The 202225-nt window shown below is 50.2% G+C and overlaps 8 protein-coding genes and 3 long non-coding RNA genes across 146 annotated transcripts; 6 read left to right on the top strand and 5 right to left on the bottom strand.

Annotated features, from left to right (window-relative positions):
* The first annotated feature begins 10218 nt into the window (after positions 1-10218).
* On the top strand, positions 10219-35047 carry VPS33B (VPS33B late endosome and lysosome associated). 16 transcript variants are annotated; one of them, XR_012415429.1, is made up of 23 exons: positions 10219-10671; positions 14972-15052; positions 15785-15846; positions 18793-18842; positions 19379-19446; positions 23333-23378; positions 25157-25251; positions 25545-25649; positions 26050-26146; positions 26367-26444; positions 26650-26723; positions 27012-27098; positions 27287-27377; positions 27615-27689; positions 27951-28015; positions 28139-28193; positions 29954-30000; positions 30897-31029; positions 31912-31985; positions 32979-33215; positions 33731-33806; positions 33913-34029; positions 34667-35047. XR_012415429.1 is itself a non-coding variant. In XM_005560536.4 (23 exons), the coding sequence occupies exons 1-23, from the start codon at positions 10576-10578 to the stop codon at positions 34744-34746; spliced, it is 1854 nt and encodes a 617-aa protein (XP_005560593.1). In that variant the 5' UTR covers positions 10219-10575; the 3' UTR covers positions 34747-35047. The 16 variants fall into 16 exon arrangements, 13 of the variants coding, with proteins under 13 accessions (XP_005560593.1, XP_073852868.1, XP_015308901.1 ...); XR_012415432.1 differs by having other exon boundaries at positions 27012-27188; positions 33114-33215; XM_005560536.4 differs by having other exon boundaries at positions 33114-33215.
* Positions 22764-23160, top strand: LOC135971911 (uncharacterized). The gene is made up of 2 exons (XR_010588293.2): positions 22764-22888; positions 22977-23160. It is a non-coding gene; the product is annotated as an uncharacterized lncRNA (long non-coding RNA).
* A 4395-nt stretch (positions 35048-39442) lies between the features above and the next one.
* PRC1 (protein regulator of cytokinesis 1) lies at positions 39443-68467 on the top strand. 20 transcript variants are annotated; one of them, XM_073996763.1, is made up of 15 exons: positions 39443-39595; positions 49246-49378; positions 49923-50045; positions 52396-52629; positions 52708-52878; positions 53345-53494; positions 53988-54135; positions 55096-55232; positions 57586-57681; positions 59514-59660; positions 59883-59993; positions 63687-63797; positions 64881-64980; positions 65384-65425; positions 67852-68467. In XM_073996763.1, the coding sequence occupies exons 1-14, from the start codon at positions 39585-39587 to the stop codon at positions 65401-65403; spliced, it is 1692 nt and encodes a 563-aa protein (XP_073852864.1). In that variant the 5' UTR covers positions 39443-39584; the 3' UTR covers positions 65404-65425; positions 67852-68467. The 20 variants fall into 20 exon arrangements, with proteins under 20 accessions (XP_073852864.1, XP_073852863.1, XP_005560582.3 ...); XM_073996762.1 differs by having other exon boundaries at positions 67304-68467; XM_005560525.4 differs by having other exon boundaries at positions 64881-65057.
* RCCD1 (RCC1 domain containing 1) lies at positions 48881-80236 on the bottom strand. Of its 48 annotated transcripts, none has more exons than XR_012415439.1 (11): positions 78738-78935; positions 78072-78462; positions 77850-77971; positions 75311-75409; positions 74808-74978; positions 74232-74261; positions 73512-73668; positions 73219-73360; positions 68458-68549; positions 63300-63415; positions 60216-60486 (listed from the first exon to the last, which is right to left on the bottom strand). XR_012415439.1 is itself a non-coding variant. In XM_073996779.1 (9 exons), the coding sequence occupies exons 2-8, from the start codon at positions 78901-78903 to the stop codon at positions 73517-73519; spliced, it is 1131 nt and encodes a 376-aa protein (XP_073852880.1). In that variant the 5' UTR covers positions 78904-78937; positions 80173-80236; the 3' UTR covers positions 48881-49821; positions 73512-73516. The 48 variants fall into 48 exon arrangements, 22 of the variants coding, with proteins under 22 accessions (XP_073852880.1, XP_073852882.1, XP_065404535.1 ...); XR_012415436.1 differs by having other exon boundaries at positions 63300-63612; positions 68458-68520; XR_012415435.1 differs by having other exon boundaries at positions 68458-68520.
* On the top strand, positions 71674-73420 carry LOC141407244 (uncharacterized). The gene is made up of 2 exons (XR_012415460.1): positions 71674-72637; positions 72953-73420. It is a non-coding gene; the product is annotated as an uncharacterized lncRNA (long non-coding RNA).
* Positions 80237-81339: 1103 nt separating the features above from the next.
* On the bottom strand, positions 81340-100119 carry UNC45A (unc-45 myosin chaperone A). Of its 2 annotated transcripts, none has more exons than XM_005595465.4 (20): positions 100029-100119; positions 99711-99872; positions 99435-99471; positions 98961-99136; positions 95601-95693; positions 94945-95112; positions 92760-92928; positions 92290-92460; positions 90405-90576; positions 88902-89202; positions 87917-88011; positions 87521-87662; positions 87009-87149; positions 86024-86151; positions 85747-85813; positions 85195-85308; positions 84850-84965; positions 82401-82518; positions 82137-82292; positions 81340-81985 (listed from the first exon to the last, which is right to left on the bottom strand). In XM_005595465.4, the coding sequence occupies exons 1-20, from the start codon at positions 100077-100079 to the stop codon at positions 81728-81730; spliced, it is 2835 nt and encodes a 944-aa protein (XP_005595522.1). In that variant the 5' UTR covers positions 100080-100119; the 3' UTR covers positions 81340-81727. The 2 variants fall into 2 exon arrangements, with proteins under 2 accessions (XP_005595522.1, XP_005595523.1); XM_005595466.4 differs by having other exon boundaries at positions 100074-100119.
* A 2736-nt stretch (positions 100120-102855) lies between these two features.
* HDDC3 (HD domain containing 3) lies at positions 102856-104480 on the top strand. 2 transcript variants are annotated; one of them, XM_015444620.3, is made up of 4 exons: positions 102856-102976; positions 103292-103347; positions 103458-103698; positions 103997-104480. In XM_015444620.3, the coding sequence occupies exons 1-4, from the start codon at positions 102865-102867 to the stop codon at positions 104125-104127; spliced, it is 540 nt and encodes a 179-aa protein (XP_015300106.1). In that variant the 5' UTR covers positions 102856-102864; the 3' UTR covers positions 104128-104480. The 2 variants fall into 2 exon arrangements, with proteins under 2 accessions (XP_015300106.1, XP_015300105.1); XM_015444619.3 differs by having other exon boundaries at positions 102856-103042.
* A 10038-nt stretch (positions 104481-114518) lies between these two features.
* On the bottom strand, positions 114519-133120 carry MAN2A2 (mannosidase alpha class 2A member 2). 12 transcript variants are annotated; one of them, XR_012415399.1, is made up of 25 exons: positions 132564-132769; positions 132093-132294; positions 131099-131248; positions 129952-130209; positions 129737-129881; positions 129444-129615; positions 128961-129088; positions 128538-128711; positions 127956-128142; positions 125955-126132; positions 125449-125651; positions 125058-125240; positions 124786-124900; positions 124509-124576; positions 124197-124362; positions 123466-123702; positions 123081-123203; positions 122731-122787; positions 122316-122449; positions 121974-122115; positions 119480-119613; positions 119074-119148; positions 117348-117542; positions 116981-117091; positions 114519-116091 (listed from the first exon to the last, which is right to left on the bottom strand). XR_012415399.1 is itself a non-coding variant. In XM_015444621.3 (25 exons), the coding sequence occupies exons 3-25, from the start codon at positions 131228-131230 to the stop codon at positions 115939-115941; spliced, it is 3528 nt and encodes a 1175-aa protein (XP_015300107.3). In that variant the 5' UTR covers positions 131231-131248; positions 132093-132294; positions 132976-133120; the 3' UTR covers positions 114519-115938. The 12 variants fall into 12 exon arrangements, 6 of the variants coding, with proteins under 6 accessions (XP_015300107.3, XP_073852851.1, XP_005595525.3 ...); XM_015444621.3 differs by lacking the exon at positions 132564-132769 and adding an exon at positions 132976-133120 and having other exon boundaries at positions 122731-122845; XM_073996750.1 differs by having other exon boundaries at positions 122731-122845; positions 128528-128711.
* Positions 133121-139619: 6499 nt separating this feature from the next.
* FES (FES proto-oncogene, tyrosine kinase) lies at positions 139620-151368 on the bottom strand. 37 transcript variants are annotated; one of them, XR_012415427.1, is made up of 20 exons: positions 151198-151368; positions 150580-150801; positions 150253-150426; positions 148777-148873; positions 148464-148647; positions 145851-145988; positions 145658-145777; positions 145332-145454; positions 145018-145204; positions 144813-144931; positions 144111-144320; positions 143628-143750; positions 143212-143265; positions 142513-142631; positions 142144-142238; positions 141924-142047; positions 141528-141685; positions 141289-141411; positions 140946-141191; positions 139620-139980 (listed from the first exon to the last, which is right to left on the bottom strand). XR_012415427.1 is itself a non-coding variant. In XM_045397431.2 (19 exons), exons 2-19 carry the CDS (start codon positions 150790-150792, stop codon positions 139838-139840), a joined length of 2583 nt encoding a protein of 860 aa, XP_045253366.1. In that variant the 5' UTR covers positions 150793-150801; positions 151198-151368; the 3' UTR covers positions 139620-139837. The 37 variants fall into 37 exon arrangements, 11 of the variants coding, with proteins under 11 accessions (XP_045253366.1, XP_073852853.1, XP_073852854.1 ...); XR_012415411.1 differs by having other exon boundaries at positions 143628-143804; positions 145598-145777; positions 151293-151368; XR_012415417.1 differs by having other exon boundaries at positions 145598-145777; positions 151293-151368.
* Positions 151369-152380: 1012 nt separating this feature from the next.
* FURIN (furin, paired basic amino acid cleaving enzyme) lies at positions 152381-167466 on the bottom strand. 5 transcript variants are annotated; one of them, XM_005595474.5, is made up of 16 exons: positions 167347-167466; positions 159872-160207; positions 159409-159507; positions 159205-159300; positions 158737-158865; positions 158550-158626; positions 158147-158235; positions 157460-157632; positions 156825-157037; positions 156271-156371; positions 156047-156150; positions 155837-155954; positions 155550-155729; positions 155017-155141; positions 154793-154903; positions 152381-154549 (listed from the first exon to the last, which is right to left on the bottom strand). In XM_005595474.5, the coding sequence occupies exons 2-16, from the start codon at positions 160046-160048 to the stop codon at positions 153957-153959; spliced, it is 2385 nt and encodes a 794-aa protein (XP_005595531.1). In that variant the 5' UTR covers positions 160049-160207; positions 167347-167466; the 3' UTR covers positions 152381-153956. The 5 variants fall into 5 exon arrangements, with proteins under 5 accessions (XP_005595531.1, XP_045253373.1, XP_045253371.1 ...); XM_045397438.3 differs by lacking the exon at positions 167347-167466 and adding an exon at positions 164876-164974; XM_045397436.3 differs by lacking the exon at positions 167347-167466 and adding an exon at positions 164099-164380.
* Positions 163647-169395, top strand: LOC135971910 (uncharacterized). 2 transcript variants are annotated; one of them, XR_012415459.1, is made up of 4 exons: positions 163647-163825; positions 165199-165654; positions 165916-165997; positions 167275-169395. It is a non-coding gene; the product is annotated as an uncharacterized lncRNA (long non-coding RNA). The 2 variants fall into 2 exon arrangements; XR_012415458.1 differs by lacking the exon at positions 163647-163825 and adding an exon at positions 164438-164623.
* Positions 169396-202225: the final 32830 nt, after the last annotated feature.

The raw sequence follows: 202225 nt of genomic DNA, 5'->3' as shown, positions 1-202225 counted from the left end.
GAAACATCTGCCCAACCAAGAAACCACCCAAGAAAACAGAGGTAAGACATCTGCCCTATGGCTCTTGGCAACTTGGAAGTTGTGGGACTTCTTTCCTGGGGAATAGCAGCTGGGAACAATCCTAGGATTCAGGACTTGGGGTCACATGGAGCCTCTCTCTTGACCCCAATTGGACCTACCTGCTTGACCAGAGCCCCACCCAGCCTCTCTCCAGTCTCTGGCCTTACTTTTGGCCCAAGCGTCTGGCTCAAGAGATCTTCTAATATCCAACAGGCCAGATGGGCAGACAGTAGAAAAAGTTGGCTGACCAGCTAAGCTGGACAAGAGAAAAACACCAGACAGCCAAGGCCTGGCCAGGGCAGCTGGGTCTGGGGGAAGTGGCTACACCTCTCTTCAGGGAAAGGACTGCCTGCTCACTGGACCCTTCAGCCCTGGCCTCTGAAAACCCAAATCCCTTCCCTGCTTAGAGCAAGTGCTGCAGAGTCTGGTGGAAATGAAGACGAGCCAAGTTCTCTTTGTATCTTTACAAGTCTACTGTGACCATGGAACCTGGTGTTGCCTTAACAATGTCTACAACTGAATCTAATAGGTTAGGCCAGGGGTTCAGCTGCTGGCCAGGCATGAGTCTTGAGGGAAGGCTGGAACTCCTAGCCATAGACCCTGCTAGGCTTTAGGGCCCTCCTGGCATCCTGGGTTCCCACTGAACTCTACAATTAGACACAGGAATCCTCAGAGGAGGGAAAAAAGTATTATCTTTTTTAAATTTTCAGAGCAAGTCTTGCTCTGTCGCCCAGGCTAGAGTACAGTGGCTTGATCTTCGTTCATTGTAACCTCCGCCTCCTGGGTTCAAGCGATTCTCCTGTCTCAACCTCCTGAGTAGCTGGGATTACAGGCACATGCCACCATGCCCGACTAATTTTTGTATTATTAGTAGAGACAAGGTTTCACTGTTGGCCAGGCTGGTCTCAAACCCTGATCTCAGGTGATCCTCCTTCTTCGACCTCCCAAAGTGCTGGGATTACAGATATGAGCCACCGCACGGAGCTGAAAAACTATTTTTCTGAGGGCTATTCAACACACATAGCAAGATTATTTTGTAAGCAACCAAGTTATTTCATAATGTGAAGTCTTGTAGCTAAGAATGGAGTTTTTAGAAAATGCCTACTCTCCTCAAAATGTCCCATCCCATCAAGATATTTTTTCTCTGTCCATTATTCCCTACATCTGGAAATGTTATCAGCTCTACTTAGGATACTTCAATCACAGGCCTGCACTCTTGGAGTAGAAAACTTACATGGTAATAAAAACAAGAAATTAAAACAAAACAGCTCATGCGTGAAATCCTGGCACTTTGGGAGGCCAAGAGGGGCAGAACACTTGAGGCTAGGAGTTTGAGACCAACCTGGGCAACATGGTGAAACCCCGTCTCTACTAAAAATACAAAAAAAATTAGCCAGGCATGATGGTGCACGTCTGTAATCCTAGCTACTGAGGAGGCTGAGGCATGAGAATCACTTGAACCCTGGAGATGGAGGCTACACTGAGCCCAGATTGTGCCACTTTACTCCAGAAGAGAGAGAGACTGTCTCAAAAACAAAAACAAAAGAGCAAGAAGGAAATATGGGGATCTGGTCCTTTGTTTCCAGAACAGAGGGACCTGGGCTGGGCACAGAATCTCGGAGCATTAGGAAACAGGCTGCAGACCCCTAATCAACTGCATCATTGGCAGAGCAAAAGCCGAATGCTCGGCTGCAGGACTCCTCTAGGCCTGTGCTCCCCACAGTCCCACTCAGTGTCTCCTCTGAGCCAGCAAGGTGAGTCACAGCACCTGGACAGACCTGACTGGCCAACTGGGGGTTAGTAGGTGTGATGACTGAACAGCTCTCTAACAGCAGTCAGGGTGCTCTGTCTCAGTGCCCCCCACTACCCTCCATGCCTACCCCCAACAGGATCTGGCTCCATCTGCCCTGCTCCTCTGGCTTGGCAGGAGTCCCCCAGGCAAGTTAGCTATGGAAGAAATACCGAATCACAGCCAGAGATGAATAGGTCATCTCCTAGCCCCGTGTACCCCCAGGACCTGCCCCCCACCAGGATCCTTGTGCTCCTGAAAAGTACTTTATGTGAGTTCATAAAACTGGCCATGACCTCACTGATCCCCCTGCCTCCCCCACATGGATGGATGTTACCACCTTTAATCTTCAAGCCAGCCTCAAATGCCACCTCCACCAGCCTTGAGTCCATTTGGAACCAATCTCCCCCCGAGGTGAGCATTTGGAATGTTCCAAAATTCTCTCTTGCCTCCTTCAGAGGAGCCTGCCTTCCTCAGTGTGCAGCCTACCTTGTTCATCTAGTCTTTCCACTGTTTATTGAGCAAAGTGCCTTTGTTATCAAGAGCCCAATGAATATGGCCAAGTGTCCATTTGATTTTCAAGAGATGAGGGACAGAACATCTTGGTCATTCATCTGTTTGGTTATCCTCACATCTTTTACAGTTAGCTCCTCTGAAAAAATAGCTTCAATACTTCCAACTATAATGTGAACTTATTTTCTCTTAACTCCATGTTCCCTACTCTTAAACCACAGTGAATTAATTCAAAAATCACAAACTTCTTTTTTTTTTTTTTTTTTTTTTGAGATGGAGTCTAGCTCTGTTGCCCAGGCTAGAGTGCAGTAGCGCGATCTCGGCTCACCACGAGCTCTACCTTCCAGGTTCACACGATTCTCCTGCCTCAGCCTCCCAATCAGCTGGGACTATAGGCGCCCACCACCACGCCCAGCTAATTTTTTGCAATTTTTAGTAGAAATGGGGTTTCACCGTGTTAACCAGGATGGTCTTGATCTCCTGACCTCGTGACCCACCTGCCTCGGCCTCCTAAAGTGCTGGGATTACAGGCATGAGCCACCGCACCCGACCAAATCACAAACTTCTATGTGGTCTACTGATCTTTGCCATTAGGGAAAAACCTAAAGGTTGGTTGGGTTTTGTTTTGTTTTGTTTTGTTTTGTTTTGTTTTGTTTTCATCTCTTCGACTCTGAGAGCACCACACTGAGCATTCAAAAGCCCAAATCCCAGGCCAGGTGCAGTGGTTCGCGCCTAGCACTTTGGGAGGCTGAGGCGGGCAGGTCACTTGAGGTCAGGAGTTCCAGAACAGTTTGACCAACATGGTGAAACTCCGTCTCCACTAAAAATACAAAAATTAGCCGGGTGTGCTGATGGGTGCCTGTATTCCCAACTACTCGGGAGGCTAAGGCAAGAGAATTGCTTGAACCTGGGAGGCAGAGGTTGCAGTGAACCAAGATCATGCCCCTCCACTCCAGCCTGGGTGACAGAGTAAAACTGTCTTAAAAAGAAAAACAAATGGCCGGGCACGGTGGCTCAAGCCTGTAATCCCGGCACTTTGGGAGGCCGAGACGGGCGGATCACGAGGTCAGGAGATCGAGACCATCCTGGCTAACACGGTGAAACCCCGTCTCTACTAAAAATACAAAAAAAAAAAAATAAGCCGGGCGAGGTGGCGGGCGCCTGTAGTCCCAGCTGCTCGGGAAGCTGAGGCAGGAGAATTGCGCGAACCCAGGAGGCGGAGCTTGCAGTGAGTGGAGATCTGGCCACTGCACTCCAGCCTGGGCGACAAAGCCAGACTCTGTCTCAAAAAAAAAAAAAAAAAAAAAGAAAAACAAATGTCTGTTCATAAGAAGACATTCATGCAGCCAACAGATACATGAAAAAAATGCTCATCATCACTGGTCATCAGAGAAATGCAAATCAAAACCACAATGAGATACCAGTGGCCTCATGCCAGTTAGAATGGCGATCATTAAAAAGTCAGGAAACAACAGCTGCTGGAGAGGATGTGGAGAAATAGGAATGCTTTTACACTATTGGTGGGTGTGTAAATTAGCCATCATGGAAGACAGTGTGGCAATTCCTCAAGGACCTAGAACTAGAAATACCATTTGACCCAGCAATCCCATTACCAGGTATATAACCAAAGGATTATAAATTATGCTACTATAAAGAGATATGCACACATATGTTTATTGCGGCACTGTTTACAATAGCAAAGACTTGGAACCAACCCAAATGTCCATTAATGATAGACTGGATTCAGAAAATGTGGCACATATATATCATGGAATACTATGCAGCCATAAAAAAGGATGAGTTCATGTCTTTTGCAGGGACGTGGATGAAGCTGGAAACCATCATTCTCAGCAAACTATCACGAAGACAGAAAACCAAACACTGCATGTTCTCACTCATAGGTGGGAGTTGAACAATAAGAACACATGGACACAGGGCAGGGAACATCACACAGCAGGGCCTGTCAGGGGGTAGGGAGCTGGGGGAGGGATAGCATTAGGAGAAATACCAAATGTAAATAATGAGTTGATGGGTGCAGCACACCAACATGGCACATGTATACATATGTAACAAACCTTGTGCACATGTACACTAGAACTTAAAGTACAACCAAAAAAAGAAAAGAAAAGAAAAAAGCCCCAAATCCCACATGCCTGCTCTGAAAGTTATTACCAGATTATTAAAAAACTTTAAGGTATGTCTCACCTTCTCCAAGATAATAAAATATGTGGGGGAAGAAAAGAAAACCAATTAATCAAGCAGGTGAAGAAGTGGACATAAACAAACTGAAGGTTAATGGCAGCAACATAAATAAGCCAGAGCAAAGTATCCCCCAAACTAGAGAAGGCTCAGGGGCATGCACAGCTAGAGAGAGCAAGCTAGAGAGGGGTCTCGGCACTGCCTCACCTTACACTTGTCTGATATGGGGAGCGTTTCCCCATTGGAATGGTTCCAGGTTAGACACCATCACATTCAGATTAAATATAAATGACTAGAAATGACCTTCAGATAGCGTTTAGCATCTGTAACCAATCTGACAATAATGTGCTCATCAGGTACCTATGGATTAAATCACATACTGGCATATTCAAACTGAATGTCAATCTGGAAATAAATTTACTATATTAACTGAAATACCACTCTTTGTGTAAGTATTTTGTCATATATTTAAGAAATAGCTAAAAAGAATGGAAATCCTATGATAATAACTTAAGTCTTTCTTCGAAGTGCATGCACTCTTTTGCAATACCTCATTCAGCCAAGTATTCTCTTCCTCATTCAGTATAAGGCAGCTTTCAATTTGCTTAGAAGGCAACATTAGAAGGTCAGAGTTCAGCAGAAATATAGAATTTTAAAATGTGAGTTCAATTGAATAAATTTGAATTTTTGTAGGAGGTAAAGAATCAAAATACCTGTTTATTTAAAGATTGCAGTATGTGATAATCATTTTAAAGTATTTGATTAAACCTGATAGGTTTTCCAGAAATGAAAAAAAAAATCAATTTTAAAACCAAAGCTGATTTTCAGAAAATTTCAAAATGTAAATCAGCTCTATCCAGAATATAGTTTCTCTAAAACTTTATCTTAAGGAGTCATTTTACAATAGTATAACTATTAAAAAATGTACTGTTATTTTAATGTTTGAAATAAATTAAAACCATTTTTTTTTTTTTTTTGAGACGGAGTCTCACTTTGTCGCCCAGACTGGAGCGCAGTGGCGCAATCTACACTCACTGCAAGCTCCGCCTCCCGGGTTCATGCCATTCTCCTGCCTCAGTCTCCCGTGTAGCTGGGACTACAGGCGCCCGCCATTGCGCCCGGCTAATTTTTGTATTTTTAGTAGAGACAGGGTTTCACCGTGTTAGCCAGGATGGTCTCGATCTCCTGACCTCGTGATCCACCCGTCTTGGCCTCCCAAAGTGCTGGGATTACAGGCGTGAGCCACTGCACCTGGCCAAATTAAAACATTTTAAAATATGAATACTGTAGCTTAAAAGAAAGAAACTGGAGAAGGAAAAGTAGAGAAAGAAATGCCAATTCCAGTCCAAAGCTTTATTTGCCAAGTTTTCTTAGAATAACTTTTACCAATTTACAAATTCTTGTAAACAGAATCTATATGGAAATACTGAAAGACTTTTGCCTAAAGTGGCATTATTGAATACCGCTGTGATGCTACTGTAATGTAATAAATTATCATTGCAAAGTGCTGTTTTTGACTTAAAATTTTATTTTGTGTGTCTTGAAAACCATAGTATTAAAGGTATTGAGATTGTGCAAAACTGGGCAGAATTGGCATGAGATAATGTTTTTAGTTTTACAAAATTGTAATATAACTATGCAAGTGTTTATTAAAAGAACACAAATGGAAAAAGTTATGGGATTTAAAAAATAATGGGATTAAACAAGTTATGAGATGTTCAGCATGGTGGCTCACGCCTGTAATCCCAGCACTTTGGGAGGCCGAGGTGGGCAGATCACGAGGTCAGGAGATCAACACCATCCTAGCTAACACGGTGAAACCCTGTCTCTGCTAAAAATACAAAAAATTAGCCAGGAGCGGTGGCACACCCCTGTAGTGCCAGCTACTTGGGAGACTGAGGCAGGAGAATCACCTGAACCTGGAAGGCGGAAGTTGCAGTGAGCCGAGATCGTGCCATGGCACTCCAGTCTGGGCAACAGAGTGACACTCTATCTCAAAAAAAAAAAAGTTATGAGATTAAAAAGTTATGGGATAAAAAAAAAGTTACGCAATGGGATTAAAAAATGTTGTGAAAAAAGGTGTGGAAAAAAATTGTGGGAAAAAAGTTGTGGAAAAAGTTATGAAAAAAAGTTATTCCAAAAAAAGTTTTATGAAAAGCTATGGGATTTAAAAAAAAAAAATCATGTGATAAAAATTAAATAAATAAAAGCAGGCCACTGTCAGCAAAGACTGGAGAAGTGTCTAATGGGGGAGACAGGTGCAGATCAGATGAAGATCACTGTCATCCAAAAGCAGGGAACTAGGCCCAGTGTGGTGGCTCACTCCTGTAAGCCCAGTATTTTGGGAGGCCAAGGTGAGCAGATCACCTGGGGTCAGGAGTTTGAGACCACCCTGGCCAAATGGCGAAACCCTGTCTCTACTAAAAATACAAAAAATTAGCTGGTGTGGTGGCACATGCCTGTAGTCCCAGCTACTCAGGAGGCTGAGATGGGAGAACTACTTGAACCTGGGAGGTGGAGGTTGTAGTGAGCCGAGATCATACCATTGCACTCCAGCCTGGATGACAGAGCAAGACTCCATCTCAAAAAAAAAAAAAAAAATTATGGAAAAAACTTATGAAAAAAAAGTGATAGGATTAAAAAAGTCATGGGATAAAAATTTTAAAAAGGCTGGGTGCGGTGGCTCACACCTGTAAGCCCAGCACTTTGGGAGGCTGAGGCAGGCAGATCACCTGAGGTCAGGATTTGACACCAGCTTGGCCAACATGGAGACACCTCATCTCTACCAAAAATACAAAAATTAGCCAGGAGTGGTGGCACATGCCTGTAACCCCAGCTGCTCCAGAGGCTGGGGCAAGAGAATCGCATGAACCTGGGAGTTAGCCAAGATCGCACCATTGCCCTTCAGCCTGGGCAACAGAGTGAGACTCCAGGGGGAAAAAAAGGAGTGTAAGGTAATGCTTCACTCATCTTCTTTAAACGGCAGTGGGAGTAAATCCCACCACTTTAGGGCAACCTCCACCTCCTACTGCAGCCAAGATTCAATCTAAGGGGGTTAGTGAGCAGAAAGGCTCACAATAAAATACTGAGCTCTCAAAGTCCAGTTGTGAGCACAGCATATTTTTTGTTTTTTGCTTAACCTTGTATTATATAGCTTTTCTTTTTTTTTTTTTTTTTTTTTTTTTTTGAGACGGAGTCTCGCTCTGTCACCCAGGCTGGAGTGCGGTGGCCGGATCTCTGCTCACTGCAAGCTCCGCCTCCCGGGTTTACGCCATTCTCCTGCCTCAGCCTCCCGAGTAGCTGGGACTACAGGCGCCCGCCACCTCGCCCGGCTAGTTTTCTGTACTTTTTAGTAGAGACGGGGTTTCACCGTGTTAGCCAGGATGGTCTCGATCTCCTGACCTCGTGATCCGCCCGTCTCGGCCTCCCAAAGTGCTGGGATTACAGGCTTGAGCCACCGCGCCCGGCCTATATAGCTTTTCAAACATAGAAAAGTAGGGAGAAGCTCAGCAAGGTGGCATATGACTGTATTCCAGCTATCTGGGGGGCTGAGGCGGGAGGATCACTTGAGCCCAGGAGCTCCAGGCTGCTGTAAGCTATGACTATGCCACTGCAATCCAACCTGAGCAACAGAGCAACACTCCATCTCTAAATAAAGAAGTAGAATACTAAAATGCAATAAACCCCCATGTACCCATCAGCTTTAACAATTAACAAATGGCCAATCATTTTTAAATTTTTTTATAGACATGGGGTTCTTGCTATGTTGCCTAGGCTGGTCTTGAACTCCTGGGCTCAAGCAATCCACCTGCCTTGGTCACCCAAAGTGCTGGGATTACAGGCGTGAGCCACCGTGCCTGGCCCAGTCTTTTTCCTGAGTGTTCCTACATCTCCCCCTGGGTTATTTTAAAGCAAATCCCAAACATATTTTAGCATTTTTTCATTTTTTAAGAGACAGATCGGGCCAGGCATGGTGGCTGGCGCCTATAATCCCAGCACTTTGGTAGGCCAAGGCAGGCAGATCACCTGAGGTCAGGAGTTCGAGACCAGCCTGACCAACATGGAGAAACCCCGTCTCTACTAAAAATACAAAATTAGCCAGGCGCATGGCGCATGCCTGTAATCCCAGCTACTCAGGAGGCTGCAGCAGGAGAATCACTTGAACCTGGAGGTGGAGGTTTCAGTGAGCTGAGATTGTGCCATTGCACTCCAGCCTGGGCAACAAGAGCGAAACTCCATCTCAAAGAAAAAGAAAAAAAGAAATGGTGTCTCACTTTGTTGCCCAGGCTGGGGTGCTATAGCATGATCATAGCTCACTGCAGCCTCAAACTCCTGGGCTCAAGTGATCCTCCTGCCTCAGCCTCCCAAGTATCGAGATTAAAGGTGCCTACCACCATGCCTGGCTATTTTTTACGTGTTGTAGTTGACCAATCTCATCTCAAACTCCCAGCTAAAGCAACTCCCGCCCTCCGCCCTGCCCCGCCACCTGGACTTCCCAACTTGGTGGGAATTACAGACACGAACTCCTGGCCAAATTATTTCATCTGTAAAAACTTCAGTATGTATCTCTAAGAGATAAGGACTTCTTTTTAACAGAAATACAAGCCTGTATAACATAGAAATACAAAAAAAAAAAAAAAATGATAACATAGAAATGCAATACCTGACCAGACGCTGTGGCTCACGCCTGTAACCCCAGCACTTTGGGAGGCCGAGACAGGTGGATCACTTGAGGTCAGGAGTTTGAGATCAGCCTGGCCAACATAGTGAAACCCAGTCTCTACCAAAATTACAAAAATTAGCCAGGCATGGTGGCACGGGCCTGTAATTCCAGCCTACTCGGGAGACTGAGGCAGGAGAACCGCTTGAACCTAGGGCCGGGGGTGGGGGTGGGGGTGGGGGTGTGGCGTGGAGCTTGCAATGAGCCAAGATCCTCCACTAGGCAAAAGGGCGAAACTCTGTCTGGAAAAAAATGAAAAGAAAAGAAATACAATACCTGAAAAGTTTTAGTAATTCCTTAAATCAGTTATCTTTCAATTATTATCCAAAGAAGATCCACACATTGAAACATTTAGTTGATATATCCCTTAAATCTCTTTTATTCTGAAGTGTTTCCCCCTTCCACATTTCTCCCTTTGCCATTTTTTTTTTAAATAAGACAGATCATTTGTCCCATATAATTTCCTACATTTTGGGTATGGTTGATTTCATACCTACGATGTCTTAACATATTCCTGCTAATCTCTATATAGCCTATAAACTCGTAGTCAGATCTTGAGGCTTGATTAGGTAGGTGATGCTCTGTATTTCCTATGCATCTCACCAGGAAATGACATGATGGTATGACTGATCAGAGTTCAGATATTGTTAGCCTGTTGCATCCATTATGTCTTTTTTCTTTTCTTTTTTTTTTTTTTTTTTTTTTTGAGGCAAGGTCTAGCTTTGTTGCCCAGGTTGGGGTGCAGTAGCGCGATCACAGTTCACTGCAATCTCCGCCTCCCTAACTCGAGCGATTCTCCCACCTCAGCCTCTTGAGTGCTGGGACCCCAGGCACAGCCACCTAATTAATAGACTCATTGCCTCCGATTTTTAAATGTCCCTTTCAAGACACCGTCCCCTTCCTGGTACGCGAAGCGCTGGGAACGAAAGGGACTTCCGGGAGATCTAGGAAGTCGCTTCTCTTTCTGGCAGGAGACTGGGTTCTCCCAGTACGCTACGGAGTCTCTGCGGGGTGTAGACCGGAATCCTGCTGACGGTTTGACTGGATCAGGGAGGGAGGGTCAGGACACGGTGGCTGCAGGTCTGAGACAAGGCTGCTCCGCGGTAGTAGCTCTCTTTGCCTGGAGGTGGCCATTCATTCCTGGAGTGCTGCTGAGGAGCGAGGGCACCTCTGGGGTCTTTGGAAGTCGGTGCCCAGGCCTGAAGGATAGCCCCCTTGCGCTTCCCCTGGGCTGCGGCCGGCCTTCTCAGAGCGAAGGGCGTCCTTCCACTCCGCGGCGCAGGTCACCGCTGCCATGGCTTTTCCCCATCGGCCAGACGCCCCTGAGCTGCCTGATTTCTCCATGCTCAAGAGGCTGGCTCGAGACCAGCTCATCTATCTGCTGGAGCAGGTCAGTGCTCGCCTGGCGACTTTATCGCATCTACAGTTTAGCACTCATTGGATGCACATTTCTTCCTTGCCGTGCCCCTTTTATCTTGTTCTTGGCCCCTGGTAGTTCCTTGGAGCTTCCCCAGCAGGTCCAGAGTGAATCCAGGGAGTAGTAAGAGCTGTTTGGAACCTGGCCAGAGAGTTAATGGAAATCAGCCCCCAACCCCCATACAGGCAAGGGAGACACCATTAGTGCCAGGCATCCCTAGGGACGGAAAGATGGTTGAGACATATTTGCCATTAGGGATTCTACCACTCCAGCAGGAGCTGTGTGAAGCACAAATTATCACACACAGGTGGTAAATGAGTGATAGAGTAGCGTACCCGAAGAGTTCAGAATAAGTGATCATTTCTAGCTGGGGTGATGATCTAGGAGCTTCAAGGAGGTGAGTGTGAATAATAAGCTTATTTTCTTTGGCGACTAAGCATGCTCCAGGCAGATAGATTGGTAGGAGCAAAGTTGACAAACCAGGGAAAGACAAGGCATGTACAGGGAAGACAGCCATCAGCAGTTACACGGTAGCCACTGACGATTTTTTTTTTTTCCATTTGTGGCATGAGACAATACTTGATGATGATTCTAATAGTGATGTGTGTGGTGGGGTAAATGGGCAACAAGAAGGCCAGTTAGGAGACCGTAGATTAGACAAGTAATAAAGGCCCACACAAAACTGGTAGCAATGGGAATGAAGGGAAATGATGAATTTTTAAGTTATGGCGAAAGAAAACTCAAAGACTTACTGATTGGTCATAAAGGTTGAGGAGAAGCAAAAATGAGTGAGATTTTTAACCTGGTTATTAGGAAAATAATACTGCTACTGTGATTTTAATGGATTACTTGTGTAATCATTTAGTTATTCATTTTATGTCTGTATTCCTCATTAGATTGGAAGGTGGGCAGGGATCACGTTTGTTTTGGTCAACACTACCCAGTGAGTACCTAGCTTAGAGTCAAGCATGCACCATATGCTTAATAAATATTTGTTGTATGAACATTGAATAGAAATGAGAAAAATAATTAGAAAAAGGAACAGGTTTGGTGGGGGAAGTTGATTTGTTTGGGTTTGGATGGGGGAAGTTAAGATGCCAGTGAGAAATACAGCTTGTAACATCCAGCAGATAGAAATGTGGAACTGCAGCTCTATTGTGAGGACTGGAAGGAAGATGGATCAAGACGAGAACAGCAGGGCATCTTGGACCAGATTTTATTTCTATTTAATTTTACTTATTTATTTTTTTTGAGACAGAGTCTCACTCCGTTGCCCAGGCTGGAGTGCAGTGGCGCAATCTTGGCTCACTGCAACCTCCACCTCCCAGGTTCTGCTTCAGCCTCCGGAGTAGCTGGGATTACAGGTGCGCACTAGCCCACCTGGCTAATTTTTGTATTTTTAGTAGAGACAGAGTTTCACCATGTGGCCAGGCTGGTCTCAAACTCCTGACTTCAGGTGATCTGCCCGTCTCAGCCTCCCAAAGTGCTGGGATTATAGGCATGAGCCACCACACCCAGCCTATTTCTCTTTTATACTTAGTGCTTGCACAGTGACATGCACATAAAAGACTTGCAATAAATGTCTGAAGAATTGAAAAGAGGTGCTAGTTAAAGCCGCTAGTTCAGGTGAGATCAAGTAGAGGAGACCAAGGAGAGAAACTTGAACCCACTGGGTTATTCAGCATGGCCAAAGTGGATTTCCAGGCAATAACGTCCTGTCCTAACTAACTTCTGACTTAATTTTTGTTAATGTGCATTGCTATTCAGGCTTGAAATATCAAAATCATCTTTGCCTGTCCTTCACCCTGATACTTAACTGAACCAGTTGCTGAGTTCCATGTATACTTCTTTACACATAACTTTTTTATGGTGATTATAAAATAACACTTGCATATTATAGAAAATGTAAGAAGATCAAGGAAAGTAAAAAGAAAAAAAAATTACTTATGGCCCTACCATAAGTTATAAGCACTGTTAACACTGTTAATTTCTTTGAAGTATTTTAAAAAATTATATTAGGCTGGGCGCGGTGGCTCACGCCTGTAATCCCAGTACTTTGGGAGGCCGAGGCGGGCAGATCACCTGAGGTCGGGAGTTTGAGACCAGCCTGACCAACATGGAGAAACCCTGTCTCTACTAAAAATACAAAATTAGCTGGGCATGGTGGCGCATGCTTGTAATCCCGGCTACTTGGGAGGCTGAGGCAGGAGAATTGCTTGAACCCAGGAGGTGGAGGTTGGGGTGAGCCGAGATCACGCCATTGCACTCCAGCCTGGGCAACAAGAGTGAAACTCCATCTCAAAAAAAAAAAAAAAAAAAAAAAAAACCAACATTATATTACACATTCCATGTATCTCTTAATCTATTTTTGCTCATACCACCACCAGCCTAAATCAGGCCCTCTTTCATTGCCACATGCTTGGGCTTCCTGGATGGTTTCATTAACTCCCTAAGTGAACTCCCTGCCTCCTGTTTCTCCAGTCTTCAGATTCATTAACATTTCCAGCTGATTGGAATGCTTCAGTGCACAAAAGCTTTATTTTTCCCTGTTAATTAGAGGATCAAGGCCACACTCCCCAAAGCTGGCATTTGGAGCCCTTCCTGCTCAATCCTAGCCAACTATTTCGGTCTATTTTTCACCATTCACCTACCTCAAGATTTCCTACCCTCTGTTGACCATTTTGGGTTTGGGAAACTAAAAAATAAAGAAACATTTAAAAAGCCCAAACGTGGTGGCTCACACCTGTAATCCCAACACTTGGGGAGGAGGCTGAGGCAGGTGGATCACCTGAGGAGTCAAGGGTTTGAGAACATCCTGGCCAACATGGCGAAATTCCATGTCTACTAAAAATACAAAAATTAGCCAGGTGTGGTGGCATGCACCTGTAATCCCCGCTACTTGGGAGGCTGAGGCAGGAGAATTGCTTGACCCTGGGAGGCAGAGGTTGCAGTGAGCTGAGGTCCTGCCACTGCACTCCAGCCTGGACAACAGAGCAAGACTGTCTTTAAAAACAAAAAACAAAACAAAAAACAGACCGGTAGCGGTAGCTCACACCTGTAATCCCAGCACTTTGGGAGGCCGAGGCAGGTGGATCACGAGGTCAGGAGTTCAAGACCAGCCTGGCCAAGATGGTGAAATGCTGTCTCTACTAAAAATACAAAAATTAGCCAGGTGTGGTGGCGGGCACCTGTAATCTCAGCTACTTGGGAGGCTGAGGCAGAGAATTAGTGGAATCTGGGAGCCAGAGGTTGCAGTGAGCCGAGATCACACCACTGCACTCCAGCCTGGGTGTCAGAGGGAGGCTTCGTCTCAAAAAACAAACAAAACAAAACAACAAATAAGATTAAAAATAAATAAATAAAAAATTTCCTGCCCTCTATACCGTTGACCTTTTGGACTGGATCATTCTTTGTGGTGGGGGCTGGCCTGTGCATTGTTGGATGTCTCGCAGCATCCCTGGCCTCTACCCACGAGATGCCAGTAAAACCCCTACCGTGAGTCAGATAACCAAAAATGTGTCTGGATATTGCCAAATGTCCCCCAGAGGGCAAAATCGTCCCCAAAATCGAGACCACACAGCCTATGTTCTCTTTCTGATTTTTGCTGGACTGCCCTCTTCAAACATCCGTGTCAACACCCTACCCATTCATGAAGGCCTGGTTGAGAGGACTCTCCCAATGACTTTCCGCTCCCTGTCACTAACTGTGACCTCTCCTTCCTCTGAACAGACACTGAGATCTGTGTCAGGAGTGGTGGTGTAGAAATCGTATGACAGGGACTGTGGGATGGGGGAGTGGAAGGGTGATGGGGTGAGGATTGTCCCGGGTTTGCTAAGTTTTCTGCAGTGAGCGTGCGCTATTTTATTTTGTACTTAGGAGAAAAATGCAAGGTGGGGTTCTGTTGTGTTTGGCTTTGTTCAGCAGGAGACCAGGGGTGGTTGGGAGCCAGAGTGGAGGAGACAGCAGAGAAGGGGAGTGAGGTGCAGACCAAGGTCACAGGTGAGCAGAAGGGTTGAGTGACAAGGAGTTAACCTGAGAAAGAAGGTGGGATGTCTTCTTCCCGCTGGTACAGAAAACAAGAAGGCAAAACAGGTAAATATAGAGAGAAGTGTCAACTGTGGATACAGATAATAAATAAGGTGCCGGGCTAGACGATGCTTAGTGCCCTCCCACCTCAGAGACTATGCTTCTGTTAGATGGGTGGCTAGGCTAGTTCTCAGGTGAGGAAGCTCGTGTGACCTGTGAGTGACCCAACATATTGTGTCTCCTTCAGCTTCCTGGAAAAAAGGATTTATTCATTGAGGCAGATCTCATGAGCCCTTTGGATCGAATTGCCAATGTCTCCATTCTGAAGGTACCATCCCTTTCCCCTGGGGGTCATGCCCCTCTTTCCTCTTTGAGCAGTTTTTCTTTTGATGAACAATACAAATTACTGAAGAGTGACTACCGTTGTAAGGCAAACATAGGGTAGCTTAATTGGGTGGAAAAGGGAGATCGATGCTGTTGTTCATATTTTTTTGTTTTGTATTTTTTTGAGGAGGGAGACGAAGTCTCTCCCCGCCACCCAGGCTGGAATATAGTACAATGGCACAATCACAGCTCACTGCAGTCTTGACCTCCTGGATTCAGGCGATCCTCCTGCCTCAGCCTCCCAAGTAGCTGGGACCACAGGCATGTGCCACTACACCTGGTTAATTTTTAAATTTAAATTTGTTATTTATTTTTCTGAGTCTATTTGCTACGGAATATATGATTTTTTTTTTTAAATTTTGTAGAGATGGAGTCTTGTTATGTTACCCAGGCTGATCTCAAACTCCTGGGTTCAAGTGATCCTCCTGCCTTGGCCTCCCAACATGCTGGGATTACAAGCATGAGCCACCGCACCTGGCCCATACTGTTTTTATTTTATTTTTGGTTTTCCTATTGACAGCTTGAGGAAAGTTCAGTGGGTTGGTTGTCAGGGGAGCAGTTTGATTCCTAGAATTAGCATAATTAGGAAGCCCTCAAGAAGTTCCCTATCTTCGTATCACCCTTTGTGCTTTTCAGGCACTCTTATGTCCATTGTCTTATTGGATTCTCTCTGTAGCAACACGAAGTAGACAAGCTATACAAGGTGGAGAACAAGCCAGCCCTCAGCTCCAGTGAACAGTGAGTGTCTGGGAGAATCTGTCCCTACTCCAAGCTGGAGGAGGTCCCTAGGGGCACATTTGCCTTTCATCTGTCCTTGGCTGAGATATATGGTTCACCTCCCTGAACTTTACAATTTCATGGCTAAGTTACTCTTCTGTAGTTTTGTTTTGTTTTGTTTTGTCTTGTTTTGTTTTGTTGTCTGTAGTTTCCTTTCTGTAGTTTCTTGTCCTCTTCCCTCTCTAATTTATATTACAGTCTATAACCAGATTGGCTAATCTTTCAAAATTATTTTCATCGTGCTTTTCTCAAGAAACTGCAAGGCAGCCGGGTGCAGCAACTCACGCCTGTAATCCCAGCACTTTGGGAGGCCGAGGTGGGCAGATCTTCTGGGTCAGGAGATAGAGACCAGCCTGGCCAACATGGTGTAACCCCATCTCTACTAAAAATACAAAAATTAGCCTGGTGTGGTGGCGTGTGCCTGTAATCCCAGCCACTCAGGAGGCCGAGCCAGGTGAATCACTTGAACCCGGGAGGTGGATGAGTTGCAGTGAGCCAAGATCATGCCACTGCACTCCAGACTGGGTGACAAAGCAATACTCCATCTCAAAAAAAAAAAAGAAAAAAAAATAAGAATCTTCTAGGGCTCTCATTACTTGCTGAAGATTGTCTACATTATTTGTCATAGACTCCAAGGCTGTCTGCAGCGTGGCCTCCCACATTACCTTTCCAGCCTTGTCTCTCGTGTGTCCCCTTCAAGCCTCTGTTGAGTTGTGCTTCCACCCGCCTCTCAGCTCTGTGCCTGTGCCTTCACCTTTTTCATCACTCCATTCGCTCTGCCTGAAATTCTCTCCTGTCCTCACTGCTCCTATAAAGAATGTCCGCCGGGTGCGGTGGCTCACGCCTGTAATCCCAGCACTTTGGGGGGCCAAGACGGGCGGATCACGAGGTCAGGAGATCAAGACCATCGTGGCTAACACGGTGAAACCCCATCTCTACTAAAAAAATACAAAAAATTAGCCGGGTATTGTGGCGGGTGCCTGTAGTCCCAGCTACTCCAGAGGCTGAGACAGGAGAGTGGCGTGAACCCGGGAGGCAGAGCTTGCAGTGAGCCGAGATCGCGCCACTGCACTCCAGCCTGGGCGAGAGAGCGAGACTCTGTCTCAAAAATAAAAAAAATTAAAAAAAAAAGAATGTCCATCATTCAGAGCCCAGCCACCTCCTCCATGAAGCTCTCTGTTGCCCTTCCAGTCCAGGGTGATTTTCTCCTCTGGATTTCCGTGGCATTTTGTATTTATCCTGTTCACTTGGCATGTAGTCATGTACAGCTGTTGTCTTGATTTTAAAGTATTTCTGAAACTTAATGTACATGCTTTCTTAGAAGAAAAAATTCTCCTGGATACATGGAGAATATATCCATGGACCCCAGTTTGAAAAACATTATTTTCTATTACTTTCTTACATTTTTAAATTTTTTTAATTAAATTTATTTATTTTCAGAGACTCCGAAATTTATTTTCAGAGTCTCACTCTGTTGCACAGGCTGAACTGCAGTGGTACAGTCATAGCTCACATTATTTTCTATTACTTTCTTACATTTTTAAATTTTTTTAAGTAAATTTATTTATTTTCAGAGACTCACTCTGAAATTTATTTTCAGAGTCTCACTCTGTTGCACAGGCTGGAGTGCAGTGGTGCAATCATAGCTCACTGCAGCCTTGAGCTCCTGGGCTCAAGGCATCCTCCTACCTCAGACTCCTGAGTAACTGGGATTACAAGTGTGCACCACTGCATCCGCCTGTAGTTTTATTTTATTTTTTTGAGTAGGAGTCTAACTCTGTCACCCAGGTTGGAGTGCAGTGGCGGGATCTCAGCTCACTGCAACCTCTGCCTCCCAGGTTCAAGCAATTTTCCTGCCTTAGCCTCCCAAGTAGCTGTGATTACAGGCGCCTGCCACCATGCCCAGCTAATCTTTGTATTTTTAGTAGAGATGGGGTTTCTCTATGTTGGCCAGGCTGGTCTTGAACTCTTGACCTCAGGTGATCCACCCATCTCGGCCTCCCAAAATGCTGGAATTATAGGCATGCACCACCTCGCCAGGCCTTATAGTTCTTGTATTTTATTTTACGATTATTATTATTAATTTTTATTTTATTTTATTTTATTTTATTTTTTGAGACAGAGTTTAGCTCTTGTCATCCAGGCTGGAGAACAATGGCGCAATCTGGGCTCACTGCAACCTCCGCCTCCCGGGTTCAAGCGATTCTCCTGCCTCAGCCTCCTGAGTAGCTGGGATTACAGGCATGCACCACCACGCCCAGCCAATTTTTGTATTTTTTAGTAGAGATGGGGTTTCTCTATGTTGGCCAGGCTGGTCTCAAACTCCTGACGTCAGGTAATCCACCCGCCTCTGCCTCCCAGAGTGCTGGGATTATATGTGTGAGCCACTGCTCCCAGCCTACTATTATTATTTTTAATAGAGACGAGGTCTCACTGTGTTGCCGAGGCTAGTTTCGAACTCCTGAGCTCAAGCAATCTGCCCACCTTGGCCTCCCAGAGTGTTAGGATTACAGGTGTGAGCCACAATGCCCAGCCTTTATTTTTAACTGACAAATAATAATTGTATATTTTTATGGGGTATTCTTGTATTGTGTTTTCGGTACTGACTGTTAACATACTCCATATATGCACCTTTTTTTGCCCACTGGATTGTAAGTTATTTGAGAACAGCAATTTTTGGGTCCACTATAGGGCCAGTAATGTACCCAGCTCATCACATTCTACCCATTGTGTTGAGAGTATCTTCTGTGGTTGGTGTATGGTGGACCAAGAGAATGGCATAACTTTGGCTAGGATGAGACCTGTAGGGCAAATGGCAAAAAAGTTGGTATTATTTCAGTTTCTTCTAAGTTGCTATCCAACTTGATAATTTTTCTTCACTGTTTTTTTTTTCTTTCTCTCTCATAGATTGTGCTTCTTGGTCAGACCCCGCATCAAGAATATGCGATACATTGCCAGTGAGTGTGCCATGGTACTATGTGTAACTGTGGGAAAGGGCGGGCAAGATCTAAGGGCCTTGGCCATAAGGACCCTCTAATAAGAAAATAATTGTTTGAGTTGGCTGTAGCACTTGTGAAGGATATCTGCTTCCCTGCTTCTTTTTTGTTGTTGTCATTTTTTTTTTTTTTTTTTTTGAGACGGAGTTTCACTCTTGTTGCCCAGTCTGGAGCACAATGGCATGATCTGGGCTCACCGCAACCTCCACCTCCCGGGTTCAAGCGATTCTCCTGCCTCAGCCTCCTGAGTAGCTGTGACTACAGGTGCCCACCACCAGACTGGGCTAATTTTTTATATTTTTAGTGGAGACGGGGTTTCGCCATGTTGGCCAGGCTGGTCGCAAACTCCCGACCTCAGGTGATCCACCCGCCTCGGCCTCTCAAAGTGCTGGGATTACAGACGTGAGCCACCGTGCCCAGAAGCTTCCCTGCTTCTAGTGTAACTGCTTCGTGCAGATGGCTCATGGCTTGCTGGGCTGCATTCCTTCTCTCTGTAGGTCTTGTCAATGCTGACAAATTGGCTGGCAGAACTCGCAAATACAAAGTGATCTTCAGCCCTCAAAAGGTGAGTTTGGATCCTGGAGGAAGTGGGATAAGGTAGAACAGGACTGAGGACCAGGCAGGGGTAAGGGGCCAACAGCACTACCTCCCTGTCTCAGTTCGTTTTCTGTTGCTGTAACAGAATGCCTGAGACTAGGTAATTTATAATGAACAGAAATTTATTCAGCTCATAGTCTGAGGAGGTAGTGAAATCCAAGAGTGTGAGGCTGGCATCTGGCGAGGGTCATCCCATGGCAGAAGGGTGGAAGGTAGAAGCCAGCACATGAGACCAAGAGGCACCCAGGGGCTGGACTTGCCTTATAGCAACCCCCTCCTGCCATAAGGACATTAATCCATTCATGAGGACTCCTCCCTTACGACCCAATCACCTGTTATTAGGCTGCACCTCCCCACACTGTTGTCCTGGGGATTCAGTTTCCGTTGCACTCCCTCAAAGCAAATTATGTATGATTGAACAAAATACCTGTCACTGTCTTTTCATTTACATATCTTCAATTGTTTAGCAGAGGGTCTGCCAGCATACTGTCCCAAATAAAGTGTTGTGGAATTGTGTGAGGAGGCCTCTACGTAGATTTTTTTAAATGAAAAGCTTCACACTTGCGAGGTAGAACCTGCTTTGTATCCCTAACACAAACTCTAGTATAGTAATGGTGCACAATGTTACGGCTTTCAATGACTTTCTCCCTGTATCCCTCTTTAATAATAAATTAGATAAATCATCACCCCCCTCCTCCCATCCCCTATGCTTATGGGGATGTGACTGGGCTGCCCCTAGGTTACTAGAACCATGCCACCATGTATTGGAAAAGCCTTTTCTTGCACAGGAAAGGAGCCTTAGAGACTGTTTTACTCCACCCCAACTTTGAGCAGCTGAGGGAACTGAAGCCCATGCTCACACAGTGAGTTAGCATAGCCAGGCTAGAGCTCTTCCATCTTTAACTCAATAATTGCAGTACATATTTGGAGGTCCATCATAGTCTATCCATTTCTTGATTCCATTGAGCTCCCCTCTCACCTGTGCATCAGCTACATTCATCCTCAATCCCAGTGATTGGGAGGAATGACGTTCCAGGCCTTTACCTTGCCAACCATAGGCCTATAAAGCTACAGCAAGTAGTGCATGCATACTTAGAGAAGGTAGAAACTAGACTAGGAAGAACAGAATTTATTACTTTTCAATCTTTCTAAGAAAATTCTAGAGAAAATAGAAGCAGTAACTAAGGACTGAAGCCTCTGAAACCAGGCTGTCTGGATAAAATCCACCCTTGAGGCCTTATTACCTGTGTGGTCTTGGGTTAGGTACTAAGCTGTTCCGTGTCTCGGTTTTCTCATCTGGAAGATAGAGTTGATAATAGTACCTATCTCTTAATTTAAGTGAGATGACTTTGAGTCTCTGTCGAAATAAGAAATCAAGTGGGACCCTAGGCTTATATTGTTTTCTCCTTCTATAAAAGGAATAAGAGGAAAGAACCAGTGACCTTCCTTTGAATGTCACCTGAAGATTGATAGCACAATCTTACAAATATTTATCTTAAGATAATATGCTTAGGAATACAAACATGTGAAGTATTATTACCAGGGCAAGAAATTATTGAGTAGGACAACCACTCAGAATTATAGGTACTTTTGAATGCTATTAAAAGAGTCATAGCAATAATTTCTAGTTCTTGGACCCTTACAAAACCATTTCTTTTTTTTTTCAAATTATGCTTCCAAGGACAGATTTGGTGTTTTGTTTTGTTTTGTTTTTGGAGACAGTGTCTTGCTTTGTCACCCAGGCTGGAGTGCAGTGCCGCAGTCTTGGCTTACTGCAACCTCCGCCTCCCAGGTTCAAGCAATTCTCCTGCCTCAGCCTCCCGAGTAGCTGGGACTACAAGTGTGCACCACCATACCTGGCTAATTTTTTGTATTTTTAATGGAGGTGCGGTTTTGCCATATTGCCCAGGCTGGTCTCGAACTCCTGAGCTCAGGCAGTCCACCTACCTCTGCCTCCCAAAGTGCTAGGATTACAGGCATGAGCCACTGCGCCTGGCCAAGGACACATTTGTATTAACAGGGAATAATCCTACAAGTTAAAATAATCCTACAAGTCTCTATATTACACAGAAAAACAAAATTGGTATTTTAATGAGTGTTCTCCACTTAACACCTTATCTAATCAAATTATTTGACCTAATTTTATATTAGGAGGCATCTCTCTCTCTTCTTTGAGACTCCTTTGTTAATTATGAAGATTGGCAGTTTTCAGACCTGGCTCTGGAATTCCATTACTTAACACTAAAAGTTAAAAGCAGGCCTGTAGATTTCAGTTTTCCTGGCAGAAATGAGTGAGGGAGGAATAGAATTCTTCTGCATAACAGTAAAACAAGGAGCACGTAGCATTGATCTACATCTCACAGAGCTAGTATGAAGATGAAGACAAGTGATTCTTGTAAAACACGAAGAATAATGCCTAATCCATTTTAAGGGCTTACAACATTAGCTGTTAATAATGTCATCTCATTATCAGATGTGAGTGCCCTCAGCATTCTTTCTTATTACTTTCAAATATTCACCCTTTCCCCACTTACCTCAAAGGAGGAAGAGATCGTGGCCTTTTCCCTTCGAAGATGAGCTGTTCCGTGCCAGTTCTTGACCCCGTTTCTGCTTTCCTTCTCCATTATCTTGCTTTACCAGGTAGACTTTCTCTTCTGGTCTTCACCCATGTCTATCCCTTCTAAACAATGTCCCCCATTTCATCTCTTCTCAGGACTCCCCCTTCTTTCATGGCCAGGCTTCTGTGAAGACTCTTCTACTGTCACTGCTTCTGCTTCCTCATCTCCACCTTCATCGTTTCATCGAGTCTCCCTCAGGTCTCTGTTGTCAGATCCACTGGTGTCTATTTAATGTTAATCCTACTTAACTTCCCTGGCGTTTGACACTGTTGCCCACCCTTCCTTGCAACTCTGACCTTTTCTGCCTTGACTATTGCTGTTTTCTCCTGCCCCTACCTCTCTGAGTATTCTTTCTCAGTCTTCTCTGCCAGGTCCTGTACTCTGGCCCCCTTTCATCTTGGTGTTCCCTAGGGTCCTGTCCTTAGCTCTCTCCTCTGTGTGTTCTTTTCTCTTGGACAGACCATCTACTTTTTTATTTATTTATTTGAGATAGGGTCTCACTCTGTTGCCCAGGCTGGAGTGCAGTGACGCAATCTTGGCTCACTGCAGCCTTGACCTCTTGGGCTCAAATGATCCTCCCACCTCAGCCTCCTGAGTAGCTGGGACTACAGGCACGCACCACCATGCCCGGCTAATTTTTCATTGTTTGGTAGAGACGGGGTCTTTACCTTGTTGCCCAAGCTGGTCTGGAACTTCTGGACTCAAGCAATTCACCTGCCTCGGCCTTCCGAAGTTATGGGATTATAGGAGTGAGCCACTGCACCCAGCCACATCATCCACTTTAAATACAGGGTATATGCTACTTAATCCCAAGTCCTCGTCTGTGTCTCCAGAGGTCCTGTGGGCATGTCCTAAACAGAACTTACTCTCCCTTGTACAGATCGTTTGCTCCCATCTGCTCCTCCACAATTTCCAGAGCACTTCATGCCGTTGCTCTCATCTCTGCCTGTACAACTTACCTTTCGAAGACAGCTGAATTCCTTCTCCTTTGTAAAGTTCTTCCATTCTCTCAGGGAGATAAGAAACAATTTACTCAAACATAAATTAAATGGATGAGAAAGAAATGAAGTGCTGGGCTGGATGATTCTAATGGTCCTTTCTAGATCTAAGAGTCTGGGTTCTCTTTTCTTTCACTGGGTTCAGTAATTATTGTCCTCATCAGTGACCACAGAGGAACTGCAGAGAAATAGAACAGAGAAGAAGGTGGTTACTAATCAATTTCCTTTTCTCTTTCAGTTTTATGCATGTGAGATGGTGCTTGAGGAAGAGGGAATCTATGGAGGTGAGAGGAGATGAATGTGAGTGGAAAGGGACAGAGAACATACAGAAGAAAAAACTGTTGTTGTTCTCCACCCCCCAGCTCTTTCTTTTCCTGGTCTTATTCCTGTTAGTGTAGCAGGAGGAGAGGTTCCTGAGAATGGGAATGGGAACAGGACCACAAATTAGAACACTACTCGGGGCTGGGTGCGGTGGCTCATGCCTGTAATCCCAGCACTTTGGGAGGCCTGAGGTCAGGAGTTTGAGATCAGCCCAGGTAACATGGTGAAAACCCATCTCTACTAAAAATACAATAATTAGCTGGTTTAGCTGGGCGTGGTGGTGCACGCCTGTAATTCCAGCTTACTCGGGAGGCCGAGGCAGGAGAATTGCTTGAACCCAGGAGGCAGAGGTTGCAGTGAGCCGAGATCACGCCATTGCACTCCAGCCTGGGCGACAAGAGTGAGACTTAGTCTCATAAATAGGTAGGTAGGTAGGTAGGTAGATAGACAGATAGATAGACAGACAGACAGATAGAACACTATTGGGGTAGTATGAAAGTAATACCAGGGCTTAGAGTTGGAAATGACCAACCACTCTTTTCTCACCTCCCAAGGCTCCCACAGGAAAAACTGGGCCTCCCCTCTGTGTATTTCTCAGGCTATTCTCCACACAGCCCAAACCTGATCACAGCACTCCTTGCTGGAAATCTGGCAGCAGCTGAAAATAAAGCCCAGAATCCCCAACATGCCTCCTATCCCTTGCACAGTCTGGCCCCGCCTGTCCCATTAGCCTCATTGTGTGCTACTTCCTTCTCCTGACTCACCACCCTCCAGCCAGAGGGATTTTACCTTTGCTTTTCCAGGTGCCCAGGATGTTCTCCATCCTACAGCTTTTTGCCTTCCCAAGTCTTACGCAAATTCTAAGCTTAATTTTCTCTTCTTGAGGGAAGTCTTTCCTACACCACCAGTTGTGGTTACAGCCCTTTAATATATGGTGCTCACAGCTTGCTGTTTGACCTCTTTGGAGCACAACCGTGATTTAACAGTTTGTGTCATAATTTGTCTGGTGTGTCTCCCCCACTAGACTGTAAGCTCCAGAAGGTTGGGAGCATGTCTGTTTTGCTCACTGCTGTATCTCTGGTGTTCATATAGTCCTGCATGTAGGCAGCTTTCAGTAAATATTTGCTGAATAATGAATGAGCAAGCTGGGCATGGTGGCTCACGCGTGTAATCCCAGCACTTTGGGAGGCCAAGGCGGGCGGATCATCAGAGGTCAGAAGTTGGAGAGCAGCCTGGCCAACATGGCAAAACCCTGTCTCTGCCAAAAATACAAAAATTAGCTGGGCGTGGTGGCGCATGCCTGTAATCCCAGCTACTTGGGAGGCTGAGGCAGGAGAATCGCTTGAACCCAGGAGGTGGAGGTTGCAGTGAGCCGAGATCTCACCATTGCACTCCAGCCTGGATGATGAGAGCTAAACTCAGTCTCTAAATAAATAAATAATGAATGAATGAATGAATGAATGAACGTTTTCTTGGCACTTTTGGTCAGCCCTCTAGTAAAAACCCATCACTTACCACATTGTGTTACAGGCTGCTGTGGTCGCATCTCCTTTCCTTATCAGACTGTGAGCTCCTTAAGGGCGGGGACTATGTCTTATTCTTCTTTGAGCCTCTATTGCTTAATGCAGTACTGGCGTGTGGCAGGCACTCAAATATTTGTTGCATGATTGTGGCGGACCTTCCCTCTTAACGTGGAGCTAAGTACCTTCTACAGGGAGGCTGATGCTCTGTGTCCCCACAGATGTGAGCTGTGATGAATGGGCCTTCTCTTTGCTGCCTCTTGATGTGGATCTGCTGAGCATGGAACTACCAGAATTTTTCAGGGATTACTTTCTGGTAAATGCAGAGGCCCTTGGGTCTTGGCATCAGGGGATGGAGACACATGTGGGATGCAGAGGGCTAGAAATACCAATGTAACCTTTGTCCAACTCAAGTAATTTATCATAGTGATATAGTGATTGAGTGCTACAGATTGGTCTTTGTGGGACTTCCTGTGGAGCCAATGAAAATAAGCCTTTCAAGCATCCCCCAGACCCTGCCACCCTGCTCCAGGGCTTCTAGGGCTAACCACTTTCCAAATGGTCCTATTGGGTTGATTCATATCTTTGTGACTTGTGTGGTCCCTGCAGGAAGGAGATCAGCGTTGGATCAACACTGTGGCTCAGGCCTTACACCTTCTCAGCACTCTCTATGGACCCTTTCCAAACTGCTATGGAATTGGCAGATGCGCCAAGGTAAGAGCACTAGCAGTACTGTTGTCCCAGCAGACCCTGTTTCCCCTGTTGCGTACCCACGTGAGGTTATCCAAGGGTATCTGTGATATAAGGTGTATTCTTTGCTTTTGTTGTTCTGGAATAGATCCTCAGAGAGGAGAACTTGTGTGACTAACAGAGAGGCAAAAGCCAGGGTCTCCTGGGTGGCATTCCTAAATCTCTTTTCATTTTGGGGACAGAGTAACACATCTTCTCACCAGTATGAAGAGTGTCAGGGAAGGATAGACACAGATGGGAGTAGATAGGGCCATATTGTGAATAATTAGCTCCTGTCTCGGGGACAAGAGGAAGTATCACATGGAAGGGGTTGGCTGCAGTAGGGACCTGGACACAAGACTGAGAATGTTTTGGGCCCTGGCAGATGGCATATGAATTATGGAGGAACCTGGAGGAGGAGGAGGATGGCGAAACCAAGGGCCGAAGGCCAGAGATTGGACATATCTTTCTCTTGGACAGAGGTAAATTATGCCCAGCGCTCCTGTCATCTTTCGGCCCTAGAAGACATGGGAATATGGAAAGCGTGGTGGCAAAGTTAAAATCCTAAGGTTAGGGCTGTGAATCCCAGCTTTGAGGAGCGTGGGTCCTTGGCCCTATGGAAAGTGTCAAAGCTGCCCTTGAGCATGCTGTGTAGAAGGCTGGGTCAGGGAGAACCTTCACAGTCAGGGATCTCTGTTTCAGATGTGGACTTTGTGACAGCACTTTGCTCCCAAGTGGTTTACGAGGGCCTAGTAGATGACACCTTCCGCATCAAGTGTGGTAAGTGCCATGGTCCTCTGCATCTTGGCAAGATGGATGTGGTCATCAGCCTTGGCACCTCCCACATGGCAGGGCTTGTGGGAGAGACCCAGACCCTGAATGAACTGTTGGCTTCCAAATAGTTTGAGGACCTTTATGGCAGTTCAGGGAAGGGTAGGAGAAGTCCTCATTGGAGATCCTAATAACTGTCCCTCTGCTCTCAAAGGGAGTGTCGACTTTGGCCCAGAAGTCACGTCCTGTGACAAGAGCCTGAAGGTGCTACTCAATGCCGAGGACAAGGTGAGGGTGTGGGTGCTAGCAATGGGCCCCCACTAGGGCCACTGCTTATACCAGGCTGTGGGCCCCAGCACTGCGAGGGGAGGCTGAGTCTGTGGGAGAGAGGGTTTCCCCACCAGTTAAGAGCATACCTCAGAGCACGGAGTAGGCATTTGATATGGACTTATGGATCCCAGCTCAGCTTTGTTTGTATTTCTGCCAGAACACCTGAGCACCCTTCCCATACTGTCATTCTACTGCTAAGTGATGGTTCCGATAGAGTAAGTTGTTCCTGTCTTACTCCCCTCACAGGTGTTTAATGAGATTCGGAATGAGCACTTCTCCAATGTCTTTGGCTTCTTGAGCCAGAAGGCCCGGAACTTGCAGGCCCAGTATGATGTGAGGCTCCAAGCCCTGGTCCTCTGTTTTGTTCCCTCAGTGGCTTCCCAAGGCTGCTGCCCTTGGACTCTCCTTCTAATATTATGACAGGTTCCCTGTCCTTTCTCATGGATAGATGACAACTGAGGGAGGGTGGTGGTTTCTCATGTCTGAGGTTGGGGGGTTAACCTTTGGGAATTTTCCCACAGCGCCGGAGAGGCATGGACATTAAGCAGATGAAGAATTTCGTGTCCCAGGAGCTCAAGGGCCTGAAACAGGAGCACCGCCTGCTGAGTCTCCGTAGGTTTCAGCTTGAGGGGCGTGAGGGGAAGTGACTGTATCCCTCCGGGGAAGGCTCCAGAGTACCATTACCCCGAGGAGGAGATCCCTGTTCATCTGACGCATATGGTCTTATTTGGTGTAAAGTGGGAAGAAGTGCTTTTGGATTTTGCCTTAAGAGGTTTTTATTCTTCTGGACAATAAAGGGACATCTTTCTAGAAACAGGAATATGTCAGCTCCCTTTATCCAACCTGCAGATATTGGGGCCTGTGAATCCATCATGAAGAAGAAAACCAAGCAGGATTTCCAGGAGCTAATCAAGACTGAGCATGGTAACTGCCACAGCCTTGCTGTGCTACTGCCCACACTTCTACTTCCCCAGCTCCCAGCCCTGTCCCACCCTTAAAAGATGTTCTCTGGCTCTTTCCAGCTGACACTGGCTATGTGGAATGCTGGTTCCTGCTAGAAGTCCTGGGAGTCCCTTAACCTACCCCAAGGATGGAGAAAGAGATGGGGAGACAGACACCTGTTAGCATAGATGGCAACAGCTGAGCTGGTCCCCTAGTAACAGGCTCTCCTCTGATTTCTCACAGCACTGCTAGAGGGGTTCAACATCCGGGAGAGCACCAGCTACATTGAGGAACACATAGACCGGCAGGTGCGCAGGTGGAGGGCTGTGGGGGCCAAGAATGGCGTTTAGAGGTGGGATCAGCCTTAAACAGAAGGAAAAGAACACGTGTTGTGAAGCTTCAGTCCTCCTTGAGTCTTTCTTCCTATGCAGGTGTCGCCTATAGAAAGCCTGCGCCTCATGTGCCTTTTGTCCATCACTGAGAATGGTGAGCCCAAAAGACTAAAGATGAGAATGTCAGATTGAGAAACTATGTCTTAGGGACAGAAGAAGTGATTTTGAAAGGCTAAGGCAAATGTCTTAGCAAACAGAATGTTTCCCTGTAATTTCATGGGTTCTTTTTTGTTTGGGGTGAATTATCACCAGGACACAGGGTAATTTATTGTTTTAGCCCTAAGTGGGACCACATCCAGGCCACCCTAGAGCCCTGTCATATCTTAGGACTGCAGGGGTGTAGAGCTGAGTGGCGTTTCTCTCATCACTCCATCTGTCCTTATTTTCAATAAGATAAAGATACATTCCAGGAAAAAGGGACAGCAAGTTAATTTCATGAACATTTATTTTATTTATTTATTTTTTTTTTGAGACAGAGTCTCGCTCTGTCACCCAGGCTGGAGTGCAGTGGTGCGATCTCGGCTCACCACAACCCCCACCTCGTGGGTTCAAGTGATTCTCCTGCCTCAGCCTCCTGAGTAGCTGGGACTACAGGTGTGCACCACCATGCCCAGCTAGTTTTCATGAACATTTCTAAAATCCCAGATTCTGTAACTTTCGTGGCAACTTGTTTTCACTGTTGAAGTCTTCCAGTTGGTGAATATTCTTGAAGGTTGCCTTCTTTTTCTTTTTCTTTTTCTTTTTCTTTTTCTTCCTTTTCTTTTTTTTTTAAAGACAGAGTCTTGCTCTGTTGCCCAGGCTGGAGTGCAATGGCACGATCTCGGCTCACTGCAACCTCCGCCTCCCGGGTTCAAGCGATTTCTCACCTCAGCCTCTCGAGTAGCTGGGACTACAGGTGCGCGCCATCACACCAGGCTAATTTTTATATTTTTAATAGAGATGGGGTTTTGTTATGTTGGCCAGGCTGGTCTGGAACTCCTGACCTCAGGTGATCCACCTGCCTCAGCTTCCCTAAGTTCTGGGATTACAGGAGTGAGCTACTGTGCCCGGCCGAAGGTTGCTTTTTACCCAGAGAAGTATTTTGCTTATTCTAAATCTCATTTACTATAGTTAGAATCCCAGTTATTCTTACCTCGATGGAGAAAAACATATAAGACCATGCTTTTGGAACTCATTTGAACACTTTTCCTATTTCTCAATAGTTGTGAAACAGTTCCTAGTAGAACTGCCCCTTAGCCAGGAAGAAATGCATGAGTCTGCCAGGTGCAGTGGCTTATGCCTGTAATCCCAGCACTTTGGGAGGCCAAGGCAGGTGGATCTCAAGATCAGGAGTTGGAGACCAGCCTGACCAACATGGTGAAACCCTGTCTCTACTAAAAATACAAAAATTAGCCAGGCGTGGTGGTGCATGCCTGTAATCCCAGCTACTCAGGAGGCTGAGGCAGGAGAATGGCTTGAACCCAGGAGGTGGAGGTTGCAGTGAGCCAAGATCGTGCTCCAGCCTGGGTGACAAAGCAAGACTCCATCTCAAATAAATAAATAAATAAATAAATGAGTCATCACTTCTCCTCCCTCCTGCTGCATCCTCCCCACATCCCACTATGATCACCATTAGTTCCAGTGTCCCCTCCTCAGCACCCTTATGTTTCACAGGCCTTCTTGGGAGCTCCCAGACCTAGGCTTTATCTTTCAGTAAGCAAGCTTAAAATTTGAACCAACTGTATACTCTGCAGGGTTAACATTTACTGAATCCTTCCTCCTGAAGAAGGCATTCGTTGCTGGTTGATCTGGACATTTTAGGGTGCCTCTGCCGGCCTCTTTCTCATGCACCTGTCTTACTTTCTTCACTCTTAGGTTTGATCCCCAAGGATTACCGATCTCTGAAAACACAGTATCTGCAGGTAAGGCCTGGAGAATGTATTCTTGAGGGAACTTGGTGGAGGGCAGTTACTGGGCATTTTTGAAAGAGGCAAAAGAAGTGGCCCCTTTCCTGCCTCCATTACCCTCCTGTTTCCATTCAGGCCTCCCTCTTAGAGCTACTAGGGAGAGTCACCTTTCACCACGCCTCTCTGCCCTCTACCCTTGTTTCACCCCATACACTGACGGCGCATGGCCAGTGCTGAGAATTTAATTTAAACATTTCAGCGCTGGCCCCAGAGGTGAGTTCTTACTCCTGGGAGTCTCTCTCATTTTAGCACCGTGTGAGGCACTGATTCAGCTTTCCTTCCTGGCACTTCTCAAGTCTTACTTCATCCAGGAAGCCTTTCCCATACATCCATAGGTCTCTAAAGTCTCATGCTGCTTTTTATTCTTCTTCGTTTGGTGTTTAATTATTTCTTTTTTTTTTTTTTTTGAGACGATGTCTCGCTCTGTCACCCAAGCTGGAGTGCAGTGGCGCAATCTCGGCTCACTGCAACCTTTGCCTGCCAGATTCAAGCAGTTCTCTGCCTCAGCCTCCTGAGGAGCTGAGACTACAGGCACGAGCCACCATGCCCAGCTAATTTTTGTGCTTTTAGTAGAGACAGGGTTTCACCATGTTGGCCAGGCTGGTCTCAAACTCCTGACCTCAAGTGATCTGCCTGCCCTGGCCTCCCAAAGTGCTGGGATTACAGGCATGAGCCACCGCTCCCAGCCCTGTTTGGTTATTTCTAATGTGAAAATTTATCTCAACAAAGTGTGAGCTCCTTCACACTGCAGCAGAGGCTACATAGTCCTTCTCTCTCTCACCTCTGTAGTGCCTGACAGTGCTAGATGCTCTTCAGACACTCAGTAAATAGTCTAATTGCATCTTCTTCAGAGCTATGGCCCTGAACACCTGCTAACCTTCTCCAATCTGAGACGAGCTGGGCTCCTAACAGAGCAGGCCCCTGGGGACACCCTCACAGCCGTGGAGAGTAAAGTGAGCAAGCTGGTGACCGACAAGGCTGCAGGTAAGCAGGGAGCACAGGTGACCCCTACTCCAGCTGTTGTCCTGACTTCTCTCAACAGGCAGCACGCTGGGAGGGACAGAATGAATTGGAGAAGGGGGACTGATTCCTTCCTATTAATGTCATTACCATTATTACTACTACGTCTGCCAGTAAGAGTGGTTTCCACATAGTGAACACTTACCATGTGCTGAGCCCTTTAGTTTCTCATTGAATCCTCACAAAGACTCTGTGAGGTAAATTTTCTCATCCTCATTTTATGGATGATGAAACTGAGGCTTAGAGAATTAAGTGATATGGCCGGGCGCGGTGGCTCACGCCTGTAATCCCAGCACTTTGGGAGGCCGAGGCGGGCGGATCACAAGGTCAGGAGATCGAGACCACGGTGAAACCCTGTCTCTACTAAAAATACAAAAAATTAGCCGGGTGCGGTGGCGGGCGCCTATAGTCCCAGCTACTCGGGAGGCTGAGGCAGGAGAATGGCCTGAACCCAGGAGACGGAGCTTGCAGTGAGCCGAGATCGTGCCACTGCACTCCAGCCTGGGGGACAGAGCGAGACTCTGTCTCAAAAAAAAAAAAAAAAAAAGAGAATTAAGTGACTTGTCCCAGGTCCCTTAGTTAGTAAGTTAGGTCAGTTTAACTCCAAAGCACATACCAATAAACTTGGGTTACCCTGTGGATTGCATTTAGTAGAGACCTGGTACCCTGTAGGAGGGGGAAGACTGTGGGTGGGGAGAAGGGTGGGAGTTCCAGGGAATTGTAGTTGAACAGCTTCCGAGAGTTTTTGGATGTGATTGGTGCTGTCGTGTCCTGAATGGTGTTGTCCGTGGCAGTGTCATGAATCCACAGACCTTAGGTGAAACCTGACACAGATTTCTTCCCCAGGAAAGATTACTGATGCTTTCAGTTCTCTGGCCAAGAGGAGCAATTTTCGTGCCATCAGCAAAAAGCTGAATTTGGTATGTGGAACAGGGATGGTTAGGGGAGACAGTGGGTTCATTCCATTGTGGGGTACTTTTTTTTTTTTTTTTTTTGAGATGGAGTCTTGCTCTGTTGCCCAGGCTGGAGTGCAGTGGCACAATCTCAGCTCACTGCAACCTCTGCCTCCCAGGTTCAAGTAATTCTCCTGCCTCAGCCTCCCAAGGGATTACAGGCATATGCCACCACACCCGGCTAATTTTTGTATTTTTAGTAGAGACAGGGTTTCACCATGTTGGCCAACTTCTGACCTCAGAAGTTCTGGTCTCGAACTTCTGATCTCAGGTGATCCACCCACCTCAGCCTCCCAAAGTGCTAGGATTACAGGCATGAGCCACTGCGCCTGGCCCATTGTGGAGTACTTTGAATCCACAAAAACCTTTTTGTCATTTCATGTGTATAAAGATTCTTTTGTTTGGTAGTCTTATAGCATGGTAGATTCATTCATTTAATCAACATGTAACAAGCACCTGCCGATGCCAGAGAATATTCTAAGTGCTGCTTCAGTGACAACCATATCCCATGTCCCTTAAGGACAGGGAAAGGAGAACCTGTCTCTCCAGCCCCTTCACATTATCCAATAATGGTGCATGGGAACTCATTCCAGAGAGCTGGCAGTTACTGAACAGAAACTGCTATCTTCTGTTATGGATTCTCTTTTCAGGGCTATTGCTGGTTCTCCCTTTTGTTGAAATAAGAATTGTTCTTTGGGCTGTGCCACTTTATCTGACCCTTTAAAGGGTTAGGGAGCTGAGCTGTCACTTGCCTAATGAAGTCCCTTTGTCTTTTTTTTTTTTTTTTTTTTTTTTGAGATGGAGTCTCCCACAGTTGCCCAGGCTGGAGTGCGGTGGCGCCATCTCGGCTCACTGCAAGCTCCGCCTCCCGGGTTCACGCCATTCTCCTGCCTCAGCCTCACAAGTAGCTGGGACTACAGGCGCCTGCAGCCACGCCCTGCTAATTTTTTGCATTTTTAGTAGAGACGGGGTTTCACCGTGGTAGCCAGGATGGTCTCGATCTCCTGACCTTGTGATCCACCCGCCTCAGCCTCCCAAAGTGCTGGGATTACAGGCGTGAGCCACCGCGCCCGGCCAAGTCCCTTTGTCTTATAGATCCCACGTGTGGACGGCGAGTATGATCTGAAAGTGCCCCGAGACATGGCTTACGTCTTCAGTGGTGCTTATGTGCCCTTGAGCTGCCGAATCATTGAGCAGGTAAGAGCATATTACTCTTGCTCCCATTCATATTTCATTGTCTCTGCTTTCTCTTGGTCCCTAACTTGTCTTGACTTTTTTTTTTTTTCTTTGAGAGATGGAGTCTCGCTCTGTCACCCAGGCTGGAGTGCAGTGGGGTGATCTCAGCTCACTGCAGCCTCCGCCTCCTGGATGTAAGTGATTCTCCTGCCTCAGCTTCCCAAGTAGCTGGGACTACAGGCATGTGCCACTGCACCCAGCTAATTTTTGTATTTTTAGTAGAGATGGGGTTTCATATAGACGAGGCCAACTATATGTTGGCCAGGCTGGTCTCGGACTCCTGACCTCAGGTGATCGCCCCGCCTCAAACTCCTAAAGTGTTGGGATTACAGGTGTGAGCCACCACACCTGGCCCTGTCTCAACTTTTTGCTACTTGAGTAATGAGCAAGAAATGTGACAGTCTGGCTGCTGTGCGCTTCCTTTCCTAAGCCTGATATTGTCTGTAGCCTTAAAAACAGTGCTTATACCTTCCCAGGTGCTAGAGCGGCGAAGTTGGCAGGGCCTTGATGAGGTGGTACGGCTGCTCAACTGCAGTGACTTTGCATTTACAGGTATGTGGCATCAACAGTGGGGTAGGCTGGCAGTGAGAGGTGGGCTGGATGCACCACTCAGGACTAGCATGTCAGGGAAGAGCTGAATCTGGCCTGATCCTCACAGACATGACTAAGGAAGACAAGGCTTCCAGTGAGTCCCTGCGCCTCATCTTAGTGGTGTTCTTGGGTGGTTGCACATTCTCTGAGATCTCAGCCCTCCGGTTCCTGGGCAGAGAGAAAGGTAAGAGAGATCAGAAAGGTGAGAATTGGCCTGCATTGTATATGGGCAACAAAGTGTTGGCTGGGCGCAGTGGCTCATGCCTGTAATCTCAACACTCTGGGAGGCCGAGGCAGGCAGATCACCTGAGGTTAGGAGTTCGAGACTAGCCTGACTGACATGGTGAAACCCCATCTCTATTAAAAATACAAAAATTAGCAAGGCATGGTGGTGGGTGCCTGTAATCCTAGCTACTCAGGAGGCTGAGGTAGGAGAATTGCTTGAACCTGGGAGGTGGAGGGTACAATGAGCCGAGATGGCGCCATTGCACTCCAGCCTGGACAACAAGAGCAAAACTCCGTCTCAAGAAAAAAGAAAAAAAAAAAAAAAAAAAAACCCACGCAAAGTGTCCTGCATAGGAATAGTTTTCTCCTGGCCTCGGAGTACAACTTGCCATAGCCTTACTGTGGGCTGCTATAGCAGGGAGCCCAGTTATACCAGGCGTAGAAAGCAGTGGTGCCCAAGGGTATGGCACTCAACGTCTCTGTCTATAAACTGGTGCTCTGATCCCATGGGGACTGTGGAAATGGAGGGGCTCTATGGTTATCGTTGGGGCCTAAGATCTGCGCTGTCTCTTCTGCTGCTGCATTTGACTCCTTAGGCTACAGGTTCATTTTCCTGACAACAGCAGTCACAAACAGTGCTCGTCTTATGGAGGCTATGAGTGAGGTGAAAGCCTGATGTTTTTCCCGGCCAGTATTGTCATCTTCCCTGAACACATTCCTCAGTGGGAGGCAGGCATCTGGCACCCAGCTGTTATAACCAAGTGTCTACCAACTACCTGCTACGAGCCGGGAGCATGGAACGGGTTGGGATTTAGAGAACATATCTGAGAAGAGAGTTCACTTCCTGCTCCCAGGATATTTCTCTTTTCTGTTTATGAAGTACAACCCATGCTGCTAAGATACAAGCAGGAAGAGGTATCCTTTGTTAAATCCTGTTTGAATATCATTGTAAATAAAGCCTCTGCTCTCAGATGTAATATGTTTGTTGTTCTGTACACGCACTTCCATCTTTATTAGTGAAAGCCCACTGGAGCTTTCTACAGGGGCTTCCTATGCTTCTTGGCCTGGACTTTATAGTGGCCTGATCTGGTTCTTCCCTGTAAAAGTCACTCGACCATTCTGTACCTGAGTTTCCTCAACCATAAAATGAGGGGGATGGATGAGGTGACCAGCAAGCACGTTTCCAATTCTAAAATGTTGTGATTCATTACATTTTTGAGAAAATGACTTTGTTGTTTTAACTTAAGGAGGCACTTCAATTTTAAGCATTTTGTTTCTTACTGCAGAATGAAAGATTGTGTGCCATTAGAGCCATTTCAGGCATCAGCAAACGGTGCTCCTATAAATGTACCAGCACCCTCCTCATTGCTGATGCTAGTAGCCTTTCTCCTTCTCTCTTTACCTTTCAAAAATGATGAAATATAGGCCAGGTGCTGTGGCTCATGCCTGTAATCACTGTACTTTTGGAGGCCAAGGCAAGAGGAAAGCTTGAACCCCGGAGTTTGAGACCAGCCTGGATAACATGGCAAGACCCCATCTCTACAAAAAATAAAGAAATTAGCTGAGGGTGGTGGCACACGCCTGTATTCCTAGCTACTGGGGAGGCTGAGGTGGGAGGATCCCTTGAGCCCAGGAGGTTGAGGCTGCAGTAAACTGTGACCCTCTCTCAAAAAAAAGAAAAAAGAAGGAATTACAACCACCTGTGTTAGTGGCCAGTTTTCAGGCCTCTTCCAACTTGATCCCGCTGATGACTACACTTTCCTTGAAATTGTCGTATTCAGCTTCCATAATACCCTTTCTTTGTCCTCCCACAATCTCTTAGGTTGTTCTTTGATCCCATTTGCTGACACCTCCCCTCTCTCTGTCCTTTGTTGTCATCCACTTCCAGATCTCAAGCTTTCATCTCACTCCACACAAGTATGTCCTACCTGGTCATTCCACAGGCACTTCAAACTCAGCATGTACAAAATAAACTCATGAGTGGAAGCTCTTGTCCCTACTTGAATCCTTTAATCTGCTCTTCTTCCTGTATTCCCAAACTTTGTTCAAATGAGCAAAAAGTTGTATTCTTGGCCTCAGATTTTTTCTTTCTATGCCCCACCTTTAGCTGGTTCCCTTGTCCTATTGGTTCTTATTTCTAAATGCCTCTAGTTCATCTTCTCCTCACCATCCCTATGATAGAGGTCTTTATTGTCTCTTGCCTGGGTTTTTGTAAGAGTGTCCCTCCCAGCTGCTCATCCTCCCATCTGTTCCCCATTCCACAGTGCTGCCACTTACTAAGAGGAAGAAAGAAAATCAAAACCTGAGTTACTAGATCATCAAAAGTATTCTTCCTATAGAATAAGGATCATTCTGGGCCCGGCGCAGTGGCTCACACCTGTAATCCTAGCACTTTGGGAGGCCGAGGCAGGCAGATCACTTGAGGTCAGGAGTTCAAGACCAGCCTGGCCAACGGTGAAACTCTGTCTCTACTAAAATATAAAAATTAGCTGGCTGTGGAGGTGCGCACCTGTAGTCCCAGCTACTCGGGAGGCTGAGGCGGGAGAATCACTTGAACCCAGGAGGCAGAGGTTGCAGTGAGCCGAGATCGTGCCACTGGACTCCAGCCTGGGCAAAAGAGCAAGACTGTCTCAATAAGTAAATAAGTAAATAAAAATAATGATAATTCTTTTTTTTTTTTTTTTTTTTTTTTGAGACGGAGTCTCGCTGTGTCTCCTAGGCTGGAGTGCAGTGGCGTGATCTCGGCTCACTGCAAGCTCCGCCTCCCGGGTTCACGCCATTCTCCCGCCTCAGCCTCCCAAGTAGCTGAGACTACAGGCGCCCGCCACCACGCCCGGCTAGTTTTTTTTTGTATTTTTAGTAGGGACGGGGTTTCACCATGTTAGCCAGGATAGTCTCGATCTCCTGACCTCGTGATCCACCCGCCTCGGCCTCCCAAAGTGCTGGGATTACAGGCTTGAGCCACCGCACCCGGCCAGATAATTCTGTATAAGAATACATTCCAAGGAAAAGGCATTCCTCAAGCATCTAGCTAGAATTTTGAGTGTTATTTCAAGCTAGTGTGCAAGACCAAAGACACTGCCAACAGGGCTGTTGTTCGCAGAAAGAATAGGTGGCATCAGAAAAAGATTAAACAGTGGCAAAACATTGCCCTTCCATCAAGTAGAAATATATGACCCTGTAATAGGGGTTTTTTTTATTTGTTTGATTTTTGAGAAAGGGTCTTGCTTTGTCATCCAGGCTGGAGTACAGTGGCATGATCATGCCTCACTGCAGCCTTGACCTCCTGGGCTCAAGTGATCCTCCCACCTCAGCCTCCCAAGTAGCTGGGACTAGAGGCTCATACTACCACATCTGGCTAATTTTTGTATTTTTTATAGAGACAGGGTTTTGCCACACTGCCCAGGCTAAGGTCATATATTATAAACACCTATTACACAGTGTTTTACATGCAGCGTTTATGCTCTGAATGGATATCTTTGCGTCAGTTCTGTGACTTTGTTAGCCTCAGCACCTCAGTGTAAAGGACGAGAGAAAAATTGTCTTATCTCTGGATACTTAATAATGCTGGCCCTAAGAACATGTATGAAGATCACAAATTTGTGAAGCTTTCTGAAAAGCTCTCCTGTTAATTTAACCAACAAAGAATGCAAGTAAATTTTAAAAGTGGTGCTGCCATCCACTCTATTAGTGGTGTCAATGTTAATCAACAGAGTGCAAGGAAATTGAAAAAGTGGTGCCTGTCCTCCACTGAGTTTGTGCTGTGAATATCTGGCATGCTGCTGATAGGTTAAAAAGAACATTGAAGCCAGGCGCGGTGGCTCACGCCTGTAATCCCAGCACTGGGAGGCCGAGGCCGGCGGATCACCTGAGGTCAGGAGTTCAAGACCAGCCTGGCCAACATGGCAAAACCCCATCTCTACTGAAAATACAAAAAAATTATCCAGGCATGGTGGTGCGTGCCTGTAGTCCCAGCTACTTGGGAAGCTGAGGCACAAGAACCGGGTGGCGGACGTGCAGTGAGCCGAGATTGGGCCACTGCACTTCAGCCTGGGTGACAGAGCAAGACTCCATCGCAATTTAAAAAAATAAGAAGAACATTGAAAGCAGCAATGAAGTTTTTCTGAAAATAAGAAAAATATGGTTCTGAAGGTGAAGCAAACAAGCATCCTTTACCTTTAGGGAAAAGGCATATGAACGTAAGTTACAGTTGGCCAGTAAACACGAAAAATGTGCAATTTCAGTTATAATCAAGTGCCAAACAAGGAAATGCCAGTATTATTATTTTACCTACAAAATGAGCAAAGATGTTTAAAAGTATGATAGAATTCAGCCCTGCTGAGGGTAACAAAAGGAGGGTACTTTTCCGGTGAGGCTTTGTGCAGAAGGCAAATTAATAAAGGGAGCATTCAGTAATTACACCTCTAGGAATCAGCCATACGAAAATGCAGGATGCAAAGATTTATGTATGAAGATATTCAGTCCAGCCTTATATTTTGAATTATCTAAATATCAATAGCAGAATGGGCGAGATAGCTACACACCAGGATATTATGCCACCATGAATCACTGGGAAAAAAAATGTGATATATAAGCATTTAGGGATGTAACATGTTCATCGAGGAAAGGAGGCTACAAAAGTACTATGATGTTTATTTTGAGTTTTAAATTTTTCATGTAACAATTTAGAAACTAATTTGAAAGAAAACCACACCTAGGTGATCTGCATTTATTCACCAATCAGGTGAGTTGGGCAAATCATTCAAATCTTTTTGAGTTTCCTCTGCAATGGTGACAATACTTGCCATAACAGGATTGTGGAGGTTAAATAGGATAACTAGCGTTGAAAGGTTCCAGGCCCATGAGCAGGGCTCAATGTTCCTTCCCTTCCCCTTAGTGTACGGCTTCCTACATCTGGGGAGAAGTCCCACCAAAGATCGGTTCCAACGTTCGCTTCTTGGATGAGCAAGGGAAACTAGGCTCTAACTTTCCTATTCCTCCCCGCTCCCGGTCCCGGCAGCCGGGACTCAGGGAAGCCGGAAAGCCGCGGTGCTCTCAACTCCTTCCCCGCCCGCGCACTTCGAAGACAAACTGCGCCGGGCGGGGCGGGGCGGGGCGGTGCTCCGATGACGTAGCCGACTCGGGAGGGGAGTCCCTTGAGGCTGCAGCCAATCGAGGGAAGTGGGAGGTGCAGGCCACGCCCGCCCACTCACAGACAGTGACGTCATCCCCCGCCCCGCTCCAGCGCTTCCCGGGCCCCGCTCACGAGTCCCCGCCCCGACTGCGCACCCGCGAGCTGCAACCCGAGGGGCGGGGATTTTCGTGGAGCGACGGGACGCGACGCCAATCGCAGCGAGGCTTCGCCCCGCGGCGCGGTTTGAAATTTTGCGGGGCTCAACGGCTCACGGAGCGGCTACCCGGAGTGAGATCGCCGGTGTTTGCGGGTGGTTGTTGCTCTCGTGGCGGTGTTGAGTAGGTCTAGAGCTGGACTGACGGCTGCTTGGAGCGTCTGCCATGAGGAGAAGGTGCGGGTTGCGGGGAAATCGAGGGGACGCGGGAGAGAGCGACGCCCGTCTCGGGTTCAGGGGTTCAGGGGTGCGGGGCCCGTGCGGGGTCCCGGGACTAGGGCGTCACAGCAGTCGGCGCTGAGTGAGGCCGGGGGCGCGAAGAGGCAGGGTCTGGAGGCGGCGAGCCAGTGCGAGGGCCGCGACGGAGGTGAGACCTGACGCGCTGTCCCCCGGCGGCCGCGGGTGTCCGCAGGCTCAGACGCCCGGGTGGGAGCCGAGCGCCGGTGCCCGGACGCGGCAGGGCAAGCGAGGCCGGGGGCCCGGGTCGGCCTCCACCCTGGCGGTCAGCGCTGGCGCTCGGACCCCACCCTCCCCGCCCTCGGCGTCTCAGGTGCCGCTTCTTGGCGCAGATGACTCGTAAACCTTCTGTGGTCCTGGCTTCTCTTTAAAGCTGTTAAGTTTATTTATCATTGTTTTGTTTTATTCTTTGTTTTTGTGGAAACGCGGTCTCCCTATGTTGGCCAGGCTGGTCTCGAACTCCTGGCTTCAGGTGATCCTGCCACCTCGGCCTCCCAAAGTGTTGGGATTACAGGCGTGAGCCACCGCGCCCGGCCCGTTGTTTTTCTTTATATCTGGCCAGCGGTGTTAACGTTTTGTTTGAATTGGAAAGATAGCTTTGTTTCTTTGCAAGTTAAGAAACGGATTATGGAATTCTTTTCCGGTCGTTTTAATAACTTCCTAGGCAGTGTTGGGGAGGGACTGACCGACTTGAAATCCGGACCAGTGACACTGACACTTACCAGCCTTGTGCCTTCCAAATATTAACTTTAATTTCTGAAAGTTGTAGATGAATTATTGTGATGATACAGCGTTAATTTGTAGTTTTTGGTGAAACTGATTGTTCTAAGGCTTTGTAAGATTCTTCATTTCATGATCACTGATTCTGATCTGTCTTTTTCAAATGCTTGCCCTCAGAATAATGAGAATTGAGTGCCAACATGGTGAAACCCCGTCTTAACTGAAAATACAAAAATTAGCCGGGCGTGGTGGTGCGCCTGTAGCCCCAGCTTCTCAGGAGGCTGAGGCAGGAGAATCGCTTGAGCCTGGGAGGCAGAGGTTGCATGAGCCGACATCTCGACACTGCATTCCAGCCTGGGTGGCAGAGTGAGACTGTCTCAAAAAAAAAAGTCCATTAACAGTTTATGAATTATTTAGGCATCTCCTCTATCAAGGGATTGAATGAAGCAGGAGAAAAAATTACCCTTTAGTGTTGGTTCCAGGCTAATGGATATAATTTGACTTTTTTTTTTTTTTTTTGAGACAGGGTCTCACTCTGTCACCCAGGCTGGAGTGCAGTGGCGAGATTCCTCACTGCAGCTTTGACCTCTGAGGCTCAAACAAAACTCTGGCCAGAATTAATTATGGTTATCGGTCCCCGAAACAGGTTGCACAGGAGATCAACAAAGCTCCTTCTCTGGAGTGCTAAGAAAAAATAGGGCAGTGGATCAGTGAAGGCTGCCTGAAGGTAGGAAATAATTTAGAGGACCACTTTGAGATTTCTTCCAGTCCAGTGATTTATGTTCAAGACTGAAAAAACTGACTCATTCTACAACCTTTGTGTCCTTGAGTGGTAGTCTTTGTATGCACTCTGAGTTTTTCAGTGAGTCTAAAAAAAATCTCAGACTTGCTCCTTTTAGGGGATTACCTGAAACAATTTAGCCAGGTAGTATTTCAGTGTATCATGACAATTGTTCATAATGATTGCTCTGAAGCATCTTAAGAACATACAACTTTTTTGAAATGTCACATTATTCATTCAAAAAGACTTCTTGGGCCTGGCACAGTGGCTCACACCTGTAATCCCAGCACTTTAGGAGGCCAAGGTGGGAGGATGACTTGGGCCCAGGAGTTCAAGACCAGCCTGGGGCAACATAGCAAGACCCTGTCTCTAAAAAATAATAATAATCTATACTAAAAAAGAAAAGAAAAATAATTCTTGAATGTTATATACAAGGAACCATTCCAAGTGGTGGGGATATAGCAGTGAGCAAAAGTGACATCCCTGTCCTCACAGAGTTTGTATTCTAATAGCAAAACAGGAGTGTAATAAATAAGTTAATCTTAAATGGTGATAAGTGCTATGTAGAGAAATCAAGCAGAGAAAGGGGATAAGAAGTACTGAAGGTGTAGGAAGTGGGGTTGTGGTTTTAAAGAGATGGGTCAGGAAAGGCCTCCCTGAGAAGGTGATCTCTGAGCAAAGACCTAAGGAGGAAAAGGGTGAAGCCATGCAGCATGGGGGAAAAGAGATCTAGGTAATCAGCATATCCAAGTGCCCTAAGCGGGGATAGTGCCTGGTATGTTCCAGAAAGAGCAAGGAGGTCTCTGTGACAGGAATAGAATGAGCACTGAGGTCAAAAGAAATGGCTTTCAGATGGAATGGGCCTTCATAGGGCTTTGCAAAGCCAGAGGCTTTTCCTTGGAGTGAGATGGCAAGTCATTGGAGGGTTCTGAGTAGAAGATTAGGACTTGGGGCTCCTGTGTTGACAATAGACTTAAGGAGGCCAGCATTGAAGCAGGGAGACCAGTTAAGAAGCCATTGCCATACAGCAAAAAGTTAGTGGCAGTGACCTGGACGAGGGTGGGGGTGGTAGTGGTAGCAGCAGAGGTCAGGAGGAATGAGATTCTGCCTGTCTTGTGTAGATAATGCTAATGGCGGGAATATAAGAAAGAAGTGTCAAGGATGATACAAGATTTAAGTTTTAAAAAAAAAAAATTGGCCGGGCGCGGTGGCTCAAGCCTGTAATCCCAGCACTTTGGGAGGCCGAGACGGGCGGATCACGAGGTCAGGAGATCGAGACCATCCTGGCTAACACCGTGAAACCCCGTCTCTACTAAAAATACAAAAAAACTAGCCGGGCGAGGTGGCGGGCGCCTGTAGTCCCAGCTACTCCGGAGGCTGAGGCAGGAGAATGGCCTAAACCCGGGAGGCGGAGCTTGCAGTGAGCTGAGATCCGGCCACTGCACTCCAGCCCGGGCTACAGAGCAAGACTCCGTCTCAAAAAAAAAAAAAAAAATTAAGTTCAGTACAATTTGAATGTTAGGAAGAGTGAGAAATGTTAGTTTTTAATTCTTTGAAAATGATCCTCTTACAGGAACTGTCTCTAACTAGAATAATAATAATGGGTGTTTGGAATTACCAAACACCCATTTCCAACAGGCCAAATAAAATGTGTTATATATTAGTAAAGTTTTCTTTCTTTCTTTCTTTCTTTTTTTTTTTAAGACAGTCTTGCTCTGTCGCCCAGGCTGGAGTGCAATGGCACGATCTCAGCTTACTGCAACCTCTGCCTCCTGGGTTCACCGGGTTCAAGTGATTCTCCTGCCTCAGCCTCCTGAGTATCTGAGATTACAGGCACCCACCACAACACCCGGCTAATTTTTATGTTTTTAGTAGAGATGGGGTTTCACATGTTGGCCAGGCTGATCTCTAGCTCCTGATCTCAGGTGATCAGCCTGCCTTGGCCTCCCAAAGTGCTGGGATTACACAACGTGAGCCACCACGCCCAGCCATAGTAAAAATCTGTAAGTTTTTCAATTAAGTCACAAATCAAAAAAATTTCAGATTATGTGCCGAGATGTTTTTAATAACAGCTTTGAGATATAATCCACATACCATACAATGTACTTAAAGTGTATAATTCAGTGATTTTCAGAATATTCAGAGTTGTGTAATCATCACTGCAATCAATTTTAGAACATTTTTATCACCCCTTTAAAATCCCATTAGCGGTCAATCCCCTTTCACTCCATGGTCCAAATTCTCCCCACCCCCAACTACAAATCTACTTTTTGGCTAGGCAAGGTGGTGCACACCTATAATTGCAGCACTTTGGGAGCCCAAGGTGGGAGGACTAATTGAGCCCAGGAGTTCAAGAACAGCTTGGGGGAGACTGCCTCTACAAAAAAAAAAATTTTTTTTTTTTTTTTTTTTGAGATGGAGTCTCACTCTGTCACCCAGGCTGGAGTACAGTGACGCGATCTCGGCTCACTGCAACCTCTTCCCCCTGGATTCAAGCGATTCTCCTGCCTCAGCCTCCCGAGTAGCTAGGATTACAGGTGCCCACCACCACACCCAGCTAATTTTTGTATTTTTAGTAGAGATGGGGTTTCACCATATTGGCCAGGCTGGTGTCAAACTCCTGACTTCGTGATCCACCGGTCTTGGCCTCCCAAAGTGCTGGAATTACAGGCGTAAGCCACCGTGCCTGGCCTAAAAGAAATTTTTTTTTGTTTAAGTTAGCTGGGTGTGGTGGCTCACATCTGCAGTCCCAGCTACTCTGGAAGCTGAGGTGGGAGAATCACCTGAGCCTAGAAGGTTGAGGCTGCAGTGAGCCATGATCATGTTACTGCACTCCAGCCTAGGTGAAAGATGTCTCAAAAAAAACATACAAACCTCAAATCTACTTTTTACCTATTCTGGATATATCATATAAACGGAACCATAGCTGTTGTGGTCTTTTGTGACTTGCTTCTTTGACTTGGCATAATATTTTCAAGGTTTATTGCCAAATAATATTCCATTGTATGGCTATATACTACATTTTATTTACCCATTCATAAATTGATGGCCTTTTGTTTTGTTTTGTTTTGACTTTTTGGCTATTGTAAGTAATGCTGCTATAAACATTTGTGTAGTTTTCGTATAAATGTGTTTTCATTTATTTTTGGTAAATACCCAGTAATAAAATTGCTGGGTTGTATGAACTCCATTAAACTGAGGGGCTGGGTGCAATGGCTCATGTCTGTAATCCCAACACTTTGGGAGGCTAATGTGGGAGGATTGCTTGGGCCCAGAAGTTCAAGACCAGCCTGAGCAACATGGCAAATCTTTAAAAAAAAAAAAAAAAAAAACGAAAATTAACCAACCATGATAGCACGTCTGTGGTCCCAGCTACTTGGGAGACTACGGCGGGAGAATTGCTTGAGCCAGGGACCTTGAAGCTGCAGTGAGCTATGATCACACCACTGCACTCCAGCCCAGGTGACAGTGAGGCCCTGTCTCAAAAAACAAAAAAACAACTGAGGAACTACCAGACTGTTTTCCAAAGAGGCTGCACTGTCTTGCATTCCCACGAGCAGTGTTTGAGGGTTCTAGTTTCTCTAGATTCTCACCAATACTTGTTGCTATATATATTTTTTTTTATTATAGCCATCCTGTTGGCTGTGAAGTGGTTTTGATTTGCATTTCCCTAATGACTAACATTGAGCATCTTTTTATGTGCTTATTGGCCATTTGTATATCTTCTTTGGAGAAATGTCTATTCAGATTCTCTGCCTATTGTGCTAGATTTTTTTATTCAGGAAAATGATCACTTTACCTTGTAGATATGTTACAGAGATAGGCAGCCCTGCTTGTAAACCTTCATCAGGATCCTAGAATACATAATACCTCTATTAGGTTAGGTAGGTTAGGAGCATAGGACCCTTTGGCAGGAATTCAGGGCCATTCATTTTACATCTATTGAACAACTACTATGCGTTAGGGTGTGGTAAAATGAAGATGAATAAGACGTGGTGGTCCTTGCCCTTGAGTTTATGGTCTACTAGGGGCCTGGGGGGAAAATGGCAAGTGAGTGACAAGTCCACAGGTCTCCAGAGGAGGTGGTGGCAGATAGAAGGAACTGAACGTACAAAGCACGGTGGCATCAGAAAATGAGGGCTGCATGTGGTTTATTGAGGGGCACTGTTCAGGGAATGCCCAGGAAGTTCAGTTGGCTGGAAACTTGGGGAGTGACAAGTGGCAGAGATTAGCAAACTCGGAGAGAGGTTTAGAAGGCCTTTCCACGGAAGGTGGTTGAACTATTTACTGAGGGCAATGGGACCTTTGAAGGGGAGTAGTTAAGCAGGGAGCTGATGGGATTTGTTGTTATGAACAACTAGCTGTTCTGTGGAGATTGGCTGGGCAGGGGTAGGTCTGTCAGATTGAGGAGACTGGTATACTTAAGTAATGACCTTCAGAACAGTGCCCCCGGCTGGCCTGTCTGGAAGCCAGGGTTTTGCATCCAGATCGAATATTGGCCACAGATTGGATCTTAAAAGTTATTTTTAACAAAATGCTAGTATTAGGATTTTTACTTGTGCATTCTTGTGTCTTCAAAATGAAGTGCAAAAGGAGTGTTTGCCGGGGGAAGCTCTTTAGTTGGACTTTAGTTGAGATTATGTTAAATAAATGCCTTACTGTTAACATTTCTTTTTTTCTTTTTCTGTTGGACTTGAACCGTTAACATTTCTAAAGTGAAGGGAGTACAGTAAATTCTTTTAAACATTTGTCAGTATTTGGGTCTTGGTATGGCCATCTGGTATAGGCAACAGGTACTTGTGTAGAAATGTTTCTTCAACAAGAACAGGCAACCTCTAAACTGGGATTTCGTGGCTGGAGATATTTTGGATGTGAATGTATTAACAGCTTTGGAGAGACACATTGTTAGAGATCTAGGCTGGTGACTTGTAGAACCATCGAAAGCTCTGAGACAGAAAGGGGCTAATGAAAGTCTCTAGCTCCAATTGGGTGTGGACGGCACACAAACAGCTAAGTGTTTAAGTGATTTGCTGCAGGCTTCTCAGCTGACTGGAAGCAGAGAACATCTAGATTGCAGTTTCTCTGGTGCCAGGGCAGTCTTAGTTGTCCTGTTATATCTAAGAAAAGGGAGAAAAATTTCTATTCTTTAAATGTTCTGTAAATCAGACTAATGGTTCTAATTTTTAAAGTAAACTTTTCTTAAAAGATACAGAAGCCAGTTAAATTTGTATTTTAGATAAATAATTTTTTGTTAAAATAAGCTTTTGGTAACTGAAGAATAACATACATTCAGAAACATACAGAAATCAAGTGTAAACTCAGTGAATTTTTCACAGTTGATGCACCTGTGTAAGCAGCAACCCAGAAGCCCTCTACCAGTCACTGCCTCCTCTGAGCCAAAAGAGCCACTATCCTGACTTCTGAAAGCATAGATTAGTTTGGCCTGATTTTTTGTTTGTTTCCATTTTTGAGATAGGATGTTGCTTTGTTGCTCGGGCTGGAGTACAGTGATCACAGCTCACTGCAGCCTCATCCTCCCATGCTCAAGCAATCCTCCCACCTCAGCCTCCTGAGTAGCTGGGACTATAGGCATACGCCACTGCGCCCAGCTAATTTTTTTTTTTTTTTTGATAGACACAGAGTCTCACTGTTGCCCAGGATGATCTCAAACTCCTGGGCTCAACCAATCCTCCTGCCTCGGCCTTGCAAGGTGCTAGGAATATAGGCGTGAACTACCACGCCTGACCAGTTTTGCCTGTTTTTGAACTTTATGTCAATGGAATCACATAGTGATACACACTTGTGTATCTGGTGGCTTTTGCTCAACCTAAAGTGTTTTTTTTTTCTTCCTCTTCCCCTTACAACTTTTTTTTAAGTTGTTTGACTTCATTAAAAAAATGAAAAGATTTGAGGTATAATTCATACACAGTAAAACGGACTCACTTTACAGGTAGTTTCAATTGTATACTGTTATATAATCACCATCAAGATCTAGAACTATTTCATCACCCCAAAAAGGTAAAATTTAAAAATAAATAAATAAAATAGAAAAATAATAATGGCTTTCCATGTCATGTGTAGTGTGTTCATTTCCTTTTTTGAGACAGTTTCACTCTGTTGCCCAAGCTGGAGTTCAGCGGTACGGTCTTTGCTCACTGCAACCTCGGCTCACTGCAAACCCCACTTCCCGGGTTCAAGTGATTCTCCTGCTTCAGCCTCCCCAGTAGCTGGGATTACAGGCGCACCACCACACCCAGCTAATTTTTTGTGTTTTTAGTAGAGACGGGGTTTCCCCATGTTGGCCAGGCTGGTCTCAAACTCCTAACCTCAAGTGATCCGTTCCCCTTGGCCTCCCAGAGTGCTGGAATTATAGGTGTGAGCCACTGCACCCAGCAAGTTTGTTCATTTTCATTGCTGTATTATTGCACGGTAGGAATGTACTATTCGTTCTGTTGATAGACATCTAGGCTGTTTCTGTTTCCATAATATTATGAGTAGTGCTTCTCTAACCATTCTCATATGTGTCTTTGGTGAAGGTATGTGTTCATTTCTGCTAGGTATGTATGTAGAGGTAGAACTGCTGAGTTCAGCTTTAGTAGATAGACTGCCAACAGTTTTTAAAATAGTTGTACCAATTTACACTATGCCATCAGCATATGAAAGTTCTCACTTTTCTATATACTCACCAACACTTAATGTTGTCTTTTTAACTTTAGCCATTCTTTGAGCTGCTAGTTGTAATTTAAGAAGAATAGGCTGGGCGAGGTGGCTCATGCCTGTAATCCCAGCACTTTGGGAGGCCGAGGCAGGTGGATCACTTGGGGTCAGGAGTTCGAGACCAGCATGGCCAACATGGTAAAACCCCATCTCAACGGCTTTTTAACTTTAGCCATTCTTTGAGCTGCTAGTTGTAATTTAAGAAGAATAGGCTGGGCGAGGTGGCTCATGCCTGTAATCCCAGCACTTTGGGAGGCCGAGGCAGGTGGATCACTTGGGGTCAGGAGTTCGAGACCAGCATGGCCAACATGGTAAAACCCCATCTCAACGGCTTTTTAACTTTAGCCATTCTTTGAGCTGCTAGTTGTAATTTAAGAATACTAGGCTGGGCGCAGTGGCTCTTGCCTGTAATCCCAGCACTTTGGGAGGCCAAGGCGAGTAGGTTTTTGTGTTTTTGTAAAAATACAAAAATTAGCTGGGCGTGCTAATTTTTGGTGGCGCATGCCTGTGATCTGAGCTACTTGGTAGGCTGAAGCAGGAGAATCACTTGAACCTGCCAGGTAGAGGTTGCAGTGAGCTGAGATCATGCCACTGCACTCTAGCCAAGACAACAGAGTGACACTCTGTCTCAAAAAAAAAAAAAAAGAAGAACGAAAAAATAAATAAAATAAAAAGGCCAGGCACGGTGGCTCACATATGTAATCCTAGCACTTTGGGAGGCTAAGGAGGGAGGATCACTTGAGGCTGGGAATTCGAGACCCGCCTGGCCAACATGGCAAAACCCCATCTCTACTAAAAATACAAAAATTAGTTGGGCGTGGTAGCGCGTGCCTGTAGTCCCACCTATTCGGGGGCTAAGTCAGGAGAATCATTTGAATGCAAAAGGTGGAAGTTGCAGTGAGCCAAAATCGCACCACTGCACTCCAGCCTAGGCGACAGAGCAAGACGCTGTGTCAAAAAAAAAAAATACAAAAAAACCCCCAAAAATAGTAATAAATTGCCAGATATTTTTGTAGGAGTTTCTTGCCAGCAAGTTCTTGTGTTAGTTTATTTTACCAACATTTTTGTCTGGTTTTTCTTTAGTAAAAGTATTTATAATTCTGTATTATACTTCCATAGGTAGATCATTGTTGAAAGTCCAGAAGGTTGAGCTTCCATGATGTAATATGATATGAAATCTTGCATTGCTAGTGGTATTTGGTAGGAAAAGGGATGGGGAGTGGTTAAAGGTGAATTAAGCTGAATGCCTATTTTTAATTTGTTTTTTTCTCGAGGCCACGGAGAAGCCAGTCTTTTTAGTTCTTGAAAATAGTGCTTTTAGTCCGGAGGCTGTGATTGATGTAACTAACAGGTCTTAGGTTTTGGTTTTCAGTGAGGTGCTGGCGGAGGAGTCCATAGTATGTCTGCAGAAAGCCCTAAATCACCTTCGAGAAATATGGGAGCTAATTGGGATTCCAGAGGACCAGCGGTTACAAAGAACTGAGGTGGTAAAGAAGCATATCAAGGTGGGTTGAATAGTACTGGTCTCTGCATTGGACCTGGGTAAGGATGTTGGTGTCTCACCCGAGATAGCATGCAGAAGGGACATGTGATCATCGGCATTGGGATGGCACAGGCTCTTCCTGTTTGGTTTGGTTTGGTTTTGAAGTCCCTTCTTGAAATTTGAGGAGGCTGGGCGCGGTGCCTCACGCCTCTAATCCCAGCACTTTGGGAGGCCGAGGCATGTGGATTGCTTGAGGTCAGGAGTTCAAGACCAGCCTGATCAACATGGTGAAACTCCATGTCTACTAAAAATGCAAAAATTAGCCAGGCATGGTGGTGAGCACCTGTAATCCCAGCTACTCGGCAGGCTGAGACAGGAGAATCTATTGAACCTAGGAGGTGGAGGTTGCAGTGAGCCGAGAACGTGCCATTGCACTTCAGCCTGGGCAACAGAGTGAGACTCCGTCTCAAAAAAAAAAAGAAAAGAAATTTGAGGAGTTTGGTATTGGTGTTGGGAGGCTTTTTTCTCCATTGCCCCAAACTTACGGACTGTCTTCCCTCTTGTAGGAACTCCTGGATATGATGATTGCTGAAGAGGAAAGCCTGAAGGAAAGACTCATCAAAAGCATATCCGTCTGTCAAAAAGAGCTGAGCACGCTGTGCAGCGAGTTACGTGTTGAGCCATTTCAGGTCCGTGGCAGCCCACAGGGTCTCTGGGGATCTGTCTGAGGCCTGAGATTTAGGAAGTAGCGTTGACTTGGGCCTGCAGATGGAAGGCTTCCTCATAGGGATGGAGCTAGACATGAGAAGTGGGGAAAACATGCTGGGCGTAATTAGGCCCAGCAGAGTAATTCTCACCTCTGTAGAGAGTTGCCCTGGTAAGAGGTGAAACAACTAATAGATGATCAAAAAGAAGCTGCTGTTTACCATAGTTTTGCTTTGTAGGGAATATTAATTTTTTTTAATAAACTCTGAGAAAAAGGTAGGCATAGATGGTGCTGCACTGTTCTTTCTCTGAAAGAAAATGAAAACAGGAACAAAGTAATGATAAAAAGGAATACTACGAAAAAACAAATCTTTGTGGGTTTTATCATACCCAGAAGCTGCATACCACTGAACCAGCCAAAATAGCTACTTCAGAAGAAATGTCTCAAAAGCTGGAATATTGGGAGTGCATAGTCCAGTTCAGAGCATGCCATGACATCCATCTGGGTATGGAGCTGAGAAGTGGCTATATTATGCTCCACTGCAAGTCAGGGACTTGAGTGAGGACACCAGAAAGGATGAAATGAATAACAGATGGGGTCCTGAAAAATCTCTGCTTAGAACCAGTAAAAACAGTGCCAGGATCATAAAAATTCAGACAGATGTGGAGCTTGGAAAGATAATGAGTACATCCATAAGGTTCTCAGGTCCCTCTTCCTGTTACAGGAAGACCTGCCTGGGTATCTATTTGGAGTTAGCTTAGGAGGGAGACCGCCTTTAAAGGGCAAAGGATAATTCATACCTGGTAGCCAAGAGCAATCAGGCAGAAGAGAACATGAAGTGGAGCTTCCTGGAGTCAACATAAATTTCATAAATATAATTGATTTTGGACATAGTTTCTTTTTTCACATTCAATGTGAAATTGGGCGAGAAGTGAGGTGTACGATGATACATCTCCCTTAAGTTGCCTGATATTCCTAGTTCACAATGTTAAATGAAATTGTGTAAATTTATAGGACATATAGGAAAAATTTTTATGTCCTATAAAAAATGCCACTTTTTTTTTCTTGTTAACCAATTAGGAGCAGAGCAGAGACTACCAGAAGGGTTTTTGTTGGTAAGGTGAGACGATGTTCATAGGATTAGCAGGGTGAGTATTTAGATATGGGCTAGGCATGCCACCCTACAGCTAACCCAAAGGAAGCTTTCCAGCCAATTTACGCATTTATTTATTTATTTATTTAGAGATAGAGTCTCGCTGTGTTGCCCAGGCTGGAGTGCAACGGTGCAGTCTCGGCTCACTGCAACCTCCGCCTCCCGGGTTCAAGCAATTCTCCTGCCTTAGCCTCCCAAGTAGCTGGGATTACAGGTGCCCGTCACCATGCCTGGCTAATTTTTCTATTTTTAGTAAAGAGAGGGTTTCACCATGTTGGCCAGGCTGGTCTCCAGCTGCTGACCTCGTAATCCCAAAGTGCTGGGATTATAGGTGTGAGCCACCGTGCCTCCCAAAGTGCTGGGATTATAGGTGTCAGCCACCGTGCCTGGCTGCCAACTTACACTTTTTATAAAAGTGCCTAGTGCCTGGAGTAGTCTAATCATAGAGAGAAAAGGTAGAATGGTGGTTGCCAGGCTTGGAGAAAGGAAAAAAATGGGGACTTACTGTTTGAGTATGAAGTTTCACTTTTGCAAGAGGAAATGAGTTTTGGAGGTGATGGTCATGATTGCACAGCAGTATGACTGTACTTAATACCACTGAACTGTACACTTAATGGTTAAGATGATAAATTTTATGTTATATGTATTTTTTTTTTTTTGAGACGGAGTCTCGCTCTATCGCCCAGGCTGGAGTGCAGTGGCGCGATCTGGGCTCACTGCAAGCTCTGCCTCCCTGGTTCACGCCATTCTCCTGCCTCAGCCTCCCAAGTAGCTGGGACTACAGGCACCTGCCACCTCGCCTGGCTAGTTTTTTGTATTTTTTTTATTAGAGATGGGGTTTCACCGTGTTAGCCAGGATGGTCTCAATCTCCTGACCTGGTGATCCGCCCGTCTCGGCCTCCCAAAGTGCTGGGATTACAGGCTTGAGCCACCACGCCCGGCCTATGTTACATGTATTCTACCACAAGTTTTAAAATTGGAGGAAAAAGTACCCTATTCACCTTTCCTCACTGGGACCTTCCTTTGGAAACCCTCTTTATGCCATATTCTGTTGACCATGAGTTGACTTACTTGTAAGTTTAACTTAAAGTCTGTCATCCAAGCCTTCTTATGTTATCCTTCTCTTCCTTTGAAGGAATTCACTTGGAATCTTGTAACAGTGGTACATTGTCTTATTCAGGAAGAAGGAGAGACAACCATCTTGCAACTAGAAAAAGATTTGCGCACCCAGGTGGAATTGATGCGAAAACAGAAAAAGGAGAGAAAACAGGAACTGAAGCTACTTCAAGAGCAAGATCAAGAACTGTGTGAAATTCTTTGTATGCCCCGCTACGATATTGACAGTGCCTCAGTGCCCAGCTTAGAGGAGCTGAACCAGTTCAGGCAACATGTGACAACTTTGAGGGAAACAAAGGTACACTGCCTACATTTGTACTTCCTAAAAACCACTTTGGTTTTCCTCTAGGTATCTTGTAATTGCTTTGTTTTAAAGGCTTCTAGGCGTGAGGAGTTTGTCAGTATAAAGAGACAGATCATACTGTGTATGGAAGAATTAGACCACACCCCAGACACAAGCTTTGAAAGAGATGTGGTGTGTGAAGACGAAGATGCCTTTTGTTTGTCTTTGGAGAATATTGCAACACTACAAAAGTTGCTACGGCAGGTACTGTCTTCTCAAATTATGCCCTAGGATCTCTGTAGTATATAGTTTGAAAAAAACTGACAGCTGTTTCTTCAGTCTTAAATAAGGAGACAATGTAAGATGAGAGAATGAGGGAAGATAAGGATAGTAATATATGATATACAACCTTGATTTTTGTTTACTAGTTAAAAAAGCTTTATATGTAGCTCCAAGAAAATGAAATTATAGATGAAATAACATTAGTCATTTGAATTAGATTAGTGTTTAATTAAAATTGTTTTCAGTTCTAAATTTGAATGCTAATTCTTGGAGTCCGAGATCCTGACAGCCTTACAGCTTGTGTTTAGGAGGCATGAAAACATGCTACTTTGAGTTCTCATGAAAGTGCCTCCTCTACCTGTGGGTCCAGACGTTTCTTTGCGGGAGGCCAGAGGGCTAGCCTCTGTTGCTGCTTTGCTGTGAGTGACACTGGCTTTCTGTGCTGTAGCTGGAAATGCGGAAATCACAAAATGAAGCAGTGTGTGAGGGGCTGCGTGCTCAAATCCGAGAGCTCTGGGACAGGTTGCAAATACCTGAAGAAGAAAGAGAAGCTGTGGCCACCATTATGTCTGGGTCAAAGGCCAAGGTCCGGAAAGCGGTAAGAAACCCAATGGGTACTGGGTCAGAGTCTTCTCTTAGCCCTTCTGTGTCAGTCATAAAGACTGTTGATTTGGCCTGGCGCAGTGGTTCATGCCTCTAATCCCAGCACTTTGGGAGGCTGAGGTGGGTGAATCATTTGAGATCAGGAGTTCGAGACCAGCCTGGATAACATGGCGAAACCCTGTATCTACTAAAAATACAAAAATTAGCCAGGCAGTAGTGGCACATGCCTGTAATCCCAGCTACTTGGGAGGCTGAGACAGGAGAATCGCTTGAGCCTGGGAGGCGGAGGGGTGTAGTGAGCCAAGGTCGTGCCACTGCACTCCAGTCTGGGCGAGAGAGTGAGGCTGTGTCTCAAAAAAATATATATATTGATTTATAACACCTTTGTGGCTTTGCATTATAATTTTACTTAAAAGGGAGGGAACTTTTGCAAACTTTAGTGAATATAAAAGTATGACAGCCACCTTTAACAAGTTTCTTTCTTTCAGCTGCAATTAGAAGTGGATCGGTTGGAAGAACTGAAAATGCAAAACATGAAGAAAGTGATTGAGGCAATTCGAGTGGAGCTGGTTCAGTACTGGGACCAGTGCTTTTATAGCCAGGAGCAGAGACAAGCTTTTGCCCCTTTCTATGCTGGTTAGTACAGGAGTGAGGTCTTTGGTTTGTTTGTTTGTTTGTTTGTTTGGAGACAGGTCTTACTCTGTTGCCCAACCTGGTCTCAAATTCCTAGGCTCAAACAGTCCTCCTACCTCGGCCTCCCAAAGTGTTGGGCCACCACACCCAGTCAAAAGTGTGGTCTTCCTGTGGCCTGCTCACTAGTTTTTAAGACATCCAGACATTCAACAGGAAGTATTTCCTCTTCTGAACAGATAAAGCCACCTTTTCAAGACATTTAGCATAATTGCCATTCCTGTATGAAAAAGTATTTGCAAATATTATTGGGAAATACTCGTCTCTTGCTTTCTGAAGCAATATGTCAGTGTAGCTTCTAGCTGTGAAGCTTAAGTTTTTATCAGGTGCTTACTTTTTGCAGGTGCAGTGTCAAACCCTTAATATTATTTCACAGAATCCTCATGTCAAGAGCTAAGGATACTAAAGCACATAAATACTGAGTAACTTAACCCAGAGACATACAGTGGTAAATGCCAGAGCCTATGTTTGGGCCAAAAGGAGCTTGACTCCTGGAGCCCAGTGGATTTCTAGTCTGAACTGAACTGAATATAAAGATGAAGCTATCCCAACTAAATTCAACAGATGTTTTTGCACATTTTCTGTGATCCACCCCTCTACTGGCTGGGCAAGACAGAAAAGAAGAATATGAAAGAAACCGAAGACAAGGCAAGAGATGATGCAGATTTTTGACATTATTTTAGTCTCTATCCTAGTCTCTTAGGCCCTAGTCCCTCAGGCCGATTGTGACAAAGCTGGTTTTTTATTAACCACTATATATCTATTACACACACACACATTGCCTCTTCCTGTATCAGTTTACTATAAGGAAAGAGTCTATTTCCATTTTAGGGAATGGATGATTTGTAAAATTGGATACTAAACACTAGAGGAATTGTTTTAAACTACTGGGCCTATATTTTGCAGAGGACTACACAGAAAATCTGCTGCAGCTCCACGATGCTGAGATTGTGCAGTTAAAAAACTACTATGAAGTTCACAAGGAACTCTTCGAAGGTGTCCAGAAGTGGGAAGAAACCTGGAGGCTTTTCTTAGAGTTTGAGGTATTGCCCTAGTTTTTGTGTTTTTGTTAAACCATGCCATGTACGGAATCAGTCCAGTTAGCTTTGTTCTTTGCCAGGCTTTTGATACCCCATCTTTAAGTCTCTCTAAATTTCTGCTGACCCCTCTATTTGGTAAGCTTATCTGCAGGGTCTTATAAGAGAAAAGCCCAAAATTAATGGCTTAAATAAGGTTGGCATTTCCTGCATGAATGAGGTTCAGAGGTGGGCAGTATGGGGCAGGCATAGCAGATCTGCACAGCGAGCAGGGCCCCAGGCTTCTCCGGCCCAGGGCGCTGCCCCACCACTAAGGGTGGACCTTATTCTCAGGGCCAGGATGGCTGCTACTAGAGCTCCCACCCTGATGGCACTTTTTTTTTTTTTTTTTTTTTGGAGGTGGAGATTTGCTCGTCACCCAGGCTGGAGTGCAATGGCGCGATCTTGGCTCACCACAACCTCCACTTCATGGGTTGAAGCAATTCTTCTACCTCAGCCTCCCCAGTAGCTGGGATTAAAGGCATGTGCCACCATGCCCGGCTAATTTTGTATTTTTAGTAGAGACAGGGTTTCACCATGTTGGCCAGGCTGGTCTCAAATTCCTGACTTCAGGTGATCCGTCCATCTCGGCCTCTCAGAGTGCTGGGATCACAGGCGTGAGCCACTGCGCCTGGCCCCTGATGGCACATTTCAGACAGTGTGGTGGAGGAGGAACAAAGAAGGCATTGCCCCTCACTCCTTCAAGAGCTCTTCCTGGCTCTCTTCACAGCACCGTGGCTCACATGCTGTCAGCTGCTGGTGAGGCTGGGTGAATTGCTGCCCCAGGTAAATTCTGGTTCTGTTACTAAGGAAGGAGAGAAGAATGGATGTTGGGGCAGGCAACTAACATTCTACCATTCCAGCTTTTGCTATTTACTTAGAAAATTGCATGGATATTGATTCCTTTTCTTCTGATAGGCAGCACGGATGGGTTCCTTCAGAGCATTTTAGAGCTCAGGGACTATGGTGAGGCAAGTGAGGCGTGTAGGGCACAGATTGAGGGACACCTTGTTCTTGGGTTCATGCTGGCCCTGTTAGAGCTCACAGGGCCTTCAGAGAATCTGAATTCAACTCCTTCAAGTTTACAGGCAGCAAACTAGGACTCAGAAGTGGAGAGAACTATGGGATATCTTACAGCTGTTTAAGAACAGATGTCTTTGTCCTCAGTTATTCTTTACTTCTGGTTACAACAAAAAGAAGAGTAAACATAAATAAGGAGGCCGGGCACGGTGGCTCATGCCTGTAATCCCAGCACTTTGGGAGGCCGAGGCGGGCGGATCACAGGTCAGGATATCGAGTCTATCCTGGCTAACATGGTGAAACCCTGTCTGTAATAAAAAAATACAAAAAATTAGCCAGGCATGGTGGTGGGCGCTTGTAGTCCCAGCTACTTGGGAGGCTGTGGGAGAAGAATGTCATGAACCCAGGAGCCGGAGCTTGCAGTGGGCCCAGATCAAGGCACTGCACTCCAGCCTGGGTGACAAAGCAGGACTCCGTCTCAAAAAAAAAAAAAAAAAAAAACAAAAACCATAAATAAGGAGCTAAGGCAGCAACCTTTGTTGACATGCCAGTATTTAAGAAGAAAACAAGAAATGAATTACCATCCTGTCTAGTAACAATTGGCTATCACCAACCAAGCAGTATGGAAGGGAAACAATTTAATTTTCAAGAATGTCTTCTAAATTTTTCTGCTTATGTGCCCCTATTTTTGAGTATACATACCTAATTTATAATTACAAGCTATATACTTGCATTACTGTTCTGATATACTATATATGTTCTAAAAGAAAACACATGCTGGTCCAAGAGTAGTGGCGTTTATAACTCAGTGATCACAGCCAGTTACAGATTTGTTCCTGTCCCATTGCATTACTTGACTAGAAAGAAGACGACAGTAAAAAACAGAAAAGTTAATAAAAAGTTAAAAAGGATGAGAAGCTTTAACTATTTATTTTTATTTATTTATTTATTTTTTGAGTCTCACTTGTTGCTCAGGCTGGAGGGTAGTGGCGTGATCTCGGCTCACTGCACGCCACCCGGGTTCAAGTGATTCTCCTGCCTCAGTCTCCCGAGTAGCTGGGACTACAGGTGACTGCTACCAGGCCCACTAATTTTTTTACTCTTAGTAGAGATGGGGTTTCACCATGTTGGCCAGGCTAGTCTCGAACTGTCGACCTCAGGTGATCCGCCCGCCTCGGCCTCCCAAAGTGCTGGGATTATAGGTGTGAGCCACTGTGCCCAGCAAGAACAAAGACTCTTAACAGAAGTTATTGGTCTCATGGTGTCAGGCTTTCTACTAATTAAAATGTACTTTTCACAGAGGAAAGCTTCAGATCCGAATCGATTTACAAACCGAGGAGGAAATCTTCTAAAAGAAGAAAAACAACGAGCCAAGCTCCAGAAAATGCTTCCTAAGGTAATATTATTGCTAAGGGTTTTTGGTGCTTGGTTACAAAGATACCTCACTATTTGTATGTCTTTTTCTTTCTATTGTTTAGCCCCAAAATGATTTTCTTCAAAGCTTAGGCAGAGATAAGTTATATATTCAGTATACGCAACTGTGTATCAAGGCGTATTCGTTTGCTAGGACTGCCATAATAAAGCACTACAGGCCGGGTGTGGTGGCTCACGCCTGTAATCCCAGCACTTTGGGAGGCTGGCGGATCACGAGGTCAGGAGTTCAAGACCAGCCTGGTCTCTACTAAAAATACAAAAATTAGCCAGGCATGGTGGCGGGCACCTGTAATCCCAGCTACTCAGCAGGCTGAAGCAGAGAATCGCTTGAACCCGGGAGGCAGAGATTGTAGTGAGCCAAGACCACGCCACTGCACTCCAGCCTGGGCCACAGAGTGAGAGACTCCGTCTCAAAAAAAAAAAAAAAAACAAAAAACAGAAAACACTACGTACTGGGCAGCTTTGACAACAGCAACTTATTTTCTCACAACTCTAGAAACTGCAAATCTGATGACAACATGTCATTGGCACAGTTGGTTTCTTCTGAGGCCTCTCTCCTTGGCTTTGTAAATGGTCGTCGTCTTCTCCGTGTCTTCACATGGTTTTCCCGCGATATGTGTGGCCTAATTACTCCCAGTCATATGAGATTAGGGCCCACCTAATGACCTCATTTTAACTGAATTCTTTTTTTGTTTCTTCAAGAGATGGGGTCTTGCTATGTTGACCAGGCTGGTCTTGGACTCCTGGCCTCAAGCAATCCTCCCATCTCGGCCTCAGGAATGCTAGGATTATAGGAATGAGCCAGCACACTTGGCCTTAATTCTCTTTTTAATGACGCTGTCTCCAAATACAGTCACAATCTGAGGTACTGGGGGTTAAGGCTTCAACATTTGAATTTGGGGAGAAACACAATTCAGCCAGTTACATAAGGAAAGCCTTTGAGAGAGAGAGTCCTGTGGGCTTCATTACCATTTTCCACTTTGATAATACCACCATTTTTTTGAGTTAAGTCAGGGATATCATTTCAAAACACTCTCATTTAGTAATTCATCTATTCCTCACAACATCCCTATGAGGTTGGTATTATTTCTATTTTTACAGATGAGGAAACGGAGGTACTAAGAAGTTAGGTAAATCTGGCCAGGCATGGTGGCTCACTCCTGTAATCCCAGGGCTTTGGGAGGCCAGCAGTTTGAGACCAGCCTGGCCAACATGACGAAACCCCATCTCTACTAAAAATACAAAAATTAACCAGGCGTGGTGTATGCCTATTAATCCCAGCTACTCAGGAGGCTGAGGCACAAGAATCGCTTGAACCCGAGAGGTGGAGGTTGCAGTGAGCCGAGATCGTGCCACTGCACTCCAGCCTAGGCAGCAGACTGTCCCAAAAAAAAAAAAAAAAAAGTTACATAAATTTGCTCACTGCTTCACAGCCCGTAAAGACGGTGATTCCAGATTGAACCCCATTATGTCTGATTTCAGAGTCCTGCTCCTAATGTTCACTGCCTATTTCATATTGCTGATCTTTACTGTGCTGCCTCCAACTTCAGGCGCCAAAACCTTAGTGGTCAAACTTTGGGTTCTTGCCATTTTCCACTCTTGTATGTTGTGTGAATGAAATGTCTCCGGGCTTTGATTTCTGGTCACTCTGACCTGTACCTATGTGGGCCCAGCTACCTGAGATGAGGCTAGTGATGCTCTGGGGAGGAGGAGTCACTTTCTAGAGAAATCATTTCATTTGGGCTTTACACTAAAGAGTTGAAGTAATTAACATGTCCTTATTTCTGGTCTCAGCTGGAAGAAGAGTTGAAGGCACGAATTGAACTGTGGGAACAGGAACATTCAAAGGCATTTATGGTGAATGGGCAGAAATTCATGGAGTATGTGGCAGAACAATGGGAGATGCATCGATTGGAGAAAGAGAGAGCCAAGCAGGAAAGAGTAAGTGTGAACGTGAGCACAAATTGGGATAAGAGGAAGATGGTAATCTGAGCAGCCCAGAGTCTCTGCCAGGGACCAGGGTTTGTTGAATAGGGAGCCTGTGGCAGCTCTTTTTAGCTCTGGCTGCGGAGACATGGGCGGAGACATGGTCCTGCTTCTGTTGCCATCCCAGACCTGCTCTCTTCCTAAGATGTATCACTGTTGCTTCTGACTTTCACGCAGCAACTCAAGAACAAAAAACAGACAGAGACAGAGATGCTCTATGGCAGCGCTCCTCGAACACCGAGCAAGCGGCGAGGACTGGCTCCCAACACACCGGGCAAAGCACGTAAGGTAAACACAAGGCTTATGGAAGCACTGATTTCAAGGGAGTGGGTGAGGGTAGTCCCAGCCACCTCTTTGAACGGAGCCAGCCCCTCCATACCCGTAGGTATTTCTAGTCAGGTGGGACGAGAGACAGAAAAGAAATAAGACACACACAAAGTACAGAGAAAGAACAGTGGGCCCAGGGGACGAGCGCTCAGCATACAGAGGACCCACACCCGCACCGGTCTCTGAGTTCCCTCAGTATTTTTTATTATTTTCACTGTCTCGGCAAGGGGAATGCAGCAGGAGGACAGGGTGATAGTGGGGAGAAGGTCAGCAGGAAAACATATGAGCAAAGGAATCTGTGTCACAAATAAGTTCAAGGGAAAGTACTGTGCCTTGGATGTGCATGTAGGCCAGATTTATGCTTCTTTCCACCCAAACATCTCAGTGTAGTAAAGGGTAACAGGACAGTATTGCCGCCAGCATATCTTGCCTCCAGCCACAGGGCGGTTTTCTCCTGTCTCAGAATAGAACAAATATATGATCGGGTTTTACACCGAGACATTCCGTTCCCAGGGGCATGCAGGAGACGGAGGCCTTCCTCTTTTACTAATCCTCCTCAGCACAGACCCTTTACGGGTGTCGGGTTAGGGGACAGTCAGGTCTTTCCATTCCCACAAGGCCCTATCTCTGGCTGTCTCAGTGGGGGAAAATACCTGGACAATACCCAGGCTTTCTTTGGCAGGGGTCCCTGCAGCTTTCCGCTGTGCATTGTGCCCCTGGTTAATCGAGAATGGAGAACGGCGATGACTTTTACCAAGCATACTGCCTGTAAACATACTGTTAACAAGGCACATCCTGCACAGCCCTAAATCCCTTAAACCTTGATTCCATACAGCACATTTCTGTGAGTACAGGGTTGGGGCTAAAGTTGCAGATTAACAGCATCTCAAGGCAAAACAATTTTTCTTAGTGCAGATCAAAATGGAGTTTCTTATGTCTTCCTTTTCTACATAGACACAGTAACAGTCTAATCTTTCTTTTCCCTACATCTCTTGCCCTCTGTCCTGCAGAGAGGGGAAAGGGTTCTTCTGTCCCTTCATGTCAAGTCCACTTGAGAGTGAATGGAAGGCTAAATAGCGGCTTATAGTGACAGTCACAGAGTGGCCAGCTTTGGTGTCTGCGCTTGAGTCCTTGCATTAAATTTGAGGGGTAGGGGGGAATGATTGCTAACATTCTGGTAATGATGAAAAGAAAGCTTCATTGGTTTTCCCAAAAACCTGTAATGCTGTTTTCCCTGTAAGGCCAAGAGGTGGCCATGTTGTACCATGTGAAAAACAACGTTCATGCTTACTTACTAAATGAAACATGTAATGATTCTTCATCTCTACAGCACAAAGTCAGAGAGGACTTTATTTATTATTTATTTATTTATTTATTTTTATTTTTTTGAGACAGTTTCTCTCTTGTTGCCTAGGCTGGAGTGCAATGGCGTGTTCTCAGCTCACTACAGCCTCTGCCTCCTAGGTTCAAGCGATTCTCCTGCCTCAGCCTCCCAAGTAACTGGGATTACGGGCATGTGCCACCATGCCCAGCTAATTTTGTATTTTTAGTAGAGACAGGGTTTCTCCATGTTGGCTAGGCTGGTCTTGAATTCCTGACCTCAGGTGATCCACCCACCTCTACTTTCAAAGTGCTAGGATTACAAGCGTGAGCCTCTGCGCCTGACCTACTTTTTTCTTTTTGATAAATAAAAGCATTATTTCTTCTCCCTACTCATATTTTATAACATAAATTATTTTTAGAGAGCGTCTTGCTCTGTCGCCCACACTGGAATGCAGTGGTGCCATAATGGCTCACTGCAGCTCAACCTCCTGGGCTCAAGTGATTCGCTAACCTCAGCCTCCTACGTAGCTGAGACTTACAGGCACATGCCACCATACCCAGCTAATTTTTTTTTTGGGGGGGGGGGCGGTTTTTTGAGTTTTAGTAGAAACAAGGTCTCACTAAGTTGTCCAGGCTGGTCTCAAACTCCTGAGCACAAGCAATCCTCCTGCCTCAGCCTCCCAAAGTGCTGGGATTACAGGTGATGAGCCACTGTGCCTGGCCTAAAATGTGTGTGTTTTTTTTGTTTTTGTTTTTGAGATGGAGTCTTGCTCTGTTGCCAAGCTGGAGTGCAGTAGCGTGATCTCGGCTCACTGCAACCTCCGCCTCCTGGGTTCAGGTGATTCTTGTGCCTCAGCCTCCTGAGTAGCTGGGACTACAGGCCTGTGCCACCATGCCCACCTAATTTTTGTATTTTTAGTAGAGATGGGGTTTCACTTTGTTGGCCAGGATGGTCTCAATCTCTGGACCTCAGAAGATCCTCCTGCCTCAGCCTCCCAAAGTGCTGGGATTACAGGCATGAACCTCCACCTCCCGGGTTCAAGCGATTCTCCTGCCTCAGCCTCCTGAGTAGCTGGGATTACAGGTATGCGCTACCACACCCGGCTAATTTTTTATTTTTAGTAGAAATGGGGTTTCTCCATGTTGGTCAGGCTGGTCTCATACTCCCGACCTCAGATGATCCACCCACCTCGGCCTTCCAAAGTGCTGGATTGCAGGCATGAGCCACTGTGCCCAGCTACCTAGAGTTTTTTTAATTAAAAAAAAAAAAAAGTTTTGGCTGGGCGCAGTAGCTCAAGCCTGTAATCCTAATACTTTAGGAAGCCAAGGTAGGGGGATTGCTTGAACTCAGAAGTTCGGAGACTAGCCTGGGTAACATGTTGAAGCCCCATCTCTACTAAAAACACAAAAACTAGCTGGTTGTGGTGGCACACACCTGTGGTCCCAGCTACTGAGGAGGCTGGGGTTGGAGGATTGCTTGAGCCCAGAAGGTTGAGGCTGCAGTGAACCAAGATTGTACCACTGTACTCCAGCCTGGGTGACAGAGTGAGACCCCCATCTCAAAAACGTTTAGAGCTCTTATTAGCATGTAAGTTTTGACATATGTACGTTTACATAATGAAACTGTCACCATAAGTTAGATAATGAACACTTCCATGGTCCCCAAAGTTTCCTAGTGCCTCTTTGTATTACCTCCCTCCTTCTCTGGCTCCTGATTTGCCCCCAGCCTCTAGCTGTGGCAAGTAAGGATTTACTCTTTAACTACAGATGTTTGCATTTTGAAACATTTTACATAGAATCCCGCAGTATATATTCTTTTTTGTCTGGCTTCTTTCATTTAGTATAGATTCATCTCTGTTGTTGAATGTATCAAAAGGTCACTCCTTTTTATTGCATATCAATATTCATTCCACTGTATGAATTTGCCACAGTTTGTCCACTTACCTGCTGATGGGTATTTGGTTGTTTCCAGCTTTTGGCTGTTGCAGGTAGCTGCTATGAACATTTACATCTAAGTCTTTGTATGGATGTCTGCTTTCGTTTCTTTTGGGTAGAGACACCTGAGAGTAGAATGGCTGGGTCGTATGCTAGATGTCTTGTGCCACAGTGGTTGTACCATTTTACATTTCCATTTGCTGGATATCAATAGGCTTTGAAAATTTTCCACAGGTTTCTTCAAACCTATGCAGTATTAGACACAGCAGGCCCTTCACCATGTAAACCCATCTTCCCTGGACTGCCTCCAATAGTCATTTCTCTGTAGGGTAGAGACGGGTTGCTGGAAATGCTGAGGATGTTACTGCACATAAGTAACCCGTGTGTTCTCTCTAGCTGAACACTACCACCATGTCCAATGCTACGGCCAATAGTAGCATTCGGCCTATCTTTGGAGGGACAATCTACCACTCCCCTGTGTCTCGACTTCCTCCTTCTGGCAGCAAGGTTAGTATGCCCTGTGTCTAAGCACATCCTCACATGCATCCCTAGCCTGTTCACCCAGAGGCCCCACCTACTTGTTCTGGATTCTAAGATCCCTGGATTTGGTTCTTACTTTTTTTGTTGTTGTTTTTTTTTTGGGTTTTTTTGTTTGTTTGTTTTGTTTTTTTTTTTTTGTTTTTTGAGACGGAGTCTCGCTCTGTCGCCCAGGCTGGAGTGCAGTGGCGCGATCTCGGCTCGCTGCAAGCTCCGCCTCCTGGGTTTACGCCATTCTCCTGCCTCAGCCTCCTGAGTAGCTGGGACTACAGGCGCCCGCCACCGCGCCCGGCTAATTTTTTGTATTTTTAGTAGAGACGGGGTTTCACCGTGGTCTCGATCTCCTGACCTTGTGATCCGCCCGCCTCGGCCTCCCAAAGTGCTGGGATTACAGGCGTGAGCCACCGCGCCCGGCCTGGTTCTTACTTACATGCTGAGAGTTGACAGATATAAGCTAGCTCACCATTAAATAATGGTCCAAAATTAATGTGCAAAAAAAGAGAACAGTCACTCTGAGCCCCACTGGTATCATGAGAAGCACTGGGATGTCTGGGAAACTGAAGATCAGGCAGGGTCACTGTGGACTCAATTCCAAGCCCAGTCTTCAGCTGGTATGGAGCTAGGTCCCCTACATGTGGGTTCCAGCCCAGTGAAACCAGATCACTAGACATGCCAAGTACTCAGTAGAGATGTTGAAAAGTATGTGGTAAAGCACAGTCTTTCAAATATTTTATTAGACTATGCACAAGATAGGTGTTCTGTAAATCAAGAATTCATATTTTAAAAAATTTTTTTCTAGAGATGGGGTTCTGTTATGTTTCCCAGGCTGGTCTTGAACATGTGGCCTCAAGCAATCCTCCTGCCTTGGCCTCCCAAAGTGTTGGGATTATAGGCGTGAGCCACACCCAGCCCCATATATATATTTTTTTTAACTAAAAAGTATAGGATTCTAGACATGAATATAAAGATAGTCTCAGCCGTTGACCAGTGCAGGTATTGTGTGTGCACGTTCATTAGAAGGAGGATACATGGATCTCTTTCCTTTCTCTGCAGCCAGTTGCTGCTTCCACCTGTTCAGGGAAGAAAACACCCCGTACTGGCAGGCATGGAGCCAACAAGGAGAACCTGGAGCTCAACGGCAGCATCCTGAGTGGTGGGTACCCTGGCTCGGCCCCCCTCCAGCGCAACTTCAGCATTAATTCTGTTGCCAGCACCTATTCTGAGTTTGCGGTAATTCACCTTTTCTAATATCTACCAGTCTCTGGGGAGCACACAGTTGGGGCAGAGTGGGTATCTTCCCAGGGGCACCCAGGCTGTTAGCTAGGGCAGCTACCTTGGAGGCTGAGAATCCCTTTCCTGCTTTGACCATGGCGGGGTGGGTGTGATTTAAGGGGGGGTTGTATAGGAAGGAAGTTGGCAGCAGCAACTAGACATTGAACCTGGATCCTTCTGCTTAATATATACCATTCCCTGGCTGCGGGAGGCAACCCCTCTATCACTGCCCTGGTGCTCTCTTGGTGGAGTTCTTGGTAATTGTCTCAATTCTTTGTTCTTAGAAGGATCCGTCCCTCTCTGACAGTTCCACTGTTGGGCTTCAGGTCTGTATGGCAACCCCTGCACGTCCCATGTCCCTTTTCCAAACTGATCTGTCATCTGCTGGCTTCATTCATCTGGGCACAGGGCTACACTAACCAATAATCTCGGCAGTGTTACAAAGGAAGCAGGAATTCCTATCATGGACTCAAAAAAAACACATCTGATTTACATTCACAACAGATTAATAAGAAAATTTGTTCAGACTTGAATTGGATTCTCAGCCCCTAAAGTCAGGCAGTTTTAAATCGTGTTTTAACAGAAAACCTTGACCCTCCCCAATTGTGACATCAAAGGCCTGCAGTAGCTGGAAAGAATAGAGGCCCCATCACATGGGGAAGGGAGCCCCAGCTGTGTGCTGCCTACAATGAGGCTCTTGGCCTGTGTGCTGATTATTTCCTGGAGTATATGCCTTCCTAACCTCAGGGCTCAACTGCCAGCTCTGTCTATTCTCAGCTAGCTAATGCCGATTTCCTCACCTTTGCCTCTTTCCATACACTGAGCTACTGAAGCATAGATGAAGCATTGGAAGCAAGTTTTTCCAGAATGCTCTTCACTTCCTAGTATCCTACTCTATATCTGCTAACACCTAATTACACTGCCTTTTACTTAATCTATCTTCTCTTCTCTCAATATTTTACTAGCAAGAGGTGAGGATGTCCCTCACCCTTGAGGGGATGTTGAGTTAAACCCCTAGCCTGCCTCCCCTCTTAATTGCTGCAGGGATGGAGAATGGAACAGTTGGCCAAGGCTGCAGCTAATTTTAATCACTGAAACTGGCTTCCTACTCCAGCAAGTTTTTCAAATTACATGGCTGGTGGTGCTTCTACCTATAAAAGTGGGTGTGTGTCACTCTGGCTGACTGCTGGACAGAGGTCCAGCTTTCTCTTTTTTGCTTGTTCAACCAAGGCCCATTTTATCTAGTTGAGGCTTAAATGTACCTGCCTATCTCTGTGGCTAGTCCTAGGTAGGTTCATCTGGTTTGAGTTGGTAAGGCTGATAGACTCCACCAGGCAGCACCAAAGCCGGTAAACTAACCTCTGCTAATATCTGTCTTTCTCAATGGCCATTCATGCTTTATCTTTTGCTGCTATACCATGTGCTCCAGCATGAGATCAAATCACCAGCAGGTTACAAGGCCTCAGCCCCAGGGATTGGTAGATGTATGTTCTGGCCCATTGTTTTATAGAGGGCTTCAGGAGACCAAAGCTTGTTGCCTACTTGACGACTCTAAAGTAGCTTTGTGAAGTAGAGTCATGCCTCACTTAATGACAGGGATATGTTCTGAGAATGTGTGGGGCAATTTCATTGTGCACATATCAGTGTGTACTTAACAGTCCTAGACAGTACAGCCTACACACCTAAGCTATATGGTATGGCGTTTTCCTCCTAGGCTACAAACCTGGGCAGCATGTTACAGAAAGAATACTATAGGCAATTGTGGGTTTTTTTGATTCAGGCTGGGATACTGTAGGCAGTTGTAACGCAATGGTAAGTATTTGTGTATCTAAACATAAGAAAAGGTACAGTAAAAAATACGGTATAATCTTATGGGACCACCATAGTGTATGTGGCCTGTTGTTAACTGAAACGTCATTATGTGGTGCATGACTGTATGAAGGATTTCTCTTCTCTGAGGTGTAACAGAAGGGACTGGCTGAGGAAAGGGATCACAGGCATGCGTGTACATGCACTCTGTCTATGACTAATAGAATGGTGCTCAGAGTTCTTCGCCTTTTACTCCTAACGCAGCCTATGCCAGGCTGGGGATCTCAGAGAAACTGCCTTCAAGGGACCTTTTGCTGACACTTAACCATACTTAGAAGGGTGGGGCATGTGTAATAGAGGCAGTATTGCCACTGATGTTATTTATTTTTCAACAGCGAGAACTTTCAAAGGCTTCCAAATCTGATGCTACTTCTGGAATCCTCAATTCAACCAACATCCAGTCCTGAGAAGCCCTGATCAGTCAACCAGCTGGGGCTTCCTGTGCCTAGACTGGACCTAGTTATATGGGGGTGACCGTAGTTTTTCTTCAGCATAGGCGTGCTTGAAACCCTGGACAGGTTCCATGACCATGGGCCTAACTTAAAGATGTGAATGAGTGTTACAGATGAAAGTCCATCATAGGTTTGGTGGTCCTAGGAGACTTGGTTTTGACTTAAATACATTAAAAGTTTATGGCAGGAAGTGCAAATTTTAGCATATGGGGCCTGACCTCTACCACATAATTCTACTTGCTGAAGCATGATCAAAGCTTGTTTTATTTCACCACTGTGTAGGAAAATGACTGACTATGCCCATCCCTGGGGTAATTCTGGCATGTATACCTGTAACTAGTAATTAACATCTTTTTTGTTTAGGCATGTTCAATTAATGCTGTAGCTATCATAGCTTTGCTCTCACCTGAAGCTTTGTCCCCACCACACAGGACAGCCTTCCTCCTGATGAGAATGTCTGTGTGTCTGAAGTTGAGATGGCCTGCCCTACTGCCAAAGAGGTGACAGGAAGGCTGGGAACTGCTTTGTTAAATTGTGTTCAGTTCTGTTACACAGTGCAATGCCCTTTGTTGGGGGTATGCATGTATGAACACACATGCTTGTTGGAATGCTTTCCTCAGCGTTTGTCCCTGGCTCCCATCTCCCCATTCCTGTGCCTACTTTGCCTGAGTTCTTCTACCCCTGCAGTTGCCAGCTGCATTGGGAGTCTGTTTGTTCCAATGGGTTGGGCTGTCTTTGTCGTGGAGATCTGGAACTTTGCACATGTCACTACTGGGGAGTTGTTCCTGCTCTAGCATCCACGATGAGATGCCCTCTTTACCTACCCTCTCAATCACTACTCTTTTTGAAGCACTATTATTTATTCTTCCTCTGTCTGCCTGCAGCAGTACTACTGTCAACATAGTGTAAATGGTTCTCAAAAGCTTACCAGTGTGGACTTGGTCTGTGTCAGCCACACTTGTTTACTCATACAGTACGTGTCCTGTTTTTAAAATATAAAATTATTCTTAAAAATAAATTAAAATCTGTATACTTACATTTCAAAAAGATACAGTGTGGTGTTTCCTTTTTATCCCCAGTCACTTTTTGAGTTGGTTGGTCTGTGTGTAAAAAACAGAAACAGAAAAAACTAAAAGAACCTCCTGGAAATTTTTTTTTGAGACGGAGTCTTGCTCTGCCCAGGCTGGAGTGCTGTGGCACGATCTCGGCTCACAGCAAGCTCCGCCTCCTGGGTTCATGCCATTCTCCTGCCTCAACCTCCCGAGTAGCTGGTACTACAGGCGCCCGCCACCACGTCCGGCTAATTTTTTGCATTTTTAGTAGAGACGGGGTTTCACCTTGTTAGCCAGGATGGTCTCGATCTGACCTCATGATCCACCCGCCTCGGCCTCCCAAAGTGCTGGGATTACAGGCGTGAGCCACCGCCACCGCGCCCGGCCTCCTGGAAATTTTTAGTCAGGAATGATTTTTTTTTTTTTTTTTTGAGTCTCACTCCATCGCCCAGGCTGAAGTACAGTGGCACTATTTTGGTTCCCTGCAACTTCCACCTCCCAGGTTCAAGCAATTCTCCTGCCTCAGCCTCCTGATTCGCTGGAATTACAGGCACGCATCACCACACCTGACTAATTTTTATATTTTTAGTAGACAGGGTTTCACCATGTTGGCCAGGCTGGTCTTGAACTCCTGACCTCAGATGATCTGCCTGCCTCCCAAAGTGCTGGGATGACAGGCGTGAGCCACCACACCTGGCAGAGTGTGATTTTTAAAACACTCTCTGGTACATTTCTAAATTAAGAATATCTCGCCGGGCGCGGTGGCTCAAGCCTGTAATCCCAGCACTTTGGGAGGCCGAGACGGGCGGATCACGAGGTCAGGAGATCGAGACCATCCTGGCTAACACGCTGAAACCCCGTCTCTACTAAAAAATACAAAAAACTAGCCGGGCGAGGTGGCGGGCGCCTGTAGTCCCAGCTACTCGGGAGGCTGAGGCAGGAGAATGGCATGAACCCGGGAGGCGGAGCTTGCAGTGAGCTGAGATCTGGCCACTGCACCCCAGCCTGGGCAGAGCGAGACTCCGTCTCCAAAAAAAAAAATATCTCTTATTCTAATTTTTTGTGAGAAATATAAAACCTAACCCCTGATGTGTAAAGAGCAAAGGGAGTCCTAGGAAGCTTCTGGCTTCAATGTCATTTGTCTCAATATGGGGAGGCTGCCCAACTTCAACAGCATTACTGAGGGAGGATGGATATAAACTGTACACATGTGAAGGGTAAGACAGAAAAACCATCACTACAGTCAAGTTAACCAAGCGTATATACCCCAGAAGTTTCCTCCCACCCCTTTCTCATTCCTCCTTCCCAGCCTCACCCTGCACAGCAACCACTGATTTTTTTTTTGACATGGAGTCTCGTTCTTGCCAGGCTGGAGTGCAGTGGCGCGATCTCAACTCTGCCTCCCAGGTTCAAGGGATTCTCCTGCCTCAGCCTCCCGAGTAGCTCGGACTGCAGGCGTGTGCCACCACACCCAGTAAATTTTTGTATTTTTAGTAGAGACAGGGTTTCACTGTGTTAGCCAGGATGGTCTCGATCTCCTGACCTCGTGATCCGCCCACCTCAGCCTCCCAAAGTGCTGGGATTACAGGCATGAGCCACTGTACCCGGCCCACCAATTTCTTTGTTACTACAGATTAGTTTGCATTTTCTACAGGTTTATTTATTAGGTTTATTTTTCACATTTGGCTTTTCTCCAGTTTTTGGCTATTAAAAATAAGGCTGCTATAAACATTCATATACAAGTTTTTGTATGGATATATATTTTTTTCTGGATAAATACCTAGGAGTGAAATGGCTGGATCACATCTGTGGTAGGTAAACACTTAACTTTTTAAGAAATGCCAAACTGGGCTGGCATGGTGGCTCATGCCTGTAATCCCAGCACTTTGGGAGGCTAAGGTGGGCAGATCACAAGGTCAGGAGTTCAAGACCAGTCTGGCCAACATGGTGAAACCCCCGTCTCTACTAAAAATACAAAAATTAGCTGGGTGTGGTGGCACACACCTGTAAGCTCAGCTATTCAGGAGGCTGAGGCAGGAGAATTGCTTGAACTCAGGAGGTGGAGGTTGCAGTGAGCCAAGACTGTGCCACTGCACTCCAGCCTGGGCAACAGAGCAAGACTCCATCTCAAAGAAAAAAGAAATGCCAAACTGTTTGCCAAAGCAGTTGTACCATTTTACATGCCTGCCAAAGCAGTTGTACCATTGTACATTCCTACCAGTAATGTATGAAGGTTCCAATTTCTCCACATCTTCACCAACAGTTGGTATGTTCAGCCTTTATATAATTCTAGTTATTCTGTGTATGAAGTGGTGTCTCACTATTGTTTCCATTTACAATTCCCTAATGACTAATGATGTAGAGCATCTTTTCATATGCTTATTTGCCATCCTTTTGTCATCTTTGTTGACTTCTGTCCATTTTAAAAAATGGCTTGGCTGGGCGTGATGGCTCATGCCTATAATCCTAGTACTTTGGGAGGCTAAGGCAAGTGGATCGCATGAGCCCAGCAGTTCGAGACCAGCCTGGGCAACATGGCACAACCCCATCTCTACTAAAAATACAAAAAACTAGCCAGATGTGGTGGCACGTGCCTGTAGCCCCAGCTACCCGGGAGGATGGCTTAAACCCAGGAGGTGGAGGCTGTACTCCAGCCTGGGCAACAAAGAGACCCTGTCCAAAAAAAAAAAAAACAAAACCTACAATGAAACCCACTTCATACCCATTAGGATGGCTATTAACCAACAAATAGAAAACAAGTATAGATGTGGAGAAATTAGGATTCGTGTACACTTCTAGTGGGAATGTAAAATGATGCAGCCTCTGTGGGAAACAGTAGGGCAGTTCCTCAAAAAAAATTAGAATTACCACACAAGCAATTCCATTCTGGGTATATATCCAAAAGAACTGAAAGCAGAGACTCAAAGTTGTACACCCATGTTCACAGCAGCATTATTCACTGTAGTGAACAACTCAACTATCCACCAATGCACGGATGAATAAAATGCAGCACACACGTACAACAGAATCTTAGCCTTTAAAAGGCAGGAAGTCCGGATACATAAGCTACATCATGGATGAACTTGGAGGATATGCTGCTAAGTGAAATAAGCCAGTCATGAAAAGACAAATACTATGGGATTACACTTACATGAGGCACTTACAGTAGTCATAGAAACAGAAGGTTAGGACTGTGGTTGCCAGGGGCTGGGGAAGGGGAGAGTGGGGAGTTAAGTGTTTAATGTGCAAGAGTCTCAGCATGGAATGATGAAAAAGTTCTGGAAATGCATAGTGACGGTTGCCGCACAATAAATGCATATGTCACTGAACTATGTACTTAAAAATGGTTTAAAAAATTTTTCTTTTATTGAACATACATTTTATGTTCAGTATATTTTACCACAATAAAAAAGAGAAAAAAAAAAAAAAACTTAAAGACCCCATGGGTGGGAAACATTTGCTAAACCACAGACACACACATGCAGAAATACAATTTAACCATAAAGAAAACTACTGATGTTAAACTTACTTTATCAAAATAAGTTAATACTTGTAAAGCACTTTGAGCCTTACCTGCCATGGAGTAAGCATCACCTAAGTATCAAACAAAAATTGGTAATACCAGGAGAGACTGAAACAACAAACTACATGGTAGCAGAAGATGCTCTGAATACTAACTCTCAAAAGACTTGGATCTGAAATATCCAAAAGAAAAATCGCTAAGGAAAATACAGAACATTTTGAAAGGCCAGAAAACTTGAACAGGCACTTCACAACAGAAAAACTCCAAATGGCCAAGAAACATATGAACTCTTCACCTCAAGCAATCACCCCACTTAGCCTCCCAAAGTGCTGGGACTACAGGTGTGAGCCACCATGCCACCCATCCAATACACAAATGAAAAGCTACTCAACCTCATCAGTATTCAGGGAAATGCAAATTAAAACCAGTGTACATCTACCTGACATTTCAGCCACAGTAGACACCACCCTGCTGGTGGAAAACAGTTATCTAGTAAAATTAAAGGTCTCTCTTGACTTAGCAATTCAACTCAATGTTCTGCAAAGGAACCTGTGCACGTGTGCAGAAGACTGCTCAAAAGTATTATGTGGAATGACCAAAATCAGAAACAAAATGACCATCAACAAAACCGTATCACTTGAGGTATTTTTTTTTTTTTTTTTTTTTTTGAGACGGAGTCTCGCTCTGCCGCCCAGGCTGGAGTGCAGTGGCCGGATCTCAGCTCACTGCAAGCTCCGCCTCCCAGGTTCACGCCATTCTCCTGCCTCAGCCGCCCAAGTAGCTGGGACTACAGGCGCCCGCCACCTCGCCCGGCTAGTTTTTTGTATTTTTTAGTAGAGACGGGGTTTCACTGTGTTAGCCAGGATGGTCTCGATCTCCTGACCTCGTGATCCGCCCGTCTCGGCCTCCCAAAGTGCTGGGATTACAGGCTTGAGCCACCGCGCCCGGCCACTTGAGGTATTATTCATACAATGGAACACCATATAGCATTAAAAATGAAAGAACTCCAGGACCCAACAAGGATGGATCACACAACGCTGAGTGACAAAAACGACACAAAAGCGCATATACAGGTTTCCATTTATCTAATACTCAAAAGCAAACACAACTATGTTGTATAAGGATGCATGCAAGGCTGAGAAAATTCAAACGAAAGCAGGAAAGTGACTGACAAAGGAAGATGACCTGGAATGTGCCCCAATCTCAGCTACACATCAAATTACCTGGGGTGAGGTGGGCGGAGCTTTGAATCTACCAGTATCTAGGCCACACACTCAGAGGCTCTGATTTCATTGTTTCATTGATTTCATTGTTTCATTGATGCTGATCTTAGGCAGCAGAGTTTTCAACTTTCTCCAGGTGTTTCTAAAGTGCAGACAATTTTAGGATGGTGCTTGAGGGTGAAAGGCAGGACTGTGATGGGAAGGGGCAAATACGGGGCCCTTGGGGTGCAGGCAATGGTTTTCCTTGACCTGAATGGGGGGTTTCACAGGTGTTGTATATACATAATACATACACACGTCAGCTCTTCCCTTTCTCCACGGCATACACGTAGGTGTTCCAGGGCCCACAGGTGACAGCCTTTACTTGGAGTTGCTTATCTACAAAGTATTCCACACGGCGGGGCCAATCCAAGCTGGTGGTGTCCTCGTGGCCCAGCTGTCCATATTTACCTAAAGTGAAACCAGCCCCTTTGCCATAGTTTCCACTGGGTCTTGCTGCTTCTTTCCCTCCAGGAAGGGGCCCAGACTATCAAATGAGGTGCTGGGATTATGCCCCACTGCTCTGTGACTCCAGGAGACCCAGAGCAAGGCAAACTTGGGTATCCCCAAGAGGCTAGTGGCGACCAGCCACTCCAGGCAAGGTGCTCCTCCAGACTTCCCTGCTACCCAAGCTAAGATGTTCAGAGCACACATTTCCATCATACCTTTTTATCCACCCAGTGTCACATCCACAAAAAGCTGCTTTGTAAATGCTGGTTGGATACTCCCTTAAGACAGTCTTTCAGAGAGGTAGGCAGGTGGTACCGATATCCTCTCCATGTCTCCCCTGTCTGGTCTCGGACTGAGTGTGCCTACGTCTGTTCCAACCCCAGGGAGGGAGCAGTCCTGGTCCTCCCAGTGACCTGGCCGAGGCCCCTGCTTCCTCTAGTCTTGGTGGCTCTGTCACCTGCCCTATACTCCCAGGTCTTTCTTCCCCTTGGTTTCATGGTCACAAAAACAATCCTTTTACTTACCCCAGCCCCAGGTGTAGAGCTCCCCTGTTCCTGAAAGCAAAAGAACAATCAATAGTTGTCACTACTGTTCTTTGGCAAGGCATTTATCCAGCCTGGCTTGGCACAGCCCACCGCTAGCACATTACAATCGTCATGAGGTGTGCCTGGCGTAGAACAACATATTCTCAACAACTGGCTGATCACGTGGCATGGCAAAGGATCCCAACGGAAAAAGTGGCGGATCTTCCTGTGTGCCCCAACTACCGAGCGCCACAGTCTTCCTCCATGCTGGACCGGACAGACCCTGCTGTCAGAGGTGGCGGCGGGCAGGGAATGTGTCTGTGGCCATGTACGGAGGACAGAGAGCATCACCCTCCCACCAGAAGGAAGAATCTTCTGAGCTTGACAGGCTGGGGAACTACTGTGAAACAACACGGGGGTTGGGGCTTATCCACTGAGCAAGGTAGCTGCTCTGTATGAGCCACAGAAGCCTTATAACAGAAGTTTTTCCTTCAGCCACACCCCTTTCCACAGCAGCTCGAGTGGCGTGGAGTGCCTTCCTGCTCCATCCTAAACCAGCCTCCCAGCCCCACTCACGTGTCACCACAGCTGTGTGCCGGGATCCACAGCTGACCTTGACTGCATCTGAGCCCAAGGGGAGATCCAGTAATGCTGGGAAGGGTTGGACGGCTATGAAGGGGGCAGGGGCTCCATCCTCAACCCGGCCCGTTCTCTTCACCTGAGAACCATCTTCATTCAGTCCTGTGGCTTTAGAATTATAGTAATAATGATGTGAACGCCAACTGAGACCTGAGCTAAACCTTATTCACGCTGTCACTTATTACCACAACAGCTCTGAGGCACATGACTGTCTACCTCCAAATCTGGTGCTCCCAACCCCTACATTCTACAGGCAGGGTTGGCACTACCGCACAAGTGTGTTGTGCCAAGACCGGCATCAGCCTTGCCAATGCTCCCTCCCGTAAGGGGCTCACATGCTCCATCTGAGCAGTGTAGCTCTGAGGCCAGCATACAGCCAGGAGTTAGGAATGACAGCCACATCCTGGGGAGACAGCTGTGGGAGCCGAGTTGACCCTCACCTTCCCTTGCGACAGTCTCTCCATCCTCTGCCAGGTTCCTGGTGGGCAGGGCCAGCTGCCCCGATTCATTCCAGCCCCAGATATAAATATCCCCAGTCTCTGAAAGACATCAAGGGGACACGTGAAGCAGACTGTGAACCCCCTGCATACATCCAAACTCCCTTCCCCATCCCATCCGCTCATGGGGACAACTAAAGCCTGCCCTGCCCAAGGCGGCACTCCAGGCCAAGGTGCTTCCTCTCAGGCCCCAGGGTCTTGTCTTAGGTTCCCATCTCCCTCAATGCCTTCAGATCACCCTTTAAGGCCCTTAGTGGACCTTCCACTTCCATTCTTATGCTGCCAAATTGCCCTGCATTTTAGAAACGTATCCCTGTAAGTGCCACAGTGGTCTCCCTTTCAAAACCACAGGGCCAGGGCCAGGTGTGGTGGCGCATGCCTGTAACCCAGCACTTTGGGAGGTTCAGATGGGTGGATCACTTGAGCTCAAAAGTTCCAGACTAGCCTCAGCAATATGGCAAAATCCCTCTAAATAAATAAATAAAACCACCACTGGGCCGGCCTGTGCCCCTTTTTCAACTGCACCCGCAGCGGTCCTGTTGAAAGCCATGTACAGCCCTCCCCTTCCTGGCCTCCCACAACACTAGAGCTTTTTGGTTGGAACAGCTGCCTAATTCTAAAAATTTCTAATAGCTGATTTTATGAAGTGCTTAATCCATGCTGATGTTTCATGTGCTTTTCAAATATAATCACTTAATTCTCACAATGGCCCTACAGGTAGTTTTATGACAGTATCGCCATTTACGCAGGATCCCTATTTTATTCACGACACAGAGGGGTTAAGTACCAGGCCCAAGGTCCCAGGGCCCCAGCAATGATCTGAAACTAGGAAGTCTGGCGGGATGCATCCATGCTTCAATCTCTACACTAAAGGCCTCAAACTCCTTCTGGGCCTTGAGTGCAGGGCATCTCAGTGGGTTGTTTCCAGCCCTCTGGTCTCTCTTCTCTCCAGCCCAGGGTTTGTTTGTTTTTTTCTTTGAGACAGTCTCACTCTGTCACCCAGACTGGAGTGCAGTGGCATGATCTTCGCTCACTGCAACCTCCGCTCACGGCTCAAGTGATCCTCCAGCCTCAGCCTCCCGAGTAGCTGGGACCACAGGCACGAGCCACCACGTCCAGCTCATTTTCATATTTTGGTACAAAGATGAGGTTTTGCCATGGTGGCCAGGCTTAGCCCACGGTTTCCTGAGCTTGGCAACCAGCCCAGGCTGGTTCCATGAGAATATGGTGCCAGGGAAGGCATTGTTTTTTTTTTTTTTTTTTTTTTTGAGACTGAGTCTCACTCTGTTGCCCAAGCTGGAGTGTAATGGCATGATCTCGGCTCACTGCAACCTCCACCTCCCGCGTTCAAGCAATTCTCTTGCCTCAGCCTCCTGAGTAGCTGGGACTACAGGCACATGCCACCACGCCCAGCTAATTTTTGTATGTTTAGTAGAGATGGGGTTTCACCATGTTGGCCAGGATGGTCTCCATCTCCTGACCTTGTGATCTATCCGCCTTGGCTTCCCAAAGTGCTGGGATTACAGGCATGAACCACCGCACCCAGTAGGCACTGGTAGTTTTTTGTTTTTGTTTGAGACAGAGTCTCACTCTGTCGCCCAGGCTGGAGTGCAGTGGCACGATCTCGGCTCACTGCAACCTCCACTTCCCAGGTTCAAACGATTCTCCTGCCTCAGCCTCCCAAGTAGCCGGGACTACAGGTGCGCACCACTGCGCCCAGCTAATTTTGTATTTTTTTTTTTTTTGAGATGGGGTTTCACCATGTTGGTCAGGCTGGTCTCGAACTCCTGATCTCGCGATCCGCTCGCCTTGGCCTCCCAAAGTGCTGGGATTACAGGCGTGAGCCCCTACGCCCGGCCCCCCTGGCATTGGTAGCTTTTTAAGATTCCAGGTAATCTAAGTAGCAGCCAGAATTGAGCGCCCCGGACACAGGCAAAGATCATCTGTTTCCAGCCTCATCCTCTCTGCATGGACTCTTAACAGCCTAGGAAGGAGCTGCACCTGGATCACCAAGTGAAACTCCTCACTCCGGCCAGCTGTGGCACCACCACATGGACACACTCATCACCATCCTGGTACCTGCTGGGCACCCCAGTGTCCACTCTGTGCCACATGTCATGGTCCCCTAGGCAACTGCAGCTTTCTCCCTTCTCCTTGGCTCAGCTGCCCCTTCACACTCCATACTCCCTCAGGAGCACTGTTAAAAGACAGTCCTCACTGGTAGCAGGTGGGGAGAGGAGAGGAGGGGCAGTGAGACCAGCAACAGAGAAGCTAGGAACAAACTTCAGAGTCCAGGTATGAGTGGGCGATGGTGCAAGCAGAGGAGGCCGAGGATGAGAGGTATTTAGGAGTCATAAGTGACTGGCGATGGATGGATGAATTTGGAAGGAGGCCTGGGTAGGCCACCTACCCAAACTGGAAAACGAGGAGGAAGGTTTGCACAAGATCATGAGCTCGTCTGAAGAAGCACTAAGTCACTCACCACTCACACACACAGAATGCCAGCCCCCCGCGGCCACCTCAGCCATGGTTAGGCCCTGCAACGCCTCCAATAGCCGTGGCTCCAGCTCTGCCTCCAGGGTCCCATGGCCCAGCTGTCCATGCCTAAGCAAGGGAGACCCTCGTCAGCTACAGTCACATTAAGGGGACCCCCTCCGCTTGCTTCTCCAATCACCAGCCCTCACCTGCCCCCGGCCCCGCTCACCTGCCCCCGCCCCAGGAGAACACCTGACCAGCCGCGTCTAGCAGCAACGCGTGCTCGGCGCCCAGCTCCAGCTGGCGCGCCCGCAGCTGCGGAGCCAGAGGCCGGTAGAAGGGAGGCCGCGGGCTCACGTAGGCACGGGCGCAGGGCAACAGGGGTAACCTCCCAATCTGGGCCTCACCGCCCGGATCGTCTTCCTCTACGGCCTCAGGCACCACATTGTGGGCCCACAAGGGCTCCCCACGCAGCGCCGAGTCGGGCGCCCAGGCCTGCAGTAACGCCTCCGGCCCCGGCCCAGCGCGCAGCACCAGGAGGAGCCCCTCCGAGGCCCACGCGTCCCTGCAGCCGCCCGCCGCGCCGCTGGCTGAGCCCGACAGCTCCACGCGGCCTCCACCTGCCGGGCGGAGAGAGGGCTAGGGAGGGGAAGGGACAGGCACCGAGGGCCTAGAATTGGGGGCGGCGCTGGGGGCTGGTCTAGATTGGGGCAGGGTGGCCAGAATGGAGGCGGGGTCGGGGGGTGTTCCTGGGAAGGGGCCGAACTGGGGACCAACCCAGAATGTGGGGCTGGCGGCCTGAATGGGGAAGACACCCTGGACTGACCACAGCGGTGAGGGGAGGCGACTGGAGAGTGCTGCTGGAATAAGTGGGGACGGGGCGGGGAGCGCTCACGAGTCACGAAGGCGGTGTAGCTCCAGCTTGCGCTCACGCGGCAGACGTCGACGCCCGCCCGCAGAGGACTAGGGCTGTGCACCTGGTGCCCGCGTCCGGAGCCCAGCTCCTGCCCGAAGCCGCAAAAACCGAAGCCGAACCAGGCCCCTGGCCGCTCCTCCGCCATGCCCCAGCAGCGCGCTCTTCAGTCCGCCACCTGGCTGCGGCGGGCCCAGGGAGATTCTTGTAAAGAGCCCGCTAGTGGGACACTGGCAAGTCTCTGGCCTTCCAGGGGCTGGAGTTGCCTTATCTATAAAATAGCGAAACTATCATTCTCCTAACCACAAACGCAGAGTCCGTGCCACAACGTTTCGCTGAGCAGGTGCCCTAGCTAATGCCCTACCGGATTTACAAAGATTCTCAAATATTTAGTGAGGCACTTTCCCTGTCCTCCCTTTTGGCTCAAGCTCAGCGTGCCACAAAGTGGGTACTAAGTGGCCTGTCCTTTAGGCACTGGACTAGGATCCGAGCGCCCCCGACACCCCCACCCCGTCCCGCAGCTTCCCAGCATCTGGCACTTTATCCCATGTAATCTTGGGAACCAAAATGGTCGTTTTACAGAGGCGATTCCCAGAGAAAATAACCCTTACACACTCATAGCTAGACAGAGACGGGCAGAGGACTGAAATCAGGTCCCACGAACTCCACACACAGTGCTCTGCCCCTCACCCCACAGTGGAACGCAGAAGAGCGTTTGGGAGGCAGTGCCTCTGCAACTTAGCGGGGCCTTGTGACCTTGGCCAATTAACCTGAGTCCAGTTGCCTTTCTTCAGTTTACAAAGGGAAGTGGGGGCGGTGCTCTTTGAACCTACCTCACAGAAGTGTAATAAATGCAAATAAAGGGTTTGGTGCGAGTACATGCCATGATAAACACACAGTATGAGCTTACTGAAGAGAACCCCTTCCGTGTCCTCTCCCAACCTAATGGGGCCTCTGACCTTGATCTTGACCCTATGCCCTCCACCCTCTTGGACAGGTCCTTCTGGTGGGCAGCCTTGGAGGAAACGCCAAGCCGCAGAGCTGCCGCCTCCGAATAGGCCTCCCGCCCAGCGGGCGCCGACAGCCACGGGGAGAAAAGGTATGAAGGGCGTGCGACGCGAGGCGGCCAATCCCCGGCAAGGGCGGTGACGTCGCTGCCCGGGGCGCGACGGCCGCAGCCCTGTTCACCTCCCTGCGAGGGCCGCTCTGGTCCCAAGGCCTACGCCCGGTCTGTGAAATGGACTGAAACCTCCGGGAGGCGTTGGACCAAGGCAGAGGTTGGACCAGGTGGTCCCGCCCCTGCAAGAACCCGGGGGGGTAGAGTTCGGATTAGAACCGCCGAGAGGACATTCATTAAGACCCGAGCTAAAGGGTTGACGAGGAGTGACCCCCAAGACGGGCGGACCCCGCCACCCACCTCAGTCCGGGACCGCAGCAGCTCAAAACCAGACCCGCGGCGGACAGATGCCCAAACAGGAAGCAGCTTTTACCTTCCACGGATTGGCTCAGAACCCATCACGTGCCCCTGTCGAGCCAATGAGCCTCACGCTGGGCTTACCCCTCCTTGAAACAGGCTAGGGTGGTGGGCGCGGCCCAAACCGTCCTTCAACCAGGCTCAGCTGGCCACCAATCCCAACCCCCCCAAGCGCCCTCTCCGCAGAGGCCACAGACGACTTCCAATATAAAGACAAAAGTGTTGAAGGCCCAGCATATGGGAGTCTGTACCCTAAACGATTTATTAGGATAGTTTAATATTTTTTGAGATAGGATCTGGCTCTGTCGCCCAGGCGACACTTCGGGAGGCTGCGCTCTTGGATCACTGCAGCCTCTGCCTCCCGAGTAGCTGGGATTACAAATGCACACCACCACACTCTGCTCATTTTTTTTTTTTTTTTTTTTTTTTTTTTGGTGTTTTTAATAAAGAAAGGGTTTTGGCCGGGCGCGGTGGCTCAAGCCTGTAATCCCAGCACTTTGGGAGGCCGAGACGGGCGGATCACGAGGTCAGGAGATCGAGACCATCCTGGCTAACACAGTGAAACCCCGTCTCTACTAAAAAATACAAAAAACTAGCCGGGCAAGGTGGCGGGCGCCTGTAGTCCCAGATACTCGGGAGGCTGAGGAAGGAGAATGGCGTGAACCCGGAAGGCGGAGTTTGCAGTGAGCTGAGATCCGGCCACTGCACTCCAGCCTGGGCAAGAGAATCAGACTCAGCCTCAAAAAAAAAAAAAAAGAAAGAAAGAAAGAAAGGGTTTTGCCATGTTGCCCAGGCTGGTCTCAAACCCCTGACTTCAAGTGATCCACCTGCCTGTCTCCCAAAGTGCTGGGATTACAAGCTTGAGGCACCACATCTGGCGAGTTTCTTATTGATTAGCTTCCTAGGCTTACTCTTTGTCCCTCCAATAGGATTAAGAAGCAACTCATTGGGCCCTGGTTGGGGAATCCACTGGATTCCTTCCATGGAGGTGGCTTTGCCACTGTGAAGCTCCATTGCACACTCACCCACGCCCAGCTCACACCCATACTCATCCACACTCAGAGACTCCCACCCACAGCAGCCCTCCCTGCCCAAGGACAGGGCACACAGTGGAGTTCTACACACTTTTATTGGAGGAGCAGGCCTGATAGCAGGCTCAGGCCACGCTCATAGCTGGTGAGGCTGCTGATGTGTGTGCCCTTCCAGATGCCTCAGGATCCACAGGCTGTGCTGGGATGCACCTTCCCCATTCCCTGCTGACTACAGTAGTACAGAGAAAGGGCCCCTCGCAGTGAGGCTGCAGGCAGTGCTGGCCAAGCAGGGCTGTGTGACTGAACGTGGCCGCTGACTCAGAACAGAGGACATCCTAGGGCAGCAAGCGAGGAGGGGCGAGAGTATTGGGCATGCCAGCCACCACCAGCCAAAGCTGCTTCTGTCCTTGCTCTCTGTGCCACAATAGGTAGCATGTGCATGAGCCTTGGGCCCAGGGACAGCCCCCTCACTCTCCATCTTGGTTGGGTTGGATAAGCCCATATTCCACTGCTTTGTCCAGGCAGGCTGCAGCAGCCCTTGTGACAGGGCTCTGGTCACCCTTAGCTAGCACTGACAAGATCTCCATCATCTCACTCTCCATCAGGGTGCTGGCAATCTGCCTTGAGGCCTCCACCATGTTCAGCACCACCACGGCACCCCGGTGCTGCAGCTCCTGGTTAGAACTCAGAAGCAGGGCCTGCAGGATCTCCAGCCAGTGTGTGGTCTGTGAGAAACAGGGTAGATATGACCCCCAAGCAACAGGCTCAAACTTGGCAAGGGACACACCCACACACCCTAGGACTGTCCCCTTCAGCTGCCACCATGCTGGGAGTTCCTGGTCCGTCCCCACTCCCCCACTGAGAAGAGGCACTGACCACTTGGGGAATGCGGCTGCAGAGCGTGGGCCGCATGGAGGTGAGCATGGCCAAGCCCCCGGCAGCCGCCCGCTGTAGCAGCTCATCATCCTCTCCACTGTACAGCACCAGCAGCTTCAGCCGGTCATTGCCCTGGGCTTCAAAGAGGTCCTGCACCTGTGGCCAGATGTGGGGAGTGGACCAAGTCAGCTGGGTGCAAAGCCCAGCCAGGGCACAGGTACCTCTGCATCCCCACCTGTCATGAGCACCTGGATCAACCCTTACCTCCTTGCTCATGGCCAAGTTACACATGCACTCTGTGGCTGCCCGGCGGATCATCTCATGCTCCTCAAACATGTAGCCTTCTATCATGGGCACAGCCTTCTCCTTCAGGATCTTCTGCCTGCAGGGCCACAGGAGGAAGCAGCAGGGATACAGTTTGGATGTTGTCCCTTCTAACCCTAATGTTGAACTGTAATCCCCAGTGTTAGAGGTAGGGCCTGATGGGAAGTGACTGGGTCATGGGATGGGTCCCTCATGGCTTGGTGCTGTCCTCGTGATAATGAGTTCTCATGAGATCTGGTTGTTTAAAAGTGTGTGGCATCTCGGCCGAGTGTGGTGGCTCACACCTGTAATCCCAGCACTCTAGGAGGCCGAGGCAGGCAGATGACTTGACGTCAAGAGTTCGAGACCAGCCTGGCCAACATGGTGAAACCTTGTCTCTGCTAATAATACAAAAAAAAAATTAGCTGGGCCTGGTGGTGCGCACCTGTAGTCCCAGCTACTTGGGGAGGCTGAAGCAGGAGAATCACTTGAACCCAGGAGGTGGAAGTTGCAGTGAGCCAAGATCATGCCACTGCACTCCAGCCTGGATGACAGAGGGAGACTCCATCTCAAAAAAAAAAAAAAAAAAAAGTGTGTGGCATCTCCCCCCACTGTCTCTTCCCCCTCCTTTCACCAGGTGACGTGCCTGCTCCTGCTTTGCCTTCTACTATGAGAAAAAGCTCTCTGAGGCCTCCTCAGAAGCTAAGCAAATGCTGATGCCATACTTATACAGCCTGTAGAACCATGAACCAATTAAACCTCTTTTCTTTATAAATTACCTAGTCTCAGGTATTCCTTTACAGCAATTCAAGAACAGACTAACACAGGCAGCATCATCAGAGTTTCTACATCTGCTCCACCCTTGCACCCACACCCTCATGCAATCAAGTCCTGGGCTGAGGATTTCTCTTGGCAATGTCCAAGGACCCTCTTGCACCAGACAGGAACTACAGTGCTTCTTAGCCTTCTAACCAGGCCTGGGAAATAGCATAGGATTGTGGAAAATACTCAAAATTAGGAGGCAGAAGACCAGGGTGGTTGTGATGGTGAGGCTAACGCCTAACATTTGAGGGTTTTTGCTTTTGTGTTTTTTTGAGGCAGGATCTCACTCTGTCACCCTGGAGTACAGTGGCTGGAGTACAGTGGCATGATCACAGCTCACTGCTGTAGCATTGATCCCCCAGGCTCAAGTGATCCTCCTGCCTCAGCCTCTCTAATAGCTGGGACTACAGGTGCATGCCACCACACCTTGCTAATTTTTTTTCCAACTGTTAAGTTCAGCACCACATGTGTAGGATGTGCAGGTTTGTTACATAAGTAACCGTGTGCCATGGTGGTTTACTGCACAGATCATCCCATCACCCAGGTATTAAAAGCCCAGCATCCATTAGCTATTGTTCCTGATGTTCTCCTTAATTTCTTTTTTAAATAGGGATGAGGTATTACTACATTGCTCAGACTGGCTTGAACGTCTGGGCTCCAGTGATCCTCCTGCCTCATCCTCCCAAAGTGTCGAGATTACAGGCGTGAGCCACCGTGCTCGGCCTCATCTGAGTACTTACCCTGACCAGGCACCTGGATCATCTTACTTAATCCTCACCATGGCCCTACGGTAAAGGTACTAGTGTGATCATCATCACTACTGTTCTGCAGAATAGGAAACGGGCTAAGTAATGAGTAATATATTCAAAGTCACAGTTAGTAATAAAACTAAAACATGCTGGCCGGGCGCAGTGGCTCATGCCTGTAATCCCAGCATTTTGGGAGGCTGAGGTGGGCAGATCACAAGGTCAGGAAATCTAGAACAGCCTGACCAACGTGGTAAAACCATGTCTCTAGAAAAATACAAAAATTAGCTGGGCGTGGTGGCGTGTGCCTATAATCCCAGCTACTCAGGAGGCTGAAGCAGGAGAATCACTTAAACCTGGGAGGTGGAGGTTGCAGTGCGCTGGGATTGTACCACTGTACTCTAGCCTGGGCAACAGAGCAACACTCCGTCTCAAAAAAAAAAAAAACTGAAACATGCTGATATGGCACAATGCTAGGGGCCAGGTACCCATGTAGTAAGTACTTTTAAGTGTATTTTCTCATTTTATTCTCCTCATCACTATGCCATGAGGTAGGTACTATAATCATCCCATTTCACAGAGGGAAAAACTGAGGCAGAGCAGTTAAATAACTTGCCTGAGGTTACCCATTTGCAATCAGGGAAGCTAGGCAGTCTGACTCTAGAGTCTGCCATGCCATGCTGCCTCTCGGCCTGTCTCCTCCTCTCTAATGATGCAGAGGAGTCACTGTGAGGCTCACAGAAGCCAATGACCGAGGAGCATTTCCCACTGTGTAAACTGCTGTGGGGGATATTCCAAATCCTGATGCCTGGTCCAGGCCCCGCAATCCCAAGGGACCTTACCGGAGCCTCTCGCTGATCCCGGCCAGGTTTGTTAGGGCCATGAGCGCCTCGAAGTTCTGCAGGCCTGAGCAGTTGAGGTGCAGCAGGGAGACAAGGGGCCGGACCACCTCATAGATCTGCAACATGCACCCACCTGTCGGGTACTTGCTGCAGGCCCCACAAGCCCCACCAACCCTGCAGGGAGGAGCCCACCCCTAAGAGAGTACTGCTGTCTCAGGCTGAACTCCCTGCCCCAGGGTTTGGCAAAGCTGAAACTTCCTGCTGGTCCCAAAGGGGAGCTACAGCCCAGCCCACAGGCCATCAGGGACAGAGGGAGAAGAAAGGACGGGGCAGGAAGATACGCACCCGCTCACCAGGGAAGGTCATCTCGGGGTTGGAGGTGATGGTGAGCTTGGCAAGGGCCTGGGCTGCCTTTGTCTGCCCCACGTCCGTGCCTTCCAGGGCCAGCGGGATCAGTGCCTGTAGGAACAAGCCCGTCACTGCTTAGGACATGCCTGGGAGTGTAAGACCCCAACCATCAGGCCCCCAGTCCCTGACCGTCCCACCTTTACCCTCCTCCCTCTCCCCAGGCTTGACTCCCTGTGCAGACCCTCTGCACCCAAACACTTCCTGAAACACCTCATAAGGGCTGGACATGGATTGTGCTGGGCATCAGGGCCATGGAGGTAAATGAGACAAAGGAATAGTAGAGCCTAGGACCTTCACAGCCACCAGTGTGGAGGGGCCAAGGAGCCTGCCCGCTTCCGTGTCACTCTCTCAGCGGGACAATGTTCCTCTGGCCATGAATAATGTTTTTCTGTCCCACATCTAACACCCAGCTCTAGCATGGCAGCTGCTGAGTCATGTTTTATAGGCTGACGGCTCAGCCATCAGGAAGAGGGGAGTAAACCAGCTTACCCTGCCGCCTCCCTGGGCAACCACAGTGCCTCGGTCCTCTACCTCTTCCACCAAAGCCAGGAAGACCCTGTGGGGAGAAGGCAGTGGTGCGCAGGCGGCTCTGGGACTCTGGCAGGCAGACGCTCCACTTCTGGGCTCAGCAAGGACGGCAGCCAGGCAGGCAGCCCCTGTCGCTCTAAGAGGCCCACAGCACTGGAACCTACACCCTCTGGAGCCACATCCACAGCCCTGAGGCTCAGGAGTTGGGAAAGGTTGGCTCCCACCAAGGCTGGCTTACCTGGAGAGCAGCTCTCTGCAGGAACTGGTCAGCACAGGGCTCTCCGTCTTCACCATGCACGCCATGGCCGACACCACACCTGCCGCCAGCAGCTTCTTCACCCGAGCCCGCACGAAGCTCGGCTTGTCCTGGGGGAGGAGACAGCTTAGGAGAGGGGCCTGGACTGACTCACAGAGAAAGGGGGACCCTTCTCACAGCAGCAGTTGAGGAACTGGGAAATAAAACAGCCAGACAGGCCAGGCGCGGTGGCTCATGCCTGTAATCCCAGCACTTTCGGAGGCCGAGGCAGGCGGACCACGAGGTCAGGAGATTGAGACCATCCTGGCTAACACGGTGAAACCCTGTCTCTACTAAAAATACAAAGAATAAGCTGGGCTTGGTGGTGGCCACCTGTAGTCCCAGCTGCTCAGGAGGCTGAGGCAGGAGAATGGCGTGAACCCGGGAGGCAGACTTGCAGTAAGCCAAGATCACACCACTGCACTATAGCCTGGGCGACAGAGCAAGACTCCGTTTCAAAAAATAAAAATAAAAAATAAAATAAATAAATAAAACAGCCAGACAAAGGGAAACAAACTGGCTTAAAAGGGAGGCTGTTGGCTGGGCGCAGTGGCTCACGCCTGTAATCCCAACACTTTGGGAGGCTGAGGTAGGCGGATCACGAGGTCAGGAGATCAAGACCATCCTGGCTAACACAATGAAACCCCATCTCTACTAAAAATACAAAAAAATTAGCTGGGTGTGGTGGCGGGCACCTGTAGTCCCAGCTACTCAGGAGGATGAGGCAGGAGAATGGCGTGAACCCAGGAGGCAGCGCTTGCAATGAGCCGAGATTGCGCCACTGCTCTCCAGCCTGGGCGACAGAGCGAGACTCCGTCTCAAAAAAAAAAAAAAAAAAAAAAAAAGAGAGAGGTTTTCTGCTGTGGATACTCTGGGTTAGCTGGTCCCCATGGTGGGGAACCCTCCAGCCCCTCTGGCGGCCCCTCACCTTGGGGTGCTGCTCAGGCACGTGCTGCTTGGCATACTTGGCCAGCTCCACCATCTTGGGGTCAGGCTCCTCATAGTCATAGCTGTTGGTGCAGTTCACCAGCGCCGAGGCCACCGCAAAGAGCACTGACCTCTCCTCAGACTGCCAGGACAGAGAGGCATTCACATGGGCATCCCGGGGCAGAGCAGCACTCAGATAAATGCTGTTCAGGCCCAGGCCCCCAGTTCCACCCTCAGCTGGGACCCTTGGGTACAGGATGAATTCAGGAAGCTCCCCAGGCCCCAGATTTTGGGAGCTTACAAACTTGACCTCCCCAGCTCCTCCAAGAAGAACGTCCTTGCTAACACCACTGGTGCTGGCCAACGTGCCCACACTACACGGAGAAGCCACTCAGTCACCAGCCCTCCTCCCTGGAGTCAAAAGACCCCATTGGCCAAGCCCTGCCAAGAAAGCCTGATAAGCTCTACTCCTAGACAGTGTCTCCAGGCTGACAGCAGGAACCACAGAGCTACCCTGCTGAGCTGGAACAGAGCCTTCAGAGCAGCCGCATCCTCCACAAACTCTTCCTTCACGTCGGCATCAAAGGTCAGGTAAGCCAGGCCCTCCACTGCCCAGCGCCGAGTGCCTGCATCGATCTGGTCATTGCACAGCCACCTGGGGACATGCAGGATAGTGGACAACCCTCAGGATTGGGGGTAGGGAGGAGCACACCAAGGCCAAGGGGGAAAAACCAAGGGTTTGGGCATCCCTTCAATGTATAGAAGCAGCTCACGTACCAGGATCCAGACTGCAGCCCCTGCCTGAGCCTGAGAGCAGGACAGGGAGGAGGCCCCAACTCCCACCCAGACCCTCGTGTCTTAAGATCTATCCCCACAGGTGGGGGACCACAGCAAGGCCAGACGACTCACTTTCGACACTGCTTAGCCAGTTTGAGAGTGGAGCCTTCAGCAAACTGCTTCATGCTGAAGTCAGTCCCTCCAGCCGAACCAAGCTTACAGAGTCCCTGGAGGAAGAGGGCAAGACCAGTTGGCCTCTGGGGAAGGAGGCAGGAGCTAAGCTCCTCCATACCTGGCTTGGACTCCCTCCCTGGCACTCTGCCATGGCCCGCTGGAGGCTACACAGACAAATCAGCACCCTCTCTCTTCAGACCACCACCTAGAGCATGTGGCAGCAAAATCAGCTAGTGGGTGGCCGCATGACACAGCATCTGCAGACACTGACGTGCTGGCCACTGGACCGTCATGGGCTCAACCCCTTCCCAGGCCACACTGAGAATGGCTCTGTTTCCTTCCACGTCGCACAAAGAAGCCCTCTGCAGGTGAAGTGGAGAGGTGTGTGGGGAGAGGACACGTGCTTCAGCCACAGCCAAAATCCTTATGGGATGGAGAAATCCAGGACTGAGTGCCCCATGGAGGAAGACCAGCTTCCACAGGGTGCACAGCCACAACAGGCTCATGGAGGGCCAGGTAGTCCCCAAACCCCCAAACCACCAGTTCCCGGGAACGCTGCATGACCCCTGTAGGCCCAGCCTTAAGCCCTGTGGTGGGAGGAGCCATGCCCACGTCTCTGGCCACAACAAGGCCCAGAATCTCATTCATTTATTCATTCATTCATTTATTCATTTTAGAGAGGGTCTTGCTCTGTTGCCCAGGCAGAAGTGCAGTGACATGGGTGGCTCACTACAGCCTCAACCTCCTGAGCTCAAGTCCTCCTGTCTCAGCCTCCCATGTAGCTGGACCTACAGGCATGCACTACCAAGTCTGGCTAATTTTTTTAGAATTACAATATTCCTTATTTTCATCTAGAGTGTGCTGGGACCGCACCCTGCAATACCAGCTGGACCAGGACCCCTGCCTGGCTGCCTGCCCACCCACCCCAGGCCCACCGTCTCACCACCAGGGCCCGGATGCGGATGCTGTCCTTCTCACTGCGCTTATATAGGTCCTTCAGCAGTGAGACACCATTGGCAGTGATGAATGAGGCCCGCTTAGCCTTGCCGGCTGCGTGGATCAGAGCTTCCACGGCCACCAGCTGCTCCTCCTCCTGCTCAGAGGCACACAGAGCAATCACACTCTCCATGACACCGCTCAGCTCCAAGGCCCGGTTGCCAGCGTCACACGGGCCCTGCAGGAGGCAGGACACCGTCTGGATGGCCCGTAGCTTCCCGGCCAGCCCTTGGCCCTCAAACCAGCTCCTGAGGGGCACAGGGTGACAGCTGTCACACCAAGGCCAACATAAAGGGACTCTTCTTTCCTCCCTTCCCCTCCACTGGCCAGGCACCTGCACTACTTGGGCAGAAACAGCAGGAAAGTTGCCAATGGGAGGACTAGGACGTTTCCACCTGGACAACAGTGGCTGATTTTCTTTATCGACACTTTCACTCGAGCCTTCCCTGACATAGTATCTAACACAGGTTACTCCCACATCACCATTGATGTCCCTTCCTGGACTTAAGCTCTGAAATGATTCTGCTTATTTCATAATTTATCATCAGTCTTCTCCTCAACAGCTGTAAGTTCCTTTGATTTCTTTTTTTTTGAGACAGAGTCTCACTCGGTCCCCAAGGCTGGCGTGAAATGGCGTGATCTCGGCTCACTGCAACCTCCACCTCCTGGGTTCAAGCGATTCTCCTGCTTCAGCCTCCCAAGTAGCTAGGATTACAGGCATCCACCACCACGCCTGGCTAATTTTTTTTATTTTTAGTAGAGATGGGGTTTCACCATGTTGGCCAGGTTGGTCTCGAACTCCTGACCTCAGGTGATCCACCTGCCTCCACCTCCTAAAGTGCTGGGATTACAGGCGTGAGCCACCACGCCCAGCCTATAATCTCATTTAAGAATAAGGACTGTTGCCCAGGCGCAGTGGCTCATGCTTGTAATCCCGGCACTTTAGGAGACCAAGGCAGGCAGATCACCTCAGGTGTGAGGTCAGAGTTCGAGACCTCACAGGCGTATGCCTGTAATCCCAGCTACTCAGGAGGCTGAGGCAGGAGAATTGCTTGAACTCTGGGAGGCGGAGGTTGCGGTGACCCGAGATCGTGCCATTGCACTCCAGCCTGGGCAACAAGAGTGAAACTCCGTCTCAAAAAAAATAATTAGGACTGTCATGTTTCACCTGTGTGAGAACAGATGCGTAGGAAGTGCTTGGTAAACCCAGTACGTGCTTGATGGCATTTGTTGCATTACTGGAACATTGATTTGAGAAAGAACCTCCCCGGGGAGGCCACTTTGGAACAGGAAGTGGGCCTTGGGGCCACTTTCCCTTTGTCCAGCCCCCAACTAGTCCTCCCTAAGCCTACTCTTTCTGCTGGAAACCTTTCATTTCTGCCCCTCCTCAAGGAGTCAGAACTTTTTTGCTGGAATCCCTGGCAACAGGAGGTGAAACAGACTTCCTTACTTGATGTAGTTTTCACAGAGTCGGTGGAAATTCTCCCTCTCCGCATCACACTTGAGGTCATCAAAGAGCTTGCTGAGGAGAATGGAGGCGCTCATGCGGCTGTTCGCGGTCACTGCAAGCTCCCCAGGAGGGTCCTGTAGAGAGCCCCCAACTTCCAAAATCTTTTTCAGACCTGAAAAGACACCCCATTTAGAAATTAGAACACTAGTTACAACCCCTACAAGTAAAAGGAAGAGGCTTCCTAGGAGATGCGGAGAAAAGCAAGACAAGAAGGCTACAGAGTTCTGACAACTGCGTCCAGGGCAGCCCAGAGAATCTGCTTAGCTGATCTGCTACCTAAGGGAGGCAGCTATAGGATCGGGAAGGACCTCAGAAGTGAGGCCTGCATGCCAACCCTGCCCCTGGGGCCAAATGCTCTGGAGCTTTGAGGTTCCTCATCTGTAAAACTAAGGGGAAAGGAATATCCACACCTCATAGGATCATTGTGAACACAATATCCACACCTCACAGGATCATTGTGAAAGGCCCTGCTCATGCAGGGCCTTTGCAGAGCTTTTCTTATTTATCTTTTTTTTTTTTTTTTTTTTTTTGAGACAGTCTCGCCCTGTTGCCCAGGCTGGAGTGCAATGGCGCGATCTCAGTTCACTGCAACCTCCGCCTCCTGGGTTCAAGCGATTCTCCTGCCTCAGCCTCCAGAGTAGCTGGGATTACAGGTGCGTGCCACCACGCCCGGCTAATTTTTTGTATCTTTTAGTAGAGATGGGGTTTCACCATGTTGGCCAGGCTGGTCTCAAACTCCTGATCTCATGGTCTGCCCACCTCAGCCTTCCAAAGTGCTGGGATTATAGGCACGAAGCAACGCACCCAGCTCTTATTTATGTTTTAGGGGAAAAGAGAGATGAATTGATATATCTACCTTTATTTTTTCCTCTAAGTATGGAAGTAATACATGCTCACTAAAAAAAAAAAAAAAAAAAAAAAAAAGGGGCCAGGCGCAATGGCTCATGACTGTAATCACAACACTTTGGGACACCAAGGTGGGTGGATTGTTTGAGGTCAGGAGTTCGAGACCAGCCTGGCCAATATGGTGAGATTCCATCTCTACTAAAGATACAACAATTAGCAGGGCATACTGATGTGTGCCTGTAATGCCAGCTACTCGGGAGGCTCAGGCAGGAGAATTGCTTGAACCTGGGAAACGGAGGCTGCAGTGAACTGAGATCGTGCCACTGTACTCCAGCCTGGGCGACAGAGTGAGACTCCATCTCAAAACAAAAAAGATACAGAAAGCTAATCCAGCCTCTCTGCTAACCTGCTTGCAGGCCCATTCAATGTGCATGTATCTGCACACACATATGATAGAAGAGTCTAACTTTGAGCCCCCTAAGGGTAGCTCCTATGTCTAGTAGGTGTTGCAAGAGCTGAATCCCATTGCTCTGGAGGATCTTCTCAGTTCCAGCATCCTCCTGGGCCAAAGGACACACTTCAGTGCAGACACATGGCTGGAGATAATCACAACTTTTCTTCCTTTTTTTTTTTTGAGACAGGGTCTCCCTCTGTTGCCCAGGCTGTACTGCAGTGATGCAATCATAGCTCACTGAAGCCTTGACCTCCCAGGGTTAAGTAATTCTCCCACCTCAGTCTCTGGAGTAGCTAGGACTGCAGACGCACACCACCATGCCCAGCTAATTTTTTAAATTTTTCATAGAGACAGGGTCTTGCTATGTTGCCCAGGCTAATCTCAAACTCCTGGCTTCAAGTGACCCCCTGCCTCCCAAAGTGCATCATCCACCATGCCTGGCCCCACTCACAACTTTTCTTACTACTCCTAAGGATAAACAAACTTCAGCTGCCCAAGCAAGTTTTTGTGAACTATTTCACCTACCTTGGTCAATGACCCAGAGGGTGAGGCTGTTGTTGGGGTCCTTGAGAGACTTCCGGGGCACTGCTTTAATCAGGAGGGTCAGGGCATTGTCTCGGCCTTGGCCAGAGACCCCCACCTCTGTCAGCAGATCTAAGAGGTTACTGATGAGGACCTTCAGCTCCCGGGCAGGATCTGGCAACAAGAAGACATCAGTGGGCTCCACAGCAGCCCAGCCCTGTTTGGCCCTTGAACTTCAACAAACCAGGGAGACACAGGGAAGGGGGGATCCACATCCCAGGCTCCAGACTGAGCTCCAGCTTTGTCCTGAGACACCTTGGCTGCTGAGAATCTAGAGTAAAATAATGTCACCAAACCGTATTCCAAACAACCTGCAGCTCCAATTCTAGTCCCCAAAAAACTGGCCTGGCTGGCTCAGCCCCATCCCTTCCATGACAGTAACATCCAAAGACCCCAGACCTGCTTCCACTCACCCACGATGATGGCGCCTTCTTTGCCTTGGAATCCTTTTTTGACACCTTCCTTGAGGGCATCAAACATAACCTGCAGTAGGTGGCAGGCAGCCAGGGACACAGCCTGGTTTTCCACACCCAGGATGGAGACTACTCGCCGAGTTCCCAGTATGCTCAGGGTTGCCACTGTCTGCGGTGGGAGAGGTGGACAGAAACTTCCAGTTGGTCAAGGGCAGCCACAGATATCCCTAACTGTAAGTTAGAGAATATGGCCAGAAGGAGAGAATTGGGTGGAAGGCCCAGCTCCAGGTGAAACCAAGACAGAACAGATGGCGTGACCCAGGGTAATGGCAGGATAATTTTGTTAGAAAGACTTCCTAAAGGAAACATTCCAGAGCAATGCCCTACTACCTCTCCTTGGTGCCAGAGAAGACACAGTATACTGTGGCCCTGGGAGCAGTTGCTTTAGCTCATGTCTCCCCAAGAAAAAGACCTAAACCTAGACAAAGCTACCTGACCACAAGGCTAAATGGTCTAGTTCTTCCCCAATCTAAACCCTGAGGTTCTTTCCACACCCTGGGGATGTGAATGTGCACGGAATGGGCCCATGAGACCTCTCCACCCCGTTTCTAAGCTGGAGAACCCTAGAAGGCCTGCTTGGTCCACTGAGCCCTGATCCTGACTGCTTCCACTTAGCAGCTGAGTGTCCTTGGCCAAGACTGTGAACTGGGATGGACCAGAAGGCAGGAGGGAACAGAATGCATATGCTTTTACCAATCTTAGCCTTGTGAGACCCAGAATGCAGCCCAAGCTCAGCCTAAAGAGATTTCATTGACTATTTCACAGTTCCACTCCTATCTAGGAATTGTGGGCTCCCCTAAAAGCAACCAAGGGTCTAGTCTTTGGTTCCCTCTCCCCTGGAGCAAGCCAGCTCAGGTAAGAGGGGGATGTGGACTTCACCACACTGGCCCAGGAGCAGGACTGTTCTTGCTGAACTGTCCATGCTGGGCCACCACCATCCGTGCTGAGAATCATGTTGGGGCCAAGCCCTACGTGTCTGGTCACTGTCTCAATGGTAAAGAGATGCTGTGGTGGCCAGGCGCAGTGACTCACGCCTGCAATCCCAACACTTTGGGAGGCTGAGACAGGCGGATCACAAGGTCAGGAGATCAAAACCATCCTGGCTAACACGGTGAAACCCCGTCTCTACTAAAAATACACAAAAATTAGCTGGGCGTGGTGGCGGATGCCTGTAGTCCCAGCTACTCGGCAGGCTGAGGCAGGAGAATGGCGTGAACCCAGAAGGCGGAGCTTGCAATGAGCCGAGATTGTACCACTGCACTCCAGCCTGGGCGACAGAGTGAGCCTCCGTCTCAAAAAAAAAAAAAAAAAAGATGCAGTGGTGACATCGCTGACCACATCACTCACTATGAGGACTCTCTGCTCCAGAGGAAATGACAATTTGATCTTTAGAGCAAGGACAAGTGCCCTTTTCTGGGCAATGAGCTTGCTTGTGCCATATGGACACTGAAGGAGTCAATGACCAATGTGTTTTTGGGAGTTGGCTGCAGGAAAGCTGGGGCTCACACTTGTAAGCCCCCCACAAAGCAAGTGCTTGGGGTACCCCAGGACTGTTTTTGCTCTTGCTAGCCCCACTTCATCCTAATTTATGTTGGTCTTTTTCACCCCATTTTATTTTTTCTCTCTTGTTACACGTATTTCCTTGTACTCTGCCTTAAGTTATTTTTGTTTGTTTGTTTGTTTTTTTGAGATAGTCTCGCTCTGTCACCCAGGCTGGAGTGCAGTGGCATCATCTCGGCTCACTGCAACCTCCACCTCCTGAGTTCAAGCAATTCTCGTGCCTCAGCCTCCTGACTAGCTGGGATTGCAGGTGCACACCACCACGCCTGGCTAATTTTTTTATTTTTAGTAGAGATGGGGTTTCTCCATGTCCCCCAGGCTGGTCTTGAAACTCAAGTAATCCACCTGCCTCAGCCTCCCAAAGTGCTGGGATTACAGGTGTGAGGCACCATGACTGGCCTAAGGTCTTTTTAGAATAAGATAAGGGGTAGAGGGTGGGTGGAAGAGTGGATGGATGGATGGATGGGTAGATGAGTGGATAGGCAGATGAGCAGATAGGTGGACGGAGGGACGGATGGACAGACAAAGGGACTGAAGCAGTAACCAGCCTCTCCACTCCACCTACCCGTGACTGATGCTCAGAGCAAATGCCAACCAGCGTACGCAGAGCTGCCAGCATGAGGTCAGTCTCTCCCGTGTCCAGCAGACGTTGCAAGAGCTGAACCCCATTGCTCCGGAAGATCTTCTCTGCTCCAGCATCCTCCCTGGCCAGCACCACCAGGTTCTGAGAAGCCTACGTCAAAGGAAGTACATTATAATGTTGACACTGCACGTGGCATAGGACGCAGCACTGGTGAGCAGGGGCCCTGAGCCCCAGACCTCACTGCTTCCACTTCACAGTTGAGTGATCACGGCCAAAAAATAACCTCTTTGAAGTTTAGCTTCCTCTGTAAGTAGAGGGAAGAGCCTTCTCTCAGAATTGATGGTTAGAGCAAATGAGTCCCCAGCACAGCCTGAGGGGCTGGGACAGTGCCTCAGTTACCTCCGTACACCCAGCTCCTGGCACAGGGCTTGGCCAGCAAGGCACTCTGTGAACTCCTTGGTTCACGCTAAAGCCCCAGACCCTCAGATCTCCCATCCAGGCCCCATGAGCCCAGCTGCACGATTGGAGGAGCTGCAGAGCAGGGCAGCAGGGGCTTTTGGGGCCTACATGGGTGAAGGGTACTATGGATGGGTGGCTCTTGTGGGAGCTCACTTACTGACTCAGCCCGGGGCCTATACCTTTTGCTTTTTCTCAGTGCCCTTCTCTTCTGGGTCCAACAGTATTTGAAACATCTGTTCCACTTTGGCATCCGTCGAGGACATGTATCGCACCTAGACAAACCAACAAAGCATGGAAGAAATCATGGCTCTTGGCCAGAGACATCATATTCCCTATTCATTTGTCTCTGGCTCCTCACTCTGGGAGGCACAGTGAAGATGTCTAGGCTCAGGGCTAGCACCTAGCTACCCTGGGCAGGAAGAGACATGCCTGGCAGTGCCTCCTAAATTTCCCGCAGTTGTTTTTCTTTCTGAGCGATTTCCTGCTTGGGCAGCAGGGGAAGCGCCCATGCTGTAGTGCCTTTCGGGAGGGGAGGCATCCTGTCAGCTACAAAGCAACCCACTCACAGTGGTGCCATCTACGTTGTGGCAGTGTGAATGGGCTGCCCATGGCACTGAACTAAGCATTTATAACTCCTGCCAGGGAGCTGGCAGATTGTGAGGTAGTTGCTAACACTTCCTTTAGCTCCAGAAATCTCTTTGGACTGTTTTAAAAATAATCTGAGCTGGGCACAGTGGCTCACGCCTGTAATCCCAAAACTTTGAGAGGCCGAGGCAGGCGGATCACCTGAGGTCAGGAGTTCGAGACTAGCCTGGCCAACATGGTGAAACCCCGTCTCTACTAAAAATACAAAAATTAGCTGGGTGTGGTGGCAGACGCCTGTAATCCCAGCTACTCAGGAGGCTGAAGCAGGAGAATCGCTTGAACCTGGGAGGCAGAGGTTGCAGAGAGCAGAGATCCTGCCACTGCTCTCCAGCCTGGGTGACAGGGTGAGACTCTGTCTCAATAATAATAATAATCTGAATGGGCAAGATCATTCTAGGCCTACCCCCACCCCCCAGAGTCCTGGGCATAGATGGTGGCACAAGCCTAGCATGTGGGCCACCTGCCTTTTTCTCTCGCACCCATGGCAGCCATGACTAACCAGTCATGGCATGTTCCCCTGCTCAGCTCAGGCAATCTGCTTCCTAATTCTTCTCAACATAGGATTCTGGGCAGCCACTGCCAATCAGAGTTGGCACTGAGAGAGAAAACCTATTTGCTTTCCCAGGTTTCAACATTTCAGTGAGGTGTCTGCCATCATGTTATCTGCTTCCACTGTGTCAGCATTTTAACATCAAATTATCTAGTGAATTTGAGCTTGGTTATAGTTCATAATGGTCTTTAGATTCTTTTCTCCTAATTTAAAAACATATATATTTTATACAACTTCTCTTTATTAAAAAAATATGAACAGGTGATGCAGTCTCCTTTGGAAAGTCCTCTCAATCCCATTCCTTTCCCTAGGGGTTGCAATGTTATCATTTTGATGTATATCTTTTAAAATATTTTCCTAGGCCTGGCACAGTGGCTCATGCCTGTAATCCCAGCACTTTGGGAGGCCAAGGCAGGTGGATCATGAGGTCAGGAGGTCGAGACCATCCTGGCTGGCATGGTGAAACCTCGTCTCTACTAAAAATACGGAAGAATTAGCCGGGTATGGTGGCAGGCACCTGTAGTCCCAGTTACTCTGGAGGCTGAGGCAGGAGAATGGCGTAAACCCAGGAGGTGGAGCTTACAGTGAGCTGAGATCATGCCACTGCACTCCAACCTGGGCGACAGAGTGAGATTCAGTCTCAAAAAAATAAATAAATAAAATAAAATATTTTCCTGAAAAAATAAAGAAACAAAAATGCATATTTGGCCCGGTGCCATGGCTCACACCTATAATCCCAGCAAGTTGGGAGGCTGAGGTGGGTAGATCCCTTGAGCCCAGGAGCTCAAGACCAGCTACCTGGGCAACACAGTAAAACCCTGTCTCTACCAAAAATATAAAAATTAGGCGAGCGTGGTGACACGCATTGTCCCAGCTACTTGGGAGGCTGAGGTGGGAGGATCGCTTGAGCCTGGGAGGCAGAGGTTGTACTCCAGCATGGGTGACAGAGTGAGACCCTGTCTCAAAATACATAAACAAAAAAATAAAAATAAAAATAAATTTTAAAAATAAAATATTTTCAGCTGGGTGCAGTGGCTCACACCTGTAATCCCAGCACTTTGGGAGGCCGAGGTGGGCAGATCACGAGGTCAGGGGCTCCAGACCATCCTGGCCAACACAGTGAAACCTTGTCTCTATTAAAAGTACAAAAACTTAGCTGGGCGTGGTGGCACGCCCCTGTAGTCCCAGTCCCAGCTACTTGGGGGGCTGAGGCAGGAGAATTGCTTGAACCTGGGAGGCAGAGGTTGCAGTGAGCTGAGATCACGCCACTGCACTCCAGCCTGGGCAACACAGCAAGACTCTGTTTCAAAAAATAAATAAATAAATACATAAATAAATTAAATTAAATATTTTCCTTTGTATTTATATACCCAAGTGTACCCACAGAAAAAATATAGCATTATTTTGCTATGCAGGGGATCATTAACATAAATGATATAATACTATATGTGTTATCATATATTTTTCTTCTTTTCTTTTTCAAAAGAGACAGGGCCTCACTCTGTCATCCAGGCTGGAGTGCAGTGACACAATCATAGCTCACTGTAACTGCAAAATCCAGGGCTCAAAGGATTCTCCTGCCTCAGCCTCACAAGTAGCTGGGACTACAAGGGTGTGCCAACACACCCAGCTAACTTTTTAAGTTTTGGTAGCAACAGGGTCTCACTATGCTGCCCAGGCTGGTGTCAAACTCCTAGCCTCAAGTGATCGTCCCGTCTTGGCCTCCCAAAGCACTGGGATTACAGGCATGAGACAGCATGCCCTGCCTATTTTGCTTTGTTTATTCAACAAGTGTCCCAGAGCTTTCCATTTCAATATGTGTGTATCTACCCATTCTCAGTAACTATGTAAGAGTCTCTAGTAAGGACATTACCCAATTTATTCAGCCATTCCTCTATGGCTGGGCATTGAGGCAAGTTCCAAGCTTTTACTACAAAAAAGGCTGAAATAAACATACACATGTCTACTTGTGCATGTGGGCAAGGTTTCTGTGAGAGAAACAGCAAGAAGTAAACATATGGGATCAAAAGATACGCTCATTTCAAATTTGATATGCTAAAGTACTCTCCAAAAGAGCTGTACCAGCCTCACCACTGATGTGTCTGCCTCTCTCCTTCTTGAAAAGTATACAAACTTTTAAATGTCTGCCAAACAGACCTCCAAATCAACAGTAACACGCTGTCATCTTAATTTGCTTTTCCCTGGCCACAGGCAAGGTTAACCAGAATTCTATATGTTCACTTGCCATCAGTATCTCTTGTCTGGAGAACTGTGTCTGCACCCCTGGCCCAGATCCCTTCACCACCACCAGTCAAGCTTCCACCTCTCTGGGTCACTCACATACCTTCTCCTGAATCTGGCCCCCGATGTTCCGCAAGGCCTCCTGGAAAACTTTGTTCTTGGGCTCCAAACTCACACATCTCTGCAGGTCAAGGACAGCCTGGTCGAGGCGGCCCAGCTTCTCTAGGGCTTGGCTCCGCCGGTAGAGTGCTTTGACATCCCCACCATCCTTTTCAATGGCTGAGCACAAACAGGAGCGCTGTCAGCACCCATGAGGCCACCATCTCCAGGCAAGAGCAGTAGGGAAAGATCTCGAGGAAAGGCCAGAAGGTAGGGGGACGAATGTGGGGCTCGGTGCTTCAGCCTCAGAAAAGGTGAGGGTAGCTGCAGAAAAGGAAAGGCCCGAGGCAGTGGGAAAGAAAGAAGGCAGATGTGTCTCTGGGGCCAAAGGAGGAGAATGTGATGGTGCAGCGGTCCCAGAGTCCTTGCCCACCACAGAAGCCCTACAGCTCCACACGAGGGTCCACCATTCCCCTACCTTTGGATGCCTCTGTTTCTGCTTTGTCGTAATCTTCCTGTAAGAGAAAGACAGCAGCCTGAAAGAATGGTCATCTCCCTTTCGGGGCACTAACCAGGCAGCAGGGGTACTCTCGCTGTCCAAGGTCACCCGATCCCCCTTCACGCTGAGGTGCAAAAGACATCTGGCAAGCGGGGATGGCCTGGGAGCTTGAATTCCCAGCTGGGGCCCAAGCATCAGCTGAGATGGGCGAACCGGGGCCCGGCAGGCAAGGGGAAGAGCGCCAGGCTCCCTCACCAGCTTGAGGTGGCAGGCGGCCCGGTTCCGGTGCAGAATGGCCTGGTCCTGGGGCGTCGCGTCCAGACCCAGGGCCTGAGTGTAGGCCCCCAGGGCGCCCTCGTAGTCTCCACATTTGAACAGCTCGTTGCCCTCTTTCCGCAGCTGCTCCACTGAGCTGGCCTGTAGAGAGAAAGGGGGCGGAAACGTCGGAGGGGGTTCGGGGCAGAGCCCTGGAGAAGAGGAGGGATAGGCACGAGCCTCATGGATGGGGAGAAGGAGGCCTGGGATGGTCAGGGCGGGTGCGAAGGGGTGATGGCGCGGGGATTGGGTACGCACCCCGGAGGTGGCCGGCCGGGGCTCGGGGGTCCCTGGACCACTCACAGTCATCGCGGAGAGGTTGTCCCGTGCCCGCGCAGGCGCAGTCTCTGGGGCGGGACGAGTCTGGCTCCGGACGCTGCCGGGAGCTGCCCCGCCCCACTCTTGCGTCGGAGGTGGAGTCAGAGAGGGGCAGGGCTAAAGAGTTAGCGCGCCCGGGCAGGGGCGGGGCACTCGACTCTGGATCGCAGGTGCAGGCAAGCTCCGGGCGCGCCTAAGCTGTCCCCGCGGAGACCTGCAGGAGTTCACGGCGGAGGACCCGGAGGGAGGCCTGCGGTGGCTCCAGCCCCGACCCCGGCCCCGATCGCAGCAGAAGTGCACAAGGTCTGCGGTCATCAGGGTCACAACCAGTAGGCTGTAGAGGCCCAGCACTAGGAGTTGTCCTGGGCCCCTGCGGGAGAGAAAAAAGTATCTGGATCCCGGCCCTGGCCGCGCTCTGGCTGCTGCGCTCTGTGGGAGTACAGAACCCCTGGGAGTCCGGAGAAAGCTCGGGACTCCATCCCCAAATAAGTGTAGTCTTACATACACACATTTGCATACGAATTTAGGAGCTCATCCTAGAGCCACCCATGGGCAGATTCAGTATGGCTCCCTATTACCCGCTTGCACAGCCCCCTGAACTTCTCCCTTGTAATTGTAATCATGATCTACATGATTTTCTGTTGCGGTCTGTCCCTTCACTAGTCTGTAAGTTACAAGCCTCCCACCCCATAATTTAGGAACAGAGCCCCAGATATTGGAACACCCTGACGATGTTCCAGTGGCTCCGGGGTTGGAGATCTCACCTGAGGATGGGCGGGGGCGGAAGAGCGGACAGGTTGACTTGGTACAGGGCCTCAAATTCAGCCCGGGTGCAGCAGGAGCCCCCTGCAGCCTGCAGGTGGCAGCAGTAGGCTTCCTCTGGAGAATCAGAGAGACGAGGGCAAAAGAAACCAGGGTAGTGGTGGCCATTGACATCCCGGGTGGTCTGGCACAAGTGAGGGTGGTGGACCACAGCTGAAGAGAGAGGTTGGGGGGCTAGAAATAAGCAGGAGGGATCTTTCCACAGCCCACTCCACCCCTACTGGAGAGTAAAAGAGATCAGCCCCTACCGGAAGAGCAGGCGCCCTTCCATTCATCCCCATCAGTTCCAGTTCCCAGGAATAGCCCATAGCACGATAGGCAGGTGGGCCACAGGGGTAAGTGCTGTACCTGAGAGAGAGGTTGACTGGACAAGGGTCACCCAGCTGAAGAGCAGCAGTAGCCCCACGGATAGGCCTGTCAGCAAGGGGCCTGACCTTCTTCTCCAGACGCCCATGAGATTTCACCACCACCTCTGTCCTGGTCCTGGGAACTCTAACATCTCTCTTTCTAGGCCATGACTGCATAAATAAGGAAATAAAAATCAAAGCCCCAAGGCCCTCGGGCACCATTAATACAAGTCTGAAGCTTCTCTATCACAGGCTTTTAGAGAGAGATGACAGGGACTGGGTTTCTATCTCCTGTTGGAACACGTGGGGCCTGCATTGCCAAACTGCTGAAGGAGAGAAGGCTCAAAGGACTAGAGGACAGAATGAGGGATGACAGAGCAGCTGAGCCATTAGTATGAAGAACAAACAAGCATTTAGAGCCAAATATGTTTTTACCCATTCTCCAACTTCCAGGCTGTCACGGAAGCTCTGGGAATTCCGACCCTTCTATTTCAGGTCCCAAAGACCTCACTTCCAGCATGTGGGGCTTCCCTCCCTAACCTCTGCTACATGGCAACCACCAAGACTAGCTGAAAACCAAGGGTGAGTCCTTTATTAGCTTTTCCCCTGGGCCTCATCTGCCCCAGCTACCAGCCAGAACACAAAAGCTACCTGTCTAATTAGAGTATACTTAGCTAATAGGGAACCCCCTCTCACAGAGGAGTTCCATAGGGACCATCAGGTCTCTCTTACCCCTCAGCTGCCCTAAGACAGGGAATTTCTCCGGAAGGCTCAAGGCCACCAGCCAGCAGAATTAAGTGTTATTCCAGTGCCTACCCAAGCCTGACAACATCATGCTTCCAGAACACCAATAACAATACTCATCACCCCAGGGGCCCACAGAAGGTGCCTAGAGACTGAAATAGGAGCTCTCATGGCATAAGGCAATGCGAATTTCATCTGCAACACTGAGAACAAAGGCAGTTCCTGCAGAAACGTCACAGCTACCTGGGAGCCTAAGTCTGAAGCAATTAGGCAGGGCTCCCAGTGAAGGCTCTGATTTTTCAGGTCAGGCCCTAGGGTCTCCTGGGTCCAAAGGTGAGGCTCCCCCCCCCGCCCACAGAACCTGGCCCATCCCTGCAGGGATAACTATTTTTAGAACACTTGGAGAGTTTTCAGAGCTTTGCCAGGTTGAAGATTGTTCATGGGGGGAGTTTCTGGGAGAAGCTGTCTCTGACTCTGAGGGTAGGTGGATTGTCCTTTCTTCCCGCTCCCATAGTCCCCTGAGCCTTCCCACCCTGGATTCAGCGCACTGTGAGACCACTGCCTTATTTCTTGTCTGTCTTCCTCTTTTCCACAGACGGTGGGCTCCCAGAGAGCCAGGCTTATGTTCTTTTTGCACCTCCAACAGAGTACATTGAGCTGGCGGCTGTGATGCTGAAGGCAGCTTTCCACATCGCTTGCTCTCTGCGCCGGGGCATGTCAGCTCTAGAGGAATTCATCTGGGGCAGGCCCAACACAGCCCGCTGAATTAGCCTCCACGATCCCCGGGCCTCCCCGGCGCCAGGGGGCGCTGTAAACATTCCGTCCTGGCACCCGCTGCCGCCGTCGCCCGCCCCATCCGCGCGATGGGCTCCGAGGCCGCCCAGCTGCTGGAGGCTGCCGACTTCGCTGCTCGCAAGCACCGGCAGCAGCGGCGGAAGGACCCCGAAGGGACCCCCTACATCAACCACCCCATCGGTGGGCTCGTCGGCCGCGGAGCACCGGCTGCGGCACCGGGGGTGGGGACTGGGAAGGATACGTGGGGTGCGTGCAGCTCATTGAGCACCTATTTTGTCCCAAGCTTAGTGCGATATACCGTTTAAGCCTCTAACAACTGGAGCGGTAGGCATGATCGTTCCCTTTGTCGGTTGACACCCAGAGGGTGAGGGACTTGACCAAGGTCACCCAGCTAGTGAGAGGCCAGGAGGGGCCACATCTGACTCTCCAAAACCCACAACACACCGCCTTGGAGCTATCTCCGACCTGACTTCCTGCTTTGCCCCTCCCCATCAGGTGTGGCTCGGATCCTGACCCACGAGGCGGGAATCACTGACATTGTGGTGTTACAGGTAATTTTCCCCTTTCTCTGCCAGGAGACTGGGATGGGGATCAGGGGCCCCGTTCAGCAATGGGCATCCCTTCGTTGACATCTCAGGGCTAAGTGGGAACTTGTCCCCAGGCGGCCCTGCTCCATGACACGGTGGAGGACACAGACACCACCCTGGATGAGGTGGAGCTACACTTTGGGGCACAGGTGCGGCGCCTGGTGGAGGAGGTAACAGATGACAAGACTCTGCCCAAGCTGGAGAGAAAGCGGCTGCAGGTGGAGCAAGCGCCCCACAGTAGCCCCGGGGCCAAACTGGTGAAACTGGCAGACAAGCTGTACAATCTGAGGGACCTGAATCGCTGCACCCCAGAGGGTACGCTTTCCTATGGGCTCTAAGGGAAAGGGTAGGGGGGTGCCGCCTTCTGAAGACACAGGTTGATCAGTTCCCCTGAAAAACCCTGGGCATTCTTAATTCCCAAATTAATCCTACTGGACCACTATTTACTCTTCTTTCATACGGTAAAAATACAATAGCTGGGCCAAGGGGAAGTTTTCAGGACAGCTCATCCCATCAGGAACTCATGGCCTTGAACCAGGCTTGCCAGGAAATGGGGAAAAGGCAGTGCTTTCCTTGACATCACGCTAGCAAGTTTCTGTCGACTCTTACGCAGGATGGTCAGAACATCGAGTCCAGGAATACTTCGAGTGGGCAGCGCAAGTGGTGAAGGGGCTTCAGGGAACAAACCGGCAACTGGAAGAGGCGCTAAAGCATCTGTTCAAGGAGCGGGGGCTGACACTCTGATCAGTGCTTGAAGCTGTCCAGAGGCACAATTCCAGCCTCATTCAGGCCGGAGAGGATTCATACACCATCTTTTCTGTGCCTCCCGAACTCCCTCCATCCTTCCCAGATACTACAGGCCAAAAAAAGACTTGCATTTTTTCTTAATCTGAAGGTCTCCTACTAACTAAGCTGAGCCCCGCGTGTGGGAATCAGATGTACCCATCCATTTGTGATGCACTCACTGCCTCTCCCCAAGTCTTGGGTCTGTTTGCTATTTTGCATGGTGGGATCTCTGGCCCCTCAGGGACTTGAGATTATATAAGTACTAGTTCCTAAGATGTTATGGAAAATAAAACCTCTGGGTTAAGGTTTAAGCTGCTGCTGCTGCTTCTCCAGCCTCCTGAATGGGGGACTGTTAGGCTGCATATCTGTCCTCCAGCAAAGCAGGACTAATTGTGTGTCCCTGAGTCACCTCCCTCAGGTTGGGGGCCTCAACCCTCCAAACCTGGCTTCCTTATCAGTGAGATGGGTTGTGTAATTATCAGGTTAGATTGTGACGTGCCTGATGGAGCCTGATACATAGGTGCTCAAGAAATGGTAGCACCCTTCCCCGGTAAAAAAGTTGGAAGGGGCCGGGCGCGGCGTCTTTCGCCTGTAATCCCAACACTTTGGGAGGCCGAGGCGGATGGATCACTTGAGGTCAGGAGTTCAAGACCAGCCTGGCCAACATGGCAAGGCCCCATCCCTACTAAAAATACAAAAAGAATTAGCCGGGCGCAGTGGCTCGCGCCTGTAATACCAGCTACTCAGGAGGCTGAGGCAGGAGAATCGCTTCAACCCGGGAGGTAGAGGTTGTAGTGAGCCGAGATCGTGCCACTGCACTCCAGCTTGGGCGACAGAGCGAGACTCCATCTCAAAAAAAAAAAAAAAGAAAAGACCTATTGGAAGGGAGTGCCGCCCGCTTACTGACAACATTGCTGGGCACGGGAGAGACCCCAGCAACAATATCATTGGGCCGGTGGGGGACTGCGGTTCCCCAGTACCTCAAGCCGCGCCGGAAACTCGGTGACTCGCAATCCCCTCGCCCTTCCGCATTGCGGGTTACTTTGGTTGCTAAGCGAGAGGGACTTCCGGGAAGGCCCGGAAGTGGCCCGGGGCTGTCCGAACCCGGGAGCTCGGCAGTAGGCGGAGTATAGGGGAGGTGGTGGAATTTTGCTCAGTGGTCATAGGGAGGGATTGCCCGCTGGTGGTTTTTTTAGTCGTTGCTGAGCAGCTGAGGTTTATTTTTATTTATTTTTTTCTGCATCCAGTCATCCATTAAAGCAAAGTTTATTAAGTTGTCTGGAAAAGCGATCATCTTCGGTACAAAGAAATTGTTAGGCCAAAGCTGTTCCACTACGTTAGTTGTTTGCCCAAGTGAAGGCCCCAACGGAGGGCTCTGGGAAAAAGTAGGTGAAGGGCAACCAAAAAAGCCGAATTAAAAGAAAACAAATGAACAAAGTTCAGTGTAATCCCCAGGGTATGGTACATTTTGGAGAACTTTGTACTTAATTTTTTTTAATTAGTTTTGCGGGAGTAGGATTACAATTTTTTTTGTTACAAAAGATGGCTTTGTTGTAGTCCACTTTATATATTTTGTTGCCCGTGTTTTTAGTGTCATAGCTAAAAAATTCTTGCCAAATCTAATGCCATGAAGTTTTTCCCGTTTTCTTCTAGGAGCTTTATCGTTTTCGTTTTTTGGTTTGGTTTTTTTGTTTTGTTTTGTTTTGTTTTTTTGCTTTGTTTTTTGAAACAGAGTTTCGCTCTTGTTGCCCAGGCTGGAGTGCAATGGCGCGATCTCGGCTCACCACAACCTCCGCCTCCGGGATTCAAGCGATTCTCCTGCCTCGGCCTCCCGAGTAGCTGGGATTACAGGCGTGCGCCACCACGCTTGGCTAATTTTTGTATTTTTAGTAGAGATGGGGTTTCGCCATGCTGGCCAGGCTGGTCTTTAAGTCCTGACCTCAGGTGACCCACCTGCCTTGGCCTCCCAAAGTTACCGTTTTATCTTTTAAAGGTAAAGTCTTTGATCCATTTTGGGTTACATTTCTTTTTAAATCGATTTAATTTGGCATAAGGTATACAACATGATATTATGAGGCTACATACAGGTAGTAAAAAGATTACTATAGTGAAGCAAATTAACACATCTATCATTTCACGTAGTAACCCAATTTTTTGTTTTTGTGGCAAGAACATTTTGGGTTAATTTTTGTATATGGTGTAATTTTTTGTATATACACCGTATACAAAATATGTGATGTATGGTTTTGCTTGTGGATGTCCAGTTTTTCTAGCACCATATGTTGCAAGGTCTGTCATCTTAGTACCTGTTTTTGGATTTTTTTTATTTTTTATTTTTTAGTAGAGATGGCGTTCTACTATGTTGGCCACGCTGGTTTTGAACTCCTGACCTCAGGTGATCCGCCCACCTCAGCCTCCCAAAGTGCTGGGATTACAGGCCTGAGCCACTGTGCCCGCCTGAATTTTCTGTTTGTTTTTGAGACAGAGTCTTGCTCTGTCGCCCAGGCTGGAGTGCAGTGGCACAATCTCGGCTCACTACAACCTCCCCTTCCCAGGTTCAAGTGATTCTCCTGCCTCAGCGTCCCTAGTATCTGGGATTACAGGTGCACACCATCATGCCCGGCTAATTTTTGTATTTTTAGTAGAGATGGGGTTTCGCCATGTTGGCCAGGCTGGTCTCAAACTCCTGACCTCAGATGATCCGCCCACCTCACCTTCCCAAAGTGCTGGGATTATAGGCGTGAGCCACTGTGCCCCGGTGGCTTTTTTAAGTATGTTGAAAGTACATCTCACTCTGCAGCTTCCTTTACCCTCACCAATATTTTTGAGATTTATGTTGATACATGTATATATTTACATCATTCCTTTAGTTTACTTAATAGTATTTTATTAACAGATAGTATTTTATGTGTGCATTCTCTTTTGACAATTAGTTGTTCATTTTTCACCACACCAAATAGTGCTGCAGTCAACATTCCCATATGTTTCTTTGTGCATGTGAATCACAAGATATGCTTATATTCTGAACAAGAAGAAGAAGAAGAACCCTTTGGATAAGTTTTTTCTTTCTTTTTTTTTTTTTTTTTTTTTTGAGACAGTCTCGCACTATTGCCCAGGCTGGAGTGCAGTGGCACAATCTGGGCTTACTGCAACCTCCACCTCCCAGGTTCAAGCTATTCTCCTGCCTCAGCCTCCCTAGTAGCTGGGACTACAGGCGTGCGCCACCACACCCAGCTAATTTTTTGTATTTTTAGTAGAGATGGGGTTTCACCACGTTGGGCAGGCTGGTCTCGAATTCCTGACCTCGTGATTCTCCTGCCTCGGCCTCCCAAGGTGCTGGGATTACAGGCGTGAGCCACCGCACCCAGCCTTGAATAACTCTTAACAGTATTGCTATCTAGAATTTTAGTTCCTTCCTCTTTTTAAACTATAAAATAGTATTACATGTATAGCCAATATTTAGGTATACCCTCCCGCTCATCAGTTCATGCCCCTAGACAAATTCTCTTTTTGCTTAGGTACGCCTATTTTCTTCCACTAAAGTTTTGTACATTGCAAACTCTTGAGTCTTTGTGTGTCTGAAAATGTCATTTCCCCCTTGCTCTTGAATGGTGTAGCTGAGAGCAAATTCAAGGTGGAGTTTTCTCTAGGTTTGAATGGACTCTAGGTGTCTATTGTAGCTAACTAGATGTCTGCTATCACTGTGACTGTCTTTCCTTTGTAAGACTTTTCTATTTTCTTTTCTTTTTTTTTGAACAGCATCTCCAATTTGCATTCATAAAATTACTAATCCAAATTGCAAAAGTAGACTTTGTCTTTTTTTTTTTTTTTTTTTTTTTGAGATGGAGTCTCACCCTGTCGCCCAGGCTGGAGTGCAGTGGCACGATCTTGGCTCACTGCAAGCTCCGCCTCCCGGGTTCACGCCATTCTCCTGCCTCAGCCTCCCGTGTAGCTGGGACTACAGGCGCCCGCCATCGCACCCGGCTAATTTTTTGTATTTTTAGTAGAGACGGGGTTTCACCGTGTTAGCCAGGATGGTCTTGATCTCCTGACCTCGTGATCCACCTGTCTCGGCCTCCCAAAGTGTTGGGATTACAGGCATGAACCACCGCGCCCAACCCAAAAGTAGACTTTTACAGAATCACAGGTCAGTAACAAAACAGGACATGAAATGTTTCAGAGATTTTTTTTTTCCTTTTTTTTTTTTTTTTTTTTTTGAGATGTAGTCTTGCTCTATCGCCCAGGCTGGAGTACAGTGGTACAATCTCGGCTCACTGCAACCTCTGCCTCCTGGGTTCAAGCGATTCTCATGCCACAGCCTCCCAAGTAGCTGGGATTAAGGTGCACACCACCATGCCCAGCTAATTTTTGTATTTTTAGTAGAATCTAAAATACAACTAAAGACAACTTTGGGATCTGGCCTCCCAAAGTGCTGGGATTACAAGCATGAAGCCATCGCGCCCAGCCTCCAGAGACATTTTAATAAGTTCCAAAGAAACACACTAGGCTATGCCGGGCGTGGCAGCTCACACCTGTATTCCCAGCACTTTGGGAGGCCGAGGCGGGTGGATCACGAGGTCAGGAGATTGAGACCATCCTGGCTAACACTGTGAAACCCCATCTCTACTAAAAATACAAAATAATTAGCCTGACGTGGTGGCGGGCACCTGTAGTCCCAGCTACTCAGGAGGCTGAGGCAGGAGAATCACTTGAACCCGGGAGGTGGAGGTTGCAGTGAGCCAAGGTCATGCCACTGTACTCCAGCCCGGGTGATAGAGTGAGACTCTGTCTCGGGGGAAAAAAAAAAAAATACTAGGCATAAAATCTACAGTTAAACCATGGTTGTATAACAGGTTATATTCATTCCTGCAGTTTCTCAATAAGTTCTTATATTTGCCTTTCTCTTTTGAGAGGGAATTTCACTCACTGTATTGCCAAGGCTGGAGTGCAATGGTGCGTTCTCAGTTCACTGCAACCTCCATCACCCTGGTTCAAGCTATTCTTCTGCCTCAGCCTCCTGAGTAGCTTTGACTACAGGCATGTGCCACCAGCCCAGCTAATTTTTGTATTTTTAGTACAGACAGGGTTTTGCTATGGGGGCAGGCTGATCTCAAACTCCAGACCTCAAGTGATCCGCCCACCTTGGCCTCCCAAAGTGCTGGAATTACAGGCGTGAGCCACCGCGCCTGGTCTTGTTTAGGTTTTATCTTACATAATTTGCAATATATCTACATGAGGTTATTGTTATTATTATTATTATTTTTGACACGCAGTTGTGCTCTTGTCACTCAGGATGAAGTGCAGTGGCATGATCTCAGCTCACTGCAACCTCCATCTCCCGGGTTTAAGCGATTCTCCTGCCTCAGCCTTCCAAGTAGCTGGGATTACAGGCTATAGGTGTGTGCCAGCATGCCCAGCTACATTTTTTGTTTTGTTTTTTGTTTTGTATTTTTAGTAGAGACAGGGTTTCACCATGTTGGCCAGGCTAGTCTCAATCTCCTGACCTCAAGTGATCTACCCGCCTTGGCCTCCCAAAGTGCTGGGATTATAGACGTGAGCCACTGCACCTGGCCCGTTTTTTTAAATGTACCTTTCTTGGAACTTAATGAGCTCTTTGATTCTGAGATCTCACATCATTCTTCAGTTCTGAAAAATTCACTGTCTTTGTTTTCTCTTCCCTGTATTCTCACTAGTCTTTTTTTCCAAAACTGCTATGAAACATTATGCCAGAGCTTCTCAGCCTATCCTCTGTCTTAGCTTCTTTTTTATATTTCTTTTATCTCTGTGGTGCATTCTGGGTGATTCCTCAGTTGTTTTCCAGACCTGCTAAATTTTTATGTCATCTGCTTCCAGTCTAGGATTTATCCCATAAAGCATAATTCAATAATTGTATTTTTACATTTCCAGCATGTATAATTTGTAAAATCTTACTTGCTTTTCGGTCATTTTCTCATTGCAAGACTATCTTCCTTTAGCTCTTTGGTGATTGCACATATAGATATTTTAAAGTATTATTTTAGGTTGCTTGCATGTCATCCTGTTTTTGTTTACAGCTTACATTTTTCCTGCCTGTGTTCCTCTCAGAGTGTGGTTCTGGTCTCCTGATGTTACACTTGGTTACCTGTCCCATGTGGACTCTGAAGTCCCAGCACCTACCATCCTGAACTGGTCTCTACTTCTCTCATGCTGCATAGCCTTAGCCTCTGCTAATGGCTGCATTATTCTCTCCATTCTTTGTCAAAGATTTCCATTGAGTTTGACTGTTTTTGCTTTTTTTTTTTTTTTTTTTTTGAGACGGAGTCTTGCTCTGTTGCCCAGGCTGGAGTGCAATGGCTAGATCTCAGCTCACTGCAACCTCTGCCTCGTGGGTTCAAGCAATTCTCCTGCCTCAGCCTCCCGAGTAGCTGGGATTACAGGTGCCCACCACCACGCCTGGCTAATTTTTGTATTTTTAGTAGAGACAGGATTTTGCCATGTTGGTCTGGCTGTTCTGGAACTCCTGACCTCAGGTGATGTGCCTGCCTTGGCCTCCCAAAGTGCTGGGATTACAGTCGTGAGCCACCGCGCCCGGCCTGTTTTTACATTTTTAATATTTGTTTAGCAATTTTTGGCATTGGGAGTTGAGAGGGCAGAATTATAGGTGTGCTTGCGCCTCTAGTTGGAATGCAAGTCTCTGGGTATCTTAGTCTGTGCTGTTATGACAAAATACCTGAGACTGGGTAATTTATAAAGAACAGAAATTCATTTTCTCACAGTTCTAGAGGTAGGAAGTCCAAGATGAAGGTGCTGGCAGGTTCAGTGTCTAGCAAGGGCTGCTTTCTTCTTCCAAGGTGGTGCCTTGTTACTGCATCCTCACACGGTAAAAAAGCCAGGTTGTGTGAAGCCTCTTTCACTAGGGGCTTAATCCTATTCACGAGGGAGAAGCTCTCATGACCTCATCACCTTCTAAAGGCCCCACCTCTTAATATGCTGCATTGGAGGTTAAGTTTCAGTATGAGTTTGAGAGGGACACAAATATTCAAACTTACAGGAGGCATGCTGATTGGGAAACACCAGTGCTTCCTCCTCCACTGAGGGGCCTTCTCCAGGTCTCCACACTCAACCCTGTCACATTCTGAATGCTGGAGAGTCCGCATCTCCAACACCACTTTGGTTTCCTGTGCCCAGACTACCAAACTACATGGATTTTTAGTTCAGGTTTATTCTCAACTAGGGAGATCCAAAGTCAGGAGCCAAAATGAAGGGAGATTGCAGACCCAGTTCGTCCTGGTGACTGTTACCATCTGAATTGATTTCTCACTGACCCTAAGTAAAACTGAGGGTCATTGTGAAGGATCTGGTATCTTATCTCTTCTCATGATGAAAATGAGAATGACCCCTTGAAGTGTTTGTCCTTCACACACTTTTTTGTTAGGGAAGAACAAAGATTTTGTTCAGAGATCTCTATTGTGGATGGTAAGCCTCATTCCCACCATCCTAGACTGATTTTCCCCCTCTGTGAGTGCACAGATGCCTCATTACTAACCACAGTCACAGAGCAAGGTAAGCAAGTCAGGTTCAGGTCAAATTAAAGATGCTGCTCTCTCTGCACAAGTGTTCAAAGTTTTACGTTTTACCTACCCCGAGGCAAGCCATATGAGGACACCGTCTGGGTTGGCTCACCCTACATGGGAGGACCAGCTCTTAATGGTTCAACTGGAGCCTTTCTCTCTGTGGTTCCAACTGGCCATATAGCCCTTCCTTCTTCATGAAAGCTGGACGGTTCCAAGTAAATGTAGGAATAGAATCCGATCCATCTCCAGTGGTTGAAATGGCTTCTGTCATGTCTTGGTTCATTCTGATGGTAATCCTCAGAACTGAGGCTGGCTGGGCGCAGTGGCTCACGCCTGTAATCCCAGCACTTTGGGAGGCTGAGGCAGGTGGATCACTTGAGGTCACGAGTTCAAGACCAGCGTGCCAACATGGTGAAAACCCGTCTCTACTAAAAACACAAAAATTAGCCAGGTGTGGTGGTACACGCCTATAGTCCCAGCTACTTGGAAGGCTGAGGCATGAGAATTGCTTGAACCCAGGAGGCAGAGGTTGCAGTGAGCCAAGATTGTGCCATTGCACTCCATCCTGGTCAACAAAGCAAGACTCTGTCTCAAAAAAATAAAAAATAAAAAAAATAAGAACTGTGAAGTCTCAGTGCCACAGCTCTGTGGTAAAGGGTTGCTGCTTGCTTTAAAAGTTGGGCCATTTCCAAATTATGCACGCACAGGAATCACCTGGGAGCTTGTTGAAAATGCAAATTCTTTGGCCTCTACTCCCAGAGACCAGTTCAAAGGTTGTACCCGGGAATCTGCCTTTATCCCCCTGTGCACTGAAGTCAGCTTTTGTTTCTTGCTTCTGTTACACGGCAGTCTCAGGGCAGCTGTGGCTCTGCCCTACACATCTACATTGCAGCCTCCAGGCTGAAGGAGCAGCTCTAGTTAGACCAGAAATCTGTACTTTCAACAGCAATTCTGGTGATTCTGAATCACACCTTGAGCCATACTGCCTTAAGTCATTTTATGTATTTTTTTCTTTTTTTTTTCTTTTTTAACAGAGTCTTGCTCTGTCACCCAGGCTGGAGTGCAATGGCGCAATCTTGGCTCACTGCAACTTCTGCCTCCCGGGTTCAAGCAATTCTCCTGCCTCAGCCTACCGAGTAGCTGGGATTACAGGCACACACCACCATACCTGGCTAATTTTTGTATTTTTTTGGTAGAGATGGGGTTTTGCCATGTTGTTCAGGCTGGTCGCCAACTCCTGAGCTCAGGTGATTCACCCACCTCGGCCTCCCAAGGTGCTGGGATTACGGCGTGAGCTACCACACCTGGCCTGCCTTAAGTCATTTTAAAGGCTAGTAAATAGAATTAAGCACTCGTTTCTGTCAGACAAATAATTTCATTGCACATCTAAAGCCTCCAAAGATAATGTCCTTTATTCTGCTAATTTTCTAGGTGTTCATAGATTCCCCTCCTGTTTGATTACAGATTCTACTAGCAAATGACACCTGCCACAGTAGAACTGCTTAGCATCCTTTACTAATAGGATTATAGCTCACATTTGTGGAGCTCTTGTATATACCAGGCACCATGCTAAGCAGTTCACATTGATAATCCTATTTCTTCTGCTATGATATAAACAGGGTTCCACTCTGTGGCCTAACAGGGGCAGCAACAACTCTGATGACCTGGAAGAACTCAGCCCTGTCACTCTTGCCTTTAGGTGGCTGCTTGGCAGTCCCCAGTGACTTTCTCTAAGGACCCTGAAGCAAGCTTTTCTCCTAAAGTAATTGTACTCGATTTTTCTACGTGCTGCAAATATTTTCTTCCATATCTGTCATTTGTGTTTTAACCTTGATGTTTTCCATCACACAGAGACTTTTGATATTTTTTGGTGCAAAATCTGCTTATCTTTTCCCTTATTATATCTTTTAAGTCTCATGTTAAAGTTTAGAAGACTGTCCCACACCAGAGGTATAAATTTTTTTTGAGTAATTTTGTATATTACTTAAGTATATCTGTAATTAAGTGTATCTTCCCTCTGGAACTAATTTGTATGGACACTGTGAGGTAGAGACCTAACTTACTTTGTGGTTTTTTTTTTTAGATGGAGTCTTGCTCTGTCGCCCAGGCTGGAGTGCAGTGGTGCGATCTAAGCTCACTGCAACCTCTGCCTCCCAGGTTCATGTGATTCTCCTGCCTCAGCCTCCCGAGTAGCTGAGATTACAGACACATGCCACCATGCCTGGCTAATTTTTGTATTTTTAGTAGATACGGGGTTTCGCCATGTTGGCCAGGCAGGTCGAACTCCTGACCTCAAGTAATCCACCTGCCTTGGCCTCCCAAAGTGCTGGCATTACAGGCGTGAGCCATCGCACCTGGCCGAGATCTAGCTTTGACAGCTAGTTGTCTCAAAGTACTGTTTATTAAATAATCCACCTTTTTCCCCACTTAAAACATCCCTCTTACCATATACTAAATTCCTGTAGCCCTGGGTCTGTTTCGGACTCTCCTGTCTGTCTGACCCCCTCCAGGTCACACCGGAGGTAATGGTGGCATGAGAGTTCTCTGGGAACCTGGCAGGACGTGTGCCTTTTCCCCCTCAGCAGTCCACCCCCCACTCATTACCATTCAGAGTAGTCTTAGTGTTCTCACACATTCACTCTCCCAAATGCACTTTAGAACTGTCAAATTCCAAAGTACCAATCTCATTGGAATTATACTGAATTTATCAGCTGATGTGGGGAAAACCAGTATGTGGACAGGAACATGATGTATATCATTGGGTCGACTTACAGAATACTCTTAACAGGTCTTCAGTTGATTCTTAGGTTTTATAGGTAGGCAGTTTTATTGTCTACAAATAATGACAATTATAATTCTTCCTTATTTTCCTCATTTGGCTTGTTGCAGGGGTTAGTAGTGCCGGGACATTGCTGAATAATAGCATGCCCTTGGCTAGTTTCTGACTTTAATGGGAATGCCTGTGGCGTTTGACTCTTCAGAATGCCAGTAACTGTTGGTTTCTGAAACAGACCTTTATCTAGATTAGGGTGTTTCTTTCCAGACTTAATTTACTAAGAGTTTTAATAAGGGATGGATTTTAAATCTTACCAAATTATCTTTTCAGCATCTATAGAGCTATCATAAAATTTTCTTTATTAATTGAAGCTGAAATGAAGGCTCCTGCGCAGCCATACTGCCTCCTCATATACTCTACATACCCCTAGTCCCCTGTGCCAGTAACTGAACACCTCTGCAGGATAGACCAAAGGTGAAGCTTTAAGGCCTGCCTGCTAGGCGTGATGCTGAACGCCTTCTCAAGCTGCCCAAGCACATAGGGTCTTGGAGGCTTTCCTTTCCAGAGAAAGAAAGCAGGACCAATCCCCACCCCCTGCCATAATAAGAGCGAGCTCTTGGGGACAGCAGTGTACAGAGCATAGAAGCCAAAGAGGATTCAGGCAGGGTGGAGGACCCCATGCCCCTGCCACCACCCCACAAATCAGTACATAGGCCAAGTGCCTAGTTTGCCAGGGGTCTTGCTACCTGAAGTGACCTATGACCTCTGGCCATGACAATCTCTAGCGAGTCCTTCCTGCCACTCTGCAGCCTCTTAGCCAATGCATGCAGGCCAGGCGGCACTTACAGCAAAGCCATCACAGAAAGCAGCGAGGCCATCAGACTCCTAGGAGAAACAGTGATTCCTTCTACTGCTCCACCCCCATTGCTAACTCTGGGTCCCCATCCCTGTCCTCCCAGAGTCACTCTGATCCTGCTCATCACACCAGGACATGGAGTCTCTACGTAACCACAGGATTCCCTTAGAGCTGGCTGTTGCCCACAGTGACCCTGATGCCAGGCTGTTACCCACTTAGCCTCCCTTACGTCTTCTGTCTGCTTCCACTTCTCCTATATCCCTTTTTGGAAAAAGGATGGGTGCCTGAGCCTGTGCTCAGTTGGGTGTCCACTCACAACCCGAAGCAGAGCCTGGCACTGCCCACTCTGACCAAGGGCCTTCTCTCCCTGATCTCACTGACATCTGCCCTATTTACCCATCACTGGGTTTGTGGGTTGCCCCCAAAACACAGCAGCAGCAATAAACAGAAAATGAGGGCAGAGCCCAGTGTGTCACAGTTCTGGGAGGCAGATTGGGATGGGATACCCATGTGGCCTGTCCAACGATCTTCATGTTAAGAGGCCATCTCTGTAAATGAATTTTCTCTTCAGGCCACAAGAAGCCCTAACCCAAGCGGAGGCGAAAAGTAGCAATCTCCATGGGCTCCAAATAGACATCAGTGCTGTTGGATGGGGAGGCCAGAGGGTACAGCAATGTCAAGGAGGTTGGCTGAAGGAATACCACGTCCAGGCCATGGAAAAGGCTCCCCAGGGCTACCTGTGGAGAGGAGAGAAGGTGCAGGGTTGTGCTGGGTGCTGAGACACTAAAGAATGCAGCTGTTCATCTACAATTTGTTAACTCTTTAAGAATCTCAGCCAGGTGCGGTGGCTCACACCTATAATCCCAGCACTTTGGGAGGCAGAGGCAGGTGGATCACCTGAGGCAGGTGGATCACCTGAGTTCGAGAGCAGCCTGGCCAACATGGTAAAACCCAGTCTCTACTAACAATACAAAAATTAGCTGGGCGTGGTGGCAGGCGCCTGTAATCCCAGCTACTCGGGAGGCTGAGGCAGAAGATCCCTTGAACTGGGAGGTGGGGGTTGCAGTGAGCTGAGATCATGCCACTGCACTCCAGTTCCGGCTGGCCCCTCTCAGCAACACCACAGCTTCTTACACATGAGTGTGCATCCAGTATCATGGGCTTGCTGAGATTTGCTCAACCGTAAAGCCTGCCTACAGTTCTCCAGGTAAGAATCGTTCCACTGAGCTGTGAGCTCTGTGAGAACAGTGACCATGTCTTGGTTCACTTCTGAAACACTGGAGCCCAGCAGAGGACCTGGTGCCCGGGGACATTTATCAGTGCCGGCTGATATGAGCTTACAAAGTAACTAACAGGATGGGTTCTGGTTTTCTATTTCTGGTGTTTTCTACTTGGCCTGACAGAGGTCCCTGCTCAGGGAACAACAGTTCTCAAGTGATCTGCCTTGTCTGGAACTTCCCCTGCTAGGCCGCGGGAGCTTTGAAAACATGTCCACAGCTTCCCCGCTTCTCTCCAGAAAGCCCTGGAGTGACACTTTCTTCTCCCAGCCTGTCACCGAATCTCAGCCCAGTCTTACCAAGCTCACACCTGCCATTCCCAGGTGTTCTGCTTCCCCACCCTACTCACCTTGCCTTGGCTTGTGGTGCAATTGAAGCCCAAGTTCTTGGCCTCCAGGCCGCAGTCAAAACCCTTGCGGTGTAAGATGAGTGCCATCTCCACTGAGGGCAGGGTGTCCTCCTGGATGACAGACAGTGCCCAAGGAAGTGGGTGCAGGGCTTTCAGAGATTGGAGATGCAGCAGCACCTCTGCCCAAAGGCAGTGCTGGCACAGGGAGGCATGTGGGTAAGAAAAGACCAGAACCTGGTCCTGGAGGTTCAGAGCCGAGTACCTGCTAAGGGGTCTGGACTTTATCCTGGAGGCTAAGGAAGGAGCTGAGCAGGCAAGGACACCATCAGAACTCTGCTCTCAGCGTGTCACACTGAGGGACACTCACCTCAGCCTGCAGCGTACGTAGGTTGAGCAGGTGGAAGTCACAAGGCAGTGAGGAAGCCAGCGGATGAAATGAGCGCAGACCAGGGCCTGGGAGCTGCGTCCTGGCTACAGGCAGAGCGAGCGCCGGGGTGTTCAGGTACATGGAGGTCAGGTGGCTGAGGAGGGATGGGTAGCTGGTAGAGTGGCTATCTTGGACCTGCAAGATTGACCCGAGATATTAGTGAGGGACTGAAGCCAGGCTGAGGGGAGAGGATGAGGCAGGATAAAAGCACACCCAGGTCAGTTCCTTTGGAAAGAGCTTTCCTGGTGTGCCTGGACTCAAGGGTGTGCCTGGCTCCAGGCGAGGTTCCCCTAACCCTTCAAGTGTGGACATTTGCCATCTCACCCAGCTCGGAGGGCTATTTCACTACGCCGTTTCTTTTCCACGTTTTAGTTTCTTGTTCACATAACACTATCATGAGCAACCCACTCCCATCAGCCATATCTCCCCTCACACACAGATCCACAGTGCAGGGAGGATGGCAGACAGGCAGATGCAGGCCTCACCATGGAGCACGGGCCTCCAATCCAGAGTGCTCGGGGTAATTCTGTGGCTTCATGCGTGACACCACATCCATAGTGCCAGCCGGGCTCTCAGGCCCAGCGCTGCCAGGGCTCTGCCAGCAGGGTTACTCCTTAGCAGCTCACCTGGACGTCAGACTCACAGGCCTGGGCTGAATATTCTGGACTTCTGTCCCTGGCGTCCCCCTCCTTCCAAGCGCCTAGCATCTCTCACTTCCCTCTGCATTCCCAGGTAATGCTAAACCCTCTTCCGTCTCACCTCGGCAGTGTCCTCATAGCCACCTGCAACTTCTCCAGCCTCTGGCCTAGTTCAAGCAGCCAGCATGTCCTGCCTGAACAGCCTCACACTGTCACCCTCCTCCAGTCTCCCTTCCCACAGGTCCAACCTGCTCCCTACTGTCAGCGTGACATGCTGAGAACAGAGTTCTGATGGTGTCCCTCCTTGCTCAGCTCCTTCCTTAGCCTCCAGGATAAGGTCCCGACCTCTTAGCAGGCACTCAAGGTGCTCTGCCACCTGCCCTGATCTCCCCCCAGCACTCTAGCCCAGCACCAGCCAAGAGGGCATTCTGCAAGGATGGAAATATGTGACACCACATGGTCTAATACAGCAGCCACTTAGCCACTTGTGGCCACTGAGTACTTGAAGTGTGGCCAGTGGAATAAGAAAGCAAATTTTTTACTTGATTTAGTAGTATTTAAATAGCCACATAGGGCTACTGGCCACCGTACTGGACAGTGTAGTTCCGGTGTAACTAAGGAACTCACTGCTGTTCCCCAGCCTGCTGTCTTTCCTGCCTCCTACCCTGTGCCCTGGTTCACATCTTCAAATCACACCCCCATTCATCAAAGCCACACCTGGGTGACACCTCCTGGACCTCAATCTCCTTAGCCCACATTATTACCTTGCTCCTCGGGATCAGTGAGACAGAGCCCTTTTCTACCTTGCATTTTTATACACATGGCTTCTCTGCCACCCCTACTCACGAGTAAAATCCTGGGAGAGTCAGCACTGTCTGCACTTATGTCCCTCTGGGTCCTCACAGTAAACCAGGTGCTCAATATCTATCTGATGCACGAGTGACTGAGCGGCGGGCTCTGTCACCTGGGCTCCGGCGCAGCTATGCCTTGCTCATACTAGTTCCCCGCTCCCAGAGCCGACCCCTTACCTCTCGGTTACCGCTCCTGCTGCTGTGAAAGATCAAGCCCCTAAACATGGCTGCCAGTTTGGAGAAAAAGTCAGGCTGGTGGGGCAAAGAAAGCCATGAGATGAGCAGGGTTGGAGCACGGGCTTAGAGAATGCTGGGACAGGGCAGAGGAGGGCAGCACAGAGGAAGGTGGGAGATGAACATGAGGGACACAGGCGACAGGGCGCTGCTGGGAAAGGAAGGTGCCAGGCTGCGTGAGATGGGACACAAAATGCCAGACTGCCTCCCCCAACCCCAGGAATTCAGCCCTACTCTCTCTCCCTTGTCCACCTCTAGCTACGTTCCTCGAGCCCTAGGCTGGACCCCCCCAGGCCACCCCCAGGGACTAGCTAGACCTGGCTCCCTGTGTGTCAGCCCCAGGTGTTACCTCGCTGCCCACGGTTCGCCGCTCTAGCAGGAGGCGGAAACGGTTGCAGGTTCTCTTGTTGTCCTTGAGCCCTTGGCCTAGGCCCCTGTTGTCATCCTGCATTAGCCGCCGGTCCAAGATCACCTCCAGCTGGCCTGGGGAAGCAAACAGTGAGTGCTGGCCTGCCCCCACCCCCAAGCAGACACTGACCTTTAGAAGGAGAATCCCAGCCACAGACCCTGCGGGAAAAGCCCAGCTGGAGAGACAGAAGCTGAATCACTCAGGAGAGGAGGTCACGGGTTCCCACAGCTGGGAGGGAACCTGATGAGGGGCTGGTCCTGTGCAGCCTTATTTTGCAGATGAGGAATCATGAGGCCCAGAAAGGGGCAGGCTGGCCCTGGCAGTTTATCCCCAAAGCTCTGGGATTCAGGAGTAGGGACCAGGCCTAGGGGCCCAGGCAGGAAACTGAATCAGGATGGGTTACATACAATGAAATAAACCAGAAACGAAAAACTTTGATCAACAGCCACTGATAGTGTTGCTGCATACCTCCGTAATCTGGGGCAGGTTTGCTCAGGTTGGGCAGGTTTTGTTGTGACTAAAACACAGGCTCTCCTGCCCTTGTTCTACACTGGACAGCCAGACAGCCCCAGCAGGCCAGATTCAAACTCTGACTGCCTGTTAAAAGTAGGGCTATGGAAAGGACAGCCAGATGGCAAGTCAGGCAGAGGCTCATATTAAGTGTCATCTGGGGTTGCCCCAGGAAAAAGAGATGGCACGTGACCACCTTTGCTTTCTTTTCTAGAGTATGCTTGGAGCAGGGGCTCAGTGCATGGCTGATGTGTTGGGGACAGAGGCCCCTGTGTGTGCAGGTGTTGGAGGTGGGTGCAGCTGTTCTTATACAAGATCTCGAGGGAAACCACACCAGCTGCCCTACATTCCACCGGGACATATGGCCCTATTCTCCCTTTCACCTCTCCAGTCCTTACTGACTTGCATAGTTGCTCAGTCTTTTTACCCAGGACAATCACAGAAAGATGTCTGAAAATCCTAAAATGGATCCCTTGTATAGAAGACAGTCATTTTTTCATACACCACATCCCAGAGGGGTAGAGGAGAAAATCCAGTCAGGGATATTGGGCTGCTGTTAGGAGTCATGACATAGATGGACCAGGGGCTGCTACTGGCAGAGAAAGGCACACTCCTCCCAGCAGGGAGTCAGGCCCCTGCACTCACCAGCCATCAGACCACGCCTAGCCTTGACTGGGTGCTCTCGACTCAGCCCTTCGCAAGGGCTCTTCCCAGAGATAGATCTCAAGGGCCTCAGATGCTACCAAGTGCAAACTGTTCATTTTGCTCTGAGGATATGGGGGCCACACAGAGATTGCCAACATGACCAGCTGCCCGGGTCTGACTCCAGGCCAGTGCTCCCAATGCCCATTTTGATTCTTAAGAACATCAGTCTTGGCCGGGCACGGTGGCTCACACCTGTAATCCCAGCACTTTGGGAGACTGAGGCAGGCAGATCACAAGGTCAGGAGTTCAAGACCAGCCTGGTCAGCATGGTGAAACCCCATCTCTACTAAAAATACAAAAATTAGCTGGGCATGGTGGTGGGCGCCTGTAATCTCAGCTACTCAGCAGGCTGAGGCAGGAGAATCGCTTCAAACCGGAAGGTGGAGGTTGCAGTGAGCGGAGATCGCACCACTGCACCCCAGCCTAGGCGAAAGAGTGAAACTCCATCTCAAAAAAAAAAAAATGTCAGTCTTTTAATGATCACTAGTAGGAAAACAGTATCTATTTCTCTCATTTCCTTAATATTTCATAACACTGAGTGCACTTTACAAGCTGTCCCTACTCTCATCCCTGCCCAGAAGAGGGTTGTACACCTCAGCTGAGAATCACTGTTCAATATCCTGATGCTTCTTGCCTTTTTTTTTCAGACTGGGTCTTTCTCTGTCACCAGGCTACAGTGCAGTGGCACAATTTGGCTCACTGCAGCCTCCAACTCCCAGGCTCAAGCAATCCTCTCATCTCAAGTCTCCTGAGTAGCTGGGACTATAGGCACGTGCTACCACATCCAGCTAATTTAAAATTTTTTTTTTGTAGAGCCTGGGTCTCACTTTGCTGCCCAGGCTGGTCTCAAACTCCTGGCCTTCTGCCTTGGCCTCCCAAAGCGCTGGGATTACAGGAGTGAACCACTGCGCCTAGCTTTGCTTTTTGACATTTTTTTTTCTTTTTTTGGCCCCAAGAGTCGTAACCCTGACAGTTCTTCAGGGGATCCAGTAGGACACTCCACCCAGTTGCCTATACTGCTGCCTCCATCAGGGGACAGGGGGACAGCAGGTGCCTGCCTCATGTGCCAAGAGCTCTGAATGGCTCGCCCCCTCTCCAAGTATAGAGGTGATGCAGACCAGAAAGAGGCAAGGGAGGCAAACAGAGAGGGGAGCCCTTGAGGGTGGGGACGGGCTTCTTTTTGTCTGATACCTTCTGCAGAGCTCTGGGCCCTACTCACCATCTTTGAGGCTAGAGACACCCAGGGCCTGGGCAGTGTGCAGTGTGAGGCGCTTATGTGCGTCCTGGATATAGGCCATGACTGGCATGGGATAGAAGTTGGCCTGGAGGGGGAGCTTCTTCAGATACCGTCGGGGCTGCACCTGTGGGGGCAAGGTCAGCAGATCAAGGGCACCAGGTGGGCCCCAAGCAGACCCCAGATGGAAGGAGTCCCTGATCACTCTCGCCTCTTCATTCCTCTTTCTCCATCAGGACAGATCATCCCCCAGGGCCTGTGATAGGGTCAAAAGCACAGTCCAAGTTCTACTCTGTGGGGTCTCCGAGACCCAGGCCCAGGAGTCACCTGAAAGCCATTGAGGTCTGTGAAGAAGATACCCTGGCTGTCGATGTCTGTATGGATGCGCAGGGCCAGCTCCTTGTTGACGTAGTCCCGGATGTCCACCAGGGATGATATGTCCAGAGACAGCCCCTCCACCCCTGGGCACAGGAACAAAGTGGTGGCATGGAGAGGTGTGAGGCTGAACCACAGCTAAGAGGCTGGGCTGGGGGATCAGAGCCGAGCTGGGGAGAGGCTCTGTCCACCCTCCCAAGAAATTCCCAGGGCATTTCTGGATGACTTTTTCTCTAAGAGAATGGAGCATCCCTGTCTCAAATGATATGGAACAGAGGTATGAACAGAGAAGCAGCAGAAGGAAGAACACGCCACAGCTGTAGAGCCCACACCTCCTTCCAGATAATTCCTCATGGGCGGGGCTCACCTGGCAGATTGTAAAGCCGGACCACCTGGTGAACATGCTCGTAGTATGCAACCACCTCTGAGAAGAAAGGGCCTTCAGTGACATGCAGCACAGGGGGCTCCTTGGGGACATAGGGCTGGGGAAAGAGCAGACTGCTATCGAAACTATGGCACAGAGGGCAAAGCAGGGAGGTGCCAGCCCAGGGCTGGGCAAGAGAGCACCTATTCCTAGATACCCCTGGGCTGAACAGGAAAGACAAGGCCCCTGGCGGGCAGCAATAAATCTGTGGGAAGGCCTGTGCCCCCTCCTGCCCTCCCTGCTGGTGAGACCTCCCAGGGCCTGCCAGGTTGTTCAAGGCATATTTAGCATACCTTGGCCTCGCCATCGGGCAGGAAGAGGTAGGCTCCACTCTTGTCTTTGGACGTACGGGTGCCATAGACTAGGAATTCCATGTCCACCTGCTGCTCCTGCTCCTCATCCACCCTTCGGATGCTCTGCCAAAAAACACAGCCCTGACCCCTGGCCCCACACCAGCATGTCAGGCCTGCCTCCTGGGAGGACATGGACTAGCTTCCCCAAGGAGCCACGCCCAGCTTCCCCATGCTGTCAGGCTGGAGCTGAGATGTCCCAGGCCTGGGTCCACTGTGGGTCAGGTGGCAGAATGCTCAAAGGGCCGGGAGGCCACTCTGCACAGTGCCACCACCACACACACCCTGCTCTGGCCCCTGGCCCTTCCCCACCACCCTGGCCTTTTACCTTGAGGAGCCCAGTAAGGCCTGAGAACCAGACCTGCATGTAGCGGTTGCTGAGGGCGAAGTCACTGCTGCCAGAGTCAATGACGCGGAGAGGGAACGCTTCGTGCCTGCTGACAGACAGCTGCCGGCCGTGCAGGTAGACACGCACAGAGGAGGGCAGCGTGCGGTGCCCATCCAGGCCCAGCTGTAGCTGCAGCACGCCCAGGCCCAGGGCTGGCAGGCGGACAGGCACAGACACCTGTGGGCACAGGAGGGGTGAAGAAGTGGGGGCATGGCATTCGCCACAGGGGTGCTGGGGCATTTGCTTACTAACAGAGGGCGTGAGCAAGTCCCTGTACCCACTGGGGCCTCTGCCCCACCTCCAAAGTGGAGGTGATATGATTTGCCCTTTCTTCCTCTTCAGACGTTATGATTCTCAAGTGATATTTGAAAAAGTATGAAGTGGTAACCACACATTAAGCTTTCGATATACATCGATTGACTGAATGATGGGGCATTATAACTGCTATTTTTACCATTACTATTACCATACCAACCTTCCCCTTCTTTTCAAGGACAGACTCAAATCCCAAGAGTACCTGTCTGCTGGACAACCCCCTTCCCAGCACACCTGTCCTCAGCCTGGGGAGTAAGCAGGGCCACAAGCAGGAGGGTGGGAAGCTGACGTCAACAGGCGGGGAGGGGCCCACGATGGGCAGAGGGCCAGGCTCACCTGACGAGCCCACACCTCACCTGGTAGACATCAGGGACCACCTCGGTGGCAGAGCTCCAGTGTGCGCTGATCTGCACGGCCAAGGGCTGACCCTCCTCCGAAAGGACGCGCACACGGGGCGAGTTGACCAGCAGGGACACCATGCTGAACCGCTCCTGTTCCAGCGGGTTGAATAGCACCACAAACCTGTGCATAGAAGGTGGGCTGACCCAGGAGGCCACTACTTCCGGTCAGGGCAAGCACCCTGCAGTGGTTCAGCACACACTGGGGCAGAGGGGCCTGAGAGCCAGGGAATGGCTCTGCCTCTCTGCACCTGGTGTAGTCCAGCTTACCTGGGCAAGGAATCCAGCTGGATCACCGTGCGCTCTGGCAGGGCGTCGTGACTTAAGCGAGTGTCATCCTGGAATTCAGTGGGCCAGAAGGGAAGAACCATCATGGGCTCAGCCTCCTCCCACCCCGCCTGCCCCGGGTACGGACCAGCAGCTGCACTGGGCACAGAACTCATTCAGGTGGGGAAGGAAAAAGAGGAGTGGCACCCTCATCCAGTAGCTCTTGGGATGCCACCTGCACACACCAGAGGGTCCCCATGCAGACCCAGGAGGGGCTCACCACTTGGAGGAAGGGTGCCTCAGGGTCAAAGTGGTAGGTCTCCTTGTCCCCCAGCACCAGATAGTGAGCTGCATGAATGATGACCTGCTTCAGGTTGACAAGGGAGCGCAGAAGCCTGTGGGTGGTGCAGGAGAGGGAAGGAGAGATGATCATAGGGAAGCCGTCTGCTTTTTCAGCAGGACAAGCCCTAGGCCGACCTATCCCCTGACCACCCAACATCCCTTTGGGACAGTGAGCGGGGGACCTGACAAGGGAGAAGAGAAGGCTCCCACCTGACCCCATAGTCCACCACCACGGCCTCCTTGGCAGTGCCAGTGATGGCGTCGTGATGCTGGAAGAGCCCCAATGTGCGCCGAGCTTCCGTCAGGAGGGTGAAGTCAGACAGCGGGTACCGGCCAGCCAGGCCAGAGTGGCGGGAGTGAGCTGCAGCCAGGCTGTACAGAACCTCTGCCCCCCTGCCCAGAGAGAGAAGTTAGCTGCCAGCCTGCACCACTCCCCAGGGCCCACCCACACTCTGCCAGTCCAGCCTCCTTCCTTCCCACCCCTTCTCTACCTGCCCTGGCCTCTGGGCCTAGCTATTCCCTTCTGAGCCGATCCAGCCCCTCCTTAAATCCCACAGGCTGACCCTCCCCCTCCAGCCTGGAAGCGGGGACAGGGTCTCACCGTAGGTGGGCTTCCAGGACTCGGTCTAAGCTCTTGTAGAAGGGCCGGGAAGTGTAATAGCCTGTCCAGTAATGATCCTCCCGGTCCGCATAGGAGAAGAAATCCCCGCTCAGCACAGGAAACCCTGGAGGCCGGGCCCCTGGCTCCACCCCTGTCCTCTTGTACAGGGCATCAAAATAGTCAGAAAGAGTGCCAAACTGGGCCTGTGGGAACCCCAAAAACCCACTCCCATCAGTTCTAGAGCCTCCTGGAAATTGTGGCCACAGTGCTGCAGTCAGGGGTGAGGCAGGGGCTCTGGCCTCAGAAGCAGGAACTGTATATCCTGCCATTCTGGACTTAACAGAAGTGGGGGAGCCTGGGAATTAATTCTGACACAAAAGAGGCACCTTGCCCAAGAGTTGGGAAGGAACCCCTGCTTTGGAGTTGGGAACCCAGGGCACGGTCTCACAGAAAGGGGTGGGCTGCAGCACTGCGAGGTCCCCTCCCCAGACAAGTTCCCCTCACACCTGTACATGGAGGTTAGGCCTGCTGTTGAAGAAGTCAAAGAGCCGCTGGTAGTTGAAGAACTGGGCATCCCACTCCTGGGGCTTGTCGTATCGGAAGTCATCTCCAAGAGGCACGAGGAGGACGTTGCTTCGGAACAGGCGGGACTTCTTCCGGTATTGGTCCAGGAGCAGGGCTGCCCTGGGGCAGGAAAAAAACATGGGCCCAACATGAAGTGTCATCAGTAAAAGAGCGCCACGCACAGCCATCCCACCAGCAAGCCCCTGGAAGACATCCCGTCCATCAAGGAGTGGTTCAGCGCAGATGGACACCTCCTGCACATGAATACCAGCCCCAGGGAAATCCAGTGTTCTCTGGGCAGTTCTGACAGCCGGAATGTTGTTTTTTATGCTTAGGCTGTTGAGATCTTTTGGGATCCTTGTTCTGACACTCCCGCCTCATTTTGCCCACAAGTTAGTGATGCAGCACCAGAGTTAAGAGTCTGGATCCCGGAGCCACATCACACCAGCTCCGCAAGTACTAGCTGAGGGACCGTGGGCAAGTAACCTCTCTGAGCCTCCGTGTCTGGCAAAATAAGGATAACATCAGTAGGTACCCATATAATGTTATGAGAATTAAAATGGATTGAATGGGCTGAGCGCAGTGGCTCACGCCTGTAATCCCAGCATTTTGGGTGACCAACGCAGGCGGATCACCCGAGGTCAGGAATCCAAGACCAGCCTGGCCAACATGGTGAAACCCCGTATCTACTAAAAATACAAAAATCAGCTAGGTGTGGTGGCGCACACCTGCAATCCCAGCTACTTGGGAGGCTGAGGCAGGAGAACCACTTGAACCCAGGAGGTGGAGGTTGCAGTGAGCCGAAATCACACCACCACACTCCAGCCCGGGAGACAGAAACTCCGTCTCAAAAAATAAAAAATAAATAAAAATTAAATGAATGGAATGAATATTTGTTAAACACTTAGAACAGTGCCTGGTACATAATAGGAACTATACATAAACATTTATTTTCTTTTCATCCAAATTATTGGCAAAATCAGCAGAAAAACAGCCCTGTGGCATATCAGCAGAAGCCCTTTCCTGCTTTAATTGGCATGTTATAAATATCACAACCCAAAGAGTCAACTAATCTACTTAGCGGCGCTGGCCCAGCTTGTACTTTTCTACTTTGTTCTCGTGAGAGGATTCCTCAAATACTACTTTCCCCTAACTTACCAGTCTAGTAAGCCTTTCAAAGGAGAAAATGATTACCTTTCAGGGCCTGTTCTTACAAACCCAGGCCAGCCTCACTGATCACAACTGCCGCTTTAAGAAACATCATGCCTTCACAGCCCTAGACTCTTGCCTGGAATCAGCATTTAGACTTCTGGAAACAAAAGACCACTTTATTTCCCTTTTGGTCACGTGTTTCAACTCTTGGACATCAGGGAGAAATCAGAGCATTGCAACATAAAAACCAGTCCAACTTGTTGTATTCTTAAGGTTCTGACTAAATTGCCGTTTGGATCAACTCTTCACCAACACTTTCGCCTGGGCCCTGATTTCAACAAGAGTGATATCTTTAGGGGTCCCTAAATTTTCTCAAAGGGGACAGGTCTGTTTTCTCAGAGGCTGGAGGCTATCTTGCGGGACTGAATATGGATCTGAACAGGATTCTCGTGGTTGACTTAAAGCCAAGTCAGAACACTGGCACTAAGTGAAGACACAAGAGTCTGAAGTTTGTAAGCTACAATGCCTAACAAGGGAATCATTCACCTCTAAGCTGTCACCTTGCCCTGGCAGTTTGTTAGAGCACCAAAAAGTACTCACATGAGAAAATAAAAGTATTCTGTGAAAGGTGGTTGCTAGAGCCATTCGTTTTTCAGGAGACTTAGTAAGGAGCTGCTGCAGATGCTGTGAGCCTCAACTCACCATCTGAGCCCACCCTCCATGTGGCATGGCCCAGACCAGAGCCAGGCCTCCTGATTCCTCTGTGAAGTGAAAGGGCTGGAAGCAGATACCTCTCTGCCACATTGGCCTCTGTAATGGCCCGGGGTGGCACCTTCCAAGGGCAGTTGATGCGCCCACCAGGCAGGCGTTTGAAATCAAACTGGCAGCAGATCTTGGGATCCGGGCCACAGGTATGGGGGATGTCATAGCTGTAGAAGGGCATCATGTGACAGAAGATGTCTGTGCTGGAGTCCGAGTCTGCAGAAGACACACCACGTGGTCAACGCCAGCAGGCAGCCTTTGGATGTCAGGAGGGCAAGGATCTGCTTGGGCAAAAGGCAGCCTTGATAGACCATGAGGCTGTAACTGGACCTAGGGCTGGAGAGAGTGTGTAGGCCAGGGGGAAAGACATGAGGCGCTCCTTCAGGGGATGGGCACACAGGGCACACTGAAGCCCTTGGGACAGCAGGCCCTGTAGAGGCCAGAGGTCAATGTGACCCTCCCCTAACCAGAGGGTGGGACCATTTCTGGCAGTTCACACCAGTGCCTGCAGGTCTGCTCTGAAGAACAGTGGGGGTCTTAGTTCTGATATCCCTGCTCTTCCCCAGTGAAGACTATGCTGCGTTGACCCCCTCTACCCTACCTGGCCTTACCCCATGTCTGCCTCCACATGAACTCTAGGCTGTGGGTGGCAGCAAAGTGCTTCTTGATGGCATAGTGCACTCTCTGAATCAGCATGCTGGTGAGGTTGGCACGGCGCAGCAGGTAAGGCATGGTGGAGCTGTGTCCAAAGGGGTCCACTGCCCAGCCAGAGCGGGGGGTTGCACCTGGGTAGGGCATGGAAGCTAGAGAGGCCCTGAACACACCTCAGGGCCTGGGCTCTCAGCCTCCCAGGTGCTGGGACCCCAGGTCTTGTCTTGGTAGTCAGTGGACAGATTACATCACACCAGGCCCACATGATGGGATCTGTCTAGAAAGGAACCACCCCCTGCTGATCCCTGTGCCTTATAGCCCCCTGCCATAGCACTGTGGGCCCAGTCCAGGGGGCAGACCCCCATGCCTGGGCCTGGACTCACCAAGATTTCTCTCCAGCCACTGGTGTCCTTCAATGAGCTGGTCAATCAATGCAAAGTAGTGGGAGTTGGCCTCATCCGGCATCACCCAGCCTCCTGTCGCAATCTCCAGCTGCCCGTTTCCCACCAGCCTATAGTTAAGGACTCACACTCAAGATGGAGCAGGACGCTTTGCCCAGTCCTGGCAACAAGAAATTGTCAGGGCCTGTGTGCACTGGCCTCACTGAACCAGTTCTCCCAAGCCCAGAACCAAGAGAACATACACTTGCCCTCCTTTCCTTGCAGCCAACCTCCCTGCTGTTCTGGCCCCGCTTATCTCAGAACCTCTATCTGTTCTTGCCTTCCCTCCCTCCACCATCACTCATCTCTGCCACAGCTCCCTGGGCCTCTCCCTGCCACCTTGGCACCCACAGCTTAAGGTAAGACCCATCCACCCAGCCTAGGGCTCAGACGATGCCCTCCCACGCCTCTCCGCCTAGCACTGGCCTTCGGACTGCCGCTCTCTTTTGGGCATTGATGTTGTCCCACCACTTGGCGAAGAAGGAGACCTCTGCCCAGAGGAAGCGCCGCCGGGGGTCCTCCTGCAGCTTAGACACCATGCTATTGAGGATGTGTTGGGTCTGCTCTGTGTAGTACTTGTCAAAGGTCTTGATCCAGCCTAGGGAGCCAATGTAAGATCCCCTGAGGATGCCACCATCTTCTTCGACATCCCTCCCTTGCACTGGCCATCAGAAATCCCACTCCACACTCCAGCTCCCAGGAGTCTGCGGGGCCCTCACCTGGGTCATTGTGAGAGTGGGGCACCACAAACACCTGCAGGTCTTCAGCATCCCAGTCGTGCGGGTCATAGGAGATGTCGAAACCTTGCCTCCACACGCCACCATCCACATTGTCAAACGGCAACTCCTCCGACACAGTGAGCATCTGCCAGGTGAATTGCAGCTCAGTGCCCCAATTGTGGCCGCTGTACATCCCTGCAAGCTCTGACTCTTACCTGCAGCTCTGGCTTCTGGCCCCGGCCCCCCAAAGCAAACTGGCAGTCCTGGGGGGAGATGGAGAAGAAGCTGGGCCGGGGCTCCGGTGGCACCACCCAGGAGCCATTGACCGTGTAGTAGGGCAGCATGGCGGGCGGGCCCTCTGCATTGGCTGTCAGCTCCAGCACAGAGTCCTTGATATGGCTGATAATCTCATGGTTCTCCTCCAAAAGCTGCTCCAGCTGCTCAATGCGGTTCTGCAGCACAGAAATTTGGCTCTGCCAAAAAACCAAAAAGCAATCACACACAGCTCCTTATGCCACAGGGAGGGTCTCTGCTTGGGGTTCACCAGCTGAGGTCTAACTACAATTCTTCCCTCATCAGTTAAAGCCAGACCATGAGCCTACAGGGATAGATTATACCATTCAGACAAAGGGAGTTGTGCACCTCACACTGAGGACTACACTCCACTTGGGTTGGGAGAACCTTCACTGTCTAGCCCAGGGCAAAGATTTCCTTTCACATACCTGTTCTCAACAATCAGTGTTGTCTGTGCTGAGAAGGATTTCAGTGGGGCTTAATGGCAAAGAATGCTGCAATCAATTAGCAATGTCTGCCAAGAATTCAAGAGGGGCTGGGCACAGTGGCTCACACCTGTAATCCCAGCACTTTGGGAGGCCAAGGCAGGTGGATCACCTGAGGTCAGGAGTTCAAGACCAACCTGGCCAACATGGCGAAACCTCATCTCTACTAAAAATACAAAAAGTAGCCAGGCATGGTGGCAGGCTCCTGTAGTCCCAGCTACTCAGAGGCTGAGGCAGGAGAATCACTTGAACCAGGGAGGCGGAGGTTGCAGTGAGCCAAGATTGCGCCACTACACTCAAGGCTGGGCGACAGAGCGAGACTCTGCCTCAAAAAGAAAAGAAAAGAATTCAGGAGAACAGAGCGACAATACTCATTGCCATTGACATTTGTTTTCTTCCTTCCTTCTTTTCGCCATCACTGTTTTTAGCTGAGGTTTCTACAAAACCTGACTATTACTCCTGTCCTGTACTGACATTACCCTCCAGCGGGGTGGTGGGGGGTGTCGGCGGGGCGAGGGGGGCGGGCAATACCTGAACCCAGGTGACTTGTATACAAAGAAATTAGCAACCAGGCACGACTCACCCGGGGGAAGTTCCCACCATTCTGGTGTCGAGTGGGATCATGCTGCACTCGGTCCAGCATGAGATAGAGCGAGAAGACTGCCACACAGAAGATAGCAGCCCCACACACTGTCACCTGCTTTTTCAGCTTCATACTGGCCTCCACATACACCTGGCAGGAAGGACACCATCTGTACCTCCAGCATGCAAAATCTCCATGGCAGTCTTTCCACCAAATGCCCCAGTGAGTTCCTAAGGGCTGTTCCCAAGGAACACCCATTTGCCTGGCTCTAATAAAAAGCCAGCTTTGAAATGCCAAAACCCAACACCAGTTGGGGATCCTGACCCAGCCTTGATTTTATTGTCTTGCTGAGACTCAGAGCACAAGTAGCACATCTGGGGCTGGCCCCACCTGGTCCTGGTAGCAGCTCTGCCCCTAGGGTGAAGAGGACGTTCTCCTTTGGCTGGTGCTGTGAAAAATGGGCCCAGGATGAGAGACCCAGCTCTGACTGGAGTGTGCCACACAAGCTCCTGATTACAACAGCTTCCCTGCCTAGATAGGAGGTGCCTGTTCAGGCTCCTCGGCCATGTGCTTCTAGTTTCAGGTGAATAAGCTGGTTTCTATTTTGTTTGATTTAAAAGTTTAGCCAGAACCCAAAGAGACTAATAGGAAAGTCTTTCTCAGTGCCCTTTAGGGTCAAACTGGCACTCACCAGCAACAGCGCCTGGCACAAATCCTTTCTCAGAAACACAGAATGCATTTCTTTCTAATAAAGAAGAAAGATGCTTGTGTTTCTAGCATAAAGCAAGCCCTATGTGTTCTCCCTGTTTGTATACTGATTCCTGCAGTGGGAAACTTCCAGCCGCGGTTTGCAGAGCACTTAGGGGACCCCTAGGAAGCCTACAGTGATGCCGACGGCCCCCTGGAAAGGGAGAGACCGGGTCCAGTGCTCGGTTGCGAGGCAACTTCAGGGGACCCGTGCCCCCAGCCGCCACCGCCCTCAGGCCCCGCTTGCCTGCTGAGGAGGAGGGAGGACGCTAACTGCCGAGCCGAGCGTGGGCGGGACGGCGCTCCGGTGTCCGCTCCGCGGGCCCTGGGGCCGAGGAGCTCTGTCGCCTCTGCGTTGTGCCCTACTTAGCGCGATCTGATTCTGCTCGGGAGCCTTCGGGCAATATTTTTAGCCGTTAGAGACTGGGTCCAGGCCAGTGTGGGTGGAGCTGGGGAGAGAGTTGGATCACAGAGGACAGGCACCTGCCGCCGCGTCTCTGGCCGCCCGCGCGCCGGCCCGGCTGCCTCCCCACCCGCCCCGACTCCGTCGGCCCCGGGGACCGCAGAGACAAGAGCCCGGTCCGGGCCTCAGGCCGCCTCCAGCCCCCTCCCGGCCCCTCTGACGCCGCAGCGCCGATCGCGCTCCCGCCGCCGGAGCCAGAGCCCGGCCTCGGTCGGGGCAGCCAGAGCCCTCCCCCGCGCGCACCCGGCCCGTTACCGGGCGCCGTCGGCCGAGCTGCCGGTCCTCACATGCCCCGGGGCGGCGGCCCGCGCTCAGGCAGCGGCGCAGGCAGCGACGCAGGCGAAGGCGGGTGCCCGCCCATCCGTAGCCCTCTGCTCCGCGCGCCTCAGCCGCGCTGCCGCTGGACCCAGGGCCGCCGGCGCGCTCCGCTGCGCCCGCCCCGCGCGGGTCCGCCAGCCTCTGAGGCTGCTAGGCAGAGCAGCGTGCGGGGCGGGGATAACCGCGCCGCCCGCCCCGGCCTGCGTGCGCCGGGCTGAGCTGACAGGAGCTCGGGCTTCCCGGGCCCGCTCCGCTGGGCCGCAGTGCGCAGCCGCAGCAGCCCGGGCCGGGCCTGGCGAGCTGCGAAACCTCAGAAGGGACGCGCGACTGAATTTTTTCGGAATCCTACCTGAGTAAGCACATTGTCGGGCAGTGGTCGAAACGCCAGCCTCCGTCTCGGCAGCCGCCTAGCGGGGTGCGTTCTCCGCGGCCTCACCCCGCTCCGGCCCAGGTAGCCTTAGGTTTCTGTCGTTGCGCCTCTCGGGCAAAGGGGTGCTGCCTCCTGTTGGTACAGCGCGTTCATCGAGTCCCTTTCCTTTCCCTGCCTGCTCTATGTTTCCTGCCAGCGCATGAAAACGACACAGACTTTTCTTAGTTGTTTCCCTTTTACTGAGCATCTAGGTTGTTGACAGTTTTTCAGTGTAATCCATACTGCCCTGAACATCTCCATGAATTCCACATTTTTTTTCTTTTTAAGTTATATATAACTTATGATCTGAATGTGATCCCCCAAATTCATGTTGAAATCTAACCCCTCAAGGTGATGATGGTATTAGGAGGTGGGCCTTTGGGGGTGAACAGAGTTTGAAGGGAGAGCTCTCATGAATGGGATTAGTGCCAGTATGAAATGACCCAAGAGTCGGCTCCTTCCACCACATGAGAACACAGCTAGAAGGCACACTGTGCACCACAGGCAGGCCCTCACCCGACACTAAATCCGCTTGTGCCTTATCATGGACTTCCCAGCCTCCAGAACTGTGAGAAAATAAATTTCTGTTGTTAATAAACTACCTACTTTATGGTATTTTGTCCTAACAGCCCAAACAGATTAAGACGTTATTTTATGATGAATTTGCAACAATGAAGTTACCCGGGCAAAGATAAGGACAGAAATGACTGATGACACTATTGCCCCCCAAAAGACTGTACCAGTTTACACCATCAATAACAAACTGTTGGATATTGCTTAAACAATGTTTTAGTTGATTAATCAGATATACAATGCCATCTCATTTTTAAAAATTTTCCTTTAAGTTCTGGGATACATGTGCAGAACATGCAGGTTTGTTACACAGGTATACATGTGCCATGGTGGTTTGCTGCACCCATCAACCCATCATCTAGGTTTTAAGCCCCACATACATTAGGTGCTCTCCCTCACCTTGCCCCCAACCCCCGACAGGCTCCGGTGTCTGATGTTCCCCTCTCTGCGTCCATGTGTTCTCATTGTTAACTTCCACTTATGAGTGAGAACATGTGGTGTTTGGTTTTCTGTTCCTGTGTTAGTTTGCTGAGAATGATGAATGCCATCTCTTATTTAACGACCATTTATTTTTTTTTGAGACAAGATACTGTTTGCCAGGCTGGAGTGCAGTGGCACCATCTCAGCTCACTGCAGCCTTGACCTCCAGGACTCAAGCTGTCCTCCCACTTCAACCTCCTGAGTAGCTGAGAGTTACAGGCATGTGCCACTACACCCAGCTAATTTTTTGATTTTTAAATTTTTTTATTTTTATTTTTTGAGACGGAGTTTCATTCTTGTTGCCCAGGCTGGAGTGCAATGGTGCGATCTTGGCTCACTGCAGCCTCCGCCTCACAGGTTCAAGCGATTCTCCTGCCTCAGCCTCCCAAATAGCTGGGACTATAGGCACACACCATCATACCTGGCTAATTTTGTGTTTTTAGTAGAGACAGGGTTTCACCATGTTCTCCAGGCTGGTCTCGAACTCCTGACCTCAGGTGATCCACCTGCCTCGGCCTCCCAAAGTGCTGGGATTACAGGTGTGAGTCACTGTGCCCGGCCCTACTTTTTTTATTTTTTGTAGAGTGGGGGTCTCACTGTGTTGCCCAGGCTGGTCTCCAGCTCCTGGACTCAAGTGATCCTCCCACTTTGGCCTTCCAAAGTTCCAGGATTACAGGTATGAGGCACAGTGCCCAGCTTTTTTTTTTTTTTTTTTGACAGGCTCTTGTCTGTCACTCAGGCTGGAGTGCAGTGGTGTGATCATGGTTCACTGCAGCCTTGATCCTCCTGCCTCAGCTTCCCAAAGTGCTGTGATTACAGGGATGAGCCACTGCACTCGACTGCCATTTCTTTTATCACCATCAGGAACAGCTTTCCAGGTTTGTTTACTCACTGGAATGCCTGTTATTAGGGTGTTAGACCTAGACTGGGCTCATCATCCTCTTTGTCTTTTCATGGGGAGATTTATTTTCCAGCCCTTCTATTGAATTTTCCATTTTGGTGATAATTCTTTTTTTTTTTTTTTTTTGAGACAAAGTCTCACTGTGTCACTTAGGCTGAAGAGCAGCGGCGCGATCTCAGCTCACTGCAGCCTCTGCCTCCAAGGTTCAAGTGATTCTCGTGCCTCAGCCTCCTGAGTAGCTGGGATTATAAGCGCACACCACCATGCCCGGCTAATTTTTGTATTTTTAGTAGAGACAGGGTTTCACCATGTTGGCCAGGCTGGTCTTGAACTCCTGACCTCAGGTGATCTGCCCACCTCAGCCTCCCAAAGTACTGGGATAACAGGTGTGAGCCACCACACTCAGCCTCATTTTGGTGATAATCTTAATTTTCTTTTTTCTTTTGAGATGGAGTTTCGCTCTTGTTGCCAGGCTGGAGTGCAATGGCACGATCTCAGCTCACCGCAACCTCTGCCTCTGGGTTCAAGCGATTCTCCTGCCTCAGCCTCCCAAGTAGCTGGGAGTATAGGCATCTGCCACCAAGCCCGGCTAATTTTGTACTTTTAATAGGGATGGGGTTTCTCCATGTTGGTTGGGCTCATCTCGAACTCCCAACCTCAGGTGATCTGCCCACCTCAGCCTCCCAAAGTGCTGGGATGACAGACATGAGCCACCGCGCCCGGCCTGATAATCTCAGTTTTCAAGAATTCTTGTTTGTTCTCTGGTGGTTCTTTTTTAAAAACTGAGGTACAGTTTACACTAGGTGGCACAAATCTTAAGTGTACAGCTTGATGAGTTTTGATAAATACATACACAAGCACAATCACCACCCAGATCAAAATGCAGGACATTCCCATCTACCCAAAAGGTTCCCCTGTGTCAAGTGGTCAAGCAGTCCCTAAGCACAGCGTAGTGGTTGTCAGACTGTCGTCCAGCTTTGCCTATGTGGCCCAAGTAGAGACGTCCATGGTTGTAAGGGCACCATGGTGAACCTTTTCCCCTACATCTTCTCACACCTTTCCATCAGTCCCCTCCAGACATAAGCACTGCTTTGACTTCTCTGTAACTTAGTTTTGCCTGTTCTTGAACTTCATAAAATAGAATAATAAGTATGTACTCCTTCATGTATGGCTTCTTTACTCAGTATGTCTTTTTTTTTTTTGAGACAGTCTTGCTGTCACCCAAGCTGGAGCGCAGTGGTACGATCTCAGCTTACTGCAACCTCTGCCTCCTGGGTTCAAGTGATTCTCATGCCTTGGCCTCCTGAGTAGCTGGGATTACAGGCACGTGTCACTACACCCATCTAATTTTTGTATTTTTATTAGAGACAGGGTTTCACCATGTTGGCCAGGCTGGTCTCGAACTCCTGGCATCAAGTGATTTACCCACCTTGGCCTCCCAAAGTGCTGGGGTTATAGGCATGAGCCACTGTGCCCAGCCACATGTCTTTGACATTCATCAATGTTGGTGCATATATTAGTGTTTTGTTTTGTTTTTATTGCTGTATATATGTTTGTGTCATTTTCTGCTTGTTCTGGACCTAAGTTTTCTCTCCACTTCTTCTGTAACTTGAATTACTCATATGGTCCCATGTTTCTTAGCTTCCATTCTTTTTTCCTCTCTGTACTTCAGTTTAGGTACCTCCTATTAACCTATCAAGTTCACTAATTCTGTTTTCTGATATGACTAATTTCTAACTGCGATTGTGATTTTATCCTTTACTTCTATCAATGTTTATGAAATCCATCCAATGAGTTTGTAATTTCAGAGGTATTTTTCAGTTCAGTAGGCTCTTTTCATTCTCTTTTAATAGATTCCAATTCTGTTGACATTCTGTACATTTGTTTCTTTTTGTCCATCTTCTTCTCTATTTGACATATTAACCATAGTTATTTAAAAATCTTTGCCAGTTCCAATATCTGGATCATCTGTGGGTCTGGTTTTATTGTTTATTTTTTCTCTTGTGTATTAGCCCCATATTTCTCCATTTTTTGCATGCTTTATGATTTTTAATTGTATGTCACATATTGGGTATAAAAGGATAGGGGCTTCAAATCTTGTTATTCCCTATAGGAGCTAGTCACCTCGATGCAATTAAGTACTAAACTGGGTTGGGGCAATGTTGCAGTTCCAGTAAAACTCAATCCCCTCCTGGTTGTCCTTGTTCCTTAGGAATGACCCTCTTGATTTTGGATTGAAAGACTGGTCAGTCTCTGTCTCTCTCAGATCTTAAAGTTCTGCTCTTCAGAGATTTATAGGGAGCTCTTTAGCTTCCCAACCCACACAGGTACAAAACCTGGCAAATACCTTATGTTGGGGAGGCCAGCTATTTGTTCACTCCGGGCCTCCTCTCTAAACACTGCAAGACTGTAGGACTTGTCTTCTCAGTCTCCTGCACTGCCTCAGAACTCAGCAAATGTCCCATGGGGAAAACGCTCTGCATTTTGTGCTACTCTAGGTCCTAATCCATAGCAAGTCCTTGCAACCACCAAAAACTGTTCCTTTCTGTCTTCCCCAGTAGAGTCTCTCTGCTTGGGCCAAGTCTGATCCTCATGTCCCAGATGGGCAAATGTTTCAGGGAAGAAAATAGCTGCCTATCACTAGTTCAACTCGGAAGGGCTCTTTCCTCCTTGAACTTTTAGTCCATTCATTCTTTATTTCTGTGACCACTCTTCATTCTTTTTAAAAATAAGATATTTTCGGCCAGGCGTGGTGGCTCATGCCTGTAATCCCAACACTTTGGGAGGCCGAGGTAGGCGGGTCACTTGAGGTCAGGAGTTTGAGACCAGCCTGACCAACATGGTGAAACCCCGTCTCTACTAAATACAAAAAGTAGCCACGCGTAGTGGTGTGCGCCTGTAATCCCAGATACTCAGGAGGCTGAGGCAGGAGAATCACTTGAACCCGAGAGGTGGAGGTTACAGTGAACTAAGATTGCGCCACTGCACTCCAGCCTACGCAACAGAGCAAGACTCCGTCTCAAAAAAAAAAGACATTTTCATCTTAGCTTTTCCCCTAGCAGTTGCCATGGGAGTGGTGGCGTGTGGAGATCTACCATCCTCTACCCAGCAGAAGTGTTTCAGTTCTGCTTTCTACCATTTCCATTGGAGGTATTATTTCACTTCCTAGTATTTTTACTTAATTACATGACAACACAACTTCTTCTTGTTTAAACAAGTTATAGGGCTCTCTCTCATCTCTTTCAAAATAGATTTTTGTTTTGTTTTTTTTGAGACAGAGTTTTGTTCTTTGCTCTTGTTGCCCAGGCTGGAGTGCAATGGTGAGGTCTCAGCTCACTGCAACCTCAGTCTCCCCAGTTCAAGTAATTCTCCTGCCTCAGCCTCCAGAGTAGCTGGGATTACAGGTGCACACCACCACGCCTGGCTAATTTTTTTGTGTTTTCAGTAGAGATGGAGATTTACTGTGTTGGCCAGACTGGTCTCGAGTTCCTGACCTCAGGTGATCCACCTGCCTCAGCCTTTCAAAGTGCTGGGATTATAGATGTGAGCCACGGCGCCTGGCCGATGTTAACTATTTCCTGAACTTTCTTGAGGGATGGCCATTTTACTTCAAGTTTCTCATTTCCCTGTTCTTCTGTATTACAAATACTTCCCACTCTGTTTTTTAGTATGTTCACACTTCCTTATCTTCTCAAACTTCGCTTTTGGTGATATTAACATTTCAGATGACTTCATAGGTTTCACTGAGACTTAGGGGAGGAGGTGAAGGCTCCCCAGTCTGCCATCCGATTCCTCATTAAATTCGTCTTGAGAAACAACTTCCTCAAAAGCATTTTCTTCATCAGCCACATCAGTCTCCTTTGAGTGGAACTCTCTTCTCGTCTCCTCCTGAATTTTATGTGAGTGTTGTACACATCCATAGTGTCAGCTATCCTCTAATATTCATAAGCCAATGATTCACATATCTATGATGAGCCTTCACCTCCATCTGGGCTTCCAGACCTATTCATCTACATTTTAATTATTTATTATTTTTATTTATTTATTTTTGAGACAGGACCTCGCTTTGTTGCCCAGGCTGGAATGCAGTGGTGTGATCACAGCTCACTGCAGCCTCGACCTCCCGGGCTCAGTTGATCCTCCTACCTCAGCCTCCTGAGTAGCTGGGACTATAGGTGTGTGCCACCATGCCTGGCTAATTTTCTTGTTTTTTTTTTTTTTTTTTTTTTTTTTGTAGAGACGGAGTTTTACCATGTTGCCCAGGCTGGTCTCAAACTAGGCTCAAGCAATCCACATGCGTTGGCCTCCCAAGTACCTGGGACTACAGGTGTCTACCCCACACCTGGCTTCACCCACACTTTTATCTCCAATAAAATGCAACATCTCTAAACTCACATCCTCCTCAAAGCTCTGATCCTCTTCCTATAATCCTATTTCTGGGGATGATACCGCCATCTGGCCATAGCCTGTATTATCATCCTGATCTCTCCCCCTCCCCATGTCTCACATCCAGTTGCTACTAAATCATGTCCCATGCATACTGCCTGTCCTCCTCCTTCCCCACGGCCACCATACCAGCACTCATGCCTTCTGAGACCTGCCTTCCAGAGGAGCGCACATGCCAGGAGTGTTCAGTGGGCACAAGTGGTTTTATTGTTTCTGCCTGGAAGAGGAAGCCCTGGCAGCAGCAGGGACACAGAGAAGACACGGAGCTGCATCCTGCCAGCAGTGTGGATGCTGGTGGCAGGAGTCCACGACTGTGAAGAGCTGTCAGTGTGTGAGCTGGAGCCGCTGAGGAGCTGCACCTAGGCCTGCAGAGGTCACCAGCTTGAAAAGGGGGTCCCAGCCTCACCGATGCCGCTTTCGGATGCTCTGCAGCTCCTGGTAGATGGTGCTGAAGCTGGGCCGCTGCCCAGGCTCATAGGCCCAGCACTGCTCCATGAGCCTGAACACGGCATCAGGACAAAGCTCTGGGCAGGGCAGGCGGCCCCCTGTGAGGAGAGGCACAGCACACCAGGCATGAGGAGGGAGTTTGAGGGTCCTCAGCAGACTCTGAGGGATACCATGAGCCATAGGAGCTGCTTAAGATGCACTGTTCTGAAGGTCGCACTGTTCTCCACCAAGGGCCCAAAGGACAAACAGGCCTGGCTTCCGATCCCAATCCCACCACATGCTAGTTGTGTGTCCTCTGCCAGCCTGTTTTTCCATCTGAGAAAGGGACATATTAATCCCTACCACACATGTAGTGATGAGTAAATTAAATAACGTGTGGTCTAGCACAGAACAGGTGCTCACTCAGCAGTAGCTACAGGGATATTCTATTTTTTTTATTTTTTATTTTTTTTGAGATAGAGTTTCACTCTGTCACCCAGGCTGGAACGCGGTGGTGCGATCTCAGCTCACTGCAACCTCCACCTCCCAGGTTCAAGCGATTCTTGTGCCTCAGCCTCCCAAGTAGCTGGGATTACAGGCTTGTGCCACCACACCTGGCTAATTTTTTGTAGTTTTAGTAGAGACAGGGTTTTGCCATGTTGGCCAAGCTAGTCTCAAACTCCTAGACTCAAATGATCCACACTCCTCAGCCTCTCAAAGTGTTGAAATTACAGGCGTGAGCCACTGTGCCCGAGTTTTTTTCTTTTTTCAGTCAAGGTCTCTCTCTGTCACCCAGGTTGGAGTGCAGTGGCATGATCTCAGCTCACTGCAATCTCTGCCTCCCATGCTCTAGTGATCCTCCTGCCTGAGCCTCCCGAGTAGCAGGGACTATAGGCACATGTCACCACACCCAGCTACTTTTTGTGTTTTTGGTTTTTTTTTGAGATGGAGTTTTGCTCTTGTCGCCCAAGCTGGAGTGCAGTGGCACAATCTCAGCTCACTGCAGCGTCTGCCTCCTGGGTTCAAGCAATTCTCCCATCTCAGCCTCCCAAATAGCTGGGATTACAGGCACGTGCCACCATACCTGGCTAAATTTTGTATTTTTAGTAGAGACGGGGTTTCACCATGTTGGTCAGGCCTCCCAAAGTGCTGGGATTACAGGTGTGAGCCACCGCGCCCAGCCTATTTTTGTATTTTTTGTACAGATGGAGTTTCACTGTGTTGTCCAGGCTGATCTCGAACTCCTGGGATCAAGTGATCCACCCAGCTCAGCCTCCCAAAGTGCTGGGATGACAGGCGTGAGCCACTGGCCAGGTTATTCTTATTCTGCCTGGTGGGAAGGTTGGCATTAAGGGAGTTGGAAGAGTCTGGCTGGAGCATCTGGAAGAGGGTGCAGCCTGAGGCTGCTGTCATCACAGGGTGCTTACCCTTCTCCACGAACTCCCGTGTCTGCTGATTGCTAAGGTTGGGATAGGGGGAGGCCCCCAGGCTGAAGGTCTCCCAGAGCAAGATGCCAAAGCTCCACACGTCGCTCTCGGAGGAGTAGCGGCCTGCAGAGGAGGCCAGGCAACATGAGTGGACCCTCCCTGGGACCAGGGCGAGGCAGGAAGCAGGACCCAGGCCTTGCCTCTGGCCATGCAGTCCAGGGTGGACAGGGACTAGGTACCGTAGTTAAGGGCCTCAGGTGCGGTCCACTTCACGGGGACTTGTCTGAGGCCCCCTGAGGCCGCGTAGACCCCATCAGCTTCCTCTCGGGACATCCCAAAGTCACTGATCTTCAGGACATTCTTCTCTGTCACCAGACAGTTCCGAGCAGCCAGGTCCCTGGGTGAGACAGGGCAGGGGCTCATTTGGCCAATAGTTGCCTGCCCAGCCCCGGCTGAACACTCTAGAAAAGCCAAGGACAAAAGCTGCTCCCAGCTCCGGGTACCCCTGTCTACCAGAGAGGCCCACTCCCGCTCTGGAGCTGATGCCTGATAGTCCAGCAGGGGCCCTAGAGGTATAGGTACTTCTTGACTCTGGTCGGAGGTGTCGGCAGGGCCTGTGGCCACCACCCACTCACCGGTGGATGCAGCACTTGCTCTCCAGGTACTCCATGCCAGCAGCTGCATCCCCCACCATCTGCAGCAGAGTCTTCACCCGCAGGCGGGCCCCCTCCGTGCGGAGGAAGGTCAGGAAGTCGCCCCCTGCAGGTGGGGAGGACCCGTGCTGAGCCTCCTGCCGTAGGGGTGCCACCTGGCCAGGCTGTGCGCCCTACCTGGAGCTCAGCACCCCACGCTCACCCTGCACAAGCTCCATGACGATGTAGATGGGCTGCTTCTGGGTGCAGACACCAATGAGACGCACGATGTTGGGGTGGCTGTACTGCTTCAGGATCCTGGAGAGCACTGCTGCTCAGACTCCATGTGGCCAGGCCCATCTCCCCAGGGCCCCCCAGGGATGACGGGAGAAGAGCTTGGCCTCCAAGGCCAGCAGACCCAGACGTGTGACCTGGGGCAGCCTCTACCCCTCGGCACTATAAGGGGTTACTACCTGCAATGCGGGGCCTCGAGGATTAAACGCCACCACAGAGGTCAAGCACTTTACACTGTGCCATGCAGTGTAACCTCTGTGTATGCGGGACCCGTGGTGATCATTAGTTTATCACCCACCTCGCTTCCTGTAGAAACTTGGCCTTGATGTCAGGTGGGAGCGTCTCTCGACAAGACTTCACTGCCACCAAGGTGTTGTCGGCTCGCAGGCGTCCGCTGAACACTTCGCCAAAGTTCCCCTGAAACGGTCTTGGGCTCCTACCACGGCCTTCCCAGTCCCACAATTCTCTTCTCTGCTCCCCGCCCATTCTTTACTCAGCCCCCATGCTCGGACACCTCACACAGGCTCTCTGGGAGTTTGTCCCTCACTGGGGAACCTAGAGAGCACATGGGGCAGGCAGGGAAAGTTGCCTCCCATGTGCCACCCTCCCTGAGAGAAGTGACATGGAAATCCAAAAATCACTCTCCCTTGGGTTTGAAAAGCATTCTGATTTTTAGGAAAGTGACTTCTTCCCTAAACAGGTATCTTATGGCTTACAGTAACAGGGTGTCTCCCTGTGTGCACACAAGAGCTCGAGGGGGGCGGCCTGGGTGGGGGTAATGAGGTCAGGGTGCTGGCAGAGCTGTCTGCTGGGAGTTTTCAGGGTAGGTACTATCCCATTTCCCGGAGGACGGTGTGTGGTGGGGGCTGGGCAGGGAGTTGGGGTACAAGTGGGGAACCAGATGGGGCACGGAGGTCTCTGGGTGGCAGCGCAGGGGGCCCAGGCGTGACTCGGGAGAAGCCGCCAGCGACAAGGAGACCAGCAGAGGTGCACTCACCCGTCCAATCTGCTCACCCAACACCAGGTCCTCATGGTTCAGCACCCACTTGTCCTGGGGAAGAGAGGAGTTAGGGGATCAGAAGTCTGAAGAAAAGGGGTGCTGGACCCTCCATTTCTTGATGCCTCCATATGTGACCAGGGGTGGGACCACATGGGAGCACACTGAAATGATACGGGGTCCAGGCAGGTGCCCTGACCAGGTAAGCACCAGCCTGGTGTGTACAGCCCATGGTGTAGGAGTGGCCCTGACATTCCAAACCTAGAGCGAGGCTGGCCCCGAGGGTCACTCACTCTGCACCTTGTATGTAGATGGAAGGCCTGGAAAGCCGTTTCTGCTCAGACGCTGGGTGGGTCTGACCCACACTCCCCAAGCCCTGCCACAGGTGGCATGGGCCAGGCTGGGTGCAGGCTCACCTTGGGCACAGCCCTGTGCAGGACGACACCGCTCTTCTTGGTGAGGGGCTGCTGGGTGCTCAGTAGGTGGTCGATGAGTAAGGGAATGCTGGGAAAGCCTTCCCCTTCCAGTCGGTACAGGTTCTGCAGGGCAGGGGACCCGGGGTCAACAGCCTCCATTCTGAGGGGGCCTGAGCCCTGGGAGGGGAAAGGGAGAGCAGCAGGGGAGAAACGGCCTGCCCAGGACCAGAGACAGAGAGACCTCCAGAAAAGATGCCATCTGATAGCGCATGACATCCTGCTGCCCCACCAGGGAGGACTCACACTTAAGCCTCTATTTTGTTGCAGGGACTGGGTGGTCTCTGTGGCCCCTTTCAGCCAGCCCTGCTAGGGAGGCATTCAAGACCTGGCAGCTATCCCCTACCCTGAAAGGTCATTCCCCTTGGAGAAGGGAAGGGAGGGTTAGAGTGAGGCCTGGAAGGCTCGGGTCCCAGCCCCACTCACGTCCAAGGACTGGATGATGAAGTGTCGGGGCAGACCATCCCACAGCACTGACAGCACGTACTCCTGCTTGCCCTGGCTCTCCCGCACCAGGAAGTCCCCAGAGTGCACCAGCAGCTCAGCCACCTCTGCCCTTGGGATGGCCCCGTGGTACCACAGCTGCTCATGCAGGGGCTTCTGCACCTCCGGAACAAGCTGCAGCGGTGGAGGGAGCTGGGCAAGGGAGGATCGAGGAGGATTCACTCAACCAGCTTGTTGAAGAGGCCATAGGGGCAGCCAGGGGTCTCTCTCTCCCCTCTATATGCCCTCAGCCCTCACAACCACGGAGTGGCATGCAGAGCCATCCACAGGTCCCTGGAGTGGGCAGTGGACTGGCCCAGGCTCATGCTGGGCAGAGCTGGGAAGGGAAGCCCAGGCAGGAAGACCCCAAACCAAGCCGGTGCCTTCTCCTCCAGGCCACAGGCCCCCAACCACTCCTGGAGCAGGGAGAGCCATGGAATAGTCAAGGTTGCTGGTCCCTTTAGCACACAGGGGCAATGAAGAGGGAGGGGTCAGGGGTGGCAGGGTCTGGGGACATGTGCAGCCTGGAATCCCAGGGAAGAGAGGAACTTCCCAATAAAAGCAGCCTGGGCACAGCCTCCTCTCTAGGACATCCCAGTGACTAAATTTGAAACAATAGGGGGGTCCAGGCTGGGCGTCACTCACCGAGAACTTGGGACGGAAGATTCCTGAGATGTGGCTCTTAAGGATCTCCAGCGTGGGCGTCCTTCCCCCCTCTCGCTCCTGCTCCTGAGGCCAGGGACAGACGTCAGCGGGTGGCCAGGCTTAGGGAGGGGGAGGGCGAAAATGAGGAGCGCAGCCCCAGGTGGGCAGGCCGGTGGCGGGCAGCGGCGCGGGCGGGGCAGCTCACCGAGGACGATGTGGAGTGGCGGTCATCCTGCAGGAGCAGCACGGGCGGGGGCTCGCCGGGGCCCAGCTGCTCCAGCTTGGTCTGCAGCAACTCCTGCTGGGCCTGCAGCTTGGCCTGGCTGCACCGTGCTACCTGCAGCCCCTGCAGTGCTTCCTGCAGCGCCTGCCTCTTGCCCAGCAGCTGCACCCTGCAGGCAGGGGCGGGTGGGAGGGTGGGTGAGAAAGGGCTCAGTCTGCGGCGGGTAGCCAGCAGCAGGTAGGGGAGGCAGGAGGGAGGGAGGCCCAAGAGGCTGCTGCAGGCAGGGGCCCACTCACCGCCCCCGGGGGTGGGTGTTCTCCTCTTCATTCCGGAGCTCCTGTTGCAGCTGTGTAACCATCTCCTGCCGCCTTAACACCATCTCGGTGGCCACAGCCAGTTCATCTGTCACTGAGGTCAGCCTGCACCCAGGAGAAGGGCAGCATTAGAGCCAAGCCCTCCTGCCCCCTCAACCCATGTCCAGTGCATCCCTGTAGAGCCAAGCAAGCCTGGCCACCTGGTGACAGCTCTGTGTGGGCAGTGTCCACGACCTAGCCCTGCCTACATAAACACCCGTGGTCTGCTGGGAGCCCCGCCGCGGCCCAGGTGCGAAGCCACCACCCACGTGTGCTGCACGCTCTCCACAGTCAGCTCGTTCAGCTGGAGCTCCCCAGGCTCCAGCGGTTCACTCTCCTCAAGCAGTGACTCATCGAATGTGACGCAGGGTGGGACGTCAGGTGCGGACCTGCGGGGGACAGCGCCCCATCAGTGGACAGGCCGGCAGCCCTGGGCCCAGCAGGAGCAAGAACGGGGCTTACCCATACTGTCGAAGGAAGCCTTGGTACTCAGCCTCAGGCTGGATGCGGGCAGCAGCTGCAGCCATCTCCCGGTGAATGGCCACCACCTCATCCTGCACCAGGCTGCTAATCTCCAAGTATTCCTGCAGGATCTCCTTCCTGCCCCCCACATGGAATCCCCAGTCAGGGAGGCCTCAGGCTGGGCAAGGTTGGGCAGTTCAGGCCTAGGACCCTGGGTTTGGAGTCAGGGCTGGGGTTGATCCCTGCCTCACTTCGTGCTAGCCATGCCACTCTAGGCAAATTATTTAATCTCTCCCTAATCTTCTATTTCCTGATATGTATAAGAGGGACACTGGCAGTTGTAATAAGGATCCAGTGGGCCAGGCACAGTGGCTCATGCCTGTAATACCAACACTGGGAGGTCAAGGCGGGTGGATTGCCTGAGGTCAGGAGTTTGAGAGCAGCCTGGCTAACATGGTGAAACCCCGTCTCTACTGAAAAAAACAAATACAAAAATTAGCCAGGCATGGTGGCACATGCCTGTAGTCCCAGCTACTTGGCTACTTGGGAGGCTGAGGCAGGAGAATTGCTTAAACCCGGGAGGTGGGGATTGCAGTGAGCCAAGATCACACCACCGCACTCCAGCCTGGGCGACAGAGTGAGACACCATCTCAAAAGAAGGGATCCAATTGAGATCCTGTGTGCAGAGTGTCTGCTGTACAGGGAGTGCTCAGTAAACATGAGCTACAGTCATCCCTGCCCTGGGCAGTTAGCTCTGCACACCCACTACCAAATAAGCCATCAACATGCTGCCCACCCCCGTCCATATCTCCCAGCCCAGGCACCTCCCCTGGGCCCCAACCTCATGTACTCGCTCAGCTACTCAAAATGTCCCATTGGCTAGCTCTGACACCCCAACCTCTCTAGTTGAAAATTGAGGCCAGGCGCAGTGGCTTATGCCTGTAATCCCAGCACTTTGGGAGGCTGAGGTGGGTAGATCATGAGGTCAAGAGATAGAGACCAGCCTGGCCAACATGGTGAAACCCCATCTCTACTAAAAATACAAAAATTAGCTGGACATGGTGGCACGGGCCTGTAATCCCAGCTACTCGGGAGGCTGAGGCAGGAGAATCGCTTGAGCCCAGGAGGTGGAGGTTGCAGTGAGCCAAGATTGCGCCACTGCACTCCAGCCTGGCGAAAGAGTGAGACTACATCTCTAAATAAATAAATAAATAAATAAATAAATGAATGAACGGCTACCCTTGTATCCTAAACCTCTTCCTCCCACACCCTTCCCTACATAAGTTAACAGCCACTCCATCTTCCAGCTGCTCCAGGCCAAATCCCCAGAGTTACTGACTCCTCTATTTCACGCTCCACTTCCAATCCATAGGGAAATCCCACTGGCTCCATCTTCAAATTAGCCCCAGGACCTGACCGCTTCTCACCTCCATTGCTACCTCCCCGTCCTAGTGGCCAAAAGCTTGGATATGGATTACTGCAAGAGCCTGCTCTCTGGCCTCCCAGCTTCTGTCCTTGCCCCCTGAAGTCTATTCGCAGCATAGCAGCCAGAGTGGCCTTATTAAAACAGAGGTCAGGGCTGGGCATGGTGGCTCACGCCTGTAATCCCAGCACTTTGGGAGACAGAGGCAGGCAGATCGCTTTGAGCCCAGAAGTTAGAGACCAGCCTGGGCAACATGGTGAAACCCCATCTCTACTAAAAATATAAAAATTAGCTGGGTGTGGTGGTGCATGCCCATAGTTCCAGCTACTCAGGAGGCTGAGGCAGGGGAATCGCTTGAACCTGGGAGGTGGAGGTTGCAGTAAGCCGAGATCATGCCACTGCACTCCAGCCTGGGCAACAGAGAGAGACTCTGACTCAAAAAAAATTAAAACAAAATGAAACAAAAAAACAGAGGTCAGATCATGCCATTCCTGTTCACCCGGAGCCAAAGTCCTCACCATGGCCCTGCTGAACCCTCTATCACCCAGTAGACCTTGACGCCTGACTCCTCCAGCCTCGTGTATGACTCTCCCCCTCCCTCACTCTCAGAGGCACCACTGGTTCCTGGCTATTAGTCCCTGGTACTCTTCTACCTCAGGGCCTGTGTAGTTGCTGTCCTCTTTTCTGGAATGGTCTTTCTCCAAATAGCCCCAGGATTCACTCCTGTGCCCCTCTCAGGGGCCTCTTTGAATGTCACCTCTCAAGAGGCTTTCCCAGACCACTCTGTGGACAACTGTCACCTCCTCCCTTGCCTCCGTGCTCTCAGGTCCCAATCCACTTCTCTTACTTTATTTTTCTCCATGGCTCTTAGTGCTCCTCAAATCCTCACTCCACTAACACGAAAGATCCCTGAGGACAGATGTTTTTGTCTACCATTGTTCTCTGCTATAATCCAGAGCCCGGCACAGTGCTCAATGAATGTAATAAAACCCTGGAATAATGGGACCCTGGAACAGTGTAATTCGGAGGTAAGTTGCCTGTTTCCAGTCCTTGGCCCAGGTCCCGTTCTCATGTGGTTACATGGCCAGCACTTTCCCAGCAATGGATTTTCTGGGTCCTGCCTCTGGGCCTGATGGCTGGGCTGAGGGCCGCTCAAGGGTGGGGGCCAGGGTACGGGGCTGTGGGCTTACAGGATGCAAGCCATCTCCTCGTGCAGGTCCTGCAGTGACCGCAGCAGGCCGGGCAGCAGGAGCTGGTGGTGGTGCTGGTGGTGTAGCTGTGCAGCCCGCACGCCCAGCACATAGCGGTTGTGGTGAGCAAAGAGCTTCCACAGGCTGCGCACATACTTGTCCTTGGCCTTGTCACGGTCCTTGTCTGCCGGATGGGGGGCAAGGGGTATAGATGACAGCATGGAGGCCCAGGCAGCCACCACTCTCTGAGTACCCAAGGACAGGTCAGCACTGGCTTCGGATTCCCTCCCTGCCAGCAAGGGAAGCCACGAACCTTTGCTGGCCTCCTGGTACTTGCGCTTGGCTTGGGCACTGTCCCGTGCCAGGGCTCGGTACTGGCTCTTCAGCTTCTCAATGTCCTGGCTGTGAGTCTAGGGAGAGAGGAGAAGCCAGTGTGGGGCAGCAGGTCCCCAACTATGGAGGATTCTTGCCTGGGGTGAAGCCCTGGAAAGGTCCTGTCATCAGGCAGGGAGTACCTGGAGACTTCTGGGAAAGCTGGCTGCTAGTGTGAGAGTCAAAGATCACAGGGCCTGTTAAAGACAGGCCCCTTGGGGAGGCAAAGAGGTAGACTACAGGCTACAACGGTCCCTCCTTGGACTGAGAATGGTAGCCTGATGGCAGGCAGGGCCAGTTGCAGGTGTGTGCAGCCTGTGCAGTCACACGGGGCTCTACATGTAAAAGGGCCCTGTGCTTGGTTTCATGCTCCATTATTATCACCTTGAAATTCTTAACAATCTTTTAACAAAGACCCCCACAATTTCATTTTGCACTGAGTCCTGCAAATTATGTTCTTGGCAGTAGGAATAGATGACAGCCCGAGATCAGTGTTCTTGTCCCCGTTCTTCTGTTTATGTGCTGGGATATATTGGGCAAGGGCCCAACCTCAGTTTCCCCATCTGTAACTGAACTAAATTCCTCGACTAGATCAGTCTTTTCCTTAAGGGGCCAGATAGTAAATAAATATTTTAGGCTTGTAGGCCATATGGTCTCTGTCACAATTACTCAACTCTGTCACTGTAGTCACAGACAATATGAAAACAAAGAGGCATAGCTGTGTTCCAGCAAAACTTTATAAAAATGGGCCCACCCTTGAATTAGATGATCTTTTGGGGAGAGGAATGGGGCCAGGGTGGCCACCAGGGGCCGCTGTGGGTCCATGGCTAGGCTGGGCTCTGCACTTGAGGAAGGGGTGTGGTGCAGGGAGGGTGACCAGCACACTGAATGGGGGCACTAGGCTCCCAGATAAATAGCCAGCTCCAAATCACACAGCCTCTAGACCGAGGAGCTCGGTGGGATTCAAACCTAGGCAGGCTGACTTCACAGCCCGAGTCCTTGACCTTCAGGAGGCCATGCTGCTGCCCAGTCTCTGGGGCCCTGAGAGGAGCCTGCCTAGGTGGAAGGCAAACAGACTGACCCTCATTCCTCTCCCTGACTCTCAGAACCCAGAGTCAGATGGCATAGTGTGGACGTGAGTACTGATTCTGAGCTTCTCCCAGGCAAATGACCGGTCACTCATCCTTAACATTCCCAGCACTTTGCCCAGGCACAGAAAAAGCACAGAGAGGCCTTGCTGCAAGCCAGCCCAACATAGGGGAGGAAGAGAGGAAGCTGCATCAAGGTTAGAGCAAGCCAGGCCTGCGGTCAGGGACTTCCACTTCCCCAGTGAATCCAGTGCCTCTTGTGCAAAACAACCCCTTGGAGGCTCAAAATTTAGATAGAACTGACTGAAGCCCCATTGCTGCCCGCTCACCTTGGTGAGCTCCTGCTGCAGCTGCTGCCACTGCTCGCTGTAGGTCTTGCGAAGCTGCTGCCGTTCCCGGATGAGCAGGCTCAACTTGCTCAGGGGCCCTGAGTTCAGATCCTCCGCGTGCTGCCGCAGCAACCGGCTCAGGCCCTCAGTTTGGCTGGTGATCTCCGCCCAGGACTATACAGCACAGATGGGGGAGGCAGGGAGGAGGGGACAATGGCTCCCAAGGCTGGGCCTGCCAAATCTCCAACCACTGCCCCAGAGGGCCCCCGGGAGAGGAAGGAGAAGGCAGTTACAGCCAGCACCCACAAGAGTCCCATGGAGACCCACCTGGCTGATGGGGCTGTCGGGGCTGATGCCCCGGCTCTGGCCCCCACTGTCCTGCACGGACATGTGGTGAAGCAGTCCTGCATACTCCCTGTCACTCTTGACCCGTTGGGCCATCCACTTTCTCATGCCCTCCAGTAGACGAAGCTCAGCCTCCTGCATCTGCTGCAGGACCCCGTGGCCCTGGGGGGTGCACAGCTCCGAAGAGAAGCCCATAGTGCTGTCCTGGGGACAGAAAGGGGGCCATCCCTGGGGGCAAGGCAGCAGCTGGAGATGGAGGCATGGGAAGAGGAGGCTGGGGACTGTAGGGTCAGGATGGGCTACAGACAGGGAGGAGGTGGGGTCCTGCCTCTCTCACAGGCAGCCATGGGTACCTAGCAGCAGCCTGGCCTGGGGACTGGCCCTCATGGCTTCCTTAGTGTCAGGGATCCCTCCCCTGTTCGGGAACAGGAGCCAACCTGGAGCCTCTCTCCCCAGGCCCTTCCACCCACCGCCCCTTACAAGGACACCCTTGCCCAGGTCCTCGACAGGCCAAGGCTGCCGCAGCTGAAGCCTCAGGCGGCCACAGCCTGAGCCCTGCTCCTGCGGCCATCCCCGCCCTTCCGCGGCCCCTACCCCCACCTGGGTGGGTCTCCGGCCCTCGGAACGCCTGCTCTGCCCCTGCCTGCCGCGCCCCCTGCTCCCACCGGTCCTCCAGGCCCCGGGGCTAGAGTTACCCGCGCGGGCAGCTGCTCCTGGGGTGGCCTCGGACCGACTCAGGCCCGGTGCCGACCCCGGCCAGTTCCTGATTCCGCGTTTCCTCCTCCCGCGGTTTCAGTTGGCCCAGGCCCTGGGGCGGGCCTGTGGAGGGGAAGGGGCGGGCGGGACCGGCCCGACGGCCCCGACGCCTGCCAGCCCCCCTGCTCCTCGCTGGGCCGCAGCCTCCAGCCGGCCGCACGGCCACGGAAACGGAAGGGAGGAGGGGGCCGGCAAAGAATGGCCCAGCCGAGAGCCGCCTGCGCCCCGCAGCCCCCAGGGCCCGGCAGCGCCCCGGGAACACCGGGAAGGGGTGCAAGGTGGGAGTCAGGAGGGGGGGCGCAGGGTGAGGCCCCAGGCAGATGCTGGGCCCAGGGAAGCCCAGAGTGTCCGGGGGAACTGAGGGGAGGTGCGCAGTCCTAGCACCAGGCCAGGGGCACCGCAGAAGAGGAAGAGTGGTCCCAGCCCTCCCCACCTCACGGAATTCCCTAAGGAGAGGCTCAGGCGCCAGCTTCCATTTGAATAAAATTTCCAAGTAAATATCCCGAACAGAGGCTGCTTCTCAGGGACAGGTCCTGGTGGCTCTGTCCCCATCCTCCTACTCCCAGGCAGGGGCTGCCTGTCCCAAGGGAGACCTGGGGCAATCAAGGGGCAGGGGTTGGGGAGTGGAGATGTGTGGAGTTTTCCATTTGGGACTCAGGCTCCTCACAGCAAGTCCTCTCATTCAGTCCAGCCCCCACCTTAGGCCTCAGCCCTATAGCCCACAGCGGCCAGGTCACTTCAGCCAAGGAAGACACAATAGGCCCAGTTCTTCACACTGCTGGAAACCAGGACTTTGGGAGTGAAGTGCTCAGCTCCTGAGGACCAGGGGTCACCAGCCCCACCCCAGGGGGCTGGCCTCCAGCCGCAGTCTCCTTCCACTAGGGGCTGGCACATCCTCCCGCCCCTTGGAGGACTTTGACCTTCTGACGGGCCCACGTCCAGGCAGGCAGGCCACTGTGTGGGCCTAACTGGCCCCCTATCCTCAGCTTCAATGCAGGAGCAATGGTAACACACTGGAGACTGGCCCTGGTTTGCATAGTCTGCACGTTTAATCACTTTAAAACCTCTAACATTATCTCGTGTCCATTAAATAGAACCAACAATGCTGGGCCTGTTTAAATTACAAGAAAAAAATCACTGTGCACCAACCCAGTATCTTACAAAACCAGCCGGGCTGGCCACGAGGGTAGGGGGATGGGAGAGGAGGGGGCACCCCTGGGCAGGTGGCTGGGTACCAGGAATGGCTAGGAGAAAGAAAAGGGGGCTCCCAGATGGGAGGGGACTGATTGTCCTAATGGGAGGGGTGCAAAAGGCACGTCAGAAGAGGAGGTTTGAGGGGGGCATGACAGGTCAGTGCTTTCTCCACCAGGGCACAGTGTTGGAGGGGGCTAAGTGCCACCACCTGCCTACCCCTGGCACTTGGAGAGCCAGTGACCTATGAGCCCCTGGCATGGCGAGCCCCACTTGAAACACAGATGTCAGCCTGCCCCTCCCACTGGGACCCCCTTTCCTTGAGCCCGCCTGGCTGGCCTGCCTCTTCAGGACTTGGGGCTTAACTATTCCTCACTCCTCAGCAACATGCTGCAGCCCCCACACCTCAGGGCCAGGGCAGCCAGGGAGGAGCAGGGCGGACGGTGGGTGTGAGAAGGTGGGTAGTCCAGCTGCTACCCCCATTAAAAATACAAAAACAAATCATCAGCATCTAAAGTGAAATAATCACAAAGTGAAAATATATCCTCAAACAGCCCCTGAGATCCCCACAGGGGAAAGCAGCATTGGGTGGGAGGCCAGAGAGGCTGGCTGGGCCACCGCCCCTCCCCACCACCCACCCAGGGGCTCCAGGTCTGTGAGTGCCAACAGCCCAGACAGCCCGGGCTCAGAAAACAGGGACTTGAGCCCTGATGGGAGAGGCAGGTGCAAAAGAGGGGAGGGTGGTCAGGACACCAGCACAGGGTTCAGCCAGAATTTCAGCCTTGGCTGCGCCAGTCTGGTGGCCAGTGGTGGTGGAGGCAGGGAGCACAGGGGTGGGTCATGGGACACAGGCCACAGGCCAACATGCCACGTGCACACCTGGAGGCACCTGCCTTGCCTTGGTCCCTTCCTATGATGGCTGCTGCTGCCAAGACTCACCAGAGCTGGGGGACAAGGTGGAGGGTGCAGAAGCCCTTGGAGAGGTGGCCTCCTCCCTCAGATACCTCCTAGGCCAGCCCCCAACTGCCTGGATGGGACCATTATTGCTTTAGAGGGACAGGGAAGGGCAAGAGCTACGGCCTGGGTCAGGAATCCCAACAAGCAAAGGCTGCCCCTCTTCACTCCGCAGGAACTCTGGCTGGGGCTGGGGCCTGGGCAAGCTGCCCTAAAGGTTTCACTCCTTTCTCCACATGGAGGGGGTGCTGAGGGTGGGGTACGGCCCTCCCCGCACCCCAGCTGGTCCTGGGCCCACCTCAGGTGGCCAGATGGGCCCGAGGGTAGGAAGGGCGCAGTCTCCACCCCTCTTGCCTCCCAGCTGGGGTCCAAACCCAGTCCCAAGATAAAAAAATACTTTGGTGAATTAAAAAGTGCCCAAGGAGGGGATTGGCTTGAGGGGGTGGGCAGTGGGCTCATCAGAGGGCGCTCTGGTCTTTGATAAAGGCGGTCCTCTCGCCCCGGCCCTCATCCTCTTCTGAGTCAGACGGACACTCCTCCTGCCAGGCTTCAGGGGGCAGCCCCTTGTAGGAGATGAGGCCACGGTCCATGGTGTACACCTTCACCCCCCGGAAGCTAAAGCCAGAGCGCAGCTGCAGGACCAGGAAGACAGTGACGAAGACCAGCACGATGAAGGCGCAGCTGAGGCCGGCCACCACCTCAGGCAGGTGTGAGGGCAGCAGCCCTGCCCGCAGCCGCGGCCCCGCCTCCATCTCTGGGGGCAGCCGGGGTGGCTGCTGCTGTGGCGGGGACTCTCGGCTGCTCTGGCTTTGCCGGGAGCAAGTCTGCTCCACAGGGTCCAAGGAGGCATGGCTGGGGCAGCTGAGGCAGTCTGTCGGGGCCGGCCCCTGGCATGTGGCACATGAGGCGTGGCAGGGGGCGCAGACGCTGGCCCGGATGGTCTCCACGTCATTCTCGGTGCTATAGTGTGTATCGAGGACTTGGGGGGCAAAGCCTGGAGGGCAGTGCTGGACACAGCTCTTCTGGTGCAGGGAGAAGCCTTCCTCGCACACTGCCGGCGTGGGAGAGAGGGCAAGTGTGTGTCAGCTAAACAGACTGTAGCCCCAGGACCATAGCAGCCCCAAGCCAAGTCACCACATCCCCAAGATCCCCCAGCCCCAGGACTGTGGTCATCCCAAAAGCCCCAGGGGCCCTAGGTCTCTTGAGACTTTTTTCTTAGAGCTGGGCTTCAGGACAGGCACCCGCCATCCCCCCAGACTCCGGCCCCCAAAGCCCAACAGCACCCACTACTGACCCACACAGGCCTGACTGGACGTGAGGGTCTTGCAGCCACTGCTTTCTGGAGGTATGGGCAGCCCCTCAGGGGCAGTGCCATAGAGTACGAGGGTGAACTTTGTCAGTGTCCCTGTTCCAGAGCGGTGAGGAGGCAAGAGTTGGACAGTGCTGGCACCACGCCCAGTGCCCTAGATCCTGCCAGCCCTCCACCTCATACCCCTACCCCTCAAGTGCCCCCAGTACCATAGTTGTTGGCTTCGCTGGTGTTTTCAATCTCTAGGACCCACTCGCCAGAGGGATCCTCATCCCAGGAATGAGTTGTCATGAAGGCCCAGTCATTAAACCCATCTGCGGAGTAGTCATGTGGCCTGGGGAGGGGAGTGCACACAGCCCTGAGGCCTCTGGGGGACCCCAAGCTAGGGACATCTAACCCACAGCACACGGGCCACATACCCTTCCCCCACGCAGACCAACCTCACGGGGCCAGAAGTGCCTGCTGGCTTGGCTGTTTCCCAGCGAGCCAGACATGCTCAACCAGGGGATTCTAGAAGGATACACAGGCACTGCACAAGGTGGGGCACCCTACTGACATTAAATAGGTGCAAGCCAGGGATTCCTGCAACATGGGACAGTCCCACAGGACAAAACTGTCCCTCCCAAAATGCCAAGAGTGCCCCACTGAGTAGCACTCAGTGCCCCCTGGGCCGTGTGAGCGAGCAAAGGCAAGCACGCGGGCTGTGAGAGGAGGAGGTGATGGGCAGGGACAGAGCAAGCACCTGGCTGCCAGCAGGGTGGAGCGGGTGCCCATGGGGCTGACCAGGTGGATGGCCAGGTCGCCACGGCGATTATAGGACAGGGTGAGCCGCGCCTGAGCGTGCTCCAGCCGAGTGATGTGGTTGGGCTCGCCCAGGCACGCGGTCACGGTCTTCCGCACCTCGAGCCGTTTCCCGATGTCTCTGTGCAGGAGAGGACCACGACGGTCAGCCTGGCCCAGAGGGACCAGCGGGCACCCCCTGCGACTCTGGTCCCACTGGCCCCCTCCCAGCCTGGGTCCAGCCCTCACTTGGGCTCCGTGAGGATGTCGATGATGCACTTCCGTTGGGGGCCCACTGTGGTCCAATTCTGGGCCAGGGCCACCATGGCGCCTGCGTCCAAAAGCCCGTAGCCATACGAGTGGCTCACTGTGGGAACAGGGAAGGTGAAGTCAGCTGTGAGGCACAAAGTGCCTTCCACCTAACTCCACATCCAGCCTGCCGGGCCAGCCTGTCCTCACCTTTCCGGCCCACACCATTGGTGGCCCAGTCGTTGGCGTTGAGGTGGGCTGGCTTCGAGGTCTGTACCACCAGGTGCTGCATGTCCCGCCATGTGAGGTTCTTACTGCAAAGAAGGAAAGGAGAGGTCAGGGATCAGTCTTTTTTGGGAGCGGCTGGAGACGAAGGGCTGCCCTACAGAGAGTGCTGGTAGAGACAGGGTTGCCCCTGGCCCCCACCCACTTACTTGGCCTCCAGGGTGAGAGCAATGATGCCGGCTGCTAAGGGGGCAGAGGCTGAGGTGCCCGTGTGAGACTCCGTGCACTTCTGCCGCAAGTCAGTCGTCACCTGCCAGGAAGATAATCTTATTGGGGCCTGTGATGGGTGGAGAGGGCTAGAGGAGCCACCTGCCTACAGGCCCTGGGCACCACAGATGGTATGAGAAGCCAGGGCCAAGACCCCTGGGTCCCAGCTGCTGCCCTGTTAACTTGCTGTGGACAGGCTAATGATGAGCCCCTCCTGGACCTCATTTTCCAAAGGAATAAGGGGGTTCAACTAGCAGTTAGAGATGATTAAGAACGACGTATGTTTTTAGGGAGAGACTAGGCTTTTCAAAGGCTTCAGGTATGGCTCCACCGCCTCCCAAGAACTTAGAGAGCCCCAGAGTTCACATTCCATGATGCCTGAGCCACTATCACCCAGCCACATGGGGGTGGAGGCAGACAGCCTCCAAAAGAGGGTGCTGGGCAAAGTCAGCCAGCAGCCCCATTTCCCCAGCCCCCAAGCCCAGGTAAGACTCACAATCTGCTTCTCATTCTGGTTGCCACTGCTGTAGGTCGTGGCCAGTGTGGATGAGCAGGCCTCACTGTACCAGGGCACGTTGCCAAACTGCGTGGCGCTGCTGATGGACAGCGTGTAGATACTGTTGGTGTAGCCGTCGCAGTTGCAGCTGTCATGTTCCCGGCCCCCGTTCCCCGAGGCCCAGACAAAGATGGAGCCCAGCCCCCCTCGGCCCTGTGGACAGAGTGGGCTGGGGTCATTCAAGATTGGGACTTGAGGGAGGGTTGGCAGGAGGACACTGCTGGAGAACTGGCCTCATTCTCTGGGAACCTCCTGTCCCCTGTGAGATCCCTGGTGGATCAAGTGTGTATCCAAATATGTCTATCTAGACACACAAAAAATCAGACCAGGAGACCAAGGCGGGAGGATTGCTTGAGGCCAGGAGTTCAAGACCACCCTGGGTAACATAGCAAGACCTCATCTCTAAAAAAAATTTGTTTTTTAATTAGCCAAGTGCAACTGGTATAAGCACTTTACTTTTCTTTTGTCCCTTAATGTTTCAATAAACATGTTTTGTGTAAAGTTAAACACGAGAATAAATAAACCAAAAAAACCGCCCAGCCTGCCCCCATGGGCTGGACCGATCCCCACCTCACCTGGCTAACCCCACGGAAGAAGGCCTCCTCAGCGAGGCGGGCTGGCCCATCCACTGTCTTGCCGTCATCCTCGGGGCCCCAGCTAGCACTGTAGATGTGGATGTGGTTGGGGTTCAGGCCCAGCGAGCGTGCCTCCACTGCATCTGTCACCTCGCCATCCAGCATGCGCACCCCTGGCCATGAAGAGGGGGCATGAAGAGGGATGCTGCGTGGGTCCAGCTGTCGGGGCTTCCACCCCAAGGAGCACACCCAGCCCTGCACCCCAGGGGATGAGCAGGGGAGGGTAGAGGCTGATGCTGGGAAACCCTGAACCCCCAACTACCCGTTTGCCTCTGCCTTTCAAAGACAAGACCCAGAGAAGGGAAAAGAGAACACCTCCTGCCCCCAACCACACCTTCTGGACTAGAAAGAGTCTCCGGTTCCCAAAGGAGCCTGGTGATCAAGGATCTGCCACATGAGGACTCACAATGGGTCGTGAGGATTTCAGGAGACTCCTACTAGGAAACCCTCACTCCACAGGGGTCCAACTCTTTCAGTCTTTGACCCTTTGAGAACCCTCCATGGAACAGCCATGTGATCAAAGGATCCAGTGGGAAAGTGGCAGGCATTAGCCAGATGGGAAGCGGGCAGGGAAAAATCCCACTGATGGGCCCTCCCGAAGACAAGGTGGCCCAAGCCCACACTCACCTCCAATGCGCGCATTGTAGGCCACACCTACACCACAGACACCATTGTTGGCCACCGCAGCCACTTCCCCCGCACACCGTGTGCCATGCCTGCCACGGCCAAGTGCATAGCATGAGTAGGACGAATGGGGTGAACAGGGCCCAGCAGATGTGGCCTGAGGAGCACGAGGGATCTGCACATCTGACACCCACCATCCCCTGAGTGCCCAGCCTATCTCCCACACTCCACTGGGCCTGTGGCCATCTCCACTCTGACCAAGCCCTCCCTCAGAGCCCCAGGTGGGCCAGGACTGTGGAAAAAGCCTCACCCTTTTAGGCAGGGCACATCTCACCCAGGCTCAGCCCTGTTCCTCAGTGGAATAAAGGAGAAGGGAGACAGAGGCCAGGGGCCTGCCACTTCTTACCTGTTGTCATTCATCTGTGTGTAACGAGGCTGGGGGTCAGGGTCCTGGTCATTGACATCAAAACTGGCCCCAGGATCCTAAGAAGGATTTGGCCACCATCAGGAGAAGGCTGACCTCACTGATAGAACAGGACAGCCTCTAGACACACCTCACCACGGATCACGGCCTCCCTCCCCCACTTCCTCACATAATTGCCTGCCAAGTCCGGGTGGTTCTTCTCGATGCCATCGTCCAGAATGGAGACCACAATGCCATGCCCTGTGTAGCCCTGCGCCCAGGCCTCCTTCACATTCAGGTCCCGCTGAGTGACACCAGACTGCGGAGACACCCACCCCATCACTTATGAGAGATGATTGGTTTTGTGAGGCTAGGGACAACTTGAAGAATCCCCTTGCTACCCTAAAACCTCCTCCTCTACCCATCCCTGCTCCTGAAAGGCCACCACTGGCTGTTTGGACTCCATGGGAATGTAGAGGACTCTGGGAGGGCCACCCCCAGGCTTGCTTATTAGGATGGGCCAGGAAGAGACTGCCCAGCAGGAGGAAAGGAAAAGAATCAGAGGAGGCCTCGAAGTCAGTCTCCTCTGGCCAAGAGCTCATGGTGGGTGGATGGTGCATCTGGGGAGGAGGTCCCAGCAGCCAAGAAGGCCGCATACCAGGTACCACTGCTGAGGAAACTTGGGGTCTGTGGGCTCCTGGTACAAGTCCCGTTTAGTCCGTCGCTTTGCCACCTGCTGTTCCAGCCACTGTACCTGCGGGGGAGTGGAGGAGAGATGGTGTGGGTGGAGCAGGAGGCGAGAGGGGCTCCTGAGAGCAGGAGGGGGAGGGTGGCATCAGGAGGGGGCTGGGGCCACACTCACTTGAGGCTCCCGCTGCAGCCGGCTGTGCCGCGGGCGGTGAGGCGACAGGGACCGCTTCGTCACTCCTCGATGCCAGAAGTGGTAATAGTCCCCGAAAATCTGCAATAAAGCAGGGAGACTGAGCTGGGCTTTCCATCTGTCAGTCCCCAGGGAGGCGGGGGACGGGGGTGGACAATGGCTTCACCAGAGGCTTGCCATGGTCGGGGGTGCGGGGCATCTGCTCCCTGTCCAGGACCCAGCAACATGCAGGGACCGTGAGGACTCACTCTCACTGGGATATGCTGCTCGCCTGAACCACCTGTGCTTTGCTCCCGGCCACCCAGAACATGCCAGCTACCCAGATGCCCCTGAGCAAACAAGGCCAACAGTTCCTGCTCCCTGGTGCCAGAATCCCTGTCTTCTCTGGTCCCACCCCCTGGCAATGTCCTGTGCCTAGGCCAGCAGCCCAGGTAAGAACACCTACCTGGCCCAGGTTGAGGAACCCATGCTTCCGTGCCACGCTGTTGGCCACTGCTGGGCCCCCAGGGATGTGCACAGCCCACGTGTTGGTGAAGACCTTCTGGCCCTGAGCATCAGCTGCTAGCAGGACCAAGGTTCCTGTTGCTGCTACCACCCATAGCAACCAGGACCTCAGCTCCATGGGGGGGACAGGTGGCTGGGACCCTGGAGCGCCCGTCTCCTTGGCCTGGTCACAGGGCCTCGGCTCCCAGGTGCCTGCTCACTGCCTGTGGCCCGGGGCTGACTGGTGGGGGCATGGGGACGAGATGGGCAGGGCTCGGGAGGGTGAGGAGTGCCGACTCTGAGAGGAACAAGAAGGGAAAAGGGGGGAGAGGGTCAGTTCCTCCCCTGCCATGCACTAAAGCTGCCCTGCCCACCTCAAGTTTCAATTGGGGCCTGAAATGAGATCTGGGGGAGAAGGGTAAAAAAATAAGTGCTCCCCAGAAGAAATCTAGCACCCAAGGCCAGTCAGATAGATGGACAGATGGATGCCCTCACAATCCCACCCAATCCTTTCTCCATGCAAGAATGTAAGAAGTGTAACAGAAAGGCCAGGCATGGTGTCTCACTCCTGTCATCCAGCACTTTGGGAGGCTGAGGCGGGTGGATCACCTGAGGTCAGGAGTTCGAGGCCAGCCTGGCCAACGTGGTGCAACCTCGTCTCTACTAAAAATACAAACATTAGCCAGGTGCTTCCAGTCCCAGCGACTCGGGAGGCTGAGGCACAAGAACTGCTTGAGCCCAGGAGGTGGAGGTTGCAGTAAGCCAAGATCGCGCCACTGTACTCCAGTCTGTGCAACAGAATGAGACTTCCTCTCAAAAAAAAAAAAAGTGTAACAGAAGCAGCAGGATGAAGACTATCAAGCCCTGAGTCACTCAAAATCAGAAACAACAAATGAATAAATATTCAACTGATCAAGGTAAAAAAGATGCATTATAAAGCAGTACGTACACATAATCCCATTTTATTTTTTAAAAACTATTTTTACATGTATATTTATACAAACCAAAACAAAATCCAGAAGGACACACGCTATAAAACCTTAACAGTGGTTCTCTCAAGATGGTGAGAATTACAAGTAATTGTTATTTTTTTCTTTGTGTCACTGTATTCTCCAAATCACCTAGGTACATTTTACATAGGAATAAGATGCTGGCTTTTCAAGGTTTTTAAATGAATGGCATCTATACAACTCACTAGGGTTTCCTAGTTCAGCCATAGGGAGTTATTTGCAAAGCCCCACAGCTCCTAAGAAGAAAGAATGGGTGACCCTAGGTGAGATGGTACTTTTATGGGCCATGTCCTGAGGAGGTGCGGGGTGGCAATCACAGAGGCTTCACCTCCCTCTATGGCTGAGATGGCTCTATCAGCAAAGTCAGGGGCCCAGGCTCGTTTTTACTGTTTCCTGGGGAACGCTGGGGCCGCCAAGCCCTGCCCTGCCTGGGCCTGGAGGCCCCCAGCTGCCCCCTTGCTTGCTCCACGCCCACCAGCCTTGCGTAATCCGAGCCCAGGCAGCCAGGGCAAACACTGGCTGCTGAGCCAGGAGCGCCAAGGTGAGGCTGAATCAATAGTCCGAGTGTTGTTTTTCCTCCTTCAGCAAACAGACGGCGGGACCTCTCTGCCTAGGGCCACATAACTGTCCCCACATAGAGCCCCTGACTAGCCAGAAGCCAAGCCCCTGGAGGAAGGAGGGAAGCTGGGGGAGGTCCCAGCAGTGCTGCTGGGGGTATCCCGTATCAGTGCCAAGTTCCATGAGCAGCGGCAGGGCCCTGGATGCCCTTACCACTTCCATAGCCAAGGCCACTCTTTGCCGGATACCAAAAGGAAGGCACCCCAGCTCACGTAGGCCCTGGGGAGCTACAGAGGCAGGCTCACTATAGAGAACTCTTTGCTTCTCCAGAGGCTGCCCTTAGACACAACCGGCCTCCCTGACTGCTGCAGTCCCACCCTGCAGGCTGGGGGTACTCCACACACAATTCCTGGAGTATTTTCAGTTTGGACCAAAATAACCTGACAGCTGATGGCAGGAGACATCTACAATACAGCTCCTGCACATCCCTGTGGGCAGACTCCACAGGGCTCCAGGGCAGGCCTGGGAACCACAGCCCCATGGTGCCTTGGGTGGTTGGTTCCAGAAAGCTGGCCTGATCAATGGCTGGACAGCTAGGCACCCCAGCCCTAGGGGATGGAGGGACCTCCTCCCAAGTCCCTCATTTAAGAGAGGATGTGGGACCCTGGGGGCAGAGCCACATAGGAACAGGGCCTCATCTCTCTCCTCTTGCCACCACAGCTGCCTCTTGGATCATCCCCCTGCCCCCACCACCACCAACCACAGTGCTGTGAGTCCTGCTGGAGCCCCCAAATCGAGGCTGGGTTCATCTGGGTCTAGCCCAGATTCCAGCACACTGTAGATGGAGCCGCAGCTGCTTGGCGTTAAAAGTGATTAACCAACTATTTAATTACCTTGCAGCACTCGGAAAGAAAGCACGCTTCAGGCGCAATTGAACAGTCCCCCCAAAGAAAGAGGGCCAGCCTCCCTCCATCCAACAACCCCACCCATAGTGAGGGGTGGGGATGGCTTCCAGAAAATGAGACCCCCACAGACGGCTCTGCCACAGCATGCGGGACAAGGGAGGATCCCCGAAAAGAGTAAGAACTGAAAACAATGAATGAATGGGTTTCTCCCCACCCCCATCCCAGACTCTGACTCACCCTCTAGTCCCAGTTTGTCTCAAACCTGGAGGCTTGCTGTATTTCTCATGATCTTGTTTCACATGGGACTGTGCTCCAGGCTGTGGCCAGAGAGAGCTGTGGGTGCTCTTCCTGGCTATGTTCTTGGGCACAGCCCTTTTCTCCAGCTCCAGAACCTCCCGACACAGAGAGCCACTCTGGGCCACTCAAACTGCGCCTTACCCCAGGACCCACTGCTGTTTCCCAGACACTGGGGGTCTGGCTCTGACACAGCCACAGAGCAGGCCACGGGAGGGCCACCCGGACACCCAATCAATCTCTTCCTCTAGAAGAGACACCACGCCGGGTCCTGTTACCAGCCCTGGGAGGCTCCCGTGAAATTATCGCTCCCAGTTCCTGCCCACTACTTGCTGGATGATCTTAACAAGTCACTTCCTCTCCCTGGGCCTCAGTTTCCTTGGTGGTAAAAACTGCTAGACCAGCGGTTTTCAAACTTTTTTTAAAAAGCCACAGAATCCTTTTTAAAATCAAATGCTCCAATATAGGAAATAGTAAAACGAGGGCTGCTCTGCTTGAGAAGAGGCCAGGCTTGGCTACTCTCCTATGCTGTGTCCACACCTGCTCAGCAGCCGCTCTCATCAGGCCACATCACCTGGGTTCCCCTCGCACTTCCCAAGTCGGAATAAGAATCCCAACACCCTCCAGTGGATGAGGGTCTGCACCCCAGGGGCCATGGGGTAGAGGATGATGGGAAAGCGGGTTCCGACCAGACAAGTGACTGCCGTCAGACCTGTCTGGCAAGCAGGCCGCCCCTCGGTTCAGCCACCCCGCGGGGGCACAGGGGCCTCGGCCAGGCCGCGGCAGAAGGCAGCCCCGGGACCTACCTGCGCCCGCCGCCGGCGCCCGCGGATCCCGCACCTGAGTCCTCACCGCACAGGTGTGCGGGCGGGGGCGAGGCCCGGGAGAAGGATCCCCCGCCTCGCCCCCGGCCGCTCCTCCCCTCCCCGGGCGGAACGCAGGCCCTACGCGGCCGCGGAGTGGGCGAGCCGGCGGCAGCCCCCGAGGCGGCGGGGAGGCGGGAGCACCCGGAGCCTGAGGAATTTTCTCCCCATCCCGCCCCCAGCAGGGGCCCCGCAGGCGCTTCCTGAGGTCAGAGGGCTCGCCCTGGCCCCACGCGGAAAAGTACCGGCCAGGGCCGGGGGTCCGAGACCGGCCCGGCGCGCTCAGGTGGGCTGCTGAGCGCCCTGTCTGCTCCCGGCAGCTCCACCCTCGGGGCCGGCCCCGGAGCCAGTTCCCGAAAGCGGGCGGGCAGCCGGGCCCCGGGGGACCCGGGTCGGGGCTGCACCGGCGCCAGTGCCCTGACCCTCCCTGGCCCGGGCACCCGGGCCGCGGAGCCCGCTCCTGGGGCAGAGCGGCCCGGCCCGGCCTGCTCCCCTCGGGCCCGGCTCCCAGGCGCGCTTGCCTTCCCCGGGCCCCGGGCCCCGCGCCCTCGCTGCTTACCCTCGGGAGCCCGGACGGGGAAACTTTTACAGGCGAGCGCCGCGGCGGCTCGGGTGCCCCTCGGCCGAGCGAAGAGCCCGGCGGCGGGGGCCTGGGCTCGGCGCGGTCCCCGCGCCCGGCGGCAGCGTCACGGCGCGGAGGCGGGGAGGCGCGGCGGCGCGGCCTCGGCCCGGCCGGCGACCAGGGCAGGGCTCGGCCTGGGCTCCAGCTCCGGCGCGGGCGGGGGCAGCGGCCGGGCCGCGGCGGCGCGGCTTGTTTACTCGGGCCGCTGTCAGCGGCGGCGGCGGCGGCGGCGGCGGCCCGGGCTCCTCCTCCTCCGCCGCCGCGCCCCTCCCCCTCGCGGCGCCACCTCCGCGCTTCCCCGGCCGCCGCCACCGCCGGCTCCGGCTCGGCCGCCCGCCGCCCATGCCGCCCGGCCCCGGGCCCGCTTTCCTAGCGCTGTGCGCCCCAGCGCGTCTGGCCCCGAGCGGCGGCCCTGCGGGGCCTTCTGGGGCGCCCGCTGCCTCCGACTCCCGGTAGGGACAGGTAGGAAGTGGGGCAGGCGATCCCAAAGTCCTCGCGGCCGCCAGGCACGAGGCCCCGCTGCCGTGCCCCCGCCCCCGGGCTCGGCTCTTCGCCCCGCGAGCTCCCCGGGAAGACGGCTGCGGAGACCCGAACTCGGAACCGAGGGGAAAGGCTTGAGGGAGGCACTCTGAGCCCTGCCTCGGCCGGAGTCTTGGGGGGCCGACCCTCTCCGTCCCCCTCTTCCCACTCCTGGGCCACGAGTTTGAGCCTAACCGGGTTAAGTGCCCAGGGACGGCGGACCTGGGGTCCTCCAGTCCAAGGTCGAGGGAGGACTGCACGGCGGCGGGGCCAGCCTCCTCTGGGCCTACTGTTAGAGGAGTCACGACTTCGTCTGCATTTGTATAGACAGGTGGATATATGAGCAGAAGTAACCCACCTCCTTTTAATATTTTTAGCTTTTTTTTTTTTTTTTTTTTTTTTTAAACACCAACCGCTTGCCAGGCACCAGGCCAGTCACTTTATATTATCTCCTCCTTATGTACATGATTTGATCCATATAATCCTGTCAGGCTGACATTATTAATCCCATTTTACAGATAAGGAAACTGAGGCGCACAACGTTTAAATAATTTGCCCAAAGTTCCGCAACCAGCAGACCTCAGATCCTGCAAGAGACTGGGGTGTTTGGCAGAACCTGAATCCAAGCTACTTGCAATATACCAGCCGGAGCCTCTCCCTCCCTGGGCCCTAGAAAACGTTTGTGCTACTTGGCTGAGGCCGATGCTGCTTGAGCTGAGAAAGAAAAGAAGGAAAATGTGGCCAAGAGCTTCCCAGGCTGGGTTATTCCAAGGTTGCAGAGCAGCCTGTGCCCATCTCTTCTCGCTTCCTGTGAGATAAACTGGCTGCACAGGATCTGCCTGTGGCCTCCTGAACACAGGTTCCCGGGTAATGGAAAGAAAAAACAATCCACTGAGTGTTTTCTGTGAGCCAGGCACCATTGAGAACTCTTTTCTTGTGTCAACCCCTTCTGTCCTCACCACATGCCCCATGAGGTGGGTACAGTACATTTTCCTTTAAGTACCTTTGATGTATCACTGTCTACATTTTATATAGGAGGAAACTGAGGCCCAGAGAGGTTAAATCATGATAATTCTTAAGGCAACTGATGAAAATCAGCAAACCCGTTCAAGTCCCTGGGGCACTATTTTTTACTGGGACACCTTAGACAAGTTAATTTATCAGAGACTTCCTCAATTTACTTCTCTATAAAATGGAGATAATATTTAATGAATGCTGATCCCATTCATTCAAAGGTACGATTCGGGCACCTTTAGAAACACTGCAAAAACTGGAAACTGGAGGAACAATGCTGGGTCCTCAAAGTTGAGCTGGAAGGTAAGTCCAGTTGGCCTTGTCCCAAAGTGGGGACTTCCCCTCCACCAAGGAACTAAGACTTGTAGGGGCCACACTGGGTAGTGCCAGCCACAGTTGGGAGAACAATACTCCAGCAGTCAGACTGAGGCAGGAAGTGAGTCACGCTTCTTCCTTAGGCTGTGAGCAAGAGAACTCCATTGAGGGGAAACAGGGACAGGGCTGGCCCCACCTATCTTCCCACTTGTCCTCAGGCCTAGAAGAAAGGTCAGCCCAAAAAAAAGCAATACTTGCTGCTTCAGGTGCCCCACCCATCCTGGAGGCTGGCCCCAGGGGAGCCCGAAGTGGGTCTTTGGAGGGGGAGGGGCTAGCCTAGGCTCAGATGGCTGCCACCCAGGCAGAGGCGGTGGGAAGTGGAGCTTCCCAGTTTCTCCCAGCCAGCTTGCCTCTTCAATCCTGACTTTGGCATAAGGCAAAATTCTTTAAACTGGGTTCTCAGAGGTGCAACCCTCAGAGGGAGGAATGAGGACAGGATTGAGCAGGTGAGCACCTCTCTCTGCTTCAACCAGAGTGTCTCATATTTTAGGGTTTCACATGAGATTGTATTTTACAACAATTCTGCTGCTAAAAAGAATTTGAAAGCCACTCTCTGTGAGACCTCTCTGGAAAAAATCCCATTTGACCACAACTGGTGACTTCTGCCTTTATCTCATTGCAACAAGTCCTGTGGGCAGGTATTGTTCTCTTTATCACTCCCAACTGGCCCTGGAGCCCAGGTCTCCTGACTTGGGGCCCTCGGGGCCCAAGGTCCTCGGGATCCCACCTTATCAGTTTTACACAACAGTTAGCAGGACTTGAGCATGTGACAGAAGTCTGGAGATGAGTGGGAGGAGCAGGGCCTGATGGGTAAGTGGGGGCTGCAAAGGGGCTCCCATTTTCCCAGCAGGGCTCTGGGAGGAAGAGTTCAGCCAGGCCTCTCTTTATCCTTGATTTGGGGCTAATCCAGGGAGGCTCCTGAGAGTAACATAGTCCTAAATCCACCCAGTCATCCTGACTCCAAGTGCTTCTGTTGTCTTCTTGGGGTGCTCTGGGAGTCCTCAGTGAAATCTCTGGCCCACCTCAGGCACAGCAAATAAAGCCTCCGGCAGCAGCACCCACACCTAGTTTTAAGCAGAAAGTCTACGCAATATTCAGACTTGCATAGAAGGATGCCCAACAAAATTCCATCGGTGTTCTCTCCGAGTGAAAGGGTCACATTTGCGATCTTTGTTTTCTTCTTTTTGCTTACCTGCATTTTTCAGGAATGTCTACAAGAACTCCTAAAATAATTAAACCTTTAAGTCAATGCGAAATCGAATAAAGCGTGTCCATACTTCACCATCCAGCTCCAGAACACCTGGGATTCATCCTGGCCGCTGCTGCTTCCCCACCACAGGCTGCAGCTGCAACAGTCAGGCTCCTATCCCTTCACAGGGCAGGGCTCTTCCAGTTCTGGCTAAACCACTTTGGGAAAACCTTCTTTATATGACAGGCAAATAAGGTGTGTGTGGGTGGGGGGAGGAGCTAAAAGTGATGTGGTGGTGACATATCTGGTCGCGCTGGGACTGGATCCTAACATGGCCAGCCCTTCTCATTTTCCTCACGTACTGGGGTGGATCTGCACTTACCTTCTGCCTAGCTTTGCTGCATCCCAGCCACTGGCTGACTTAATGGCTTCCTTCCACCAGCTCCAGCTCCTTGTCTTCTGCCTTGCCTTCCATGGCCAGCAAGTGCTGCCACATTATGTACCTAATAAATGCTTTGGGTGCAGTCTCACCTGGCAGACATTCATTGAGCAGCTGCTGAACGCTGGGCTGTGGTGCACCATAGCTGAATCCCTTAGAGCTTATCCCTAGGAAACCAGAGACCACCTCTAGTAGGGTTGCATGGAGGTAACTGGGACACACCAGGATCTTCTTCAGTCTGCAACCCCCCTGACCTTCCAGCTTCAACAAGCCTGCTGCCCTTCCTTCTCTCTGTTGATTCAGAAATGTGAATCACTCAATCCTCATAGTTTCTTTTTGTTTGTTTGTTTTATGTTTTGTTTTTTTTGTTTTTGTTTTTTTTCCTGAGACAGAGTCTCGCTCTGTTGCCCAGGCTGGAATGCAATGGCCTGATCACAGCTCACTGCAACCTCCGCCTCTTGGGTTCTGGCAATTCTCATGCTTCAGCCTCCCGAGTAGCTGGGATTATAGGCACATGCTACGTGTATTTTTGTGTGTGTGTGTGTTTAGTAGAGATGGGGTTTTGCCATGTTGGTCAGGCTGGTCTCGAACTCCTGACCTTAAGTGATACACCCACCTCGACCTCCCTAAGTGCTGAGATTATTAGGCGTGAGCCACCGTGCCTGGCCCCCTTGTTGAGTTTTCAGTCGGTTTGTCATCCTGAACAGGGTTTCTCAACCTTGGCATTATTGACATCTTGGGTGGGATACTCTGTAGGGGAGACTCTGCATTGCAGGATGTTTAGTTGCATCCCTAGTCACTAAACTTAGCTGCTAGTAGCACTCCCGCTCCCATGATGACAACCAAAAAGATCTCCAGGTATTGCCAAATTTCCCTTGGGAGACAAAAATCACTCCCAGCAGAGAACCACTGTTGCAGAGTGAGGAGTGGGAACATCACAGGATGGTGGTTAGTGTGCCAGGGTTCGAGGCAGCAAGAGTTGTCTGCTGGGAACTAAGCTCTGAGACAGCTGGCAGCGAGGGAGAAAACTCCCAAACTTGAAACCGCCCAGTATGCCAGCACAACAATGGGCCATTTAGTGAGGGCAAAAAATCATGCATCCTCATGACATCTGAGGACATCACTTTCTTTTTTTTTTTTTTTTTGAGACGGAGTCTCGCTCTGTCGCCCGGGCTGGAGTGCAGTGGCACGATCTCGGCTCACTGCAAGCTCCGCCTCCTGGGTTCCCGCCGTTCTCCTGGCTCAGCCTCCCGAGTAGCTGGGACTACAGGTGCCCATAACCGCGCCAGGCTAATTTTTTGTATTTTTAGTAGAGACGGGGTTTCACCATGTTAGCCAGGATGGTCTCAATCTCCTGACCTTGTGATCTACCCGCCTTGGCCTCCCAAAGTGCTGGGATTACAGGCGTGAGCCACCGCACCCGGCCGACATCACTTTCCATCGTGTTGGTGATAATGCTGAATCAAGGAAAGGATCAATCATGTTGATCATACTCCATTTTCTAAGGCAGGGAGGTGTGTGGGTCCTTGTAGCATTAAAGATGTATTTGGAAAATAGATCACTGGTTGCTTGGGGAAGGGGGCAGGGAGGGGTGGGAGGAAACTTTTGGGAATGATGGACATGTTCATTATCTTGATTGTGGTGATAGTTTCATGGGTGTGCCCATATGTCAAAATATATCAAGTTGTACACTTTAAATCCATGCAGTTTATAGTGTGTCAGTTATACCTCAGCAAAGCTGTTTTGAAGATGTGTTGTTTAGTTTTAGTGCTTGAAGGGCATTATTTTGAAAATTCACTACTGTGGAGTAGTCCGTTTCTTGACTGTGCTGAATAAATAAGGAGTCACTATAATACTTAAAAAGGAAACAGGAAGAAAAAACAAAAAGAAGAAAAGTGATCATGGGCTGTAAGGTCGTCCTAGGCAGGGAAGGAAAGGAATGGCATGAAGAGTTGGCTCAGTCACCCCTGAGTGTGGCCCGGAGAGCCTGTCCTCTGGCCTACAGCAGGCCTCAGAGAGTCTTTCCGTTGACTGATGCCATCAAACCAACATGTCTGGAACGGTATTATCAGGGGCTTGGGAAAATAGAATAACAAATGTGCTGGCTGCCAGGAAAGGAACAGATGATTCTGGAAATTATAGGCTCCTCCACAAACTTTAATCCCTAAAACAAACATTGCTGGGGAAAAGTCGGTTCATACCTGGAGGAGGGTAAGTGCTGTCCTTCAGTAGGGCATGGCACACCTGGGAGCAGAGAGCATTTACAGAAGCCAGATGCCATGTGCCAACCTGTGTGTTACAGGCTCATGCCCAAGGGGCTGCACCTGGCAGGAGGGAGCACTGCAAGCAGCAGTCAGGGGCCGTCTCTGACTGTGCAGATGCTTTTTGGCTGATGGAGACCTCTACGGAGGTTCTTAGGAGCCCCTCAGCGAGGCAGGGGAGCAAGCAGAGGGGCTGTGACAGGGATGAGTTATATGTGAAAAGAAAAACTGCTTTCGTGGAGGTTGATTGTGCACCAGGCATTTCATTCATTCATTCCTCAGATACTCATTGAGTGCCTACTGGGTTCAGAACCTCTTCCAGTGCTTCAGTTATAGCGAGGGAAGCAGGTAGTTCGCAGGTGAATAACCCAGTTTATGAGAGAAGTTCAGATCATCCTAAGAGCTCTGAAAGAAAATGATAAGGTAATGTGAGAGTGCCTGGGGGAGGGGGAGGGCTACTATCCCTGGGGTGGTCGGGGAAGACCTCTGGGAGAAGATGATGTTTGAGCTGAGGCTGAAGAAAGAGGCAAAAGTGTAAAGATCTGGAGGAAGGGTGTACCAGGCAGAGGGAAGGGCAAGGACATGGGCCTGGGGGCATGAGCTTATACACTTGGGGAGCAGACACTTCTTGGAGCATGACGGAGAGATGAGATGAGAGGTAGGTAATGGGCTGGATCACCGAGCACTTGCCAAGCTGGGTCCAGATGTTGAGTTTAGTTATCAGAGCTATGGGCTCTGGATTCTCAAAATTCTTTTGGAAATTTGACTGATTTACCCTTTAATAAAACTTATTTATTTATTTATTTATTTATTTATTTAGAGATGGAGTCTTGCTCTGTTGCCCAGGCTGGAGTGCAGTGGCGCGATCTCGGCTCACTGCAACCTCCAGCTCCCTGATTTAAGCAATTCCCCTGCCTAAGCCTCCTGAGTAGCTGGGATTACAGGTGCACACCATCATGCCCAGCTAATTTTTTTGTGTTTTTAGTAGAGACAGGGTTTCACCATGTTGGCCAGACTGGTCTCGAACTCCTGACCTCAGTCATTCCACCTGCCCCAGCCTCCCAAAATGCTAGGATTACAGGCATGAGCCGCCGCACCTGGCCGTTTTATTTTTATAGTTTTAAATTTAACTTAAAAGATGGGCTTTCGCTCTGTTGCCCAGACTGGCCTCAAGCAATCCTCCTGCCTCTGCCTCCAGAGGTGCTGGGATTACAGGTGTGAGCCACCGTGCCCGGCAAATTTACCCTTTTTAAAGGCTCTTCTGACTACCATGGGGAGTAGAAATACAAGGGGTTCGTGTGGGAACCCACCACAGCCCGACACAGGCACCATAGGTGACCCTCCCGATGTGAAATGTAGGGGACTGGCTTGGGAGAATCCAGTGACTTTTTTTTTTTTTTATGAAACAGAGTCTCACTTTGTCACCCAGGCTGGAGTGCAGTTTCTTTTTTTTTTTTTTTTTTTTTGAGACGGAGTCTGGCTCTGTCACCCAGGCTGGAGTGCAGTGGTGCGATCTCGGCTCACTGCAAGCTCCGCCTCCCGGGTTTACGCCATTCTCCTGTCTCAGCCTCCCGAGTAGCTGGGACTACAGGCGCCCGCCACCTCGCCCGGCTAGTTTTTTGTATTTTTTAGTAGAGACGGGGTTTCACCGTGTTAGCCAGGATGGTCTCGATCTCCTGAGCTCGTGATCCGCCCGTCTCGGCCTCCCAAAGTGCTGGGATTACAGGCTTGAGCCACCGCGCCCGGCCTTGTTTTTTTTTTTTTTTTTTTTTTTTTTTTGAGACGGAGTCTTGCTCTGTCGCCCAGGCTGGAGTGCAGTGGCCGGATCTCAGCTCACTGCAAGCTCCGCCTCCCGGGTTCACGCCATTCTCCTGCCTCAGCCTCCCGAGTAGCTGGGACTACAGGCGCCCGCCACCTCGCCCGGCTCGTTTCTTGTATTTTTTAGTAGAGACGGGGTTTCACCAGGTTAGACAGGATGGTCTCGATCTCCTGACCTTGTGATCCGCCCATCTCGGCCTCCCAAAGTGCTGGGATTACAGGCTTGAGCCACCTCGCCCAGCCTGGAGTGCAGTTTCATGATCTCAGCTCACTGCAGCCTGTACCTCAGCCTCCCTGAGTAGCTGAGATTACAGGCATGTGCCACCACACCCGGCTAATTTTTTGTATTTTTAGTAGAGACAGGATTTCATTTGCTATGTTGGCCAGGCTGGTCTGAAACTCCTGACCTCAAGTGAACCACCTGCCTTGGCCTCCCAAAGTGCTGGGATTATAGGTGTGAGTCACCACCTTGAGTGACTATAAGCACCAGCCCTTGAATGACTTACAAACCAGTAAGCAGGTGGTAGGCTCCTGCACAGGCCTGGGAAGGCTGTACAGGAGGTGAACCACACATGTGACCTGCGAAATGGGGGCCTCTGCGGGACAAGAGCTGGCAGGGCAGCCAGGCCTGGGATCCCCCAACCCCACTGCTTAGGAGGGTTCAGGTGCTTCTCTCTAAACCATAGCCCTTGGGCATCTTTAGCCAGAGACTTGGCAACAACAACAACAAAAAAAACTGCTTTGAGTTAACAGCTGAAACTCATAGCGCATTTGCGGGCTCATGCTCTTAGGCTCTGTGCTCAATGCCTTATAATGATTGCTTCATATATTGCTCACGACAACCCTTGAGGCAGGTGCTGTTATGATCCCTGTTTCACAGATTGGGAAGCTGAGACCTGGACTCACAGTCACTAAGGAAAATAAAGATCCAAGATTTGAACCTGGGACATAAGAATAGAAAGCCTACACACTTCAACCACTCTGCCTTCTGCCTCTACAAGAGTGCTGAACTGTGGCTAAATCAGACACAGATTCACTCAGCCATCATGATGTGGGTGGCTCAGCTGTGATTCACATTTGACTTTTTCTTGGACAAGAATTGTTCACCTATGTTCTCATAGTAGTACATGCTGATTTTTCTGGTTTCCTTTGTTTTTGTCTAAAACAGTATTGTTCTGTTGCCCAGGCTGGAGTACAGCAGCTCTTCATAGGTGCCATCAGATCATACTACAGCCTTGAACTCCCGGTCTCAAGGAATCCTCCCACCTCAGCTTCCTGAGTAGCTGGGACTACAAGCACATGCCACCATGCCTCCTGAAATGTTTTATTCTTTTGTAAAGACAAGGTCTCACCATGTTGTCTGGGCTGGTCTAGAACTCCCGGTGTCAAGTGATCCCTCCCTCCTCAGCCTCCCAAAGTGCTGGGCTTACAGGCATGAGCCACTGCACCTGCCCTGATTTTTTTTTTAATAATATTCATGCTACTGAAGTGCTGAACTGCCCTTCCCCTCCACAGACTTGTTGGGAGGCTGCAGTGTTGGTGATCAGCCCAGCCCTCATTTCAGATTCAGCTCTGAAATGCTCTTGAATGTCCCTAGGCAAGTTATTCAACCTCCCAGGGCCTCAGTTTCCTCCTCTATAAAATGGGGTAACAGCAGTACCCCATCATCAGTGACAGCTGTGAAGTGTGCAGCACTGTGCCAACCAGCAATGAGGGCTGCTGGGGTTGTGTTCTACCCTCCCTCCTCCTGAAGCAGGAATGCTCTTCCAGTTGGCTAGCCCACAAGGCTTTTCTGACCCTTCTCTGTTGGCTTAGTTTCATGACTGAGCCTCTGCTCTGACAGCAGCTTGGTGCTGGCAGGTGATTTTTCTCTTGGGAGAGAGCTACCAGTCCCCTTGCATGGCTGTGTACTTTCAGTGCAGCCTTTGGTGTGGCCTGGTTCCTGGGTGGCCCACGAGGTGCCCTTGTACCCATTTTGTAAGATTTCTGCTCCTTTGACCTCTTGCCCTGAGGTCAGAGGTCAGCAAACAGTCCTCTGAGGCCAGTACTTCCCAACTTGTTCACATGATGCCACACAGATTACATGGGCAACCCGCTGGGGCCCATGGACCAGGCTGACTGAGGCTGGCAGAGCCTTGCTGGCATTGGTCGCCCTGGACCCTGGTGCCTGCTTGGGGGAGGAGAGGATCTAGAGCCCATTTCAGGCACACTAGTGGGCAGTGCTCTCTAAGGGACCCTGGTGGCCTGACCGCATGGGGGACAGGTGGGAACGCTGCTTCCCTGTGACAGCCACCTCATTGGGCTTGCTAAGTTCTCTCCTCAAGAGATCCTGGCAGGGCCGATCTCCCTGATCTTGTCAGTTTTAGAGAGAAGGAATAATTTCTAAGTAGTGCTCTAGGAAGATTATTTTCCTGAGAAACGACAGGGCTCTGTCTGGTCATGGCAGTCAGTCTCCAATTCAAGCCACGTACATTATTTACGGGAAAGAGACTCCTGCAGCGCCCCACCCCTACTCGCACCCCAATATGCTGATGTCAGTTATTTTTGTGATGTCAGGTATACATTTCTTCTTATAGCCCCTATGCAAACATCAAGATGAATAGGCAATACATGACTTGAAGGTCAAAACTACATGGAAAAATACACGTAAGACAATCTTGCTTCTACCTCCATTCCTTCTGTGTAGTCCCTCTCCATACCCAAGTACTAATTTTTATTGGATCAGATTGATCCCTCTGTTGTCTCTTTTTGCCAAAAGAAAAAAATATATAGACACATACATATACAAGCATATAGAGTTATCTATATTTTTATACTCCTTATTTTATTTTATTTTATTTTATTTTATTTTATTTTATTTTATTTTATTTTATTTTTGAGATGGAGTCTCACTCTGTCACCCGGCCTGGAGTGCAGTGATGTGATCTCGGCTCACTGCAACCTTCACCTCCTGGGTTCAAGCTGTCCTTCTGCCTCAGCCTCCTGAGTAGCTAGGATTACAAACGTGCACCACCAAGCTCAGCTAATTTTTGTATTTTTAGTAGAGACAGGGTTTCACCATGTTGGCCAGACTGGTCTCGAACTCCTGACCTCAGGCCATTCACCTGCTTCAGCCTCCCAAAGTGCTGGGATTACAGGCGTGAGCCACTGTGCCCAGCCTATACTCCCCCATTATTTTATTTTATTATTATTATTATTTTTTTGAGACGGAGTCTCGCTCTATCACCCAGGCTGGAGTGCAGTGGCACAATCTCGGCTCACTGCAACCTTTGCCTCCCGGGTTCAAGCAATTCTCTTGCTTCAGCCTCCCAAATAGCCGGGACTACAGGTGCGTGCGACCACACCCAACTAATTTTTTGTATTTTCAGTAAAGACAGGGTTTCATGGTGTTAGCCACGATGGTCTTGATCTCCTGACCTCGTGATCCCCCCCACCTTGGCCTCCCAAAGTGCTGGGATTACAGGCATGAGCCACCATGGCCGGCCTGTTCTCCCCTTTTTAATCAAAAGGCAGCATATTACAATTTTTTTTCACTTAGTACGTGTACATTGGAGAAATGTACCTAGTAAATATAGACAAAACTGCAAACCCAGTAAAATTTAAAGTAACAAGATCTGTTTAATGAGAAGGATAATGTTTGCCTGAAACCACATTGCTACTTTTATCGATATAGGACTGACCACTCAGAGCGATATGGGACTGACCACTCAGAGCAGATCTGCTTTTGAGCTTGACATGTATTTGCATGCTACCATGCACTGGGGAATGACTCAATTCTCCCCAACTTTTCTCTACTTGAATTACTGCAATATTTTTGTTTGCACAGTGGGCTGTTACATCATTTGGCCTTCACTTGGCTTCAACGCATCATTTATGCATTAAATCCGCCTCTATTCTTTTCTTGTTAGCCAGCAGCAATTAAAAAGGACTGCTCGATGCCAACAAAATCATAAACACAAATGCAAACTTGAGCAGTGAAATCCTGTGTCAACAATAAATTGTAAGGTGGTCAAGCCAATGGTGATGCTAATGAAAATAATCGTAATGGCCAACTTGCTATGTGCTGGCACCATGCTAAATGTTTTACATGCAAGGTTTTATTTAATTCTCCCAGCAGCTCTGTAATGAAGTAAGCACTACCCATTTCACAGAAAAGAACATTTAGTCTTAGCGGGATTAAATAACTTGCTCAAGGTCACATGTAGAGGAAGTGGTAGAGGCAGCATTTGAACCCATGTCTGTCTGACCCCAGGGACCAGTAAGGGTTTGTGATGGGAGCATGGACCTTACTAAGCTTTTTGCCATCAGTTCCTGGCCATAATTGCTCTCCTTGGCCAGGTCTGCTGGGCTGGGCAAGGAAGGTATGTGGAGCCTGGGGCAGAGAATGGAAAGAGAGTGTGGTGGTCACAGTCCCTGCTGAGACCTGGACTCCCAAGGACCCCTCTCCCGGAAGTCCTGGGAGAAATTTTACCAAACCTGGCCTTGTGACCCCGATTCCTCTCACCCAATATCAAAGTGAATAAATACACACACACCAAAGATACCATTTGGAAGATAATGATCTATGTCCATGACTGTAACAATGCCACTCTGTCAGGTCTTGATGAAGGACTAAGAGTTCCATATGTTCCTGCGGTGTCCCTGGCTGACCACCCTAGGCTGGAGCTGGGCAGTGTTCAAGATGAAAGCACAGGGCCAGGCATGGTGGCTTCTGCCTGTAATCCCTGTGCTTTGGAAGGCTGAAGCAGGAGGATCACTTGAGGTCAGGAGTTCAAAACCAGCCCAGGCAACAAAGCATGACAACTCCTCTATAAAAAATTGTTTTAAAAAGATGAAAGCACATGCTGGGCGTGGTGGCTCACACCTGTAATCCTAGCACTTCGGGAGGCTGAGGCAGGCGGATCACCTGAGGTCAGGAGTTCGAGACCAGCCTGGCCAACATGGCAAAACCCCATCTCTACTAAATACAAAAATTAGCCTGGCGTGATGGCGTGTGCCTGTGATCCCAGCTACTCGGGAGGCTGAGGCAGGGGAATCACTTGAACCTAGGAGGCAAAGGTTGCAGTGAGCTGAGATTGAGCCACTGCACTCCAGTCTGGGCAACAAAGTGAGACTCCATCTCAAAAAAAAAAAAAAAAAAGAAAGAAAAGAAAAGATGAAAGCGCAGACTTGTGGCCAGTATCTCTCTCTGGCCTTTCATCCTCCTCCCATCCTGCCCTGTCTTACTTCATCTCCCACTTCCTCTCCTGTCACTGCCATTTGTTCTTTCCCTGTCCTGGGCCTGTCTTTAATCCCTGTTGGAGCTGGAATCTGTGGCTCCGACTTTGTTTAATGAGAAGGGTGAGATAGGGTGGCCAGGCAGGCCTGGAGTCAGAGGCTCAGCCCAAGCTTAGTTACCAAGTCACAGAGCAGGTCTGAGCTTCCCACACTGCTGGGGCAACACATGTGCTAAGTGTACCAGTCCCAAAACAATGACCGGAGTGTCCTGTGGGGACCTGGCTGCCACTCTCCTTAACGACAGCTCCAGGGTGGGAGTTTGGCCCTCAAGGATCAGGGCAGCTGAGGCCAACCAGGCTCTTGGGGACTGACTCACACTAAGGCATTTACATAACAAATGCCCAAACCCTCTCCAATGCCCAGGTACTTCCAGGCCTGCCAAAGCCCCTGTCTTGGTAAGGGTCCCCAGAGAAGGTACGCACACACCCAAGCCAGCAGCCAAGGGTGGCACCATTGCATCTCTGCACCCACTTCCTCAGATCCAGGCCCAAGAACACAAACACCCTTCCCCCTCCCCAGGACCAGACAGCCCAGCACTTTCCGATAAGCCTCTTGCCCCACATAGTGATTTGGTTTCAGTTTTCCTAGATCAATACAATTGATTGTGAAAACCCAGTTCCCCTGTCCCTTTGGCTCCAGGTGCCGGGAACTGTTAGAACTCCAGCTGTGTGCTCCAGTCATGCGGCTCCCAGGATAGCCTTCACTTGGCTCCCCATGATTGGATTTGGGTATTCGCAATCTTTTTATCTGGGTTTCAGCTTCTACTAGAATTCAACCCTTCCCTATTAAAAAATATATATATATAGTTTCTTACATTATGAAAGACATTTCTGTCTTTCTTTTTTGGAGTTTCACTCTGTTGCCCAGGCTGGAGTGCAGTGGCGCAATCTCAGCTGACTGCATCCTCCACCTCCCAGGTTTAAGCAATCCTCCTGCCTCAACCTTCCGAGTAACTGGGATTACAGGTGCCTGCCACGAAGCCTGGATAATTTGTTTTTTGTTTTGTTTTGTTTTTTTCGAGATGGAGTCTCACTCTGTCATCCAGGCTGGAGCGCAGTGGCATGATAGCCCACTGCAGCTCTGTCTCCTGGGTTCAAGCAATTCTTCTGCCTCAGCCTCCCGAATAGCTGGGATTACAGGCAAGTGCCACCACGCCCAGCTAATTTTTGTATTTTTAGTAGAGTCGGGGTTTCACCATGGTGGCCAGGCTAGTCTCAAACTCCTGACCTAGTGATCTGCCTGCCTCAGCCTCCCAGAATGCTGGGATTACAGGCATGAGCCACTGCGCCCAGGCAAAATCTAGCTCCTTGTGTTATGAAAGACATTTCTATGTAAGCTCCATCGGCCTTCCTTATACATTCACACGGTCCACCACCTGGCACATCCAGCTCAGCCACACTGGCCTTCCTGCTGTTTCCCCCTCCCTCACACCACACTGCTGCAACAGCACCTTTGCACTGGCCATCCCTCTGCCTGGACCTCTCTTCCATGACACCTGCTTCTCCTAGCTCCCTCATCTCTTTTGGGACTTTTCTCGACTGTCACTTTTGCTGACTGCAGGATGCTGAAATGCAAACATAGCACTCCCCGTCCCCCATCCTTGTGTCATTTCTCTCCATAGCACTTTTTGCCATGGGACATCCTCAGTACTCTCACTTATTTATTGCCTTTCTTCCCCCATGGGAACGTCAGGCCTATGTGGTGGGCAGGGATTTCTGTGTTTTTCTCACTGCTATATCTCCGATGGCTAGACAGTGCCTGGCACCTAGTAGGTGCTCCATCAACAGTTGTGGAATGAATGGTTTCACTTTGGAAAACTTGAATTTACATAACACAAAGAAGAAACACACAATATCTATAACCTCCATCCTTTCCAACTGAGCTCCCCGTCTCTGGAGACATTCAAGTGGAAACTGGCCAGCCATTTGGTGAGGGGCTGTGGAAAGGATATGTGTACTGGGCAGAGGTGGGATTATGGGACCTCTAATTTTCCTGTTTTCCTGGGCTCCTGAGAAATACTTTTTGTCTTCCCCTGCAGTCATTGTCTGGGAGTTTTGGAACCGCTGACTGACTCTTCAAGCACCAGGCTTTTCCCTTGGTCCTCAGCACTGGATGGGGAGCCCTACATCCCAGAAGGCTTGGGAAACAGCATGGAGCAGAATCACCTATCACAGCCAAATAAGACTCTCCAGGAGGAAATACAGCAGAGATCTGCTTAGGGCTTAGCAAACAGTGACAAAGGTGAGGTGAAGCCAGTTGGGACACACACCAGCCCAGGATGATGTGAGGAATGTCAGGCAATTCCTATATCCTCAGATGTGTCCCCATCCACCTGGCACATGTCTGGAACTTCGCCATTACAGAGACTTCAGTGTCTGCCTTTTTTTTTTTTTGAGACGGAATCTCGCTCTGTCGCCCAGGCTGGAGTGCAGTGGCCGGATCTCAACTCACTGCATCCCGGGTCCACGCCATTCTCCTGCCTCAGCCTCCGGAGTAGCTGGGACTACAGGCGCCCGCCACCTCGCCTGGCTAGTTTTTTGTATTTTTTTTTTTAGTAGAGACAGGGTTTCATCGTGTTAGCCAGGATAGTCTCGATCTCCTGACCTCGTGATCCGCCCATCTTGGCCTCCCAAAGTGCTGGGATTACAGGCCTGAGCCACCGCGCCTGGCCTGCTTTTTTTTTTTAATTTTAATTTTTAATTAATTAATTGTTTCTTTATTTTAAAAAATAGAGATGGGGTCTTGATAAGTTGCTCAGGCTGGTCTCAAATTCCTGGGCTCAAGCAATTTGCCCACCTCAGCCTCCCAAAGTGCTGGGATTACAGGCGTGAGCCACCACACCCAACCCAGTGTCTGCTTTTAAGATGCACTGTTTGGAAAGTCAGTTGATTCAACATTACAGCCACATAAACCAGGTCTGAATTTGCATGTCACCCCTGACTGGGTCAGGAGTGGGTGTGAGTTTGGTAATGGGGGCATTTAGAAGCAGGGGCACTGCCAGGAAAGGAGGCAGCCTGAGACCGCTGTTCTATGTGATAGGAGTCCTCAGGATCAAAGGCCTCAAGATAACAGATGTGACCTCACGGATAAACCCCAGAACAGACACTGGGGCCAGGTATCTGGGACAGGAAGTGGCTATGAGAAGCAGAACCAATGTAAAACCCCTCAACAGCCACAGCATTTCCAAGGGCTCAGTCTTCATAGAAATGGGTTACTAGGACATATCACCTATGTCCTATGAAGGGGAACTCCCTCAGGGTCCACGTGGACAGGACATTTGGGGGTTTACATTTATGGCAAACACAGCACAGAAGCCACCACTGCTGCCTCCTACCCCATGGCAGACACTAACATTGCCAATCTACTCACCATACAGCTGCGGAGCCCTTCTCCCCACAGTGATCCAAACAGTCACTGCAAATCTATCAGAATTAGCATGAGGCCGGGTGCCATGGCTCATGCCTGTAATCCCAGCACTTTGGGAGGCTGAGGCAGGCAGATCACTTGAGGTCAGGAGTTCGAGACCAGCCTGGTCAACATGGTGAAACCTCATCTCTACTGAAAATACAAAAAATAGCTGGGCATGGCGGCACAGGCCTGTGATCTCAGCTACTCGGGAGGCTGAGGCAGGAGAATTCCTTGAACCCAGGAGTCAGAGGTAGCAGTGAGCTGAGATTGCACCACTGCACTCCCCTCCCACCTGGGCGACAGAGTGAGACTCCATCTCAAAAAAAAAAACAACAAAAAGAATTAGCACAAGAGGTGAAATGGTGTGGTGTCATGCACCTGTAGTCACAGCTACTCAGGAGGCTGAGGCGGGAGGATGGCTTGAGCCCAGGAGTCAGGGGTTCTGGGCTATAATGCACTATGCTGGTCCACACTAACTTCAGCATCAATATGGTGACCTCCCAGGAATGGGGACCACTAGGTTTTCTAAGGAGGGGTAAACTGGCTCAGGTAGGAAACAGAGTAGGTCAAAACTCTTGTACTGATCAATAGTAGGATGGTGCTGTGAATAGCCACTGTACTCCAGCCTGTGCAACATAGCCAGATCCTCTTTTTTTTTTTTTTTTTGAGACAGAGTCTCGCTTTGTCACCTAGGCTGGAGTACAGTGGCATGATCTTGGCTCACTGCAACCTCCGCCTCCTGGGTTCTAGCAATTCTCCTGTCTCAATCTCTCAAGTAGCTGGGACTACAGGCCCCTGCCACCACACCTGGCTAATTTTTGTATTTTTAGTGGAGACACAGTTTCACCATGTTGGTCAGACTGGTCTCAAAACTCCTGACCTCAGGTAACCCACCCGCTTCGGCCTCCCCAAGTGCTGGAATTACAGGCATGAGCCACCGGGCCTGGCCGCCAGATCTTATCTCTTAAAAAGAAAAAGGAAAGAAATGTGTTTTTATCGTCCCTCCCCTTCAGGAATCACAGGGTTAGGATTCCACAGAAGAGAAGAGCAACTGGGACTCAGGGAGGGAGTGAGACCAGGCCCAGGTCACACAGGGCATCGGCGGGGAAGGCAGGTCTGGAGCTCTGAACTTCCCACAGGCCCAGGTGCTGTCGCCTGTGACTGGACAGTTGGGCCAGGAGTCAGAGCACATGTGTCCATTCCCATGCCCACACGCCCAGTGGAATAAGCCATTCCAGCCCCACATGTCAGCAAGTACAGAGTGTGAAGACCCAGGGCGCTTGGGGTGACCTTCTACAGTTTGGACTTTCTGGACTCCAGGAGTCACCTGGGTGCATTGGGAAGATGTTGGGGAGGCCTAGAGCCCAAGATCTGGCAGCTAACCCGACATGTCCATATGAGCCTTTGCCCCTAGCCTGTGTCCAGGGCAAACTCCCCAGTGCCCTCTGAGAGGGGCAACCGGGCCTGGCCCAGCAGGACAAACCTTGCCTTCAGCTGGTCCCCAGTCTGGACAGGCCATCTCCACTCTCTTGGCTTCAGATGCTTGATCCATCCATGAGGAAGTTGGCCTGTGGCTTAACTTTGCAGGGCCTCCATTTCTTCATCCATTAAATGGGGATACTGATAACTCCCCTGCTGAGGTATCACAGGAATGGGATGAACTAATTCATAAAATGTTTGGCATGGCATCCTGCACACAGCAGGTACTCAGGGAGGACAACTGGGATTCTGACTTGGCCTAGGGACTTTCCCAGCTCTAAGAGCTCAGCCTGTGACCCACACCTTCCCATGGTAACCGTCTGCCCCATACCAGCTCTGTCGTCACTGGAACTGAAATATCTTGGCTGAGCTTGGAAGGTGAGAAACTTGATTTCTGCTGATTTTGGAGAAGGACAAGGAAGATGAGAGTGCTCTCTTTTTCCAAGAAGCAGCTCAGAAATTTCCAAACAGTTGCCCACGGTGCCTATGTTCTCTGTGGTCTCTCTCTCTCCCTCTCTCTGTCTGTGTGTGTGTGTGTGTGTGTGTGTGTGAGACAGAGGCTCCTCCCATTCATGGAGGGGATTCCCAGTGTAGTTGGGGACCCAGGGTGGGTAGATCAGTGAATCTCCTGCTTGGAAATGTGTACCCGTGCCCAATTCTGGCTTCCCAAGGGTCATTCCATGAGTCCTCAGCCCCACTGTGTGCCCCCCCACTCCCCATCACACAGGTGATGTGGGGAAACGGACAGAGGAGCACTGGATGGGAGGAGGAAGAGTTGAGTTTGCTTGGTCTACAGTGGTTTTGGTTTTTGTTTGTTTTTTTGAGACGCAGTCTTGCTCTGTCGCCCAGGCTGGAGTGCAATGGCACCATCTCAGCTCACTGCAAGCTCCACCTCCTGGGTTCAAGCAATTCTCATGCCTCAGCCTCCCAAGTAGCTGGGATTACAGGCGTGCGCCACCACACCCGGCTAATTTTTGTATTTTTAGTAGAGATAGGGTTTCACCATGTTGGCCAGGCTGGTCTTGAACTCCTGACCTCAGGTGATCTGCCCACCTTGGCCTGCCAAAGTGCTGGGATTACAGGCGTGAGCCACCGTGCCCAGCCTGTTTTTGTTTTTTTTTTTTTGAGACAGAGTCTTACTCTGTCACCCAGGCTGGAGTGTGATGGCATGATCATGGTTCACTGTAGCCTCGACCTCTCGGCTCAGGTGATCCTCCCACCTCAGCCTCCAAGTAGCAGGGAATACAGGTGCATGGAGCCATGCCTGGCTAATTTTTTATTTTTGGTAGAGACATGGTTTTGCCACATTGCCCAGGCTGGTCTTGAATTTCTGGGTTCAAGTGATCTGCCCACCTCGGCCTCCCAAAGTGCTGGGATTACCAGTTTGAGCCACCACACTTGGCTGGTCTACAGTGTTTTAAAACAAAAACAGCCCATCATTGAGAATTAAAAGAAAAAAAGCAGCTGGCTATAAAATAATATATATAAATAAAGTTTATATACATATACTGAAAAAAAGACTGGAGGGAAATACACCAGCCAACTAAAGTGATTGTTCCTGGGGGTGACAGACTTGAGGCTAGATTCTTATTTTCCTTTTTTTTTTTTTTTTTTTTTTGAGACAGAGTCTTGCTCTGTTGCCAGGCTGGAGTGCAGTGGTGCAATCTTGGCTCACTGCAACCTCCGCCTCCTGGATTCAAGCGATTCTTCTGCATCAGCTTCCCAAGTAGCTGGAACTACAGGCGCACGCCACCACGCCTAGCTGATTTTTGTATTTTTAGTAGAGATGGGGTTTCACCATATTGGACAGGATGATCTCGATCTCTTGACCTCATGATCTGCCCCCCTCGGCCTCCCAAAATGCTGGGAATACAAGCATGAGCCACCATGCCCGGTCACTTTTCAAACTTTTTGAAAGTGAATGCAACTTGCTTTTACCATCAGATGCAACAATAGCAAACATCATTTTTATCCAGGGGAAATGAAACCTGTGGTTTGGGCTCCAGTGGTGAGCGGGGCCGACTTTTCTCACTTCCCCTGCCATGGGTGGTGACCCACAGACTGGGGTGGGGCCAGGTTCACCTCTCCTATTCCCCAGTCTTAAAGGTGGCAAAGGCCCTTGGAGCCACCTTGCTGGCCCGCTAAGGAGCTGTGGCGAGGAACACACCCCATCAGGGCTGACTCCTTGCTGGGAACTGGGTGAGGCAGATGGACGTGGTGCTGAGCGACAGTGAGGTTCCCCCCACATCCTTTTGCCTGCCCTGCTGCGTCTGCTGCTGAGTCAGGATCCATCTGGGGAGCCACCGTGGGATGTACTATGATGCGCTGGGCTGCCTCCGAGGGCCAGGCAGGCTTTGAAGAGAGGCAAGAAGCTCAGAGAAAAATCAAAGGCACTCTGTTTCTATCTGCATCCACTGCTCGGTCCCAGGGGTCATTCTTTGCCAGTCTCAGACCTTGCCACAGTGCTCTGGCCAAAGCACCCCTTAGGCACTCCTTGGGGACTCCAACATGTGCTTATGCCAGGCGCTGACCTGGGCACATCCCCATGCTCCCTGGCACAGCCCTACAAGGTGGACGTGGCAAGAGTAAGGACTGGTGCCTGACCTGCATCTATCTCAGCCCTTCCCTACTCACTGCCTCCACTTATGGAGGCTGGAGTTTTTCAGTGGGGTATGGACATTTTGGCATTTGGATGGGACATTTTTTTTTTTCTAGGGCTGGACAATTCTTCATGTAAGACTGTTCCATTTGTTGCAGCTAAATCATTGTGACAACCCAAAATGACTCCACACATTTCCAAACATCCCTTATAGTTCGCCCCAGGTTGAAACCCACTGAGCAAATGTTGGATCTGTGCAACCGGCAGGCTGGTTGCAAGGCTTCCCTTTGGCAGTGACATTGAGGGGAAGTCTTCAGGTAAACAGGTTTTTCTAAGAAAAAAGACAAAGATGATGAATCCTCTCTCTGACCTCCTGAACCAAAACCAGCAACCACACATGGCTGAGCTTTTCGAGATGAATGAACAAAGCTGCTCTTTTGCAGGAGGTTGGAGCTTTGCAGTTACCTGCAGCCAAATGCATTCCTAACTGAAATTCACACCCAGACATTCTATGATTCTGCCCTGACTCATTCCTCTCTTTCCCTTCTTCCTTCCTTCCTTACTTCCTTTTTTTTTTTTTTTTTTTTTGAGACGGAGTCTTGCTCTGTAGCCCGGGCTGGAGTGCAGTGGCCGGATCTCAGCTCACTGCAAGCTCCGCCTCCCGGGTTTAGGCCATTCTCCTGCCTCAGCCTCCGGAGTAGCTGGGACTACAGGCGCCCGCCACCTCGCCCGGCTAGTTTTTTGTATTTTTAGTAGAGACGGGGTTTCACGGTGTTAGCCAGGATGGTCTCGATCTCCTGACCTCGTGATCCGCCCGTCTCGGCCTCCCAAAGTGCTGGGATTACAGGCTTGAGCCACCGCGCCCGGCCCCTTCCTTCCTTCCTTCCTTCCTCCCTCCCTCCCTCCCTCCCTCCCTTTCCTTCCTTCCTTCCTTCCTTCCTTCCTTCCTTCCTTCCTTCCTTCCTTCCTTCCTTCCGCCCGCCCGCCCTCCCTCCCTCTCTCTCTCTCTCTCTCTCTTTCTTTGAGACAGAGTCTCACTCTGTCACTCAGCTCTGTAATCCCAGCACTTTGGAAGTCCTAGTTGGGCAGATCACCTGAGGTCAGGAGTTTGACACCAGCCTGGGCAACATGGTGAAATCCCATCTCTACCAAAAATACAAAAATTAGCTGGGCATGGTGGCGCATGCCTGTAATCCCAGCTACTTGGGAGGCTGAGGTAGGAGAATCGCTTGAACTCCCAGAGGCAGAGGTTGCAGTGAGCCGAGATCACAGTACTGCACTCCAGCCTGGGCAACAGAGCAAGAGTCTGTCTTAAAAAAATAAATAAAAATAAAAATGGCCACAGAAATATTTCCAGTCCCATGTGTTCTTCTAGAACTTTACCACTCTCCCATAGGGGATAGAGTCTTTTTCCCCTCTCCCTGCAGTTGGGCAGGCTTTTGTGGCTGCCTTGATGAGTAAAATATGGCCAGAAGTGATGCTGTTTGGCCTCCAAGTCATCGAAGGTGGTGACGTCTCTCTCTGTCTCTCAGGATGTTTGACCTCTGAAGTCATCTGCCATGTCGTGAGGAAGTCTAGGCCACATAACAGGAGCCATGTGCAAAAGTTCCAGCCAATGCCCAGCTGAGACGTCGGCTGCTCAATCACCAGCATCGGTAGTCAGTGAAGTGAGCAAGCAAACTTCACGATTCCAGCTCCAGCCTTCCAGCTGGGGCCCCACTGGGCTCTGTCCAAATTCTTGGCTCACAGAATCTGTGAGCCTCATAAACAGCTCTTTTACTCCTTTGAATAGGAGGCTACTAAGAGTTTGGACTTTGAGTCAGGAGCTGTGGGATGTTTTCAAGCAGTGTGACTGCGGCGCTGGCCTCTCTGAGCTCCTGAGCAGAGCGGAGACCCAGAAGAGAGGGAGGCCAGTGAGGAGGCCACACTACACCAGTCCAGGCCCCAGTAAGGAGGGGCCTTAGGGCAGAGAGGAAAGGAAGGTGGGGGGTGGGAGGCACAAGAGAACGCACAGAGGCCAGGCAAGGTGGCTCACACCTATAATCCCAGCACTTTGGGAGGCCAAGGTGGACGGATCACTTGAGGTCAGGAGTTCGAGACCAGCCTGGACAACACAGCGAAACTCTGTCTCTACTAAAAATAGAAAAATTGGCCGGGCATGGTGGCTCACACTTGTAATCCCAGCACTTTGGGAGGCCAAGGTGGGTGTATCATCTGAGGTCAGGAGTTTGAGACCAGCCTGGCCAACATGGTGAAACCCCATCTCTACTAAAAATACAAAAATTAAGGCTGGCGTGGTGGCTCACACCTGTAATCCCAGCACTTTGGGAGGCCATGGCGGGCAGATCACGAGGTCAGGAGATTGAGACCATCCTGGCTAACATGGTGAAACCCCATCTCTACTAAAAATACAAAAAAGTTAGCCGGGCGTGGTGGCGGGCCCCTGTAGTCCCAGATACTGGGGAGGCTGAGGCAGGAGAATGGCGTGATCCCCCGGGGGCGGAGCTTGCAGTGAGCCAAGATTGCACCACTGCACTCCAGCCTGGGTGACGGAGTGAGAGTCTGTCTCAAAAAAAACAAAAAACAAAACAAAAATTAGCCAGGCAGCTGTAATCCCAGCTACTTGTCCTGTAATCCTAGCTGTTTGGAAGGCTGAGGCAGAAGAATCGCTTGAACCTGCAAGGCTTGCAGTGAGGTTGCAGTGAGCCGAGATTGCGCCACTGCATCACTGCATTCCAGCCTGGGCAACAGAGTGAGACTCTGTCTCAAAAAAAAAAAAAAAAAAAAAGCTGGGCGCGGTGGCTCATGCCTGTAATCCCAGCACTTTGGGAGGCAAAGGCAGGCGAATCATCTGAGGTCGGGAGTTCGAGACCAGCCTGACCAACATGGAGAAACCCCATCTCTACTAAAATACAAAAATTAGCCAGGCGTGGTGGCACATGCCTGTAGTCACAGCTACTCGGGAGGCTGAGGCAGGAGAATCACTTGAACCGGGGAGGTGGAGGTTGCGGTGAGCCAAGATCGTACCACTGCACTCCAGCCTAGGCAACAAGGGTAAAACTCCGTCTCAAAAAAAAAAAAAAAAAAAAAAGAAAAGAAATAAAAGAGAAAGAGCACAGAATGGCCCAAATATCCAGTTATCATCTCACCTTGGTTACCAACTTGGCAAGTCCTTTTCCTTTTTGGAGCTTAACTTTTTTACCTTTAAATAAGACTTTTTTTTTTTCTTTCTGCATCAGTTCTCCCTAGTGCTCAAGGCTCAGCCAGTGTCTCACTTCCCAGGGGTCAGCCCTTTTGGAAGAAGGAGTTCCCTCTCCTCCCAAAGACTCTGATCTTGCTCCCAGCTCTCTAACAGAGCCTCTGCAAACTTTTCCTGCTCGGTATATCTTTTTTTTTTTTTTTTTTTTTGAGACGGAGTCTCACTCTGTCACCCAGGCTGGAGTGCAATGGCAGGATCCCAGCTCACTGCAACCTCTGCCTCCCGGGTTCAAATGAGTCTCCTGCCTCAGCCTCCCGAGTGGCTGGGATTACAGGTGCACGCCGCCATGCTTGGCTAACTTTTTTTTCTTTTTTCTTTTTTTTTGAGATGAAGTCTCGCTCTGTCACCCAGGCTGGAGTGCCCGGCTAATTTTTGTACTTTTAGTAGAGATAGGTTTTCACCATGTTGGCCAGGCTGATCTCGAACTCCTGACTTCAGGTGATCCTCCCACCTTGGCCTCCCACAGTGTTGGGATTACAGAGATGAGCCACCACCTGGCTCCCTCTATGTTGTTTTAAGCCACTAAGTTTATGGTGGATGCAGGTGGAAACAGAGTGCCTCTGATTTTCCTCTGAGCTTCTTGCCTCTCTTCAAAGCCTGCCTGGCCCTCGGTGGCTGCCCAGTGCATCATAGTACATCCCACAGTGGCTCCCCAGATAGATCCTGACTCAGCAGCAGACACGGCAGGGCAGGTGAAAGGATGTGGGGGAAACCTCACTGTTGCTGTTCACCACGTCCATCCGCCTGCCCCAGTTCTCAGCAAGGAGTCAGCCCTGATGGGTGTCTTCCTCAGCCACAACTCCTCAGTGGGCCAGCAAGGTGGCTTGAAGGGCCTCTGCCACCTTCAAGACTGGGGAACAGGGGAGGTGAACCTGGCCCCGCCCGGTCCTGCTTGGTGTATCTTACTGATAATTCACTTTTATGTTGTTTCTTTTATTTGTCAGGCCATTTTCCATTGTATGAGTGTATTATACTTTGTGTATCTCCTTGATGACGTTTCCAATTCCTTCCTCTTGGGTTACTCATAGAGCTTCTGTAGAGTCTCTGCCTGGAAGAGGAATGCTCACAGATGTGCTCACCTTCACCCTGACCTTGACCTGACCTTCGAGCTGCCATTTTGTGTCCCTTCCAAGTGACTTTACCAATCTTCTCCAGAGCTGGTGGGTTTTTGTTTGTTTGTTTGGGATGAAGTCTCACTCTTTTGCCCAGCCTGGAGTGCCATAATGCGATTTCAGCTCACTGCAACCTCTGCCTCTCTGGTTCAAGCGATTCTCCTGCCTCAGCCTCCCGAGTAGCTGGGACTACAGGCATGTGCCACCACGCCCGGCTAGTTTTTTGTATTTTTAATAGAGACAGGGTTTCACCGTGTTAGCCAGGATGGTCTCAATCTCCTGACCTCGTGATCCGCCCACCTCGGCTTCCCAAAGTGCTGGGATTACAGGCATGAGCCACTGCGCCCAGTCCAGAGCTGGTGTTTTTAAGAAGTCTCATTTGGGTCTACATTTAAAAATATCAGCTTTATTTTTTCTTCCATTTTAAATTGTCTGATGGGTGAGACATAATATTTCCTTGTTGTTTTAATTTACCTTTCTCAGCCGGGCACAGCGGCTCATACCTGTAATCCCAGCACTTTGGGAGACTGAGGTGGGTGGATCACTTGAGGTCAGGAGTTTGAGACCAGCCTGGCCAACATGGCGAAACCTCATCTCTACTAAAAATACAAAAATTAGTCAGGTGTGTTGGTGCACACCTGTAATCCCAGCTACTCGGGAGGCTGAGGCAGGAGAATTGCTTGAACCCAGGAGGTGGAGGTTGCAGTGAGCTGAGATTGCACTACTTCACTCCAGCCTGGGCAACAGGGAGAGACCGTCTCAAAAAAAAATTTACACTTCTCTGATACCATTGAGACAGAGCCTTTTTTGTTTGTTTGTTTTTGAGACAGGATCTCACTCTGTTGCCCAGGCTGGAATGCAGTGGCATGATCATAGGTCACTGCAGCCTCCATCAAGCCATCCTCCTGCTTTAGCCTCCAGAGTAGCTGGGACTACAGGCATGCACCATCATGCCTGGCTAATTATTTGTTTTCTGTAGAGACAAGGTCTCACTTTGCTGCCCAGGCTGTTCTCCAACTCCTGGACTCAAGTGATCCTGCCACCTTGGCCTCCCAAATTGCTGGGATTATTGACATGAACCACCATGCCCAGCCCAGAGTCTCTTTTTCATATGATTATTGGCCATGTAGGCTTTTTTTTCTTGTAAGGTGTTTGTTCATAACCTGTGCCGAATTTTCTGTTGGGTTGGTTGTCTCACTTCTTGATTTGCAGAAGTCCTTTACATATTCTGGATACGAATCTGCTGATTATATTGCAGCTATTTCCTCCATATTGTGAAATATCTTTTATTTATTTATTTATTTTTGAGACAGGGTTTTGCTCTGTCACTCAGGCTGGAGTGCAGTGGCCCAGTCTCAGCTCACTGCAACCTCTGCCTCCCAGGTTCCAGTGATTCTCCCACCTCAGCCTCCCAACTAACTGGGACTACAGGCATGCACCACCACACCTGGCTATTTTTTATATTTTTTGTGGAGACGGAGTTTTTCCGTGTTGCCCAGGCTGGTCTCAAACTCTCAAGTTCAAGCAATCTGCCTGCCTCAGCCTCCCAAAATGCTGGGATTACAGGTACGAGTCACGGTGCTCAGCTGTGCATATCTTTTAATCTTGTGGCATTTTTTTTGCTGAACTTAAGATTTAAATGTCAATATCATCAGACTCATCAATTTTTTTCCGTTGTAGCTGATACCTTTTGTGCCTAAGATATTCTTTCCTGTCAAAAGGCACGAGGAGCTGGGTGCAGTGGCTCGCACCTGTAATCCCAGCACTTTGGGAGGCTGAAGAAGGTGGATTACTTAATGTCAGGAGTTCGAGACCAGCCTGGCCAACATGGTGAAACCCTGTCTCTACTAAAAATATGAAAATTTTCTGAGCGTGGTAGCACACACCTGTAATCCCAGCTACTTGGGAGGCTGAGACAGGAGAATCACTTGAATCCGGGAGGCAGAGGTTGCAGTGAGCTGAGATCACGCCATTGCATTGCACTCCAGCCTGGGCAACAGAGTGAGACTCCATCTCAGAAAAAAGAAAAGAAAAAAGAAAACAAAGGCCAGGTGCAGTGGCTTACGCCTGTAATCCCAACACTTTGGGAGGCCGAGGTGGGCAGATCACCTGGCTTCAGGAGTTTGAGACCAGCCTGACCAACATGGAGAAACCCCGTCTCTACTAAAGAAAAAAAAAAATTAGCCGGGCATGGTGGTGGATGCCTGTAATCCCAGCTACTCTAGGGAGGCTGAGGCAGGAGAATCGCTTGAACCCAGGAGGGGGAGGGTGTGGTGAGCTGAGATTGCGCCATTGCACTCCAGCCTGGGCAACAAGAGCGAAACTCCGTCTCAGAAAAAAAAAAAAAAAAAAAAAAAAAAAGAGGCTGGATGTGGTAGCTCACGCCTGTAATCCCAGAACTTTGGGAGGCTGAGGCGGGTGGATCATGAGGTCAGGAGATCGACACCATTCCGGCCAACTGGTGAAACCCCGTCTCTACTAAAAATACAAAAAGAATTAGCCGGGCAGGGTGGTGTGTGCCTATAGTCCCAGCTACTCAGGAGGCTGAAGCAGGAGAATTGCTTGAACCCAGGAGGCGAAGGTTTCAGTGAGCTGAGATCATACTACTGCACTCCAGCCTGGGTGACAGAGCAAGACTCCGTCTCAAAAAAGAAAAAAAATGGCATGTGGGGGCTTTGGAGGGTTGGTCTGGATGCTGGGTACATAGCTGAGGTCACTGTGAAATTTCATCAAGCGGCACCCTTATGACTTGTACACTATGCATGTTGTAGTCAAACAAAAAGTTTACTTAAAAAAGAAATTGTTCCTTACCCTGAGGTCACAAAAATATTCTTCTACATTTTCTTCTAAATGTGTTAAAATTTTGTTATTCACACGTAAGCCCTGAATCCACCTGGAGTTTTGTGTGTGGTGTTAGGTGGGGATCTAATTTTACTTTTTCCATATGGATCACCACTTGTCCCAACGCCATTTATAAAAGAGTCTGTCTTTTCCCCACTGGTTGGTGACGCCTCTCTGTCATACGGCAAATTCTCATTTATGCGAGCTTCTGCCTCCGGGGCTCCTGTTCTGTGCTTTTTTTCCCCTTTATTTTTTGTTTTTAAATGGGCTCTCACTCTGTCACCCAGGCCAGAGTGCAGTGGCATGATCTCAGCTCAACGCGGCCTCAACCTCCCAGGCTCAAGTGATCCTCCCACCTCAGTCTCCCAAGTAGCTAGGACTACAGGCATGTGCCACCACACCCAGCTAATTTTGTTTTTGTAAAGACAGGGTCTCTCTATGTTGCCCAGGCTGGTCTCAAACTCCTGGGCTCAAGGGACCCTCCTACCTTGGCCTCCCAAAGTTCTGGGTTTACAGGCGTGAGCCGCTGCATCCGGCCCTTCTTTATTTATAGCCAGATGCCAAAGCCATTCTGTCTTAATTTCTTTAAAAAATTTTAATATCTGATAAGACCCTTTTGAGGACTTTAAGATGAGAAATGGTCAGAATGATGCTGGGATGAGGTCACTTTGATGAGAGGAGAATGGGTTTTAGAGACCAAGGCCAAAGGGTCAGGAGTCCAGCTGTTGGTGGTTACGGTGACCAGGCAAAAGGTGAGCAGCCTGGCCTGGGAGGTGGCTGGGAAGTGTGCTGAGCACACTGCTGTTGACGTGCCGAGGTAAAGCAGATGGGACTCACTGAAAGGTTGGATGTGGGGGTGAAGCAAAAATTGGGATCCAAGATGACTCTGTGGTTTTGGCCAAAGTAACTAGAGGATAGTGGAGCCACTGGCTGAGATGGGAAAGCCTGGGGTGACGCTGACAGGTGGGCACTTAGAAAGTGCTCCATTTGGCCGGGTGCGGTGGCTCACGCCTGTAATCCCAGCACTTCGGGAGGCCAAGGTGGGCAGATCATGAGGTTAGGAGATCGAGACCATCTTGGCTAACATGGTGAAACCCCATCTCTACCAAAATACAAAAAATTAGTCGGGCGTGGTGGCGTGCGCCTGTAATCCCAGCTACTTGGGAGGCTGAGGCATGAGAATTGCTTGAACCCAGGAGGCGGAGGTTGCAGTGAGCTGAGATTGTGCCACTACACTCCAGCCTGGTGACAGGGCAAGACTCCATCTCAAAAAAAAAAAAAAAAGAAAAGAAAAGAAAAAGAAAGTGCTCAATTTGTCAGGCGCGGTGGCCCACACCTGTAATCCCAACACTTTGGGAGGCTGAGGCGAATGGATCACCTGAGGTCAAGAGTTCTAGGACAGCCTGGCCAACATGGTGAAACCCCGCCTCCACTAAAAATACAAAAATTAGCCGGGCATGGTGGCGGGAGCCTGTAATCCCAGCTACTCGGGAGGCTGAGGCAGGAGAATCACTTGAACCCAGGAGGCAGAGGTTACAGTGATCCGAGGTCATGCCACTGCACTCCAGCCTGGGCAACAGAGTGAGACACCGTCTCAAAAAAAAAAAAAGAAAGAAAGTACTCAATTCACCAGGCATGGTGGCCCACACCTGTAATCCCAATACTTTGAGAGGCCAAGGCAGGAGGATCGGTTGAGCCCAGGAAGATGAGGCTGCAGTGAGCTGAGATCATGCCACTGCACTTCAGCCTGAGCGACAGAGCAAAACCCTGTCTTAAAAAGAAAAAAAAAAAAGAAAATACTCAATCCACGCTTGTCTGAATGAATGAGCAAATGGGTGGGTGGGCATGAGTGAGTGGAGAGGCTACCCCACTGCCTGCAGCCCACCTGTCTGAGTCCTCAGGGAGGATTAAGTAAAACCCCCCTTGCTCACACGGTTCCGTGTCTCAGTGAGTCTGTGCCACGTCCCCCCAGCAGGACTGTCATTGCTGGGGGCATCTTCCCCAGTGTGGCAGCACTACCCCCTCCCCACCAGGCACATCGCTGGGCCCCCCAGGCTCTTGGTCCCAGGCCACAGGTTCATGGAAGGCTCCCAGGCCCAGGGGAGCTAGGGAGGGTACAACCAGGCCCTTGAGGCTGCAGGTCTGGCCCTGTCACTCATCTGCCTCCTAAGTTAAGGAGGTGGCATGGGTGAGCCTCCAGGTCATTTTGGGGGCCTGTGCTATTTGCCAGCACAAAGTAGCACCAGTGTGGAGAAGCCACAGCCTCAGATGCCCTGCTTGTGGGTGGAGGCTGAGACCTGGGTGTTCAGGACCAGATTACTGCTCAGTTTACAGCCTGCCTCTGGCTCATCGTCACCAGCTGTTATGAAAGCACCTTCAGTCCATAAAACGTGGAAGTTGCATCTGAGCACTCAGGCTGAGTCATTTCTCTGAGCAAGCCTTCAGCTAGAACAGCATTTTTTTCGACCAGGCCTGGAGTGGGGCTCCATGTGGTTCTGTGTTTACTCTGTGGGCAGACCCAGGGGGCCTGGCAGGCCCTGGGCACAGGCTTCATTTACTCACTCATTGAATCAAGAACCATTTTTAGGCTGCACACGGTGGCTCATGCCTTTAATCCCAACACTTTGGGAGGCCAAGGCAGGAGAATGGCTTGAGTCCAGGAGATCGAAACCAGCTTAGGCAACATAGACTCCATCCCTACAAAAAAAAAAAAAAAAAAAAAAAATTGGCCAGGCATTGTGGCGTGTGCCTGTAGTGCCAGCTACTCAGAAGTCTCAGGGGTAAGATCGCTTGAGCCCTGGAGGTCAAGGCTGCAGTGGGCAGTGTTTGTGCCATTGCACTACAGCCTGGGGGACAAGACAAGACACTGTCTCAAAAAAAAAAAAAACAAACAAACACCAGTTTTAGCCACGTGTGGTGGTATGTGCCTGTGGTCCCAGCTACTTAGGAGTCTGAGGCTGGAGAATTGCTTGAGCCCAGGAGTTCAAGGTTACTGTGTAACTGTGATGACATCCAGCCTGGGTGATAGAGTGAGACTCTTCTCCAAAACAGAATTTTAAAAAATTATTTTTTCTTTTTTTTTTGAGATGGAGTGTCACTCTTGTCACCCAGGCTGGAGTGCAAAGGCATGATCTTGGCTCACTGCAACCTCTGCCTCCTGTATTCAAATGATTCTCCTGCCTCAGCCTCCTGAGTAGCTGGGATTACAGACATGCTCCAACACACTTGGCTCATTTTGTATTTTTGGTAGAGACAGGGTTTCTCCATGTTGATCAGGCTGGTCTCGAACTCCTGAGCTCAGGTGATCTGCCCGCCTCGGCCTCCCAAAGTGCTGGGATTACAGGTGTGAGCCACCAAGCCCGGCAAAAAAATTATTTTTTCAAAGGATCATTTTAGAGCCCCTTTTGTGTGTTGAGAGTCAAGCACTATCACCAGGATGGACAAGGAGAATAAGGGAGGGAGAACCCTGAGTTCTTACATCCACAAATAACCTGGGGATGTGCAGAGAGGCCAGGTGCAGGTTCAGGAAGACTGGGAAGAGAAAGGGAAGGGAGGAGCTGAACTGCAGGGTGGAAAGATTGAACTGTAGGGTGGAAAAAGATTGGGCTCAGCCTGGGTCTGCCCTGCACCTCCACCTGGGGGTCCTTGGCCTGGAGCTCTGTCTGCCCTGCCATAGCCTCTGGGCTGAATGGGAAGGAGGGAGGAGGGAGATATGGTAGAAACCAGTCATTTTTTTTTTTTTTTTTTTTTGAGACAGTCTTGCTCTGTTGCCCTGGCTGGAGTGCAGTGGTACGATCTTGGCTCACTGCAACGCCTACTTCCCCGGTTCAAGCTATTCCCCTCCCTCAGCCTCCCGAGCAGCTGGGATTATAGGCAGGTGCCGCCACTGCACCCGACTAATCTTTTTGTATTTTTAGCAGAGACAGGGTTTCGCCATGTTGCCCAGGCTGGTCTGAAACTCCTGGGCTCAAGTGATCCTCCCGCCTCAGCCTCCCAAAATGCTGGGATTGCAGGCATGAACCACTCTGTGCCCAGGCCAAAACCAGTTTTTATTGAGCACTTACTTCATGCCAAGCCCTGGGCTAGCTTGTTCTCTTAAGGCCTCACACCTGGTCCAAGAATTCTGACTACTTGCCGTCTGCAAGGATTTGGGTTAGTGACTTCACCTCCTACGTGTTATATCCTCTTAGTCCTCTGCCTCATCTTCCTTACCTGGCCTTATGGTTGTGAGGGTCAAGCGAGATGACACAAGCAAAGGCATTTACTCCATAAATGGCAGATGGTGCTTTTATAAAGCATCATGCTGTGGTTAGCATTTATGGAGTGCACATTATACCAGGCACGACGCTGAGTGTTTTCCTCACAGTAACTCAGTGAATCCATCATCTCTGGTCCATTAAAAAATACTGTTTTATAGTCAGATAAGGAAAACATGCAAACATCACATTCTCCCTCCGGGGGAATTCCTGGGGCACTTGAATATATTAAAGGCTCTTAGCCTGGGCGCAGTGACTCACGCCTGTAATCCCAGCACTTTGGGAGGATGAGGCAGGAGGATTGCTTGAGCCCAGGAGTTCGAGATTAGCCTGGGCGCAGTGACTCACGCTTGTAATCCCAGCATTTTGGGAGGATGAGGCAAGAGGATTGCTTGAGCCCAGGAGTTCGAGGCTGCAGTGAGCTGTGATTGTGCCACTGTACTCCAGCCTGGGCAACAGAGCAAGACCCTTTACTGTATATTACAGGGACTCGGGAGTCCTGTGGTTAAACGGAAATAAAAGCAAAACCCACCTATTTGTGTTTAGCCAGAATTTTCCATGTTTGTTTGCTCCCTGAGCTTCATTTCTGAGGAGCCCTTATTAAGATTGACATTGAAGCCTGTCTGTGTTCACAGGTACACATGCAGACCTTCAATAGCTGCCTCACCCGTCTTTTACTGGCTTATGGGCCCCGTGTACCACTTTGGCTTTCAGACCCTGTATTGTTCATTTTTTCTCTCATTCATTCATTCTTTCAACCATGCATCCCTTGATTCTCAAAGGCACAGTGAGAGGTGGGTAAGACATAGCTTCTGTTTTAAGGATCTCATGGATCAGGCCAGGCACAGTGGCTCACACCTGTAATCCCAGCACTTTGGGAGGCCGAGGCAGGCAAATTGCTTAAGCCCAGGAGTTCGAGACCAGCCTGGGTAACAAAGCAAGACCTTGTCCTGACAACTTAAAAATTAGCTGGGCATGGTGGCATACACTTCTAGTCCCAGCTACTAGGGAGGCTAAAGATCCCTTGAGCCCAGGAGTTTGAAGTTGTAGTGAGCTATGACTGTGCCACTGCACTCCAGCCTGGGTGACACAGTGAGACTCTGTCTCAAAAAAAAAAAAGGCCGGGCGCGGTGGCTCAAGCCTGTAATCCCAGCACTTTGGGAGGCTGAGACGGGCGGATCACGAGGTCAGGAGATCGAGACCATCCTGGCTGACACGGTGAAACCCCGTCTCTACTTTAAAAAAATACAAAAAACTAGCCGGGCGAGGTGGCGGCGCCTGTAGTCCCAGCTACTCGGGAGGCTGAGGCAGGAGAATGGCATGAACCCGGGAGGCGGAGCTTGCAGTGAGCTGAGATCCGGCCACTGCACTCCAGCCTGGGCGGCAGAGCGAGACTCCGTCTCAAAAAAAAAAAAAAAAAAAAAATCTCGTATATCTGATGGGGGAGACGGAACAGTGTGATCAGAAATTCAAGGCACTGAGAGAGCCCAGGGGCTGGCACTTAACCCAGTCTGGGCATCAGGGGTGGCTTCCTGGAGGAGGTGTGGGTTAAGTTGACCAGGTAAAGGACGTCGGTGGTCAGAGTTGTACATATTTGTATATCTTTGAAAATATTTGTACATCTTTGAAAAACTGTGCATTATCTAGACTCTCCAGGACCTCCCTTGGATTATCTGATTCCATTCTATGAAGACTACTTACAACTCTTTAACTTGTAGGCTAGTGATAGCAATGCAAAATTTATTGTACACCTGCAGATTCCAAACTCCAGTAGGAGACTAGTTGACTCTCCCTTCCCTAGCTTTGCCCCATTTGCGTGTTGTTGTTGTTGTTGTTGTTTTGAGATGGAGTTTTGCTCTTGTTGGCTAGGCTGGAATGCAGTGGTGCAATCTCAGCTCACTGCAACCTCTACCTCACAGGTTCAAGCGATTCTCCTGCCTCAGCCTACTGAGTAGCTTGGATTACAGGCATGTGCCACCACACCCAGCTAATTTTTTTTTTTTTTGGTGGAGACGGGTTTTTACCATGTTGACCAGGCTGGTCTGGAACTCCTGACCTCAGGTGATCTACCACCTCGGCCTCCCAAAGTACTGGAATTACAGGCATGAGCTGCTGTGTCCAGCCCCCATTTGCATGTTCTTTTCCATATTCCTGATTATTAAATGTGTCTGTTCTTTAGATTTCATTTGAACCAGTTGTAACATCTGCCTGGTTTCCTTAAATTGGTTTAGGAGTAGAATAAAATATTTAACACATGTTCTTTTTTTAATCTATGTATGGATATCATGATTTTGCCTCTTTTTGAAGTGTCTTTTAAAAGGATGATAGTGAGAGGCTCACCAGGCAGAAGGCATGCGTGCAGAGGCCTGGAGGCTTGCTCTTCTCGGCTGTTGAGCAACCAGTAGCCTGATGCAAATCATTACCAGAGCGTACCACCAGGAGCTGCTGCAATAGACACATTTTTCAGTCCCCACTCATGAAGGGTGGAGGGAGCTGGAGGAAAATGAAAATGGGCTAATGACCAGTGGCTAGGCATTGATGCGTCTGCACAACCAGGGATTTCAGGACTCTGTGTCACCTTCCAGTTATGTTTGCATTTGAGTTAAATGCGCTTCTGCGGTAGAATCCATTGCATCTCGGTCAGTGCAATTGAAGTGGTCGTTTTAGAGAGCCAGCACTGGGCAGGGGCCACTGTGTTTAACAAATTCACCTTGTTCACTAACACAGCAAAACTCACCAAGAACAGAAGTGAGTTGGGACATTCACAGCCTTGGTCTGGAACCAGTGAGATTCCACAAAAGCTTATTAGTATTGCTATTCCTAGGCGCAAGAGCCCTTCAATCAATTAGCTTAAAAAACTTCTGAAGTGCACACACAAAAAAAGCAAAAGAAACTGGACTTTCCATCTAAGAATGTTGTGTAATATACACAGCATTGGAAGGAAACTGGCTTTGGGCTCTTCCAGGCTGGCCTGGAGCGTGGGGCCCAGCATGGCCTGCGTTAGCCTCAGGCTGTGTTGGGAAGCATCTCACACTTCTCTTCTCCCTCTTTCTTGTCCATTTTGTTGGCTGGGCTAACAGCAAAACCCCTGTTCCGTCATCCTCAAGAACAAGTCTAGGCCAGGCACGTTGGCTCACGCCTGTAACCCCGGCACTTTGGGAGGCCGAGGTGGGTGGATCACCTGAAGTCAGGAGTTCGAGACTTTCCTGGCCAACATGTGAAGCCGTCTCTACTAAAAATACAAAAATTAGTCGGGCATGGTGGTGCGTGCCTATAATCGCAACTACTCAGGAGGCTGAGGCAGGAGAATCATTTGAACCCAGGAGGCAGAGGTTGCAGTGAGCCAAGATTGAGCCACTGCACTCCAGCCTGGGTAATGAGTGAGACTCCATCTCAAAAAAAAGAGCAGCCCCTGTGTGGGTGCCTCAGCCAGGCACCACTTTGTTCCCTGAGGCCCAGCTCCCTGTGGATGTGGTGCTGTCAGGGGAGTTCGTTGGTGTAGGAGCACTAGGCATCTGTGATGTGCCAGGCACTGTGCCGGGCACTGGGGAGACAACACTGACCTAAGCACACTATGCTCTCATGGAGCTCACAGCTAAGGAGATAATGCAGTGTGGAGGGGGCTGGACTGAGAGGAGGTGCCCAACGGGGCATGGGCACAGAGACACCCCAGGGGACGTCCCTGCAGTGGAGGGGCCCAGAGTGGTAAAGGGAAGGAAAATGGCCATCACATCCCACCCAGTACCTGTTGGGACTGGTTCTGAGCTCCCATCAGATCGTCTGGAGAACTCGTAGGAATGCAGGAGGTGGAGCTGAGGGGCAGAGGCCAGAGCTGGACTCTTTTCCCTGTACCGGATGGATAGCGGGCCCTTTCCTGAACCCCAGGCCTCCCACAGGGCCTAAGTAGGGGCTCCTACTGCAGCTTCTTCCCTGGTAGAGCCCAGCAGAAGCTCCTCTGCTCCCCTAGCTCTGCTTCCTCTTTTGATTTGCATAACAATCTGCCCAGACTAGCTTTGTACCTCTGCATCAGGGCTGGAAACCGGCACTGAGCTCTGCCAAAGGAGGAAAAAAAAAAAGCTCTCACAATAAGAAAGCCCGATGGTGGTTCCTGGGCAGGCTTCCCAGGGAATCAGCTCTGGACGACCTGCTGGTGCCTTTGGTGTGGGTTTGGGTCAGACCCAGGTGAGGGGCCCTCTTTGAATCTTCCCCTCCTGGCATAAGGCCCAGAGTCCTGTTCGTGGGGCCTGCTGGAGCCTGGTGCCCAGAACATTTATCCTATACACACCCACATGCCAAGATGTAGGATAGTGTAGTCATCACAACACTGCTTGTCTTAGCAAAAGACTGGAAATAACCTGCATGTCCATCAGCAGGGGATTAGTGATTCTGGACGTCCATATGATAGAGTGCTGGGACCCTGTAAAAAGAATGAGGTCTGGGGCTGGGTGCAGTGGCTCACACCTGTAATCCCAGCAATTGGGGAGGCTGAGGCAGCCGGATCACCTGAGGTCAGGAGTTCAAGACCAGCCTGGCCAACATGGCAAAACTCCGTCTCTACTAAAAATACAAAAATTAGCTGGGTGTGGTGGCTCATGCCTGTAATCCCAGCTATTTGGGAGGCTGAGGCAGGAGAATCGCTTGAACCCAGGAGGTGGAGGTTGCAGTGAGCCGAGATTATGCCACTGCACTCCAGCCTGGGTGACAAAGTGAGGCTCTGTCTCAAAAAAAGAACGAGGTTCCATGGGGTGTGCTGGGCATCAGTTCTTGCACCCCCATGTGGGCACTTTGCCTATTCCATGCCCCTAGAGGCTTCAACAAATGCATCAGCTGGGGGTGGCCCACATGCCCCAGAGACTCAGCATCCCTGCTTTCCGTGGCTCTAGTCCTTGCCTGGCACTGGGGCTGAGGAGTCTGCTGAACCCAATGGGCCTGCCAGTCTCCGCTGTGTGGCCACGAGTGGCCTCTTCTGCACTTCCTGCCTCCGCTCCCTCATCTGTAAAATGGGGACAATCCACCGACCTTGCATGTGTGGTGAGCGCCTGGTGTACAGAGTGGCTGTGCAATAAAGGTGACTCTGACGTTTTGCCTCGTGGGACCTGCAGGGCGGGGGACTGTGCTGACCAGGGAGAGAGGAACAGAGTCCCAGAGATGCCCCGATCGGTCTTCAGGGAGGAGCGGGGGCTCCAGGACTTGGGCCCTACCTGTCACCCGCTATGTGTGTGTTGGGGGCCTGAGCCGCCTTCATAGCAGACAGCGCTCTGGAGGGGAAGAGTTCACCTCACAATTTCCTGAACTGGGGAGGAGGGTGCATCAGGCAACACCGCGGTGACAGCCCCCGCCCTCGCCCCCGCCTGCCCCGAGATTTACCCAGCCCTGCTGGCAGTGGCAGGTGACCTCAGCTCACCCACCAGTCTCAGGAAGGGGTGAGGTTGTGCTGGGGGATTGCCCTGAAGCTGCATTTGCTGCAGTGCCTAGAGGGTATGATTTGGGGGTGATTTTGTAGGACCTGGTGGAGATGGTGTGGGATGACACTTTCTAAGGCTCTGCAGGGGCATGGGGACCTGAGCTGAAAGAGAAGGGGGCTGAGCCGGGCGTGGTGGCTCACGCCTGCAATCCCAGCACTTTGGGAGGCCAGGGCAGGCAGATCACCTGAAGTCAGGAGTTCGAGACCAGCCTGACCAACATGGTGAAACACCATCTCTACTAAAAATACAACAATTAGCCGGGCGTGGTGGCACATGCCTGTAGTCCTGGCTATTTGGGAGGCTGAGGCAGGAGAATCGCTTGAACCTGGGAGGTGGAGGTTTTAATGAGCCGAGATTGTGCCACTGTACTCCAACCTGGGTGACAGAGTGAAACTCCATCTCAAAGGAAAAAAAAAGAAAGTAGGGGGCTGAGAAGGGAGGCCCCACTGGGCCTGGAGGTCTGGGCCCAGTCCTGTCCAGCATCTCCCAGTGTCTGACAGTGCCCCTGTGACCCCCACAGACCCTCAGCTGGCTCCATAGGGAGCCTCTGTCCTCCCAGGAAAGTTAGGGTTTTTTAATTTCCATTACAACTTTTTTTTCACATCCTTCCCTTACTGACTTGATTTCCCCTTTTCATTCCCCCTTCCTGTAAGCTCATGTCTCATTGTCATTCTTTCCAACAAACCTGAAACTAAAAATAGCTAACATTTCACACATGATCTTCTTGATTCCTATCAAGCAGCTTGTGATGCC

The sequence above is a fragment of the Macaca fascicularis genome, chromosome 7 (genome assembly GCF_037993035.2).
Source record: "Macaca fascicularis isolate 582-1 chromosome 7, T2T-MFA8v1.1".
Taxonomy (NCBI): Eukaryota; Metazoa; Chordata; class Mammalia; order Primates; family Cercopithecidae; genus Macaca; species Macaca fascicularis.
Note: the sequence above shows the minus strand (reverse complement) of the source record. Positions and strands in the feature narration are given on the sequence as shown.

Bases quoted from the DNA above. Each gene is read 5' to 3' on its own strand.
- VPS33B (XM_005560536.4), top strand. From the start codon at position 10,576: ATGGCTTTTCCCCATCGGCCAGACGCCCCTGAGCTGCCTGATTTCTCC. The intron at 25,650-26,049 runs GTAAGAGCACTA...GGGCCCTGGCAG, and splicing joins GAATTGGCAGATGCGCCAAG to ATGGCATATGAATTATGGAG. The intron at 33,216-33,730 runs GTAAGAGCATAT...ATACCTTCCCAG, and splicing joins GCTGCCGAATCATTGAGCAG to GTGCTAGAGCGGCGAAGTTG.
- PRC1 (XM_065548445.1), top strand. The intron at 52,879-53,344 runs GTACTGTCTTCT...TCTGTGCTGTAG, and splicing joins TACAAAAGTTGCTACGGCAG to CTGGAAATGCGGAAATCACA. The intron at 59,994-63,686 runs GTAAACACAAGG...TGTTCTCTCTAG, and splicing joins CACCGGGCAAAGCACGTAAG to CTGAACACTACCACCATGTC.
- RCCD1 (XM_045397444.3), bottom strand. From the start codon at position 78,903: ATGGCGGAGGAGCGGCCAGGGGCCTGGTTCGGCTTCGGTTTTTGCGGC. The intron at 68,521-74,231 runs GTAAGTAAAAGG...TTTTACACACAG, and splicing joins GCTCTACACCTGGGGCTGGG to ACCAACCAACTCAAAAAGTG. The intron at 63,537-68,457 runs GTAAGTATACAG...AATACTGCATAG, and splicing joins ACACTGTATCTTTTTGAAAT to GTTTGAAGAAACCTGTGGAA.
- UNC45A (XM_005595465.4), bottom strand. From the start codon at position 100,079: ATGACTGTGAGTGGTCCAGGGACCCCCGAGCCCCGGCCGGCCACCTCC. The intron at 99,873-100,028 runs GTGCGTACCCAA...TTCTCTCTACAG, and splicing joins CCCGGCCGGCCACCTCCGGG to GCCAGCTCAGTGGAGCAGCT. The intron at 95,113-95,600 runs GTATAGGCCCCG...CCTTTGACGTAG, and splicing joins GCACTGAGAAAAAGCAAAAG to GCTTCTCAGAACCTGGTGGT.
- HDDC3 (XM_015444619.3), top strand. From the start codon at position 102,865: ATGGGCTCCGAGGCCGCCCAGCTGCTGGAGGCTGCCGACTTCGCTGCT. The intron at 103,043-103,291 runs GTGCGTGCAGCT...CCTCCCCATCAG, and splicing joins GACTGGGAAGGATACGTGGG to GTGTGGCTCGGATCCTGACC. The intron at 103,348-103,457 runs GTAATTTTCCCC...ACTTGTCCCCAG, and splicing joins CTGACATTGTGGTGTTACAG to GCGGCCCTGCTCCATGACAC.
- MAN2A2 (XM_015444621.3), bottom strand. From the start codon at position 131,230: ATGAAGCTGAAAAAGCAGGTGACAGTGTGTGGGGCTGCTATCTTCTGT. The intron at 125,241-125,448 runs GTGAGACCCTGT...CTCTCTGGGCAG, and splicing joins GTCCTGGAAGCCCACCTACG to GGGGGCAGAGGTTCTGTACA. The intron at 123,703-124,196 runs GTGAGGTGTGGG...CTGTGCCCACAG, and splicing joins TGGTCCCTGATGTCTACCAG to GTGTCTGTGCCTGTCCGCCT.
- FES (XM_045397431.2), bottom strand. From the start codon at position 150,792: ATGGGCTTCTCTTCGGAGCTGTGCACCCCCCAGGGCCACGGGGTCCTG. The intron at 145,989-148,463 runs GTAAGCCCACAG...TGTGGGGGGCAG, and splicing joins GAGGAGATGGCTTGCATCCT to GAAGGAGATCCTGCAGGAAT. The intron at 144,897-145,017 runs GTGAGCTGCCCC...CCCTGGCCTCAG, and splicing joins GCCACTCCACATCGTCCTCG to GAGCAGGAGCGAGAGGGGGG.
- FURIN (XM_005595474.5), bottom strand. From the start codon at position 160,048: ATGGAGCTGAGGTCCTGGTTGCTATGGGTGGTAGCAGCAACAGGAACC. The intron at 157,038-157,459 runs GTGAGGTGGGGA...CTCTGTCCACAG, and splicing joins TCTTCCGTGGGGTTAGCCAG to GGCCGAGGGGGGCTGGGCTC. The intron at 155,730-155,836 runs GTGAGGGCTGGA...TCTCCTGCACAG, and splicing joins GACATCCTCACGGAGCCCAA to AGACATCGGGAAACGGCTCG.